This window comes from Talpa europaea (genome assembly GCF_964194135.1).
Source record: "Talpa europaea genome assembly, chromosome: 12".
In the NCBI taxonomy this organism is placed as follows: Eukaryota; Metazoa; Chordata; class Mammalia; order Eulipotyphla; family Talpidae; genus Talpa; species Talpa europaea.
In genome coordinates, this window is record NC_140079.1 from 7,616,919 (window position 1) to 7,863,790 (window position 246,872).

Sequence of the window (246,872 nt, forward strand, 5' to 3'; positions counted from 1 at the left end):
CGTTTATAGGCGTCTAGAACCCAGTGACTCCCTGTACTGCCTAGGGCTTCCTTGCCTCTCCTGCCTTCCTCTGCCACAGCTTTGGAGGGGGGCAGAGAGCCTCCCAGTGCTGTTCCTGTGGTGGCTCGGGGCGCTGGGTTATTCCCTGGCCTCTGGTGGCATTGTTTGCAGGAAGCAGCCCTAGCCGGTTCAGAGTGCGTAGGTGGAGGCCTGCATTTTCTCCCCAGTGCCCTCCGTGGCGAATCCAGGCCTCCTAGAGTCTGCAACTGGGGGATGTCCGCACCTCCATCAGTGGGTCTCCCCCTCCCAGGGATCTCTGCCCTTTGGGGCCTCGGCCAGGGAGCATGGCAGGCTCAGTTGGCAGTTGCCGCCCTGGAACTTCTGTAGCTGGTAGGTGTGAGACATGAACCAAATGCATAAGGGCTCTGGGCCAGGGGAAACCTGGCACCCAGGGAATTGCTTTCATTGGGGAGGAGGGGCGTCCCCTGGTCCAGGGGATGGCAGCTAGCTGGTCCTGCTCAGCCTCCTCTTTGAGGAGAATAGAGCCTGAATGGAGCCCACTGGTTTGAAAGGGGGAAGTTCGCGGTTGTCACCGGTAGTTTGTTTTTGTTTTCTGCCTGTGCCTCCACCAAGCTGTGAGAAAGAAGCCTCTCTGGTTTCTGCGGGCAGGGGGGAAGGGTGCTGACTGCAGCACCCCTAGTCGTGCAGCAGGCTGCCACTTCTCCAGGGCCCTCGAGTGTTCACCCCGGGGTGGTGTGTGTGATCCCTGCCCCACCCCCTCAGCCCAGGGCCTAGAAAAGAATGGAAGGACTGCTCGGCAGTGGACCGGACTCAGGATGGGGAGGACCAGATCTGGGGCTGGAGGCCGGTTGTGCCTGCTGCATTTGGCAGAACAGTTGTGACCCCCATGGTAGGACTGGGACGGGAGCGTTTGCGTTGAGCCGGCTGGACTCCCACCCCGGTGATGGGGGAGACCCCCCGGGGTCTTCGGGGGTCATTGTGCAGATCTAGTTTTTCTGTCCACTATAGGCAGTTGGAGCGTCTTGTCTGATTTTGACCCCCTCTCATTTCTCTGAAGCAAATTGGGGAGCAGTGTGTCATTACCTGGCTCTGGGTGTGTGTCTGCTGTGAGGAGACCAGCTACTTTGAACTGCTGGTTCCTTTCAGCCTGCTGCTCCTCCTCCTGTTTTAATTATATAGTAGTAGTCTCTGGGTTGAAGAGGAAGTAGGTGAGGTGTTTTAAAATGGAAAGCTTTCTTGTCTGCTCACCCCAGCACACCAGCCTTTAATTGGGAAGCAAGATAGCTCAGCAGCGTCTTGACAGCTTGGGGGACTTTGTCCATGGGATTCCTTGGTGGGTTTGTGCGTGTCCTTGCCATCCTCAAGTTGTCCACACAGTCAGTCAGGACACGTGGGGATGCTCTCCAGTTGTGGAACTTCCCAGGTGACCTTCCAGCAGAGAAGACCCTCATGGCAGGCTGGGGTCGAGTTGGGTTGGGTGCCCACTAGGCAGATACTTTCTAGAAACCCAGAGGTTGGCAGAAAGGACCTTAATCCCTCCTGCAAGACCCAAAAGTAAGCAGGGAGCAGGGGAGGTGGGGCTGTGGACAGCACTGGAGTTGGAGCTGGGTGCCAGGTGAACTTCATTGTGGCCTCAGGTGAACTCATGTTGATTTGTTTTAATCCTAAGTGGAGGGAGGAGCCCTGCATGCTGTGTAGCACTTGGTCCCGGTGGCAGAGAGGCAGGGAAAACCTTGTCCATTGTTGCCATCCACTGTCACCCTCCGTTCAGAGGTCGGTGGCTGCTGTCATGCCTGAAGGAGGGTGCGCCGGGGCTCTGACTGTCTGGTCGGGGAGTGATCTTCAGCAAATGTCTGACTGGTGTCCTTGTGTCCTGCGACTTTTAACATGAAGCTCTGTGCCTGAGAGAATGGCCCCTTCCCCCGGAGAGGTTGGGCCTGTGCCCTTTTTGACCCCACTCAGTGGACGAGGAAGTGGAGTCCTGAGTGACCTGCTTCTGAGGGAGATGGGACTTGACCAGCCACATGCACACCTGTGCCCCTCGGTGCCACTCACATGGGTGGTGTGGGTCCCCATGGGTGCTGAGCTTCAGGAGGCAGCCATGTGGTCGCCACCCTTTGGGAGACTAGACAGGGCTGGATAGACCTAACAGCCACATGGGCACCAGGCCAGAACACACTGGGGCCATGACAGGCCATCGAGGGCCTTGGGTGAGCAGTTGGGACTGGCAGTGCTGACCTGGGCCCACCGCCCAGATCCATCTGGTCACTGCCACCCCTCCTGCCCCAACCTGCCGGCCACACCTGTGGCTTCTGCCTTTTTCCTTAAGCTGCCCTGACAAATCTGGCAGGAACTTCTATTAGGGATGCTTTCACTGTCTGCCCATGACACACTTTCCCACCCCACCCCTCAAGATGGAAGTCTAAGGAAAGAAGTGGAGAGAGATCCAAGTGGGGAGTCCTCCATACACACAAGGAGACTGATGGAGGGAAACCAGCTGAATGGACCCCTCACCCACAGCACCCTGCAACCTGGCCCTGGAGGATGGGGCTGGCCTGCCTGTGTGGCAGTATGACCTTGTTTGGTTCCCTCTCTGGCCTCCAGCTACCCTGGGATGGCACACCTGTGGCAGGAGAGCGTCATCTGCAGGTGAGGCAGGGACACTTCTGCCAGGTTGAAGGTGGCACTGATATGGAGCCACCTCTGTGAGTCGTGGGCAGAGAGCCCAGAGCTGCGGGAGACTCCACTGTCCTCAAGGCTGGGGCCCACCTCCCTGCCTTGTGTACATTGCCCAGAGAGCTGCAGGGGTCTGTGGGAGCTGCAGCCCTCGTGGGCTTCCCGGACAGTGAAGTGGTCCTGCAGGTCCTGCCGCAGTGGTGACCAGTGCACAGAGGCACGTGCACTGGGGGACTCCAGACAGGCAGCCCCTCGCCTCAAAGAGGAGGAGAGCGTCAGGGCTGGTTGGAAATGTGCCGTGGCTTTATTAAAGAGCAAAAGGAACAGGTGAGAGTCACTTCAGTATATATCTTACATAGCTTAATATATCCAAGATATGATAATTTAGGCCTGTAATCACTTGTAGAGGTTATTACTGGGAGGTTATTATTTCTTTCAGATTGGCTGTGGATTGTCCACTCAGGGTTCATCAAATTTGGATGCCAAATTTTCTTTCTTTTTCTTTTTTTTTTTTTTTAAGATTGTTTATTTATACAAGCACTGGGTACAGTCAGAAGCATGGGACGGTGAGAGGACTCACCGGAGCCAGAGCGGGGAGCAGAACAGGCAGACTGACTGAAATATGCTGCTGAGGGGAGCAGCAGGTGTGACGGGAGAGGTCTGCCGCGCCATGTGGTTTGCTCCCTGGCCAGGCCAGGGATTGAACTCGTGCTGCAGTGGCTGGCGATAGTTTGACAGCACTGTCTTTTACCCCTGTGCCTCCAGGAAGGCCCCTGGAAATGCTTGTTTTTAAGAAACAAGTTGAGTGCAAAGCTCCGGTGCCTGGTGCAAAGGACGCCAGCTGGGAAGTGTGGAGCTCCCCTGTGCCTGGGCCTCCCAGTTGCTCCCAGTGCAGAGGTGACCGGGAGCAGAACAAGTTGAAGTGCAGGGCACTTTCATCTTGATTGCAGCCAGCAGTTGTTGGCGTCATCACTTCCCAGAGGCAGCTTACACAAGAGTTGGTCGCTGCTGATGTGAGACTCGGTGTCAGCCGGGCATCCTGGGTTGGCCTTGGCCTGGCAGGACTCAGGGCGATTTTGGCTGGAAAGGTGGCCGGCCTCTGAGGTCATGGTTATGCGGTGGCTCCCAGCAGGGCTGCTGGGTGTTTACTAGGAATAGCTCCCAGGCCCCACCCCCCACCCCCGCGTCATCTGGACCAGGAATCTGCATCTTCAGTAGCATCTCTCTGTGGGCTGAGGCAGCCTTCTAGGCAATGGGGGGCAGAACAAGGCCCAGGTGCCTCTAGGGTCTCTCCTAGGTCTTTAACTGGTCACCAGCTGCCTGGGCCACTGGTGTGGGGAGAGCAGCCCCCTAGATGTGTCTGGACCTCTTGACATGTGAACCACTTATGTGTATAGGCGTGAGCCCTGAGTGCACATATATAAGCCTTGTGTACACATGTAAGTGTGAGCTTGCCATCACCCTTGTCAGGTGTGGACAGCATCAGAGGTGTGCTCTGTGAGCCCGGAACCCCTAGACCTGAGACCGAACTAGTTAGGGTTGGGGCACCTGTGCCCCAACCTGGGCCTCATTTGTAGATTGGCAGGCTCTCAGTGCCAAGCTTGTTCGACCTTCCCCACCATCTTGCCAGCTCCTGCATCTTTTGTTTCTCGTGGGCACACACCCCCTGTTCCTTGGAAGTATTTATGGGCCGGCGTGGCCAGGGAGCAACCCACAGGGCGCAGCAGACCTCTCCTGTCTCGCCCGCCTCTCCCCTCAGCAGTGTGTTTCAGCACATCCGGGGAAGCACAGGCCCCAGAGCAGGCGCTGTGGATGTGGCGTTCACAGTCAGTGACCCAGGGGCTCAGGTTTTGATGTGCATGGGAACCACCTGGCTTCAGAAGCTTGCCCCGGCCGCTGACCAGAGCCCATCCCCTGTGCTTTCTTACCAGCTTCCCTCGGGTCACAGCTCTGCTTTTTTTTTTTTTTTTTTAAAGATTTACTCATCCATGCATACGAGAGCTGGGGCACAGGCCAGAGGAGTGGGGGTGAGCGGATTCACCAGAGACAGAGTGGGGAGCAGAGCAGGCAGATCTACTGATATCCACTGCTGAGGGGAGCAGCGGGTGAGACAGGAGAGGTCTGCTGCGCCATGTGGGTAACTCCCTGGCCGGGGATCGAACTCGTGCTGCTGAGGCTGCGGACAGCTTCATAGGTTGTGTCTTAACCCCTGCGCCACCAGGGAGGCACAGTTCTACTTTTTAATATTTGAGATATAGTTCACAGGCTGTAATTCACTAAAGTGTGCACTTTTGTTGTTTCGTACAGTCACATAACCGTACAGCCGCCACCTCTATCTATCCCCAAATGTTCTGTCACCCCAGAAGTACATGCTGTTCTCACCAGCAGTAGCCTCCGTCCTTTCCCCAGCCCTTTGACACCATGAGCCCACTCTTTGTGGCTGTGCCTGTTCTGGATGTTTCTCACCAGTAGGCTCACACACACATGGCCTCGTGTGTCTGGCTTCTCCCCCTGAGCGTGGTGTGTTCAGGGTCCCTCCCTGTGGTGGCGAGCACCAGAACTGCCCCCTTTTCATGGCCAGTGGGGGGCGCATCTGGGTTGTCCCCACTCTGCTGTAGTGAGTCGTGCTGCTGTGGACATGTGTTGTGCAGCTTTTGTGTGGACATGTGTGCCTCATTCTTTGTGTGTGGAGGAGTAGGATTGCTGCGTCACATGATGACGCCTTGTCTAACTCCTCCAGGAGCCACTGACCATATCCCACAGCAGCCACCCCATCGATCCCCACTGTGGATAAGGACCCGATTCTCCGTGTGCTGCTAACTTGCTTCCCAGTTTCTGTATCCTGCATCTCCTGGCGTCATCTCTCCTGTCCCGGGGCCACACCCTTCATCAAGGCGTTTTGCCTCTCAGTCTGGGAGCATTGGCCAGTTTCTAGAAGACCGGGTATTCTAAGGATGTGCTGGTACCAGACACTGTGGCAGGTCCTGCCCTTTGAGACCTTTCAGACAGGGGCATGTGGCCTGGGGCCTTTGTTGGGCAGCGTCTTCTCCTCTGAGGAGGTGTATCCGGGTTCAATCCCTGCCGGCTGGCGAGAATCCCACATGGCGAAGCAGACCTCTCCTGTCTCGCCCACTGCTCCCTTCAGCAGTGTATTTCGGTCAGTCTGCCCATTCTGTTCCCCACTCTGTCTCTGGTGAATCCTCTCACCCTCCCGCGCATCTGGCCTATACCCTGGCTCTTGTATAAAAATAAATAAATCTTTAAAGAACGTTTATGAAAAATCACCCAAAATCCAAGAGGTGGGCCCCATTCACACTTTGTCACAATCCTGCCAGGCCTGCAAGAACTCCAGCCATACCCGTGGGGCCTGCTGCTCCTTGGGCGTGGCTGTAGCCTCTGCTGTGTTGGGAGAATGGGCCACCCCAAGCTGTGCCTTTAGAAAATGGAGCCATTTACCTCTGGGGACACTTGTGCTCCTGTCTCCAAGGCCTGTCAGGTCTAGCTCCCAGCCCTCCCAACCTGTTGCTGGTGTGCATCCTAAATCCTGGAGAGGATTCTGCTGTGTGGCAGGGAAGTGCCACCGCATCTGGGGAAATCTGGGAGACGACTTTGTGGGCCCTCCTGGCCCTGAGGAGAGCTGCTGTGGTCCTTGTCCTGTGACACCCAATTCCAGGGGGCAAGTCTGGATTGAGGGGGCCCCCTCACCTTTCAGGAGCTGGCTGGCCTTCCGTTCCCCTGCTGTAGTGGTCCTGCCTTGATGGGCAGGACTCTTGGTCGATTAAAAAGAAGATGGAGAAGACATTCACATAATATATACGCAACAAGGGGCTAGTAGCCATGATGTGTAAGAAACTTGCACAACAGTAGAAAAACAACCCAGTTAATAAATGGGCAGCAGGTTCACCTAGTAGAGACAAGAAAAATGTTCATCATCACTCGCAGTAAGAGAGGTGCAGGTCAAAGCTGCCGGGGGATCCCGGCTCACCTGTGAGAATGGCACACATTAAAAAGATCCTAACAGCAAGTGCTGGAGACCCGGGTGCACAGTGCGAAGGTGACTGATGTGGCCATTGTGGAAAACGATTTTTTTTTTTAAAGATTTATTTTTTAGGGGCCTCCCCGGTGGCGCAGCGGTAGAGCGCTGGGTTGCGATGCTGCCCGCGGCCTCTGCGGTGCCGGTTCGATCCCCGGCTGCTCCCCGGCCACCGGAGGAGGGTCCCACATGGCGCGCAGACCTCTCCTGCCGCCCGCTGCTCCCCTCAGCAGTGTGCTTCGGTCCTTCTGCCTGCTCTGCTCCCCGCTCTGGCTCTGGTGAATTCTCTCACCCTCCTGCACTTCTGACTCTACCCAGTGCTTGTATAAACAAAACAAACAAACAAATAAATAATAAAAACATGCCTCTATTAAAAAAAATCTTTAAAAAAAAAAATAAAAAAAATAAAGATTTATTTTTTATTTATACAATAGCTGGGGTATAAGTCAGAGGCACGGGAGGGTGAGAGGATTCACCAGAGCCAGAGCGGGGAGCAGAACAGGCAGGCGGACCGAAAACACTGCTGAGGGGAGCAGCGGGCGAGACAGGAGAGGTCTGCCGCGCCATGTGGGTTGCTCCGCGGCCGGCAGGGATCGAACCGGCACTGCAGGGGCTGAGGACAGCTTCACAGCTGCACTCAACCACCTGCGCCACCAGGGAGGCCCTGGTCCCACTCTTGGGCATCTGTCTACAGAATGTGAAACCATCAGCACAAGAAACTACACGCAGAGTTCTTTGCAGCATTGTTTGCAATAAGTCAGAACGTGGAAGCAGCCTGGATGCGCGTCCATGGATGGCTGCGTCAGGAAGAGGGTGTGTCCACACGCGGACACTGTTCAGCCAGGGAAAGGTGAGAGGCAGCTGTTTGCAGCAAAATGGAGGGAGTTTGAGGGGACTCTGTGTAGTAAAGTGAGTGACAATGACAGAAGCAAATACTAGACATTTACATAGTGGATGATCCGAGAAAGTAAAATACTTACAAAAAGTAGTGGACGTTAATAAATGTAGTGAGGCCCCTGAGGTTGGGGGGGGGGGGAAGGGGCGGGAACATGGTGTGAGGGAAGAAAAAAATGAATCCAGATTATATTCACAACAGTGTTTATTGCACAGTTATTCACAGTAGCTGAGACAGGTGGAAGCAGCTGAGGTGCTCAAAGGAGATGTGGTAGCGCCTCCCTGGCAGCCCAGGGGTTAAGTCTCAGCACTGTCCCCGCTGCAGCCTGGGTTCCAGCCCCAGCCAGGGAGCTACCCACATGTGGCGCAGCAGACCTCTCCTGTCTCCCCGCTGCTCCCCTCAGCAGTGTGTATCAGTGAATCCGCCTTTCCTGCTCCCTACTCTGTCTCTCCCTACTCTGACTTTCAACCCCCACACCTCTGGCCTGCACCCCAGTTCTTCTATGCAAAAAAAAAAAAAAAAAAAGGAGACGTGGTAAATCCACACCATAGAAATCCATGCTCAACTATAAGGGGTGATAAAGTGTTGCCATTTGCAGCAAATGGAGAGTAACTCCTGGAGATTACACGAAGCAAAATTAGAACGATAATGAGAAATACTGGATGATTCCACGACTACACGCAGTATAAGGAAGTTGAGCACATAAATGGACAAAATACAGTAAACTGAAAATGAGTGGGCACTGAAACCAAATGAGGTTGCCAGAGGTGAAGAAGGTGGGGGGTGGGAGTAAGCATGGGGGGTATAGTGGATGGTGGGTTTTGTTTTAAATTAAAAAAAATTCCGCGCCTGTCCTCACTGACGGTGGCGCCGAGGCAGCCCTGGCGGGGATTCGCGGGTCCTGGTTAGCGAGGCCGGCCGTGTCCCGTGTGCTCTGCGCGTCTGCTCCACGGCCCTCATCCCCTGCTTGCTGCCTGAGCACAAGGCTGTGGCCCTCAGGGACGAGTGGGGTTGGGGGCATGGCGGGGAGTCAGCGCGCCCTGGACTGTGCCCTGGCAGGGCGGTCGGTTCTGGTCAGAGGGCCTTGCGCTCCTGCCTTCGGTGTCCTGCGTCTGAACTGCTGTCGCCTTTTATGAAAACTTGCTTCTTTTACAGAGCTTTTATCTGTCTTCACGTGTTCTATTATTAAAAGTATAACCAATAGGCTTCTTCAGTTAATCTATATTTTAAAAAATTGTTAATGTCCCGCCGCAGCGCTGCAGGCGCACTTTGTTAGAGAGCGTTGTCTGCGTCGCGCGCTCGTCGCTTCTGGCCCAGCTCTGTCCCGCCACCAGAATTCTCTTGACAACTCGGCATCTTTCCTTCTCAGGGTGTCCCGTCAGGACCCCCACCTTAACCACGGGGTTCCCATGAAGATTGGTACCCACTCTTCAGGAGACTCCGGGCAGGTGCCCTGGGGTGCCAGCGCTCTTCCCAGGGTTAGTCTGTGTTTCTAGAATCTCGGGACTTGACCCATGCTGGGAAAGTGGGCAAGAATTCCAGTTTCCAGTTGGCTGTGGGCTGACGCCTGACCCCGTGCCCCCTGCAGCAGCTCCCTGTGGCAGGATGGCGAGGTGACCACCCACACTGGCCACAGAAGCTGGGCCTGAGGCTTTTGAGGGACTATTCCTGTGTGGGTTTATTCGCAGTCATGAAAGTAACTCACATTCCTGTGTGCTCTTTGGAAAAGGCAGGAAAGTTTAAAAAGGAAAAGCAAAACCACTGTCACGCTGCAATGACCATTCATGCTTGGTTTTATGTCTCAGCCCCCTATGTCCATGCATGCTGTGTCGTGCCTTGCCTTGCTGTGCCTGCACCTTGTCTTGGTCTCCCGGGACTTCCTCTGCCACTAGCATGGGGAGGGGTCACTATTCCTTAGCCTCGGCCCTCCCCGTGGACACACTGAGGTTCAGGTGTCCTGGGCACTGTGGGTGCCCCACCTACCTAAAGCCAGGAACACTCTGGTCATGACCATTGGGGATGTACCCAGGAAGCAGAGGGTCGCCTAGGTTGGGATCTGTCTTTAGGGCATTTCCTAGGAGCTGTGGCTTGCGGGGAGGTGCTCTGCCAGAGGGAGGAGGTGAGTGCAGTCTCCCCCGCCCCGCCCTGCCTCCTCCCCATCACCAGAAGCCATGCCTGGCTAAACCCAAGGGAAGAGGCGCTGCCAACACTAGTCATTGGGTCATTGTGCTGTTGGGTCCTTGTGAGACTGCCCCTAGGGAGGGCAGCTGCCACTTGTGCTCAGTATTCGCCCTGGCTCTGGGCTGGGGCTATGCCAGTGATGTCAGCCCAGGGACTGTGACATCACTGAGTGGAGATGTGCAGAAAAGGGAATTCCTGGAGCCTCCCCAGGGGAGCTGGCCCCTGGCCCTGACAAGATGGAGGACCTTAAAAAGCAAGCAGCAGGTAACTCACCTGAGGCAGGTGCTCAGGGGAGAGCAGTCTCTGACTCCGACCCCAGCCAGGCCCGACTCCGCAGGACCTGCTCCATGTGGACTCCAGGCGGCAGCTTCCGAGGGCTGCCTGGGATTGGCCTGAGGTTAGCTACTGCCTGGGGCAGAGGGTGAGGGAGCCAGGCCTGTGGTGGGGAGCTGTCCTAGGGCTTGATAGTCCACTCCCCTGTGGGGTGCTTTCCAGGTGCCCAAGGGACAGAGTTGGGGGCCATCTGGGTCTGGTTGAGACTGGATTTATTTTTGATCCTGTGAGAGAGGGGAGGCCATCCCCAAGTGTGATTATTTTTAGTTCTAGCTCTGGGACCAGGGCCAGGACAGAGGTCACATGGTATATCTGCTCCCCTGAGATCTTGGGGCTACCATTTCTACCCAGGTGTGGCCATTGGCACAGTCCAACTCCAGAGGCCCCTCTATGTTCCCCCTCCCCTGCAAGCCAGTGTGTGGCTTGCAGTTGCTGCCTAGGAGAGGAAGTGGACTGCCCCTGTGCCACCCATGGGTGGTGGTGTGGCCTAGGGCATGCTGGGGTCTGTCTTCCAGAGCTTCTTGAATTTGCTGCCCTTTGGGTCTTGACCTGCGGTCAGTAGATAAGAGGACTGAAGCCCTCAGGCTGCTCCTGGAGCCACAGGCTCCTGCCCTCTGCCTCCCGTGCCCTCTGTGCCTGGGGATAGTGGCTCATGGCGGCCATTCACCTGCTCTGTGTCACTGGAGCAAATGGGGCAGATAGGACCGTCAGGCCCTCCGGTACTGTCAGGGTCACTCACATCGTGGTGGTCTAAGGTGGGGTCGTTACAGACTCACCTGGCTGCTGTCTCTTTGCTGCCCACAAGTCCTAAGCAGACCGCAGAACGTGGGACCAGCACCAAGCACTGACCCTCACACCCCTTCCCGAAGTCCCTCCAGTGCCCCTGTGCTCTTCATGCAGTCCCTGCCTCGGAGGGTCCTCACCGCTCCTGCCCCGCCCCCCAGCTGCCGGGAGTGTGTTTACGGATGGGCGCCCTTGCTGGTTGGAAGTCCCCCTTCTGGACCAGGAGTTCCTCAAAATGTGGCCTTCGGGGGTGGAGGTGCACAGGCAGGGACGTGGGGCAGCACCCGCTGTAGCGCAGGCTGAGAACACCAGCCCCGCAGCCGGCCCTGGGTCCTGTGTGGCCAGGCCGTGATGTGACCGGCTGCCTCAACGCTCAGCCTCGGTTTCCTTCTCTGCAGAGACGGGGGAGGGCAGGGTACGGAGCGTGCTTGTCATCAAGCCCCGCGCACGGCGCTGCTGCCGCAGTCTCTGCAGAGAACAGTGTCACCGGACCCTGGACTTTGAGAGGGGCCTCGGGTGAGGACACAAAGGGGACCCTGAGAAGGGGCTCGTCCTCTGGGTCCTTAGACCCGGCAGGGGCTTGGCCTCATCACACCCACTCGGGCTTTCTGCCACCTCCCCTGCCTGGACCTGGCACCGGGGCTGAGCTGTGGCCTCTGGTGAGTGGAAGGTGCGTGTGTCAGGACATGGAACTCGGAAGCGCCTCATGCCTGTAACCAAAAACAAGCAGGAAGGACTGGGAGGACTCGGCCCTTGTATGGCCCTGGCTGTGAGGTGGCGGCACCCGCTGGAGAGCACCTGGGCAGTTTTCGGGCAATTAAAATAGTTTGCCAAGGGGGGCATATCTGCCACTTACACCACCGGGAGGGACCCTGGACGCACGACGCTCAGGGAGAGAAGCCGGACACACAGGGCCACGCGGCGTGAGTTCCTGACAAGAAACGTCCAGGATGGGCCCAGCCACAGAGTCGGCTGGGGGAGCCAGGGCAGAGGGTGACTGCCGACGGGCACGCGACTTCCTTTTGGGGTGTTGGAGTGTTCTGGAGTGATGTAAATTGGGAACTCCAAATACAAGTGCGAGGCGTCCACCCTCCTGGTTGAGGTGCTCTGACTTTTCTCTGGGACGCTTCTGCCGCCCCGATGTGCCAGGTGCACGTGCTTCACCCCCCTCACCTGGGAGCAGGAGGCAGAGGAGGAAGGTGGTTTCGGCTTTGTTAGGGAGACTTGCGGTGACATGCTGTTGTATAAACAGCCTTTAGGCGGAACCCCAGGTGCATCGGAAGGGACTTTGCTGTTTCCAGGTGTAGGCAGGTAGGTCCCCAGATACCTGGGAGTCCATCCTGGGGGGCCTGGCCACCATCCCCGAAGCTCCTCACCCTCTCACCGTGTAGGCTGTGTCCAGGGACATAGCCAGTGGGGCGTGGGAGGCAGGATCCTTGCAGAGCACGTCTCACCCTCGCTGGTCCCATGCCCATCCGAGGGACCACCCCAAAAGCCAGCCAGGCCTTGTTCCTTTCTGCCCAATGGCCAGGGGCACCTGTGGGTGCAATGAGTCTGGGCTGGCCCCCAGGGCGGGAAACATCCCTCACTTGGGAGTGCTCTGCCTCGTCCTGCCCAGTGTCCTGCACAGCAGGCGTGGCGCACGGCGAGAACAGCAGTATAACCACCGCACAGGCACAGCTGTTGATGTCACCACACCCCCTGTGGCCTCGCTGGTGACTTCCTGTGAGGCCAGTGCCATGCACCGCTCACTGGATCGTTGTCTACCTGAGGAGGAGACCTAGCGTGGAAACTTGCCACGCATGTCCAAGGGCCTCAGTGCTCGAGCTGTGGCCGGTGACCCTGCAGTGCATCGGCTCTGACCCTAACCCGTCCCCGACGGCTCTGCGCTGGGACCCGCAGGGTAGCGCGTGGTCCTGGTGGAAGCAGTAAGTGTGCCGTCGCAGGGCGTTTGTCCCTGAAGGAGGGGGAGGCAGAAGGGCTGAGCTCTGAGTTGTTGTTGCTTCGGTTTCTCGGTGTGTGTTTATGTGCCTGGCGATGGTCACTGTTGACGCCCAGATTCTTGACCTTGAGCCCTCATCCCCTTCAGCTGACTCAGGACAAGAGGGGCTGGTCAGCGCTGCCCCAGGTGCCCACTTCGGGGGAGCAAACAATTTGAAATGGCACCTGCCAGCCGCCAGCATGAGGGGCGAGGGCCCGGAGGAGGCACCTGAGGGTCGCCAGGTCCACGCAGGCTCCCTCCTCCCCTCGTTGGACGTTCTGAGACGGCTGGGGAAGGCCCATCAGGGTCTGTGGGGTGGGTGTTCCCTCTCCCACTCTGGGCCTTTGCTACCCGTTCACAGCCTGGGCAGCAGGCTGGGAAGCTTCCGCTGGGCCGTGGGCCGCAGTGCAGATGGCACCAGCCACGTGTGTCGAGCTGCGTTCAGACAAGCTGGCACGCCGTGTGCCAGGTCCGATCTCACTCTGCTCGGGTGGTCCCCAGTCAGGACAGCTTGGGAGAGGGCCAGCCTGGGTGAGCTGGTCCCAGGGCTGGCCGGGGCTGGGGCCACCGAGGTGGTTCTCGGGAGCCCCGGGGGGGCTTGTCTACACAGCCAGTCAGGGCAGCCATGAGCCCGTCTCCATCCTGTAGACAGACTCTGCTGCCTGTCCAGAAAATTCCGACCTGTAGTCCAGGCACCCGCCCTGGCTTTCTTAGAGGGAAGGCTGCGGGGACTGAGCTCGGGAACATGCGGACGCGCGCGGGGGTGTGCGTGTGCAGGTGTGGACGCGAGTGCGGGTGAACGTGGGAGGGTGTGTTCCCGCATCACGCCCCATGGGGCTTTGCCCTTGCTCTGGTCCTTGGAGACCCCCCACTCTCAGATTCTCTCATCACCTGAGGGCCTCATCCCTGCCGCAGGTCAGGGCAGCCTTGGGCCCCGGGTTGATTGGCTCAGGGTCATGGTATCGAGTCACCCCGACTCCGCCCTCGCTCGCGTGTGACGGGAGGTGGCTGGCTGGCCCCTTGGTCCCTCTGCAGCTGGCCAGGCCCCTGGTGGTGGTTAGGGGCTCCCCATCAGGGCAGGCAGCAAAGCCGCCTGGGGGCACCGGGGATGCTGCCACCCTTGACTTGCTTTCGCTGAGTGCTGGTGTGTGCCGGGAGGCTGCTTGGGAGGGATGCCGTGTGCCGGGGGGCTGTGTCCACATGGTGTCTGCTCCCTCGCCCTCACCGCCAAGGCGTGCCACCTCTTGGTGAGGAGCCTGCCGCTCCCCCACGCGGCCCTTTGGTCCGTGTCTCCCCCCGCCCAAGTGCCTGTGTGTTCCCTCCTCCCTCAGTCACTCTGATGTCACATCAGCACCCGGCAGAGCCGGGGCGCCATGAGCGGGGCAGGCAGCAGACTGGCTTTTTTAAGAGAGACTCCTTTGGCCTTTGGTGTGAGGGGACAGGAGGCAGCCAGGGCAGGCGGGACAGTGCTGGTGGGGACGAGAGCTGTCGGGGGCCACGGGCAGGTGGGGGAGTCCGGGGATCGGGCCAAGTTGCATCTCAGAGGACTCCGTCCCGGTCTGGCGGGGCGGCTGGCCCTCCCAGTGCCCGTGGCACGGCCCCCCTCACCTGCCCTGGCAGCCCTTCCTTTGAGCCTTACTCTCCGCGTGGCCCCTGACACCGTGGCCGTAGGGTCCTGGCTCGTCTCCCCCGTGTCACGGGGTGGGCGCTGTTCCCACCACAGGTACTTGCTGTTCTTCACCTCTCACCTGCCCTCAGCCTTGGGGAGACGAGCTGTTCCTCCCATCCTGGCTCCCAGGCTCCGGGACCCTCTCCCCACTCCTCACCCCTTCTCCACAATCATCCTGGAGGCGGCTGGGCACGTGACAGACCCCCAGCCAGCCACCTCTCTGTCCCCCCAGAAAGTGGAGGGTCAGGCCTTCAGAGATCTTGCCAGAATTCATCCATCCCCGAGCCCCTGTGGTGGCGTCCTTGTATGTGGCCGCTCCGGTGGCGGAGTGCCCTGACCCTGCCTTTGTTTCTCCCCAGCCGGTAGCTACGAGATTTGAGGCGGCGCGGGACCTGTCAGCAGAATGTGTCCTCTTTCCTCTCCCGACCCTGAGGCCACCAAGATGAGTGCCGTGACCCGGCCAGCGCGTGTGCCCACGTCTCACTAGCGGGAGCCCGTGGGGACGCCAGGCGCCGGGCCCCATGGTGTGGTAGTCCCGAGGAGCCACCGCGAGCACAGGTCTCCGCAGACCCGGGATTTGCACCGCAGCAGAGTAACCGTGGAGAGGCCAGGGTACCACAAACTTATGGATTTTGACAAGAAAGGAGGGAAAGGGGAGTCGGAGGAGGGCCGGAGGATGTCCAAGGCCGGCGGGCGGAGCAGCCACGGCGGCCGGAGTGCGGGGACCGGCTCAGGGGTCCTGATGGTGGGCCCCAACTTCCGTGTCGGGAAGAAGATAGGCTGTGGCAACTTCGGGGAGCTCCGGCTAGGTGAGCCCACGCACCGGGGGGCCTGGGGGTGAGGGTGGGAAGGCCGCCAGCCGGAGCCACACCCTCTCGTTCTGCCCGAGTCGTCAGATCGGGAACACAGGTAAGTTCTGTGAGTTTCTCTCTCCAGCAAGGCCGAGGAAGAGGGGTGGACGCGCAGTCCCGGCCTGAGGCCCAAGGACAGTCCTTTTGGGGTCTGGGCCCTCCGTGCTCAGGGGCCGACAAAAAAACCACCCTGTGACACATGTCCGTGCATTCAGGTGCACGCGTGCTCACCTCCTCCCGCGCTGGCTGTCGGGCTGTGGGGACCCCTGGACGCACGTCCGGCGGCCAGTTGTGCTCTCCTGACGTGCCCGGCGTCCTGAGTGGCTGGCTGTGAACATGACCCGCCCTAGAGCCACACCCGAGCTTGTTCTGGAGGCTGCCGGGATGGGTTGGGGCCACAGTCTTTTTGCTTCTTCTGTCTGTGGCATCGGGAAGCCCCAGGCTTGTGGCTTCTGAGCCAGCAGGTCGTTAGGGCTGGGGCCCGGGCTCCGCTGGTGGGAAGGACAGCAGGACTGATGCTAGGCCACCACGCTCGCTTCTGAGGCTGCCGTGAACGCGAGCCGGATAGCTGCCTCACCCTGCCGCCCCACTGGAGGATGCACACGTGTGTGCCGGGGCCTGCATGCAGACACAGGCAGGCAGCACACGGATGGGCACGCGCCAACATACCCCGGACCCACCTCTGCGGTGGGCAGGGGACCACACGCTTCGGCCGCTCGCTGTGGGGCCTGTCCTTGGGCGGCAGAGCAACAGCCTACATGGCGCCGGTCAGCACAGAGGGGGGGGTGCCGAGGGCGGTGGGCGGCTCCCACCTGCACCTTTCTTTCCAGTCCAGGTGTTCTTTTCTGCCTGACTGCTTTGGCTCACCGCAGTTTGGAGGGTGTCAGTAGCCAATTCCTCTCCGGTGCTCCGGGGGCAGTGGTCTGCCCTGTGCCGCTCCTTCGCCTGCCTGCTTAGGGCTGTCGCCGTGTCCCGATGGGCCTCGCAGACCCCCGCGCTGCACATCTCCCCCCCCAGTTTCTGTGCTGTGTTTCCATGGACGCGCTGGGCCACATGGAAGTGCTTGGGAAGCCGCCAGGCTGGGTTCCAGTGTGGCCACTCCCGTGCGAACTCACACTCCAGTGCAGGAGGGTCCTGGGGCGCACACAGACTCCCTGACACTTGGGGTTTTGGACTTTGCCACTTAGCACGAGTTGGCGGGTGTGGCGTGGTCTTCCATGTGGGGCTTTACTTGGGCTTCCCTGGTGACGAACGTTCGCGTTCTTCCTTGTCTGCAGTGGGTCTCCTGGTTGCTTTGAAGGTTTTCTTCTAATGTTTGCCTTCAGAATTGGCTTCCGCTCCGCGTGGGCGTGGTTTCTTCTGTGCTGCCCTGCTTGGGCTTCCTCGAGCTGCTTGGATCTGTATATTGACACCTTTTTCGTTAAATTTGGAAACGCATTTTTTATGCCTCACTCATACTTTCCTTCATAGTTGGGCCCCGGGTACGCGTGTGTTAGGGCGCTGGCTGCTGCCTCTCAGGCCCCTCAGACGCTTCCATGTTCTGCCTCTTTCCCTCTCTGCTTCATTCGGTTGCTCCTGCTCTAGCTCATTCACTCCCCTTTTCTGCACACTGCAGTCTGTCGTTCCGTCCTCCGGGAATTCCCCATTTCATTCGTGGTGCTTGTTGCTTCCATCTGACTCCCGGTGGAGAGGCCCCGAAAGCTCGGTCAGGGTGGCCAGCTTTTCCTTTGTTCCTGTGAACACACTTGCAGCAGCTGCTTAAAAGCCAGTGCCTGCGGCACCTTTGACTTTCCTGCCACAGTCCTGTTTCTCCTGATGTTTTGTTGTATGTCTTGGACCTTGTGGGAGCTGCCTGCTAAAAGCGTGGGCTTCGCGTTCTCCTGGGGCTCTCTTGTTTCCGTCAGGGACTAGCAGGGCTGTGTGAGGCAGGCTGAGCACAGGAGTGGAGTCACCCCTCTCCTAACTCGTGGGTTCTCGGCTGAATGTTTGAGAGGGTTTTCTTGGGCGGGAGGGAACTCTGTGCTCTGCAGGCCTGCAGGTCCAGCAGCTTCTCGCCTCGGGACGCCCTCACGCCTTCTCACAGCTCTTGGAGTTGTTCTCTGTGAGGCCTCGCAGACTGGCCTGCTCACACGCCAGACAGGGCGCCTGGGCTCCTAAACTCCCGCAGGGCGCCGGAATCTAGACCTGAAGCCGGCCGTGGATGTGTGCACGTGCACGCTCACACTGTCACGCTGACCCGTCTCACACACACGCTCATGAACATTCTCACACAACTTTAAACTTGGGCTGGGCCCTCAGCGCTCCGCCTCTCCCAGAACTCATGTGCCATCGAGCGTGATGGTTTCTTCAACAGGACACAGGAAAGAATGACCAGTTACCATGAAGGATCAGTTAGACGTCATCAGAATTTATCAAAGCCCGTTGCTAAGAGCAGGAACAGACGAGCGCAGCCCGGGGAAAGGCTCTGGTGGCGCCCGCCTGCCCCAGCCGCTGTCGGGACACGCTGCGGGCCCTTCGTGGTGAAGAACGACGCTCCGGTTAAAACCAGGCAGGAGGGCTGAGCCCTTCGCAGTCGCCAGCGCACAGAGGGCTCCGCCTTGCCTGCCGTGGGATGCAGTTCGCCTCAAGTTCCACTTGGGCAGCAGCCCTGGGGGCTGCCCGGAAAGGCCTGTGGCCAGTTCCCTGCAAACTCCTGGTGTCCTGCGGTGTCTGGGCAGGTGCTGGGATGGCCCAACGCTCCTCTCCGTGCACAGGGAGAACTTGCTGAAGCTCTGCCTCGGGACTGCCTCTTGGGATGTGAAGGTGGGACTGACCAGGAAGGGAGCACGAGGGAACTTTCCAGAGTGTGGTGATGGTTTGTCTTGTGGGACATTTACAGGTGTGCGCCCTTCACAGGTAAAAATCGCCTCTTGCGGGGAGGCAGGAAATGTGAGCGCACCGTGGACTCTGCAGGGGGCGGGGGGCTGTCGTCGCTCAAGATGCACTGGACATACGGTGCCAGTCCGGGCGCAGGGCGCCCTGTCCGTTTCTCCGGTGGTCGGCTGCGTGCTTGAGGTCGCATAATAAAGCACCGTGCTGGTTCCCTCAAAATCCAGGAGCCAAGGCTGGACAGGAGCTTCCTCCCCTGCTGACAGGCCTGTGAGCGGCCTCTGCTTACAGCAAGGAGCAGGCCCGCGGCACCCGCACGGGGAGAAGTAGACGTGAGAGACGTGGAATTTGGGGAAGAACAGCCCGGCCCTGACTCAGCCTGGCATGGCCCAGCAATGATGCGCCCTTCCAGCAGCAGCTGGAAAATAAACATTGCAAAACAACACCCATAGCCAGCGCCCCAAACCTCCGGGAGCCCTGAATTGTTGGGCACCTGTGCGCACCTCACCTGGCTGGGTGGCTACTGCCAGGACGCGCGCCTTGGTTCCCCCGCGCGTTCGGCGGTCTGGAGTAGAACAGCGGACGACACCGCAGTTGGAAGGGGGCCCGGAGCGGCCGGACAGAAGGATGCCTCCATACCAGCGCCGCGGCGGGACTGGCGGCGGGTGTAGGGAGCCCTTGCCTGTGAGCAGTGTCTCTCCCACCACGTGGGTGGGGAGGAACCCGTGCATGGGGCACCCCAACAGAGGGCAGTGGCATCTCCCACAATGGTGCCCACTTGGGAGTAGCAAGCAGCCACTGGGTGATGCAGCGTGATGTTCCTGGAGGAGCGGGGCTCAGGCCTGGAGAAGGTGACTCCAGGATGGCAGGACGGCTGGTGGCAGGGGCCTCTGATCACCAAGCCGGGCGGGTGTGGGGCACACAATGCAGGGCGCGTGGCCCGAGTTCCACGGTCCTCCATGGGAAGGCAGGACCCTTCCTGGAGCCCTGAGCCCCCAAACACCCCACCTCTCCAGCGTTTGTGGGGTGCCGCAGGGCAGGGTTTCAGCTGGCGAGTTGAGGTAGGATGCCGGTACTGGGCAGTGCCAAGGCCTGTTCCTACCTCCCTGACCTGACAGGAGTCCATGCCCAGGGAGCAGGCTGTGGCTGGAGTACGGAAGAGGCTGCGCAGCGCGCATCGGGGAAGTCCTCTGGGTGATGGGACAGCCTCCCTGGCCACGGCCTCTACCCAGGGCCCCTGTTCGGGGAGCCTGGTGGGTGGATGGAATGGGTGCGCTGGGGGGGGGGCATCTAGCAGACATTCACATCCGCAGTTACCAGGCAGGTCCGGGTGGAAAAGGTGCCCAGGAAAAGGAAGATGAGTTTGGGGGTGCCAGTCCTCGGGCGTTCTTGGGAGCCCCGAGGGGTAGACTGTAGGTAAATGGCGTAGGGGTCGGTGATTCGTGGAGTCTGGGGCGGGGGGTGAGGGCGCCAGTTCTCCGGTTTCCCCAGAGGCCAAGGGGTCACGGCATCTTTGTTCCCCCTTTTTTAGATGGGGGGGTGGAGTGTGCTGCGTGCAGGCAGGAAGGGGTCCCACAGACGACTTGGGAGCAGCCTCTTGAGGCAGAGGCAGGGTTTGCCTCAGGAGGGATGGACATAGTTCAGGGGCGCTATGGGGGCGGGGGTGGGATAGGGGAGGAGACAGCAGGAAGGCAGGGTGGCGCTCCAGGAGATAAGGGAAGGAGGGGGGCATGCACCCCAGTGGGGTGCCTTGGGTCCTGTCTCAGGACTTGGAAGGGCAGTGCCAAACTCAAGATGGCTGCCCCAGGAATAGGAGGTCCCCCTTGGAGAGAGTGGGTCCCCCCCGGCCCCTTGACTGCCGTGGGGTGAGGGGGCTGCGCTGTCCTGACGAACCTCTCTTCCGCAGGAAAGAATCTCTATACAAATGAATACGTAGCTATCAAATTGGTGAGTCTGGCCTCCTGCCCCACCCCCAGCCAGGGCCCGACCCGGTGGCACCAGCAGGGGCTTTCCAGGGGCCACCTCCTGTTAGGCCCTGAGGGTCTCGGGTGGAGGGAGCGGCGTGCCCACAGTCTGGGTGACCGTCTGCCTGCTCCCCCAGGAGCCCATCAAGTCCCGGGCGCCGCAGCTGCACCTGGAGTACCGCTTCTACAAGCAGCTCAGCGCCACAGGTACCGGCCAGCCCGGGCTGTGGGGAGGGGCGAGGGCTGGGTGTGAAGGCGCGGGGGACCCTGGCCGGGTGGGGGGGAGCCAGACTGGAGGTCAGGCCTAGGGGCGGGAGGGGGCTGGTGGGCGCCCGCGCCCTGCTGCAGCGCGCCTGTGTGGTCTGCAGAGGGCGTCCCCCAGGTCTACTACTTCGGCCCCTGCGGGAAGTACAACGCCATGGTGCTGGAGCTGCTCGGGCCCAGCCTGGAGGACCTGTTCGACCTGTGTGACCGCACGTTCACGCTGAAGACGGTGCTCATGATCGCCATCCAGCTGGTGTGCGCTGGGGGTCCGGGCGCGGGGGGCGGGGAGGGCGGGCGGGGCCCAGGGCAGCCGCTGAGCGTGCCCCTGCCCCAGATCACGCGCATGGAGTACGTGCACACCAAGAGCCTCATTTACCGAGACGTGAAGCCCGAGAACTTCCTGGTCGGGCGGCCGGGCACCAAGAGACAGCACGCCATCCACATCATCGACTTCGGCCTGGCCAAGGAGTACATCGACCCCGAGACCAAGAAGCACATCCCGTACCGCGAGCACAAGAGCCTGACGGGCACCGCGCGCTACATGAGCATCAACACGCACCTGGGCAAGGGTGAGTGCGGGGGCGCGGGAAGGAGGGCCGCGGGGCCTGGCGCCCCGTCACAGGCCCTGCTGACTCCCTCCCCCCACCCCAGAGCAGAGCCGCCGCGACGACCTGGAGGCGCTGGGCCACATGTTCATGTACTTCCTGCGGGGCAGCCTGCCCTGGCAGGGCCTCAAGGTGGGCTGGGCCGGCCGGGCGGGGCGGGGCAGGGGTGCCCGCAAGGGTAGGCCCTGACTGCCGTCCCCGCAGGCCGACACACTCAAGGAGCGCTACCAGAAGATCGGGGACACCAAGCGGGCCACTCCCATCGAGGTGCTGTGTGAGAGCTTCCCAGGTGAGGCCTGCTTCCCCCGCCCCCAGTCCTCGCCCAGAGCCCCACGGCTCCCGGCGCTGCCACCGCCTGACCGGCCCTGCTGGCTCCCCACAGAGGAGATGGCCACGTACCTGCGCTACGTGCGGCGCCTGGACTTCTTCGAGAAGCCGGACTATGACTACCTGCGCAAGCTCTTCACCGACCTGTTTGACCGCAGCGGCTTCGTGTTTGACTATGAGTACGACTGGGCTGGGAAGCCCCTGGTACGTGGGGCCCTGGCACCTGGGGGAGAGCCCCGGCCATGAGGGGAGCCCTGGGCGGGGTGGATACCTGTGGTGTGTGGAAAGAACTGAAGTGGGTGGATGTGGGGGAAGTGCTCTGGAAGGGGGTGGGTGGGGTCCCGGATGGGGTTGGGAGGACTCTGGGAGTCAGAAGGAGGGCCCTGGATGTGGGTGGGGGATTCTGCCCATGGGCTGGCCCTGCTGAGGGGAGGAGAGGCTGCAGCGTCTCAGTGCCCGTCTTGCCCTCTGTAGCCGACGCCCATCGGCACGGTCCACACCGACCTGCCTTCGCAGTCTCAGCCTCGAGACAAAGCCCAGCTACACAGCAAAAACCAGGTGAGGGGCCCGGCTGAGGAAGGGGTGAGGCGTGGGGGGAGCGCTCAGCCTGCCTGACTCCTGCTTCCCCAACCCCCCAGGCGCTAAACTCCACTAACGGGGAGCTGAACGCAGACGACCCCACTGCCGGTCACTCCAACGCCCCCATCACAGCGCCCACAGAGGTGGAGGTGGCGGATGACACCAAGTAAGGCCTGGGCCGCCACTGGGGGGTGCCCTGGGCGCGCCTCACCCCCTCTCACACCCTCCCACCCTCGCAGGTGCTGCTGTTTCTTCAAGAGGAGAAAGAGAAAATCGATGCAGCGACACAAGTGAGCCGGAGCGTGTGGTGCCCTGAATCCTCTTGCTGCCCCCCTCGGGCGGGTGTGTCCACAGGTGTGTGACCCCAGCTGGGACGCAGACTGCGGGGCCGGCCAGAGCTGCCCACCCCCACGGGCCACTTCCTTCACGTAGACTTTGGCCAAAATTTCTACACCTGTGTTTAGTCTCCCCCCGAGAGCATTAACTATTTAAACAAGGAAAGAACACAGCGGCCGCGGCCCCGCGCCCCCCCTGCGCGCACGAGCGAGGAGCACGCCGCGCCGTCCAGCCGCCGCCCCGTTAGTGTCATAAAGTCCAGCTTGTCTCCCTCATCCAAAGGCCGTTTTCTGGAGGGGGCGCTGCGGGGTGTTGCTGTGGGGTGAACCCGCTCCTGGGCCTCCCGACACTAAAGGGGATGGCGGGGTGGCGACGGCCTCCAACCAAAATGCTGCACCAAAGCTTGGGCGCGGCGGCCACGGCCCTGGGAGCGGGTTCCTGCCCCGGGGCCGGCTCGGCCCCGACCCGTGGGGGCGGCCTCCCCCACGGCTGCCCATCCCGGGGGCCGTGTGCATGGGCTGCTGGTGTCCACTCAGCGCCGCCCGCACAGCCGCAGGAGACAAGCGCCTTAAATCCCTGTCCAGCCCCCGGGCACATGCCAGGCAGGGCCGCCCATCGGGGGCGCTGTCCCCACCAGTCCCCGGAGGCCCGAGCGGCGGAAGCGGCTGGGGGCGCCCAGGCGGCGGCGGTTTCCCAGGCGCGTGTGCGTCTGAGTCTTGCTTTACAAAGTGTACAGAAATGGCACTTCGGTTTCTCTGATGCTTCGTGGAAGCCATAGAACTTAGGGGCTTTTTTAAAAAAATAAAGGAAAATGAAACCCGTCCCAAGTGTGGTGTCCGGTTTCCCGAGAGGCTTGGCTGACACGGGCGCGGTCCGGATGGCCAAGCCCCTTGGAGGGGACAGGATGCTCAGGAGAGGCGGTGACAGCAGAGGACCCGAACGGAAGTGAGGGGAGGGGCTGGGCTTGTTTTGGGGGGAGGCTGGGGCAGTGGGATGTGCAGGATGAGAAGGGGGGAGGCCACAGATACAAGACTGGCGGCCGGGAAGTTCTGTTGGAGAGTCCGCACACCCCTGAACCCTAAATGAAGCAGCTTGATTTTTCCAGGAGCCGCAGGCACCAGCCGGATCCAGGTAGCGCAGCACAAAGCGGGGCGCCCCCGCAGCCCGGCGGTCCCTGACGGTAGCAGAGACGCCGGGCCAGTCCACATCCCCAACGTGCAGGGCAAGGATAACCTGGCGCCCGGGGCGAGGGGGCGGGGGGAGGAGGTGAGGAGGTCATGAGGTGGGGCCCGGGGTGCGGCCTTACAGGGGCAGGAAGGGCCTGGTGTGTGCGTGCCCCCGCGAGAGCACGAGCGGAGCCTGCAGGCCCGGGCCGGCCACGGCTGGACTGGACCACGCCACCCCCGCCTCCGCCTCGGCGTAGAACGGCGAGAAGCGAGCGAGGCTTAGGCGCCGCGTCTCGGGTGTTCTCTCACCGCAGCACGAGCAGCCGGGGCGGCCGGGCCGGCCGCGGGGCGCGTCCGCAGTTCTGGGAAGCAGATCTAGGAGGAATTGCAGGTAGTCGAAGGTGACGGCCGTCCCTGCTTTGCGCCCCCTTTTCTCCCTGGCCAGCACAGACGCGCAAAAAGGAAAACCAGACACTTGCAAAACCTGCCCGCGCTTAGAAAGCCCCCAAACCCACCCCCGCCACCCCGCCTTCTGGTGGACCTTGTAGGGGCAAAGGCCAAGGGGCGGCCGCAGTGGCCGGAAGCAGAGGGGAATGTGCAGCAGAACCGGAACGTGCTGCTCCCCCAGCCGGTGGGACCCCGTCTCCCCGGGAGGCCACCACAAAGCTGAGGCCCGAAAGCAGACGTGAGAACGTGAGCTCGGGAAGGGGCTGTCGGGAAACGAGGGATTTTTAGCGGTGAAGGTGAAGGTGCCTGTGAGGGGCGACCGGAAGACGAGCAGAACCAGACACGCCTTGGCGCGGTGGGCCAGCTTCAAAGAGGACACTTCAGGGGAGGCCTGCGGGGCAAGGGAGAGCGTGTGGCCGGAGGGAAGCGAGCTGTGAGGGGGGCAGAGGCCGGGGGAGCCGGGGGAGCCGGGAGTTCTGCCTCGTGTGTGGTGGAGCCGCCACAGGACGCGTTTAACCAGCCACGGTCGGGGGGACCCCGCCTCGGCGAGTGTGCTGGCGGGGAGCGGGCCCGCGTGTCCTCAGCCGCACCCCCTGCGCCCCGCCAGGCCGCACAGGGGTGGGGCGTCTAGAGAGGCTTTTGTTTTTGCTGTTTCAGCCAAAGCACCAGCTAATGGTTTGCTCCGTGTGTTGCTGTTTCTCATTTTGTCATTTCTCCTTTTGAGTTGATTTATTAATTTTCTAGTTTCTTGATACAAAAAAAGCTTGGGCCAGTGATTCAGTCTTTTTTTTTTTTTTTTAACAGTATAAATTTCCTTCTGGGCTGCAGGAGCGACGAATTTTGGTTCATTAACGGGCATCGTCTGGGTGTTTTCTCTCGTGTCTTGTGTGGCCTGTGCTGCCCGCGCAGGGGTTGGTTGTCGCCGTCTGGGGAGTTGCTCTGTCTCCGGCTGCGGCCCCGGCCGCGGTGCGTGGGCTCCGCGCGGTCCGATCCCCAAGGTCCCGCGTCCGCGTGTGACTTTGGCGCCGTCCCCAGTTGTCATTTTGTGCTGTCGTTTGTCTTGGTTTGAATACTTGGCGCCGCCGCGGTGCGTGAGCTCGCGGGCCCAGCCCCTCCTCGCCTGGGCGCCCGCCCCGCAGCTCCCCTGCTGCTGCCGTGGCTGGCCTGGTTGGCGCGGCGGGCGCTGGGGCAGGTGCGCGGGCTGGGGCCGCCGCCCCGGGTGCGGGGCCGCCCCGTGGCTTTTCATCTTCTGTTGACTTGATCTTTTGCTTTTGTTTTCATTGCAAGGGCAGCTTGCGCGGCAGAGCTTGCTTTCTCCCGGCTGCGGCTTGAGGGGTCTTGCCTCTGGCTTGCCGCGGCTCACGCCAGCGTGACTCTCTCATCGTCCCACTCCGGGTCACTGTTTTAGATCCGTGGATTGACGTCTTTACTCCTCTGGGCCCCCAGGTCAGGTCGCTCAGGTATCCCGGGCCCCACCTGAGCACTTCCTGGGCCTGCTCGGGCAGCCTGGGGCCTGCGGGCACTGCCCCCGGGGTGGCTGTCACCTGCTGCAGCTGTGCGCCCCCGCTGCAGGCCCCTCCACTGCCCCGCAGGGCCGGTGCCCAGAGGGTTCGGGCAGGAGCAGAGGGTACAGGAAGGGTCTGCAGCTCACCCAGGGTGTCGAGTGCTGTGTGAATGCCGAGATGTGAGTTTCCAGATGCTGGCAGGGGTTGCCCAGCCAGCCCCGCTTATTTCCAGTAGGGGAAGAGAAGGGGCCCCTCCCCCCACCAGGCCCCAGTGCGGCCGGGGTCCCACGGGCTCGACAGGAAGACGGACAGGGCTGGAGGGAGAAACACATGGGTCAGGGCTGGTGTATTTCTTTCCTTTATTTAAAAAAATCATTTTGGGGTGTGGTGTGAGGAGGGCACACCTTCCATGGCTTCAGGGAGGGCACAGGTTCCAGAAGGAATCACCGGGGCAGAAACATGGGTGGGGCGGGACAGTGCCGGGCGGGGGAGGGGCTGTGTACCCTTCAGCATCTCTGGACAGTGCTTGGGGGCAGGGAAGTGGGTTACAGTATGTACAGGGGGTGCGGCGGGGACTGGCCACTGTGGCCGGCCCATAGCATGCCGGACCAGGCCTGAGGCCGTGCCCTTGGCTGCAAGGGCTGGAACAGGCCTGTCCAGAGAGGCCAGGGGATGGCCCTTCACTGGACCAACAGCGCCTCCAGTGGGCCTCGGCCCCCTCCTCCACCCCGTTCCCCGGGACTCCAACCAGGGCCCTGAGGGCTGAGGTCGTGGGGCCTCGGCGTGTGGCAGGCCTGGGCACTCCCGGTGGACGGGACAAGAGAACACAGGCCCCGCCGCCTCCTGCCGGAGAAATGGAAACCAGATGCATTGCCGTGTGCAGTTGACGAGACGAACGAGACAGAATCGACACAGACCCTATGGCCGGGCAGCCGGGCGGCCTGAGCCGCGGGGACGGTGGCGGGTGGGAGCCCCACACCTTGGACCAAGCAGACCCTCAGCTCGGGCCGGGTCAGGCCTGCCCTAGCCCCAGTCCTGAGGGATTGTCTCACCCCCGCCGCCGCCGCGAGGAGCTCAGGCCCTCGGCCGACACCCAGAAGCGCGGCTGGGGCGGGCGGGGGCGTGCCGAGGGCGGGCGGCCTAGGTGTAGAAGATGACCTCCGGGATCTGCCCGTCCTCCACCGACGTGCCGTTGTTGTTCCCGGCCGCGTAGCAGAAGGTGAAGCACGTCTTGGCCCCCGTTGTGGGCGACTCGTGGGTGACCTTGCGCAGGCCTTTGGTGCCGTAGTGGGAGTCTGGGCCCTGCAGGAGCGGGGTCACGTGTGGTCAGGACCCCAGCTGTGCACGGGGCCCGAAGCCCTGCACGCCCGGGGTGGGTGGTCACACCCCTTGGCCCCAAACTGTCGAGGCGGAGGATGAGGACGGGGTGGGGGTGGGGGTCGGGGCCCTGGGTCGGGCGAGGGGTCCGGCGCACCTTGAGCGTGGCGCACGCTGTGTAGTTGACGTTGGGCAGCACCTCCACCGGCTCCTTGAACATGACCCGGAAGGTGCTGGCGGAGCCGTCGCAGCTGAAGCCCGTGTCGTTCTGGCCCAGGACGGTGTTGCTGTCCGTGTGAATGATCTGGGGCGGGGGGGGGGGGGGGAGGGGGGCAGAAGTTGGGTGCCGCTCGCTCCCTGCCCCCGCGCCCACCCCTGGGACCCCAGAAAGCCCGGGGCCCATGAGAAGGTCGACGGTGCTGGGGACACCTGAGCTCCAAGAACTGGACCCGCCTCCACCCCAGGGGCCGGCGCAGACCCTGGCGGGCCGGGGAGGGGTGCAGGCGGGCCGGGGTACCTGGATGTTCACTTGGTAATCCGTGGGCCCGTGGATGGAGCCGTAGAGCCCGAAGCCAACCACGAAGATGCGCTTGTTAACAGAGAACCTGGAGCAGAGAGCGGTGCCCGGTGAGCGGGGGCCTCCCCCTCAGTCCCGAGAACACAGAGGGTGGCCCCCATGGGGTTCCAGCCCTCCGGTCCTGGGGACCCAGGGCCCCCAGGAAGCCCCGCCCTCAGCACCCTCCCCATCGCGCACCCCTTCCTGCCCCGGCGCCCGCCCGCCCCTCTCCCCCCCGGCCACCACCTGATGCGGTCACTGGTCCCGCTGTAGCCCCAGCGGCTCTCCACCTGCTGGAAGCGGTTGATGCAGCACTCCTTCCCGCGCAGGCAGCAGCGCGGCCGGTCGATGAAGTCCACGCGCGGCTTGGGGTTGACGGTGAAATGCAGGAAGAGGCTGACCACCTCCCGGTCCACAAGGATGCCTGACTGGGCGGGGCCTGCAGGGGCGGGGGGGGGGGAACCTCAACACCTGGCACCTCAGAATGACCTCAGGCTTGCTGCAGAAGGCCCTCGGGGTGGGGGACAGGCCCACCCCGACGTGGGTGGACACGCCCACCCACTCATCCCTTGGGTACAACCCCCTCCAGCCCCCAGCTGGGCCAGCTGCAGGGAGGCGGGAGCAGCAGGGAGCAGCGGGGGGCTCTAGGCTCGGGCCGGGGGTGCGACGTGTTCACAGGGAGGTGCCCGGGGCAGGCCGAAGCAGAGGGGAGTAAGAAGTGAAAACCTGGACGCAGTGATGGGACCGGGGGAGGTCACACCTGGCGGGAACAGGCGGGGTTGCGGGTGCCAGGCCGCACACACCCGGACACCTCGTGCGTCACCTCAGCACCGAGCAACACTGGACAGCTCAGGCGCTGGCCTGAGTCTCAACTTCTGGTCAAAGAGCAGCAGCATGTAGGGTGGTGTAGCCCCAAAAGTGCTAGTCTGCTGCTGTGGCTACATCTGGGGCCCCTGAGGGAGGGAGGGGAGGGCCGATGTGGGCTGGGTGCCCTGGCCACGAGGCTGCCAGACAGGGAGGCGAGCCCCAGGGTGGGCCCTGAGTGCGTCTCAGCTGCCGCAGGCCCCAGGCCTGGGCACCCCACGTCACTGACCCCAAGGCACCGGCCACATAACGCCCCTCAAGGGGTTGTCATGGGTAGGGACACAGGAGCGTGACCCCTATGGTACTGCCACACATGAGCCCTCGGGCGCTTGTGCAGGTGACACGGCAACCTGGGCCGCCCGGGGCCGTGTGGGGCAGGTGATGGTGTCCGTGGCGGACACCGGGCTGTGCGTGTGGGGCCAGGGGCCCGGGACAGCACCACAGGGTGCGCTTCCCAAGGGCCTTCAGCACCCGGCTCACCTGCAGCAAACTCCTCAATGGTCATCAGTGGGAATCGGATGAGGGTGAGGGCCTTGCCCAGAACCTTCCGCTTGTTCTCCGGCGTCACCTGCAGCTGCTGCCGTTGGCACTCAGCCTCAGACCAGCGGACGACAGCGTTGAACAGCCGCACCTCACGGATGCCCAGCGTGTCCCGCTCCAGCACGGCCACCAGCGTGTCTGCAGCGGGGAACACACACGGGGCTCGTGCTGGTGGCCTCGGGGCCTCTGCCAGGTCCAGGCTGGGGCCGCCCCACCTCTGCCTGCACTTGGGAATGTGGTTCCCCAGCTGTCAACCACGCCGGCCACGGAGCCGTCCCCAGCAGCAGATGCCAAGGCCAACCCACGGACAGCGAGCCCCTGCCCTAGAGGGCCCCAGACACGGGGGTGTCTGTCCTACGGGGCTCACCCAGGTCGATGTCCGTGAAGCCCTCAGCAGTGATGGCGTCTGCCGTGTTCTTGTCGATGTTCTCCAGGCACAGGCTGGCCAGCTGCGGCTCGTCGAAGAGTCGTGCCTGGCGCGGGGAGCATGGACTCTGGTTCAGAACTTGTCACAAATTTCAAGTCTTGGGGGGCAGCTAAGGGACGGGTGAGATGTGCTCCCTCTAAGTGTGCAGGAATCAGAGCTTGGGGGTGGGTCTGGCGGCGGCCCAGCAGGGCCGGGAACCCGCCACAGGAGCCGGCGCCAGGCCCGTGCCAGCGCCCAGGGCGCCCGTCTCGGCACGTGGCTGGGAGTGACCCTCTGGCGGCCGCCCAGCTGCCCCGTAAGAGGTTTGCAAACCCAGTGGGGCTGGGCGGGGCTGGCGGTTCGGGAAGAGGGGGACCCCGTGCCTTCCACCCAGGCCCGCCTGTCAACACCCCCCTCCCGCAGCAGCACTGCCCGCGCCGAGGCCCTGAGAGCACAAGAAAGTGCCGCGGGAGTCTTGGGTTAGAAGGCGGCGGCGGCCAGGGGTGCGGGGAGGGGGCGGCCACGAGCTGTGACACCGGAGGGGCACCGGAAATGCAGACAGACCGCTCTGCCCGTCCTGCCCCACACCTTAGCCCCCGCTGTGCCCCACGCCCAGGCCCTCCGGGGACCGGGACCCGCAGCTCCGCCCCTGCCGCTCGCCCACCACCCACCCTTGCCAGGCCGGGAACCGCCCCCCCTTCCCGGGCGCGCGCGGCACCTGCGTGAGCAGCATGAAGGCGTTGTCGGCGCGGAGGTTCTTCTTGAGGAACTCCACGCAGTGCGCCTCCAGCGCGGGCACCGCGTACTTCTTGGCCGTGTACAGCGTGGTCATGACCGTCTCGGGCCCGATCTGCACCTCGTCCGAGTAGAGGAACCTGGGGAGGCAGGACGCAGGGTGCGACCCCAGCCGCACCACCGGGCTCCACGCCAGGCCCCACACACCCCATCGCCGGGGGGCGAAGACCGTGCCCGAGCCGGCACCGGATCCGCCGGTGAGAAGCCGAGCCGGGGTCCCGCGCCTCGCCCGGCCCCGCGGGCCTGCTGCCCTGACTACACGGAACCCGGCGGCGCCTCGGGGGACTGGCCCGCAGGCGAGCAGAGGCCCCCCCCCAGACCTGGACGTGGGCCACCGCCAAGCCCGCGCCCGGAAAACCACGGGGCCGAGTGCCTGGGGCCGACAGCGTGAGGCCACCACCCGGCTCCAAATGCGGGTCAGAAGTTGGGGTCCGTAAAGTAAACCAGGGCAACGGTGGCAGAGCCGCCAGAAATGAAGCCTGTGCAGCTCCGGGATGCGACCGTGGCGGCTCCTCAGGAGGGCGTCCTGGCACCCCCACTTGGCCCTGTACCCGCACTCTAGGGTGTGCCCGGAGAACAGACACCGCTCTGCCCGGCAGGCCCCGAACACGCGCCCACAGCACAGCAGGATGCTTGGGAGCCCCCAGGACCGGGGACACGGCTCTGTACCCACATGTACCCGCTGGGGGGAGCAGCCCCAGCTGCAGCGGACAGTGTCGCCGAGCACGCGGCGCCCCTCACGCCCGGAGGGAGGCTCAGCCACATCCGCCACATCCGCCACAACGGGAGACGGGGCAGTGAGAGCAGAGCCAGCCTCCAAGCGAGCGCCCACCGCAGAGCTTACTCTAAGGTGGGGCTTGGCAAACAGCCGCCCAGTAACTGTTTTTAAAATACAGGCGTCACTTTTATTTTTTTACGTTTGTTAGGGTCCCACCTAACAAAATGGACCACCTTAGCCTTTTTTTTTTTTTTTGGTGGGACCCTCGCCGGCGGCCGGGGAACGAACCGGCGCTGCAGAGGCTGCGGGCGGCCTCGCAGCCCAGGGCTTAACCGCTGCGCCACCAGGGGAGGCCCCAACCTTAGCGATTTTCAAGTGCACAGTGGCATTAAGCACGTTCACAGTGTTGTGAGCTCATCCCCACCCTGCAGCTCCAGAACTTTCTCATCTTCCCAAACTTCCCTGAAAGTCTGTCCCAAGAAACGCTAACCCCCCGGCCCCCGCCATCTGTCCCTGGCACTCTGGGCGTGGCCACTCGGAGGCCCTGCTGCAAGCGGGTCCCACGAGACCCACCGACGGTTCGTGTGTACCAGAAGGTCCTTTTCAAGGCTGAGGAATACGCCCCCCCCGCCCCCCGTGGACGGCCACGCCACGGCCACCTGGATTGCCGCCACTCCCTGCTGGATCGCGCTGCTGTCGACGCGGGGTGCCAGCCTGAACCTGCCTCCACTTCTCCCGGGCGCATGCCCAGAAGCCACACGGCTGGTCAGAGGGTGACTCTAGGTTTCATTTCCCTGAGGACCCGCCAGACTTTCCACAGCAGCTGCCCAACTTCTCCACTTCCTCGCCAACTCTCGCTACCTTCCGCTGTTTCTGGGTGACAGTTCTCCCTGGGGGTGTGGCGGGGCAGCTCATCGTGGTTTCTATCCCCTTTTGTGTAAACAAAGTGTAAGCGGCGCCGGCCCGGCACCGCGCACGACTCTTCTGGGCTGCGCGCGCTACAGGAAGGTCCGCTGCGGGGACGGTCCCATCAGGCCGCTGCGTGGCCCCGGGCGGGGGAGGCACACAAAGATGTGCACTGACCCCACGACCGCAGCGTGTGATCTGGGAGGCACTGGGGCCCACCCACAGCCCCCCAACCCGCTACACAGAGGTGGGGGTGATGGGGCAGCCACATGACAGAACCAATTGGAACAAAATTTTAAAAAATTATACTTGATGGTGATTTTAGAAGCCAAGTGAGAAGGGGGTGAAGGTGAGCGGAAGGGATGGAGGTGACAAGCAAACCCGTCATCAGACTTGACCTGTAATCAGATCACACCGTTTTTCCTACTCCAAAGGGGAAAATTGGGCCTCCCCGGCCACCGGAGGAGGGTCCCACATGGCGCGCAGACCCCTCCTGCCGCCCGCTGCTCCCCTCAGCAGTGTCCTTCGGTCCTTCTGCCTGCTCTGCTCCCCGCTCTGGCTCTGGTGAATTCTCTCACCCTCCCGCGCTTCTGACTGTACCCAGTGCTTGTGTAAACAAAAAAACAAACAAATGAATAAATAGTAAAACATGCCTCTATTAAATAAATAAAATAAATAAATTTCTCAAAAGGGGAAAATTAAATAAACCCTGTGTTTAAACAATCGTCCTAATTGTTTGGAAAAACCTTTACACTTACCTACCCATGCCAGCACCTCATTCCATGGCACTCATGCTCAGAGCTGAGCAAGGAAGGAGTGGGGGTTGGGGGAAGGGGGCCCAGAGCTGGGATGGACCCCAAGCTGGAAAGGTCCTTTACAGTATGTTTCAAAGGCAGCACGAGTTCCATCCCCGACCAGGGGGCTACCCACAGGGCGCAGCAGACCTCTCCTGTCTCCCCGCTGCTCCCCTCAGCAGTGTGTTTCAGTCAGTCTGCCTGTTCTGCTCCCCACTCTGTCTCTGGTGAATCCTCTCACCCCCCGCATCTCTGGCCTGCACCCCAGTTCTGTGTGCGTAAATAAATAAATCTTTAAAAAAAAAAAAAAGTACATGAAAAAAGCCCTGAAACTTCAGACAGACAGACAGGTACAATTTAGTATTCTGACAAGTTACTTCAAAACTGCCAACACAGGGTGGAAACGGGGCAGTCCCCGCTCAGTGTGGGTGACCTCGAGTCAGGGCTCTCCAGGGGAGCCGGCACGGCCTCGGACAGCACCGGGGGTGGGGTAACTGCGATGGGGAGAGGGCTTCTTCTGGGGGTGATGCAGTGTTCTAGAATTAGAGGTGATGGCTACACAACTCTGTGAACGTAATAAATGCCACTGAATTGCACACTTTAAATTGGTGAATTATATAAGAATTACATTTAAAAAAAAAAAAAAACACAGGAATGCAAACAGTCCCCTGTCGTGCAGCGAATTCAAGAAGTCCCCGGGGAGCTGAGGGGTCTGGGGTGACACCACTGGGACCTTTATTTTCTTCCTGAGCCCCATCTACGTTGCACCAGCCCCAGCACCCTGAGCCCCTGTCCTGCACCCCTTGCCGGGAAGGACCCAGAGAGTCTTACTTGAGCAGCGCCAGGAAGGCAGCAGGTTCCACGTCGGGCAGCTCGATCTCGGTCGACGTGGTGGCCATTCCACCATTGAACATGGCGTCGAAGACGGCGCTGCCCACGGCCAGCACGAACCTGGCGAGTCAGAGAGGACTGCGTTACTCTCCACAGGCACACCTGTCTGGCGTTCGAGCCCTGGGGACGTCCAGGGCTGGGGGGTGCCCCTGAGGTGTCACAGCCACTCCTGGGCCAGCCCTCGCCCCTGTGAGTAGAGCATCCCGGGAAGCTGACAGGGTGGAGGACACAGACAGTACCAGGGAGGCAGGAGAATGCGGGGCCTGGGAAGCCTCAAGGGACACCTGAGCCGGGATGAGTCCAGGGAAAGGCCCATGGGAACAGCAGGCTGGCAGGGGGTGCTGGGAGGCCTGGGGGCCCACTTATACCTGCCCACCCACCCACATCCCAGCTCAGGAGCAAGAAGGCCTGGTGGGTGAAGACAAGCTATGAGGTCTCACCCCCCAAAAAAAAAATACGTCCTGTCAGCTGTAAACCCTCAGGTTGCTCATGCCCAGGGAACCCCGAAGAGCAGGCCCCTACCAGGCTGAACGGCCTGCTCAGCGCTGTCTACGGGAGGTGCCCGGGTTCACCCCAGAGGCAGAGATAGCCCAGGCCACACCTCTGAGAGTCGCCGTTGCTGAGCCCCTCTCCCTGGGTCAGAAAGCCCCCGTGTCACCATCCCTCCTGGGCCCCCACAATGACAATACAGGTCTCCGAGCAGCCACCCTCAGAAACCAGAGCTGGCAGGCATCAGCAGCAGCCCTTCGCACAGCTCCCCGCGAATCCTGTCAGGACGCCCCTCTTCATGGAGAAGCCCCTCCGACTCCCCCATGCCATGGGTGCCGGCTTCCCTGCCCACTGGGCCTCGTCCACGCCACAGTTCAGTCCTGAGGGCTCTGGGAAACTGAGTGTACTGGGGCGAACTGTTCCTCAAAAGCCTCATTTGGAAACAGGGTCCTTGCAGATGAAATTGGTAAAGGTGGAGCCATGGTGGAGGAGGTGGCACTGAACCCATGACAGGCGTCCGTACCAGGGGGTGTGGACAGAGGCACAGGGAGAGGCCAGGAGACTGGACTGACAGCCCCACGTCGAGGACACCCAGGGCCTCCGGATCCCGGTAGATGAGGAAGGACCTTCCCTGCACCCTCCATAGGCAACACAGGCCCCTGACATGGGGATGGGGCTCATGGCCCCAGGAACAGGAGAGGACACGCCCTGTGTCCCGGAGGCCCTGGGAGCGCAGAGCTCTGCTGTGGCCCCAGGGTGCCCAGGCCTGCTCAGCGCCCAGCCTCAACATGTCCTCAGCGGCCCGGACGCCGGCACAGTCACCTCAGCAGCCAGGTCCCCACCCTCTCACTGCCTCCCACACAGTTCCAGAAATAAAGCACCATCCCGTCATCCTTTCTTTTCAAGATTTAAAAAACGATCTTGAGCTCCTGTAGGAATAACCTTCCCCAGTAATTCAAAGGCAAAGTACGAGGCCGCTTGTCGGCTGGGCCTGCTGCGTCCTGCAGAGCCAGCGGGTGGGACCCCGGGGTGGGCAGGCAGACGCGCGGAATCCGCTCCAGGCTCTGCAGAGACAGGCCTGCACCCCACCCCCTGCCGTGTCCCCGGCTGGCCACCTTCTTCAGGGGTCTTCTCCCCTCCCCCTTCCTCCGTCTTCAAAGACATAATGACGAAATCAAAATCACAGTATCGCCTTGTCCCCCTGCATAAAAATATACAGACGACGACAAGCGTTGGCAAGGACGTGGAAGTCAGGACACGCGCATGGCTGATGGGGTAAAGATGGCACAGCCACCGTGGAAAACGGCCTGGCAGCTTTTCAGATGGTTCAACATCGAGTTTCCACCTGGCCTGGCAATTCCACTCCGAGGCGTGTGCCCAAGAGAAATGAAGACATCGCTCCTCACAAGGCGTGTGCATGCACGTTCGGAGCGGCAGGCCTCACGGCGGATAAAATGTGGCAGTAGCCTAAGTGCCCACTGACAGATGAGCAGATGTCACCCACCCAGTGGAATATTACTTAGCTTTAAAAAAAGAGTAGAAATTCTGACACCCGCTCTGTGGATGGCTCTGGAGACAGGACGCTCAGGGAAATAAACCAGACAGAGAAGGACACGCTGTGTGACCCACTCACAGGTCCCCAGACGAGCCACCACCCCAGAGGAGGCAGATGGTGGTGCCGGGGGCTGGCGGAGGGGAGGGGAGTTAGTGTTTAATGGGGATCGAGTTCCAGTTTGGGAAGATAAGAAAGTTCTGGAACTGGAGGGCGGAGACAGCTGCACAGCAGCAGGGATGTGCTTGATGCCGCTGAGCTGAGCTCTTTTTTTTTTTCTCCTTTTTTTCTTATTTCACATCAGAAGGGTAATGTGCCCACGTCCTACCAAGGTTTAAGGAAGGCACATCTCACGCAGCCGCGTGAACACCCAATCATCATGCTTACGAACCGGAAAAGGATCTGAGCCGAGCGCTTAACCAAGGCCGTGTGGCACGTGGCACAGTATGCGCGTCTCAGCACGACCCAAAACCTGGAGGTGTTGGGGGAAAGGAAGTCCTGAGCTAATCCCACGCAGGCTTTGTGGACCCCACCCCCTCTCCAGACCAAAGCCATCAGGACATTGGGAAGGACAAATCCCGTCACCACTAAAGGGAAGGTGGCTGGGACAGGAGGGGGGAGTTAAGCAGCCAGGTCGGGTATAAAAACCAGACCCGTGGGCCTTGGGCTCTCTCGCTCGCCTCCTGGCTTCACGGCTCGCGGCCGCTCTCAGCTGCCATTTGGGAGTCCAGGTCGGCGGATCGGGTAGGACGCAGTTAAGACTTTATCTCCCACTTTCTCCCTGAGTTGTACATTTCCTCATTTCCCCTTCCCTGTGAATAAACCTTTGATTAACCTTTTGCGTGTGCCTGCAGCGGGGTATTAAGTCCCTTTTAAGCGCGCAGGTGAGGACCCACAGTCAGGCACCCCGTTTTAGATCAGGGCGGCTCTGTAACAAAGGGAAGGCAGGACACAGCACACTGAAGGGGCATGAGGAGAAGACTGCCCAGAAACTCGGGAAGAGGGTAAAGGTGAAAAGAGCTGGATACAGGGGCCTCCCTGGTGGCGCAAGGGGTTAAGCACTGCACTATGAAGCTGTCCGCAGCCTCTGCAGCACAAATTCGAAACCCGGCCAGGGAGCAACCCACAAGGCGCAGCAGACCTCTCCTGCCTCGCCCACTGCTCCCCTCAGCAGTGGATTTCTGTCAGTCTGCCTGTTCTGCTCCCCACTCTGTCTCTGGTGAATCCTCTCACCACCACTGTCCCCCCACCTCGACACCTCTGGCCTGTACCCTAGCTCTTGTATGCATAAATAAAAATAAATCTTTAAAAAAAGAAAAAGAGCTGGATACAAATACTATACCGGAAAGTTTCTTTTTCACAGAAGAGGGCTGAGTGGCTCTGACACTACCACATGCGTGTATATTCTGGGATTGCACAACTAAGTAAACACGCTGTGAGAGAGCCAGCGTGCACAGTGGGAGAAAACTCACAAATAAGGACGGGGCTGGGAGAATTCTGTGGAGCTGAGATGGAATCAGAGGTGTCCAGATGATCTCATGGGTCAGCGGGTGGGTGCGCGGGTGGGTGGGAGCACAGCTGGATGGATGGAAAGAGGAAGGGAGGGCGGGAAGGAAGGAGGAAATAGGAGAGGCCTGCTGCGCCCTGTGGGCAGCTCCCTGGCTAGCTGGGGATGGAGCTGGTGCTGCAGTGGCTGCTGATAGCTTGATAGTGCTGAGACTTTCACCCTTGTGCCACCAGGGAGACCCTGAAACTAGAAAAAAATCTTAACTGGAATGAGAATGAAAATATGACACATGGGCCTCCCTGGTAGCACAGCGGGTTGAGCACAGAAGCTGTCCGCAGCCTCTGCAGCATGAGTTCGATCCACGGCTGGCCAGGGAGCTACCCACATGGCACAGCAGACCTCTCCTGTCTCCCCGCTGCTCCCCTCAGCAGTGGATTTCAGTAATCCACCTGTTCTGTGCCCCACTCTGTCTTGGGTGAATCCTCTCACCCCCACACCCTGGCCTGCACTTCAGTTCTTCTACACACAAAAAAATAAGAAAACCAAAAAAAAAAAAAAAATACAATACATCAAAATGTAAAGGGGTGAAACACTGCTTAGAGGTGACTATCACACATCTACCAAAGAGGTAACCAGGTAAGCTTCCATCTCAAGGATCTAGAAAATGAAGAGCAAAATCATGAAACCAAAAGCTGTCTTCAAAGTTCTCATCATGATCATCAACCACTGTCTTTAGCCTAAAGACAATGAAAGATGGGCTGTCGCTAGAGACCCTAAGAAGATAAAAGATGTGAATCAGGGCCTCCCTGGTGGCACAGCGGTTGAGCGCTGGGTTGCGAAGCTGCCCGCAGCGTCTGCAACGCCGGTTCGATCCGCGGCTGCTCCCCGGTCACCAGAGGAGGGTCCCACATGGCGCGCAGACCTCCCCTGCCGCCCGCTGCTCCCCTCAGCAGTGTGCTTCGGTCCTTCTGCCTGCTCTGCTCCCCGCTCTGGCTCTGGTGAATTCTCTCACCCTCCCGCGCTTCTGACTGTACCCAGTACTTCTATAAATAAATAAAAATAAATCTTCGAAAAAAAAAAAAGTCTTTAAAAAACGTCTTTAAAAAAAAAAAAAGATGTGAATCAGCAGGGCGCTGGCTGGTCTCCCCCTCTGCACAGACCCCACCCCGACACCACCAAATCTAGTAACATCATGACCATCCTGAGCCTGCTGTGGCCACACAGGGCAGCACTGGCCCTGCCTTGTGGGGGGCCCTGCCTCGCGGGGGGCGTGCTGCCAGCACAAGCACAGAGAAGAGTCTTAAACCACCTCAATGCGAACAAATGGAGACGACTCAGGTGGAATGTCCACTTCCTGAGAAGACACCAGCTGCCAAAACGGACTCTCGAAGAAAGAGAAAACCTACATAAACATACACGTGACAATAAGGGCAGAAACGAGACATCAAGAGCATGAAACATGAAAGGGGGGAGCTAAAAAAGATGTGGAGTTTCAAGGAGGTATCAACCCCACACAGAATGTTATATACACAGAATGTTCTAAGTAAAATGTCAGAGAAAGACAAATACTGTATGATCTCACTTATATGTGGAACCTAAAAAAAACATTTAAAACAGGGAAAAATTTTCAAAACCTAATTCACAGAAATGGAACAGCAGACTGGGGGCTGCCGAGTGGAGATGGGGTGGGGAAAATGGGTGAGTGAGAGCAACAGGCACAAACCTCCAACTAGTCATACGGTGATTAGGAACGTGGTGATTAGGGTGAGCAATATTCTATTATATTTGAAAGTTGCTAAGAGAGATTTTAAAAGTTCTCCTCACAAGAAAAAAAAGTAACTATAGGAGAAGATGGATATAAATTAAACATATTATGGACCTCCCTGGTGGCGCAAGGGGTTAAGCTCTGCAGTACGAAGCTATCCACAGCCTCTGCAGCACGCGGTCAATCCCCGGCTGGCCAGAGAGAAACCCACATGGCGCAGCAGATCTCTCCGGTCTCGCCTGCTACTCCCCTCAGCAGTGTATTTCAGTCCGTCTGCCTGTTCTGTTCCCCGCTCTGTCTCTGGTGAATCCTTTTACTGCCCGCCCCCACATCTCTGGCCTGTACCCCAGCTCTTGCATGCATAAATAAATAAATCTTAAATTAAAAAAATTAAATTAATTAAACATATTGTGTGATCATTTGCACTATATACAAATAAAAAATCATGGCATGCACCTTTAACTAATAGATTATGTGTCAATGATAACTCAAAACTGGGGGAGGGGGAAAAGAATGATCAAATGTAGTATTTTATATATAGTTACATATACATTATATATAAAAAACCAAAATTTCAAACCATAAAAAATAATCACACACAGTTTAGAAAATAAAAATTTAAAAGCATCTAAGAAAATGAACTCAGAATTCAAATTTCCCACAAAGAAAAGTCCACTCCCAGATGGCATCACAGGGATTTTACCAAATCCTAGAAGAAATCACCAGCCCTCTGCAAACTTCCGGAAAACAGACAAGGGACCACCGCCCAGCTGTGTGGAGCCAGACGTTCTGGCACCCGCAGCAGGGCTCAGTGGATGTGGACTGACACGGCCGTCCTGGAAATCAGTTTCTAGAGAAATGTCTGCTCTCAGAGCCACTCCGTGAGGCAGCATCCCCAGGGATTTCCCTGAAAGCAGGGCCCCGCATCTCCCACCAGACTTACAGCAGCATTATGCACAGCGGGGGGAGGGGGCCCGTCAGCTAGCGAATGGATCAAAAAACATGCCCCGTCCACACAATGGACTTAGCCACAAGTTCGAGAACTGAGGGCTGCTGACAGAGCACCTTGCAATTTTATTTCTGCTAAGACTTTCCCAGTGGCTCTTACACGTCTCTATTCCCCATCCGAGCAGCGGCTGTGGGTACACAGGGATGACTCAACATCTCTCCCGTGTGGAACTTACCTTCCAGAGCAGCACCGGGAAACTTAAACAAAGGGCCAGAGTCAGACTATTTTCATTCCAGAGAATGAATGACTTTAGCAATAAAGAAAAATGAAGTGTTGGGGTGAACCCCAGCAACCTTCCATGACAGCGGGAAGGCTAATGGAGATATACGGTGTCATCCCATTTATATGAGATATTTAAATACAGCAAAACTAGTAACAGCAGATGGGCGGTGATCGAGGGTTCTTGGTGGGAGGGGGGCATTTTGGGGTGACCAGACATTCCAAGCCTGGCTACAACAGTGACTGCTGCACAACTGTATAACAGACCATTGCGTAGTGCCGTACAGTGTAGATCGAGAAGATTCCATCATCCTACAAAGTATACTGGACGGTGCCAGACCACAGAATTAAATGAAAAATTATTAGCACTGGGCCTCCCTGGTGGCACAAGGGGTTGAGACGCAACCTCTCCTGACTTGTCCACTGCTCCCCTCAGCAGTGTATTTCAGTCGATCTGCCTGTTCTGTTCCCCGCTCTGTCTTTCGTGAATCCTCTCACCCCCGACACCTCTGGCCTGTACCCCAATTCTTGTATGCATAAATAAATAAAATCTTTTAAAAAAATTATTAGCACTAAGGAGGAGTAAAAAAAAGAAATCATTTAAATTGGATAAAAATAAATATATAGGGCCTCCCTGGTGGCGCAAGGGGTTAAGCACAGCACTATGAAGCAATACGCAGCCTTTGCAGCACCAGTTCTATCCCCAGTGGCCAGGAAGCAACCCACATCTGCCTATTCTGTTCCCCACTCTGTCTCTGGCCTGTACCCCAGCTCTCGTATGCACAAATAAATAAAAATCTTATTTATTTATTTATTTATTTATTTGTTTGTTTATTTATACAAGCACTGGGTACAGTCAGAAGCGCAGGAGGGTGAGAGAATTCACCAGAGCCAGAGCAGGGAGCAGAGCAGGCAGAAGGACCGAAGTACACTGCTGAGGGGAGCAGTGGGCGGCAGGAGAGGTCTGCGCGCCATGTGGGACCCTCCTCCGGTGGCCGGGGAGCAGCCGGGGATAGAACTGGCGCTGCAGAGGCTGCAGGCAGCTTTGCAACCCAGCGCTCAACCGCTGCGCCACCAGGGCAGCCCAAATAAAAACCTTAAAAAAAAAAAGATAAATATATAAAAATTTCTATAGCTTCCCAGCAAGGACCAGCTAGAAAAATAAAATGGAGGGCCTCCCTAGTGGTGCAGGAGTTACATCTCAGCACCATGAAGCAATCGGCAGCCCACATAGCACAGCAGACCTCTCCTGTCTTGTCTGCTGCTCCCCTCAGGAGTGTATTTCAGTAGGTCCACCTGTTCTGCCCCCTACTCTGTCTCTGGCTAATCCTCTCCTCCAGCCCCACACCTCTGACCTACACCCCAGTTATTGTATGCATAAATTTTAAAAAATGTAGCAGTAAGTTGAAAAATCACATGGAGAAAACGACAAAACCTTCCTAAGGACAGCAAACTGCCTGAGTAAATGGAGAGCCCATTCCAAGAGCAGAAGCACAGTTCTCTCCTACACTGGGAAGGCCCAGTCCCCCCAAACAATTGATCAACTGCCCTAGAGTGTAAGACCCACCAGGCCCTCTCCGAGTCACAGCACTCATTGTTGTAAATAAAGTTTTATTGTAACACAGCCACATTCATTCATTCATGAGTCTGCAGCTGCTTCTAGGAGGCCACAGTGGAAGTGGCTGCAGTATGGACCATGTGGCCCACTGAAAACAGTGACTCTTGGGCTCTTCATTTAGGTTTGCTGGTGCTGCTCTAGAAGGTAACTTCCACATGAGGAAACTTGTTCTGTCACTGCCTTATTTCCATGCCTACAGTAAATCCCTCTTCATGATGGTCCACTCTAGGATGAGTTCTTCCTCTTATAAATCACTTCATGAGTTAACATTATAATCGCCACCTACTGTGGCATGTGGTTAGGGCATTTGAATAACTGTTGGCACATGAGCCCAGGAGTGTATTTATCCATTAATAATCTGTTGTCACATGGTTCCAGGTTTGTTTTTTTGTTTTTTGTTTTTTTTTTAGTATAGATATGTTTTGGGGGCCTCCCCGGTGGCACAGCGGTTGAGCGCTGGGTTGCGAAGCTGCCCGCAGCCTCTGCAGCACCGGTTCGATCCCCGGCTGCTCCCCGGCCACCGGAGGAGGGTCCCACATGGTGCGCAGACCTCTCCTGCCGCCCGCTGCTCCCCTCAGCAGTGTACTTTGGTCCTTCTGCCTGCTCTGCTCCCTGCTCTGGCTCTGGTGAATTCTCTCACCCTCCCGCGCTTCTGACTGTACCCAGTGCTTGTATAAATAAATGAAAATAAATCTTTAAAAAAAAAAAAAAAGAAATGTTTTGGTTTTTTTTAAAGATTTATTTATTTATTTATACAAGAAACAGGGTACAGGGCCTCCCCGGTGGCGCAGCAGTTGAGCGCTGGGTTGCAAAGCTGCCGGCGACATCTGCGGTGCCAGTTCGATCCCTGGCTGCTCCCGGCCACCAGAGGAGGGTCCCGCATGGCGCGCAGACCTCTCCTGCCGCCCGCTGCTCCCCTCAGCAGTGTACTTCGGTCCTTCTGCCTGCTCTGCTCCCTGCTCTGGCTCTGGTGAATTCTCTCACCCTCCCGCGCTTCTGACTGTACCCAGTGCATGTATAAACAAAACAAACAAATAAATAAAATAAATAAAACATGCCTCTAAAAAAAAAAAAAGAAACAGGGTACAGGTCAGATTCGCAGGAGGGTGAGAGGATTCACCAGAGACAGAGTGGGGAACAGAACAGGCAGACTGACGAAATACACTGCTGAGGGGAGCAGCGGGCAAGACAGGAGAGGTCTGCCATGCCATGTGGGACCCTCGCTGGCTGGCTGGGAATGAACCCGCACTGCAGAGGACAGCTTCACAGTGCTGTGCTCAACGGCCTGCGCCACCAGGGGAGGCCCGAAATGTTTTGATTTTTAGTCCTTATGTATCCTTCCATAAAAGTGGCAGTTGCTGGGTGTCCCCGGTGACGCAGGGGTTAAAGTCTCAGCACTGTCAAGCTAAAGCCAGCCACTGCGGCCTGAGTTCCATCTCCTGTCTCCCCGCTGCTCTCCTCAGCAGTTTCAGTAGATCTGCCTGCTCTGCTCCCCACTCTGTATCTGGTGAATCCTTACCGGGCCCCCCCCACCTCTGGCCTACATCCCAGTTCTTATATGCATAAATAAAAATAAATCTTTAAAAAAGAAGTGGTGGAGGGCCTCCCCTGGTGGCGTAGGCAGTTGAGCACAGTGCTGTGAAGCTGTCTGCAGCCTCTGCAGTGCCGGTTTGATCCCAGCCAGCCAGTGAGATTCCCACATGGCACAGCAGACCTCTCCTGTCATGCCCGCTGCTCCTCTCAGCAGTGGATTTCATCAGTCTGTCTGTTCTGTTCCCCACTCTGTCTCTGGTGAATCCTCTCACCCTCCCGTGAATCTGGCCTGTACTCCAGTTCTTGTATAAATAAATAAATCTTTAAAAAAAAAATAAAAGTGAGTTGGTATGAGAATTTGTTTTTTCCCATCCACTAGCAAACTCTAAACAATTCAGAATAACCTTTTCCAATTTAATTAACTTTAAATTTCACCTTTTTAATGTCAATAAAACGAGTATCTTTTCAGTGTTTTGGCTGTTTTAGTGTATAAATTAGTCTTACATGTTAGTTATTGCCAAAAATTTCAAATTATGCTCTCTTAGAAAAAAATCACACAGTATCAATGTATTATTTGGCTCACAATATATTTTCACTTTACGATCATGTCTGTAGGAGCCTCCCCAGTGGCGCAGCGGTTGAGCACTGGGTTGCGAAGCTGCCCGCAGCCACTGCAGCGCCCGTTCGATCCCCGGCTGCTCCCCGGCCACCAGAGGAGGGTCCCACATGGCGCGCAGACCTCTCCTGCCGCCCGCTGCTCCCCTCAGCAGTGTGCTTCGGTCCTTCTGCCTGCTCTGCTCCCCACTCTGGCTCAGTGAATTCTCTCACCCTCCCGCGCTTCTGACTGTACCCAGTGCTTGTATAAATAAATAAATAAATCTTTTTAAAAAAAGAAGATCATGTCTGTAGAACAGATTAGGATGAAGTGGGGATCTACTGTACTGGATGGATGGGGGACTGATTGTGGAAGCATAAATGTGTAAGGGCTGGCAAAATCTTGACAAAGAATAAATTGCAAAGAACTCCCTCAGGAATTCTCAAAACATGCTGCAAATCCACAAGTATCAATAAATGTGTTCTTGGACTAAGAATTCATGCCTAACCAAAGCGACCCCAAAAACACAGTTCCTCCTTCTAGAGAGCTCTGCGTTGCTGAATTTCCCATGATGGAGTGAATACAGATGTTAATCCTGGGGGCCTCCCTGGTGGCCTAGGGGTTAAGTCTCAGTGCGATCACCACTAAGGCTGGCCAGGGAGGTGACCCACATAAGGCACAGAAGATCACAACGGCGCAACCCTGAAGGTTCTGTATTGCAATTGAGTAAGGCCCGCAGAAGCACAGCTGGCTCAGGCAAGTCAGCCAACAAGCATTACCAAGCCTCCTGCTCTCCCCCAGGCACTTGGGAGGCAGAAGGAAGGAGAAGAAAGACCTCTCTGCTCATAGTGAGGCGCTGACAAGCACACCACCACGCAGTGGAGGAAAACGAGTAATGGGGGAAACAAGTATGATGTAGGCTGGGGGATGGGATCACAAAGCTCACCCGAGTGTGGGGGCCTGACCCCGTAAGACACAAGCCAGCCCCTTCCGTGGCCACACGCCGCTCCCAGTCCTGTCTCCCCGCGTCCCTGCTCAGCCTCACCCAGAGTTCACAGACCCCTGAACCCCATTTGGACCCCCCACCAAGCCTGGGCGCTGGGGGACAGTGGGTCCAGACAGCCTGGGCCCACTGTAGCAAGTAGCATAAGCCCCTGTTCTGCTTTTAAAGTAAAACATACTCATGTCCCTGGGACCCCACATCAAAAAAACTTTCCTCATTTTTTTGATGCCCTGGGTGGTACTGAGGACTGGCTGGGTGTCCTGAAGACTATCCTCTCGTAGGGGCCTGTTTGGGAGTCCTTATGACCAAATCGGGGGTACCGGCCTCCCAGGAGTGCTGCAACAAATGACTGCAAACTTGGTGACTTCAAACAACAGGCACCCACGCTCCCCAGCCTAGAGACCAGAAGTCTGCAGCAAGGTGTTGCAGGGAGGGGAGGGTCTTCCCCATATCTGCCAGCTTCTAGGGCTTGCAGGCATCCCCGGGCTCCGGGTTGCCTCCCCCCATCTCAGCCTCTATCCTCATCCCCTCCTCCCCGCCTGCGTCCCATCTCTGTCTCTTACCAGGACACTGGTCATTTGGTTTCGGGTCCAGCCAGATAATCCGAGACCTCATCTGGAAACCCTTTATCACATCTGCCGAGACCCTTTCTCCAAATAAGGTCTCACAAGTTTTGGGATTAGGACTCAAACACAGCTTTTGGGGGGCCACTACTAAACTTACTGCATCAGGGTGGGAGGTTGTGGGGAAGAACACACACAGGTGGGGCGCCTGCCACCTACCTGACATTCCTGAGGCCGACCTTTGACACCTGGCTGAAGTGGGGCCACCCCGTTCGGCACCCAGGCCACTCTGCTTCTGACAAGCAAGTCTCCAAACCCAGGCCCCCCAGGAGACGGGGCGAGAACCAGGCCCAGCAGCTGAGCACCCCAATATTATTTGGAATCTTCCCAGCAAGAATCCCTGTCTCCTCCCCACATGTACAAGTTCAACCTCAGGAGGTCCCTGCTATGCTTTAGGTTACACCCCCCTCTTTTTTCAGCTCGCCCACCCAGCCGAGCCCTGGGCTGCGGAGATAAGCACCCACCCACCCACTCAGCAGCCCAGGGACAGAAGCATCTGAGGTTCGGTCCCTTTACACAGGTGACGCCGAAGAAGCTGATGCCCAGTGAGCCTGGGGTCCCCCAGGAGACCCCAAGAAAGCCCAGCCTGGACCACGTCAGGCCAAACTGCAACAGGACATACAAAATAACCCAAAGGCTACTGGTGGGAATCCACAGGACGGGGATTCAATGAGATAACAGGAGAAGAAAGACATCATCAGGCGGCCCAGACCCACTCTGGACACTGGGCGCGGGGTCGGGGAGCCGCGGGGCAGCGGGCCAGCACTGCCGGCTCCCGGTGCAGGCGGTCCCCGAGGCTTCTGAGCACGGCTGCAGGGACAGGGAAGCAGGCTCCCGTGGGCGTGCTGGGTCAAGGGCACCTACACCTAAGCCTCTACTCTCAGTGGCTCCTGGCACCTTTCCCACGTGCGCCTTTCCTCCACCCACCCCCACTGCTACAAACCCTAGACTCACATCACCTCTGGCCACCTCTCGGGGTCAGTCCCTCCTTGCCTGTCCCCGGCACTCTCCAGCCAGGAATCCCACCACGGCTTCCGCTCTCCACCTCCTCACATGCCATGGGGGCCTGGCTCCCTCGAAGAGCAAGTAAAGCCTCGGCTCTGCTCGCTGCTCTCTCCACCAAGGCCCCCGGGCCTGTCATGGCTGTGCCCGTCTTCAAAGCAGATGCAGCGGTGCAGTCCACAGCCAGTCACCCCCGCTGCTCCAGCCTTGCTGCGGCTCCCCGTTTCAGCCGCTGAGACCAGCGCATTCCTGGACAGCCAGGAGCCCTGAGATCTCGCTCCCCCTCGCTCTGCTCAGGCTGTGGTACCCACAGCAAGTGAGCCCTATTACCACCCCAAGGCCCTGGTATCTCCCTCCTGCCTCAAATTCGCACAGATGGTATCCTCACTTAATGTCCCCAGCTCCCCAGCCACTGCCCGCCCTGCTGCCTCCTCCCAGGTCCCGCTCCTGCTTTTCCGCAGGGGTCCTCATTCAGCCTTTCTGGTCCCCACACTGAACCAGGCCGTCAGAGAACTCACATGCAATGCAGTGCATGTCCTGAAGTCACCCAGGACAGGGGCGGTGGTGAGGGCCACCGGTCACTAACTCTTCCCTCGAAGGCCTGAGGTGCTGCCTCTGGAGACTCCAGCAGCATCCACACGGCCCCACCCCCACCCCCAAAGCCATAAGCCTGACCCCAATATGGCCTCAAAGAGTTGTGGGACTTAGAGGGACTTGTGGGCAGCAAATCAACCAGCCCCCGACTCCAACTTCAGAGAGAGGGCAGGGCCCAATCACGGGCCTGGAACCTTCCACCAAGAACCACATAGATGTGCAGAAATATCCAAGAAAATGTTGGAAAGAACACTCTCAGAGGCCCAGGGTTAGGCCGCAGTCAGAAAGGCGGGGAGGGCTACTCACAGAGGAAAGCGCATGTCCCCCAGATCAGACCCTCCCCAGTCTCCCACCAAGTAACCCAGACACACCCACCAGGGCCCCCCAGGTTCCTGGGATGCAGCGAGGACAGGGTCAGAAGGACACGGAGTGGCAGCCAGATGGACGTGAGCTCCATCCCGCCCAGGACTCTGCGGGCTGCGCCCAGGAGACTACACATCATGGGGCCTGGACCAGCTCTTCCCAGAGAGGAGGCCTGGGGTGGGGATCACAGAGCTGGAGAGCACTGGGAGGGCTCATGTGGTTTGCAAGACTGGGGGTTCTGGGTTCATGAGGCATAAGTCTCTGCTGGGGGCCTAGGGGTCACAGCAGGGGGAAGATAGGGTGGGATAGCAGGGCCAGGATGAAGTAGAGGGGGAACCACAGGCAGAGGAGGGGGGGTGTCGGGGGCAGGGTCCTCAGGTGGGTCAGAGTGGGGGTTCCCACAGGGCGTGGAAGTGGGGGGGGGGTCTCTGGTGGGGTTGTTGGCTCTGAGACTGGACATCCTGCCGGAGGTCCTGGGAAGGGTGGCATGGGTAGGGCTGGAGGGGGCTAGAGTGCCCAGAAGTCCTGGCTGAGGTGGCAGGGCCAAGGTGACAGGGCAGGGGTGGAGGCAGTGGTCTCTGAGGTCAGGATGGCCAGTATGCGGGATACTGGGCGGATGGGGGCCTGGCAGGACCTTGGGGGATGACCGACCCGGGATGGCCAGTCTCAGGAGTGCAGGGTCCTGAGTCCCGGTCCTGGGGCGTAGGTTCCCCCAGGTCCCAGGACGCAGGGATGGCGTGGATGATGGGGATTGGGGATGGCAGAGGTGGCACACCTGGGGTTCAGGGGTGGAACATCTCCGGCTCCCGGGGTCCGGTGACGGCGGGGGTGCCCAGAGAAGCGTGGGAATGGCGGGGTCCCGAGAGCTGGGGCGGCGCGTCCCGGGGTGCCCGGCCCCTAGGTCCAGGGAGGGCGCGTCCCGCGGGCGGCGGGGCCCGGGCGGCGCGCCCCAGGGTGCCGGGGGCGGTGGGGGTGGCGCGCGCGGGGCCCCGGGGAGGCGCGCGCGGATCCCGGCCCCGCCCGCGCGGCCCACCTGTGCGCCGGGATGCGCTGCGAGCTGAGCCCCTTGCCCACCAGGAAGTGCACGTCGCACAGCACCTCGTTGTTGAAGAGGAAGGCGAAGCGCTCCTTCACCGTGGGCTTGGTGGCCTGCCAGTTGTAGACGGGCTCGCGCAGCAGCGCCCCGGGCCCCGGCTCCTCCGCGCGCTCCCCGCCCGCCGCGGCCTGCGCGCCCGGCCCAGGCGCCGGCCCCGCTCCGGCCGGAGGAGGCCCGGGGGCGGCGGCGGGGCCCGGGCCGGCGGCGGCGGCGGCGGCCGCGTTGCCGGGGGCCGGGGCGGCGTTGGCGCTGGGCCCGGGGCCGACCCCCGCGCCCGGGCCGACCCCCGGCGGGCACGACGCGCGCCCGCCGCTCCCACCCGCCGCCATCTTGTCGGGCTGCGGCGGGGGCGGGGCGGCGGCGGCGGAGGAGGGGACCCGGCGGAGGCGCGGGGGGAGGGGTCGCGGGGGAGGGGCCGGGGCCGGGGCCGGGCGGGAGGAGGGGTGCGGAGCCGAGGGAGGCGCCTGGGCGGGGGCGGCGCCGGCCGGGTCCCGCGCCTCAGACCCCGGGCTCGCTCCCCAGTCGGGACTCCCGACCTCGGGCTCCGGGCTCCAGCTCCGGGGTCCTGCGCCCCTACCTCAGGCCCCAGATCTCGAATTTCAGACCGCCGACCCCAGATACCGGGTCCCTTACCTCAGACCCTGGATCCCGCACCCCAGCTTCTAGAACCCCCACCCTGGACCCCAGATTCGGCCCGCACCAGCCCCCTCCAATCCCAGACCCCATAACCCTTGCCCACCTCCCTACATCTGTAGTGCCCCAGACATCGCCAGCCCACCACCCCAGCGACAACCCCCCCCCAGCTCTGCCACACACAGGCCAGGACTCCCCCCAGCCTGGCCAGCCTGAAGAATCCCCCCACTCTTGGGCCTGCAATCCCTCTCTACCTCCTTCACCCTGGGTCTCACCATCCCGTGCCTGCCTTCTCCTACTGTGACCCCCGGAACCCCCCAGAAACTCCTGCCTCATGAACCCAGGAGCCCCGAACTCAGAAAGAACATCGAGTTCCAGCGCCCCGCCAGCTCTGTGATCCCCAGCCTCCTGGACCACCCCCCAGCTCCCCAAACCTGCCCCCCCAGACTCCAACCCCTAGATCCTGGACCCCATACTGCAGACCTAGATCTCAAAACTCAGACTTTGGACTTCAAATTCCAGACCCATACCTCAAACCAGGAATGAACCCTGGGCTCCAAAATCCCAAACTTCATCTTAGACCTGAGGAACCCAATTTCAGACCAGGGGTCCCAGACACAGGCATTATCTCCCAGATCATGAACCCCAGGTCCTAGAACCTCAGCGCCCAGGAGTGCCAGACCTTGGACCCCAAACCCCAGAATCTAGATCCCAGTTCCCCAATCTCAGATCCTACATCTCAGACCTAAGATCTTGGGTCCCAGGCACCATATCCCAATCTCTAGACCTCAAACTGCACACCTGGGACCCCAGAACTCAGACCCCAAACATCTGACTCTAATCACAGTCTGTAGTCCCCAACTCCCTTCTCAATTCTGGAATCCAGACCCAGACTTTTGACCCTCTACTCCAGAGTCCAAACACCCCCCTCCCCCCAGCCCTAGGTAGTCTGCCAGTCAAGTGCAGTGGACCCCACTGTTCAGAGGAAACAAAATGAAGCCAGGGAGTTACTGCTGGGTGACCTGGGAAGAAGGGTGCTCGACAGATATCAGGACCCTCCCCTGAGCCAGGTATGGCTGGGTGGTGTAGACAGAGGTGGAACCCCTGAACTGCTAACCACACCCAGACTATCAAAGAGCCTGAATGCCTTGAAGATGGGTCAAGGAAAGTATAGAGCAGGGTTCCTTGAGCACCCCGGATGTATAGCCTGGGAGAGGGCTTCCCTGGGAAGGGGGTGCTGACTGGTGCCTAGAGCGGGAAGATAAGCAGGGTGGACAGAAGGCAGCGCTCAGGGGTAAATCAGTGCTGGTCAGCACAGGTGGTTGTGGGGGTCCTCTGCCTGCCCCTACGTGTGCAAGAGGCTTCTGTGCCCTGATCCAGCTGTCTTCAAAGAGCCCTCATTCCTCAGGGTGAGCAAAGTATTGGTGGCTACACTTCGGGTATTGAGAAAGCTTTCCAATCATAGCACACAAAATTCCAGTGGAAAAAATGCAAAAGACTGCTTCAGTGATAAGTAAAAGTAATCAGCTTTCTAACCTGCAGGTCCACACGGCCATTTCCAATTTAACTCTATCCTCTACTGAGTATGGCTATCGGTGTGCATGATGACCACAGCCTGCCTGGGGCCAAGCCTGGCCACCACCTGTCGTAAATCATAATTTGCTGATGTTCAGCGGTGCCCATTCCTCCCCATGTCATCTGTTTCTTGGTTCCCAGAGCCAATTTAAGTAGTTGTCACAGAGACCATAAGACCTGCAAAACCACAAACATTTAGTCTCTGACCGTTGGCAGAAAATATTTATTTTGCTCTCTAAACGGCATTTAGTCCATTAAAAAATTTAGTCCCTCACCCAAAGTATAATTTTACCCTTTTCTTCTATCATTTGGTGACCCATAATCAGTCATGTGCCACATAAGGACGGTTTGGTCTGTGACAAACTGCTTATACCATGGCGGCCGCTATGCATCCTGGGAGCGTGACAGGCTATACAGTGGGGTTTGTGTGATCATTTCATGATGGTCTCATGAAATGCAATCACTTTCCGACGCAATTTTCAGACCTTGTCCCCATCCTTAAGTGACCCATGACAGTAAGTTTCTGCAGGTCTCATAGCTGTGTAAATTTTTTTGTTGTTTTGTCTATCAACATAAAATATAAGAACAGGCCATATTAGTAATATCAACAGTATCTAAAATAACAGCTAGTGGAATATTAAGATCTGATTTCATGGTGTACATGAGTGACTCACCAGACAAGTGCTTCAGAGACTGGGCATACAACCAGGCCTGCCACCTGAGATAAGAGGAAAAGTCTGCATGGGGTACAGGTAGGGGTATTTTCAGAAAAAGTTGGCGTGGATGACCTCCAGGATGGCAGAGAAATGGAGGAAATCTAGGTCAAGATAACATTGCTGAACTGCCCTGATCATTCTGTGCCTGGAGGCGCCCTCACTTGGGGCCATGTGTTCTGAGAGCTAATAAATGCCTTTACTGAGTGAGGCAAGTTGAGTCAGGTTTTCTGTTACTCAAGCCAAAGGCGGTAACTGATGAGCCGTGCTGGTGGCATCTCTGCGTACCTCCCACTAGTGACAGGCAGGGAGGTGGCTTTGTTCTGGTCCCTTATCCCTGACACTGGTTATTTACATAAACAGTTGCCTAATGAGCGGTTTCAGTTCTTTATTAGCGCATAGTAAACCACCTAAGGATTTAGAGGCTTCAGCTGGGACAGCAGGCAGGCATTGACTGGGAGTGCGTATGAACTTCCTGGGGTTACTGTAACAGATGATCACAGATGTAGTGGCTTAAAACAACATCCATGTGTCATCTCATGGTCCTGGAGTTCAGGAGTTCGGCACAGTCTCACAGGGCTAACCCTGGTGTGGACAGGGCTGCTTCCTCTGAGGCCCCAGGGGATCTGACTGCTGCCTGTTCCAGCTTCTAGAAGCTCCACATCTGGGCTCAGGCCCTTCCTCTGTCCTCACAGCCAGCAGCGCTGCCTCCTCCCCGCTGACTCGGACTCGCCTCCTCCCTCTTGTTTTTTGTTTTTGTTTTTTTAATTATTTATGCATACAAGAACTGGGGTGTAAGACAGAGGTGCAGGGGGTGAGAGGATTCACCAGAGACAGAGTGGGGAGCTGAACAGGCTGAGCTACTGAAATGCACTGCTGAGAGGAGCAGCGGGGAGACAGGAGAGGTCCGCTGCGCCATGTGGGTAGCTTCCTGGCCAGGATCTAATTCGTGCTGCAGTGGCTGCAGATAGCTTCCTAGTGCTGAGACAACCCCTGCGCCACCAGGAAGTCCCCAGATTTTCCTTTATATCAAGGTGTTCAATTTAATCCATCTGCAAATTCTTTCTTGCCAAGTAACATATTCACAGGAAGTCGACATCTTTGGAAGCCATTACTGAACTGACCACGGGATGAAAGCAGTGTGCACCCCTAACAGAGGTTTCTGTTTCACAGATGTGCCCACATATCACATATACTTGAGATTTATGCAAATCATTGTCTATAAATTTTACTTCAAAAATGTAAACAGGGGGCCTCCCCGGTGGCGCAGCGGTTGAGCGCTGGGTTGCGAAGCTTCCCGCAGCCTCTAGGGCGCCGGTTCGATCCGCTGGGCCAGGATCATGGCCAGTCTGCCCCAGGCGCCAGCAGTCACTGCAAGGCCCTTGGGGAGCTGCACCCCATGCCGGGCTGGCCGGGTGCCTGCTGTGCCAGCCCTGGCCAGGAACCGCCACACAGCCAGCAACGGCTCTCTGTGGTTTGGCTGTTTGAGGGCATTCTTTGGTTTCACAGGAGCGAGTCGTGGGGCTGCCATGCGCCTAGCTGGGGCCTCCCAGAGAGCAGAGGGACGCGGGGCTCTTGGCGACGGCCAGGAGGCCTGGACCGCGGGCGGGTGGCCGTTCTGCAGAGGCCCTCGGGCTGCCCTCGGGAAGAGGCGGAAGCACGTTCTATCCTAAATCCTTTAGCCTGATTAAGAACCTAAAATATTCTTGCTAATTTGGAAAATCCCACACGATTTAAAATTTCCTAAAAGGTGGGCTCGCCTCCACCCCTGGGATGGAATACTGGGCGCTTCCAGTCAGAAGCAGAGTTGTTCCCAGAAGGAAAACTCTTCTGCGAGGGGCCGCGCCCCCTTACTCATTCTCCAAGTGCCCTCATGACTGTGGGGGCAGGTGAGATGGGGGGGCAGGGGAGATCAAAGCGCTTTGTTTACACCTTTGAAGCCTGTGGCACCTACCGTTTATGCTGCGCACGTCCTGCCTCGGGCCACGCGCTGGAATTCACCCTCTCCCTCCTTCCTGTGGAAGATGCCCCCCCGCCCACGTCCCTGGTCCCCGCCCCCCTCCCCGCACACACGCCAGTGGAAAAGAAAAGGGTGACTCACACCCGTCCACGTCCACGCCGCTGAGGGCCCGTCGCTGTCAGCCGACCGGGGACGGGCGCGGCAGGGCGACGCCGGCCACGGACACGGGGCGGGCCGCGGTCTGCCCGCTGCCCATCCTCCTGGGGACGGCGGCGCCCAAGCCGAGCGAGCGCCCACGGGCCCGGCCTCCTGCTGGTCAGGCTGCGGCAGCTCCTGGACGTCGTGGGCCAGCTGCAGGAGTCCCCCGAGACTCGGTAAGGTCTCCCCGCCGCGGCTCCCAGCCGGCCTCGGCTAGGACAGAGGGGCTTTCACGCGCGCACAGGTAACCAGAGCTGCCTTTCCTTTGCTCCAGGAACCCGAACGCCCGCCCGCGCCAGAAGACGTGAAGGTAAGACCCGCCGCGTGAATATGTTAACATGTTTTTGACACGAGGTTGGTGAATCCAATCAAGAAGCGCCGGTTCGATCCCCGGCTGCTCCCCGGCCACCAGAGGAGGGTCCCGCATGGCGCGCAGACCTCTCCTGCCGCCCGCTGCTCCCCTCAGCAGTGTCCTTCGGTCCTTCTGCCTGCTCTGCTCCCTGCTCTGGCTCTGGTGAATTCTCTCACCCTCCCGCGCTTCTGACTGTACCCAGTGCACGTATAAATAATAAATAAATAAATTTAAAAAAACAAACAAACCTTTTTTTTTTTTTTTTTTTTTTTTCATGTTTTTTTTTTTTTTTTTTATTTATTTATTTGTTTTGTTTTGTTTATACATGCACTGGGTACAGTCAGAAGCGCGGGAGGGTGAGAGAATTCACCAGAGCCAGAGCAGGGAGCAGAGCAGGCAGAAGGACCGAAGTACACTGCTGAGGGGAGCAGCGGGCGGCAGGAGAGGTCTGCGCGCCATGTGGGACCCTCCTCTGGTGGCTGAGGAGCAGCCGGGGATCGAACCAGCGCCGCAGAGGCCGCGGGCAGCTTCGCAACCCAGCGCTCAACCGCTGCGCCACCGGGGAGGCCCACAAACAAACCTTTTTTAAAAAAAAAATGTAAACAGGCAGCACTCCGTCTGCCCACCTGTGACTATGCAGGTGCTTCTTTTCACCAACTCTCTCCCTCCACAGGGCAGCAGCCTCCCCGCCTGCCCGTGACCTTCACTATGCCGGGGCTTCTCCTCACTGACCTCCCTCAGCAGAGGCGGCTCTCCTCAAGGCCGCCCACCTGCAACCACGCAGGCCTCTCTCAGCAAACCTGTTCCTTTCAGGGCAGCTCTTCCTGCCCGCTTGTGTCTTTATAAGTGTCCTTCATTCTTCTGTCCCTTTCCCTAATAAACCCGCTCTTTAAATAGATATAAAAAATGTAAACAAATACCAGACTTTATGTCAATGATATTGTTACCCAGCAATTGGCTTGGTACCTGCATAGAAGTGGAACTATTATGACACCAGGATTTTGAGAAAAGAAAGAAGCTCTATGGTGAATTGAGTGGCAAGGAGAGAGGCGATAAATCTCCTGTCTTTATCCAGAAGATAAATCTGCCTCCCCGTTAAGAAAGTGAATGTGTTTTCGCATTTGGGATTTCTCTTCCTTGATGTGGTGATGAAAGAATTCACAGCCATGACTTGAGCAGAAGCAAAAGCAAAGTTTAGACTGACGTACACCCAGGGAGAGATCCTGGTGGGAAAAACCTGAGTGCGTTTTTGCCCTGATTGGTGGGGTCTTCTGGCTTCTATGACGTTCCTAGTCTCATTCAGGTCTGCTCTTTCCATGGCGGGGAGAGCCTTTAGTGTTTTTCAGGAAATTGCTTGGCCTGATCAGGGAGATTCCCCTGTCATCCAGAAACTGGCCAGTTTAGAGGAATTGCCTCCCCCACTCTGCTTCTTTCTCTCCCAGGGCTTTACCAGCTTTGGATCATTCAAAGGAGTGGGGTCTGGGCCTCCCCTGGTGGCGTAGACGGTTGAGCACGGAGCTGTGAAGCTGTCCGCAGCCTCTGCAGCACCGATTCGATCCTGGCCGGCCAGCGAGTGTCCCATATGGCGCGGCAGACCTCTCCTGTCTCGCCCGCTGCTCCCCTCAGCAGTGTTTTTCATCAGTCTGCCTGTTCTGTTCCCCGCTCTGTCTCTGGTGAACCCTCTCACTCTCCCACGAATCTGACCTGTACCCCGGTTCTTGTATAAATAAATACATAAATCTTTCAAAAAAAAAAAAAAAAGGAGTGGGGTCCTTGGGGCACTATCATGCCTGCTCTTAGGGAGCAGTGTATTTTTTTAATGTTTTATTTATGCATAGAAGAAATGGGGTGTAGGTGTGTGTGTGAGAGGACTCACCAGAGACAGAGTGGGGAGCAGGTGGATCTACTGAAATACACCGCTGAGGGGAGCAGCAGGCGAGAGACAGGAGAGGTCTGCTGCAGCATGTGGGGATTGAACTCATGCTGTGGTGGCTGCGGATAGCTTCATAGGCTGGGTCTTAACCACTTATGCCACCAGGGACATCTTTTTGAAGGCAGTTGTGGGGTATTTGTACCCCACATCTTTTTGAAGACAGATTAGCTATGAAAGCAGGAAGTCCAGCCTACCTCCACCCCAACTTTTGACTCCACCTGTTTGACCACTTGACTCTTAAATCCCCGTGAGAATTCCCCCCAAGGGTGTTGGGAGTCCTTGAAACAGCCCTGACTAAGCCTGTGCTGGTCTCTAGAGGGCGCTGTCGACACAGCCAAGCCTAGGGATTTTAATTCATTCCTGGGGCGACTGTAATTCCTATAAAAGCATCCCTGCAGCAAATGAGACATTTCCCACCCCACCGCCCCTACTCTGAGACCCCCGGCTGTCACACAAGGGTCTCATTCATATCCAACATGCCCAAGATGGAAGGGGAAAGAGGGGAGGGCTAGCAAAAAGTGTGGAAGAAGCAAGTGGGGCCAGTTTGGCATAAGAATTATTTTGAGCTGAGGCACTCACGTTCCTGAGATCCCGTCTCTGCCTAAAACAGCTCCTTCCCAACAACATCCAATTGTCATAGATTCCTTTCCGGGATGAACTCTGATTTTCTTTTCTTGGAGAGCAGAAGCACGAGCACTTGCAGACACGCACAGCCCCCTCTCCCGTCCATTCTCCGAAGGCCCCTTTTCGCCCTTGACATCCCGAGCCCCGCCCCCGAGATGTGTGTGTTACCTGTGCTCTCACACCTCACGCTTCCTGCTGGCACTCCGCTCTGCCTGAGGCCTCCAGCCCATGCAGTCAGCCCCTTCTCTGCCTGTGAGACGCCCACAGTCAGCTGCAAACAACTTCACCTGGATGCAGGTCGTTCGTGTATATGACAGTTGTGGGGTACAAATACCCCAGCTCCCTTGCCCCAAGCGGGACAACAGGGGTGTGACCCTCCTCCTGCCCAGATTTCCTCCGGGGACCTTGTCTGATGTTCCCTCTTTGCCTTGTTCCCCCTCCATCCTCTCCCCACCACGTGACACTGGAGCCCATTCTGAGCACTGTGGACTGTTGAGGAGCATCCCTGTCCCCCCACTTGATGCCAGGAGCACCCCCTGTGTGACAACCACCATTACCCTCAGGCACTGCTCAGGGTCACCTGGGGGCAGATCATCCCTTACACCCCCCTTGAGGATCTCTGCCCTCCTGCGTTTTCCTTCCCAGGATCCTCGTCTCACATCTCTTCTGGGAAAATGCAACTTCCCTGCCTCCAAGTCCCTCACTTCCTTCACCCTCCCAGAGGGCTCTGAATTTCCAAATTCTTGCCATTCCCCTGAGGAAATGCAGCCCTCCCAGGTTCTACTGGCCACCTGGCCAGTGAAGGGGACCCAGGTGACAGGACCCACCGGCAGAGGAGGTGAAACCAACAAGACCAGAGAAGCCAATCAGAGGCAGCCCTCCCAGGGACAGGGCCTGCACCCTGAGTGCAGTGGGGAGACTGTGGGCATGGACCCTGAGCGGGGAGCCCACCTCTTCAGGAAAACCACGAACACCACCCCCTGCATGCACATCATAAACGAGAAATTCTGCGTTAGCTAGACGAGCCTGCTTCACCTGCAGACGCCTTGATCCTCGCACATGGCAAGTGACGCTGTAGTGTGCCTGTTTCCCTACCTGAAAACTGCCTCCTCCTCCCTGCTTGGAGTTCTCAGAATAATCCCCGCCCAGGTCCCAAAGGCAGGGGATTAGGGCTCTCCATTCCCACTGAGTCCCTTTGTCCCCTGCCTCCACCCCTCATTTTGGGTGGGGTCCCAGAGACACCTCCATCAGGTGCCACCCACAGCTGCAGAGAGCATTGCCATAGGTGGCCATCATGGGCTTGGGAGCCCAGGAACCTCACCTATGAGGGGTGAAGGTGCAGATGACAGGGGAGCCCTCTCCCAGTGCTGACACATCTCCCCCATTTCGAGATGAGCTTATTGACCTGGGCAGACACGTCCAGTGTCAGACAGTGGGGCTGAGCCAGGGCTAGAAGGTCAGAAGGCACCATCCCTCCAGGGGCTTCACTCACTCACCACGCATGTTTATTGAGCACCAACTGTGTGCCCAGGGCTCAGGATGAACAGATTGAGGGTGTGACAGCTGGGAATCCACAAGGACTAGTCAAAATGCACAACCATGCAGAGTCCCAGGCATATATATATATAGTTTTCAATTTAAGTGAATTAAAATGAAACCAAGCAGGCATTCCTCACGCCTACTGGCCACATTTCACATGCACAGCAGCCACATGTGGCTGATGGCTGCCATACTGGACCGTGCAGATGGAGAACATGGCCATCATTCCAGAAAGTTCTATTGGAAGGCACCAGACTTTATGTCCAAGTGAGGACTGAAGGCAGAACCACACAGCTGGGAACAAGGGAAATGGGACTTTGGATTCAGATGCGTTGTAGCCACTCTACTTAGGGGGCCTCCCCGGTGGCACAGCAGGTTGAGCGCAGCGCTGTGAAGCTGTCCGCAGCCCCTGCAGTGCAGGTATTATCCCGGCCGGCCAGAGAGATACCCACATGGCGCGGCAGACCTCTCCTGTCTCCTGGCTGCTCCCCTCAGCAGTGTTTTCTGTCCATCTGCCTGTTCTGTGCCCCACTCTGTCCCTAGTGAATCCTCTGACCCTCCCACACTTCTGGCCTGTACCCCAGCTCTTGTATGCACAAATAAATCTTTAAAAAAAAAAAAGATTCTGCTTAGGACATTGTAGAGGGGTTTTGCTGTTACCACTAAAACTGGGCAAAATGTTATTTCTTGCAACTGCTTGTGAATCTAAAGTTGTAGCAAAATTCCAAGCATAAAATGTTGGTGCCCCTCTCCTTGTTCCTAGCTCCGATTTGGAGAGGTTGTGTGCCCATTTTCTGCCATTGTGTGCCTGCCACTCAGGGCAGGGGTGGGCCCTGCCTAGCCGGGGAGGTGAGCACTGTGAGGGCGAGGAAGGAGCAGAGGCTGGACAGGGTGGAGTCCCTGGACTAGTGCCCTCAGGCTGGGAGTGACAACCTTTCTGTGACTCTGCATGGGGCCGTGTGTGGGGTGGTGGGGGGTGGTGCCACTTTTAACCAGCAGATAAGATGCTGGCAATGAACCATGTATCCCTTGCGACTTGTCTGTCTGTGAATCTGACTTCTGGGGATTTGTTGCCCTCAGCTGGGCACTGTCCCTAAGGACTTTGGGCATAAGGCCCTAGACTCTGGAGGCCCTCCTGGCCCCTGAGCCAGGGTACGGTGCTGAGCAGTGCCAGCGCCCCTCCTTGTCCGTAGCAGAGCCTTCTGCTGCTCACAGCTCACAAAAGGGAATCGGGCAGGGAGAAACAGAGCCGGGACCCTGTGTTCCTCACGGGAAACTGAGTCTCCTTCAGGGAAGATGATGGTGCGTTGGAAACCCCACAGCATCTCCACAAACCCCCAAACCCAAGTCCATGTAGAGGAGTGAAATGAGCAGGAACAGAGGAACCAAGGGCATGTGTGGACTTGAACCTGCAGCCTCCAGGCTCCAGCAGCCCCTCCAAACCCAGAGGTTAAGACTAGGGCTGCTGGGCCGCTTTTCTCACCTGCTGTTTGCACCCAGAGTCTGGCCCTCTCGCTCCCTCCCCATCTGAGGTAGGTGCTTTCTCAAGTCTGCTTTGATTCCATCATACTTCACTTTAAACCAGTTTTCCTTCTGGGTGAGTCTAAGACCAGCAGTGGCCTCAGGGGTTCTTCTGGAGGACAATAAAAGAGGATAATGAGATGGGATGGCACCTGGGGGGCTTGGCATGGTGATTAGTCACGTGGCAGGAGTGAAAACTTGCACAAGTCCCCAACCCTGGTGGGGAGATACCTACGCTGGCTGCCTTCCCATCCTTTAAGGTGATAAATCACACTGGATGCATTTATTGAGCATTTACTGTATACCAGACCCTACATGGAGTCTATGACACTTTTCATTTTTATTGAGATGAAACTCATTCTTTCAAAGCAAAGAGTTCAGTGTCATTTAGCACATCCCCAGGATTGGGCCACCACTTCATGTAATTCTAGAATATTCCATCATCCCCCAAAGAAACCCTATACCCATTAGCATTCTCTTTCCTTTTCTAAATTGAGATAAAATCGACCATTAAAATGTACAATTAATTTAATACCGTTTAGTACATTCACAGTGCTATGCAACTACCACCTCTATCTAATGGAGACTATTCCATCACCCCTAGAGAAACCCATCCTCACCAGCACTCACTCTCCATGCCCCTGCCCAGCCCCTGGCACTACAAACCCACACTCTGTGGATGTGCCTGTCCTGGCCACTTCATGTCAATGGAAACACACAAATGTTGGCCTTCTATTTTTTTTTTTTTAAGATTTACTTATTCATGCATATAAGAACCCGGGTACAGGCCAGATGTGTGTGAGGGGTGAGAGGATTCACAGAGACAGAGTGGGGAACAGAACAGGCAAACTGACTGAAATACACTGCTGAGGGGAGCAGCAGGCCAGAAAGGAGAGGTCTGCTACGCCATGTGGGTAGCTCCCCAGCCAGTGGGGATTAAGCCCGCGCTGCAGAGGCTGTGGACAGCTTCACAGTGCTGCACTCAACCCGCTGCGCCACGGGGGGAGGCCCCTGTCTTTTTTTTTTTAATAAAATTTAATTTTAAAGGAACGGTTTTAGGCTTACAGAGAAACAAAGTAGAACACGGCTCTATCCCTTTCCTCAGGGGTTGAGGGGCAGCTCCCCAACCACAGGTGTAATCTCAGGGTAACTGGCACTACGCAGACACCCTACACCAGCTGGGAAGTGAGGCTAGGTGCCCACTGGCCTGGTGACCCTGGGCCAGAGTCTCTCACCAAGATGGAGGTGGACCTGGGTGACCGATGGCCATGGTCACTGCCTGGCAAATGCTTCGGCTCCTGCAGCTCCAGGATTTTCCTGCTGCTGCTCCAGGAAAGCCACGTGGATGGGGTGGGTCAGTAGCGGAAACCACAAACAGAAAATCCACAGCAGGTTCCCAGAACAGGCTGTGCCCTGCCTGGACTTGGCAGGCGGCCGGGGGCAGGGACGGTCAGTGACTGGCCTGGCAGGCTGGGTGGGGCTTCGTGCCATCGCATACTTGGTTGTGGCGCCCACACCTCTTCCCCACATATGCCTAGCCAGGCAGGGGGCTGCGATGACTTGGCCCAGGGCTAGGTGGGTTTGCAGAGGAGGCATCCAGGAGGTGGCAAAACAAATTTTGGGGCGGGAGTCAGGCTTAAGGGTGCCCAGCTTTCCTCCCGAAGGAAAGGATGGGAGGTGGCTGTGCCACTGCTAAGTCTGGGTTCCCAGGCAGGAGGATGAACCAGTGCCCCCAGCTGTCCTAGGGCAACCTTGCCAGACAGGCCTTCACTACGCCCCAAGAGCCCCTCATACCCTCCCTGACCCCCAGACTGTGACGATATGCTGGCAGGCATCTCCTGTGCTCTGTCTTTCCTTCCCTAAGGCCTCCAGGCCTCAACCGGCACAGTTGGGGGACTGTGAGGGTGGTAACAACTCACCAGGTCCTTTTAGCCCCGGGTGTTCCCTATGTGGCAAGAACAGGCCTTCCAAAATTGACATGTAATTGGGTCTGCCCCAGCTCAGATCTCTTCTGAGTTGTCCACCCAGGAAAAATGAGTACATCCACACAGAACCCACATGTGCCTGGTTAGAGCAGCACGACTCACAACAGCCCCAACGTGGGAACAGCCCAAGTGTCCATCAGCAACAAACAGGTGCACGCAACATGTGCCCCCACATGGGGGAATCACTCAGCCATGAAAAGGGGGGCAGCTCTGAGTCTCGCAACCACACGATGCTCAGGGAGAGAAGCCAAACACACGAGGCCACACGGTGCAGGCCCACTGACGAGAAACATCCAGCACAGGCACAGCCAGAGAGTGGGTTCATGGTGCCAGGGGCTGGGAGAGGGCTTGGGGTAACTGATAGGGATGGGGTTTCTTTTCAGAGTGATGGAATGTTCTAGAATTAGAGGTGATAGTTGCACAACCTTGTGAATGCACTAAAAACCACTGAACTGGGCATTTAAAGTTGGCTGAAGGGCCTCCCCGGTGGCGCAGCGGTTGAGCGCTGGGCTGCGAAGCTGCCTGCAGCCTCTGCAGCGCCGGTTCGACCCTGGCCACCAGCGAGGGTCCCGCATGGAGCGCAGACCTCTCCTGCCGTGCCCGCTGCTCCCCTCAGCAGTGTACTTCGGTTGTTCTGCTCCCTGCTCTGGCTCTGGTGAGTTCTTTCACCCTCCCGCGCTTCTGACTGTACCCAGTGCTCGTATAAATAAATAAATCTTTAAAAAATAAAAAATAAAAAATAAAGTTGGCTGAAGAGTAAATTTATGCAAACTATCTTAAGGAAGTCATCTAAGAAAATAAGCAGCTCCCACTTGTACCCCACTGCCCTTGATGTACAAGTGGGCACGAGTGCCCCCACACCAACTCCTCAGCCCCCAGGCCCTTCCCCCAGCCCTGGCCCCATCTGAGGGCCATGTGGAGCCCCACACACTGCCCTGCTTTACTGGTCAGTCACCTCTCCTGACTCCTCAGATTTCCACTTGACAGATAAGGAAACAGACACAAAATAGTGTGGCAGGAGCCCGGATTCTGGCCAGACAGCCTTCAATGCTGCTCCCCTCCTGCCCCCACCCCTCAGCCCCTACCTTCAGGAAGTTCCCCCTGATCTAGTCCCTGCCCCCAGATTTGAAGTTAGCCCCAAGTTAGCTCTGCCAAGGGAGCCAGCATAGAGTCTGTATACAGCAAGCACTTACGGCTGAGGGGTGGAACCAAGAGGGGGCCAGCTGCATGCAGCGGAGGCTTGAATACTGGGTTTGGTTCGCTGCACTGTTCCAAGGCAGCCATCACACGGCGTCCTCCCCTGAGCCCTTCTCCAAGAAGGGCTTCTCCCTTGCTCCCCTTCCATCAAAAAGAGACACGACCCCCCAAGCCCTCCTCTTGAACCTGTGACCACCACAGGGATGTGGCAGGTGACAAGGCAGTCCAGTCCAGCCCTAGCCTGTGGGTGACCAGTGTCTGGCCACAGATCCAGACAAGCTGGGGCAGGAGGCGCCTTGCTTCATAGTGCTCCATCCAAATTCCTAGCTTGGCCTCGCTGGAAAGGATGGGATAGTTTTGCGCCACCCGTTTGGGGCAGCTTATTACCAAGTGGCACCAGGAAAGCCGGAGGCTGGCACAGAGTGGTTTTATGACTTTTATTAAATCCTTACAAAACAGAATACAAAATTCCGGCATTGACAGTTGGTGTAAAGGAAAACTTGAGCTGTATCAGTTTACCTGGTACAGTGGAGTTAAAGTGCTTGGATGTTTTTCCCCCACTTGTATAAGTTTTGTCTCTTTTTTTTCTTCACCATGGTAACATTGAAACACTGCCATGATGTGCCCCCGTTCCCAGCGCCCCAGGGTCCTCACTCATTCACAGTTACGCTCTGACCAGCCTCCGGCTGCACTGTCTGCCAAAGCAACAGACCAAGAGGGAGCGGCTGTCCCACCTTGGGAAAAAAATAAAGCTGCTCACAGCTCAGCTTTCTAGATTAAAATGGCCTTGGTGCCTGCTGCGGGTGGGGTCTGTTTGTTTCCTTTTTACATAAAGGCAAAGAAACCCCAGCTGCAAAATGTGGAATCACGGATGGGCGAGAAATGATGGGGGGCAGGTGCCCTCCCACACTCAGGATCTCTTTGGAAAGGAGGGTCCACAGATCCAGGGGGCCTGGCCATCCCCACCAACCACCCCAGACCACACTGGAGGAGACTTGGGGGGCCAGAGATAGAGATAGCGTCCAAGCCTTGGACCCATGAGGCCCCCCGACATTCAAGTATTCTTCAAGAACAGGGAAGCAAAGTCAACCGATGTTTTTCAAAAACCAACAAGACAGGATGGACTAGAAGCCAGAGAGGTGCTGGGGGCCCTGCTGAGTTGGAAGCTCGTGTGCACGTAGAAAAAGGGAGGAAGGAAGCCTGTATTGCATAGTGTTTCATGCCCAAGGGCCACTGAGGTCTCCCGGAGCCTGGTGGTCACAAGACATCTGACCTGGCGCTGGGCAGGCGCGGGGACATGATTCCTGGGAGGCTGCAGTAGCTCGGCCCATTTCCTGAAGTTGGGCAAAGAAAGGCTGCCCTTGGGGTGGGGGATACAAGAGACCCCCAGGGTCAGGCCATCTCCAAAAGGGGGGGGGGCTGACAGAGCTCCCATTACAGATCTAAGAGGGAATGAAGGGGAGGCAGGACGTGGCCAAGGTCAGACTGAGCCCTGAGAAGGGGCACTTGGGTGCCCAGGTGGGGGGGGTCTGTGGGACCCCCAAGTTGGCTGACGGGTGCCGGTCCAGCTCCTCCCACATCCTCTGGTGCCACCCTCCTGGATGGACAGAGTCCCTGGCGGGGAGGGTAGAGGCAGGGGTGTGCCCCCCAGCAACAGCTGCAGTTTAAGGTCAAGGTTCAAGGAAGCCCCGATTGTCAGTCTCATTAGGACAGAGACAGCAGGGGTGGGGGGTGGGGTACCTGGTGGGCATCTGTCTATCCCGCCTGCTGGTGCCCATGCCTCTCCCTCTCTTGTGACAAGAGGGACCCAAGGGGTCCCAGCCCTCCACCAAGCCACCAGGGCATCTTTGGGGTGAGGGATGAAAGGAAGCATGGACAGCCATCCCTGAAAACACGGGAGCACTGGGAAGGACACCCCAGCTCTGGAAGACAGCAAAGCCCTCCCCTCCTGAGTCCCAGCTGGGGTGGGGTGGGGGGGCTTTCACAGTAACAGATGAGCATCTGGGGCTGGGGCAGCAGGGAGGGGGCAAACCCAGCCACACACACCCTCCGCTCTCCTCCAGGCCGCCTGCTTTGTTTCTAACAGAGTAAAAAAAGGGGGGAAAAAGGGGCGGGGGGACAGAAAAACAGGGAAAAAACCCAACAGCAAAAACCTTATATAAAACCAACCCCAGCTGAGCTTCATACCTAGAAACCCAGCAGGGGAGGGGTGTTCAGGGAGGGCAGCCGCTCTTCACCGGCTGGCAATAGCTTAAAAAAATCTTTAGATTTGACGGTGGGGAAGGGGGACCTATGTACAGAGAGGGAGGGGGTCACACGTGGTCCCCCACCAGGACCATGGGGGCAGCCGACAGGCTGGCACGCTGCTGCTGCTGCCGGCGCTGGGCTAACTTGGACTGGGAGGGCGGGGACAGCTGCAGGCAGCGTGAGGTAGCTCGGATGACCACGGGCTGGCCCTGCCCGGCCTCCTCGGCCGCATCCTCCTCTCGCTGGGCCAGCTGCCGGTTCATGGCGATGGCCTCGGCCGCAAAAGATGTGAGGTCTTTGGCACAGCTGTTCCTGGCAACAGGCAGGGGCGATCACCAGGAGGGGAGGGCAGCTGCCGGGTACATCCCCCACTTCCCTAGGGACACCCCAGCCCCTGGGAACAAATCATCGCCCGGCACGAGGCACCTAAGTGCTGGGACGGATGTCTCCTCCACTTAAGAGAGACCTGATTGTCTTTTTAAAACCTCAACCCCCATCCCGGACTCCGGGGTCCCCACACATTTCTCACCTCTGCAGGACCATGGGTGTGGGCAGGGTGTTCTCAGGGGCACACTGCAAGGAGACGAGAGATGTGGGCTAGAGAGCAGATCCTGGGGGCTGCCGACCCGAATTAACCTCCTGATCCCAGCAGGCTCTGGGACACCAAAGTTAAGGGGGCACAGGTGCTGCCATGACGCAGGCTGAGGGTGGGAGCGCTGCAGAGCCCAGCTGTGCTCCTCTCCAATCCCATCCCCAGGCCCCTGACTCTTCCGGGCAGGGTGGAAAGCGCGGGAACCTTTTCTCCAGGCCCCCTGTGCCACTTTCTATTTTTTGTGAATCCCCTTCCGGGAGCAGCTCAGCTCAGACGCCATTGGCAGACAAATGCCAGTCTCTTGGAGTTGGGCCTGGACGGGCTGGCGGGCTGCAAATCTACCCTGCTGGGGGACACTGCCCTGCCTGAAGCTCCTTCCCGGCTGCCACCTGGCTGACCTCAGTGCACTGCTGCATCTAAGATGGCCAATCTCCTGCGAGTCTGTGGCCAATCCCCCACAGTCCCCACCCCTGCCTGGCCAGCAGGCTCATGGTAGGCAGTGGGGACTTAATGCCTTGGCCCTTCAGGGTCTAGGCGTGTCCAGGACTGACCTCCAGACCCACAATGCGTCTTGGGCACCCCAAGGGTTCTCATACGTTTGCTCAGAATAACCTTCCAAGCCCACTGGAGACTGGATGGAGGTTGGCCTTCATGGCCTCCTGGTCCCAAGGGGCTGGCACTCACCCCCTGCACCCAGGGGTGCTGCAGGACCTGTGCAGCACTCAGCCTCTGCTTGGCATCACGGACGAGGAGCTTTGAGATGAGATCTTTGGCAGCAAAGGAGATGTGGGCCCAGTCCTTCTCGGGAAACTCATACTTGCCCTCCTGGATGCTCTCAAACAGCATGTTCTGTGGGCATGGGGGAAGGTGGTCACCAACTGCAAGGGTCTAGGTCAGGTTCCTGATACCTAATGGGCAAACCTAGGCCTAGATATGGGAGTGTTGAGACAAACTCCATCAGTGGCCCCAGACTGAACTCCAAGGCTCTGATTTATGACCAGGGGTTCAAACACAAGAGTTTTGGGCTGGCCTCCGACACGGCAGTCTAGAGAGAAACGTGCATCTCAGGCCCAGAATACCTAGGCGCTCAGTAGGCTCTGCCCGAACCAATTTACAAAGGGACAGCTGCCTTGGGCAGAAGTCTGGAACCTGGTCACCCCAAACCATGGATTTTGCCCCACTTCAGTTTCCTGACCTCTGAATGCTTGTCTTCTGTGGACCAGGAAACTCAAAGAACCTCTAGGAACCCATATAGGTCAGACTGGCATTGCCCTTAATATGGTCAGAGATCAGGGGCCAGGCCCTAGAGGTGGCACAGCTCTGTCTTGGGGTGCACCTGGCAGGTATGAAAGTATACAGGGAGATATGTGGGCCAGAAGCCGAGGGACAGGAAGGGTGTGTTATGTGCATGCACGCAGGGGGCCGCCTCAGGGGGTGTGTGGAGTGGGTGCACGTGGGGCCTCTCGGAGGGGGGGGGAGTCATGGCCCGAAGGAGGGGTGCACATGGGGAAAGGTGCCCTGGGCGAGCCTGGGGGTGGGGGCACACAGAGCAGGGCAGGGAACATGGGGCAGAGCACGCCCCGGAAGGGGCGTGGTGGGGGGGCGAGGAGAGGGGAAATGGGTGGGGCCGGCACCTGGCAGGCCGGGCAGGCCTCGCCGCGGTCCCAGCCGCAGTCGCTGCCGCAGTGGCCCACGAAGGGGGGATAACCGCTGAGCAGGATGTAGAGGATGACGCCCAGGCTCCAGAGGTCGCAGCGCTTGTCATAGATGCTGGCCTCCTCGCTGAAGGCCTCCACCACCTCGGGGGCCATGTACTCGGCGGAGCCGCACTGCGGGCGGGGCGGGGCGGGCGGCGTCAGGCCCGGCGCGGAGGCTGCACGTGACGCGCCCGCGCCCTCACTCGCGGTCAGAGCCCGCAGCGCCTGACGTCCCGGCCCCGCCAATCACAGGCTGCCGAAGGAGCCAGCCCCGCCCCCGCCTGACCGCGGCCCCGCCCCGCCCCCGGCCCAATCAGCGGCAGGTGCCGTGAGCCCGCCCGGCCAATCAGCGACTGTTGCTAGGCGGAAGCCCAGCCTCCGGCCCGGCCCCTTGCCCCTCCCCCGCACCTTGAGGATAGGCGGCTGGAACGGAGCCAGGAGTCCGTCCCCTCAGTTCCCTCCCAGCTCCCCCCTGCACGCCGCCGCCGCCGGGGTGCCTCTGGCCCGCGGAGCCCTCACCGGGGTGAGCAGCTCCGGGGTTGAGATGGGGGAGCAGTCTCCGTTGAGCTTGATGCCGCTGCCCAGGTCAAAGTCGCAGATTTTCACAGGGGAGACCTGTAGAGTGGGGTGGGCAGTGAGGCGGGTCCTGGTCCAGCCTGTACCGGCCCCACCCGCCCTGCACCCTGGGGAGACCGCACCCCAGCAGGGCCCCTCACCTGGTTGGGATGTTCACATAGGATGTTTTCGGGCTTTAGGTCCCTGTGGGCGATGCCTGTGGAGAAATCCAGGAGTGAGGAAGCGTGGGGTTGGGTGCGCCTCCCAGGAGTCCTGGGCAGGCTGACAGGTCAGAGAGAACACCCGCGGGCAAGAAGGACCAGAGGCAGGCAGACACGCAGGCCAGCCCCACCACCCACCTTTGTTATGGAGGAAGTCCAAAGCGCTGGCCACGTCCTGCACGACCACGCTGGCCTCCAGCTCGTTAAAGTGCCGCCGCTTGTGGATGTGGCTCAGAATGGAGCCTGGTGGACGTGGTGGAGGAGAACGTTAGGGGCAACGTCCACGTCCCCAGGCCACCGTCCAGCACCTGGCGCCTAGCCCCACGCAGGCAGACAAGCCGCACTCTGGTCTCCTGGGAGCCAGAGCTTCAGTGTGGACAGGGTGCTCCGACACCACAAACCCCCTTCCAACCCTTTGCAAGGTCTTCTCCTGGGTGGCCCTGAGCCCCACTCTATTAGGATTCAGCTGGAGTTGTCTCCCAGACGCCACATACCGCCCCGCATCTTCTCAAACACCAGGTAGAAGCGGTCCTCTTCCTCAAAGAACTCGATCAATTCCAGAACATTTCTGAGGTTGGGTGGCGGGGGGTGAAGTAGAAGAGGAATAAGGCTTTTTGAGGTCGCTGAACACCCACAACCTAGGTGAGGAGGGCTCTATTCTATCCTCGCCATCCCCACCTGCCCACAGGAAGGTCAGGCCTTGGGACCACAGGCCTGCCTCCTCCTAGCCTGCCTGGAACTGCCTGCCTCCAGGCCCACCCTTAATGGGCAGCACCCAGCCTGGCACGCAGTGGGTGCTCACTAAATGCTTGTTGGGGGATGAGGCCCACTAGTTCATGGGAGGATGGCTCTAGCTGGTACCGAGGCAAGGGCAGGTCACATTACCTGTGTCCCTGGCATTGATACAGCATCTCCACCTCCCGAAACACCCTACTCCGAATGTGGCCTGGCTGCTTCTCAATGATCTGAAATGGGGTGGGGGTGGGGAACACATTATCTAGGTCAGTCAGACACTCCCCAGTGTGGGGAGCCCCCACCAGAAACTCCCTGCACCACGCCTGCGACTGCTAGACCGTAGCACTTCCAGCTGGAGAGCGGACTTCTCCTGTGGGGTCCCAGGACTTGCTAAAAGTCAGAGCTGTGACACCACACAAGCAGTGGGCGATGTATCAGGGGCACCAGGGGAAGGTGAGTGGAACAGGAAGGGTGACAAAAGGAAGTCAGGACCTTCGTCCCCTTACCCAGACAGATCTTGGAGCCATATTTGGGACCTGGGGAGACCCATGAATGCAAAACACTCCAGAGCACAAGGTTCCCTCAGACGGGGAGCCTCCCCTTCCTGACCAGGGGATTGGTGGTCACTGTGGTGGCCCCCACACCACCCTGGGGGCTGGAGGGGCCTCAGGTTGGTGCCCCTGTCCACAAGTGGGCACAGCCCAGAGCCTCAGGAAGTCAGCCTACACCTCTGCCCCCAACCCCCTTGGGCACTCAAAACTGGAGGGTTCTGGGTTCATCCTACAGATGCTTCCTCAGCCACCTTGGCTCAGAGAGATGGGGAGGGAAGGTGACTGCCAGCTCTCTTCCACACAGGAACCTCTTCCCACTTGGACCCTCAAGCCACTGGACATGGGTAGGCTGGGTCATCACCTTGCCCACTGCAGCAGCCTAGAGGGGATGTGGTGTGTCCCTCCAGCCAGTGCTGGGCCACCCCTTGTGCATTGTCCCTTAGAGGAGCAGAAAGACAACGGGTTCCAGGGCCTCCTGAGACAACATGAGCAGCCCAGCCCTTCTGCATTAAACTAAACTTCATCCTGTCCCCTGGGAATCTATCTGGAGCTCCAACTTCATAGAGGAGACTGCAGCTCATAAGGGTAGGCAACAGTGTGATGTAGGCTGAATTTCAGTTCCCTCATCTGTCACTGATGGGAAGCTAGGCTGCCCAGCAGGGTCCTTGGGAGGAGACACTCGGAGGGGGCCCAGGGTACAGAAAGTGCTAGATGCGAAGTATCCAATTTTGTACCATCACCCAATCCCACCTTCAAGCTCCCAGGAAGCAGGGACCAGAGCTACCTTTGTCACTGCCGCAGCTGATCATCTCCCTTAACTTCCCAAAGTCAGCTATCCTGCTTAAATAGGGTGGCCAGCTCTCCTGTGCCTCCTCCCCATCACCTCATAAGTAGGCAGTCTGAAGGAGGGGGAGTGGCCTGGACTTTCACCAGTGACCAAGGCTTCCAGGCAGCCTGCTTGCCTGGGAGTACCTGGCTTTTCTTCCTGGGCAGGGAGCATCGTGTGACCACGCCCAGCGTAGACGCAGGTCATTAGGGAAGCCTGGGAGGTTTCTCGGAGGTAGGGTCTATGGCTCGTGGCTCCCAGGCTGGGTCATATGGCACATGGGGAACATGCAGGAGGTTCTGTGGGCCGCCTGCTGTGGTCTCCACAAATGCAGACCCTCCTGAACATCCAGTATAAGGTCACCTTTAAGTCCCTGAAACCAAGACAGGGAAGCTCTTGCCACCCAGAGTATCATCCTCAGAGGCCTGGGGCCCGCTCAAGTCACCCAGACTGCCAGCATCAGTTCTGACCAAAGCCTGTGCTCGTGTGGCTTCTCAGTCACCTTTACAGGGAGATGCCACTTCCTGCCCGAACTCGGGCTCAGCCCAGCTGACCTGGATTCCCAGGGGTGGCCTGAGTCACCAGCCCTGGGGCCATTTTTAGACACTGGTTTTCCCCAGCTGCCATCAGGGAGCTCGAATGGCAGCTTCCCCTCCCGCCACCCGCCAGAGCCCGACCCCGAGCTGCTCACCTTGACTGCATACTCCTGGTTGGTGATGAGGTTGACACAGGTCTGCACCCGGGCATGGGCACCCTCCCCCAGCACATCTTCCTGCAGCTGGTAGACATCTGGAGAGTAAGACAGGCGATGAGAGCACCCTGGGTGAGCCCCATCTCCCTGCCAGCCTCCATTTCTCTACTGCTGCCCACTCACCTTCAAACCTGCCCGAGAAGCTGTCGGTGGCCCGGCAGCGCTTCTTCTTCTTGCTCCTCTTCCTGGCATCTGGGATGTCGATGGGCTGGCTCACAGGCATGTCTGTGAAGGAGATTTGGGGTGAGTCTCCCCCACTGCTCCCCCCCACCGGGATGTGTGCCCACCCTCCCAGTCCCTCACCAGGGCGAGCTGTGCACTCCAGGCTGAAGTCGGTGTCCCCGTGGTGGGCCTGGTCTAGAGAGAAGGCCAGCTCGAAAGGATTCTGCCCCTGTAGGGGAGAGAGGAGAGCAATCAGGCCCTGTCTCCAAAGGGCAGCCCTATGGGGCCTGCAGGAAGGGACAGCAGAGTGGGGACGGGGGCTGTCTGATGCCAGGGCTGAGTCACCATGGGACCCAGCCACACCCTGCGCCTCAGCTTCCTCACCTGTAGAATGGGGAGAGCCTCCAGCCCAGCTGACCTCCGTCTAGCATGGAGATGAAAGGCACAGGACAGACAGTGGGAGGGGGTGACTCACTGGCTTCCCCAGGTGGGGTTCCCAGCCAAGCAGCCCTGCCGGCTTTCCCATAGCCTCCTGGGCTCAGCCCTACCTGGGAAAGTCCTTGTCTTTCTGGCCTCAATTTCCCCTCCAAGACAGAGGGTTCCACCCTCCTTAATTGTCCTGGCCCCATGGCCCCCACTGCTCCTGGGCCATCCTCTTGGTCCCACTGCCACACCATGCCTAGCTCCCTGTCACTCCCTCGCCTCCCAATGCTCTGTGCAACCAATGCTCTGAAGCAACTACCCCATCTTCTCCAGGTCCAGTCCTGACCCATCTGCTTCCAGGACCCTACTGGTGACGGGATCAGACCTCCTTCCTCCCCCCAAAACCCAGGGTCACCCACAGGTAGTAGTGAAATACATGAACGCTGGCTGCCCTCTGCCCAGGCCAGTCGGCACTGTCCCATTTCAGCCCCAACACTCCCAGGAGGGAGCCCCTCAGAGGCTTTTGTGGGAGCGCCTGATCACTTTGGCCCCCAAGCCTAGGGAGAAGACATGAGATCCTGACCAGAGAACAAAGGAAGCCAGGGACTGGAGACATGTTTCCTGCGCTGTGAGCAAGAGGGAGCTAGAATGCTTTTTTGCAGAGCAGATGACCCAATGTGAGGTCCCTAAAGCTGGTAAACTGAGGCCAGACGAAGTTCCTTTAGAAGTTGGCCTCCCCACAGGGAAGCCGGTGGGCAGGGCATGGTGGGCCTGTACACACTAGTGACCAAGCCTGCTCCTCTCTAAGCCACGGGACAGCTGGAACAGGAGTCTCATCCAGCACAGAAGGAAGTCAGAGAAAGCCTTAGGGAGACCCGAAGGGGCCCAGAACAGATTCCTGCAGATGGAGGCACAGAAGCCCAGCCAGCTGCAGAGGGGCAGGTGGAGGTCAGAGGGCAATGCTGCAAAACAGGCCCTGGCCCTCGCCCTCCTGGTCTCTACTCCCCGCCCCCCTGCCCCCACTGATAGCTGCTAGGAGAGCAGGACAGCATGGAAGGGGGAGGAAGGGGCACTCCAGCCAGCTTCTGCCTCAGTGGAGTCAGGCACACGCCCTTGGTGGCAATCAACACTGACAGGCCCCATCCAGAGGGCAGGGTGACTTCCGTCTGGGAGAGATCCCACATAAGGAGGTGACTAGGAGGGAAGGTAGATGCACTGGGGTCAGGGGCCAGTGATGGCTCTGACAATTCAGAATCCTTCTGAGCTGGTTTTCTCTCTAGATGAGGCCCACAACAGGGCCACCTTCCATGTGTCCAACCACTGGGAATGAGTGAGGGAGGACCCGGGCACTCAAGCACTAAACCCTGGAGACAGACGGGGTGGTCGGAGCCACATCGGTGAAAGAACACTAGGCACGGCTACCCCGTGTTCTAGTTACCACTAGCAGACAGCTACCGGCTCTTTCTGAGCCTCCAACGTCCTGTCTTTAAATGGAGAAGACGCATCACATCAAAGACACCTGCAGATGAGTCTCCCCACCACTGCTGCCAGGAAGGGGGAGGGGTATTTCAGGAGGGGCAGCCCGGGCAGAGGGAGCAACTCCAATGCAGTGAGAAGAGACTCCTGGAGCAGCTGGCCTTGCCTGGCCACCAGAGCCAGGACTCCCGACTAGGGCCCCTCACACTCCCTTGGACTCCTAGTGTCCCACTTTGGCACAGGATTGTCCAACAGCCTGCAGTGGCCAACCTGCAGTCCTGAACAGAGTGGGCGGGCAGGCTGGGGCTGGCTGTGGGCCTCCAGTCAGCAGGCCTTGGCAGGAAGCAGCTGGAACCATCCAGAAAGTTCGAGTTTGCTTTGGCAGCCAGGCTAACCCCTCACACTGACCCTGTCTCAGCTCCCACCCAGCCCCAGGAGGGGAAAGACCATCACTGGTGACATCTCAGGCCCACCCCCTCCCACCCAGCCCCCCATACTTCATGCCAAGGCTGCGGCTGCCCTGAGTGGGGCAGGGGGAGGGGGGGTGAGGATGACAGGCCTGTGGGTAGGGGTGGGGCAGCTGACTCGGGAAGCTGGCTGGACTGGCCTGGGAATTCTAACCCAAACAGTCTCAGCTAGCTCCTCCCATCCTGGTGAACAGCCTGCCAGTAGACACACACACACACACACACACACACACACACACACGCACGCACGCACACACACACACCCAAGTCCTGACTTCTCTACAGGGCAACAGGTCCTTGCCCAAGGAGGCCCAGGGAAACCATTACATAATCAGGTTGGTGGGGTGGGGCGGCCACTGACATCACTGTGTCCCCTGGGCCAGGCCCCTTGGGGCCCCTGCCCATACCCCCCCATCCCCACCAGACTTGCTCATGAGACCAGAACTCAGTACCACAGACATTGTGGGCCACTGCAGAAACTTCCAACTGCAACAGGAAATAGCACTAGGGCCTGGGGTATCTGGGAGGTGCAGGGTTGCAGGGCATGCAATCCACTCCCCCAGCCTGCAAACCGCCTAGGAGGGCATGCAGGGCCTTCCAGATCTGCCTGAAATTTCTGTAGGAAGGACCCCACCGGCCCCATAGCACTGGGAACAGGACTGCTCCCCAAAGGTGCACACCTGCCTGAGGCTTGCAGGGGCCACGCCGCCAGCCCCCGACCCCCCATGGACAGAGGGGCTCCCAACCCCGTCTGGGATTCCCAGAGGAAGGACCCCACAGGCCCCACGGCGCTGGTTAGGACGGTGCCCAAAGCTCACCCTCACAGGCACCCATCCAGCTTGGGCGGGTGGGGGGACGGAGGGGAACAGGCACGAACCCTGAGGGAATCCTGGGGTCGGCTCTGCCACCTCCTCGGCCCCCAACCCGGTGGTCTAGCCCAGGCTCCCCCAAAACCGACCCCGGCCCTCACCTTGAACGAACGGTGAAAGCCCTGAAGTTCGGTTGTTTTCTTCTGCACCATCTTCTGTCCGGGCCCCGCCAGCGGGGGAGGGGACGCGGGGCCGAGGGGGGCGGCCCGGGGGCGGGGGGCGGCCGGGGAGGGGACCCTGCGGGCGGGAGCAGACAAAGGAGGGCGTGAGTGATCGTGGCCCGGCCGCCGGGAGGCCGGGCCGGGGAGGCGATGGCTCCGCTGGACCGGATCCGCGCGCCCGGGTCAGGACCGGGCCGAGGACGCCAAGCCGCACTCACCGGGGTCGGCTCCGGCTCCGGCAGGGGCCACGGGGCCGCAGTGCCGCCGCCGCCGGCCGACACGCGAAGCCCGGATCCCGCAGCGCGTACCGCGCTGGGAACAGCAGCGCCGCCGCCGCCGCGGACGCCTCGGCCTGGGCACCGCCGCCGAAAGGAGCGGGGCGCGCGGAGCAGCCACCGCCTTTATGGGCCCGGCCCCAGGCCCCGCCCCGACGCAGGCTCCGCCCCTGTCCCCGCCCAGACGCGCACGGCGGGGGCGGAGCTAGAAGGACGCTCCGGGCGCCGAATGCGGCTGCGCATTGGGGTCGCGGGTACAACTGCGCGCCTGCGCAGACCGAGGCGCCAGGTTCTGGCCCCGGGCCGTGGGCGGGATCTCCGCTGGTGGGTGGGGCTCCATCTGCTCGGGCGCTCCGGGCCCTGGGAGGTCTGCGGGATTCGGATCCGGAGCCAGGCCCTACCTTCTGGCAAGTCCCCCAGTCTATAGGCTAGGGCCAAGGTTACATTGCCTCCTTAAGGCGATGCTCTTGCTTTATTTTTAGAACCTGCTGTGGTTCCTTCTTGCAACTGCCACCCTTGCGCAGCTGTCCAACTCACATCCCAAGATGGGAGGAACTGGCCGCCTCAACCAAGGAGCTCCCCAGGGGTTACCCCCTTCATTAGCAAGGAAAGGTGACCAGTTTAGGGGTTGGGACTGTGAAGGACTACCCTCCCCCATTCTCCAAAGGCGTTGCAAGTCCTAACCCCAGCCAAACTGTTATAGAGCAACCCCGATATTAAACGGGTTCCTGGCTGTGGGTCCTCACCCGTGCGCTTTAAAGGGACTTATGAATACTCTACTACAGACACACACAAAAGGGTTAATAAAAGGTTTATTTACAAAAGAAAAAGAAATAAGAAAAATGTACAACTCAGGGAGAAAATAGGAAAATAAAGTCTTTTTTTTTTTAAAGATTTATTTTTATTTTTTATTTTATTTATACAAGCACTGGGTACAGTCAGAAGCGTGGGAGGGCGAGAGAATTCACCAGAGCCAGAGCGGGGAGCAGAGCAGGCAGAAGGACCGAAGTACACTGCTGAGGGGAGCAGCGGGCGGCAGGAGAGGTCTGCGCGCCATGTGGGACCCTCCTTCGGTGGCTGGGGAGCAGCCGGGGATAGAACCGGCGCTGCAGAGGCTGCGGGCAGCTTCGCAACCCAGTGCTCAATCGCTGCGCCACCGGGGAGGCCCGGAAAATAAAGTCTTTAATGCGTCCTACCCAATCCGACGACCTGGAAACCCAAAGTCACTCTCCGAGCTGGCTGGACGCTGCGAGCGGGTGGAGAGCCAAAATGGGGGATCCCCAAAGCCCACGTGTCTGCCTTTTGTATCCACCTGGCTGCTTAACCCCACCCTCAGGCCCCAGCCACCTTCCCTTTGGTGGTGATGGGATTTGGAGTTCCCGGTGTCTTTGGCTTTGACCTGGGGTGGGGGTGGAGTCCACAAAGCTATATGAAATTTGCTTTGGGACATCCTTTTCCCCCTAACAAAACCCTGACCCTGAGCTTTTGGAGCTCCCAATCAGCCCCCAGCTCTCCCCCTGCTCTGTGTGTAGCATGCAGGTACACACCTCGACACACAGGTTGGGCCCAGGTGCCTGGAGACCGTGGAAGGGGAAGAGGACATTGGCTGCCAGGCCTGCCCAGGGGAAGTCTTCTGGTCTTTCCTCGTGCTTCCTACCCCTGTCCTCAGCGAGCTGTCCCTTCCCACTCCTGCCTCTCCTGTGTATGCAGTCTCTTCTTTGGGCACTTCTGGTAGCATGGGCAAGCACACATGGACCACAGTCCTCCCCAGAACATCAGTTTCTCAAGAGCATCCATCTGACCACTGCCCATCAAGTGCCCAGCACAGGACCACATACAGGAATGTTCACCTGATAACTGCAGAAAAGAAAGGGTGTGTTTGAGCATGCTTGCATGCACATGCCTGTGTATCTGCATGTAGGGGCTGTAGAAGTGCATAAGCTTCCTGGAGCCGCTGTAACAAGGTGCCACACACTGGATGGATTAAAACAAGAAGTTATTCTCTCAAGGTTCTGGAGGCCCCTGGTCTGAGATTAAGGTGTCCAGGGCTATACCCTCTCCAAAAGCTCCACAGGAGGATTCTTACTGTCTCTTCCAGCTTCTAGTGTAGCCAGCAATCCTTGGCATCCTTGGACTTGTAGATGCATCACCCAGTCTCTGCCTTAGTCTTCACGTAGCCTTCAGTATTCCCTTTATCTCTGTGTCTCTCCTGTCCTCTGAGTTCACCCCACTCCAATAACATCTCATCTTAACCCATCTGCAAAGACCCTATTTCCAACTAATGGCACATTTACAGTTTCTGGGGGTTGGGACACAGACCTATCTTTCTGGAAAACCCAACTCACAAGCGTCTGGACGTCTTTTCTGCCCCGTAGCCCTTGTGCATCTGTCTCCAGGTACAGAGGTTGACTGCAGTCTACCCTTGTGTGGGCTCCTCTGGGTTCGCCAGTGGCTCTGACCTCAGGACAAACTAACCTGAGATCTCACCCTGTGCTAGCCTTCCAGACAGGGCCAGGCCCACATACTGGGCATCCTGATTGGAGAGAGCCCAGGGTGTGGGAGCAGATTTGTTCCCAGTGTTAGAAGCCAAGCACAACACCAGGCACTGCTCAGAGGAGTGCTATCTGTGCAGCCTGATCAGGTGGGCCCCCTCATAGGATCCATGCTGCAGCTGGGGAAAAAGAAGATTCTGCAGTAGAAGATAGACACTGCCTCCGGGGTCTTTCCACCCAGGCCCCCCCTCAGTATTGTGGTCATGGGGTGGGGGGGCAGTCCTGGGCACTGCAAGGTGCTGAGCAGGATTCCAGTTCCACTTGACCCACCTCCATGCAGTGTGACAACCACAGCCTTTCCGTGGGCCATGGTGCTGGTGCTGGGACATCCTCCCAAGCCTGTGCTTTCGTGGGCATCTCCAACCCTGTGCAGAGGTGGGCACCCGAGTTTTAAGAGGGGTGCGGGGCTGCCGCTATAGCATGAAGCTGGAGTGCGAAGTGCAGCTTCTGGATTAGGATCAGGATGTTTACCTGTGTTTTGGGTATAAGGGGCAAGTGGAGTCAGAGTTCTGAGTTGGCACCTAGCCTGGGCAGCACCCTCTGCCTGCCTGTCCCCCCAGGGACAGAACCACAAGCCCAGGAGTTTCCCAGATAAGTGAGGGTCACAGTGTTCCTGTTGGGGCCCCTTAGGCCTGGGGCCTCAGAAACATCTGATGCAAGTGGCCGTAAGTGCCCCTTCCTGCTGGCTGACTCATGGCTTGCTCCACTCCAGGGCCTTGGCAGTGCTGGGGAGGGAGCCAGGGCAGCTGTCCTTGGTGGGGGTAGGGGGAATAGGGCAAAGGGAAAGTTGGATGGGTGTTTTCAGGCTCCACCACAGCTGCCCAGCTGCGGGCATCTCAGCAACTGTGAGAACTGCCTGCTGTGGCAAGGGTAGTGCTGACTCACAGGGGCCAGTCGCTGAAAGTCCCCAAGGGAGGGCAGGGGGCAAGCTGGCCCAGCAGAGACTGAAGGCACCACCCTGTCACAGTAACTGAGGTTGGGGCACTTGGCTGGCATCTTGCTTCCTCTCCACCTGGACACCCAGGTGACTCTTGGGAGAGCCAGGTGTCTCACTCCCAGATGACCTGCCCCCCAACAGTGACCTGGGGCAGCATGTACAGGGGCTCCAAGCTTTTAGGAGGTCGGGAGGCTTTCAGGGCTTGTGTGCAGGTGCTGGGAGGGGGCACAGCCATGGGGGGACACAGAGGAAGGGCTGGGCTTGGCTGGATGCGTGTCAGGAGCAGGGAAAGAGAGGCCCATAGGGGGAAATCCCCACCACCCTCAAACAGCAGGCCAGGGCCTCTCTCTATTGCCTGCTCCAGGCCTGGCTCAGAGGCTGCCTCCCAGCCCAGGCTTCAGGCCTGGAATGTCACTGAGTTCTAAATGTCCCGCTCCTCTGCGGCAGAGGTCAGTGCTGCCTCCAAGCTACAGAAGCCTGTCAGGTCCTGGGGCTGGCAGGGTAAGCACCTTAAGAACACCCTAGTCTGCATCCCCAGGACCTGTCTTCGGGTATGTGTACTCACTTGGCAAAAGGGACTTTGCAGATGAGATCATGGACTCTGAGATCAGGGAGGACCCTGGATTCCTTGGGGGCCCTAGTGCCCTCCCCTGGTCCTTTATAAGAGGAACCAGGGTCAGAGAAAAAGAGAAGCGGGGAGGCTGCACTGCAGGCCGTGAGGATGGAGGAAGGGCCTGAGTGCAGATGTGGCACCTCTAGAAACTGGAAAGGCAGGACCCTGGGGCCTGCTCCACGAGGGTGTAGCCCTAGACCAGGCTGGACTCCTGCCTCCAGGACTGAGATAATAAACGCCCCTCATTTTAAGGCCCGGTCTGATCGGCGGGTACAGCAGCCCCAGGAGGGTCACCCAGGCACTGCCCCCTCCGCATATCGAGGTCTCCATTTTGTAGACGAGCCAAGTGAGGCTACTGCAGCCACCTGAGGTGAACCTGGGCTTCCGCTCCAGGGCCCCTGGGGCCGGTGGCGGGGAGCTCGGGCCCGCGGCGCCGGCCGGCAGGGGCGCCGCTCCCGGGGCGGGTTTGGTGACGCTGCGGCACGTCACGGCGCCGCGCAGTCCCCCCCGCCCCCCCCCCGCCCTCGGCAGCTGGACGCCGGCGGCGCCGCCACCAGCCCAACGTGCCACGCGGGGCGCCTCCTCCTCATGCCCGCGCCGCAGTCTCGCGGGGCGCCCCCCGCCCCGGCCGCCCTGGGGTGGCGGGTGGCTCCGGCCCGGGGAGCCCGCGCGACCGCGCCTGCGCCCTGACTCGGGCTCGGGCGGCGGGGGGAGGGCGCGGGAGCCCCGGCCCGGCCGAGCGGTTGTCCTGGCAACACGTTGCGTCAGCGGAGCCGGCGCGGCGCCCGGGCGCGGCGCGTGGGAGGCGGCCCCGGGCGCGCGGCCAGCGGGAAGCCAGAGGCGAGCGCGGGGCGCGGCGGCGGCGACGCTCGGCCAATGCGGCTGTTGTTGTCGGGGCCGCGCCGGGGCGGGTGGGGGCGCCCCCTCCGAGGGGACCGCGCGGGCCTGTCTGCTCTCTGCTGGCCTCGGGGTTCTGGCCCCAGGGCGCGGGCCTGAGCTTGGCTTTTCCCGAACTTTCCCGCGGATCGCGTAGCAGGGGCGAGTGGTTGGCGCATCCAGAGCCCTCGGCTCGCCGCGGAGGTACCCCTGCATTTATGCTCGGGCAGAGTGTGCCCCCCCATCCGCGCACCGTGCAGCACTTTCCACACTCCCAGGCCTGGGCTTGCGCTCCCCGCCCCCACGCCCCCACCCAGCTCCTCCTAGAAGCCCACCGTGGATTTGATCCAGGCCCAAATCCCCGGGCCCACACCTCTTCCCCAGAGCCGGGAAATGTCCCTTACCACAGCCCCTTCTTTGGAGGGCCTGGGAGGCTGGCTGCTCCTTGGGGGTCTCCTTTTCAACGCCTGGGCACCATCCCCACTGGCCCTCTGCCCCTCCCGCTGAAAGCAGAGAGGAGTGGTGGTATTCTGGTCTCTGTGGACTTGGTGGGGGGCGCGGGGTGGGCAGCAATCACAGCCTCAATGTCCCACCACCCTGGATGGCCCTTCTGTCTCTTAATGGTAGGGTGAGGGGCACCTCAGGACCCCCAAACCTGCCTGCTTTAAATAGGTTCTGCCCACCCACCGCATAAAGACAGACATATGCTTAGTGCGTAAGATCTTCAATAGAAAATAACTTTGATATATTTAGTGTGCAATAAAGATAAGAGAAAGAATATAGTTAAAATAGTTTTGAAATGAAGCACCCAAAGTTGCCCATGCCCTCATGCATAAATGCCCAGCCAAAGAGAATTGACCCAAAGCAGGGCAGCTGAGGCCCAAAAGCCTGCCACAAGTCTAAGGCACCTCTAGTGGAAAAGGGCAGAAGAGGCCAGGCAAGTCTGGGTCCAAAGGAGCATCATCAAAACACAAGTCAAGGTAAAGGCTGCCACTGTCAGCCTCCCCACGGGTCTCTCACCCACGTCTCTTTAAAGTGTCTCTTTCCATGTCCCCCAAGTCCCTGCTACAAGTCCAAGTCCAAGGCTGAGAAGCAAACATGGCTTCTTCATCTGTCTCTGCTCCATGGGCCTCCTCAGTTCTCCCTGATTTCCCTCCTTCCTTCTCCCTGTCCTCTCCAGCTTCTCTTCCTGGCTCAGCTCCACCCTTCTTGGGTGGGGCAAGGAACCTGGAACCTCCCTTTCCCTGGGGATTACCCTTTTACAATGTCTACTCTCAGCTGGCCCAGGAAGTAAAACATAAATCAGGCAAGACATACTGACAGATCCTGAGTGCGGGCAGCAATAGAAGTGACTCCATACCATTCACTTGCATCCTCTGCCCCAAGCCTGGAGTGCTCCCAGGGGTGGCCCTTTGGAAGTGCAGTTGCCAAAGGCCAGGGCTCTGCCAAGGCTGGCCTCAACAATAGGGCTGCATCTGGAGGGAGGCAGGCCTAGAGTTTTGGGGAAGTGAGGGGCACAATGGAAGAAGGGTCCAGGGTCCGTGGCAAGCTCTGGGGTAAGTTGGCTATTGGGATATGGACCCAGCCTCTCCTTGGTGACCTTGTGTCTGTCCCTCTGTCCACCCCAGCACCCTTGGACCCCACTAAGTGGAGTGTTCTTCTTTGATCTTTGCTTCTGGCCAAATAAGATGTTAATGTTGGGGGAAATTGGATGGGACTCATAGGAAACCCTAGGTACAATTTTTGCAACTTTTTTGTTAAGTCTGAAACTGATCCAAAATAAACATGAAGGGCCTCTCTGGTGGCACAGGCGGTTGAGTGCAGAAACAGCCAGCTGCTGCAGTGTGGGTTTGATCCCAGCCGGCCGGCAAGATACCCACATGGCGCGGCAGACCTTTCTGGTCTCCCCACTGCTCCCCTCAGCAGTGTCTTTCAGTCAATCTGCCTATTCTGTTCCCCGCTCTGAATCTTCTCACTCTCCCGCGCATCTGGCCTGTACCCTGATTCTTGTATAAATAAATCTTTAGAAAAAAAAGAACAAAATAAACATGAAAAAAACAATTTTAAACGTTGTTGTCCAGCTCCCTCCCCCCCATTGCTGATCCTTCAGGAGTGACTGGAGGGTTGAGCATGAACCCCCAGGCTTGAGGCTGGGCATGTTTCTCCTGTACCGTGGTCTTCAGTTCTTCTAGAAGCAGGCTTTCCTGCTTAGGGGCAGGCCATGGGCAGAGGGGGCTGGCTCTGGACGGGTAGGCCATGGGCACCCAGCCTGCTGAGACCCTGGGCCTCCATGCTCCCCCGAGAACCCCAGAGTAGCAGGAAGCCTCCCCACGGGTCTGTCCCTCCTCTGGGGCCAGCAGCCTGTGCTGCTGGCTGTGAGGACAGAGGAAGGGCCTGAGTCCAGGATGCGGAGCCTCTAGAGGCTGGAACAAGCAGGAGGGGGTCCTTGGGGCTTCAGAGGAGCTCCGGGTTTACCTCATGGTACCATGCAGGACTCCTGACCTTCAAGACCGTGAGATGACAAATGGGTGCTGTTTTAAACCACCGGTATTTAAACAGAAAAAAGAAACATGAAACAGAGAAAGTCAGAGGAAGCCAGAGGAAGTCAATAAAAGTGGCTCCCAAAGGTGGTGGCAGTGGTCTGTCACAGAGCAGAAGGCTCCTTGGTGGCTCTTGGTGACTGGACTGATGGATGAGGAGCTCATGGGACAGAGGCTGGGATGGCTCCACGCAGCTCTGGGCTTTCTCTCCAGACCTGTTTCCTGGCTGTTTTCCAGAGGTCTTCCAGGGAGAATTCCCCTCCGGGGATGTGAGGCCCAAGGGGAAGGTGGGGACGCAGCTGGCTGGTTCTCATCAGCTGTCTTTAATTTGGAAAGAAGGGCTGACAGCTCAAGTACTATCTAGGAACTGGACTCCTCCCCACTCTGGCTGGCCAGCAGGTGTGGCATCGGAAGGTCAGCGGAAGAACTTAACCCCTGTGGCCTAGGGGTTAAGTGTCAGTGACATATCTCGGTGACATATCTCAACTTTTTAAATTATCCTGAATTTGATCCCCAGCCGGGGAGCTGACCCACCTGGCGCAGCAGACGTCTCCCCGCTGTTCCCCTCAGCAGTGTATTTCAGTGGATCTGCCTGTTCTGCTCCCCACTCTGTCTCTGGCGAATCCTCTCACCCCTGCACCTCTGGCCTCCACCCCAGTTCTTCTATCCACAAGTCAATAAATCTTTAAAAAAAAAAAGTCTCTATAACGCTGTGTAGACACAGGTCTTCCAGAAGCCATACGCACAATTTTCTACCTAACCAGGAAATAATTCCCCTCTCAATGCACAGAATCACGGTATTGGGATTGACACTGATTAATGAATACCTGAAATTTGAAAAAATTTACCATATTTTCCCTAAATTTCTATTTCATTTAATGTATTTCAGTGCATAAGTTTGATCAAAATAAGTATCCTTTGTCCCTGGAATGTGGCAGCGCTGCATGCTCATGGCTTGCTTGAATTCTGTGTAACTTTGCCTAATCTACTTTGGACCATTCCCTGCCTTTCTAATAGCAGCTTTGCTGGGATATGACTCACATAGCCTAAGATGTGTAGCATTAGGATTGTGTCAATCACCCAGAGTTGCTCCAACACTGCTTGGTCCATGTCTGTTTGAAAAGAAGAAAACATGACATTTTGGTTTTATCCCTATGTGGGGCCCTTTGTATACATGAGAATTAGTGTTTCTCCATTGGAGGGCTGGTAAATTTTTTCTGTAAAGGTCGATAGTGGATAGTTCCAAGGGATCTCATTGCAATATGCAAATAAGTAAGCACAGCTCTGTGCCAATAAAACTTTATTTACAAAAACAGGCAGTGGGCTTCATGTAGCCAACCCAGATTCCTAAATGCTGCATTTGATTTTATGGCTTTTGATCTTGTGTTATGCTTTAAAATATTAATTTCTTACTGTTTTCTCTCTGTGTGTAAACATATTGAACTTAAGTTTGCTAACTATCGTTATTTATGAAACAATATCTACTGATTCTGGCCATAAATAATGAATATACTCAGTTATCATCATCTGCAAATGTGAGTCTCTGCCTAGAAGATGCAGGAGAATCAACTGAATTTTCAGAAAGAAGTCAAGAACAAAATTGAAATATTTCCCAAATAAAGCAGACATAGCTATTTAGAAAGTACAACGGAAAAAAGACATCATGGAAAAAAATCTCATTCATAGCAACAACCAAAAATAGCTAAGAATTAAATGAAATGTGCAGATATGAAATGTGCACAACAGACAAATCCACAGAAACAGAGAAATTTGTGTTTGACAGGGGCTGGGAGGGGGAGTGACCACTGATGGAGAGGAGCATTCTTTTGGGGGTGACAGAATGTTCTGGAATTTGATGGCGATGGCTACACAGCTTTGTGACTATACTAACCACTGAACTGTGCAATTTTATTTATTTATTTATTTATTTATTTATTTATTTATTTATTTATTTATACAAGCACTGGGTACAGTCAGAAGCGCGGGAGGGTGAGAGAATTCACCAGAGCCAGAGCGGAGAGCAGAGCAGGCAGAAGGACCGAAGTACACTGCTGAGGGGAGCAGCGGGCGGCAGGAGAGGTCTGCGCACCATGTGGGATCCTTCTCCGGTGGCCGGGGAGCAGCCGGGGATCGAACCGGCACTGCAGAGGCTGCGGGCAGCTTCGCAACCCAGCGCTCAACCACTGCGCCACCGGGGAGGCCCCTGAACTGTGCAATTTTAGATGGTAAATTTTATGACATGTGACATATCTCAACTTTTTAAATTATATGAGGGAGGGCCTCCCCTGGTGGCGCAGCGGTTGAGTGCTGGGCTGCGAGGCTGCCTGCAGCCTCTGCAGTGCTGGTTCGTTCCCCGGCCACCAGCAAGGGTCCCACAAAAAAAAAAAAAAAAAAAATTATATGAGGGAAAAAAACTGTGCATGATAGAAATGACAGAGAGATGTGCCTGGAGTAAGTGTTGAGATACACGGGGCTCTTTGGGACCTATGACCATGCTGTTTTCCAGATTTAGTATTTCATCCAACTTATAGAGGCAATTTTTTTAATTAAACAATTTTTTTTTAAAGATTTATTTTATTTATACAAGAGCTGGGGTACAGGCCAGATGCGCAGGAGGGTGAGAGGATTCACCAGAGACAGAGCGGGGAACAGAACAGGCAGACTGAGGAAACACACTGCTGAGGGGAGCAGCGGGCCAGACAGGAGAGGTCTGCTCGCCATGTGGGTTGCTCCGAGGCCGGCGTGGATTGAACCGGCCCTGCAGAGGCTGTGGACAGCTTCACAGCATTGCACTCAACCGCCTGTACCACCAGGGAGGTCCCTAAAATTAAATAATTCTAAGGCTCACCTGGAATATATACTTAGAATAGTCACAGACTATAAACACAGTAACACTGCAGAATACTGATGTTATATTACCAGATATTAAAATTGCTCTAACTTTAGGGGCCTCCCTTGTGGCACAAGGAGTTGAAGTCTTGGCACTATCAAGCTATCACCTCTGTCCCTCCTCCTCCCTGAAGAGACATTAGGCCCCTGAGAATCCAGAATCCTCCCCATCTCAGGATCCTCAATTCAATTGCATCTACAAAATCCCTTTACCAAATAAGGCGGCATGTCTGCAGGTCCCAGGGCCAGGCTGGAGCTGGGACCAAACAAATTGGTCCCAAATTGGTTGGTTCATAAAACCCATAAGCTCCCAATTCTTAAACTGGTCCTGAAAGTCCTTGTAGTGCATTTGCCAACAAAGGCTTCTTTAGAGGGTGTGTCCAGGTCAGGTGGAACTCACTTTGAAAAAAAATCCCTCTCTTTCCACAGAGCCAGCACGCCCTCTAGGGGCAGGAAGTCACAGAGGCTGAGGCGCCAGGGCTGCCCATCTGGGGGCTCTGCTTTGCACCTGGAGCACAGGCCCAAACCTGTTTTGCCGAAGACCAAATTCTGTTGGTCCTGGAACCAGTAAGTTTTACCTGAAAGGGATCTTTGAGAGTAAGTAATGCATCACATTTTCCACACATGAAATAAAAAACGAGTTTTCCATTAAGCTAATGGTGTGTTTGAAGATAGAGTCACTGATGGCGGGAATAGAAAACTCCCATTTCTAGATTGTAGATTCCCTCTGAATCTATTCTGCACTCATGTCAAGGTTTTCTGGAAACATCTTTTTAACAGAAAAAGGCAGAGTTAAATCATGTTGACGAGTGTGGGAAGTAACCCTCACGATGGATGTGGGAGTGACAAGGGCGCCTTCTGGACACCATGTCTTCCCTGCTGCCATGGGTCTGTCATTTTGGCCCTAATGGCCCCAGCCTCCTCCCTGCTGCATTCTAACCCCACCTGTATTTTGTGCATTTGGTTATCTATTCAGGGTGCTTTGTGGGCCACAGACCATTGAGGCAGCTAAGATTCTCTCACCTCTTGGTGACAACCGCGAGGACATGCCCTGAGGTCAGAAAACCAGAAATGATGACAAGCATCTGTGGCCATACGGTATTTAATATGATGTTTGTGTGGAGATACTTATGGGTGCAGAAGGGGCTTGGGGATCCGACAGGGGACTCACTTGCCCCAGTTGTCCCTGACGCCTTCCCCAACCAGGCCAGGCTTGAGGAATGGCAGGGTCCTGGGGTGGCGGAGGGGACACAGTGGTCATGGCGTTTGGTCATGGCTTTGCATTTAAAAAGAGCTACATTTGACAGGATGGTTCTCTGAAGTCCTTGGGGTCCATCTCCCCATGGAGGGGGGGTGGGGTTGCTGGACCCATGGGCTCTAGAAGGATCCAAGCTAAGGTCACGCTAATTGCACTTGTTCAATGTCAGGCAGACACTTTCCTCTTCTAGCATCGCGGACTCTGAGGCACTCAGAGGCCTAGGCAGGCCTAGGCAGGCCTAGGCAGAGGCTATCACCCGTCTGAGAGGTCACAGATGATGCCAGAGTAGGGCCAGAGTAGGGCGGTGGAGGGCAGGGGACTGGGAGCCTGAAGGGGTACCACATGGCTTTCTGGGGTCACTAGTGTGGCCCAGTGCCTGCAGAGCCCCAGTCACATCACCCAAGGCCTGATAGAGGCACAGCACTCTGGGATTTTGGTCCTTTGTCCACTGGGATAGAGACACACATAAGACTTCCACTTAGCGGTAAGAGGCATCTGAAGAAAGGCCAAGCCCAGTAAACTTTAGGTAACGGCAAAGCTTCCCAGCCCTGGGAGGAGAGGAGCTCTGTGGGAGAGCTGGCCTGTGTCGCTCACAACAGAATGGGGGTGCGGGTGGGCCAGCTTATAGAAGTAAAAATTCTTTTTTCTTAATATCTCAGGGTAGTTGTACATGAGACTACCTGACGACATGTCTTTCATGACATGTGAAAACCTGGGTCCAGGATGGCTGCACAGACAGGCAAAAACACCTTGGAGGAACTGAGGCAGCGGAACTGGGTTGAGGAAGAGGTGAGGGAGGGATAGTCGTACCTCTCAGAAACACACCTGCCGGGAGCAACGTGCTTGCTGCGCTGGGCAGGGGCAGTTGACGAGGGCCAGTAGGGACAGGTGTGGGCAATGCAAATGGTTTAAAAACAAAGGGGTTTTTCCCTGTGGTGGACAATAAACAGAATTACAGAGTTCAAGTTCATCTCCTCTGTGACAGCACAGGGCTGGGGGCACGCGGGGCTTACAGCAGGCCTGGGGCTGCTCGGGGAGCATCTCAGCAGCAGGAATGTGGAGTTCGCAGATGCTTGGCTAGAACAGCAGGCCCGGCTGGCGGCGCTGGCGCTGCTGTGACGCGGTGAGAGGCTCAGTGGCACATCCGTGAGGTCATTTCTTTCTGTTGAGAGCAAGTAGGACATCAGCATCAACAAGAAGGGTGATCGAAACACCCTATGGAAAGTGGGGTGTGATCTTCACATGCCTGGGGGTTCAAGTCTACCCTGAGGTGATAAAACCCAGATTGTGCCTTTGCCAATAAACCTTTATTTACAGACTGATCCCACCTTGTACAGTTGCTCAGATGCCAGAAGGATATTTCTGGAAAGCCTTTTGGAAATAGAAATGAGTACCTGCAATATCACCTTTAGACCTAGCCTTGGAGATCTGTCCCCAAGAGATGGTTAACAAATACAAAAAAACTGATACAGGAAGATACTCACAGTGATGGCAAAGAAACAAAATTACATAACAAATCTAAGTATTCTGTAAATAATATATTGAGATTCATGTTAAACCAGCCTGCTAGAAGGAGCGCCCCAGCCCTGCAGGTAGCAGGGTGGCCTCCTTGGTCCCATGGGCATGGTAGCCCAGGAAGCAGAGGCCTCAGTTTTTTGGTGGGGTTCAGGGTATCCACACTGGGGGTACCCGCAGGGATGAGGCGCAAAAGGAACCAAAACCAACCCTGGTGGGTGTGTTCTGAACGCCAAGCCCCGGAAAGCAGGGAGCCACTCCACTTGAGGGCACCCCAGTGCCACCCCAGCATCATCACTTGATAAATCTGGGCCCAAATCTAAACAACAATGGTTAGCTTCACTCTGCCAAGAGCTGCTGGGGGCAGGCCAAGGAGTCGGGTGCCTTGGCCCTGGAGACCGCCCCCCATCTCACCAGTGGCTCCAGCTCCTTGGTGTCGATAAGGCCGAACTCCTTGACGAAGTAGAAGAAGTGCTTGTAGCAGGTGTTGACGTGGGCCTCGGAGCCCATCTGGGCGATGCGGTCAAAGTGGTGGATGTAGACGTGCACGAACACCCGGAACAGGCGCGACAGGATCTTCCTCACCACCTGCAGGAAGTTCTTGGGGAATGGCGTGCCTGGACAGACAACAGGCTAGTCAGCGCTGCGGGGAGACTACCTGGGGCTCTGAGACAACCCCCGCCCCACAGTCCCAAGGGTGGGGTGCACTCATCAGGCCTGGTAGAGAGTCCGAGGCCACATAGCCTCTGTACCACTGCGCACTCCGTGGAGCCTGGCCCAGGAGGGAGTAGCCCTCTCCTACCCTCACCACTCCACGCCAGGGCCGGGCAAAGCCCATCTGCCCACGAAGGCAGAGCTGCCCCACCGGCCTCTGCCTGCACCTGCTCAGTGCCCCTCATATCCGGCTCTCCAGCCTCAGTGCACCGCATACTTCCAGTTAGGTTTCTGTGTCTTCAGAGACTGAAACAGCCCAGAAAACCGATCTTATGCCTTTTGGTAGTTTTCGCTTAATGGCGGTTTTCCCTCTCTCCCCATTGAGTGTTCTTACCACACTGCTCTCACCTGGATGCGCGTCTCACAATGTGTACACCTTACTGGGGCTTTTTCTCCTGTTACTGAATTTAATTATTATTTTTAATGCATACAAGAACTGGGATGCTGGGCCTCCCCTGGTGGTGCAATGGTTGAATGCTGGGCCGCAAAGCTGCCAACAGCCTCTGCAGTGCTGGTTCAATCCCCAGCCGCCGGCAAGGGTTCCACATGGCGTGCAGACCTCTCCTGTCTCACCCGCTGCTTCCCTCAGCAGTGTGTTTCACAGTCTTCCTGTTCTGCTCCCCGCTCTGGCTCTGGTGAATTCTCTCGCCCTTCCGCGCTTCTGACAGAACCCAGTGCTTGTATAAATCAATCAATCAATCAATCAATCTTTAGTTTTAAAAAAAAAAAAAGAACTGGGATGCAGGCCAGAGGTCAGGGCGGGGGAGGGTGGTGGTGGTGACAGGATTCACAAAGACAGAGTGGGGCATAGAACAGGCGGATCTACTGAAATCCACTGCTGAGGGGAGCAGCGGAGGGTTAAAGAGGTCTGCTGCGCCCTGACCAGGGATTGAACTCAGCCCCTAGTGGTGATAGCGCTGAGACTGAGCCCCTAGGCGCCAGGGAGGCCTATAGATAAAATTTTATTGGAACACAGGCTGTGTGCTTGTTTAGTCAGTGTCACCTGATGACGTTTATGTCACCAATGGACCACACACACGATGGTGGCCCCAGCAGGCTCCACCACCCAGCAAGCCGGACCACCCTGGTTATGTCACTACACGCCATGACACTTGTCCAGCTAGGAAATCACCTAAGGACGCATTTCTCAGTAGGTGTCCAATTGCTGGAGGACACATAAATTGTGCATGGTGTCCGCTATGGCTTGTGGAGCAGGTCTGAGTGGTAGAGGCAGAAGCCCCCTGGCCCACAGAGCTGGGAAGACTTACCTCCAGCCCCGTGGAGAGTAGACTCCTGGTCTAACAGGATAACCTACTGGTCAAGAGCACGTGCCTTGGCTCTCCCTGGGGCACAAGGGGTTAAGTCATAGCGCTATCAAGCTATCGGCAGCCACTGCTCTGAAGCTCTAGTGTGGACCCCGCAGGAGCCGGGGGACTTAGGGAGCATGTGTACACACAGGAGTCAGGGCCCCACAAGGCCCCAGTAACCTGACAGCAAAGCGCCGATTCCAGGACGGCCTCTGCCCTGGCTGGCGTGAGCCCCACTCATGAGGGACTCAAGCATGTGTCAGGCCCATCAGAGACCAGGGGCCTGCGGCTCCCGAGGGTGTGTGCAGAGGCCCATCCCCGGGGTGACGGTGACCTCCATGTGGGTCTCAGGGCGCGCTCTCAGATGGCTCTGGAGGCGGAGCTCCGACGCGGGCTCCTGGGGTCAAAGTCAAGATGTAGGCAAGGCCGGTCCTTCTGGAGGCGCCAGGGGTGTGGCAATGGAGACTCTTTTCCTGCCTTTTCTGGAAGCTGCTGCGTCCCTGGCCTGTGAGCCCTTCCTGTTTCTCCCACCACTCGTGGCTTCTTTTCCGTCGCCTCTGCCTCCCTTTTGTAAGCACCCTTGCAGTGACATTTGGATTCAGCCACAACCCTCTCCCCTCTCAAGATCCTTAAAGCAAGTGTGTCCCTTCCCACAGAGGACCATCACTGAGCTACGGAAAGGGGGGCAGCTCTGACACCCGTGCCCACGGGAGGGACCCTGCACACACGATGCTCAGAGAGAGAAGCCAGACACCGAAGGTTACACAGTATGAGTCCACAGACGAGAAACGTCCAGGGCAGGCCCAGCCACTGACAGAAAGTGACGTTGTGCCGGGGGCTGGGGGAGGGGGAGGGGAGACTATGATGTGGACACAGCTCCTTTCTGGGGAGGTTCTGGAATGAGGCAGAGGTGAGGGCTGCACAGCCACGTGAGCGCGCTCGATGTCGCTGAGCAGTGCGAGGCTGGGCTCTCCAACACATGATCACACCCCACAGGAGCAGTTACTCAAAGTTAAGGAGCAAGCTGACCCGGCCGGTGCCCCTGGGCCCGTGGCCCCCACGGCCACTAGCCACACCGCCGCTGCCGCCGGCCCCGCGACTCACCAACGCTGGTGGGGAAGATGTCCTCGTTGTTGATCTGCACCTCGATCCAGTCCATGAGCAGGTCCATGTAGCGGGGGGCCGACAGTGCCGTGGGCTTCCGGAAGTGGTGCTCGTCTTGCCAGCGGTACTCGTACTTGGGCCCGCCCGACATGATGGGGCAGGACTGCTCGGTGCAGCCGTCGCTGATGGTGCCGTAGATGAGGTTGACGCGGTTGAAGAAGTCCACCACGTGCACGGCCACCCAGTCGTTCAGCTCCTCCCCGGCGGGCAGCTGCACGGCCACCTTCAGGTCCAGCCCCGCGTTCAGCGAGGCCTGTGCCTTCTTGTGCAGCTCAAAGCGCTGGGTGCCCGGCTCGAACTTGCGCTTGGGGCGGAAGGTCTTGTCCTTGTTGAAGACTTGCTTCAGGAAGGGGCTGGACATGGTGCTGCCTGCCTGCACGGCCCTGGTGGAGCCGCAGGAGTCCCTAGGACGCGAGAGTCGGGCCCACGGGAGTGTCACGGCCCTGGGTCCCCCGAGCGCTGGGAATACAGAGCGAGTTAAGTGTAAGCTTTCTGGAAGCACGAGCAGGCCATGTGGGAGGTTTCTCAGGGCTGGTGGGCGTAAGGAGTTTCACCAAAGGAGCTGGCTCCCCAGTGGACAGCTTGCCCAGTGGCACATCCCGGCAGCCTCCGCACAGAAGTTGACGAGACGGCGCCCTGACACCCGGCAGCGTGACCGCCTGCCCGAGAGCCCTGCGACAGTGGAGGGCGCTCGGGGATGTGCACGGGGTGAGGGAGACACAGAAGGTGGTGTGCTGGTCTCCATAAAGAGAGAGCCACGTCCCTGCACCCAGGAACCGGGTCTCATTTGGAAAAAGGGTCTTTGCAGACGCGACCAAGTGAAGGCTCTTATGGGCGCTCATCCTGTATTTTCTGGGTGGGCCCTTAATCAATTCAACGATGAAAAAACATCCTTGCAGGAGAAGGCACAGACAAGCCAAGGGGCCAAGGGTTGCTGGTGCTCCCAGGTCCAGGAGAGGCCAAAGAGAGCGCCCTCAGAGGTCCCAGAGGAACTGCCCGGCTGGCCCCTGGCTTTGATGCTCTGGCTGTCAGAGCAGGGCGGGGTGAGTCCGTGTTCTCTCCTGTGTGTCTGTGTGACACCTCAGGCACCGGACTTGGGCCCTCCTCAAATCCAGAGTGACCTCATCTTCCCATCCTGATGACAAAGATAAAAGACCCCACTTTGAAAGGGGGCCCGTGCACTTTGTGGGAGCACCATTCACTCTAGCACACCATTTAAGAGAAGTCTGCACAAGGTCGCCCTGGTCTTGTCCAGGCCTAGCAGAGAATGGGCTACCCTGACCTCCCACCTGCTCCTCCCTGGCCTGCTTCTCCTTGGGCTCAGCCTCTTCCTCCATTATGTGGGACAGTTCTCCGAGGAGCAGCAAGGGGAGGGCAAGCCCTCTCAGAGGGGAAGTGGGAGTGGACGTCCACAATCCCTCCCGGACCTGGCCCCGAGGTCAGTACCCACATCTAATAAATAACCATCTAGGATTTAATAGTAGCCCCCCCCCCTTTTTTTTTTTTTTTTTGCTTAAATCGCTGGTGCTCACTCAACTTTTTTTAAAAAAAGATTTATTTATTTATGCATAATAAATGCATACAGGCCAGAGGTGTTGGGGGTGAGAGCTGGGGTACAGTCCAGAGGTATGGGGGGGTGAGAGGATTCACCAGAGACAGAGTGGAGAACAGAACAGAAAAATTGACTGAAATACACTGCTGAGGGGAGCAGCGGGCGAGACAGGAGAGGTCTGCTGCACCATGTGGGTTGCTCCCTGTGCTGGAGATCGAACTCGTGCAGCAGTGGCTGCGGATTGCTTCATAGTGTGGTGTTTAACCCCTTGCGCCACCAGGGAGGCCCTCACTTGACTTTTGACTAGAGGGTCTTGCCTGGTGTCCACCCTGTAGACCTAGTCCAGGATGTGAGCCTCCTACGCTGCTGAACCACCAGCCTAGTGCCTGAACTAGTCCAACTGGGGCCTCCCTGGTGGTGCAGGGGTTAAGTCTCAGGTATATCAAGTTATCAGCAGCCACTGCAGCACAAGTTCGATCCCTGGCCAGGGAGCTGACCCACGTGGCACAGCAGACCTCTCCTGTCTCGCCCGCTGCTCCCTTCAGCAGTGTATTCCAGTGGATCCACCTGTTCTGCTCCCCACTCTGTCTCTGGTGAATCCTTTCACCCCCACTCATCTCTGTCCTACATCCCAGCTCTTGTATGCATGACTAAATAAATCTTAAAAAAAAAAAAAAAAAAAAAAACCCGAAATAGTCCAGTTGTATCATCACCAAGTTCCAGAAGGCCCAAGTCCGACGTGGTCTCTGGCTGGCTCAGATGTGGGCAGGCTGGCGCTCTGGGCTCCAGTGGGAATCCCTCTCCTACCTTTTCCAACATGTAGGGGCTCAGGGCCACATACCACTCTGACCACTGCTTCCCTGTCACATCTCCTGCAGGGACCCTGTCAACCCCCCACAGGGCCGAGTGTGATCCCCACAGAGAATGCCCACCCTGATGCCAACACCCAAGAGAAATTTTGGCCAAAGGGAAGTGGAACACATGCTCTGGGCGTGGCCGAGGTGTGGGGACAGCAGATAAAACTAGGAGGGGCGGAGGCTGGAAGAGCGGGGGTGGCCACTGAGGAGCATGTGGCAGCTGGGAAAACACCGTGGCCACCTAGCCTAGTACCTCTCTCAGGGTTGGCCTGAGCGTGAGGCCCGCTGGTGACGCAGCTCCAGCACCTGTGCTCGGAGGCGAGGGCACTGTGGCGTTGCCGGAGCAAAGCACCTTCACTTCCTGCCCCAGAGCTGATCACAGGGTCCTGGCCGCTACTGTTACTTCCTGCCACCTCAGTCAACATCTGGCGGCACTATGCAGAGTCCCCTGCACAGGTGGGAAGGCTGAGCCCCAGACCATGTCTCCCCCTGAGCACTGCCAGCACATGGATGGGGCACTGCGGGGGGGGGGGGTGGAAGGGGGGCTGAGCAGCATCCCTGGACCCGCTCTATGCCAGGAACACCCCAGTCATGACAACCAAGGTGTCCCCAGATATCAGCCGGTCCCGCTGGGGGCAGGGGCAAACCTGGGGCCGACTCCCTGGGTTAGTAGGAGTTAAGTGTCCCAGACCACACAGCTGGCAACAGGCACCTCCATAACTCGCCACGTGTTATTGGGGCATCTGCCTTCTTACTCCAAATCCAGCGCTGGTTACCCTCCGAGTGGGGCTGCACCTCATGGCACTCAGCAGTCACTGCCTCTATCCTGTCTCCAGCTCTGGCCATCCCTGGGGCCAGGCAGTGCAGGCCCACACCACACATAGGTGCCCGCGGGCCCACCCCACCAGGGGAGCCATTCGCATAGTGGAGCTGCTGTCAGGCTGCTGCCAGAGCCCACCAGTGGTTCTCCTTGCCCACCTCACTCCTAGATCCAGACCTGTGACTTACTTCACAGACAAGCCACAGCCACTGGGAACCACAGCACAAAGGGAAATGCAAAAACATCTATGGCGGCCTTCTATTTACTTTGGGGCCTCTCTGAACCTCCAAGAAAGTCACCTGAGGTGATACAACCTGCACAGATAGGCACTTCAGGGACAAGGAGATGGCCCCACCTTGCCAGGCAGCTGACCACTCTTGTGTTCACATCCCTCTGCCCCCTGGGCCAGACTCCCTCAGGATGGTTCCAGAAGCTGAGGCAGGATGGGGGAGAGGGCTAAAGTTTCGTCTGCCCTCCTTTCTTAGAAAGCGGGAGGATACACATACAGAGTTAAACAGAAGCGATGCTTTCCTAAAACTTCTGGGAGTTTCCATCAGAAGCAAAGTTTTCTGTCAAGAACAATACCTGTTCCAGGGAGAGTGGCAGGAGGCCCCTCCCACTGCCCCGTGTCCTGGTACCGTCTATGGGTTCTGTTCTTTGGGCTCCTCCAAGGTCCGGTGAAAGGGAGGTGGGCAGGCTGCGCCTGGCTCCTGAAGATGAGATGTGTGTGGTGTTTAGAAACTTCTAGACTGACAAAAGGTGACAAATTTCCCTGCCCCACCACACACACGCCCTTTCCCCCAGACCCCGCCCTCCCCTGTAACAAAATAGAACATAGTTCCTCTAAGCTCAGCTTCCACCTGACTCCCTGACTCGCATGACCCTCCCTGCTGGGGTGCAGCCCAGCTCCCGCCCCACTGCCACTTCCTTCCGGAGCCTCTACATCCTGCCGCCCAGAGCTGGGGGGCTGGGGAGGCTAGGGGCAAGCCCCAACCTCAGGGGTGGGCCCTGTAGGTTCCAGATCAGTGTGCAAAACCCTGCTCTGGCCCAGGGTCTGTGCCCCGGAGCTGCTGCCACTTGGAGATTCTTATTTCTAGACATTTGGGCTGCTCCCCAGGGAGGCTGCCAGTCAGGCTGCCGGATACACGTGGAGGTGGCTCCCACCTGTGGGTGTCTGCTGTTGTTTTGCACCCACATCTTTGTTTTCTGGGTGAGGCTCTGTGACCTGTACAGTGGGAGACAGGAGAAGCCGAGCCAGGCTGGGAGCTGTCAGGGAGCTTTCACATTCCAGTTCTCCTCATGAGCCTAAATTCGAGCTTTAATTCAGGGGCCAGAAATTCCACCCTCCTAACGCACACAACTCAATGACTTTTAGGAAAATCAATAGCATATACCACCATCACCTCAAATTCTAGAATGTTCTCATTACCCCGAAGGGACACATCACGCCCAACAGCAGTCACTCGCCACCTCCCTGTGGTGTGTTCAGTCATGTCCCCCCAAAAGACATGTCTGGGAATATGAACTGGTTTGGAAAAGGGGTCTTTGCAGACGTGCTCAGCGACAGTGGGTCACACTGGAGGCTGGTGGCCCAGATGCGATGACTGCTGTCCTTATAAGGAGGGTGACTTGGGCTAAAGCAGAGGGAAGTAGCTGTGTGACGACAGGCAGAGATGGGGCGATGCAGCCACAGGTCCGGGGATGTGAAGGCTGCGGCTAACTCAGAGGCCTCCAGGCACAGGAGGGGCCTCCTGGGGCCTAGAGTACCGCAGCTACAGAGACAAAAGGTGGATCTGGGACTGGAACTGCGGTCCCCCCGGCCAACACCTACATTCCACAGGACAAGATGGGGCCCTGGCTGCTGTGCACCCACCAGCAGATAATTCTACATCCTAGAAAGGAACTCCCAGTAGGCTGCCTCTGCCTCAGTTTACCTCAGAGAGGAAAGAGGAATGTGTGAGGTCTCTAATGGCTGCTGTGGCCACTCAAGAAAAACCCCACTTCCTGCCAAGGGTGACTCAGTCCAAGGTTTCAGGAGACGGTGTGACATGTTTAACTGACACAAGAAATGTGTTGGGACTCCAGACCCGCACAGACTCTCCTTGCTGGCCATCCAGCTTCCTTTTACTATCAGGATCCTCAGGATGTGGACCTGACTGGTCACCGACCCCAGTGAGGAAGGGAGGGGGGACAGCCATTGTGGCCAGGCCGTCTAGCACCCCACTCTCTCTAGGGTTCTGTGAAGAGTGACCCATTATATCAGCTCCAGCTGTGGGACTCATCGGGGTGACTGCCCTAGGGGACACTGGGCTGTATCTGGGGACATCGGTGGTTGTCATATTGGGGGTGGTCCTGGTACTGAGTGGGTGGGAGCCAGGGAATCTGCTCCATACCCTATAGCACCCAGGGTGCCACTTCCCAGACCCGCCCCAAATGTCTCTTTTGGGATTCAGGAAGCACAGGCATGAGTATCTTTTTCCAAAATTGGTTTCTGAAGTCAGATTCCCCTTTTCTGCTTAAGCAATCTGAACCTCAAAATTCCAGGAAATCAGAAACACCAGCTGGGGCATGTCTAAAACTGCTCCCAGTGAAAACCCAAGTTCCAAGTCGGCTGCCTGGGGAATTTTTGTGAAACCTCCATCTTATGAAGACTGGGATGGGAGAAGAGGTCCCGGAAAGATGATTAATGGCTGACTTTCCAGACCTGAGCTGTCTGAGAGGCATCTTCACGTACGAAACTGACAGCCTTAAATGTGTAGAATAGGAGTCACCGAAAAGTTCAAAAGCTGAAACAGTACTTCCCCAAGGCTCCTGGGGGATTAAAATAACCTCTCTGCTTTTGCTGAGCCAGAAAGAGTGACAAACTTAAAATCTGGGTTGTGAGTTATTAGGGAGGCCTGTTACGGGAGAACAGTGGGCTGGGTTTCGCGAAAGATGCAGACGACAGACACGTTCCTTTAGGGTCACATAGAAAGTAAACTATGCAGCCATGAAGAGACATGAGAAGCCTTAGATGTGTATTGCTCAATGAGAGAAGACAATCTGAGGGTTACAGATTGAAAGGACATTCTGGAAAAGACAGGGCAGGGGGAAGACAGTAAAAAGATTAGTAGTTGCCGGGGTTGGGGGAGGAGCTGGTGAATCTGTGGAGCACACACAGTATTTTTTTTTTTAAAGATTTATTTATTTATTTATTTATTTATTTATTATTTATGCGAGCACTGGGTATAGTCAGAAGCGCGGGAGGGTGAGCGGATTCACCAGAGCCAGAGCGGGGAGGAGAACAGGCAGAAGGACCGAAGTACACTGCTGAGGGGAGCAGCGGGCGGCAGGAGAGGTCTGCGCGCCATGTGGGACCCTCCTCCGGTGGCCGGGGAGCAGCCAGGAATCAAACCAGCTGCGGGCAGCTTCGCAACCCAGCGCTCAACCGCTGCATCACTGGAGAGGCCCCCCCCCCCACAGTATTTTTTAGGGCAGCGAAGCGACTCTGCATGATATTGTAACAACGGATACATACCATTCATTACACATTTGTCAAATTCACAGAACATCCAACAGCAAGAGTAAGCCCTAATGCCAGTCATGAATTCTGGGTGATTATGATGTGCCCACAGAGGTTCATCCTCCTAACAAATGTGCCATCTGGTGGGGGACCCTGCTAACGGGAAAGCCGTGCCCTGGTGTGATAGGGCGGTGTGGGAATTCCCTGTTCCTCCCCTTAATTAGGCTGTGACCCTAAATTTGCTATGAAAAATAAAGACTATTAGAGACGACAGCCAACACGAATTCACCAGTTACCATTCACTAAGCATCTGGTTAAATTCTTTGAGAGCCTATTTAAGAAATAACTAAACCCACAAACAGGAAGCGCAATGTGACAAAAGCAGGAATTGGAGATATATTTTGTGGAAAGAATCAATACCACAGAAGATGCTAGAAATATAACATGCGCTGCAGGTGTAATTTCCAATATTTAGTATTTAGATTGAAAAGCAAAAAGAAGAAAATAGGCAACATTGATATTAATAGTATATTCTATTTAACCCAAAAGTGCAAAATAGCATTTTAACAGCTAATTAATATACATAGAAAATGCTGAAGAGATATTTTGCCTTTAAAAAAACAAGATACTAAATCTTCCAGACCTGGTCTCTTTTGCTTGATGGCACATCCCAGTTTGGATCAGCCACGTTTTAAGTGCTGACTTGCCATGTGTGGCTAGTGTCACTCTACCTCAGTGGGAGGATGGACTGGTGTTTGAGGTGAGTGTGAGTTGGACCTGGGAAGGAGTGAATAAATCAAGGGTGCAGGGGTGGGAGGGGTGGTTGGAGTGGGCAGAAGCAGGGTCCAGGCAGGGGCAACTGGCTGTTCTCACTCCTGTTCAATTATCTCCAGTGACAGACCCCAACAGGTGACCATAAGAATCAGGGAAATCAGTCAGTCTTCAAGACTCAATTGTGGGGCCTCCCCTGATGGTGCAGCAGTTGAGCGCTGGGCTGCGAAGCTGCCCACAGCCTCTGCAGCGCCGGTTTGATCCCCCGCCACCAGGCGAGGGTCCCACATGGCGCGCAGACCTCTCCTGCAGTGCCCACTGCTCCCCTCAGCAGTGTACTTCATCAGTCTGTCTGTTCTGTTCCCCGCTCTGGTGAATTCTCCCACCCTCCCGTGCTTCTGACTGTACCCAGTGCTTGTATAAATAAATAAATAACCAAAATCTAAAAAAAAAAAAAAAAAAGACAATTTTGGAGGTACAACAGGGGATTAGGAGAGGCTGCAGTGCCCATATCTGATGTTTGGCAGAGGAAGTACCTTTGGCATTCCTCAGTGCTGAGTCTGTAAAATAGGCTAATAAATCAGTGTCTGAGTTTTAAAATCTTGGGCTGGGGCATGCGTAACGGAAGCACATCTAAACCAGACAGTGCAGGTAAACTTGTGAAATATGCAAGGTGAGGTGTGAAATATGCAAAGGTGCAATACATTGTAAGTCAAAATTTATCCAATTATACGCTTTAAGTATGTGCTTTTCAGGCCTCCCTGGTGCCGCGAGGGGTTAAGCACCTCACTATGAAGCAATCCACAGCCTCTGCAGCACGAGTTTGATCCCCGGCCAGCCAGGGAGCAACCCACATGGTGCCACGGACCTCTCCTGTCTCCCTGCTGCTCCCCTCAGCAGTGTATTTCAGATCCGCCTGTTGTGCTCCCCACTCTATCTGGTGAATCCTCTCACGCCCCACATCTCTGGCCTGTACCCCAGCTCTTAGACGCATAAATAAATAAATCTTTTTTAAAAATTTTAAAAAAGTATGTGCTTTTCATACCGGATGGTCTCACTCATAGCAGGAATCTAGAAAACTTAAATAAGGGACCAGGAAAATGAATATAAGAAAGTGAAAATCAAAATCAACAAAAAACTATGAACCAGAGACACTTTTTGGGGGGTGGGGGGCGGGAGGGGAAGGATTGGAGTCAGAATGGGGCGTTTGCAATTGTATGGGGGAATATAAAAATAAAATTTAATATTAAAAAAAAAAAGTATGTGCTTTTCAGTGTGTGTCAATTAAACCTCTATAAAACTAACAACAAAAAGGCACGGGGGAGAAAGTACTTGGGCATGAAGACCTGAAGAATCCGGCCCCCAATCAACAGTGGCTCTCGGGGTGGCAGCGACCCCAGCTGGGGCTTGGTGACTTCCTGAATGTCCAGTCTCCCCCTTCCCTCGTGCACGACCGGCGATAAAAGACTTGGCCATTTAGCACAGACGCGAGCCCCGCGGCCGCTCGGCCCCCCCCCGCCCCGCAGGCCCCGCCCGCCCCGCCCCGCCGGGCCCTGAGGCGGGCGAGCAGGGGGCGCCCCCAAGGACGCGGCCCGCGAGGCTGGGGGCGCTGCCGCCCTCACGCTCCCCCGCAGGAGGCGGCGCTGGCCGAGGCAGGTGTCCCCCGAAGAGCCCCCGGCCGCCGCCGGCCTCGAGACAGGCGCCCCCCCCGGCCGCCCCGAGGGAGCCCCAGGGAACTTCACAGGGAGAGGGGTCCGAAGGCGACGTGGGGCCCACGTAGATGACATAGGACCTACAGGTTTAATGCAAATTTTTAAAGAATCTGCTTTCTGCCATGCGTTCCACAGTTCAGGACGTCTCCCAGGGACAGCGTCACCCCGAGCTCCACCGGGGGTCCCGCCGCTCCCCGCCCCGCCCCGCCTCCTCCCGCCGAGGGCCGCCCCCGCCCCCGCCCCCGCCCCCGAGTTCGTCCCGGCCTGCCCGCGCCCGGCGTCGCCCCTCAGGACCCACCTGTCGCCCGGGTGCTGCCCAGCCGAGGTGCGCGCGGCCGCGCCCAGCGCCCCGTCCCGCCTCGCTGCCCGCCGCGGAGGGACACGACCACAGGCCCCGCCCGGGCCCGCCCGCCCTGCCGGATCTACTTCCGCCGCCCGCGGAGGCCTCCCAGGAAGCAGCCCTCTGAGCGCAGGGACCAACCAAGGGAAAGGCCTGGCCGCCGAGCTTCTTGTTGCCTGGCAACTGGGGACGGGCCGTGACGCTATTGGCTGGTGCTAGCGATTCCCGCCCTCAGTGGGCGGAGCTTACCCCAGCCTGAAGCGCAAGGCGGGGCTTTGAGCCGGGGCCGCCCTGGCAGGAGGAGCTTGAGCTGGCTGTGAGCAAATGTCTGCGCCGCATTCTGGGGGCGGGGCCAATCCGGGGTTGGGGGCGGAGCTGGCGCCGCCGGTATTCCGTTGAGGGGGCGGGGCCTGGGCGGGGGGCGGAGCGTGAGCGCGGCCCGGGACCCAGGAGGGCGCCGTTGGTTGGTGCGCGGCGGAGGGGCGTGTCGCGGGCCGCCGTTGGTTGGTGCGCGGCGGAGGGGCGTGTCGCGGGCGCCGTTGGTTGGCCGGCGGCGGGCGGGGGCGTGGCGCGGGCGCCGTTGGTTGGCCGGCGGCGGGCGGGGGCGGGCCATGGCCCTGCTGCTGTGCCTGGGCCTGAGCGCGGCGCTGGCCCGCGGCTGCCTGCACTGCCACGGCAATTTCTCGGAGAAATTTTCCTTTTACCGCCACCACGTGAATCTCAAGTCCTGGTGGGTGGGCGACATCCCCGTGTCCGGCTCGCTGCTCTCCGAGTGGAGCCAGGACACCATGAGGGAGCTGCACCTGGCCATCCCCGCGGAGATCAGTGAGTTCGGGCCCGTCCGGCGCGCCCCGGCCGCGCTCGGCCCCCCGGCCGGCCGCTCACCGCCCCTCCTCCCGCACCAGCCCGGGAGAAGCTGGACCAGGTGGCCAGCGCCGTGTACCAGAGGATGGATCAGCTGTACCAGGGGAAGATGTATTTCCCGGGTAAGGGCGGCCGCCTCGCGAGCGGGAGACCGAGGCCCGCCCGCCCCGTCTGACCTCCTCTTGCCGTCACCCGCCAGGGTATTTCCCCAACGAGCTGCGGGCCATCTTCCGGGAGCAGGTGCACCTCATTCAGAACGCCATCATCGAGAGTGAGCGGGCCGGCTGTGGGAGGGAGGGTCCCGCAGGCGAGGGATGGTCCAGGTGGGAGTGGGCGCCTGGCATCTTGCAGCCCGGCGGGTCTTAGAGCTGCCTCCTGCCACCTTTCCGACTGGCCCCTGGAGGCGCTCTCGCAGTGGCTCGCGCCATGCCAGGACAAATGGGCTGGACCTGGGGAGGTAGGCCGAAGCCCCACGCCCGCCGCCCATGCTCTTGTCCCCGCACAGGCCGCATCGACTGTCAGCGTCACTGTGGTGAGTCAGTCCCTGTTCAAGCTGGGGCCTCGGCAGCGCCGCGGCAGAGGTGGCGCTGGCTGCGGCTGAGAGGAGCCCGTGGCCAGCTCTTGTGTGTTGCAGGCATCTTCCAGTATGAGACTATCTCCTGCACCAACTGCACGGACTCGCATGTCGTCTGCTTTGGCTACAACTGCGAGTAGGGCTCAGGCGCTGTGTCCACCTGGGCTGAGAGTCCACTTCTCCAACCCCTCCCTGGCCTTTCATTACCTGGTGGGGATGGGTGGACATCTCCCTACACAGGCCCCCTAAATTGGGGCTACTTTCCCCACACACATACCCTGTCCCTGCAGGTCTTCATCTCAGTGGGAAAAGGCTGTGCAAGGCCTTCTTCTTTACATGTGAGTCAGCCAGCTGGGCTCAGGGAGGGGACCCTGAATGTGGCCACTTGGCCCAACTCCAAACCTGTTGTCGCTGTCATTGTAGAAATGAGTGGCACAAGTAAGTTCCCTTTCCCAAACCCAACGCAAAGTTTTATCAGATGCCGTGTGTGTGCTTGTGCGTGTGCACGACCTTGAGGGTAAGTATGTGGTAGGGGACACCACCAGGAAGCAGGACTTGGCCTGTGCTCAGAGCCCCAGTCCCTTCCTTGTTCCTTGAGGGTCTCTGAGCTCAGCTTGCACAAAGGGGTCAGATCATCCTGGCTAAAGTGTCCCTAGTTTGGTCCTACCCATGCCCCAGTGGGTGGTCAGGGCAGGGGAGGACCCCTAGGATGGACACTTGCACCAGTGGAGGGTCCCGGGGTCTATAGGCATACCTGACCTCAAAGCTTGGGGCTAACTAGGGCCCATGGTGTCTTTCAGAGAGGACACCAACACAAGGTAAGGCTGCCTCTCTAAAAAGCCCTGACCTGGCCTCCAAGGGTGAGGGGAAGGGTGTTGGGGGTGGTCCTGTCTGTGGGGATGGGTGGGGGCGTTGGATAAGGTGGGCACAGCCGGGCAGGGCTCTCCTGTGCCTGGGACATGCTGGACATCTGGGCATCACTTCTGCAACCACACCCATCACTCACGAATAAACACGAGCTCCTCCCACCTGGATGCAGAACCACCCCGGCCTTGTGAGTGACCCAGAGGACAGAGGCTGTAGGGACCTGGGGGGGGGGGGGCCCTCTGGTGGCAGGAGGCATCTAAGTTAGGCACCAAAACCCAATGGTTTTGGCCCAGGCTTCCCATGCTTTGACAGCCCAGTGATGGGGGTGGTGCTATCACCTGCCCAGAGTCATCTTAGGGACAGAACATGCAAGGCCTCTGGGCTTGGCTTCTGAGGATCTGCCTGCAGCCTGTTGCATGCCCCAGTTGGGAAGAGGCCCAGGTGCCCAGAAAAGACCCCTAAGGACGGTGGGAGGGAGAGACTGGGACAGCAGAACTGAGGGCATCCCATGTCTCCCACAGCCTGATGTCACCAAGCCTCACGTGTCTAGAGCCCCCACACCTGACCAACCTGACTCTGGAAAATGCCTCCGAGTGCCTGATGCAGCACTGATGGCCACACATGCAGGGCGAGGACGCCACAGGACTGAACCAGCCAAGCAAACCCACTGCCACATTGGGTCCCCCAAACCTTCCTGAGAGCTGGTGGGCAGGGCAGCGACGAGGGTTTGTACATATTGACACGGGGGAATAGTTGGCAGAGCTATTTAATGGAATGATTAAATGTCTCTGACATTTCTCATCACGGAGCAGTCCTTGGAGCAGGGAGAAACCTTGTTGGGGCTCAGGCAGGATGAAGGATCTAGGCAACCCCAGAAACAGGCACAGGGATTAGCTGGCTTTCTGGATGACTCAAAGTGAGATTGTGGTTTGGGGAAAACCAAGGCCAGCCATAGTACAATTTGGGGTTCAGGTCCTAGTGGGCTGAATCTCAGCCAGAGGGACACAGGAGCGGTCTGCACTGAGTACTCACGGTGTGGCTTAAGCTACAGGCTTCAAGCGGCTGGCCTAGGGCTTGGAGGGGTGTCTGCAGACAGGAAGACTGGGAATCAGAGACCTAGGGCTGGAAGGTGTCCGCAGACAAGAAGACTGGGGAATCAATGCAGCCAGAGGTGACTCTGTGAACATTCCCTCTGGCCTGGGCTCTGCCATTCTGGGCCTCTCTGGGACTGCTCTCCAAGCCTGGACTCGGTGTTCCTCTGAGCTTCTAGTTTCCAGCTTCACAGAAGCATTTCTGTCTTGGTCTGCGCGGCTTAACACTTGGCGTAGACGCTGTAGATCCAGGGCATCACGAACACCCCACACAGCACATGTCCTCCTGGGGCCCGATGGGGCCTGGCGGGTGGTGGGTGGTAGTCAGGACAGCAGTCTGGGGATTGCCAGTGTGCGGCACAAACTTGCTGTTTCAAGGTCTTAAAGGTCGGATTCTTTGTCTTCACTTGAGGGCGCAGGCGAGGGGCTTGGCCCGTCACAGGATGCTCTGACTCACCCCACTGGGCAGGGGGCGCACACAGGGTCCCTGGGTCTCCTGGCTGGTGTTTTCAGACAGATGGTTTCCGGGAGGAACACCGGGGCCAGGCGGTGTCTCTCCCATTGGGCGCCTGGAGGGCCAGCGTTTAGGGGTTTAGTGTGGGGGCACATCTGTGTTCACCTTGTCTTCCGTGTTCTGGGATTCAAGCTGGAGTTGATTCAGACTCCATCTGCTGGCCCAGCCCGACTTTTCTCAAATCAACCTGCTGACCCAGCCAGTCTCTAAGTCATCTCTGTCCCACCATGTAAAGCCGGGAGAAATGAGGCAAATTACAAGCAGGGCCTTCCTTCTGGCACCTGCTCCTGCCGCTTACCCAGCACATCCCATTACCAGTGGAGTTCCCAGGGAGAGGAAGGACTGCTGGTGGAAGCTGAGAAGCCCCAGGGGTCAGGCAGGATAGCCCTCTGTCCACTACCACCTGCGCCCAGGAACTTGGATGGGGGGAGGGAATCCTATCACCCCCCCCACCCTTCCCCCACCCCAGGAGACGAGGCACATCGACAAGGTTCTCCCATTGTGCCGCGACATTCCTGAGGGCACCCCACAGCCCTGGCGCTTCGAGAGATCAGGGACTGCGTGAACCCGTGGCTACAGTGTGAAGACACCTGGCCAGGGGAGCACAGTGGCACGGGCACAAGACCCAATAGGTGATAACATCTGTTTTTGCAAGTTTATTGGCTCATCTGGACACAAAATCATGACAGCAACGTGATATCTCTCTCCTTTATACAGGAATGTTGATAGCAAATTCTTATATAACACATCATACAATTTTGATATTCTAGAATCACTGCACAGGATTCTGTAATAGATTACATGCTAAAGTGACAGTTTTCATCAAAAGGAAAAGCTAAAACGTCATTGAGGACCATCATCTGAGGAAGGTTCTGTCTCACAGGGGTGGGGTAGGCTGGGCCGCCTGGGGTCCCCCGACCACCTCCCACCCCCGCCCATGAGGTGCACAATAGCCAGGCTGCCCCGGGACACACGTGCTTCACCGGGAGGACCTGGGCCGGGAAGGGCCCTTCGGCTGCTGTGGCATAAAGTGGGGGCAGCCCTGTGGAGTGTTCAGTGACAAAAGGAGACCGGCACTCTGGCACGCACCCCAAGCAACACTGACAGAGACACACTTCTATGAATGAGGACAACGAAAATCAATGAGGTCAGCTCTAACAGGGGTCCTGTGGATTCCCTACACTCGGCGACACCCCGCCTTGGCATCCACTGAGTTCCTTCCGTGGCAGACGAACATGGGGGGTGATGTGGAGAACGCTATGGATGACAGCCTGCTGTTTCTCACCAAACGTCCTGGGGACACCAAGACCTGACCTGCAGCTGCGAGGTGACATCCAGTCCCTAGTTCACCCCCGAGATGCTGCGGGGCAGGGTATTTGGGGAGACTGTGGGACTTGGACAACTTCACAGAAGCAAATGTGTGGGGAGCCTGTCCTACCCACTGAAAGCACCTACCCTAGGCCCCCAGGAGCTGGCCGGGATGGTGGCCCCGTGGGCCCACCGGCAGCCCCCATGCCGTGAGCAGTTAGCTCTCGACCCCAGGAGCCCCGCTGTTCTGGGGACTGGAACAGGGCTTCTCGCCAGAGAGTGGAAAAAGCCAAAGTGAAAAAGACGACAGAGATCAATGAAACACATAACCTGAACGTCTAAGTGGTGGACGACAGTGGATGTAACGCACGGGCTGGTACAGTACATGCGACAGGAACTGCACACACGGTAGCCACCTCCCCCGCGTGTCGGCTGCGCGGGGCTCGCGGACAGCACTCAGCACTGGGCCAGTGTAGCTTTCATCTCCTCCAGCAGGTTGCTCAGCAGCGTGGAGTCACTGCACTTCCCATCAACTGATACCGACTTCTCACCCTGAGAGGAAACCCACGACAGGTATTTTCAGTGCTGTGGCACTGGAGCGCCCGCAGCCTGGGGCCATGCAGCATGCAAAAGACAGGCCTGCTCCTCCCAGCAGCGAGCACCATGGGAGGGGCTCCACCTCAGGACCCGCAGTGGGGGCAGCAGCTCAGAGGCCTGAGGATGCTGGCAACAGTCGTGCTGCCCTGGGGTGAGGTGGGCAGGGGTGGGCTCACCTTCTTCACCAGGAGGCAGACGTGGTGGCCCTGGATGGAGCGGCTGTACATGGAGGCGCAGGAGTCTACCCGCTCCACAACTGCAACGGAGCAGGGGTAAGGCACCACAGATGATGACACGGCAGAGCAGGCAGGGGTGAAGCCTGCCCTGGGGACTGGGACAGTGCAGAGCAGGGGCAAGGCCTGTGCAGGTCCCCTTGGGTAGCAGAGGGATAATCCCATGTATGGAAAGGCCGTGTGATCTATCAGTCACATCAAACCCCTTACCGGAGAAATGGTGGTAAAAACAGATCTTTGCCAGAAGGTTCTGGAAGGACATAGTAATGCCATCAACTTTGATTGAGCTCATACTCAGGTCTCCAGACTCCAGCAACTTGGCAAAGGCGTCACTGTGGAAAGGACACAGAGGCTGACACCAGGCAGAGACCCCAGCTCCCGGGCAGGCATTCTCCTTCTACGCCTGGAGTTTGGGAGGTGTCCAAGAGTCTTAAAAGATGTCATGGCTGAAGTGTGCCCCCAAATCCATAGGTTGAAGCCCTAATACTTTCAGGACCTAAGAATCTTTGGAAATGGGGCCTTTAACAAGGCGATTAAGGTGAAGTGGTTGCTGGGGTGGGCTCTACGCCAGGCTGACCAATGTCCTGGCAAGAAGAGGAGATAAGGACTCGGACACGTACAGGGGATGATGGGTGACCTGAGGACAAGGGAAAAGACGGCTGTCCACGTGCCAGGGAGAGGCCTCAGGATAGACCAACCCTGCCTGCACCCATCTCCAGTTCCGGCACTGCAGAGAAGGTGTGTTTTGGCCGGTGGGGTGCGTGAATAAACCAGACGGGCTGACATGTCAGATGACTCGGACTTCATGTACTAACTACAGCTGGCGACACGACACTCCGTCTGTGGCCTATCACACCTCAGGTCCAAGGGCACTCTGAGTTAAGCGGCCCACAGAACGAGGTGGGGCGGGCAGGAGGGTGGGCGGGCGCACACCTGTAGCACGGCGTGGTGATCATGTACGAGGTGCAGCGAAAGAGCAGCGTGAAGTCGAGCTTCTCGTGGGTGGAACCCTCATCGTTCTGCAGGGAGCAGGGCACGGAGTAAGTGGGGAGTGAGCCCTGTGGAGCCTCCTGGCCCTCAGGACACAACCTGGGGTCCCGGGGATCCCAGCCTGCAGAGTGGGCATAGGTGTCGTGCGAGCCTGGGTACCTTGGCGATGAAGGACAGGGTCCCCTTGAGTTTCTGGGCCATGACAATGCTCTGAATGGTGAACACAAGCTGGGCCTCGTTGGAGATGCCTGGCGAGGATGGCAGGAGCAGGGCCTAAGTCACACCGGGCGGCACAGGGGCAGAACAGAGGGCCCTCTCCTGTCCCCCATCTTAGGCAAGGGCTCAGTCACGGCTGAGGACGAGTGGAGGGAACAAGATTGAGGGGGACCCCGGGGAGCGCCCAGGCCGGCCCTCACCTGGGGGCAGCTGGAAAGGCACAGGGACACCGTCGTGCACGGAGGAGCCCTCTGGCCGGGTCAGCTTAGTGTTAAGTGAGTCCAGCACGCTGAGCTCCATGTTCTTCAGGAAGCTGTCGCTCTGGTTCTCCAGGACCACAGACACAGTCACCTGACTGTCCTTCTGCAGGCTGCCCTGCACGTCGTATGTCTGCACAGAGCACGGCCAGGTCAGAGGAGCGGCAGAGCCATGAGACCCCCCTCCCCCCGGGGACTAAATGAAGGGCAGAGAGAGCACAAGTCTCCATAACCTCCCACCGAGAGAACCAGCCTGTTTTTTGTCTGTACTCCCAAACCATTCCTGTCCGTTCTCTGAAAACCATGTCCGCCACCACGTCAGCCCCTGGTCCCACAATTGCACAGGGCAGAGAGCATGCTTGGTGTGGGGTTGTTTTCCCCAGAGCGGCCTCCACTGGGGAGTCCCCACCCCATCTGCCCCCAACTTGCTCACAGCACTCACCATCTTAATGTAAGAGTTTTCAGCCAGGAGGCAGTAGCTGGACATGGGCTGGGGACAGACAGTTCAGTTGAGTCACCAACTGCTTCACAGGGCACAAATCAGTCCCATGTGACTCGGGACTCAGGAAGGCACCCCACAGGGTGACTGACACTGGCACATGACCCAGCCTGGATAGCAGCCCCTCACCCCCCACCCCCAGCACTGTCAGGTCCTGCGTGGACCCCATGCGCCCGAGGCAAGGGAGTCCCTCACCGGGAGAGGCTCCTCCTCCACTGCACCGTTCTCCACGGGCCCTGAGGCTTCCTCACTCAGAGGCTTTTTCTTCTTGGATTTCTTCTTGTCTTTGGATCTCTCCTCCTTCTTCTTGTGCTTCTTCTTCTTATGCTTGGAAGATTTCTGAGACAGGACAAGGCAGGGTTGGCAGATGGGGTCCACACAGGAGGCCCCAGAAACACCCCAGGGAAACCATCAGACAAGTGCACCAAGGCCAGGATGCAGGCGTGAACTACTAAGGACTCAAACATGATGGCCCAACACTGGGAAACACAAGGTATGAACTTGAGATGAAACACGTCCACACGGTCTGTCACGCGTGTTCGCAGCAGCACAAGTTACAATGGCCAAGGAGGGCAAACTACGCAGGTATCCAGAGCAGGTGTGCAGACACCCACACAGTGCCCCCGCCCCCATACCTGGGAACATCACTGGCCATGCATGGGGGGCTGCTCTGACACTCGCCACCACGGGGAGGGACCCAGGACCCTGAACACGTGATGCTCAGGGAGAGAAGACAGACACATGAGGCCACGCCATATAAGTCCACTGATGAGAAACGTCCAGGACAGGCACAGCCACAGAGAGTGGGTTCGTGGGGCTGGGGAAGGGATGGGGGTAACTGCTGAGGGAGACGTGGTTTCCTTTTGGGGTGATGGAATTTTCTGGAACTGGATGGTGGTAAGGTGTGTGAGGTGCAGCTTGATAAAGCCGTCATGAAAACAATATCTGTAACCTTGGCAACAGGGGAAACCATGGTGGCCCAGGTGGTGGGGTCTGGGCAGCAGGCAGGCCTCCTCTACTTGGGGCCTGGGCCCTCCACAGCACACGCTGCAAGCCCCTCACCTTGTCGGGGTCTGCCTCCTCCTCCTCCTCATCCTGCTGCTCTTTGCTGGGCTCCTTGTGCTCCTCCTTGGGGGCAGCCAAGGTGCTGATCACCTCGGGCTCCTCCTGCGGGAACCAGGAGTGAGGGCTAGAGGGGCTGCTGGGCTCAGGAACGGTGGCCTCCGTCCTCTTCCCCCGCGAGTGCTCTTGTGCAGGGGACACCCCTGCAGTGGTGAGTCCAAGCTGCCCTGGACCCGCCTGTCCCTTGGCCTCTTGGTCCCACTGGCAGATAGGGGCTGACCAGACAACGGAAGTAGCTGGCAGAGGCGGGAGGATGCCTGGTCCGGGGGCTGGCTGGAAGCTGAGTGGGGTTTACCATGAGCCATCAGGCCCCACCTACTAACGTAAGGGACCTCTCAAGGCTGCTGCACAACTGGGGGGCATGGGGATTTGTGCTGGCTGCCCAGCCATTTCCAGTCTTGAAGCCACTGCCTGGAGAGACCTTCAGACAGACCGACCAGGTCCAGACCTGGGCCCCCCAAAGAGTGCCCTGGCATCTATGCAGCCTTAGGCAGAGGCAGTGCCAAGAGCAGAGTCCAACATCTGAGAATGGAGCAGCTCTGCCCAGGTTGCAAAGACCCCGCACCTGACCCCAGGCCGTGTGGGGCTGGCACGGGCTGTCCCCTGGCTCTTACCATGGTCAGGGCTGGGGCAGCAGCGGGTGGTGGCGTGGTGGACAGCCAGAAATCCAAGTCCTCACCCTGAAACCACAGGAAGACAAGCCCATGGCCAAAGGAGCCCCCAGCAGGCACAGGACCCGCATTATCCAAGCTGTCTGGGAGCTGAGATGCCAGCGGGGGGCTCGCACAGCTTGGTCCAACAGTTGTCATCAGAAGAACAGCACCCTCAAACACATCCTCGGGGAAAGACACATTGTTTCCAACAGCAATGTTCACCAGGGACGATGGCTGGTCACCGCCATGAAGGACCAACACGGGGTGGATGAGCGCAGGGAGACTGGGGAGCGGCGTGCAAGCCTCCTCCAGGGCCTGCCTCCCCGTGTGTGAGTGAGCGTGCAGCATGGAACGTGCCGGCAGCAGGCGTCAGCGGGGGCTTGTTTCACTCTCGGTGACAAGATGGTGAGGGCCCAGGGCCTCCCCCGGCTGGACTTGGAGCTTGTACAGGGCTCTCTCCCCGAGCGAGTCTCCCGCCACTTGGGGGAGGAAAACAAGACCCCCAGGTTGTTACCTTCTTCTCACTCTCCCGCTTCTTTTCTCGCTCCTTTTCTTTGTGCTTCTTCTCTTTCTTCTTGGGCTTCTTGCTCTTCTTTTCCACAACAGGGACATCATCCTTCTCAGGAGACTTGGAGGTCTCAGCATTTCGGTGTTTCTGGATGGGCAGCTTCTCACTGTCGGCTAAGGGCCTGGGGTGGAGAGGCCAGGTCAGGAGGGGCATGACAAGACTGGCTGGGTGAAGCCAGCGGGCGGGCAGCAGCAGGACTAGGGGACAGGAGTGGCCTGGGGTACTGGTCTCACCAGGATTTGCTATCAGAACAAGGGCATGTGTAGATCCCAAGAAAAACTGGGGTTGGGGCTTAGGTCCTATGTGGCCTTCTTCAAACCCAGGCCCAGTGATCCAGTGCAGGCAGGGCCACAAGCAGAGAAGGGGGCAGCCCAGATGATGTCAGGGTGAGGGGATGAGCCTGAGGGCTCTGCCTGCCCTCCCAAGGTGCCCAAAGGCATGGAGTTCAGGGCTGCGTGATGCCCCTACAGTAGCAGGGGAGAGGGTCCCTTTACAAACGGGCAGCGCCTGACTGAACAGTTTCTGGGACAGCAAGTGACTAGAGGGAGACGGGGCGGGAGTGCACTAAGCTGGGACACCTCATGCTTTGACTGCAGGTGCCTAGGGTGAGTCTGTCCTTACAGGAGTGGCAAGAGCAGCAGAGGGGGCAGAGTCACCCCGTGCAGGGATTTGGCTGGACCAGCCACGCCTGCCCATCCCCAAGCAAGGCCCCAGGCTGGTCTCGGCCACACCAAGGGTCTACTCCAGCACCCCCTTGGCAGCATTCTGACCCACACCCCTAGCACGGGAACCTCCAAGCCCAGGCTCCCATCCAGCCCCCACTTACTTATCCAAGTCAATATCCAGGGCCCTATAGGGATCATTGAGGTCTTTGTCGTCCTCGTCGCTGGGCAGAGCGTTCTGGGGGAGGAGAGGGATCTGGTATCCAGTTCAACCAGTCCTGGCCCTGGCCCTAGTCTAACAGGCCTGGCTTCCCAACCGCCCAAAAGGGCCAATGGCCCACACCTATGGGGAGGTCCAATGCAGGGCCAGGCATGCGAGTGGGATGCAAGGTAATGGAATGAGGATGGGAGCCAGGGAGGGGGCACCACTCATAGGCCTAGATCCCCGGTCCTCCTGTCCCCTTATCCTGGGGCACAGGGCAGAGGACAGGGCTCATAGCCTCCCAGAGGAAGATGGCCTCTGACCACCTGTGCTGGACATGGGTGGGTGGTTCAAGCACAGCCGGGAGCGACGAGGAAGAGCCTGTTCCTGCCCTTTGTGGGGGGCATGTGCGCTGACCTCTGGCATCTCCTCTGTGACAATGTCCACCTGCTGCGCCGGGGCGATGTCCTCATCGCTCTCTGTGTGCAGTGAGCTGTGGCGCCGCGTTTTACCCCGCTTCTCCTTCTCCTTCTTCTTCCTCCTTTTCTTGTCCTTTTCCAAACGCTGCCGGTGCCTCCGCTCCTCCTCCAGTTTCACGTACTGGTCTGACATGGGCATGCCTACAGGCGGCAGCGTGCAGAGGGCCCATGTCGCATCCCCCACAGACACTGCACTTGAAGGGTGAGGGAATGGTAGGCCCCACCCCTCTGAATGCCAAGGAGCAGCTGGGCAGGAGGTTGGGGGTGAAAAGAGGGAGAATAGGCACAGCAGGGCTGGAGCCTCCACTGTCTGCCACCTCAGGGCATGCCTCGGACAAGGAGCCAAGATTGGTGCAAAGAGGGGTTCACACCAGCCCGAGGAGGAGGAAGGCTGGCTTGAGGGCATCTGGGACCTGGAGTGTGGGGCTCCCCAGGTCTGAATGGTCATGCAAAAGCTTGCCTGGTACTTTCAGGGGCACCGAGAGGTCAATTCGCACCACAGGTATGTGCTCCACGCCTGGCATGTCCTGGTACCTCTGCAGAAGCAAGTTTTAAGGCATCACGAGGCAAGGAGGCATGGAGAGGGCACTTCCTGGAGCACAGCTCCCCTAGCGCCGGGCACGCATGCGTGTGAACAACTCAGGGCAGTTGCAGGGTGAGGCCACGCATTTTGTCAATTTTCCCCATCTGAGCCTCGTTTTGTTTCTTTGAGTATGCGGCTTGAAGCCCCGGTGAGACCCCACTGTCCCCACCAGCACGGCTGCGGAGTCCAAAGGCCAGTGATGGACAGCACGGCCACTACAACTGGTGAGGCCTGCTCACATGTGAGCTGCAGGATTGGATCCTAAAGCTATCTTACCACAAGGACGAGAAACTGCGACCTGTGTGCTGATGGCACTGATGACATAGTGAGAGCAACTTGAAAACATGAGCAGGTATCAAGTCAGTGCCCCCCTGCAGCCTCGGGCCAGTAAATTAGCCGGACTCGGGGACCATGCGGGACTGACTCTCTTGTCATCGTGTCACGGGACCCACTGTGACACACACGTGTCTGCCTGCGTAGTGACCCCGTGTCCTCGTTGCAGTACCTGGGGGAAGGCCCCTTGAGAGTGTCTTGGGACTCGCCTTACCTTTTGGGGGGATGGGGAACTTTTGATGTAAAATGGATTGTTGGCCTGCTCCTGCTTCCGGGCTTCTCGGCGCTACAGGGACAGGAGGCAACATGCATGTCAGCGAGCATGTGGGCGTGGTGGAGGCAGTTACAGAGCAACAGGCAAGATCTCCCATCCTTGGACCCACAGGGAGATGGTGACTGATGAGGGGTGAGGGGGGCACGGGAGAAGGTGTAACAGGCAGTCAGTATTAACCCCAAGGAGTGGGGGTGAGGGCCTTTGTTTTGAGGCTAGAGGCTCCCTGGGGCTGCTCAGCTCCTGGGGCAGAGCTGAGACAAGCTCGGGTGCCATCTCCAGACCACAATGCCCAAAGGGTCGGTCAAGCCAGGGAAGGGGTTCTGGGGAGAAGCTGTTCCTTTCCCCATTCGGAGGGCAGGCGGGTGTGGAGTTGGTAAGAAATGGGGAGGAAGCTGGGAGACACAGCTGCCTGCTGTTCCTGGATATCTCAACCTTGCACGCTGGAATGAAGCCCTATACCCCAAGGCGCTCACCCGGGCTAGCTCCTCCTCGTCCACCTCAGGCGGCTGCTGCTTGGCATGTCGCTGCTCCTCGTCATGGAAGATGGCCTTGGGCTTCTCGTCCTCAGACTCACTGTCTGAGGGGGGCTCGTTGATCCAGGCATCCAGGTCCAGGCTATAGTACACAGTGGGGTCACAAGGTGGCTCCAGTCTGTGGTCCTGGCCCTAGATGCTGCCGTGCCCTTGAGACAAGGACATGGAAGGCTGGGCAGCTGCCCCAGCTCACAGCAGTGAGGCAGAGCCTGGGGCACACTGGATTTGGTACTAGCTTTACCCACATTCTGGGGATGCCACAGCATAATGCCTCCCCCAACCACTTCCCAGAGGGTGGCACAGAGGATGGGGCAACAAGACCCAGAGAACGAAAGGGTATCCCAGGGATGGTCAGTCCAGCCCACAAGGGTCAGGCACCAGCCATTCCTCCTGCCCCTCTTCTGTTGAACAGCGGGTTCCGGGCACATCTGCTCCCGCCCACTGTTCCTTTAGAGGCAGGATACTGGTCAGCCATGGCTGTCACGCCCCGTCCAACTCCCTAGGCCCTCTGACCGGGCTCATGGCTCACCCTTCAGGAATCGGAACTTTCTTCTGGGCCTTGGGAGCCACTGGGTTTAGCTCCCCAGCAAACAGGGCACTGACTTCCTCTGCCACTGGCACCTCCTTTGCCTGAAGCTTCTGGATGTGTTTGACCAACTGCAGGATGCAGGATGCCTATGTGGGAGAGGGGGAGTTATAGGTGAGTGAGAGACAATGGGACCTGAGAGGACACTGGCAGAGCGGCCTCCACGAGCAGAGGCCGGCCTCTCCCACCTCTCCCACTGCAGGGCTAGGTCACCACGACAGGCACCGCTGAGGCTCAGAGTCCTCAGGACCTCAGGTGCCAGGGTCCCCTAAGCACTGCCAAGCACTGTCGGTCTGGGTAATAGAACCCCAGCACCTGAGAGGCCAATACAGCCTCCCCAAGCTTTTGCGCAGCAGATGTCCAGGACTCACGTCAAACTGGCAGCTCTGGAGCAAGGAGAAGGCTCCCGGAGGCCCATGGCACCTGTGAGGCTTTTCTCTCAGGCCGACTGACCCCGAGTCCTGCCGATCACATGCCCTCAAACTGCCTCCCATTTGTCCACCTGCTCTGGGGCACCCCCCTTGTTGTGTTCCAACTGTGGGTGATTCCAAGGGCCTCCTCACCAGGGGTGAAGCCATGAAAGGGGATTTTCCCAGGTTCCCTGTTAGAGCAGAAGTTGGCCACCACTGGGCAGACCAACATGGACACCTTCAGAGGCCGTGCTTCCCCATGCCCCAACCTGAGCGGGGAGGCCCAGGCAGCCCTCACCCGCTCCTGGACCTCCAGGTCTGCACTCTGCACGAACTGGGGCAGCCGCTCCACCATGAGCTGGGTGACCTCCTGGGCCGCTTCCACCTCGGCAGCCTGCTCCTTCTGCTGCAGGATCGACGCGTACAGCTTGACCACATTCTGCACGTACACAGCCTGGATGTGGCCAGGCAGCGTGGTGACTTTGGGCCGCAGCATGGCCTCGAGGGTCTGGTGGGGCTCCTGCAGGTGCCTGGGGACAGCGGAGGCCTGTGAGCATGCCTGCACCTGCCCCAGCCCTGCCTCACGGCTGGCAGGGTGGAGAGCAGAGTCGGGCGCTCTGCTATGGGGGTTCTGTGAGAACGTGCCCGGCCCCACAATGGCAGCGGCGTGACCATTAGAGCAGCTAAATGAAGAAAGGTCAACAGAAAAAAGGACACCGTGCCATGTATTTGGCTGGGAGAGCCTGCAATTACCGTGAGTGAGGGTTGCTGGGAACCCGAGAAAGCCCAGCATCTGTGAGGACTGGGTCCTGAGGTGCGCTACTACTGGCTTTTTTTTTTTTTTTTTTTTTTTCGAGTCAGGGTCTCGCTATGTTGCCCAGGCTGGAGTGCAGTGGCTATTCACAGGCGCGATCCCACTACTGATCAGCACGGGAGTTTTGACCTGCTCCGTTTCCGACCTGGGCCGGTTCACCCCTCCTTAGGCAACCTGGTGGTCCCCCGCTCCCGGGAGGTCACCATATTGATGCCGAACTTAGTGCGGACACCCGATCGGCATAGCGCACTGCAGCCCAGAACTCCTGGACTCAAGCGATCCTCCTGCCTCTGCCTCCCGAGTAGCTGGGACTACAGGCGCGCGCCACCACGCCCGGCTACTACTGGCTTTTGATTAGTCCTTATGACAAAATTTTAAGGTCAAAGAAACATCCCTCCAACCAGAAAGTGTCAGAGATACTACAGTCTAGAGCCAGGGCGCTGGCAGGGAGCTGGGCATCACCAGGAGACCGAGACTGAGGGAGGATCTATGGGGATCTCCTCCAGGGCACCTGTTCAGCATCCACCCCCTAGGAATCCTGGGGTACCCACTCAAGGGGGAACTCCGCTTTACCCCCAGAGGGCCCACTCACTCTGAAAACTCCCCACAGATCCAGGCGGCCGCATACAGCACTTCACAGATGCCATTGCGCTGGGTGCTGCTGGTCACCAGGTGGGCACTGTCGAGCAGCGCGGACATCTGCGACACCGCGAACCTGCGGATGGCCTTCACGCGGATGGCCACGTCCAGCATCTGCGCAGCGATGAGGTGGCCGTGGCGGGTGCCCTCCAGCCGGGTCAGCTCCACGAGGATGCTGATATACCTGTGGGGGGCAGCGGGAGTGTTGAGCTGTGTCCAAGCACCGCTGGGCACCCCTGGCTGCGGGGGACGCACCACTCAAAGTTGGTGATGTGCTGGTAGTTGGACTGGCTACAGATGTCGATGATCTTGGTGAGCAGCTCGTCTCGATATGTGGTGCCCTCAGCCTTATCCACGTGGGTCATCAGCTTCTTGACAATTTCCATCAGGTTCTTCTTGGACACCTGGAAAGGGGGCTGGTGAGAAAGGGGGACCACCCAACCTGCAGGGGCTGGGGGAGGGCTGGGCAGGACTCAAGGAGAGGCACACACCATCCCATACAGGAGGTCGAGGGCCCTCAGCCGGATGGACTCGTCCTTGTCATCCAGACACTGCAGGACCAGATCCTTGTGGGCCTGCACGGACTTGGGGTGCGTCCTCAGGATCTTGGACATGGCCAACAGACCTAGGTACTTCACTGTGGGGATGGGGAAACATGGTTAAGCCATGGGCTTTGGGGCTGGCGTGCAGAGCAGCCTCCCCTATCTTGCCGTGTACATGCCATCTTCCCTTTTAATAATTTTTAAAAAATATTTATTTATACAAGAACTGGGGTACAGGCCAGAGGCGCGGGAGGGTGAGAGGATTCACCAGAGACAGAGCGGGGAGCAGAACAGGCAGACTGATGAAATACACCACTGAGGAGAGCAGCAGGTGCGACAGGAGAGGTCTGCCACGCCATGTGGGACCCTTGCCGGCTGGCCAGGATTGAACCGGTGCTGCAGAGGCTGTAGATAGCTTCACAGCGTGGTGCTCAACTGCCTGCGCCACCAGGGGAGGCCCCATCTTCCCTTTTTAGAGGTGTTCTGTTAGGGGGCACATTGGCTGCCCAGTTGGTCTGGACAAAACGGGTGCCTGGGACTATGCCCTTGGCTGGCCCCAAGGTGTCTTGGAAGGCAGAGCAAGTGCTAGCAAAGCCCCAGGCCAGGCAAGGACTTCATGCATCCCAGATGCCCCATGTGCCCTGACCAACCCCACACCCTGTCTCAGCTAGGGGTGGTAGACGCAGCCACAGGCCCCATCTAGGGTGAAGCTGTTTCTGTAAGTGAAGATTTACTGGTACACGGCCATGTCCCGTGGGGGTTCTCTTCAACAGCGGGAACCATGAAGCCCGCAAAACTGGAAATAGTTACTGTCTGGCCCTTTCCAGGAGGCTTGCTGACCCTCCTCTAAAGAGACAGACCTGGGCTCAAAATGATCCCCCAACCTCCCCTGGGTCATCAAAAGCCCAGGCACCAGGGAGTGGTACTGGTAGGACTCCTTGACAACATATCTAAAAAGGAACAAGCCAGGTACATGGCAAAGTGGGGGAGGCTCCTCTGTGTTCCCCAGGGGAGGACCAGGACAGCCTGAGCTAGCGTATCTAGTTAACCACAAGCACACCCACAAATCCCGTGGGAACACCAACGGCTCTAGAGATGACACATCTTGAGGCACGCTGGAGCAGGCGGCAGCATGGCTACCTTCTCACACCATTGTGCTCTCGGCCCCTCTTGTGACTCCTCCCTGGAGCCAGGCCTCTAAGGGGCCTCATGCAGGTCCCACCACCCCTGTAGACGGGAGTAGGTGCAGGGGCAGCAACTGCATGGACAAAGGCTGGTTCTCTCAACACATCTGAAGGCTGGGTGCTGGCCTGTTGATGCTGTCTCCACGGAAGAGTCATGTCACAGGTTCTGCCTTCTCTCAGGAAAGCCCTACTCCCACAGAAACTAAGGTGCAGGGGGTGGGGCCACTCACAGTTCTGATCGGAGTCTTCTATCAATATCCGTAACTTCTGAACACAAAGCTGCAAAGAGAAGATGCTGGTCACGTCTCCTATCCCAATGGTGTATCTGGCCTGAGCCCTAAGGGCCCAGGAAGCAGGGACGGGAGCGCCCACGTGCAGAAGGCACAGCAGGCATGCACATGGACATTCCAGAAACACTTGTGCACACACTGGTGGCTTCCAAGTTGCCGAAAAGTGACTACACAACAGGATGGCTTGAAGGTGACCCCTGGGGAAGACTGGGATCCAGGGACTGAGCTACATGTTATGTCATCAGAATAAACTTGAACCCCCAAAACAAAAGGTGGTCCTCCCAATGGTCTCCAGCCCACTCCAGGGATCCCTGGGGCTCTGTGGTAATGGGTGGGCAAAGATTTTAGGGGGGTTCAGGGAGAGAGGCCATTCAGGGAGATGGGAACCTCAGAGACAGGGGATGTGACACAGGTGCCAAGATGGTGACAAAGAAGTCAGGGTCGCCTGAGCTCAAACTGGTGCAAGGCAGAACCGAGCTGTCATCAGAGAACAAGCAGAAGCCATAGCCCTGGCAAGTGGGTGTGCCCACCCTTCCGTCCCTCACTCGTCCACCCCACGTGACCTTCATGTAGGGGCTGCTCCCTCCCAAGCGTGGGGCTTTCAGGAAGGGGACACCGGAGACAGAAGAAGCCCTGAGCGCCTTTGTGACTGATTCCAGGACGTACCTGGATGCTGGCACTGTGGTTAGGCATGCCGGAGGACAGAGAGATGAGAACTGAAACAGACAAGCTCTGTCAGTAATTCACCATGCTGACTTGTCCACGGAAAATAACCTGAGGAGAACTGCGCAGCCCCACTGCTGTCTATGCAGGGAAGGGCCGGCCTAGTGGCCTGACGCCTCTCCTGGGCAAGGCCAGCTTAGGAGGTGGCATCTGAGAATTGGACTTTGGGGGTTCCCTCCACCTCACAGATGGGCTCCCTGGCCCTGAAGTGTGTATGCAAACATGTGACTCCTGAGAGTGCTGCTCTCCAGTCTGGGGTCTTGGGCTGACATGGGTGGAGGTGACCATGTGACCACTGCCTGGTCGGCGGTTGGGTCTCTGTGGCCAAGAGAACAGACTGAAGCCCAAGAGCACAACCCAGCTGGTGCTCAACACCATCAACCCAGATACAGTTCACCCAGGACCACCCCTCTCTGTAACCCCAATTCTTCTACCCATGGCTAGCGAAAGGGCTCTCGTTCACCCCATTAGTCCCCATTCTCCCAGCCTCTTCCCTGCCTGAACACCTACTGCCTGCCTGCCCTTATCCTCCCAGCTACTGTCGCTGAGGCCCAGGGACATGCCCAGCCCATGCAGAGCCTGGGCCAGGGCCTGCCTCCCAGGAAGGGAGGTAGGGGGTTCAGGGAGAGAGGCCATCCAGGGAGATGGGAACCTCAGGGACAGGGGATGTGACACAGGTGTACGATGGTGGCAAAGAAGTCAGGGTCGCCTGAGCTGAAAGTGGTGCAAGCAAGGAAGGGCCATAAGGCTGGTTTCCCTGCAGCTTCAGGCAGACAGAGGTGACCAGAAGTTGCAGCCCCGGAGCCGCCAGCTCCAGCAGCCTGTTTGGGAAACCAGGCCCAGAATGACACGGCCATAAACTAGGAGACGGCCGCTGGGACGGCAGCAATGACTGGGGAGCCAGCAGATCAATACTGCTGGCCACTCCAGGTGGCCTGGCTCATTCAAATGGACCCTAAGGAGCCCCAGGGCAGCCAAGAGGGCATGCGATCCTGTCCCAAAATTGCTGTTACAGATCCCTACCCTAAGTCTCTACAGGGGAAATTGCACATGGTGCCTGAGATTTGCTTTCTTTATTTTCATATTTTGAGATTTGTTTTAGAAGAAACAAGGTCCTACTGGCAGGTATGGTGGAAGGGCTGGATAAGAGATGTCACTACTGAACCCGGGGACAGGTAGTAGCTGCTGCTGCAGAGGACCACTGAGCTCTTCACACCTCCAAGGGGCTCTAGACAGGAGGTTTCAGGTGCAGGCAGAGACAAGAACCCCAACTCCAGGAGTCCTGATACCACTCAGGCACGGCCCGGGGACTGGCCAGTCACAGTCCCTCCCACCCCCACCCAGTCCCCGGCCCCTCCGTGGGAACTCACCTGCGATCACGGTGTTCACACATTCGTAGAGCAGGGACATGGCAGATGTGCTGGAGGAAGAACGGCGCGAGGTGAAGGTGGGGAGGAGCCGCTTGAGGACACACTCATCGAGGGCCCTTGGGTTCAGCCCAGCCCTCCCGCACCCGTGCCCTCTCAGGCCAGCCCACCGTCTCTCTCACCAGGGTCATTAGATGACCCCAAGAACAGAGGCGTACCCCTGTTGCTCACCAACAGCCAAGACCACCTGCAAGGTTCCCATGATAGGGGTCTGCGCTCCTGAGCTTTCAGTTCTGAAACACCCATGAACAAAGGCTACATTCTAACTGCTCTGGGAGCACAGAAGGGGTTCGACCCCTACCTGGCTCTATGCTGACTGGGGAGCCCAAGGGACAGTTGGACGTGGCCACAACACACAGAGCATAATGCCCATGGCCCAGGTGTCACCTTGGGGGTGTGATGAGCACTGCCCAGGGCAGTGGCCAAGGAGGGTGGGGGCACTCGACGTGTCCACTGCACTGCTATTCTCACAGGTGCCACCGTGGAGCCTAGCCACCTAAGCTCTAGGTGAGGAAGCTGCTCGTCCATTGATCCTGGCCTTAGAGAGTCTGAAAATCACTGTATGTCACAAACTGGACAACTGATTATTTAAAACCAGACCTTGCCAAGCCCAGACATGGGTTTTATCCAGTGATGCCCTAACTTCTGATCCATTTACCAGCCTGGGAACAACCCCAGAGGGAGGGAGGCTGCACACAGCGGAGCAAGCAGCACAATACCTGATCCGGCCTTGTTCCTCCTGACCCCCCGACTGCCAACCTGGCTTCCTGGAGCAAGAGCTCCTGTGCCAACCCACAATTCAACCACAGGCATCCTAAGTGGCATGGGAACTCTTTAGAACATTCTAGAATTGACAAGGGACATAGTCATCTGAGGCTCTTCAGACCGCTGAGGTTTAGCTATGAGCAGGCAGGGTTAAGCAGGGTGCCTCTCTTCCTTTGGATTATTTTTACCATTTGCTCTTTCAAAATCTGAATTAAAGGGAGAAAAGCCACCAGGTTTTCTAGGGGGGCTGGCCCCAAAGGCACAGATCATTTGGAGAAAATCACACACGGGGAATTCATGTGTCTACTTCTCTGAGACTCTCCTCACAGCCCAACCCTCCCACATGCCAGTCACCCTGAAGACAGGGAGTCCAGGGTCTACCTGTGGATCAGGTTGGTGAGAGGTTCGATTAGCTTCTTGCCCAACCTTGGTTCCAAGGGGGTCAGAGCACCAAACTAGGAGGGAAAAGCCAGGGTCACTCACAGCAGGAACAGGCCCGTGTGGGTCCTTGTCTGTGACCTCGAGAAGCGCACCCCACCACACTGTGGAGGCTTCCCGCCCACGCGACTCCAACCCTTACCCCGGGCCTCTCAAGGACACGTGCAGGGGCTCCTCCACAGGGTGGGGAGGATACTCGCCAGTTTGATGATTTTAATGAGGACCCAATTGTTTGTGGAAGAGGTCATCAACTTGAAAAACAGTGGGGCGAGGGAAAGGTAGTTTTTAGGGTTGCGTCTGGCCAGCTCACAGATGACGTTGACTGCTGCTGACTGGACCCCTGTGAAGTAAGGGAGGCATCCTCAACGAGGGATGTCCCCTTCACCGGCGGGGCATCCTCCTCAGCCCATCTCCGGTGGGCACAGCTCAGACCCCAACCGCTTTGGGGGCTGCCCCCACAGGCAGCACTTCCTGGAGAAGAGGGCTGCGGCGGGACAGAGAGACCCAAGTGCAGAGGCCCCCCCTGAGCTGGTACCCCCGTGCTCTGGTCGGGCACACCTGCCACACCTACCGCTTTGCTCCTGCTTCCCCAACTAGGACCTTCTGCACCTGACATCTCCTGACACACAGCCGATCCCCGGACAAACCCGACCCGGACCCACAGTTATTTGACACTCTTAGCCGGGGTCCCCGCTGGAAAGGGACAGAGGATGGCAGGACGCCGAACAAGCTGAGGTGCGGACCAGGCTGAGACGTGGGAACATGACTCTGAAACAGCCAGCCAGAGGGAGTCAGGTGCCCCAGCGTGTGGTGTGGGCATCTGCCCAGCGGGCCTCGAGGAGGCACAACCCATGCCCAGGCCTTGGTTCCTAAACCCCACACTGATAAACAGGGCTGCAGGAGGAGGGCAGTTCCCAGGCCGGGCCGGGGATGGCAGGGGAACCCGCAGCTGGGGGGGCCACAGTCAAGGGTGTTCAAAAACGGGGTGTGTCAGACTGCACAGGGACTCCCCAAGGGGGCCAAGGGCCAGGTCTGGGGCCATCCCAGGACCCAGTGTCCCCTTACTCATTCCTGACAACACCCGCACCAAGGCCCCTGGAGACGTGCTGGGGACGCCCCGTCTTTACTTAAACCAACCAGGATCGGGGTCCTCAAGCTTTTCCTTCAGGCGGGGAAAGGCAGGGCGCAGTGATTCGGGGTACTTCAGGAAGACCTTGTACATGATCAGCACAGCCTTCTTCCGGATGTACGGCTTGGTGTGTGACATCTGTGGGAGTAGAGGTGACAGTTCCCTGTGCTGCCACTGCATTCTGCACCTGCCCCTCACCTCCCGCACCTCCGTGTCTCACCTCCCCCACCTGGAGGAAACCCCTCTCCAATTCATCTGGCTTCTAGACTTTGAGCCCCGCCAAGCACAGGGACCACATGGTGCCTGGACGAAATGGATCCCTAGGCCTGCCCTCACAGGCTGAGACCCTTCTCCTGAGCTCACCTGGGCCCACTGAGGAGTGAGGGGAGGGGGCCTAAGAGGGCCACGCGGGAAGGGGGCTCTCACATCAGCACTGGGCTCCTGGCCCTGAGGCCTGGCCCCACAGCAGGACTCTGAGGGCCTTGGTCCCTGCACAGCTCCACATGGTGCTGCTCTGAGCTCCTGCCCCTCCCAGGGACTACACTCTGGCCAGGAATGCCGCTCACCCCAGGTGGGCACACTCCTTACCTGCCAGGGCCCAGGGAGCTGTGCTGAGAAAGCTACCCTACCCTGTGGCCCAGCGTGAACGTGCCCCACAAGCAACTCAATGCTTTCACCAAGGCCACGGCACCCACTCAGGAAGTGCCCCAGGGCTCTACTATCAGCTTTGCAGGTCCTGACTGCGCAGAAGCCACCATGGATACCACGTGAGTGAGTGTCGGGCTGTGAGTTGATACGACCGTTTACAAGGACAGCCAGTGGGCCTGCTCTGGAAGCTGACTGGGTCTCGTGAGTCTTGGAGACACACGCTGGCGCCTGATCACACGCACAGCACACAGGCTGGCCAGACCATTCCAAAGACCCCCACTAGCTGGAGGCTCACTGCAGTGGCCCTGGGCCACAATTTGTAAGAGGATGGCTTGTTAAGGATCAAGATTCTGGACACCTTTGACACCAGGAACAGGGGGATTTGCCTTTGTATAGACTTAGCCAGGCGTTGTGCTGTGGCCACATGAAAATTAACGGCACCAGAGATGGAGAAAGGAAAGGGTCGCCCTGACGGCTTGCTGCTGGTTGAGATGCCCCCTCACCTACACTTCAGCAAGACAGCGACCGCTCAAACACCTCATGCAGAGCTAACCCCTGCACGACTGCCTCAAAGGTTAGATCTGAAAGCAGAATGACAGTGGCCCGAGGCCAGGCCCCACAGGTGATGAAGGAGAGACAGGGATTTGGTTTTCCACCTTATCCGGGACCCTGGTCTGCTTCTCAGGGCCAAATGACCTTGGTGTGATGTTTCAGCCTTGGCTTTCCAAACACCTGTCTGGCCCAAATCATGTGAGAGAGCAAAGACCGAGGGGTGCTGGCACACTCTCCAACTCACCAGTGTCATGATGTCGTTGGCCAAGTCCCTCGCTAGATCTGGGGTAACAAAACAGGACAGGCCAGTCAGTGCAACGCCGGTGTCGTACTGGCTGGGGCTGCTCAGGTCCTGGAAAGGGATGAGAGGGTTAGCAGGGTGGGGGCAGGGCAGGGGTTGTGCTGACTCAGCATCGCCTGGCCCTAGCATGTCCCCACTCGCCCTGCACTGAGGCCTGGAACTGGACTTGGATGACGAGTAACAAGTAGCCAGGGCCATGCTGCCACTCAGAGGGGAGTTGGACAGGTCTAGGGGAGACCCTGGGCACAGTCCGGTTCCCGGTGCTGGGGGGTTAGGCTAGTATCAGTCACCAGCTCCAGCGGTAGCTCCCTGCTTGAGAACCCCATCTAATAGGCACACATGGGGCAGTCCTCCAAAGTGGAATCTGAGAACCTCTGCTTCACTGGGTGTCTCCCCTACAATAGCTGGGGACAACTCCTCCAGGATCGTCCCAAAAGTGGAAAAAAGCATCAGCTTGACTTCATCTTTCAGGCAAACAGAAGGTGTCCCTGAGCAAGCAGAAATCCACATACCCCAATCTCTGAAGTCACCCACCTGTGACCCAACTTTGGCAGTGCCCACTGTAACTGCCTAGAGTCCTGTTTTATTTTATTATTTTTTAAAGATTTTATTTATGCATACAAGAGTCTAGGGGTAGGCCAGAAGTATAGGGGGGAATTTGAGAGGATTCACCAGAGACACAGTAGGGATCAGAACAGGTAGATCTGCTGAAATACACTGCTGAGGGGAGCAGCGGGTGAGACAGGAGAGGTCTGCTGCACCATGTGGGTCAGCATCCTGGCCGGGGATCGAACTCATGCTGCAGTGGCTGCCAACAGCTTGAAAGTGCTGAGACTTTAACCCCTGCACCACCAGGGAGGTCCCAGAGCCCTGTTTTAACACTTAGGAAAACACTGCGTGTCAACTGTATTCTAGGGACTTTCCTAAGAAGTCCCCCAAACTCCCTATATGTTATGGAGTAAAGAATAAACTAGAGTCAACTTTCCAGATTGTGGTAATGATGAAATGCTGGCTTTTAAAATTCCACCGCGGCCCAGGCTAGGTAAAGTCCATCAGAACGCACTGCACAGAACATGCCCCTGAACAGCTGACTTCCGGTTCGGTGTGCTATGGGGCTTTTTAAGGACGGAGGTCTGCAAGGAGGACACTCAGATGATGGTTGGGCAGTGAGAGCCCTAGCCAGGCCTGGGCCATGGTGTTTCAGAGTCACAGGCTTGTTGAAAATGAATGAAGCAGAGAGCTAGTGGCAGCAGTCTGTGGCTGTACGAAAACAGGCCCCCTGTGCCGGAGAGGGAAACAGGCCAAGGAGGGAGCAACAGCAGGCAGTTCTAGTCACCTGTCTAGACCTTACTGTGACAGCAAAGAGGGCATCCCAGGGTTGGGCACATCACCAATAGAGCAAAGCTACATGAGCCGCTTGCACAGATCTTAATGGGAGCAGGAAGCAAAGGAGGACTGGCTCATGTCAGGTACCCAAGCAGCCAGGGCCTTTCCACCCTCCCTCCTGCCACTCAGAGTTCTCCCCCTGGCCTCCCACCTCTCCTTCCTCTCCAAGGTCCAGTCCCACTGGGTGCCATCCACCAGCTGCTCCCAACTAAGTTCCCCTTCAAAGCCTTGTGGCATCTACAACACCTGGGCTGCTGCATGACCTGGCTGAGGAGGAGCCTCCCCAAGCCTCAGCTGTGAGTCAGTCTTCTCAGAAATATGAGTGTGGTGGGCTTGGAGCCTCAGACCCACACACTGGCCAGTGCCTGCAGTGTCTGCCTGCTCCATGGAGTTTGGCCCAGGAGCCCAGCCCACTACCAGGTTATCCCCTGGGGGCACCCACTCTCATGGGGCTTCAGCATCTGTACAGGGCATCTGTGAGTCCTGGGGCCACCAAGCCCCTAATGTGTCAGGAGACTGGAAGGGGTGGCTGGGTCTCCATGTGAAACATGGCAAAAAAGACGTTCAAAGTTCTGGGCCAAAGAGGAACCCAGTGGTCACCAAAACCCGCTTTAAAACATGAAAAAATAAATGTGGTTGAAAACAGGCACAGGGTTTGCCTCACAAGTCCCTGGCCAGGAAGGCATATCGCCTCGGCAGGTTCTCTGCCAGCTGGGAGAGGGGCTAAGAAGAGGGACGGGCAAAGCTGGTCCTCCAACTAAGAAGCGGGAAGGAGAAGAGAAGGCGAGGTGGATGGTATTTCCCAGACTCCCCTCTCGGTGGATTCTGAGGCCTTCAGCGACAGGCAGAAGACAGTTTGCTGGTGGAGGGCCTCAGGGACAGAGTTCCTGCCACCTTCAGCGCTGCTAACTCCCACACGCGAATGACAGACACTGGCACAGACAGACATTCTGGCACAGACAGAGGTGCTCAGCCGAGGGAGGACACCAACCTTGCGGATCTGGTTCGTGGTCAGCATGATGACATCAGTTCCCTCGTGAAAACACTGGGAAGCAGCGAGGTAGCCGATCCGCTGTGGAGCCGAACAGAGGAAGGTGTCAGTGGTGAGATGGGGACCGCTCATGAAGAGGCCCCGAGGCCCCTACCCCCAGGTCATTCAGGAGCCATACCAGCTTCTTTAAAACTGCAGGAGGGAATCCCCCAGGGCTCGCAGTGTGGGTCTCTGAAATACAATGATCTTCTAAGATTTGACAAATCTATTGAGCCCGTTTACTAATGTGTGATTTTGCTGGCAGCCAGGGAGACACAGTAAGTCATCATCAGCTCTGGTTTTCTTTTCTTTTTTTAAAGATTTATTTATTAATGCATACAAGAGCTGGGATACAGGCCAGAGATGCGGGTGGGACGGGGCGGGGGTGAGAGGATTCACCAGAGACAGAGTGGGGAGCAGAGCAGGCAGACTGTCTGAATATACTGCTGAGGGGAGCAGCGGGCATAGTAGGAGAGGTCTGCCACGCCATGTGGGTTGTTCCCTGGCTGGCCGGGGATCGAACTTGTGCTGCAGAGGCTGTGGATTGCTTCATAGTGTGGTGCTTAACCCCTTGCGCCACCAGGAAGGCCCAGCTCTGGTTTTCTTTCCTTTTTTTTTTTTAAAGATTTATTTATTGGCCTCCCCGGTGGTGCTGCAGTTGAGCGCTGGGTTGCGAAGCTGCCCGCAGCCTCTGCAGCACCGGTTCAATCCCCAGCTGCTCCCCGGCCACCAGAGGAGGGTCCCATATGGCGGGCAGACCTCTCCTGCTGCCCGCTGCTCCCCTCAGCAGTGTACTTCGGTCCTTCTGCCCACTCTGGCTCTGGTGAATTCTCTCACCCTCCTGCACTTCTGACTGTACCCAGTGCTTGTATAAATAAATAAAAATAAAAAATAAAATAAAAAGTAATACAATTGTTCAAAAAAAAAAAAGATACATAAAGATTTATTTATTTATTTATACAAGCACTGGGTATAGTTAGAAGCTTGGGAGGGTAAGAGAATTCACCAGAGCCAGAGCAGGGAGCAGAACAGGCAGAAGGACCGAAGCACACTGCTGAGGGGAGCAGTGGGTGTGGCAGGAGAGGTCTGAGCGCCATGTGGGACCCTCGCCAACAGCTGGGGATCGAACCGGTGCTGCAGAGGCTGCGGAGAGCTTCGCAGCCCAGCGCTCAACCACTGTGCCACCAGGGAGGCCCAAGGTTTACTTATTTATGCATTCAAGAACTGGGGTACAGGCCAGAGGTGCGGGGGGTGAGAGGCTTCACCAGAGAGTTTGGGGAACAGAAAAGGCAGATGGACTGAAATAAATACACTGCTGAGGGGAGCAGCGGGTGAGTCCGCCATGTGGGTAGATCCCCAGCCGGGGATTGAACTCATGCTACAGTGGCTGCGGATGACTTCATAGCTTGTGTCTTAACCCCTTGCGCCACCAGGGAGGCCCCAAATTTATTTTAACTTGATTAACAATATACATAGTCAGGGGCCTCCCAGGTGGCGCAGCGGTTGAGCGCTGGGTTGCGAAGCTGCCCGCGGACTCTGCGGCGCCGGTTCGATCCCCAGCTGCTCCCCGGCCACCGGAGGAGGGTCCCACATGGCGCGCAGACCTCTCCTGCCGCCCGCTGCTCCCCTCAGCAGTGTACTTCGGTCCTTCTGCCTGCTCTGCTCCCCGCTCTGGCTCTGGTGAATTCTCTCACCCTCCCGCGCTTCTGACTGTACCCAGTGCATGTATAAACAAAACAAACAAACAAATAAATAAATAAAACATGCCTCTATTAAAAAAAAAAAAACAATATACATAGTCAGGTCTGTAAACCACAATTTCACTGATATTAGATACAGTTGAAAGAAAGATCTGGTATGCCAAAAATTATGGCAGAGTGAAGATGCCACTTCCTCTATATGTTTGCAACTAAATTAAATTACCACAAAATAAAGGCAACAACCCCTGAATGGCAACAGAGGACTACAGAGCAGAAAGGGGCAGTATCTGGAGTAGTCCCAGGACTGCAGAGCCGTGAGGGGGGAGGGCAGCTGCTGCAGACAGCTCCCTGCGGATGTCAGCTCAAGGGGGCACATGCCTACACCAGAGGTTGGAAAGGGTGGAGACCTGGTACTGCCCTGGAGAAGGGGGTGCAGAGAGTTGGCATACAGAACAGAGGGTGCTCTACTGGGGAACTAGAGGAGTGAGGGTGTGGCTTCAACCTGAGATTTTCAATCTGAACAGGTGGAGCCTGAGGGGAGAGCCAAGCTGGATTACCTTTGTGTCCTCACTATCACTTGCAGCCTGAGGTCATCATATTTGAAACACCTGCTGTACTTCCCTTGCCCCAGCCAAAAGCAGAGAACAACTCCAGGCTTGTGGCCTGTCTCAACTATAGCCATCATGGGGGCCTCCCAGGTGGCGCAGCGGTTGAGCGCTGGGTTGCGAAGCTGCCCGCGGCTGCAGCGCCGGTTCAGATCCCCGGCTGCTCCCCGGCCACCGGAGGAGGGTCCCGCATGGCGCGCAGACCTCTCCTGCCGCCCGCTGCTGCCCTCAGCAGTGTACTTCGGTCCTTCTGCCTGTTCTGCTCCCCGCTCTGACTCTGGTGAATTCTCTCACCCTCCCGCGCTTCTGACTGTACCCAGTGCTTGTATAAACAAAACAAACAATCAACTATAGTCATCACCTAGACCTATACCTAGGGTCCAACTACAGCTTAGAGGCTAAGGCTGGCATGAGAGTATGTAAGACATTTTGGCCAGAGTTGGGGAAGAGGGTCACTGTGGATCCTCAACAGACAACTCCAGTACCTGAAGCACAGTGGGGAGCTTGCACCGTGATGCTTGCTGCAAGTGCCCTTTCAATGTCTACCCACCCAGCTCCGTCCTACCAGCACCAGCACCCCCGCTGTCTGAATAGAAGCAGAGGCAGTTGTGAAATAGATACCTAAAGATAGTACTATAAAACTGATGATTACACCCTGATTTTAACAGAAGCGGAATGAAACTAATTTATTAAGAAAAGGATATTCCCTATTTACAACTCATAATAAAAACTAAAACTGGGGCCTCCCCTGGTGGCTCAGTGGTTGAGCGCTGGGCTGCAAAGCTGCCCAGCTGCCTGCAGCCTCTGCAGCGCCGGTTCGATCCCTGGCCTCCAGTGAGGGTCCCACATGGTGTGTAGGCCTCTCCTGCCATACCCGCTGCTCCCCTCAGCAGTGTACTTCTGTTCTGCTTCCTGCTCTGGCAAATTCTTTCACCCTCCTGTGCTTTTGACTGTACCCAGTGCTTGTATAAATAAATCTTTAAAAAAATAAAATAAAATAAAAATAAATAAAAAATAAAAACTAAAACTGAACAGACAAAAGAACATATCTCAAATGTCTGAGCAAAAAAGCCCCAAGAGTGTCAATTCAGCAAACTGCAGAATCTATCAAGAAGAGTTTAAGGTAGGGCCTCCCCGGTGGCGCAGCGGTTGAGCGCTGGGTTGCGAAACTGTGCGCGGCCTCTGCGGCGCCGGTTCGATCCCCTGCTGCTCCACAGCCACCGGAGGAGGGTCCCACATGGCGTGCAGACCTCTCCTGCCGCCCGCTGCTCCCCTCAGCAGTGTACTTCGGTCCTTCTGCCTGCTCTGCTCCCCCCTCTGGCTCTGGTGAATTCTCTCACCCTCCCGCGCTTCTGACTGTACCCAGTGCATGTATAAACAAAACAAACAAACAAACCAGCAAACAAACAAATAAAGCATGCCTCTATAAAAAAAAAAAAAAAAAAAAAAAAAGCAAAATTTAAAAAAAAAAAAAAGAAGAGTTTAAGGTAACACTTACAAATCATACTTAACGAATTCAGTAAAATAAGGATGATGTTAAACAGAAACATAACAAAGATAGAAAATATGAGACTGCTACAATTAGAACTAATGAATCTAAAAAAAACAAACAACAAAAACCACTATAACCTAATTAAAAAATACAGTAGAGGGCCTTGACAGTAGACAAATGCAAATAATGGAGAGAATTAGTGAGTATGAAAGCTCAGTGGTGGTGAACACACAAATAAAACAACAAAGAAAAAAAGAATTAAGAAGAAAATGGTGTGAGAGCTCTTTGGGATAAACTAAAGAGAAGTAACAGAATAGACAGAGTCCAAGGCCACATCACAAACCTACAACCAATAAAATACTTGATGGTGAAAAACTGAAAGCTTTCCCTTTAAGATCAGGAACAAGACAAGGGGTGTCACTGTCATCTATTTTTGCTTACTTATTAGCCAGGCAATTAGACAACTGGAAACAAACGGGATCCAGGATGGAAAAGAAGTAAAACTATCATTCCTTGCAGATGATACTATATATACAAAACCTTAAAGACCCCACCAGAAAGCTTTTGAAAACAATAGATGAAGATAGCAAAGTGGCATATTACAAAACCAATGGATTTTTTTGCATTTTTATATACAAACAATAAACAAGAAGAAAAAGAAATTAAGAAAATAATTTCATTCATAATAACATGAAAAGAATTAAATACCTAGGGATTCACTTAACCGAGAAGGTTAGGAACTTATATGATGAAAACTACAAGATGTTATTAAAGGATTTAGACCATGACATAAAGAGATGAAAAGGTATCTCATGCTCGGGGCTGCAGAGAATCAAAATAACCAAAATGACTGTTCACCAAAACCAGTAAGCAATCGTAAGGAAAAAGGAGAGCAATAAAGGCGTCATGGTACCTGACTTCAAACTATCCGAGGTGGGGAGGGAAGACAGGGAGGAGAGAACAGCGGGGTTAGAAGGGGCTGTGGTGGAGGGCAAACTCTGAGTAAACTGTATTTAATACATTTTCAATTGGTTGCCTAAAGGCATCTAAAATAGAGCTCTGTGAATTAAAAAAATAAAGGGGGGGGGTTATTTGTCAGTATGCATTTGAATAGATCTCCTAATTTTACAAGCTAGAAATGGATTTTTTTTTTTAAAGACCTAGGCCATTTCTAACAGTTTCCTTTGAAATCATTAATTAGGCTCTAAAAAGACATCAGGAAAAAGAAAGGAAATAAATAAAACAAAACTGAAAGAAAAATACTATGTAAATAGTGTTAACAAGTAATTTGGCAAAAACCATGGAGGTGATATTTATGGTTAAAGTTTGACTAGAAAGGGCCTCCCCGGTGGCACAGCGGTTGAGCGCTGGGTTGCGAAGCTGCATGCGGCCTCTGCGGCGCCGGTTCAATCCCCGGCTGCTCCCCAGCCACCGGAGGAGGGTCCCAAATGGCGTGCAGACCTCTCCTGTCGCCCGCTGCTCCCCTCAGCAGTGTACTTCGGTCCTTCTGCCTGCTCTGCTCCCCGCTCTGGCTCTGGTGAATTCTCTCGCCCTCCCGCGCTTCTGACTGTACCCATGTATAAACAAAACAAACAAACAAACAAACCAGCAAACAAATAAATAAAAATAATAAAGCATGCCTCTAAAAAAAAAAAAAAAGTTTGACTAGAAAAATTAGGTTACCATTATTTTTTGTCAGTTATTTCTTTTCTTGTGTGTTTTTTGCATTTCAAAATTCCTTTTTTTTAAAAGATTTATTTATTTATTCAAGAGCTGAGGTACAGGCCAGAGACGCAGGAGGGTGAGAGAATTCCCTAGAGACACAGCGGAGAGCAGAACAGGGAGACAACCGAAAGCACTGCTGAGGGGAGCAGCGGGCAAGACAGGAGGGGTCTGCCACACCATGTGGGTATCTCCCTGGCTGGCTGGGAATGGAACCTGTGCTGCAGAGGCTGCGGACAGCTTCACAGCTCTGCCCTTAACCCGCTGCCACCGGGGAGACCCCATTTCAAAATTCCTTTAATGAACCTTGAAGTATTTGACCAAACAAAAAAATGCCTTGCAGTAAATTATAATTTGTAACATAAAAAAAAAAATTTTTTTTAAAAGAATCAGAACCAAAGTTACCAATGATTTCTGAATGACAGGATTATAGAGTCTCGCTAACACCTCACTATTCTTTATAATTCCCACATTTCCCTCACTTGTCAAAACAATTTTTAAGAAGTTTTATTTATTTATTTTTAATTTTCTAGAGGCATGCCTTATTTATTTATTTATTTATTTATTTATTTATTTATTTATTTATTTATTTATTATTTGTTTGTTTGGTTTATACATGCACTGGGTACAGTCAGAAGCGCGGGAGGGTGAGAGAATTCACCAGAGCCAGAGCGGGGAGCAGAGCAGGCAGAAGGACCGAAGTACACTGCTGAGGGGAGCAGCGGGTGGCAGGAGAGGTCTGCGCACCATGTGGGACCCTCCTCTGGTGGCCGGGGAGCAGCCGGGGATCGAACCAGCGCCGCAGAGGCCGCGGGCAGCTTCGCAACCCAGCGCTCAACCGCTGCGCCACCGGGGAGGCCCTTAAGAAGTTTTAAAAAAGAAAAAATTTAAAACCAAGCAATTAGTCCTGCACCTAAATCCACCATCTGAAAATCACTTGAAGTCAGTCCACTTGTGAAAGCTAACAGGTTCATGCTGGCAGGCAGGACTCCTCAGCATGGTGAGAACAAGCAGGTTACACCACCCCCAACATATTGTGGCTCTGGCCACAGAACAGACCTTCAGGGATGCCCAGGGGTCCCCCACTCCTCTAGAAGACCCCAGCCACCTCCCAGCCCCATTGCATCTTACCTTAAATGTGAACTTGGAAGCGCTCATCACTTCTATGATGTTGAAGGCAGCCCAGCTGATGTCGTAGCCTAACATTTGTAACTGTTGAAAAGGTATGGTGATTGTCACTCACAGGCAGGGGTCCACCCACCCTGTACCACATGGCATTCCTCTCTCTTGAATATTTCCAGTGCTCCCCAGTGGCTTCTGTGCCCCCGGGGATAGTTGTCTTTAAAGAACATCTGCAGAAGGCTCAGTCTGATAGGAGTTCCATGGACACCACAGGAAGTGGACTTCAGTCCTTCTGAAAGCTGAGAGCGCCCTGAGCCCCCTAAACCTATGTATCCACCCAGCCAGCACCCAGGGAGATGGTACCAGTGTCTGACTGGTGGGTGGATAGACAGATGAATGGATGGTGGATGAGCAGATGGATGGATAGACAAGTAGCAGGATGGATGACGAGAAGGACAAATGGAAGGAGGGACAGGTAGAAGGAAGGGTAGAAATGGCTGAGTGGCTAGCTGGGTGCCAGCATCTGGGTGCAGTCAGAGAGGCCTCCCGGCCCTAAGCGCTGTGCTCGTGGTACTCACATAGGTCAGCTTGCAGACAGCATTTGCTTTCACTGCAATGTTGTCTTGCTTCAGTTCTTGCTTGATTTCATCAATGCACTGAGAGATGTATTTTGCCTAAAAGGAAAAAAAAGTCAGAAATTCAACTGTCTGTCTGAAACAGGAACAATCATTTCAGACAGAAGCCAGACACAAAAGGTCACACCATGCGTGATCCCACTGGCATGAAATACCTAGAACAGGTATATCACAGAGACAGACAGTGGGTTCCTGATGCCAGGGGTTGGGGGCAGCCTATGGGTAGCTGCTGGGTGTGATAGTTGTTGAAAACCACTGAATTGTGCACTTTAAATGAGTCAGTTTTACAGTATACACATTATAGCTAACAGAGCCGTCTCAGCACACACTAACCGGGATGCCAGGTTTTCCCTGAGGACCCTCCCAGGCCTGGGAACAGGGATGCAATAGGCAGCTACGGTCAATTGTGCTGAAGTAGATATAAGAGGCTTCTCACTGTTTCCTCTACGCGCATGTTTTACCTGACATCTTCTATAACTGAAGTTTTTTTATTTTAAAGGTTTATTTTATTTATTTATGCATACAAGAACTGGGGTACAGGCCAGAGGTGCAGGGGGTGAGAGGATTCACCAGAGACAGCAGGGGGAGTAGAACAAGCAGATCCATTGAAATACACTGCCGAGGGGAGCAGTGGGGAGACAGGAAGGGTCTTATGCTCATGAGGTTAGCTCCCTGGCCCGGAATTGAATTCAAGCCACAGTGGCTGGTGATAGCTTGATAGCGCTGAGACTTTAACCCCCTGTGCCACTAGAGAGGCCCCTCGAACTGCAAAATTTTTTTTTTTAAAAGATTTATTTATTTTTACAAGCACAGGGTACAGTCAGAAGCACAGGAGGGTGAGAGAATTCACCAGACCCAGAGCGGGGAACAGAACAGGCAGACCGACGAAATACACTGCTGAGGGGAGCAGTGGGCATGGCAGGAGAGGTCTGTGCGCCATGTGGGACCCTCACCCAGCGGCCGGGGATCGAACCAGCGCTGCACAGGCTGCAGGCAGCTTTGCAACCCAGAGCTCAACAGCTGCGCTACCGGGGAGGCCCTCGAACTACAAAGTTTTAAGAATCATTTCAACACAGAATATCTGAGCATGGAAATTTTTTTAGTCATCTAGTTTCACCTTTTAACAAACTGCAAAGTTCAAAGCTGGGAAGAATCCCATGCCTGACACCCAGTGGTCTGTCCCTGACGCTGAGCCACATCCTTGTGTGGGACATGGGGTGATGGTTTACCCTGTGCTGCTGCAATTCAGGGACCGAGACCAGCATGGTCACCCGTGTGTCCTGCTGGCTCCTGTTTCTAGATCAGGAAGGGCTCAGCTGCCTAGGAACTATGTCATCCAGAGGGTCAGTGCCATTTTCCATCCTACCTGGGTGTTTCTTACTGGCCTCCAGTCAGCCCCCATCACCCTAGGGCCACCCTGAGGTGCCCAAGGCCTGCCTGCCCTCCCACAGGACAAATGGGGCCCATCGGGGGTGGCAGGCAACCCTGGGGTTAACTCCTCTCTGCAAGAGAGAAAGTGCATGACAGTGTTCCCCACAGACTCTGATACACACATCTGCCTCTCACCATGGTGCCCCATCTTAAGAATGAGCACACAGAGAGCCGAAAGGCTGCCGTGTCTGCAGTCCCTGCAGGGCCATGTGTGAGCCACTGCCTGCTGTAGACAGAGTACCTGAGGGCCCCCGGGGAGGGGCCTCTGGTGATGGAAAGTCTCAGACTGCCAACCCAATGGGGGCTTAAAGCAAAAATGCCGTGGCAAGGGGACAGTGGTAGGGCCAAGTCACTTTGGAGCTGGGGTCACCTGGGAAGAACACTGAGGCCCACAAAACCTAGGCAGACCAGACTGTAAGCAAGAGATACCCAGAGATGTCACCACAGCAGCCCCAGAGAGAACCCAAGCCTGCCCACGAGGTGAATGGTCACCACGGGCCACAGAGCAAGTCCACCCAGTGCTGGGAGGTTCGAGGAGCCCCCTGCCATCTAAGCAACAGCAGTGACTGCTAGACAGCCTAGCTGTCCACCTGGAGGCAGAATTCAATGGTCCGCCACCTCCCCAGACCAGGGTGGCAAATGCAAAGAAGCCCAGGCAGAAGACCCTGGCCGCAACTGCTCCCACACTGACCTTGCACCCCCAGGCTTGGCTCCGGTCCCACAGCACCGGCCAACCACAGGGTCTCCCTGACCAGACCCTCAGCCTCCCCAGCACAGGCCCACAGGCCAAGAGACACGGGAGTGCTCCCAGCCATACAGTGATTTATGAATGTTTCATGATTGAGAGCTGGTCCAACGGAACAAGCATCACCATATTTTTCCAACAGGCTTCCAATTACATCTCCTCAGGAAGCCCCAAAGCTGGCCCTGCGCCCACATGACCCTGCCTGCAGCCTGGCTCATGACTATTAATGATTTAAAAGGGAAAGAACAGGAGATTGTCACAAGTGTTGAGAGATGGGCCTTGTCCACAGAGGGTGGGATGTAAACTGGAAGGGAGTCTGATAGCCCCTCAAATGATGAGAGAGTGTACCCCTGGGTGTACCCCCAGGCACTGAATATAGACAGAGTTCAAATAAAAACCTGAATGTACCCTGCAGCCCAATCCTAACAGCCCAGGAGCAGAAGCAAGCGTTGTTCATCTGCCTTCTGGGGGCCCAGGATGCCCTCAGCTTTGAGAAAGGCTCTGGAGCAGGTGAAGTCCACTTCCCAGGACGTCTGACTTTCTACCCATCAGGGTTCCCACGAATGTCATTTAAAGACAACTGCTGGGTGGGCCTCCCTGGTGGCGCAAGAGTTAGGACTCAACCTATGAAGCTATCTGCAGCCACTGCAGCACGAGTTCAATCCCCAGACAGGGAGCTACCCACATGGTGCAGCAGACCTCTCCTGACTTGCCTGCTGCTCCCCTCAGCAGTGTCTTCCGTCAATCTGCCTGTTCTGTTCCTCACTCTGTCTCTGGTGAATCCTCTCACCCCCCACATCTCTGGCCTGTACCCCAGCTCTTGTATGCATAAATAAATAAATCTTAAAAAAAAAAAAAAGACAACTGCTGGGTGCAAGGAGGCAGTGGGAGCACTGGAGGCATGTAGCAGCTGCAGGGTGAGGGTCTGGCTTTCTGTGCTTTTCTCGAGCACAGGGCAAAGCAGAGGGCAGAGTGTGGGGTGACTACATTCTGCATGTACACTCAGTCCAAATCTGCGGCCGACCTAGAGCTATGTGCGTGCAGCACAGTCCACACAGGCCCTCTAAAGTCAAAGGACAGAAATGTGCTTCAGCTGCCTACTGGGTGCAGGCAGGCAAGAGCTAGAGCTTCAGCCCAGACAAGCTAATGGCCCTAAACCAACCCTCCAGGCAAAAAAACCAAAGCTCTTCAGATTGTAGCAAATCCAGTATGCTTACAAAGTACCATTTGCAATGTCCAGAAGAGGATAAAAAAATCTCTCAAAGTAAGAAACAGGAAAAAATAAAAAAAATAAAATAAAATCACCTTCAAAAAAAAAAAAAGAAACAGGAAAACACAACCTACACTCAGGGGAAGAAAAGACAGTGGATGAAGACAAGCTGAGCTACCCAGACGAGGGAACTAAGAGACAGATGTCAGTCTGACAGTTGTAACCATGCTCTCAAACAGGGGAACCGCAGAAGAACAAGGTAATATACCCAAATGAAAGTGTAGAACTGAAAAATAATTTCTGAACTAAAACATTCACTGTATAGATGGAACAGTAAATTGGAGATGAAAAGAGAGTCAGTGAATTTGAAGATAGTATAGGACTCATCCACTTTCTAAGAGAAAAGTTTGAAAGAAGGATAAACAGAGGCCCAGGCCCCAGGATTTAAGAGGTAAAAACATGTGTAACTGGAGTCCCAGGAAGGATCAAGAAAATCTTTGAAAAACAAATAGCTGAAACTTCCCACAATTTGCTGAAAGACATAAAGTTACGGGTTCAAGATGCCCAGCACCTGACAGGAAATATGAAAGAACTAAAGAGAAAAAAGCAGTCAGAGGAAAATACATGCTCTATGCAAAGGAGTGAGGATCTGACAGTCATCGACTTGCAAAACATGGAAAACCCTGAACACAATTCCCTATCCCAAGAAAACGTCCTTTGGGGACAAGAACAGAGCCAGAGTCAGCCTCACTCTGTTCCTGACGGCGATGCCAAGCAAGTGTGCTGAGCCTGGACAGAATGACCTGCTTTGACCTGAGATTCTGGGCATAATACAGACCGAGAAAGCTCTCCCTGGGAGAGCTTACATATTTATCTAAAACAGTGATATACAGGGGCATCCCTAGTGACACAAGGGGTTAAACATAACACTGTGAGGCTGTCCACAGCCACTGCAGCACAAGTTCGATCCCCGATTGGCCAGGGAGGTGACCCACATGGCAGCGCAGACCTCTCCTGTCTCACCTGCTACTCCCCTCAGCAGTGTACAGTCTGCCTGTTCTGTGCCCCACTCTGTCTCTGGTGAATCCTCTCACCCCACACCTGGGCCTGTACCACAGTTCTTGTATGCATAAATAAATCTTTAAGGGCCTCCCTGGTGGCGCAGGGGGTTAAGCGCAGCACTGTTAAGCTGTCCGCAGCCTCTGCAGCACAAGTTCGATCCCCGACCAGCCAGGGAGCTGCCCACATGGCTCAGCGGACCTCTCCTGGCTTGTCCGCTGCTCCCCTCAAGCGGTGTACTTCAGTCTGCCTATACATTTCCCTTTCCCAGCTCTGTATCTGGTGAGTCCTCTCACCTCCCACAGTAGCTGACGACAGCTTCACAGCACTGAGACTTGAAGCCCTGCGCCACCAGGGAGGCCAGGTTTAGGGGATTTTTATAAAGGCTTCATCATGTGAGCACAACTGATCATTAACTCAATCTCCAGCCCCTTCCCAGAGGATGGGGCTGAAGGCTGTAGGCATTTCCTCGGGGCTTGGTGTTTCCACTGACCAGCCCCTCGCAGGAGTCATCTCACCAGGACGGAAGATACTCCTCCAAAGGCTTCAAGAGCACTGTGTCAGTACCTCTGGCCTGTACCCCAGTTCTTGTATGCATAAATAAATCTTTAAAAAATAATAAATTTAAGGGCCTCCCCGGTGGCGCAGCGGTTGAGCGCTGGGTTGCGAAGCTGCCTGCGGCCTCTGCGGCGCCGGTTCGATCCCCGGCTGCTCCCCGGCCACCGGAGGAGGATCCCACATGGTGCGCAGACCTCTCCTGCCACCCGCTGCTCCCCTCAGCAGTGTACTTCGGTCCTTCTGCCTGCTCTGCTCCCCGCTCTGGCTCTGGTGAATTCTCTCACCCTCCCGCGCTTCTGACTGTACCCAGTGCATGTATAAACAAAACAAACAAACAAATATAATAAATAAATAAAAAAAAACATGCCTCTATTAAAAAAAAAATAATAATAAATTTAAAAAAAACCCAGTGATATACAAAGTTAAAGTAAGGAAGTGGGGAGTGAGGCAATGATTCTTTACTAACACAAAAGCAGTTACATATTTTTACAAAGAAAATTTGGTCAGGGTATAGAGACATGATGTAGATTGAGAAAATTATATTAAGAACACAAATGAGAAATACTTTAAGGTATGAAGTATTAATGGCTACATGTCATTAACACTTTTTTAAAAAAGGAAACTAGAGGTGCCAGCATGATTAAATCTCTGAAATATCTCAGCCACACAAATTCACACTTCACCACAGAGCAAACAAGTACAAAACTCAGCACCTTTTTCATTGTTAGGCTTTAATTTGGAACAGAGGACAAACATATTTCACCTATGACCTCTTCGAGACTACAACCAAACAGTCCATTTCAGCCCTGGACACAGACATTTCTGCCACGGAGCACTTTCAACTGCCCTAAAAACCCTCAGTGCTCCACCTGTTCACCCCTTCCTCCACCCCTACCCCCCAACAACCACTGTCCTTTTCACTGGCTCCATACATTTCCCTTTCCCAAAATGTCACATACATGAATTCCTCACATTATATATATTTCATAAGCAATAAGGACTAGAAGTAAAGTCAGCCTAGAAAATGTACCCTTTGGGTCCATCTAGGAAAAGCTGTTTTCTTTTCCTCTCCCACGCAATCTGTGGGTTCTTCCCACGTCAACTGAGACCCCAGCAGGGTACCTACAATCAATTCAGTTTGGCTGCTCTGACTGGAGATGCTGCAGACCCCAGGTTCAGGACCCAGTCCACAGACTGTCCCCACTTCAGATGCCACTGCAGGTTTGGGTTGTCCTGGTGCTTCCAACAACAGGCTATAAGTGGGGGTTCCCATGGCCCCTCACCTTTACCAGTTTATACATAAGAAAGGGTGTCCCAGAGGAAGAGACAGATGACAGATGAAGGGGCATACAGGGTTTTGTCCAAAGGGCCCTGAGCAGAGGAGCTTCTGCCCCTGTACAGTTGGAGTTGGGGTGCACCTCCTTCCTGGTGTGCAGACGCTATCACCTACCCAGACTCTCTCCAAACACCATGGCTTAAAGATTTATATTATTTATGCATACAAGAACTTGGGTGTAGGACAGAGGTACAGGGGTGCTGTGTGTGAGAGGATTCACCAGAGACAGAGTGGGGAACAGAACAGGCAGATCCACTGAGACACACTGTTGAGAGGAGCAGCGGGGAGACAGGAGAGGTCTGCTGCGCCATATGGGTCAGCCTGCTGGCTGGGGCGATCCCATCGAACTCATGCCACAGTAGCTGACGACAGCTTCACAGCACTGAGACTTGAAGCCCTGCGCCACCAGGGAGGCCAGGTTTAGGGGATTTTTATAAAGGCTTCATCATGTGAGCACAATTGATCATTAACTCAATCTCCAGCCCCTTCCCAGGGGATGGGGCTGAAGGCTGTAGGCGTTTCCTCGGGGCTTGGTGTTTCCACTGACCAGCCCCTCGCAGGAGTCATCTCACCAGGACGGAAGATACTCCTCCAAAGGCTTCAAGAGCACTGTGTCAGGAACCAGGGCAGAGAACAAATACACCAATACAAAATGCTTCTAGCACCTTCGTCACTTGGGAAACTACAAGGGTTTGGGTCTCTGCTCAGGAACCGGGAGTAAAACCCAAAATAAACCTTACTATATCACAACATCATGGAGTCCAACACTGTGCAGAGTGGGGGACAGCGAGTACCTGGATATAGAGCAAAATGTTACAGAATTCTGGGAGATCTCATCAATTTGGATCAGAGGTTCCCTCACCGGGGAATGACTCGGCCCCCAGGGGACACGGGTGACGTCTGTACTGCTGATGAGTGGGAACGCGACTGGCACCAAGTGGGTAGGGCCAGACATACCGCTCTGTACCCCGCAACACCCAAGACAGCCCCCCCAGAGTGAGCTGGCTAGATGCCAAGGTGCCATGGCAGAGTGACACTGCCCAGAACCCTCAGCCATTACCCACTACGAACAATGGGGACAGGAGGCATCCGCCTGCCCTCTGCCAGGGTGGGGAGGGGGAGAGTGGAGAAGAGGGGAGTCCATCTGGGCTCGCTGCGTGTGGCGCGAGACACCCTGGTAGCAAGGTCCAGATGACAGACGGACAGAACTGGCAGTAAGTGAGGCAGAGAGGGAGAGGACAGGAGGAGCGTCATAGCCAGGAGGCAGGGGCCAAGGCCAGATAACAAAGACTTAAGGCAGAGGCTGACTGGAGGCCGAGAGAGGTCAGTGTGTCAGCGCGCAGGAAAGGGGCAAAGGACAAGAGCACAGGATGGTCTGGGGCTGGAGCCATGACATCAAGTCAGTAGTGACAGCCACGTGTGGCACTGCGCTGGAACTAGGATGTGCCTGAGGGTAAATCATAGGCCAGATCCAGGCTCAGCATGAGGAAAGGCTGGGGCACAGCTCCATTTTTATAGCTACGAGCAACACAGTCAGGCTTGGGAGATGCTGGGTAGAGAAACCAGGTCATTAAAATGAATTTCACCTGGTACCACCTTTTCTAATATGGCTATGGAAAGTTCTAAATCTAAAGTGTGGCTTGTGGGCCTCCGTGGTGGTGCAGGGCATTAAGCACCACACGATGAAGCAATCCACAGCCTCTCCAGCATGAGTTCGATCCCTGGCCAGGGAGCTGAGCACATAGCACAGCAGACCTCTCCTGTCTCACCCGCTGCTCCCCTCAGCAGTGTATTTCAGTCAGTCTGCCTGTTCTGTTCCCCACTCTGTCTCTGGTGAGTCCTCTCAACCCCCCATCTCTGGCCTGTACCCCAGCTCTTGTATGCATAAATAAATAAATCTTTAAAAAAAAAAAAAAAAAAGATGAAAGCAGCCAGAACGTGCTGAAAGGTGACCAGGAGCAAGAGCAGAATCCACGGCAAAGGCCCTGCAGAGACCTAAGGTGAATGACCATCCCACTTGCCAGGGACTATCCCAGGTTTAGCACACAAAGTCCTGGGCCCCCAAAATGCCCTTCAGTCCCAGACAAACCAGGTGGGGTCGCTACCCTAGAAGCTCTGTTCCCCTCAGCACTGGTGACATCAGGACCAGATGGTTCTGTGGGGGACCATCCTGGGTACTAAAGGCAGGGATAACACCCTGGTCCCACCCACTTGATGCCAGGAATACCCCAGTCCTCCCCACATGTCCCCAGACAGCACCCTGTTCTTACCCACCAGGTAAGACGCACTGGTGCTGAGAACTGGGAGGAGGGACACGGAAGCCTACAGGTTCAGAGGGGAGCAGGCACAAGGTGGAGGATCCCTGAATGATTTCTCGGTGAAACCAGGAAAAAAATACCTATGGGGGGGAGGGATTAGTTTGAGGGGTGTGCAGAGGCTGCGGAGGCCCCAGTGTAGACCAGGGAAAACTTCACTAGGAAGGCCCCCCAGGATGCTGAGGGCTGGCCCAGTGTGTTTCAGAGGAGCAGTCTGTCTGCAGGATGGATTTCTCCAGCACAGACGGGGACAGGGGGCGTGACAGGCCTGGCCTGGAGCTGGTGTCATTTGAGGGAGATGGCAAGATTGGCAGCAGGGCAGCTGTGGTGCGGGCAATGCAGGACCCAGGAACCCAGGGCCGCAGTGGACAGGAAGCAGCACCCCTTCAGCGCCAGTGGCCAAGGGAGAGGTGGTTGTGAGTGAGCTGGTTGCGAGAAGGTGAGACTCAGAGGCAGCATCTGGGAACTGTGTGGGTCTTCTGCAGCTGCTGCAACAAGTACAAGGCGCTCGGTTGAATCTGGAGGCCATGAGTCCAAGATCAGCCTCACCAGCCAACCCCGGGTGGGGCAGGCTGCTCCTCTGGGGCTCCAGGGGAAACCCATTTCCTGCCTGTTCCAGCTTCTCGAGGCGCTGTATCCTGGACTCAGGCCCTTCCTCCATCCTCACAGCCAGAAGCACAGCCTCTCCCTGGCTCTGATTCTGAACCTCCTCCTCCCCCCTCATGAGGACCTGGGAATCCAGGATCCCCCAGACCCCTCCCTCTGCACACCTTTACCAAGTGAGGCGCCATGTCCCCAAGTTCCAGGACCAGGATGGGGTTATCCCTAGGGGACATTATTCAGCTGCCAGATCACCCAGGACTTCAGGGGAGCACAACTGAAAGGCAGGAGGCCACGTCCTTCCAGCTCACAACAGAAAGACCAAGGGAGGCGAGGAAGGAGGACTGGCATCCTCAGAGGATGGGCAGCTAACTAGAGGGCCAAATGAGTCAAGAATGCCCGTCCATGCAGGTGGCTGAGCACAGCGCTATGAAGCTGTCCATAGCCTCTACAGCCCGGCCAGCTACAGATGCCCACATGGTGCGGCAGACCTCGCCTGTCTCCCCGCTGCTCCCCTCAGCAGTGTATTTCAGTATATCTGCCTGTTCTGTTCCCTGCTCTGTCTCTGGTGAATCCTCTCACCCTTCCGTGCATCTGGCCTGTACCCTGGTTCTTACATGCATAAATAAATAAATCTTTAAAAAAAAAAAAAGATTCGACATCTTTAAAAAAAAAAAAAAAATGCCCGTCCCACCCCAGGGCCCTGAAGAGCAGGCAGTGCGTGCCCCAGGGAGCAGAAGCAGGCATGTCCTCAGGCTTTGGTGCAGTCTAGGCTTTGGAGGCAGAGGTATGTATGTAACAGGGAGCTGGCCAGCAAGCACGGGCTGTGCAGCTCAATCCAGCCCCGACCCCTGCCCAACAGAATGGGCTTAACAAGGCTGGATGTTGCTGGGAACTGCTCCCGAAAGAGGAGCTGGTGGTGCAAGACTGGCCAGGGAAATGGCCGGGAATAACACGTTTAGCCAGGCTAAAGCCCCCCACCCAGGGGTCTCTATGCTAACTCACTGCTGGGAGAGTAGCATGACCTCCAGAGGACAGGGCGATGGATTATGGATCCTGCAGCAAATCCTGGGCAATTATGCCCTCAAGGCTGATGGCTGGAAACACTAAATCAGGTGCTACCCAGGGGCACAGGAAGGACCCCCGCAGCCCTGGAAGCACAAGGTGGAGGTGGCCGTAGGGGCAGCTTTCAGGAGCAAGGTGAAAATTGAGTAAAAACCAAAGCGAGAAGACCTGTCACTGACATAGCACCAGGCAGCCGCTGACACGATGTTCGTCTCTGTGACTCAAGCTGCTTATGAGAACAGATTTGCACAGTGCTTGGGCCCAACAGAGTAAACTGAGGCATAAAACAGCAAAACACCAGAGGCCACTTATATACCCATCTGAGGAGAGTGTCTAAATCAACCACACTCAGGAGGCTGCAAAACACTGTGGGGGTATGTCTCGCTGACAGTGGCTGGGGAGACCGCCACACGCACAGGTGACACAGTGGCGCACAGAATCACCTGCGTCCCCTGCATGCACGGACGGCAACAGTAATGTCACAAAGGTATGGGTATAGTTTCACAATTTAAAAAGATTAAGAGAAAACACATCCTTCAAAATATGCAAAGTGTCGTGTCTGTGAGAATAAGATGTTAAGTCACTGGATTTTTTCTCTGTCATATCCGAGGTTTTGAAGCAAGACCACCACCAAGTGTATTGCCACCTTCCTGCTGATATCATCCTCGCTGTATCTTAGGATTAACAGACATTCATGTATGAGCTAGACCACTGTCAAACTTTTGACTCATTTTAAGAAATATACTCTCCACATTAACAATACAATACAATACGCACACGCAGTTAGCCACAGACCCCCCAAGATAACAGTTTCAAGAAATGACAGTTCCATGACCTTCACGCAGACTGGAAATCCCAGTTTCTTTTTAACATAATCCACGAAACTGAATGCACAACCCACTAAGGGGTCACAGGCAGCAGTTTTGAAAGGGCGAGGCAGACGATCAAGGCATCTGCACCCCCACCTCACAACAGGGAGCTTTCCCAGGTCATCCAGCTAAACAGCCCCAAAACTTGGACTAAGGTCTCCAGTCCTCACACAACATGACTTCACTACATAGTGCTGCCTTTCTACCCACTTTAAAAGTTATTGCTATTGGGCCTCCCCTGGTGGCGCAGGCGGCTGAGCGCAGTGCTGTGAGGCTGTCTGCGGCCTCTGCAGTGCTGTTTCGATCCCAGCCGGCCAGCGAGGGACCCACATGGTGCAGCAGACCTCTCCTGTCATGCCCACTGCTCCCCTCAGCAGTGTATTTCGTCAGTCTGCCTGTTCTGTTCCCCACTCTGTCTCTGGTGAATCCTCTCACCCTCCCGCGCATCTGGTCTGTACCTGGGTTCTTGTATAAATAAACAAATCTTTAAAAAAAAAAAAAAAGTTATTGCTATTATGAAAAAATGCTCATCATCACTTATTATGAAGGAAATGCCAAATGGAAACCACAATGAGATTCTACCTCACGCCCCTGAGAATGGCCCACATTAAAAAAACTGGCAACAACAAATGGTGGGGAGGATGTGGAGAAACAGGAAGCCCCTCCACTGGTGATGGAAATGTAAACTAGTCCAGGCACCATGGGAAGCTGTGTGGAGGTTCCTCTAAACACTAAAAATGGAACTACTTTAGGATCCAGCAGTTCTATCCACTCTTGGGAGGGTACCCAGAGAACACAAAAGCACTAACTCGAAAGGAAACCTGCATGCCCATGTTCACTGCAGCACTACTTACAGCAGCCAAGACATAGAAACAGCCCAACTGCCCCCCAAACAGGTGACTGGATCAAGAAGATGCGGTCTACATACACAATGGAATACTAGTCAGAGATCAAAAAAGATAAACTCATGCCATTGGCCACAATGTGAATGGAGCTGGAAGGGATCATGCTAATAAGTCAGACGAAGAAAGAGAATATTGGATGGTCTCACCTATAAGGGAATAGAGGGACACTGTACAAAGCGTCAGTTAAAAGACAAAACTGGCAAGCTGACCATAGATCTAAGGCATCCAGCCAGGGAGGGGGAAGGAAAGGGGTCAAAACAGGGGAGGGAAGAGCACAAGGGACTGTGGGGATGGATCACGGGTGCTGTGATGGTGGGAGAACTATGGGGACTACACCTAGGGGAGGAATCAAATATTGTTAAAAAAATAAATACATAAAAAACAATGTATGAAAATAAACGAACTTAAAAGAAAAAGTCATTGCTAAGTCTCACTTCCAAGTGGCTGCGCCGAAGTTTCAAGCTAAAATTTATTATAAAATGTAAACGTGAGGGAGCAACGACACCATAGCAGCGTGCACATACTGTGCAGGAAAGCACTGTCAGCCGTCTCTGCTGGGGTGGGGGGCGCAGCAGCACATCAGTCTTATTTTAAAAAGAGTGTGGACCAGGAGGCTCTCAGCTGCACTCCCACAAGGAGACCTCCTGGCAGAGGTGATACTTGAGTAAAGACCCTTCTGATGCGGACACTGACAAACTGGGCATTGTCTGGAGGAAACCTGAGCCACTGGAGGCCTCTCCCACCTCCAGTGTACCCATTCAAGGGGCCCCAAGCCCATAGGGAAGGCATCCCTTGATGAAGAAACCCGAGTTCATTGGGACTGCCCAGTGATGCACCCTAAAAACCAGGCACTCAAACTGGAGTCTGTTTCTCCTCTGGGTAGTCCAGCCTCAGAAATCCTAGAGTCAGCTGCTCAGTGATACCCACGAAATGGAGGGGGAAATGAAATCAGTCAGTACAAAGAACTACGGGGGTGTAAGCATATTTCAAATTTGCTTAGCCATGTAAATAAAATCCAAATCCATCAATAAAATCTAAATCTGGGCCAACCAGACACTCTTTCAGCTCAAAAAGCTGAAGATCTGGACTTGAGCTAGCTACACATTATAACCACGCCTGCCCGCTAGGGAGAAAAATGCACTGTAGCCAGAGAAGGGAAGGGTGATGGAAATTAACAAAAATAACCTAATTACATTTCAGCAAAGTCAGGCCCATTCTGAAAAAGTGCGACCCAGTGGCAAGAACTCAGGATCCCTCAGAGAGACGCTGGCTGAGGGTCTCCTCCCTGCAAAGTCCTGAACTCTGGATTCTGGGCTAACTGACCAGCACCACTGAGGGGGTGGCAGCATCTGGTTTGGACCAGCTGCCGACGCAGGTGCTCTCCTGCAGGTGACGGGGTACCTACTGCTTCCACTGTGCAAGTGTATGTATGAAGCCGGGGACTGGGACCCACTAACTCTCCGTTCTAACTCTTAATCACAGGTTGGGGGTGGGAAGGAAGTGCCCACCATTAGTTTTACTTCCAGAAGACCCTCCCCGAACTTAAGCTTTAGCGTTTCTAGTTGAAGTCTGGCTTGCACGTTCCAGGACCCACCTCCCATCTTCTCCCGCCACCCTTCCATAAGAGGGGCAGCCCCTCTTTCCTAAGGGCATTGGCCCAGGAGGGCAGGTCCTTTGTGGCCCAGGCACCCGGGAGCAACCTGGACGCGCACTTATCCTTAGGGGATTCCTCCTGGGCGACATGGGGTCCCTAACCAGGAGTCCACTCAGATGCCTGGAGCGGGGTCTGGGACCCCCCCCGAATCTGGAATAGATGATCCAGAAACACACTCAGTGTTGCCTCTTGGGGAAGGGGTTCTGCAAAGTCTCTTCTGACACCACTCACAGGGTGGGGGAGGCGGCTCCCAAAACCAAGAGGATAAACTGAGACTCCAGGAGGGGGGCCACCGAGCGGGACACCTGGGAGGATGCATTGTTAACAGCGGGCCCCGGGCCCCCCCCCCACCCCCCGGCAACCCGATCCACGCTAGGGGGAGGGGCAGAGAACCGCAGCTCCGGGCCTTTGGGGTTTTATCCCGGGGCGCCGTCGGCCACCAGGCTTAAACTCAGTCTTGGGGAGGTGGGGAGTGTGCGACGCCCCAGGCCGCGGGCAGGCAGGGCGCAAGGCGGGAGCCGGGCCTCCGGGGCTGGAGGCTGGGTTCACGGGCCGGGTCATGGGTCGGGGACCGGGGCCAGGCCGGACCCGGGCGGCGCGCCGGGTTCACCTCGTCCTCCTTGTGGTTGCGGATGCCGCGCACCAGGTCCTGCAAGTTCTTGTCGAACATGCGGTCGATGCTGCCCTTGACCATCTTGAGGGCCATCGCGGCGGCTGCGGCCGGGCTGGAGCCCCGGGAGGCCCGCGGCCCGGCGCCGTGCGGGGGCCCAAGGGCCGCGCCTGCAGCCCCGGGAGCGCTGCGCTGTTCGGCCGCCGCGGGAGAGGAGGCGCCCAGGCCAGATCGGTGGCGGGTCTGCGGGCGCCGGCGGCAGCAGCGACCTGCTCGGAGGCCCCGCTCCGCTCCCGCTCCAGCTCCCGGTCCCGCTCGCGCCGCGCCGTGCCGTTCCGCTCGCAAATGGCGGACAAGATGGCGGCGGGTCAGCTGACGGTGGCGCCGCGGTCCGGCCGGCCAGTCCCCGGAAGCCCCGCCTCCTGCGAAGCCCCGCCCCACCACCTCCGGGACACCACGTTTCCCTGACGACGTCGGATGGCCCAATAGAAACGCGGACAACGCCCTCTGCTCTCTTTCTGCCGCTACGGCTCCGGCGCGGGGCTCTGCCTGCTCATTGGTCCGTGGCATCCAGAGCTCCACCCATTTCCTCGTTCCGGGTTCTAGCCACGCCCTAGAATCCCCGCCTCCCAGCCCCGCCTCCGGCGAGATGACAGCTGTGGGCGGAGCCTCTGTGGGCGGGGCGCCCACGTGGAACTTCTCGCTCAAGTTCCTGGGGGAAAGAAACCAGCTCCGCCTATTTTATATCTAAAAGCTTGGTCCTTCATGAAAACCTCTGAAGCAGATTTTGCGGTAAACATCCTGTTTATCCTCCACGTCTCACGGAATCCAATAATATGGACAGGGATTAATATATCCACCTGAAGAAACTGACTCTTCTGCAGTCATTCATTCAACAACCGTATGTTGAAGATCGACTATGTGCCAGGCACTGTGTGGGCGCTGGACACCCGACAGTGAAATGCGCTTGCCATCCGGGATACACCCTAAAAGGGTAGAAAAGCAACATATAAACTAAGATATTTGCAATATATACATCTGACAAAGGATTGATAGTTAAGTAGGAAACAAATATCCCTGCAAATGACAAACATAAAGACGACCTAGTTAAAACATGGAAAAAGATGAACATGTATTGTATTTTGCAAAGGAAGACATCCAAATGGCCAGGGAGTATACAGAAAAAGTGTTTTGTCTTATTAGTCATTAGGGAAATGCAAATTTATTTTTATTTTTTAAAAGATTTATTTATTTATGCATTCAAGAATTGGGGCACAGGCAAGTGGCGTGGGGGGGTGGTGATGAGAGGATTCACCAGAGACAGAGCAGGGTAAAGAACAGGCGGATTGGGGCCTCTATGGTGGTGCAAGGGGTTAAGCACCGCCCTATGATGCATTCCTCAGCCTCTGCAGCACACGAATTCCATCCCGGCCAGTGAGAAACCCACATGGCGAAGCAGATCTCTCCTGTCTCGCCCACTGCTCCCCTCAGCAGTGTACTCTGTCAAGCAGCCTGTTCTGTTACTCACTTTGTCTCTGGTGAATCCTCTCACCCCCGCCCCCCATCTCTGGCCTGTACCCCAGCTCTTGTATGCATAAATAAATAAATAAATCTTAAAAAAAAAAAAAACAAACAGGCGAATTGACCGAAATACACTGCTGAGGGGAGCAGTGGGCAAATCAGGAGAGGTCTGCTGTGCCATGTGGGTAGCTCCCAGCCCGGGGATCGAACTCATGCTGCAGTGGCTGTGAATAGCTTCATAGGTTGTGTCTTAACCCCTTGTGCCATCAGGGAGGCCCATGGAAATGCAAACTTAAAACAATGAGATATCTCTGCCATGCAAAGAGAATGGGTAAAATTAGAAAGACTGGCAATTTCAAGTGTTGCAAAGATGTAGAGCACCTGAAGCTCTTTTCTTACACTTCAGGTAGGAATGAACTACACAATCACACTGGAAAATTGTCTAAAGGTGTCTTTTAAAGACATCCAGCAGAGACATAGACAAGAATGCCCATAATAGCTGATTTATATTAGCAAAAAATTCAAAAGTGAGCTTCCCCAGTGGCACTGTGGTTAAAGTCTCAGCGCTATCAAGATATCTCCACCCACTGCAGCACGAGTTTGATCCCTGGCCAGGGAGCTGACCCACAGCTCCCCGGCTATCTCCCCGCTGTTCCCCTGAGCAGTGTGTTTCAGTCAGTCTGTCTGTTCTGTTCCCAACTCTGTCTCTGGTGAATCCTCTCACCCCCCTGCACCTCTGGCCTTTACCCCAGCGCTTGTATGCATAAATAAATAAATCTTTAAAAAAAAGTTTTAGATATAGGACCTGCAACAATAAAATACAGAAAAAACATTGGCAATATGTTAAATGATAAAGATATCTTTGGTGAGTTGATCCCAAGACAAGGAAACCAAAAACAAAAACTAAAAATTGGGGTTACCTCAAGTTAAAAACTTTCCATATCGGGCCTCCCCGGTGGCGCAGCGGTTGAGCGCTGGGTTGCGAAACTGCGCGCGGCCTCTGCGGCACCGGTTCGATCCCCGGCTGCTCCCCGGCCACCGGAGGAGGGTCCCACATGGCGCGCAGACCTCTCCTGCCGCCCGCTGCTCCCCTCAGCAGTGTACTTCGGTCCTTCTGCCTGCTCTGCTCCCCGCTCTGGCTCTGGTGAATTCTCTCACCCTCCCGCACTTCTGACTGTACCCAGTGCATGTATAAACAAAACAAACAAACAAAACCAGCAAAACAAATAAATAAAGCATGCCTCTATAAAAAGAAAGAAAAAAAAAAACAACTTTCCATATCTCAAAAGAAGATACAAGACAGAGCATCCCTGGTAACACAAGGGGTTAAGTCTCAGCACTATGAAGCTTTTTTTTTTTTAAGATTTATTTTATTTATACAAGAACCAGGGTACAGACCAGATGCGCTGGAGGGTGACAGGATTCACCAGAGACAGAGCGGGGAACAGAACAGGCAGAATGACCAAAATACACTGCTGAGGGGAGCAGCGGGCGAGACAGGAGGGGTCTGCTCACCATGTAGGTTTCTCCGACGCTGGCAGGGATCAAACCCACACTGCAGAGGCTGCAGATAGCTTCACAGCACTGTGTTCAACTGCCTGTGCCACCAGGGAGGACCACTATGAAGCTATTGACAGTCACTGCAATAGGAATTCAATCCCCGGTCACGGAGCTGACCCACATGGCTCAGCAGACCTCTTCTGTCTCGCTCCCTGCTCCCCTCAGCAGTGTATTTCAGTAGATCCACCTGTTCTGCTCCCTGCTCTGTCTCTGGTAAATCCCCTCACCCCCCACACCTCTGTCCTACACCACAGCTCTTTTAGCATAAATAAATAAATCTTAAAAAAATAAACAACCCAGGGCCTCCCCGGTGGCGCAGCAGTTGAGTGCTGGGCTGCGAAGCTGCCCGCAGCCTCTGCAGCGCCAGTTCGATCCCCGGCCACAGGGCGAGGGTCCCACATGGCGTGCAGACCTCTCCTGCCGCCCACTGCTCCCCTCAGCAGTGTACTTCATCACTCTGCCTGTTCTACTCATCACTCTCTGGCTCTGGTGAATTCTCTCACCCTCCCACGCCTCTGACTGTACCCAGTGCTTGTATAAATAAATAAATTAATTAAAAAAAAACAACCCAATTAATAAAAGGGCATCAAATATGAACAATTAACTGTATGTCACTTACACCTCAATAAAGCTTTTTTTTTAAATGAAACCCCTCTGTTCCTTTCTCTTAAAACATATCACCTTCTACCACATCATATTCTTTACCTACTTATTTTGTTAGAAGTTTTCCCACTTCATCCATCCACAAATTCTATGATACCGAGATCTCTCTCTCTCTCTCTCTCTCTCTCTCTCTCTCTCTCTCTCTCTCTCTCTCTCTCTCTCTCTCTGTAGGTTCTTAAGAAATTTTTACACTGATGAAGACTAAACAATGGTTTTGGTAAGAACCAATTTTTAACAATACCGCGAGCGTCAGGGTTGCCTGCAATCTCCAGGACGGCCAGCAGAGGGCTGTGCTAGTTAGGACAAGGGGCCTGTCACCTGAAGGGGACACCTGTGATGAGTCCTAGCTCCAGCCTTGAATCAGTTCCCCCATCACCTGTGGGGCAGGGAGGACGCTTCTATACTGGAGAGAACTTCAAACTCACCTGGAAAAGTCTGTCGACACAGGGACAGGTAAAGAATGAGGAAGATTGATCAAGGAACCACATACGCCATTGTCTCCTCCTCACCTTTTAATTTTCCTATTATGTGTGTCTAGGAAACACTCACTTGTCCAGCCTGTGTGTCCTTCATGCTCAGGCCACTACCACACTCACACACTTTTGACAGCAGATTTGTGGGCTTTTATTTTTCTCACACCAAGAAATTCTGTGACACCTGCTGGGTGCCATACCATTTAACTCGATTCTGTCACTGTCTGCCTGAAGATAGCATTGGATTTTTTTTTTTTAAAGATTTATTTTTATACAAGAACCGGGGTACAGGACAGATGCGCAGGAGGGTGAGAGGATTCACTGGAGACAGAGTGGGGAGCAGAACAGGCAGACTGAGAAAACACACTGCTGAGGGGAGCAGCAGGCGAGACAGGAGAAGTTTGCTTCGCCTTGTGGGATTCTTGCCAGCCAGCCAGGATCAAGCCCATGTTGCAGAGGCTGCGGACAGCTTCACAGTGCGGCGCTCTACTGCCTGTGCCACCAAGGAGGCCCAAGATAGCAATGGATTGTATCTTGTGGTTTAGGGACTCAGTCCCATGAGCCTGTCCCCACTGCAGGTGCCAATGAAGTCCAGGCAGTCACCCTGCTTCTGACCTACTGCCTGGAGATCAGAGTTTTCCAAACCCCTTCTTACATTTGATTTTTTCTGGAGTGGCTCACAGAACTCAGGAAAACATTTACTGACTGTAGAGTGGCTTATCATAACAAAGCATGATAAAGGATATAGTTGTATAGATGAACAGGTGCAAGAGATGCTTAGGGCAAAGCATGTGGGAAGGGGCGAGGCACTTCCATAAGCTGCCAGAGCACTCTGCTACCCCAGTGACAGCAGGCAGGAGGAGGGGCACCCCAGGGCCCCCAAACCTGCCTGCTGTAAATGGGTTCTGCCATCTGCCTCATAAAGACAAACATACTCTAGTGTGTAAGACCTTTAGTGGAAAGGCACACTAATGCAATTAGTGTGCAATAAGGAGCAGAGAAGAGAAAAAATATAGTTAAAATAGTTCCCCTGTGAAACACCCAACCTTACCATCCTCTCATGGGCAAATGCCCAACCTAATGGGGTTGGCCCAAAGCAGGGCAGCTGAGGCCCAAAGGCCTACAACAAGTCTGAGGCATCTTCTGGTGGGGACCCGTCAGAAAAGGGAAGAAGGGGCAGGGCAACTCTGGAAGGAAAAGAGCAAAATCAAAATTAAGATAAAGGTTGCCACTGTCAGCCTCCCCACGGGTCTCTCACCCACATCTGTTTCAAGTATCTCCTTCCATGTCCCTGAAGTCCCTGTACAAGTCCAAAGCTGAGAAGCAAATGTGGCTTCTTTTTCATGTCTCTCTGCTTTGTGTGACTCCTCCTTCCTCGAGGATTTCCCAAGTCCTTTTCCCAATCTTTATTCTCCCTGCTCAGCTCCAACCTTCCTTGGGTGGGGCAAGGAAACTGGAAACTTCCCTGTATAAGGATACCACACCTTTTTTTTTTATGATTTATTTATTTATGTGCTGCACCTCCCCCTGCAGTGACCTTTAGGGCTAATGGCTATCGCCAAGGTCCCTAGGTCCGGCTGGGCAAGGAACCAGCGTGCAGGGGGAGAACAGCAAAAACTCCCTGAGGCAGGGGAGTACAGCAAAGTTCCCTGAAGACATGGATAAGACAGAAGCCTATCAAAGGATTACGACCACCAGGAGCTAAAACCTTATCTCGTCTTTCTAGAACTACAAACTTTATCCCTTCATTGTCTTTCTAAAACTTCCTTCTTCTATAAAGGTCATTTGTTGTTAATTAAAAAATCATGTGAAATCCTTAACACAAGGCTGACTCAAATGAAACGTTACTAAACCCTGTAATAATTAAAATATAGTTTAAGTGAAAAAGTAGCTAGTAAAACAAAAAAATGCGATCATATAGCTTAAAAACAAAACTAATGGATTATCTACTTAAGAAAGAGGCTAGGTCCAGATGTAAACCACTCAGCGATAAGCTAAATCCATTTACTGCTCCTGTATATATACTGGCAACTAACTCAAATAAAATCGCACTCAGATTTACACTCTCTCTTGAAGTGTGTCTGTTTGTCATTTCTTCAGCCGAATCCCTGACCACCCTGTGCAGTCTCTCAACCCTGAGACGGCCTCATCGTTCACTGCTGTGCTGGTCCGCGGCATTTATGCATACAAGAACTGGGGTATAGGTCAAAGGTGCAGGGGAGGAGAGGATTTGCTACAGGTCAGGGAGAGGGACAGCCCAGACCCCACAAACCTGCCTGCTCTAAATAGGTTCTGCCATCTGCAACATCAACACAAAACATATGAGACTTTAATGGGAAGGAACTTTAATACAATTAGGAAACAACACAGGAAAGACGAAAAATATAATTTCTAAATCAAGTACCCAAAGTTCCCCGTCTCCTCATGGGTAAAAGTCCATCCAAATGAGATTGGCCCAGAGCAAGGCCCCAAAACCTGCCACAAGTCTAAGGCATCTTCCAGTGGGGATCCACAGAAAAGGATCAGAAATAACCAGACAAGTCTGGAGGGAAAAGAGCAAAATCAACATCAAGACAAAAAACGCCATTGTCACCTCCCCACGGGTCTCTCACCCACATCTGTGTCACCCAGTTCACGACCAAAAGGCAAGCACAGTTTTGTTAACAGGATGGTCCCCAGGAAAAGGGGACATTCCAGGTTTCCTGCCCTACCCAAGGGAGGGTGGAGCTGAGGAGAGAGAAGAAGCTGCAGAGGAGACTGAGAAGGAAGGAAGCAGGATGGAGCCAGAAGGAGACCTGGAGGAGGCACATGGAGCAGAGAGACATGTGAAGAAACTGCACTTGCCTTTTGGTCCTGGACTGGGTGATACAGATGTGTGAGAGACCCGTGGGGAGGTGACAATGGCGGTTTTCGTCTTGATGTTGATTTTGCTCTTTTCCCTCCAGACTTGTCTGGTTGTTTCTGACCCTTTTCTGTGGGTCCCCACTGGAAGATACCTTAGACTTGTGGCAGCTTTGGGACCTTGCTCTGGGCCAATCCCATTTGGATGGACTTTTACCCACGATGGGACGGGTAACTTTGGGTGCTTGATTTAGAAACTATATTTTTTGTCTTTTCTGTATTGTTTCCTAATTGTATTAAAGTTCCTTCCCATTAAAGTCTCCTATGTTTTGTGTGGATGTGATGCGGCTGATGGCAGAACCCGTTTAGAGCAGGCAGGTTTGCGGGTCTGGAGTGCCCCTCTCCCTGCCCTGTAACAGTTTCTTCATGAGACTCTCTGCTCCATGTGCCTCCTTCAGGTCTCCTTCTGGCTCTCCATCCTGCTTCCTTCCTTCCTCAGTCTCCTCTGCAGCTTCTTCTCTCTCTGCTCAGCTCCACCCTCCCTTGGGTGGGCCAGGAAATCTGGAAACTCCCCCTTTCCTGGGGACAACCCTGTTACAGATTCACCAGAGACAGAGCAGGGAACAGAACAGGCAGACTGACTGAAATACACTGCTGAGGGGAGCAGTGGGGAGTCAGGAGAGGTCTGCTGTGCCACGTGGGTCACCTCCCTGGCTGGGGATTGATCTCGTGCTGCAGTGGTTGCTGATAGCTTCATAGTGCTGACACTTAACCCCTTGTGCCACCAGGGAGGCCCTATTACAGCTTGGTCTTTGTGCAGACCAGACCGATCCATGGTTGCCACTTTGAACAAAAGATACTCGTATCACCTAGGAGATTCCTGAGGATTTCAGAGCTCTGGCCAGTAACTGGAACTGAGACCAATGTATATTTTGTTATTTTACAAGTTATTACCTTTTTTTTTAAAGATTTATTTATTTATACAAGCACTGGGTATGGTCAGAAGAGTGGGAGGGTGAGAGAATTCACAGAGCCAGAGCGGGGAGCAGAGCAGGCAGACTGATGAAATACACTGCTGAGGGGAGCAGCGGGAAGACAGGAGAGGTCTGTCGTGCCATGTGGGACCCTCGCTGGTGGCCGGGGACGGAACCGGTGCTGCAGAGGCTGCGGCAGCTTCGCAGCCCAGTGCTCAACTGGTGCACCACCAAGGGAGGCCCTCTCAAGGTATTTATATGCCATAAAATTTGCCCTTTTAAGTATACAATTCAGGGCCTCCCTGGTGGCACAAGGGGTTAAGACGCAGCCTATGAAGCTATCGCCAGCCATTGCAGCACAAATTCGATCCCTGGCCAGGGAGCTACCCACATGGCGCCACAGACCTCTCCTGACTCTCCCACTGCTTCCCTCAGCAGTATATTCAGACAGTCTGCCTGTTTTGCTACCCACTCTGTCTCTGGTGAATCCTCACCCCCCCCCCACCAAACGTCTGGCCTGTACCCCAGCTCTTGTGGCACAGCGGTTGAGCGCTGGGTTGTGAAGCTGCCTGCAGCTTCTGCAGTGCGGGCTCCATCTCCGGCCGCCAGCGAGGGTCCCACATGGCGTGCAGACCTCTCCTGCTGCCCGCTGCTCCCCTCAGCAGTGTATTTCAGTAGATCTGCCTATTCTGCTACCCACTCTGGCTCTGGTGAATTCTCTCACCCTCCCGCGCTTTTGACTGTACCCAGTGCTTGTATAAATAAATAAATAAATCTTTAAAAAAAAAAAAAACCTCATAAATGTACAATTGAGTGGTTTTTAGTATATTCAACATGATGTGCAAACATCAGTACTATATAATTTTAGAACAATTTCATCACCCAAAACAAAACAAAAAAAGTTTACAACCATTGGCAGAACATTCCTTGTTCTCCTCCCCTAGTCTCTGGCAACCGCCAGCCCACCGTCTGTTCGTGGCTGGGCCTGTGCTGGATGTTTCTCGTCAGTGGCCTCACACCAGTGGCCTCGCACTGTCTGGCTTCTCTCCAAGCGTTGTGTGTTCAGGCTCCCTCCCTGTGGCCATGAGCATCCGTTTCACTCCTTTTTATTGTCAATTTTTTTTTCCTTTTTTTTTTTGATTTTTGTTTTATTTTATTTTTTGTCAAATATTATTTTGCCTGGACATGCTACGTACAGTTTCACTTTGCCGGCTGCCCTTTGGGCTGCTTTCACATTGTAGCTGCTCTGAATAATGCTTTCGTGAATGCTCATGTACAGCTTTTTGGATAAATGTGTATTTTCTTTTTTTTTTTTAAGATTTATTTATGCAGGGCCTCTCTGGTGGTGCAGTGGCTGAGCACTGGGTTGCGAAACTGCCTGCAGCCTCTGCAGCACCGGTTCGATCCCCGGCCGCCAGGTGAGTGTCCCACATGGTGCGCAGACCTCTCCTGCCGCCCGCTGCTCTCCTTAGCAGTGTATTTCATCAGTCTGCCTGCTCTGCTTCCCGCTCTGGCTCTGGTGAATCCTCTCAACCTCCTGCGTTTCTGACTGTACCCAGTGCTTGTATAAATAAATAAATAAATAAATCTTTAAGATTTATTAATGCATACAAGAACTGGGATACAGGCCAGAGGTGTGGGGTTGAGAGGATTCACCAGAGACAGAGTAGGGCACAGAACAGGCAGATTGACTGAAATACACTGCTGAGGGGAGCAGGGGGGCGATACAGGAGAGGTCTTCTTTGCCATGTGGGTCAACTCCCTGGCCCCAGGTTTGAACTTCAGAGGCTGCAGATAGCTTTAGTGCTGAGACTTAACCTCTTGTGCCACAAGGGAGGCCCCAAGGCTCCTTTCAAGTTAGGCAAGAATAGGATGATTGATTGCCCTGGGGAAATAGGCATACATCCCGAGGTATGACCAGAAACACCCAGGGGGTGGGGGGGAACTGATCAGAGGAAAGCCTTGTTAATAAGATTGGAGCCATGAGTGGGAGTTGGGTATGTATCATTGGACTCACCCTCCGTAAAGCCAAAATCCAGTGTTTAGTTTGATCCACCCTTCTCTGCCAATAAAAAGGTCAGGATCTTGCTTTCATCCTGCATCCTGCAGCCTGCCCCACCACACCTGTTTCTCTTCTTTATCACTGCCATGTTGCTGATGCAACATACTCTCCCCAGCACTTGGTTTTGTCGACAGTGTTTACTCCATGAATGCACACACATCAGGCAATTGTTGTGGCGCCTGTGCGGCAGGTGAGGAAGCAGGATCTAGGAGGGAGGCGATTGCCCTGATCACTCATCTGGCTCAGAGTCAGGAAACACCATCTGCCTTGGATGGGTAGACTTCTAAGGGAGGGGCCTGGTGCCCGGATGAGCAACTGGGCACCTCTAGGCCCAGAGACATCAATTAGGTCTGTCTCGGGCCTCCCATGGCTGGGGAGGACATCCCAGCAATGAATGCACTATCTTGCATCACCTGTGGGCCTGGTAACCACAGGTCTACTGGGAGGATGCAGACAGTCTTACGACTCCTGATGAGACAGCGATGTGATCTGGCTGCCGGGGAGGAATCTGGAGGGGCCTAGGTCTATCCAATACTCCACCAAGAGCTCAGCTTCACAGCACTATTGTGAGCCTCAGTTTCCCCAGTTATCAAGTTGGGTTATTGTATCCCTGCTGGTCTAATATCACTGGAAGAAAGAAGGTCAAAGTTGTTCATCATATTCACTTTGACAATAATAATGGGCAAATCTATCAAGCATTTATTATAAATTCTGTCTTGGTGTGGCAAGTTAATGTCCCTAACCTTCTGGGACCAAGACTCTTTATCAGAAGCATGAGAGTTTACATGGCAAAGGGAATTAAAGTTACAGGTGGAATTGTTACAGGGCAGGGAGAGGGGCACCCCAGACCCCGCAAACCTGCCTGCTCTAAATAGGTTCTGGCATCCATTGCATCAACACAAAACATGATACTTTAATGAAAAGGAACTTTAATACAATTAGCAAACAATAAAGGAAAGGCAAAGAATATTGTTTCTAAATCAAGCACCCAAAGTAACCCATGCTCTTGTGGGTGAAAGTCTACCCAATCAGGATTGGCCCAGAGCAAGGCCCCAAAGCCTGCCACAGTCTAAAGCATCTTCCAGTGTTGGGACCCACAGAAAAGGATCAGAAACAAGCAGACAAGTCTGGGAGGAAAAGAGCAAAAGCAACATCAAGTCAAAAAATGCCATTGTCACCTCCCCATGGATCTCTCATCCACATCTGTGTCACCCAGTCCACGAAAGGAAGCGCAGTTTCTTCACATGTCTCTTGGCTCCATGTGACTCCACCAGGTCTCCTGGCTCTCCATCTCTTCCTCCTTCTTCTGTATCCTCTGCAGCTTCTTCTCCCTGCTCAGCTCCACCCTCCTTTTGGGTGGGGCAGGAAACCTGGAAACTCCCCCTTTCCTGGGGACCACCTTGTTACAGTTTCACTAGGCCCAATGCAATCACAAGTTTCCCTAAAAGTAGAAGGTCGGAGAGATGCATCAGGAGGACTCAGTCTGATGCTGCTGACCCTGAAGATGAGAAAGAGTCAAGAGCTGAGGCATGCTGACAGCTTTCAGAAGCTGGCAGAGGGAAGAAGTGGAGTCTCCTCTAGATCTTCAGAAAGGAACTCCGTTCTGCTGATACCTTGAAATTAGGCCAGTGTGTAAGTGTTCTCCCTGACCCTAACGCTGACCCTGACCTTAAACACATATATTTATTTCTTTATTAGGTGAAATTGGCCTCTGTGATTATGGAAGCAGAGAAGTCCAGCCAATTGGATCTACCATCCCCAAACTGAAGACCCAGGGAAGCTGTTGGTGTGATTCCATCTGAGTCTCAAGGCCTAAGAACCCGGGAGCCCGCCTGAATCCCAGCCTGATGGCAGAAGATATGATGAAACATCCCAGATCAATTGGCAAAACAGGAAAAAAAAGGGTGAATTGCTCCTTCTCTTTCCTTCCTTTGGGGAGGGGCTTCTGTTTTACTGAGCTACTGATTCAGATGCTAATCTCAACCTTGGACTCCCTCTCAGATATGCCTAGAAATGACCCTGGGCCTGGGCACCCCTGACAAAATTCATCTTGACTCCCTAGGAGACCCCTGAGCTACCAACTCTGATAATGATGAAGGAAAGGAGATACAAGGTGAAGAAACTAACTCACACAAGGAGGTGAAGTAGAAGGGATTAGCATAATCCATTAACCCATTTATAGAAACCAAGACCCTTAGGGAACAATGCCCAGATCAGGAGGCGCAACACCCAGAAACTATCAGACTGCTATAGGGAGTGTCAGGGGCACAGACCATCCACCTACAAGGATGAGCCCCTCCCTGAAGATGATAAAACCTAACACAACCCTCACAACAGGCAGCAGCACTCTGCCCTCCTGTGACTATGCAAGTGCTTCCTTTCACCAACTCTCTCCCTTCTCAGGCAGCAGCCTCCTGCCTGCGGGAGACTTGCACTTGCCGGAGACCTGCACTATGCTGGGACTGGAGAAACTCACCTGGGAAACTCGCTGCTTGACGCTGAAACCTGAGCTCTGGTGACATCTTTCCCAGAGTGAACCCAAGGACCTGCACTAACTCCAAGAAAACTACATCAATAATAAACCTGTGGTCAAGAAGCAAGCGCAGGGGGCCTCCCTGGTGGCGCAAGGGTTAAGACACAACCTATGAAGCTGTTTGCAGCCACTGCAGCACGAGTTCGAGTTCGATTCCCAGCTAGCCAGGGAGCAGCCCACATGGCTTAGCAGACCTCTCCTGTCTCACCTGCTGCTCCCCTCAGCAGTGTGCTTCTGTCAATCTGTCTGCTCTGTTCTCCACTCTGTCTCTGGTGAATCCTGTCACCCCCCACACCTCTGGCCTGTACCCTAGCTCTTGTATGCATAAATAAATCTTAAAAAAAAAAAAAAAGAAGCAAGCGCAGCTTCTCCACAAATCTCTGCTCCATGTGCCTCCTCCAGGTCTCCTTGCTCTCCATCCTTCTCTAGTCTCTTCTCCAGCTTCTCCCTGCTCAGCATCACCCTTCCTTGGGTGGGGCAGGGAACGAGGAACCTCCCCTTTTCCTGGGAAACCGCCCCCCCCCATCACTGTGGCAGGAACCTTAATTCCAGTGTTGTTAAAGGGTCAACTGTAATTGGAAGTGGTTAAATTGCCAGAGTGTTCTGCAGCAGGAAACTCAAAAACCCTGGGCTCCAGAGGGGTCAGGACCTGGATCTTGGAGCAGAAGGAACCTGCAGGGATTCTGTTCTCTGCAGCCATTGCCGTAGCAACTTCTGAAACTTTGAGGTGCACCTCAAAGACCTGGCAGCAATGCCACTCCCCTTGAGAGGGGAGTTTGGGGAAATCACCAAGATTTCCCTGACGGCCTGATTGTGAGAGCTTATCCTCTGCCCGCCTGTCTTTGCCAAGAAAAAAGTTCCTGTTTATGGGCCTTGTGGGGGGGATATCACAAAGGCCAATCCCACAGTCACATGGTCATAAGCACACGTCCAGTGGAAGAAAATACTTGTGTAATGGGGGCACACGGCTGGTGACGCGTTAGAGGACAGAAAAGCATGTCAGGTTTCTTGTGCTCGGGACCTCAGTAACCTAATCAGAGGCTCGGAAGACTGCACCCTCTCCCTGGTCAAATCCAGCAGGACCACTTGAGGTTTATGTCAGGTTTGGGGGCTGCTGGGAGGCTTGGCCCCAATCAAGAAGCTTAGTGGGCATAGCTAGGAAGCTGATTCAGAAAATGGAGCGGTCTTCTGCCTTATGTCAGGGGTCGACAAACATCTGTAAAGGATCAGGGAGTAAGTATTTTTGGCTTTGCAAAGCTGGAGGTCTTCGTCACAGTGACTCAACTCTGCTGTTGTGGTAGAAAAGCAGTCAGAGTGATGTGTAAATGAACAAGTGTGATGGTGTTCCAATAAAACTTTATTTACAAAAACAAGGGATAGGTCAGATTAGACCCTGTGTTAAGCCAACACTCCACAGGGAAGAAAGAATGGGTCCTTAAAGCCTGCCAAGAGGGTTGCAAGAGTGTGGAAGCTTCCATTCTTTCCTTTTACTGCTGATGGGGTTTTGTAGAGTGCTGGGTCCTTGGGTTCACTCTGGGAAAGGTTTCACCAGAGCTCCAGTTTCGGCGGCACATAGCTAGTTTCTTCACGAGGCAGAGACAGTAGTTATATTTAAAGGGCACGTTTATTAGAAAAGGGATAGGACAGGGCCTCTGGTGGTGCAGGCGGTTGAGCGCCGTACTGCGAAGCTGTCCTCAGCCTCTGCAGCGCGGGTTCGATGCCGGCCGACGGGGGAGAATCCCACATTGTGAAGCAAACCTCTCCTGCCTTGCCCGCTGCTCCCCTCTGCAGTGTATTTTGTCAGTCTGCCTGTTCTGTTCCCCACTTTCTCTCTGGTGAATTCTCTCACCCTCCCGCACATCTGGCCTGTACCCCGGGTCTTGTATAAATAAATCTTTTTTTTAAAAAAAAGAGAAAAGGGATAGGACAGTAAAAGACACTTGCATAGACACAAGAGGGCAGGAAGAGATGCCCCTTGGTGGGAGCAGCATTAGACTTTATCCTCTTCTCTTGGTAGGCAATGGCTTGTCTTTGTGGGTAGGTGGTTTGTAGTCTGATAGCTTTTGGGTGTTGCATCTCCTGATCTGGGCCTTGATGGCTAAGGGTCTTGATTTCTTTAAGTGGGTTAATGGCTTATGCTAATCCCTTCTACCCCTTTCTCCTTGTGTGAGTTAGTCCTTTCCAGTTTTTCTGTTCTTATTCTCCATCACTGCCATTTGAACCTCATGCTAAGCGGAGTCATGCTCATGTCCTGAAGCATTAGAGCCCAGAGAAGAGACAGGAACCAGCCTGATGGAAGCCCTGTGGCCCAGGTAGCCAGCAGCTGGCCAACTCAGTAACCAGTTATATGTGAGTGACCTCAGGAAAAACCCACATAAGAACTGACCTGATGGGTTCAGACCAAAAATGCTGACCAACAGAACGAGGAGCATGTTAGATGATGGTTTGAAGTCACTAGGTTTTGGGGTGGTTTGTTAAACAGCAACAAATAACTGCTGTGTGTGTGTGTGTGTGTGTATATAACTATATATATATACACATAGATGAATAGATATGATCTATGCATGTATCTCTCTATATATCATCATGTCAGGAGTCAAAGAAATAGGGATGGGGGGCCTCCCTGGTGGCGCAAGTGGTTAAGCATTAGTAATGTGAAGCAATCCGCAGGTACTGCAGGATGAGTTCGATCCCCGGTCAGGGAGGTGGCCCACATGGTGCAGCAGACCTCTCCTGTCTGGCCTGCTGCTCCCCTCAGCAGTGTCTTTCAGTCAATCCACCTGTTCTGTTCCCCACTCTGTCTCTGGTGAATCCTCTCACCCACCACACTTCTGGCCTGTACCCCAGTTCTTGTATGCATAAATAAATAAATCTTTAAAAAAAAGACATGGGGATGTGTAAACACATATACACACATATAATATATACAATACACACATTTACACATGTAGGTTATATAGACACATGTGCATACTTAGAATGCACATTCATACAGTATACACACCAGTACATAAAATATATATAAAACATATAGGTGTGCATACAGCATACACACACATATATATGTGTACACACATGCACACTTGTAAATGTATAGGTGTGTATACATGCATATATACACATTATAACACAAGACACATACTACACGCACACACATATATACAATCTATATAAACATAGGTCTATATACATGTATAATATATACAACTACACACAATACACATGCTTATAAGCATACAGATGTGCATACCGTGATACACATATAACGCGTACCCATTATGTACACACATACATGTATGCACACAGGTGTGTATTTTCAGGGCATATACAATATATGTACGTTTTACAGATCTATAAAGAACTTTATTTTAAGGAATTGGCTCGTGTGGCTGGGGCTGGCACAGGACCCTAGAATGGAAACCCAGGAGGGAGCTGAGGCTGCCGTTGGCGTCGGAAGGCCACTGCTGGTTGTGCCGTCCTTCCAGAGGAGCTCATTTTTTCCCTCTTAGGACCTTCAACTGATTGAACGAGGTCCACCCATGGGCTGGTGGGCGACTGGCTTGTTCACCTCATCTGGAACCACCTTCCCCGGCGCTGCAATACTCTCGTGGGAGCTGTGGCCCAGCTGAGCGGACACCTAAGATGAATCATCTCTGGCATTTAGAGTTTCCCCGTGCCCCTCCTCCCCAGTCGGTCGTGACTACTTCCACGAAACCGAAAGCTCCCCGAGGTTCGGCGCTGCAATCTCCGGGTGCCCGGGGTCTGGCGCCCAGTTTGCACTCCGTCAACAGCTTTCTGGCGGAGCGAGCCGCGCACCGCGCAGCAGGGAGGCCGCACTCTCTGGGACCAGTGATGAGGGCTGCGACCTGGTTCGTCCCTGCGGGGCTGGGGTCCCGGTTGTCCGCGCCCCACGACCGCGCGCCCCGCGGGCTCTCCCGGGGTCTCCGCCTCGGGCGGGCGGGGGCAGCCGAGGGCAGCCGAGGACGTGCGTGCCTGCGTACGTCCGTGCGGGCGAGCCCACAGGCGCGGCGGCGCGGGGGGGGCGTGCGTGGCGCGGCGGGCGGAGCAACGGGCGCGCGCCGCCTCCTCGTGCCAGGCCTCCCCCCTGCGCGCCCTGCGAGTGGTTCCGCCCGGTCCCCGGCTCATTGTGCTCGCCTCACGCCGGCCCAAGATGGCGGCGGCGCTGGAGGCCCAAGGCCTGTGACCACAAAGAGGGAGCCGGGGGCCGGACGGGAGCGCGGCGGCGGCGGCGGCGGCGGCGGCCGAGGCCCAGACCAGGCCCCCTTCCCTCAGCCTCCCGCCCTCCCGCCCGCCCTCCTCCGCTCGCCCGCCCCGCCCCGCCCCCGCCCGCGGCGCCCCGCCCCTCCCCCAACCGCCCGACTAGCATGGTGCGGCGGTCGCGCGCGCCGACATGGGGGAGAAGCTGGAGCTGAGGCTCAAGTCGCCCGTGGGGGCCGAGCCCGCCGTCTACCCGTGGCCGCTGCCGGTCTATGTGAGTACCTCCCTCCCGGCGCGGGCCGCGGGCTCCCCCCGAGACCCCGCGCGCCTGGGATCCGACACCCCTCGCGGGGACCCCCTGCCCTCCCGCCCCGCCCCGGGGTCCCGCGGCAGTTTCCAGGCGCCCTCCCTCCCGCGTGGAAGGGGCGCGGCCGGCCGCCCGCTGCGGGGCACAGGCGCGGCCCGGTCCCTCGGCGCCCCGGGGCGCCCCCGGGCTGCCCCGGCCGCGCTGCCGTTGCTGGCCGGGCCCGGAGCCGGGTCCTGCGGCCGCAGCGCGCGTCGTGACATTCGGCTGCTTTTTTTTAATTCTTCGCGCTGCCGGTGTGCTCAGCGCTGTAGCCTTTCGGGGCACACTTTGCTTCTTCCAGGTTTTTATAAAGTAGTCATTCTGCGCCGCCGGCTTGGAGTGGCGGGGCTGACAGTACTTTGGAAATCGAGAATTCTTTCCCTGGCGCGAGTGGGGGCGCGGCCCGGCCCTGGCGGCCGGCGCGGGCCCCGCGTCCCGCGGGGGGCCGCCCGCGGAGCGCGCCCCTTGGAAAATGACAGGCCGGGCGGAAATTTACAAAGGCGCGCCCCGGCGATTCCAGAAATGCCAGGGCGCCGGGGTCGGCGCCGGCCTCTCGGCTCCCGGGCGGGGCGGGGTGCGGGTGGCCGCGGCCCGGGATCCGCGCGCGGGCCGCGCGCTGCTCGCTCGGGAGGGGGAGAACGCGGCAGGTGCCGGGCGCCGGGGCGCCCTTTCGCGCCCACGGTTTGCGGCCGGGACCGGTGGGGAAGCCCGCGCGCCCCGCCCCTCGCGCGCGCTCCGCGAGTGTCAGTTTTTGGAAGCGTCGCGGCCGGGGGCGGGGTCGGCGCAGGGACCGCCCGCGCGCGGGTGTTGGCCGCCGGCCCCGGGCCGCCGCGGTCGGCGGGGTTAGCTGCGTCCAGCCGCGCACGGCGCGCAGGAGCTTTCTATTTTTGCTCTTCCTGCGCTGACTGCGAGGCTGAGCCCTGGCTCTGGCTTTTCCGGTTGGGCAGCCCAGGGTGTGTGTCCGGGCGGGCATCCCGAACAGTGGGCAGGGCGGGAAGACGTCCAAGGCCTCGGAAAATGAAAAGTGCGGGGGAACCTTCCAGACGCCAACCATCCTACAGACTTCTGCCTAGCAGCTGGCCAGTGCACTTCAGAAAATGTGGCATTTCTTTATCTTTAGTTGACGTCCAGTATAATTCACTCCTTTTGGTGTCCAGGACGCTAAACTAGTTTTTGACAAACCCATTGCAATCCGACAACAGGACTGACCAGTCACCGCTCGGCCATCCCTCTGCCGCCATTGTTGTCAACCTGCTTGTCACCTCTTGGACAAGGCTAATCTCTGGCCCTGAGGTTTGTCTTTCCCTGAAAGTCGAACAAATGCTACCATAGCAGGCAGCTTTGCGATTCTGTCCGCTGTTACTCAGCAAAGCTTATCTAAGATTCATCCTTAGTGGTGGGGTACGGAAAGGGTTCCTGTTCGTTGCTGTGTTGTATTCCACCACCGTCTTTGTCCATCGCCTGCCTGTAGTGATAAGACGTGAGGTGTTGACAGTTTTGAGAAGACTTACAAATAAGGCCCCTCTAAACCGCCAAGCAGGTTTTGATGTGAACTTGGCTTTTCACCTGGGATGATACTCAAGAGTAGGACTGCTGTGCCTTTGCTGCCTTTATGTTTGACAACATTTCCGCGTCTTGGGAATCGGTAGGTTTGAATATTAGAAGAGCTAGGAAATCCGTTGTGCCTGTACCCAGGTGGAGTTGCTGCGCCCTCTCTGATACTGAGGTGAAAGTGCATAGGGACGTGGTTGCCTGATTAAAGTCTTTTATTTGGGGCAGAGCGAGGTCTCGCGAGGAGCTGGTAGGACCTGGCTCTTGAGAGGTGCGGCAGTGAGTGTGTGCTGTGCCACCACGCCGGTCAGGTGCTGTGCGTGGTCAGCAGGCCCGCTCCTGGTTGCTTGTTCTACCACCAGGCCATTGGGCGGGGGGCTCGGCCCGCCAGACTTTCGCCCTCTCTGCGCTTCCCAGGTGGGTTTGCTGAGAACTGCAGTGATGTCTCCAAGAGCCGTTCTTGTTCCCACTGAAGAATTCTGCTTTCCCTTGGGAAACCTGGGGGCAGCACTTCATGAGTTCATGTCCTTTGGTGATTCAGTGACGATCACAGGGAGAGAAAGGGCCACTTCAGAACTTAATGTCAAATGGCCAGCTCTCATGTGACTGCAGATTTGGAAGGGCTGAGCTCATTTATTGGTTGATTTTATTCATTCTGGGAGCACCTACTTAGTGTTTCCACTGTCCGGGGGCACCGAGGACAGTAGACACTATTCTTATCCTCACGACCTTACAACCAAAGAAAGGTGATTTATGGCCACTGGTTTGGCAGGAGAGTGGACCGGCTGAGGTGCCAGAGGGAGGGGCTGCTGGTTTCACCCAGGAGAGGTGTGGGGAGGCAGTGCAAACAGCCACAGCGCTCTGCACCCAGAAGTGTCCAGCGTGGGAAATGGGCGTTTTATGCTTTGACCAGTTCAGGGGTGACTGAGAGTTTCCAGATGCCCACTTCCACGCAACGGTGGCATTTCCCAGCAGGGTGACCCTTTGTTTTGGTGGGAAAACCAGGTCTCCATTCAGAAGGGAGTAGTATGTTCGGTTCTTCCCCGCCCTCTGTGACTCGTTGAGGCTGTAGGTGGGGGAGCCGCCTCAGGGTGACTGTCCCCACCTCGCTTCCTCTCGGGGAGCCCACGACTTTCTGACGAATGCCCACTGAGTAGTGTCCTGGCCTCGTGCTGCGTGTGGTTGAGGTGGGTGGGTGAGCAATCCCTCTGTGACTCAGAGAGTATTTTTTGATGCTGACCCCGCTGTGTGAGGGACTGACTAACTTACTCAAGCAAAAGGCACATTAATCCCTGTTGACTCTGTGGCAAAGAAGCTGCTTTAAAAGGGGAGAGAACGGTGGGAAGAGTCTGGTGTGCCAAGCTTGGCCGTTAAGGTTCATGCCCTGGTCACTGAGAATCAGTGTGTGCGCCTCACCGCTGTGCCGGGCAGGCGCTGCAGGGAGTCGGAGCTGTTCCCTGGGGAGGTCTGTGAGCCCAGGCTCCCATCCCTTTTTTTAAAATTAAACTTTTTATTTTAAGAGAATTGTAGATTTCACTCACTGCTGTAAGATGCCAGAGATCCTGTGTTCTCTTTGCCCGTTTCCCCAGCGGCAGCATTTGACACAACTGAAGAATGTGTCGTTGCACTGCTGACATTGGAGCTGTCAAGCTACAGAGCATTTGGGGTCTCTTTTGAATGAGAGGACCTCCTGCATTGGCATGCCTGGGTCCGGGGGCCCTGGTGAGCCCCAGGGAACTTTTCTTCCTGACATGTCCTCTTGCAGTTCCTGTGCCTGCTTTCCCCTTCCTGGGTGCCGTGGTCTCCCAGGGGCCACTGGCTGGGGGATTACTAGTCCTCTTTCTTAGGGTTGTGCACCAGGGACCTCTCCTTGCCTTCTCTGTCCTTTGAAGCTGCCCTTGCTATTCTTACCAGTGGGGACTCCTATTAGCCCCACTCCCTGGTGTTGCTTGATTCAGGAGGTATTTGCCTGGGACCTGACTCATTTCGTGTCCCTTAGGGTATAGCTCATGTCACTCTGAGGCCCTGCTGTCTCTCCAGAAGCCTGTGTCTATGGCTCTCTGCAGTGCCCTGTGCTCATGGGTGCTCTCTCACTGACTGGCTTGCCTCTGCTTCGTGTTCTTTGCTTCCCCTCCTCCTGACTAGCTTTTTTCTCCACTTCCAGATTCTCTCTTCTCCCCTAGCCCATCCACTGTCTGATTCTTAGATGTGGCTTTCTCTGTGGCAACGCTCAGGTGCCCTGCATGCCTTGCGTTCTCCCCATTGTCAGCATGGCATCTGGGGTGCTGCAGCCCTCTTCCCCTAAAGCAATCCCATAGTCATCAGCAGTCACTCCCATTCTCTTCCCCAGCCCCTGGCACCATGAACCCACTCTCTCTCTGGGCCTGTCCTGGACATTTCTCATCCGTGGACTCACACCATGTGGCCTCGTGTGTCTGGCTTCTCTCCTTGTGTGTCGTGTGTCCCAGGAGAGAACGGTGGTAGTGAGTGTCAGATACCTTCTTTTTCATGACCAGGTGATGTTCCTCTTTATGGATGGACCAGATTGTGGTCTTGAGGCCCCTGCGAACTATTGACCTTTGGGTAGCGGGACATCAGATGAACTGGTGTGGTGCTAACCAGCCGCGGCCACTCCTGGAGATGGGGCGGAGTGGGGATCCTCAGATGTGCTCTCATCCTGGCTCCTGTGCCCTGGGACAGAGTCTGTGCTGGCAGGTGTGTGGGTTCTCCTGGGGTGCGTCCCTGTGAGGAGAGACTGTGGTCCGTGTGCTCTCTCCTGTGGTTATGTGCTTGGCGTGGGCCTCAGTTTATACTTTTTGCAGGAAACTGCAGGAAGGTGTCTGGCCAGAGCAGGATGACCCCAGCTCTGCTGTGGATTGGCTTTAAGTCTTGGGCAAGGGCCCAGGCCCTCCTTAGACCTCAGATTCAGGGTCACCCCTAAAAGTGCCATCATTTGTAAAGGTGGAGTCAGGTAGTCTGAGGTAACCACTGGTGACAGGAGCCATGTATGTGATTTCACTGTGGTGGTGCTGTGTGTGTGTGTGCGCGCGCGCACACTTCTCTCTTCGAAATCCCATGTCTATCTGGTACTCACTGCACACCTCAGTCCAGGATGGCCATGTTTCCAGTGCCCCCACTCTGTTGGGGGCCCATGGCTCTAGACCCCCATTTCCCATGGGGGTTCATTCCTCAAGACCTGTGGTCTTTTGGGTCCACAGAAGGCAGTGTGTGTGTACGGTGGGTGCCACTGCTGCCTAGAGACCCCGCCATCATGTGGTGGCTAGCTCATGGGTGGGGGCAGTAGTGCTAGGGAGAGGTCTGACTCAGTGCCCACACTCTGCCTTAAGAGCCTTCCTTGGGGTTCTCTTGAGGATGTCCTCTCCCACCTTCCCCGGCCTCCTCCACTAGGATTTAGGGGATCCCGGTGCCCTCTTCTGTTTTCCACGTTCAAGGGTAACTTAGGTGTTGCTGCTTTCACTCAAGTGCCTGTGATTTTTGCTAAAGGTGCATTCGTTTTTATTTTGCCAAAGGGTGTGTTGGGTGGGACTTCCTGACCCGTGGTACACGGTGCTGGGACCCACAGAATTGGGAACAATGCAGTTTGGAGCCAGCCTCTGTGGTCATGTGGCCTACGCTGATCAGAGATGTGACTGTGTGTGACCTGTGAAGAGAGGTGTCCTGGGGGTGGTGGCAGAAATCCTCCTTCCTGTGAGTCACTGTGGCTCTGTCTTTATCTGAGAACATTCCCTGACTCATGGGTGTACAGGATGGAAAAGCCCGGTGACGGTGATGGGGCTGACTCAGCACCCTCCTCCCTGGGGACAGATGAGTTGGCTCGGCATCAGCTGCCCCCTCTGTCCCCTTTTGCTGCGTGACACTATTTTGGGGGCTATGTGAGCACAGTTATTAAAACTAGTGGAACTCAAAAGTGGTGACTGCGTGAACCTGACTTTTCCTACAGCTTCTAGGGTACCGTTTCTCCCCTGACACTGTGCTCTGTCGTGAATCAGCTCGGTCCCCAGCATTGCCATAGTCAAGCGTGGGTCCTCCAGTCTGGTGGAGGTGCTTTGTCTCATCCCCTTCTCTCCCGCGCCGCTTCTTCTGTGGACAGCAGACCTGAACCCGTGATGTCCATTGCCCTGTTGACACAGGGGCCGTGACTAGGGCTAGCTGTGCTGGGGAGCTTTCTGCCCAGTAAGTCTTGCAGGAGAGCAGCGGTCTGGGAAAAGGGCCAGGACACATGGAGGCCTGTCCCTATTGGGCAGTTTATGGGTGAGGGACCATGCCCAGGGGCTCTGGACTCATGGAGGCCTGGTTTTTAGAAGCAGCGCAATTGGATTCAGACTTGGTCCTGTTCTGACTGTGAGCCTCCACATGGGAAGGCTGAGCTTGGTGCCGCCTGAAGCACTCACCAGTGGTGAAGTAGCGTTCTCTTGGCTCATGCCCAGCCACCCTGTGGATACTCTGGCTGCCACTGCCCAGCCCTGCGGCAGCCTGCCTGGATTCCTGCCCTGTCTTGTTTCCATTCTGTCCTGAGGGCATATCTGTTGTCCTGAACCCTTACTTTTTTTTTTTTTTTTAAGATTTATTTTTATTTATTTCTGCATGCAAGAACTGGGGTGCAGGCCAGGGGTGCAGGGGCTGAGAGGACTCACCAGAGACAGAGCAGGGCGCAGAACAGGCAGATCTACTGAAATACAGTGCTGAGGGGAGCAGTGGGCAGGATAGCAGAGGTCTGCAGCGCCATGTGGGTCAGCTCCCTGGCCAGGGATCAAACTCAAGTTGCACTGGCTGGTGACAGCTTGACAGCGCTGAGACTTTAACCCCTGCACCACCAGGGAGGCCCCTTGACCCTTACTTTTTTTTTTTTTTAAATTTATTACTTTTTTTTTTTAAGATTTATTTATTTATACAAGCACTGGGTACAGTCAGAAGCACGGGAGGGTGAGAGAATTCACCAGAGCCAGAGCGGGGAGCAGAGCAGGCAGAAGGACCGAAGTACACTGCTGAGGGGGCAGCGGGCGGCAGGAGAGGACTGCGCGCCATGTGGGACCCTCCTCTGGTGGCCGGGGAGCAGCCGGGGATCGAACCGGCACTGCAGAGGCTGCGGGCAGCTTTGCAAGCCAGCACTCAACCGCTGCGCCACCGGGGAGGCCCTTTAAGATTTATTTATGCATACAAGAGTTGGGATTTAGGCCAGAGGTGTGGGGGTCGCGTAAGAGGAGTCACCAGAGACAGAGTGGGGAGCAAAACAGCCGATCCACTGAAATACAGTACTGAGGGGAGCAGCGGGCAAGGCAGGAGAGGTCTGCTGGGCCATGTGGGTAACTCCCTGGCGGGGGGGGGGAGGGTCAAACTCATCCTTCTGTGGCTGCGGATTGTTTCATAGTGCTGAGACTTAACCCCTTGCACCACCAGGGAGGCCCCCTTTTCCTATTTTTTGATTAGGTTGTTTCTTTGTTGTGGGAGTGTATAAGAATCTTGTAAATTTTGGAGGTTAGCTTCTTGTCAGATATGTGCAAATTTGTGATTGGATGGCTGAAGCTGTCTGTTTCATCCTCCTTCAGTTTTGGGAGGATACAAATGAGTCCATTTCTTCTAGGTTGTCCATTTTGTTTGCATAGAGACTTTTGTAATAGATTGCTATGCTGCTGTGTTTTTCTGCTCAATCTTGTAGTTTTGCTTTTCATTTCTGATTCTATTTGGGTTTTTCCTCTTTGTAAACCTAGCTAATGGCTTGTCAATTTTGTTTCTTTTTTCTTTTTAGAGATTTATTTATTCATGCATACAAGAACCGGGGTACAGGCAAGATGCATGGGAGGGTGAGAGGACTCACCAGAGACAGCGGGGAACAAACAGGCAGACTGACTGAAATACACTGCCGAGGGGAGCAGCGGGCGAGATAGGAGAGGTCTGCCGTGCCATGTGGGATTCTCGCCGGACGACCGTAATCAAACCTGCACTACAGAGGCTGTGGACAGCTTCACAGCGCTGTGCTCAAGTGCCTGCGTCACCAGGGGAAGCCCAATTTTGTTTATTTTTTGAAAGAACCAACTCTTGGTTTCAATGATCTTTTAGGCTGTCTTTTTGTTTTCTGTTTCATTTATGTCTACTCTAATTTTTATTGTTTTATTCCTTCCACAAAATAATCATTCCACAAAACTATTTCTTTCTTTTTAAAAGATTTATTTATTTATTTATACAAGCACTGGGTATAGTCAGAGGCGCGGGAGGGTGAGAGAATTCACCAGAGCCAGAGCGGAGAGCAGAGCAGGCAGAAGGACCGAAGTACACTGCTGAGGGGAGCAGCGGGCGGCAGGAGAGGTGACCCTCCTTCGGTGGCTGGGGAGCAGCCGGGGATCGAACCGGCGCTGCAGAGGCTGCGGGCAGCTCCGCAACCCAGCGCTCAACCGCTGCGCCACGGGGGAGGCCCTCCACAAAACTATTGTTATATAGTTTCCATCTTTGTCCCTGATTATCTTTTTTTTTTTTTTTTAAATAGAGGCATGCTTTATTTATTTGTTTGCTGGTTTGTTTGTTTGTTTTGTTTATACATGCACTGGATACAGTCAGAAGCGCGGGAGGGTGAGAGAATTCACCAGAGCCAGAGCGGGGAGCAGAGCAGGCAGAAGGACCGAAGCACACTGCTGAGGGGAGCAGCGGGCGGCAGGAGCGGTCTGCGCGCCATGTGGGACCCTCCTCTGTGGCCGGGGAGCAGCCGGGGATCGAACCGTCGCTGCAGAGGCCGCGGGCAGCTTCGCAACCCAGCGCTCAACCGCTACGCCACCGGGGAGGCCCGTCCCTGATTATCTTTAGTGGAAAGTTGAGTTTATCTGATATGTTTGGATGTTTTTGTTCATTTTCTAGTTCTTTCAGCTGCGGAGTTAGATTGTTAATTTGAGAATTTTTCCCCCCCTCTTTTTAACATGGGCCTGTATTGCTATAAGCTTCCCACGCAGCACTGCTTTTAGAGCAGCCCAGAGGGTCTGGTAGTTTGTGTCTCCGTTTTCTTTCTTTTTTTTTTAAAAGATTTATTTATTTATACAAGCACTGGGTACAGTCAGAAGCGCGGGAGGGTGAGAGACCACCAGAGCCAGAACGGGGAACAGAACAGGCAGACTGACGAAGTACACTGCTGAGGGGAGCAGCGGGCGTGGCAGGAGAGGTTGCGCACCATGTGGGATCCTCATTGGTTGCTGGGGATCGAACTGGTGCTGCACAGGCTGTAGGCAGCTTCGCAACACAGCGCTCAACTGCTGCGCCACCGGGGAGTCCTCATTTTCATTTTTCTCTGGATATTTTTTGATTTCTTCACTGACCCAGGAGTTGTTCAGAAGCATTTTGTTCAGCCTTCACGTTTTGGTTTGCTCCAGGATTCTATTTGTGGCTAATTTCTAGCTTTATAGTATTGTGGTCTGTGAAGATGCTTGATATAATTTCTATTTTTATATATTGCCTGAGACATGTTTTATGTTCTTTTCTTGAGACTGTTCCATGTGCACTAGAGAAGAAATTGTATTCATTTCTTTGGGGATGGAAACTTTTATAAATGTCCAGTAGATCCATCTGTTCTAACACTTCCTTTGTGCCAGTGGTGTGTTGGGGTCTCTGATGATTTTGTTTTTGTGAATATGTTGTTTTAGACCTGTTAATAGCTGCTTTATATAACTAGGTGCTCCTTTGTTAGGTGCATACATATTAATAACAGTTACCTCTTACTGTGACTTGTTCCCTTGATCATTATAAAGTGTCCATCTTTGTCCCTGATCACCTTTAGTGGAAAGTCTGGTTTATCTGATGAGAATAGCAGTTCCTGCTTTAGTCTTTGAGTTATTAGCATGCATGACCTTATTCCACTCTGTTATTTTTAGTTTGTTTTTGTTTTTAGGTTTCAAATGAGTCTCTTGTAAACAATAGAGGGCTGAAATGTTCACCAACATTGTTAAGCTGTGGTTTTTTTTTTTTTTAAAGATTATTTATTATTTATGTATACAAGAGCTGGGGTGCAGGCCAGAGGTGCAGTGTGTGTGTGGGGGTGAGAGGATTCACCAGAGACATTGTGGGGAGCAGAACAGGCAGACTGACTGAAATCCACTGCTGAGCAGCAGGCGGGACAGGAGAGGTCTGCTGCGCCATGTGAATCAGTTTCCTGGCCAGGGATGGAACTCTGCTGCAATGGCTGCGGATTGCTTCATAGTGCTGCAACTTAACCCCTTGCGCCACCAGGGAGACCCTAAGCTGTATCTCTTTATTGATGAGTTCAGACTACTCACCTTTAGGGTGATTGCTGATATGAACTGTTCATTTTCATTTTGTTTTTGATTGTTTTATTTTTCTGTTGTTTCTTGTTTTCCACTTGTTTTCTCTGCTCTTTCTGGATTACTTTCCTTAGTATTTCTGTCAATTTTGTTTCTTCATCTGTGGGTCTCTATTCTGGATTTTTATTTAAAAAAGATTTATTTATTTATATAAGCACTGGGGGTACAGTCAGAAGCGCGGGAGGGTGAGAGATTTCACCAGAGCCAGAGGGAAGAGCAGAGCAGGCAGAAGGACCGAAGTACACTGCTGAGGGGAGCAGCGGGCGGCAGGAGACGTCTGCGCGCCATGTGGGACCCTCGCCTGGCGGCCAAGGATCGAACTGGCACTCCAGAGGCTGCGGGCAGCTTTGCAACCCAGCGCTCAACTGCTGCGCCACCGGTGAGGCCCTGTTCTGGATTTTTGGTTACTGGTTACCATGGGATTTTACTTAAATTCCTATGTTTTAGTCCTTTATGAGCTGGTGTTTTCTCTCTGACGCTGAACTAGATAGGTTCTGTCCATTTCTTCCTCCCGCCTGACTCATGGTATTCTTGCTCGCCATTATGGTGTTATATTGCTGCTGTCATTTTGCTCAGGAATTTGTTTCATTTTTTTCTTTCCTTTTAGAATTTTCAACATTTCTTGAAGGGCAGGTGTAGTGGGGAGCTCCAGCAGTTTGTGTTTTGGGAACACCTTTCACTTTCATTTTTGAATGATAATTTTGCAAGATAGAGAATTCTTGGCTGGCGGTTCTTGTCTTTTAGGATTGTGAACCCTTCTTTCCACCCTCTTCTTGCCTGGAGAGTGTCTGGGCTGAAGTCTGGGGACATCTTAATTTGGGAGCCTTTGTGAGTTATTTTGTTTCCCTCGCTTCCTGCCATTTTTTTTTTTCCTTTCTCTTTGATTTTTGATTGTTTGACAGTGGTGTGTCTAGGTGCAGGTCTGTTGCCATGTTAAAATGGAGGGCTCCTCTCTGCTTCCTGGACACCCATATTTAATTCATTCTTTAGGTTTGGGAAATTTTCAGTTATTTTTGAATAGGGTTTCTGCTCCTATGTCTTTCCTTGTCTTCTGGGATCTGATATTTCTTGCGGCGTTTCCTCATTTTTCCTTTATCTTGCTTCTCTTCTAAATGAGCGATTTGTTCATTTGTGTCTACTACAGCTAACATTCTTCTGTCAGTTTAATTCTATTTAAAGTGCTTTCTAAATTTGTCTGCATTTCATTCACGGTCTTTGTGATCTTTTTAGATATTCAGTCTCTTTGGTGAAGAACTTTCTTCATTCCTGAATCTCCTAAGATCTTGCACCTGCCTACCTGCCTACCTACCTACCTTAGTGTTTTTAATATTGTTTTGAAGTCTTTGATAGTTCCTCTATTTCTGTCTCCTTTATATTTGTCCCAGGACTTCTGCCCTTCTCGTTTTGCTTCTCCATCTTGCGTTCAGATGTTCCTTGCTTCCTAGGCCTGTGTATTGCCTTATTTGCTATCTCTGTGTGTGGGGGTGGTGGGGGTGGTGGTGGTGGTTGGGGTGCTGGCGATTTAGTTTTGTTTCTCAGTGTACTTGGTGTGAGGTGAGAGTAGGAGGGATGTCTAGGGTTTTATTACTCCTGCCTCAGTCTGAGGAGTGAAGTTGGTCACCTCTCCCTCCTCCTCTTTCATTTCACAGCACGTGGTGTTCTGCACTTAGCTTGTCATGACTTCCCGCATCTCCTCCCTGCTCCTCCTCTCTGCCTTCCTGCTGCTCCTTTCTGTGGAGGGTTGTGCTCTGAAGCTCTAGTCTCCCAGTGGGAGGAGCTGGGGCTGGGCCACCAGACTCAAGCTCTGTGACTAATTTGCAGTTGGCCAGGAGGCGGCGCTTCCTGTGAGGTAGGCAGGCCTGTGCGACTTGTCACTGGCTTTCCACAAGGACTGTCGCCGCCCCGCCCCTGCCTCTCTTTCTGTGGGGCTGCAATGTCTCCTTTTTTTTTTTTTTTTTAAGATTTATTTATTTATTTATACAAGCACTGGGCACAGTCAGAAGTGTGGGAAGGTGAGAGAATTCACCAGAGCCAGAGGGGAGAGCAGAGCAGGCAGACTGACGGAGTACACTGCTGAGGGGAGCAGCAGGCGGCAGGAGAGGTCTGCGCGCCATGTGGGACCCTCACCCAGCGGCCTGGGATCGAACCGGCGCTGCAGAGGCTGTGGGCAGCTTCGCAACCCAGCGCTCAACCACTGCGCCACCTGGGAGGCCCTGCAATGTCTCCTTGATGTTAACTTTCCAAGAGGATCTGTTAGAGTCCTTCTCTCTGCTATTGGGCTTCTCATGGAGTCCAGCCTGGCTTAGTCAGGTGTCTCCTTGATTGCTTCTAGTGCCCAAGGGAACTCCAGAGTTCCTAGTTTCCTGCAGAGTCCCCGCTGCCCCAGGTCAGGTCTGCGCCCACTTTTGTGTCAGCAGAGTTCCTCAGGGAAATTTCAGCGTCCCTGCTTGCCCCTGTCACTGCTTGCGTCCCCTAAGCCCACTTAGGCTCCCCTCCCACTCTTTCTCCTCAGCTGTCACCAACCTTACTTCAAAATCTCTGTGGGGAAGTCCTAGGTAGGTAGGTAGGTCAGAGCGCCTGGATATTCCTATGAGTAAATTTTTTTTTTTTTTTATGCTTGCTTTTATGGGAGAGGGTGATCCCAACCTCTCTCTTCTGCCACATTGTGGGTGGAGTCTCTTGAATATTAGGAATGAATCAGAAGGGCCTCCCTGGTGGCACAGGGGTTAAATCTCAGCACTATGAAGCTGTCCACAGCCACTGCAGCACGAGTTTGATCCCCGGCCAGGGAGCTGACCCACATGGTGCAGCAGACCTCGCTTGTCTTGCCCGCTGCCTCCCTCAGCAGTGGAATTCAGTACACCTGCCTGCTTGTTCCCCACTCTCTCTGGTGAATCCTCTCACCTCTGTCCTGCCCCCCCCCGCACCCCCACCCCGCATCTCTGGCCTGTACTCCAGTTCTTGTACGCACACATAAATAAATATTTTAAAAAAGAATGAACCATAAATTCATTGTCTTTACTTGATAAGCTTAACCATGAACATGGACTGATGTGGTGCTCTCTGGTTTAAAGTTATCAAAATTGAAAGTTAATTTTTTTTCTGCAGTGCCACGTCATAATATCTGTGAAAGGCAATCTTCTGGATTGAATCTCAGGTGATGATTCAAAGAGCAAAGTGGTCATTGGGGTTGAGGTGTTTAAATAGATTTAGACTTAATGTGGATGTTCATGTTGTATGTTTTCCTTATTCACGAGCATTCAGAAATGAAAGATTTTAGTTATAAAATCCATGGAATTCTTTTTAAAGATTTATTTATTTATGCATATAAGAGCTAGGGTGTAGACCAGAGGTGGTGGTGGTGGGGCAGAGGGGCAGGGTTGAGAGGATTCACCAGAGACAGTGGGGAGCAGCACAGGCGAAATCCATGGAGTTATTTTCTTCAGAAGACTTTGGGTATGCCACGTATATCTTCATCATCTTCTGTCAAGTGAAAGGTGGAAGGAAATTTTCCCACTATTCGGTAATTAGGAGAATCTCCTCAGAGGGGTGGGCTGGGGGATGTGCTTTAGCAGAGCCTAAAAACTACAAAGCTGCAGCCTGGCTGGGGGAGGTGGGGGTGGGGTGGGGAGGAGGGATTGCTGGTCAAAGGTCCAGACTAGTTTTATTCCTCTCCCTGTGTTCATAACCAGTTACCCTCCTCACCAGGGAGGGCCTTTGTCCTCACTTGCTACTTAGTAGCCTCTCAGCTTCTCTGAGGAGAACATTGGAATGATGGGTTGTGCATTGTGCCCCAAGCTTGTGACTATACAGAATGTAGCCCCTGATTCTTCAGGATGGCATTTCTCAGAGTGTGTTCCCAGGGCCCACAGCTCCACATCACCTGGGAACCGGTTAGGGAGGCAGCTTCCCAGGCCTAGCCCAGAATTGCTGAATCTGAAACTTTGTGGGTGGGCCCTAGGACTCTGCTCTGAGGCTAGAGGACCAAGGGACGCCTGATGCTTGTAGTGTGAGGACCCTGCCCAGAGGGATACTGGGGATCTGCCCTCGACTGAGACTGATTCCCGATGTGTTTCATTGTCCTTGTTGCAGAATGGGAATGATGAGAGTTGTGTTTCAGGCAGACTGGCTGCAGAGTGCCCCGGGAGACCGTCCCCGTGTGCTGGGGGCGGGCTGCTAGCTGAGACAGGCCGCATCCCTCCCTCAGGTTTTGTCATTGGTGTTTGTTTTCACACGGCGCTCTGTGAAGGAGGCAGCTGTCACTGCTGGTGTGACATTGGGGCTTCTGGTCTCTGCATGTCTCCCCATACAGTCCCTGTGGGCAGTACAAGGATCGGGGTCAGTGACTATAGAAGTATGAGGCATAGACCCGACACCCTCACCTGGGTGGAGAGTGTCACATGGGGGGTGACTGGCCTCCCCATGCAGTGTGCCACTGACAGACTGTAGTGTCTCCTGAGGACATTTTCACAGACCCCTATTGGAGCATCTACGAGTCCCCTTCTCTGTTAAACAGATTTTATATGGAGACCCTCTATCAGGTGCCACTTGTGGGTGCTTGGATGCAGTTCATGGGGAGAGGGTGGATTCCTTCTGTCTGAGGAAACAGGAGTCCCTTGTGGGTGGCAGTGTGGCCAGTGGAGGGGGTCCTTGTGTGAGAAGACAGAGCTGCTCATAAACCAGGCTTCTTGGGGCCTGCTTTCACCCCGACCTCTCTAGCTAGTGCATCTCTTCTGAAGCCCGAGAGCAGCATGGAGAGGCTGTGGCTGAGCTGTTGTGGCCTTGGCCAAGCATCGTGGCCTTCTGCATCATTGATGGTGTCGAGTATCTTCGATTACTCATCTCAAGGTGGTGGAAACTGGCCAGGCCCTGAAGGATCATTCTGTGATCTTAGGAGCTGCAGCTGTAATTCTTCCCTTTTCTTCTGGTTCTATTTTTTAAAAAACAATTTATTTTTTTATGCATGCAAGAACTGGGGTGCAGGCCAGAGATGCAGGGAGTAAAAGGATTCACCAGAGACAGATGGGGAACAGAACAGGCAGACTGACTGCAGTACACTGCTGAGGGGAGCAGCAGGCGAGCCAGGAGAGGTCTGCTGTGCCATGTAGGTAGCCCCCTGGCTGGGGATCTAACTTGTGCTGCAGTGGCTGTGGAGGGCTCCATAGGTTGTGTCTTAACCCCTTGCGCCACCAGGGAGGCCCCTCTTTGGTTCTAAAGGTTAGGAAAGAGCGATTCACCCCCTCACAGAGGAGAGCAAGACCCAGGTACTTTGCCTCCCCAGGTCTGCCATTGTTCCCAGACAGGGCCATTGAGCAAGGCTGCGTCTGGGAGAAGGGGCTTCTGTCCTGACTGTCCTGCATGGCTCCTGCAGCAGGCCAGGTGGGTTCAGCGGCACCCTGGTCTGTGAGGACAGGGGCATACCAGGCCAGTGCCTCGTCAGCCTCCGAATAGCAGGCACTCTTTGTTGCCGGCCAGGGTGTGCCCACCACTTGGGGGTGCTTCACACCTGTATGCCCTGTCCGCTGTATGCCCTGGTGATGATCAGAAACCTCTGGTGAGGGCTTTCCTTGCCAGCACCAAGTCCTCCTGTCACTGCAGGTTCCTCTTAGAGGGCTGTACTCCTGGCGCAGTTTATCAGCTGTCACAGTCCGCGTGGTTATCTTTTGCTGCCTTACAAATCACCCCGTAGTTAGCAGCTCATGGCAACACACACTGATTATCTCCCAGTTGTGAGCAGACTTGCTGGGGGTCTTGGGTGGGGGCCTCACAAGGTGCTGCTGTCACCACGTTGGGGCACTGCCTCTGAAGGCTTGACTGGGCTGGAGGCACCCCGGCCATGTCAGCTCCCTGCCTCCCTTCCCTAGAAGCCTCTCCATGCCTCTGTTCATGGCTGGCAGCTAGCTTCCCCAGAGTGAGTTCCCTGCTAGTTCCCCTCGTTGCCCTGTGAATCCCTTCTCCTCTGCTCACACATCTGTGGTCTCTTCTGCACACCTGTGACACAGCAGTGTCCCTTCTGCCACTGCAGGGTCCGTGGGAGCAGGGGCCATAGCACTTCTGTCGGAGCGCTCAGCTGTGTGCAGGCCTTGTAACCTCACTGTTTTCCTGTTTGGGTGGGGGGCGGGGTGAGGGCCAATTTTAATCATAGTGGTGTTTACTCTAGTGGACAACTCCTTTGACAACTTTAACTCACCACTCCTTTGTGGTATCATTTCTCACATACTAATTTACAGTGCAATTCACTGGTTTGTAGTGCATTCACAGTGATGTGTAACCATCATCTCTAATTCCAGAATATTCCATCCCCCGAAAGAGAAGCCCCATCCCTACCAGCAGTCACTCCCAGCCCCTGGCACCAGGAACCCACTCTCTGCCTGTGGCTGTGCCTGTCCTGGACGTTTCTGTCAGTGGACTCACACCGCGTGGCCTCGTGTGTCTGCTTCTCTCCCTGAGCGTCGTCTGTGCAGGGGCCCTCCCTGTAGTCTCATGTGTCCAAGCTGCCCCCTTTTCATGGCCGAGTGATTCTCCAGTGTGTGAGTGGACACTTGGGCTGTGTTCACTTCTTGGCGACAATGAGTCACACTGTGTGAATGTGCACGTGAGGCTTTTGTGCGGACGTGCATTCTTGTTCCGCCTCGACAGACGCATAGGCGTGGGATTGCTGTGTCATGTGATCACTCCGTGTTTCAAAGCTGTCCCATTTTACATCCCACCTGCTGTGTGTGGAGTTTTGATTTTGCCACGCCTGTGCCGGCGCTCGTCACCCTCCTGTTGGCATGTGTGTCCTTTGTGTCTCAGGGATGGGCCTCTTCTCACGTTCTTACTGGCTGTCAAGTATCTTCTTTGTGCCAGCGTCAATTTCAATAGTGCAGGTATTTTTCCTTTTATTTCCGAGTTAGGGTTTTTTTTTTTTTTATTTTTTTTTATTTTGTTTTGTTCGTTTGTTTGTTTTGTTTATACATGCACTGGGCACAGTCAGAAGTGCGGGAGAGCGAGAGAATTCACCAGAGCCAGAGCGGGGAGCAGAGCAGGCAGAAGGACCGAAGTACACTGCTGAGGGGAGCAGCGGGCGGCAGGAGAGGTCTGCGCGCCATGTGGGACCCTCCTCCGGTGGCCGGGGAGCAGCTGGGGATCGAACCGGCGCCGCAGAGGCCGCGGGCAGCCTCGCAACCCAACGCTCAACTGCTGCGCCACCGGGGAGGCCCAGGTTTTTTTTTTTTTTTTTTTAAGGGAATCTTTTTTTTTTTTTTAAGATTTATTTATTTATACAAGCACTGGGGACAGTCAGAAGTGCGGGAGGGTGAGAGAATTCACCAGAGACAGAGCGGGGAGCAGAACAGGCAGACTGACGAAGTACACTGCTGAGGGGAGCAGCAGGAGGCAGGAGAGGTCTGCGCGCCATGTGGGACCCTCGCCCAGTGGCCGGGGATTGAACTGGCGCTGCAGAGGCTTCAGGCAGCTTCGCAGCCCAGCGCTCAACCGCTCTACCACTGGGGGAGGCCCTTGAGTTAGGGTTTTTAACATAATTGATACAAACCTTTTTCCAGGTAATTTGCAAACTTTTTTTCTCTCATGCGACTTTTCGTTTTCTCAATGTCTTTGAAACATAAAGTGTTTAGTGAAGTCAAACTTACCTGTTTTTTCCCAAGCCTAAAGTTTGAAGTGATTGTCACGCGGTGGGCGCATAGCAGACAGCCAGAGGCTGAGTGTCCTCCCTCCTTCTACAGGCCTCACGCAGGCAGCAGTGCTGTGGTGTACCTGGCCTTGCTTCAGGGCCCGGGCTCTCTGGGCGCTGTGGCTCTTGACCCAAGTCTGTGCTCCTTGTCTCCCTCTGGAGACATCCTCCATTTGGAGGATTGCAGCCACGCTCGCAGTGCTCGGCACCGCCTGCGCTCAGGAGATAGGTCCCCTCCGCTCTCCGTGTGGCATCACGCTCCTGAGCACTGGTCTGGCTGTCGACACTCAGACCCCCTTCGTGCCCTGATGGTGGGTGGACTGAGAGGGTCAGGGCAGAGCTGACCAGCCAGCACCTCCAGGGTCCGGACAAGGGCAGTGCTGCAGAGGTCGGGTGGGAACTGTGTGTTGGTGCTTATTGTTCTGGGCTCCTGGGCTTTAGCCACCAGAGGGCAGGAGTTGTGCTGTCTTGCTCAGTCACCAAATACTATGACTGCTGGGACACTGTCTCTTTGTCTCATTCTTATGGTAAATTTGCTGAGGTGTCAGGAGATGCCCCTGAGGAATCTGTGGGGCTCGGAGGCTGTGGTCTGGGTCCTTCTGGGTCTTTCGGTGCTCAGGTGCTGATGAACCTGCAGGTGTGCGGGCAGCAAGGCGAGCAACAAGTGTTCTTGTCAGCCAGTGTGTTGGAGGGATCCTGGTGTTCTGTTTACAAGGGACCCTGAGTGCTATGCGGCTGCAGCGTCTCACAGGTGAAGCTGGGGCCATGTGTCAGAGGGCCCCGCCCAGAAGCAAGGGGGGCTGTTAGTGCTGGGGTTGGGGCTTCTGTCCTTGCTGCCTGCACTGCTGCTCTCATTGTGCCAGTTCTTGCACTTTATTTGAGACCTTTTGAAGTCAGGCTACTGTCTGCTGCTCTGTTGCCCAGTCTCTTGACTCACCCTCCAGCTCTGGCCACCATCCAGCCTTCATAGATCCTTCATGGGGTGCCGAGAGACCAAGTCAGAGAGGCCAGGCCATTAAATTCCAGTCCTTGTCTTGTTAGTAATAACCAAGTAATAACCTGGGGGCACCAGGGACCCCAAACGGTTAAGGGGTACATGCTGTAAAAGGAGTCCAGCCATCTGCCGTCCAAAGGCACAGGAAGCAGACTCTTTTTTCATTTTTATTTATTTATTTTTTATAGAGGCATGTTTTATTTATTTATTTATTTGTTTGTTTGTTTGTTTTGTTTATACATGCACTGGGTACAGTCAGAAGCGCGGGAGGGTGAGAGAATTCACCAGAGCCAGAGCGGGGAGCAGAACAGGCAGAAGGACCGAAGTACACTGCTGAGGGGAGCAGCGGGCAGCAGGAGAGTTCTGCGCGCCATGCGGGACCCTCCTCCAGTGGCCGGGGAGCAGCCGGGGATCGAACCGGCGCCGCAGAGGCCGCGGGCAACTTTGCAACCCAGCGCTCAACCGCTGCGCCACCGGGGAGGCCCCAGGAAGCAGACTCTTAGTGTGAAAGATTTCAGTATAATTCATGTGCGCAGAGAGAGAAGAGGAGAAAGGATATTCTTAACAGAACTCTGAGAATTACCCATCCCCTGGTGGGCTAATGCCCAGCCACACAGGCTCTGCTGAAGAGGGACTGCTGAAGCTTGCCACAAGTCTGTGGTACCTTTTGGCAAGGAGCCAGGAAAAAAAAAAAAAAAGGGTTAAGGAGATCCCGGACAGAAGGAAAAATACAGAATTAAAAATGTACCACATAACCCAACATGAGGTCAAAATAATGACTGTTACTGTCTTGCCATAGTTGAAAACAGCCTCTCCGCACGTCACCCCCGTGTTTCTTCCCGGTGCCTCTTCCAACTGTCTCTACATTTCCCTCCTCCATAGTTCTCCTCCAGGTCTCCTTCCCGGCAGTACCAGGGTGCAAATGTGGCTGCAGAGGAAGGAGAGGGGGCAGCCTGCCTTCTGTGCGACATAGACCCACCTGCCCAGGAAGTCCGGCTCACGGCCCCCTGGGGCTTACAGTTCAAGGAGGCTGCATTTGACTGGGGCATGGAAAGTGGTGCCTGCTCACTGCATTGCTGTGCTCCTCTCCTTTTTATGGAGAGCCAATCTGTAACAGTTTCTACCAGTCTTGGATTAGCTCGCTGCCTGGCCCCACTCTTGACCTTTCTCTTGGAGGGCAGGAGGACCACCACCTGTGCTGTCTGGGTGGGTGTTTCTGGTTAGGAAATGGAGGCTTGGGGAGATTCACTTGAAATCAGGCCTGTGGCTTGTGGGCTATAGGAACCCCAGGAGTTGCCCCTGCGGGCGCCGCTGCCCATGGGCAGGGAGGGAATAGGCCCAGGTCCCTTCTCTGCTACATGCTGAGGAGGGAGCAGGGCAGGGACAGGTCCTTCCCAAGGCCAGATGTGCCCATAGCAGGGATCCTGGAATAGCATCCCCTGCTCAGACGGGGCTCTCTGGTGGTCCCTGAGTGGATAAGGGGCTTTTGAACTCTGGGGATGGAGAAACGAAGAGCCAGGACGGACGAGCGTGAGCGCGGCAGCACCTGTCCCCTGCTCCTTGGATGGCCGCTGAGCCCGCCAGCTCTGAACCCTGTCCCATTGTCTTTCAGGACAAACACCATGATGCTGCTCACGAAATCATCGAGACCATCCGGTGAGCACAGCACCTACTGGGGCCGGGCCTGGGGGTGCCCTCTGGGTGGATGGGGGTTTCTGGATTGCATTTAGGGGAAAGGGTGGGACCTTGGGGTGGGACTGTGGGTGGGGCAGGGCTTCATAGGGTGGGGTTATTGGGGGCTGCAGGGCAAGGCTTACAGGCAGGACCTTGGTGCTGGTCCTTATGGAAGGGTGAGTCCTGGGCTTTGGGTGGGGGGGAGGTACATTGAAAAACTGGAGAGGGTTTTCTGCGGGGGCAGGGGGAAGCAGGCCCAGGTAAGGGTTTGGGGTGGAGCCTTGCGGGTGGGCTGCCCTGGGGTGGGCTGTGGGCCTTTCCTTGCTCCTGAGCTACCCTGGCTCCAGGCTTCTTGTCCCTGCTCCTGATTGCGATTTCATCTTGGCAAATTTTAATGTTTGCATTCAAGATTATTAACATCTTCTGATTTTCCAGGACAAGGTGAGCGTCCCATCCTCTCTGGATTCGCCTGCCTGATTCTCTTACCCACGGGAACAGGGCTCTGAATAAACGAGTCTCTTTCCTTGGTGTGTTCTGGTGTCTTTGAGAATGGATAGAAGCATTGGGCTGTCTCTTACAGTCTGGGGCGAGGGACTCCCAACAGACCCGTGCAGTGCAGGATGACCAGCGCTGCCAGTGGTGCCCAATGGTTTTCTGGAGGAGGGTCCTAGTATAGGAAAGAATTGAGCTGGCCTCAATGACTAAGAGGGCTGTAGCTATGTGACTCAGGTGTTCAGGTCTGCAGGGGAGAATCACCTGCCCTTGGGGGATGGCCACCTGGGGTTGGAGAAGGCTCCACGCACTGCCTAGGTCAGCTTAAGTCTTGATGTTGATCCATGTTTGCCTTCTGTGAAGCCAGGTGGTCTGAATGTCACTGTGCCTTGCGTACACATGATCGTAGTTTTTTTGGGGGAAGAGGGCCCAGTTATCACTGGGCTCTCTCAAGGAATCCGGAGCCCAGGCCCCTGCCTGGTAGGGTGGGCAGAAAGCCAGGTTTGAGGTGCAGTGCCCCATCTGGGGGGTGGGCAGAGGGCTCCTGGAATGGAATTGCCTGTCCAGAGCTTCTGTTCGCTCTGTTTCACCAGCATCAAAACAGAGGCCTCCAAGTGTGGCTTTTCATTTTCTCATTCAGAAGCACTGCTGTGCTCTTACATACACACGCTCGCCTCGCTCTTCGCCAGCAGGCGTCCTGGCGCTCTCTGCTCTGGGCGAGATGTTGAGATGTTTTCTGAATTGAATTAATTGGGAAGGGCTTCTCGTGGTGTTATTTGGGGGGCACCTTCTCCAGCCCGGCTGTTCTGTCCTGCGGGGGTAGTGGGTGCCTCAGGGGTGCTGTTGCTTCAGGTTCCAGGAGACCACTGCTGCACTGGGCCTGCTCCCTGCTGTATGTTCTTGGGGAGGTGGGATGAGTTCCAGGACACCAGCAGGAGTTTCAGAAGGTTTTTTAGCGAGCATGTGGCGTCAGGTGGGGCTTGTGTGGTTTCTTTTCTTTTTCTTTTTCTTTTTTTTAAGATTTATTTATTTATGTACAAGAGCTGGGGTACAGGCCAGAGGTGCGGGAGGGTGAGAGGATTCATCAGAGACAGAGTGGGGAGCAGAACAGGCAGACTGACTGAAATACACTGCTGAGGGGAGCAGCGGGCGAGACAGGAGAGGTCTGTACGCCATGAGGGAATCTCCCTGGCTGGTCGGGAATCGAACCCGGCTGCCGAGGCTGTGGACAGCTTCACAGCGCTGCGCTCAACCCGCTGTGCTACCAGGGAGGCCTCCCCATTTATTTTTAAGATTTCTTTTTTTTATTCATGCATACAAGAACTGGGCTACAGGCCAGAGGTGTGGGAGGTGAGAGGATTCACCAGAGACAGAGTGGAGAACAGAACAGGCAGATTGACCGAAACACACTGCCTAGGGGAGACAGATTAGGGAACAGAGCAGGCAGATGTACTGAAATAAACTGCTGAGGCGAGCAGCAGGCGAGACAGGAGAGGTCTGCTGCGCCATGTGGGTCAGCTCCTTGGCCAGGGATCGAACTTGTGCTGCAGTGGATGCTGATAGCTTCGAAGGCTGCATCTTAACCCCTTGTGCCACCAGGGAGGCCCCTTGTGTGGTTTCTTTGTTGTGCTACCAGTTATTGGTGGTGTTGGGGTGGTTCCCCTGCTAACAGGGTGAATTTTAAAGTAAGCCTTTTCTTTTTTAAATATATATATTTAAAGAACAGGTTTATTAGGGAAAGGGACAAAAGAGTAAAAGACACTTGCACAGACACAAGCGGGCAGGAAGAGCTGCCCTGAAAGGGACAGGATCGCTGAGAGGGGCCTGCATGGTTGCAGGTGGGCGGCCTTGAGGAGAGCTGCCCCCGCTGAGGGAGGTCAGTGAGGAGAAGACCCGGCATATCGCAGGTCACAGGCAGGCAGGGAGGCTGCTGCCCTGCAGAGGGAGAGAGTTGGTTGAAAAGAAGCACCTGCATAGTCACAGGTGGGCAGACGGAGTGCTGCTAAGCTTTTATTTTTTGAAAATGAATTTTGGGTATCATCATGTATTAGAAGACCGACCTTCCTACCCCACCCATGAAAAGAAATACCCCCACACTTTCCTTTACGCTTGCTCATGAGGACATCTGTTGTAAATAACTTGAACATCCTGTTCGATTTGATTTCTGTAAGTGAATGTTAGCAGCTGCTTGGCCAGCCCTTTGTTTGGAACCCCTAGTTGGTCTGGTCATCTCCCAGGCTGGCATGGCTGCTGATTGACAGACTTCTTCCTCATCTTCTGGACCTGAAACAAATTAACCTTCTCTCTTCTTGGCCCTGGAGACAGGGTTTGTTAACCTGACTTTGTCCTTTCTCTGCTTTACTTGTTAGAATGGGGACATTCCAGCACGCGCAGAGGTAAACAGGGCATAATGAGCCCCGCGCTTCCATCGCCCCGCTCAAGCCACTTTCCTCTCACTGTGCCTCTATCCACTCTCTCTTTCCCATCGCACTATATTCGGAGATGCAGTTGAGGTACAAGAAAGCACACACGTGTGATGTGTGCAGTCTGAGCTGCGTGGGCAGTGCGCGTGTGCACTCACCACGGTGATAGATGTGCCCGTCACCCATTCCCTGGCCTCCACAGCTGTGTCCCCCCCCTTCCCATCCTGGGCAGCCCCGCTCTGCTTTCTGACCTCCCGGGGCCGTGTGCACCGTATAGAATTTTACATAAGTGGACAGGAGCTTTTTGCTTTGCTTTTACTCAGGACACGGTTTGGAGAGCCTCTGTGGCTCCGTGTCCCTGGTTCTTTCGGAACCGCGGAGTGCTTTGTTGTGTGGCTGGACTGTAATTTGTTCACCGCTTGTCAGACGGCGGACACGTTGTGGAGTTCTGGCAATGACAAACAGCTGCGAAAAACATTCACTTGGGCTTTCGTGTGGCCGGGTCTCCCTTTCTGCCGGGTACCCACCCTGGAGTGGTACAGCAGACTGCTTTAGCGACATTGCTCGCGTTTCCCACAGGGAAGTCCTCGCTGCACCCCAGCAGCCCCCAGGCTCCACCCGGCTTGTGGCGGTGACCAGCTTTTTGCCCTAATCTAATGTGAGCCAGGTGGTGGCATCTTACTGTGGTTTTATTTTGCATTTTATAAAAACTAATCATGTTCATCGTCTTTTTGCCTGTTTTAAAACTTGGTTGTTTTTGAACCTAGAGTGTTTTTAGCATATTCTGGTTGCCAGTCCTCCCTGGGTGTGTGTTTTGCTGATGTCGCTTCTAGTCTGCCTCTCATCTCTTCATGTTCTCAGCAGTGTATTTTGTGGCACAGACACAAATTCTGTCTTAAATTGTGATAAAATTCCAGTTTATTGACTGTTTCATGTTTTGTGTTCTTACCTTTCCTAAGAAATACTTTTATTTCCCAGAGTCATGAAGATTTTTTCCTCTATTGTCTACAAGTTTATAGTTTGGGCTTTCACACACATCTTGCAGCCGCTCGAGTGCATGTGCACGTGTGCTGCAAGGTGTTGTGTGGGTTGAAGTTTATTGTTTTTGCGTGTGGATGTCCGGCAGCTCAGCACTGCTCTGTGACGAGCCTGTCCGCTCTCTGAAATTTCCTTGTCACTTTGTCAGAAATCCATTGACAACCTATGAATTGGTTATTTCTAGGATCTGTGCTGTCAGTGTCTCTTGCCCAGTGCAGAACCCTGTTCGCTGTAGTTGATACAAGCTCTGGCGTCAGGTGGCGTCCTTCACCTTTGTTCTCCCTTTCAAATCTCGGTGTGGTTATTCCACCTGCTTTGCTCCTCCATATAAATTTTGGAATCAACTTGTCAAGTTCTACATAACTTTGCTTGGGAATGCCTTGGATCTGCAGGTCATTGTGGAGATTTGCCGTCTGCATTGAGCTGTGCAGTGCAGGGGACATGGCCCTTTCTGCTTAGGGCTTTCATCGCTTCTCTAGCTGTGCTCTGTAGTGTTCCAGTGTGGACGTTCTGAACACTTTGTTAGTTTACTCCCAGATAGTCCAGGCTTTTGACACTGTTATAAATGGGATTGTGTGTTAAATTTTATTTTCCAATTGCCTGCTGCTCATAAAAAAAAAAATACAGTTGGCTTTATATATCCACCTTTACCTTGTGCTAAATTCACTGCTTCTAGTAGTTGCTGTGTAGATTTTGTGGAACTTGAAGTGGAAATAATGGTATCATCTGTAAGTAGGGACAATTTTACTCGTTGGCTGAGACCCTGATGCGATTTTGCGAGGTGGTAACTGCTGGCTTTCTTGCTTTTCCTGACTGCGGTGGCAAAGTAGCCAGTCTTTCACCACTGAGCTGATGTTAGCTACAAGTTCTTCTAGATGACTTGTGTGAGTTGGAGGAAATTCCCTACTATTCTTAAAGTCACTCTTCCTGGATGTGTCCGTAGCATTATAGTTATGCTGAAAACAAGTCCTTATATTTCACAGATGAATACTGAAGTATTTATGAATGGAACAATGTAATGTCTGTGGTCTGCTCCTGAGTAACATGGAGTAGGTGCGAAGGAGCACTTGACAAAGAGTGTCCCAGTGAGAGCTCTCAGCAGGGAGGCTTGTGCCTTCTGTGCCAGGCGTGGTCACCTGGTGAAGTCTTGGATCTGCCAGGTGTTCTCAGTGTAGGTTGCTGTTTTCCCTTTGTAATTAGTGTCATGGGGAGATGCTCGAGGAGCTGTGCAAATGTGCTGCTTCCCCTTGAGCTTTTTTCCTCTGATAGTGGCATCCTTAGTTCGGTAGTGCTTGTGAAGGGGATTCTGCCTCCCCGCATGGCCCTGTTTATTCATCGGGAGTCTTCTGTGGGGAAGAATTGCTCCCTCAAGGGTCCTGACTGCATCCTCTGGGTTATAATCTGCTACTGTGTCTTTTGCTTTTGTTACTCAGATTGTTCTCTGTTGCTGTTGCAGTTTGTCATGTCCCTGTGCCTCTTCCCCCATCCATCTTGGGGAGCATAGTTCCACTTTCTGGAACTGCAAGATGCTCCCCTGGAATCAGACACTTTTCCAGGGAGCTCTGGTTCTCTGGTTGGAACGTGGTTACTCTCCTTTGAGAGTGGGCTGTTCGTCTTCTGCCCCCTTGTGGGTGTTCGTGGCCCATCCTGGGTGTGCGTAGCAGCACCTGGTGAGGGACTGTGTTACCCCAAGTCTGGGTGAGTGGGGTTCTCTCCAGTTCATTCTTTGGTGGTTAGTTGTGGGTCATGTCTGGGATATCTTTGCCTTCTTGAGTCACAGAAATATGCTCTCTTGTTTTCTTCAAGAAGCTTTGTGGTTTTAACTTTCACATGCAAGTTTAAGATCAATTGCAAATTAATTTTTGCCTATATCAGGTGTGGGTTTATGTTTATGGGGGTCAAGACTCATCTTCCCACTTCATGTTCATTTGTTCTAACATCATCTGTTGAAAATTCTTTTCTTTCTCCATCAAAGTGCCTTGATGCTTTTGTCAAAAGCCAGTTTAAATGATGGTCTGTTTCTGGATTCTGTGCACCACATCATTGCAACATTATTGTTCTTTTTTTTTTTTTAAGATTTATTTTGTTTATACAAGAACCTGGGTACAGGCCAGATGTGTGGGAGGGTGAGAGGATTCACCAGAGACAGAGTGGGGAACAGAACAGGCAGAATGACTGAAATACACTGCTGAGGGGAGCAGCGGGAGAGACAGGAGAGGTCTGCCACGCCATGTGGGTTGCTCCGCGGCCGGTGGGGATTGAACCGGCACTGCAGAGGCTGTGGACAGCTTCACAGTGCTGTGCTCAGCAGTCTGTGCCACCAGGGAGGCCCCATTATTGTTCTTTTTAAAAGATTATTTTGAATGCCTCCCTGGTGTTACAAGGGGTTAAGCACTGCACTATGAAGCAATCCACAGCCTCTGTAGCCTGCAGCACAAGTTCGATCCCAGCCGGCCAGGGAGCAACCCTCTTGGCGCAGCAGACCTCTCCTGACTTGCCTGCTGCTCTCCTCAGCAGTGTACTTCTGTCAATCTGCCTGTTCTGTTCCCTACTCTGTCTCTGGTGAATCCTCTCATCCCCCACACCTCTGGCTTGTACCCCAGGTCTTGTATGCATAAATAAATAAATGTTTTTTTTAAAACAGATTATTTTGGTTCTTTCAGTTCCTCTGCCTTGATCTGTCTCTTCTAGAATCATTTTGTCAGTTTGTCACAGAAAGCCAACTGGCCTTTAAATAGGAATTGCTTTGATTTTGCCATTTAGTTTGGGGACAAGATTTAACCATATTGAGTCGTCTATTCCACAAACATAGTATGTATTTTTAAAATTTATATTGTCTTTTTTTCAGCTATGTTTTATAATTTTTGACATAGCTGTCTTCAATCTTTTATTAAAATTATCACTGAGTATTTGTGTTTGAATGCTAATTTTATTTATTTATTTTTTTTTAAAGATTTATTTATTTATTTATACATGCACTGGGTACAGTCAGAAGCGCGGGAGGGTGAGAGAATTCACCAGAGCCAGAGCGTGGAGCAGAGCAGGCAGAAGGACCGAAGGACACTGCTGAGGGGAGCAGCGGGCGGCAGGAGAGGTCTGCGCGCCATGCGGGACCCTCCTCCGGTGGCCGGGGAGCAGCCGGGGATCGAACCGGCACTGCAGAGGCTGCGGGCAGCTTCGCAACCCAGAGCTCAACCGCTGCGCCACCGGGGAGGCCCTGAATGCTAATTTTAAATGGCATTTAAATTTCTCTCTCTTTTTTTTAAAGATTTATTTATTTATGCATACAAGAGCGGGGGTACAGGCCAGAGATACAGGAGGGTGAGTGGATCCACCAGAGACAGAGTGGGGAACAGAACAGGCAGACTGACTGAAATACACTGCTGAGGGGAGCAGCGGGCGAGTCAGGAGAGGTCTGCCGCTCCATGTGGGTTTCTCTCTGGCCAGCCGGGGATCAAACTTGTGCTGCAGAGGCTGCGCATTGCTTCATAGTGCAGTACTTAACCCCTTGCGCCACCAGGGAAGCCCTAAATTTCTCTTTAAAAATTATTTGTTGCTAGTAATTATGAATATAATTTATTTTTGCACGTTAATCCTGTGTTCTATGATATTGTTCAAGTAACAAAAGTTCTAGAAGCTTCTATATATGTTCCTTAGGACAGACTATGTACTGAATCGTGTGCAGATAGAGATGTGTCTTCCTTTCCAGTCTTTAGACTGTTCATTGGATCTTCTTGCTGTGAGGAGCTGGACTAGGACCCTGAATAGTGTTGAAGAAAGGCAGTGGCCCCAGCCATCTGGCCTGCCCTCACCCTCAGGTTCTCCTCACCAGTTTGGTATTCGCTGCAGGGCTCACATGTCTGTCTCCTGACAGAAACCTTGTATGCTGCTGAACAAAGAGCTTACCGTAAGTGGTCACCAGGCATAAAGCTCGGTAAGCGAAGGTAGTGAGGTGGTGATCATGGGGCCCTTGGGGCTGAGGGAGTGAGGGAGAGATGACCCTGGGAGGCACAGAGATACTGGGGACTTGAGTTTGGATGGAGATTACAGATCTCTGAGCCATGGGTGCTGGCTGTTTGGGGCTACAGGGGTGGGAAAGTTGGATGAAGAGAACTGCCAGCTGGGGTTGCAGCTGCCAGAAGTAGCTACTTCCTGCTGGGAGGAAGCCTCTTGGGATGACACAGCACAGTAGGCAGAGGGAACCATTCCTCACCCTTCTGTGTCTTGTCTTCTCTGCCTCTAGGCAGAGCCCGCAGGGCATCAGCCTGCAGAGCCAGCCGAGAGAGTGGCTGTGCTGCTGAGATAGTAGCTCAGGAGCGACCTCACTCCCTTACCAGGGAGGGGAGGATTCAGTCCTTGTCTGGTTTCTTGAGTTTTTACCATGAATAGGGATTGCATTTTGTCAAGTGCGTTTCCTGCATCTGTTGAAATTCTACTACTACTTTTTCTCCTGTATTCTGTTAATGGGTGAATGATGGTGATTACTATTAAATTTTAAGCAACTTTCCATTCCTGTGATAACCCCACTTGATTGAGATGTACTGCAAAATTCACTTTAATAGTATGTTAAGGTATTTTGTGTCTCTGTAATCAATGTTGGTTTGTAGATTTCCTTGTAGTGACTGTCTTCATAAGGCCTTGTGTTTGCTGGTTTTGGTATCAGGGTAACATTTCCCTCATAAAACTGAAAAAGTTTTGGTAGTATTGAATTCTCTGGGAGGGTTATATCATTTTGGTAAGATTGAATTTGGTAGGATAGAATACCCAGGAAAATCTTTTGGGCCTGGTGGTTTCTCTGTGGGAAGGAATTTCATTTGGAGGTAAGGTCTTCAGTGGGTGTGATGCTCTGCTGATGTTCGTTCTTGTGCGTTCTAGTAATTTGTGTCATCAAAGAGCTTGTTGGTTTCCTGTAAGATGTCGGCCATGTTGGCATACCATCTTTCCTATATGTTCCTTGTCTTCCTCTTAGCCTCTGTGGGCTCTGTAGTGTAAAGGGTGATGTTCCCCTTTCAATATTTTTCTTGAGATGGATCAACATCCAGTTAGGCCTTCGCTGGGAGTGGTTGACATTTGTTTCTGTCTCTTAATCTGTAAGTTACTTCTCAACATCTTGTATCTTTATAGTGTGTGTGTTGAAGAAGCCCATGTTTGTTTTGGGATTAGTTAGCAAATAATCGCTTTCTTTAGTTTCTGGCTGGTAAGTAACTTTTCAGGTTTTCTCATTTGAGACAGTTGTTTGCCCTGGCCCTGTCACTTGTAATTCCTTTTAGCCCCTAAGAATCAACCTTGTTCAAACTTGAAGCGGCATGAAGTTTGTATAATTTACCACAGCTTCGTCATAAGCTTTACAGCACTTGTTTTGATGTAATGCCTTCCTTTTCTCTCTCATGTTTTGGATTGAGTAATGAGGATGTTTTGATTTTATATTTGGGAGTAAACAGAGTTTAAGAAAATGGAGAGTGAAAAATGGAGCATTAATCGTAATCGTCATTGCTTTTTCTGCTTTTGTCTTTCAGTTGGGTCTGTGAAGAAATCCCAGATCTCAAGCTTGCAATGGAAAATTATGTTTTAATCGACTACGATACCAAAAGGTAAGTGGACTCTGTCTGCGTCCATAGCTCCACCAGGGACAGGCTCAGCTCTTTGTGGGGACACAGCCTGTAATTGGTTCTTCTTTGAGGACACAGACTGATCTAGAATTCTCTGTATAGCGGGCCATAGCCTCCATGTAGTTATTTTTGTAGGAACTGTTTATCCAGTATTGGCAGAGGTTGTCAGAGTGAGGACACAGTTGGAAATGTCCACTGTAGAGACTGGAATTAGTATGTGTGAAGCTAGTAGTTGCTGTTGTCATGGTGGGCAGCTGCCAGGGCCTCATCCTGCCTGTGAGCTGCTGCTGGGTTGGCCAGACCTGGCCTCCGAGCCTCAGGCTCTGGCTTGGATCTCAGCTCAGTTGGGAAGTAACTGTATCTAACCCTTTGGCTGCTTCTAGCAGTTTCCTGCAGGCACATCCGGGACTTGAGAGCAGAGTCCATGGGTGGAGTGGGTGAGGCCATTTCTGGAATGCCTGCCTGGGAGTTTTGGTTTTTTTTTGGAGAATGAGAGATGCCATTACCTGCTTATGCCTATTTTAGCCCTTGGCAGACTTCCCTGAGGGTTGTGGTGTCTGTGTGCTGGGCGGCTCGATCTTGACAGGCGTGCAACACCAGGAGCCTGAGGCCTACAGAGCATCACGCCCAGTCTTTGACTCGGTGTCACTGTTGTATTTGGAGGACTGCTGGTTGGCTAGCAGTCTCCAGCTTTGCCAGCTCTGATCCTGCCCTATCCCCACTTTAATAATCATCCCCATGGTCACTCTTGTCAGAGCGGTCAGGTCCCTGGAGTGTCAGGTGGCCCTCCATCTGATGTGTGGGCACTGACCCTCCACGTGGTTGGTGAAGCCACACCTTTGATTGTTGTGCCTGCACTAGAGAGCCAGTGTTTTAAAGATGCTTTTGCTGCAAGGCTCTTACAGGTGAGTGTTTGCTGTTCTTCCCCTCCACGTCAAGTCAGCTTAGAAAAGACTGGAAGGAGGTTAGAGGCTGGAAATGTCAGCTTGATGGGGACAGTGTGATCTTGGGGTCGAGTGTATGCAGAGCATCCTCACTTTTTTTTTTTTTTTTTTTTGTGGGACCCTCGCTGGTGGCCGGGGATCAAACTGGTGCTGCAGAGGCTGTGGGCAGCCTCACAACCCAGCGCTCAACCGCTGCGCCACCAGGGGAGGCCCAAGAGCATCCTCACTTCTGTCTTAGACAGGGTGGGCCGGCAGAGCCACCTGTTGTGGATGGAATCCCATCAGGGCAAAGGTGTGAGGATGGGCCTAGGGCAGCCCAGGATCCTCCGAGCTTCTAACTTGCTCATCATCACAGGGAAAGTCTCTCCTGGAGGTATTCAGAGACCTTGGGTGGTCGTAGGTGCTGGGTTGAAAGAGAGATGTAAAGTAGAAGGCGAGGAAATAAAACCCTATCATTTCACAAATTAGGAGAGTCGGCCATAGCAGAGAGTCAGGGAGTGTGGCCCCAGCCCCGGGGTGAGAGCTTTTGCCCAGGCTGGCCGTGGTCTGCGTGTGTGGTTAGTTGGTCTGGAGCCTGGCCCAAATCACGTCCCCTCACATGTCCCTGCACTTGTGCCCCCTGATCCTGCTGGGTCATGAGTCTCCTTGTTGTCATTCTCCGTCAGGACTCGCCAGGTGAGGGCTCTCCCACTCTCAGGCTCGCTTACTTTTTCAGCCACCATCCAGGAAACTGAGCTGGTGTGACTTTGGGTCGTGGTGGAGTTCCTTTCCTTCTGTTATTAAGGGCAGGTGCAAAGTGGCGTGCTCCCCAGCTCTCGGGCAGAGCTCAGGCCGAGGATGCGGGTCAGGCGGGCCATGAAAATGCAGTGGAGGGTAGGGGGCTGATGGGTCTGGATGCTGACGGATCCTTATGTGCAAAGGATCCCGCAACTCAGCCAGTGTCATCCACTGTCTCCTGGGGTCTCACTGTGGAGAGCTGCTCAGCTGCTGTGCATGTAGGTGGCCTAGAAAGAACCCCTGCTCACCACTCCTTTCCACGTAGTCTGCTGGTGCTGCCCCTTCCATGTGGCCAGGGCTCTCCCTCCTCCCCTTCCAGCACTGCTAACAATAGGCCCCGGTCATTCTCTGGGGAGACCATTCTGGCCACTGTGGGGCGTTAACAGCATCCCTAGTCCCATCCACTAGACGCCAGAAGCACCTCCACAAATGTTGCCCACTGTCCCCTTGAGGGCAGGATCGCTCAGGTGCAGCCCCTGGGCTAGGAAATTCCAGTGAGCAGTGACACCTAAAGTACAGATGATCATATTTGAGAGAACCTAAAACTTCTACCTGCTGCATCCCCTCCTCGCCCCGCCCCTGCCAGGTGTTCAGTGCACATTGCTCCGTGTGTCCAGGAAGCTTTGGTGAACAGAAGTGACAGTCATGAATGAGAGACACCTTTCCCAGAGTCATTTGGTGCCTTTCTGCCTGATCCTGAGAGGTGGACCCTTCTGCTTGTTGGGACTGCTCTAGGCTAGTGGCCCCAAGTGTCCCAGTGTCCCGTGGAGGTGCTCCCAGCTGTGAAAGGGATTCCAGACTGCACACTGCTTTCACCCTGTCTTGGGGAGCACTGTGGGGGTGGGGAGTGAGGCAGCCTTGGCTCTGCTTTGTGAATAGCCAATGGCCTTCTGCAGACCTAACCTGTTGCGTACCCCCGACCTTGCCCTGACCTGTGAGCACTGCTGCGTGCCTACCTGAGGCACGAGGAACCAAGGACTGCCTCAGCCTGAAGCTCCCAGCTAGCTTGGGTGCCCTGTGACTGCTGCCTTCTCCCCGGTGCCTCATCCCTCACCTCCGGGGACCTGTTCTGAGTGTGGCAGTGACAGTGCCTTTTTCTTGCGTTTTCAGCTTTGAAAGCATGCAGAGGCTTTGTGACAAGTACAACCGGGCCATCGACAGCATCCACCAGCTGGTAGGTGGCCTTTTCCTCCACTCGGTTGCTCCTAGTCTCGCCCACACTGGGGTTGGTGACCCCTGTTTGCTGTGTCACCTGGTGGTTTCAGTGCACTGCCTCCAGACCCTCTGGGGATCTGGGACCCATTAAAGTCCTCCAGAGACGGAACGTGTAGTTTGGGGCTGGGAACCCTGACCTCCAGTGTGAGGTGCTCAGGGAGCTGTCATGAACGGGGGTGAGGGACCATCCACGCAGGCCCTGTGCCCGCTGTACACTGGACGGTTGTGACTGGCTGACCTGGTTTCTTTCTTTATTTTTTTTTTTTTTTAAGATTCATTTATTTATGCATACAAGAGCTGGGGTACAGGCCAGAGGTGTGGGGGGGTGAGAGGATTCACCAGAAACAGAGTGGGGAACAGAACAGGCAGATTGACCGAAACACACTGCTGAGGGTAGCAGCGGGTGAGTCAGGAGAGGTCTGCTGCGCCATGTGGGTTGTTCCCTGGCCAGCTGGGGATCGAACTCATGCTGCAGAGGCTGTGGACAGCTTCACAGGCTGTGTCTTAACCCCTTGTGCCACCAGGGAGGCCCTAACCTGGTTTATTTCTGAAGGTTGCTTGGGGCCCTCGTGTCCACATGAACCTTCACTTGGGTACCCTGTCCCTTGGGCAGGCAGTAATTAGACCTTTTGGGAGCTTCTTCTGCCTTTCAACCAGTCACGTGTGAGTGTCCTCTGGTCCCCGTGGGCGCTCTGGGTATGCAGTGCCTTGGAAGTGGTCTGCTTCTCCCCATGGTGCGTGAGGCTTCATCTACCAAGTGGGTTGGGAGTGAAGGTGTCACTATAGACAGAGCAGGACCCTGGTGAGGGACTGAGCAGGGTGGGTGAACACACAGCACGGAGCCTGCAGCTGGCTGGCTGTCCCCGACCTAACTGGTGTAGTAGTTGGAGCTCCTGGAATGAGCTGGTCCGGGTTGGCACAGGTTGTTGTTCTCATTGTTGTTACTATGGCCAGGAAGAAGGCGAGGCTCAGTAAGGACAGGGCTTCCTGTATCAGGGACAGGGCTTGGAGGGATTCTGCTGGGGTCAGCTGTGTGGCATCTAGTCCACTGCCTTGCCTAAAACTCTTCCTCGGTAGCCGTCACTGCTGTCACCAGGCTGCACGAGGCAGAAGTGCAGGAAAGGAGGGTGTGGGTGACTGACTCCCTGGAGTCCAGCACAGGCTGAAGGGTGTGGGCCTAGCTCTCGTCCCTTGGTGGGTCATAGCCAGTGTGGGGGTGAAGTCTGAGTGGACATCACCTGTGTGACATGCTCTGATGCTTTCCTCATATCCCAGTGGAAGGGAACTACCCAGCCCATGAAGCTAAACACTCGACCATCCAACGGGCTCCTGCGGCACATCCTGCAGCAGGTCTACAACCACTCAGTGACAGACCCCGAGAAGCTCAACAACTATGAGCCCTTCTCCCCCGAGGTGTACGGGGAGACCTCCTTCGACCTTGTGGCACAGATGATCGATGAGATCAAGATGACCGAGGATGACCTGTTTGTGGACCTGGGCAGTGGTGAGTGGGGACACATGTCCACCAGTGCTTAGTCTTTTGTCTCTGTTGTCCTTGTCACGGATGCCACCTGTGCTTCCCTTGGAGAAGAGTCCAAGGGGATGTGGTGAGGTTGCCGGGAGCATTCAGCAGCTGAATGTGGGGCCCATTCCCTAGCCCTAGCCCTGGCCCGGACCTTCCCACAGTGCTTGTTCCATGGAGAGATGGAAGAAATAGCCCTCCCCTGCCCCCCGCACCCTTGCTCTCCTGCTGTTCTGCCAGGCCATGACAAGACCCCTGGGTCTACCTGGAGCTCAGTCCTTAGCCACCCCAGCATGCCCTGTAGCCTCATATCAGCTGTCAGAATTGCCCCTCCTGGCAGCATCAGTTTAGAAGACCAGTTCCCGGCTCCCAGAAATGCCCTCCCTCATTGTTTGGGGTGAGTCCCTTGCTCTTGCAGAGGTAGCCCTGGAAGTTACCACACTTCAATCCTCCTGCACTCAGCAGCCTGATCAGCTGTTGTCTCCCTGCGTGTCTGTGGGGCACCCTGTACCAGACCGAGACCCCTGAAGGCTGGGCCTGTCTGTAGCCAGACATCAGAGCTGGCCATTGTATGTGCAGGAGACAGGTACAAGGTGGCACGTCATCTGACAACTCCTGAGGGAGCAGTCCGGTCCAGGTGACAGGGCTGATGATGTGGTTGGCTGTGAAGCCGTCACTCGCTACATTTGGAGCCTGGGCATAAACCTCCTCTAGTATGACTTTCTATCCCTGATGCAGAACTTGTTTTGGCACAAGTGCCTTGTGCTTACAGGTTTGAGAGTTCTACCTTAACAGACCTGGTCTTGCTGTTCCCAAAATGGGCCCAAAGGGTCAGGAAGATTATTTGGTGGTGGTGTCAACTTTTCTGAAGCTCTTTTTAAGCATACAGTCCATATTTTGATATGGGTGCATATAATTCAAAAGTCAGTTTTATAAAAGACAGTTTTATAAAGTTTTATCCTTTTTATGGAAGGATAGGTAACTTTTCATGTTAAAAAGCTTAAAAAATTTTAAATTTCTAGCATTACCTTTCCTGTCCCACTTGACCTCTGCATTTTATTTTATTTATTTTATTTTATTTTAGATTTATGTATTTATACATACACAAACTGGGGAGCTGCCCCTGGAGGCGTTGCAGGCGGGGCTGCCGTGCCGCGCGTGCGTCGTCAGGTGGCGGACAGCAGCGGGCTGGTCTACGCCAGGTGCCCTGGGTGGGCCGCCGGGTGATTGGTAGCCGGACACTCGCGGGTGCCGCTCGTGGCCGCTGGCCCCGGGCAGCCCTGACGCCCCTGGGTCTCTCCTAAAAGAAAAAAAAATTATTTGACTACATTCTATTTTTTTTTTTTTTAAGATTTATTTATTTATGTATACAAGAGCTGGGGTTTAGGCCAGAGGTGCGGGAGGGTGAGAGGATTCACCAGAGACAGAGCGGGGAACAGAACAGGCAGACTGACTGAAATACACTGCTGAGGGGAGCAGCGGGCGAGTCAGGAGAGGGCTGCTGCGACATGTGGGTCAGCTCCCTGGCCAGCCAGGGAATCGAACTCATGTGGGAGAGGCTGCATACAGCTTCATAGGTTGCGTCTTAACCCCTTGCGCCACCAGGGAGGCCCTTGACTACATTCTATTCAAACCTGAGATTCAAATGTCTCATAACATACTACTTAAAATACAAGCCAACCTGACGGGCAAGGAGACCTTCCTGGTGCCTCCAGCGTCTGATGTGTGTGTGCCAGGTGTTGCCTCTTGTTTCTGAGCCTGAGGACCTGCTGGTCAGGCTGCACGTGGTGTCACAAGATGACCATGCTCTGAAGGGGTTTTCCTGCTGCCTCTCAGGTGCCACATTAGACCCCAGGTGTTGTCAAGGCACTTCCAGCTTGGCTCAGCCACATGGGTAATTCACAGTGCACCTAGGTGTCACTGAGTCTCATGGTGCCATTTCTGTGTGTGAGCAGTTAGACTACCTAGGACTGGAATTCCTTGGCCACGAATGGATTCCAGGGGCCTCCCTGGTGGCGCAAGGGGTTAAGCACTGCACTATGAAGCATTCCGCAGCCTCTGCAGCACGAGTTTGATCCCACGGCTGGCCAGAGAGAAAAACACATGGCGAAGCAGACCTCTCCTTCTCGCCCACTGCTCCCCTCAACAGTGTATTTCAGTGGATTTGCCTGTTCTGTTCCCCGCTCTGTCACCCCCTGCATCTCTGGCCTATACCCCAGCTCTTGTATGCATAAATAAATAAATCTTTAAAAAAAAAAAAAAAAGAATGGACTCTGTTGTCAGGAGCATGGAGTGGTCCATGGATATTGAAACTCCCTAATGTGTGCCCAGCTCACGATCTGGGTCATTTATATATCTCCATGTATCTGCCTGTTGACCCCTATGGCCGCTGCGCTCCTGGTCCAGGCCCCAGCAGTGGTGTGGGCTTCCCCTCCTGTCACCTTGTCTGAGGCACCCCCTCCCTCTCTCTGAAGGTGTTGGCCAGGTTGTGCTACAGGTTGCCGCGGCCACCAACTGCAAACATCACTATGGCGTCGAGAAAGCTGACATCCCAGCCAAGTACGCGGAGGTGAGTGTTCCAGGGTGCTGGTGTGTGTGTGTGTGTATGCATGAGTGAGAAAGAGAAGTTCAGTTCTGTGTGTTTTCAAAAGGCGGTTCCAGAGTGTGCTTAATGGTCCTGCCAACCAAGGGCTGTAGCCTCATTCTCCCCATGTACTCTCTCACCACTTCTGCCTGATTCTGCAGAAATGGAATTGTGGATGGAGGATGGGGCCGCTGGGGTGGACGTTGAAGACTGCAGGGTTATTTCGAAGGACCCTCCCCTGTCTCCTGGCTGCCTAGGTTTCTGACAGGCTGTCTGGTTTTTCTTTCCCTTGCAGACCATGGACCGAGAATTCAGGAAGTGGATGAAATGGTATGGAAAAAAGCATGCAGAATACACAGTGAGTGCCATCGCTCCATGCCCCTGTGGCTAATGTTCGCCAGCCCAAGTCCCCTGCATCCCCTCTGACCCGCCGTGCTTCTCCCATGGGATCCTTTCTGGCCCCCTGGGCCTGTCCCACGTGGAGCAGCGTGTGTGGCACACAGGCCACTCATGAGCCCTGGCCCTGGCCGGGGGTGTGGCGTGGGGGATGGACGAAGGCCACTCATCCCCTCCAGGATCGAGTGCTGGAAGCCCTCCTTCCTCCCTTTCTACCTCTTGACCACTTTTTTGGTTCCCTCTCCTTCTCAGGGGATCTCTTGGGGAGTCCAGCTCCTGCTGCCCTTTGCTCTTGGGGAACACTTGCTTTGTGCATTTTTTCTTCTCCGGTACACATGGCTGATGCCTCCACAGTGCCCACCAAAAGTGGGTCATATTTGGAGCTCTTATGGGGTCGTTCCCCATAGCCTTGTGCACAAGTGGTAGCTGCTGTAGAGGAGGCAGGATGTGGCAGGAACGGCCTCTAACCTGTTTGTGGGCCGGTGGTGGACAGAAAGGGGAAGCTTTTAGGAAGCGGCAGGTTCCTTCTAGACAGCTTCTAGAAGTAATGCAGCGCTGCTGTCTTCCCAGGCTCCTTCCTGCTCTGTGCCCCTTCTTCAGCACCACAACCCGGTATTGTGCAGATGAGCTGGTGGTCCTTAGTATGGGATACTCTTTGGTGACAAGCTCACCACGCCTGTTACGGTGTTGGCCACTTGGATTTTCATACCTCCTGCACTTAAAAAAAAAACAGAAAGCTTGGTGTCCTGACACTTGAGTAGCGGTTCCACGCCCTGGTGTGGCCAATTGCCCTAGCCCTGGCAGTGACACTCCTACAAACATGGTCTGTTCCTGGCAGCCTCGAGTGCTTCCACCTCCCATGGGCTCTGCATTCTTTATCTACGACCTTTGTAATCAGTGCGCGGTGCTCTGTGCTGTGTGCAGAAGTGGAGAGTGTGAAGGAAAGTAGTTCTCTTGCTGCTTCCCAGGACCTTGGGCCTGACTGGGGCTGCTCCACTGCTTTTGTGCTTCTTAGTCCGGGTCCGTGTTTGGAGAACCTTGAGGGGTCCTGCTTCTGCTGGGAACCATGTGCTCTTTGAGATTAGCTGCACCTGCTGTGTGTGCTGAGTGCTTGTCTTCCCCCAGGCCACTGTCTTCCTGGGGGACCAGCCCCGTGAAAGTTCCTTTTCTGGCAAGACTCGGATTTGGGGAGCAAGCTCCCCTGGCTCCTGGTTGCCATTCAGTCTCACTCACTCAGCCTGGCCTTCATCTGCTGAGGTTCTTTGGGCTGCATTCCTGGATTTTCTGTTTTCTCCTCCTGCCTGGGATTCTGTATCCACTTCTTAAAATGCGCTTCCGTGTTCGAGAGGCCACCGTTGACCTCTACCAGTTTCTTGTATTGCCTGGAAATAGCCGCTGCGCATTCTCTACCCGCCAGGTGACAAGACCAGACCACTGTCCAGACCAATCCTTGGCCTTTCTTTTCTCATCTCCATTCATTAGGTGCCACTACCTGGGTTTAACCTGGGTGCTGACAGCCAGTGTGTGCTTTGTCTTGAAGGCTTCTGACACCTGGTCACTAGGCTAGAACGGCTGTCCCATGGGACGATGACTGTCGATCTGGAACTGATGTTCCTTATATTGTGAGGGAGACAGGATAAATCTCGTGGTTGTAGACTGCAGATGGATTGGGAGACAGGAAAGAAGAGGTTTACTGTTGCTTAGAGCACCCCAATAGTTTCTTTTGTGGATGGTGCTTTTGGTATTGTATTTAAAAGTCACTGTCAGGGCCTCCCCTGTGGCGCAGCGGTTGAGCACTGGGTTGCGAAGCTGCCCGCAGCCTCTGCGGCGCCGGTTCGATCCCCGGCTGCTCCCCGGCCACCGGAGGAGGGTCCCACATGGCGCGCAGACCTCTCCTGCTGCCCGCTGCTCCCCTCAGCAGTGTACTTCGGTCCTTCTGCGTGCTCTGACCCCCGCTCTGGCTCTGGTGAATTCTCTCACCCTCCCGCGCTTCTGACTGTACCCAGTGCTCAATCAATCAATCAATCAATAAATAAATCTTTAAAAAAAATAGATAAAAGTAACTGCCAATCTTGAGTTCATCTAGATTTGCTTTATAATATCTTTTGGGAGTTTTTCATTTAGGTCTGAAATCTGTTTTAAGTTAGTTGTGTTGTTTTTCTTTTTAAGATTGGCTTATTTATGCATACAAGAACTAGGGTGCAAGCCAAAGGTGTAGAGGGTGAGAGGATTCACCGGAGACAGAGTGGGGAGCAGAACATGCAGACTGACTGAAATACACTGCTGAGGGGAGCAGTGGGGAGTCAGGAGAGGTCTGCTGTGCCATGTGGGTCAGTTCCCTAGCTGGGGATCAAACTCATGCTGCAGAGGCTGCTGATAGCTTTAGAGTGCTGAGACTTAACCCCTTGTGCCACCAGGGAGACCCTGTTTTAAGTTAGTTTTTGTGAAGGGTGTTAGGTCTGTGTCTAGATTCATTTCTCTTTCTGTGTGTATCCCGGTGCAACTTGTTGCAAAGGCTACCTTTCTTCATTGAGTTGCCTTTGCTCCTTTGTCAGAATACTTGGATCTATTTATATGGCCTCTGCACTCTGTTCTGTTCCTTTGGTTGACTTGTCTGTTCTCTGCCGACACCACACCCTCTATCTGGCTGTGGTTCCACAGGAAGTTTTGGAGTCGGATAGTGTCAGTTCTTGGCTTTGTTCTCCTTCAGCATTATCTGGGCCTTTTTTTTTTTTTTAAGTGGTTTTTTTTTTTTTAAAGATTTATTTATTTATACAAGAACCAGGGTACAGGCCAGATGTGCGGGAGGGTGAAAGGATTCACCAGAGACAGAGCGGGGAACAGAACAGGCAGACTGACTGAAATGCACTGCTGAGGGGAGCAGCGGGCAAGACAGGAGAGGTCTGCTGCGCCATGTGGGATTCTTGCCGTCCGGCCAGGAGTGAACCCATGCTGCAGAGGCTGCGGACAGCTTTACAGTGCGATGCTCAACTGCCTGCGCCACGGGGGAGGCCCTGTCTGGGCCTTTTTCCACGTAACTGCAGTCAGTTTCTTGAGATCCACTGAATTGCTTGCTGTAATACAGGTTTGATTAAATATGTAGATTATGATAGGAATAACTGACAATTTGACATTGTTGAGTCTTCCTGTTCATGAACATGAAACATCCCTCCAGTTACTCCATTCTTTGTCACCCTTCCTGTGAAATTCTCCTTAGACAGGTTGATGCATATACTTTGTTAGTTTTGTACCTAAGTATTTCATGCTTTGCGTGCTGGGAGAAATGGTATTATATTTAATTTCAAGCTCCACTTGTTCATTGCTGATCTATAGAAAAACATTGTTCCTTTTATATTTTCCTTATTACTACCTAGTAATGCCTTTATCCTGTAACTTCCTTTGATTGCTTTATAGTTCCAGTTTTCTGGCTGATTGAGATTTCGACATAGATGATTGTATCATGAGCAGCGGCAGTTTTACTTCTTCCTTCCTAGTCTGTACAGTCACCTGTTGCTTGATGATGGCCAAGGATGGATCATATAAGTGACTTTAGTGGCTGTACCAAGCGCCTGGTGTGTGGTAGGATGTGCCATCCAGGTTTGTGTCATTACCCTTTGCAGCGTTTGCACAGTGATGACCCATGCAGTGGTGTCTTTCGCAGGATGCGTCCGAATTGTTAGACTTTCTGTTTCCTCGTCTTGTCTTGTTGCACCGGCGGGGCCTCCCAGTCCAGCGTGCGGAGCCTCCTTGCCTTGTTCCGCTCCTCCTGGGAAGGCCTGTTTTTCTCACTGGGAAGCCGCATGGCGACTATAATGTTCATGCATGTTCTTTATCAGATTGCAGAAGTCCCTTCTAGTCTAGCCTGCTGGGGTTTGCCAAGCGTTTTTTTTCTTATGTTGGTACGAGCTCGTGACTTTTCTTCTTGGCTTTTCCTCTTGGCTTATTCCCCATGGCCCACTGCTCAGGGTGTATCCTGTAGCACCAATTTCCACACTGGGGGTGAGTCCATTTGGTTGTTTCTTTAGTTCATTTCACATTGTTGCAACTCATGTGTGGTCTAGTTTTGTTGAGGGGTCTGCACGTGTGTCCATTAGGGGTCCTGGGCTGTGCTTTCCTTTCCCGTGATTGTCTGGTCTTGGTGTCAGCGTGCAGCCGCCCTGCAGAGTGAGTGAGGAAGGGCTCCCTCTGCTTCTCTCTGTTTCCTGGACCAGGACTTACATGTCATAAGGGCTGCTCTCTCCCTTTTCTTGGTGGAATTTCTTACATGATTCTCTGCCTTCTCTTGTCCTCTGCACCTGCAGTTCTTGGCATTTGTCACTTGGGCTGCACTTTCAGTCAGTCCATTTGGCTTTTGATTGTGGGGTACTCCTTCCCACCGGGTGGCCCGTGACCCTGGTGTGCCAGCTGCTGCTAGCAGGCCTGCCATTTCCCCCAGACTTAATAACTTCTGCAAACACGTGTTTTTCAGTTCCGAAGACTTCCTGCACCTGGTTGGAGAGCCAAACAGGTCCACTCACGTAATATAAACGTGCTTATGACCTGGGTCCTAGAATAACTCCGCTGGATTCCCAAGGGACCTCCAGTGCTTCTTGGAGCTTGGATTAGCTTTTGGTGTGGTCCTGGTGGCTGGAGGGGATGCCAGGAGGCTGGTGTGGGTTGCGCGTCCTGGGTTGGTCATTTCTCCTGGTCACCACCAGGTGGCAGTGACCCGTCTCGGGGTGTTTGGGAGTCAGTGATCCCTATCCCTTGGCCATGGGAAGGGCTCCCTGCTTGGAAACCAGTTACCAGTTGATTGTTTGGGCCTTCTGGGCTGTGGGGTTCTCATAGCCGTGACGTGGCCCCTTCACAGGGCTGGGAGCAACTCTCAGCTGAAAGTTCCAGCCTTGGCAGTGACAGGTTTATGAAACCAGCTGCTTGGGACGCCTCATACCTGTTCTCTGTTCCTAGAGTGTTCTGTTGATATCACCCTGCACCGGGAGGGGGAGCTGGAGTCTGGGTCTGGCTCCTTGATGCCCAGATTGGCGGGAATGTGTATCCTGGTTCCTTTCTGTGGTTTGACAAGATGCCTGGTTGGCAAGCTGAGTCCTGCCTCCTGTTACTTAAGAACTGAAGAGAAAAGCAAGCCAACAATTACCTAAAAATAGCCAAATGTACTTTTCCATACTCCAGAGCCTGCTGGTTGAGACCCAGGGTCCCCCGTGGCCCACCTCTCCCTCCCTCCCCCACATAGGCTCCGTTTGTTCCCTCCTCCCTGAACCTCATGTTCCAGGCTTCTGCTCCTCAGGGAACTCCTGATCAACCTCTGCTTGTCTCTTCCCAATCCCACACCAGTTGTTCCAGTGGCCAGGCTTTTCCTGCTGCCCCGTCCCTCCTCCTTTCACTGCCTTTTGCCTGTAGGCCCTTTGCTCCTCGGGGTGCCCCCCTACCCATGAGATGCGCTGTCTACTTCCTCCCCCTGCAGCAGTCAGGCCTCCCCGGGCCCACACAGCATGCAGCCTTCCTGTTCCCCGCACCGTTGTCTCTCGTGGCTTCTGCTTGATCTGGCACAGAGCGAGTGGGTCCTACTTGGCAGGTCTCAGATGTTGAGAGGTCACACCACAGGTGGCCTTAGTGTCATGAGGGGAAGGTGCTGGTGCTGCTGTGGCCTTGCCTCTTGCTCAGACACTTTCTTCTTTCCCACCTTCCTTGGGTGGTTGTGGGATAAGAGCTGCCCCTAAAGGTTTGTCCACATTCGCATGGCCTAGTTTTGCCCACTGGCAGTTGGGAAGGTGCAGAGTGCCTGTGTGGGTGCCTTCTGAGGACAGGCACTGGCATTTTGGAGCATTGTGTGCTTGCACGCTCTGGACTCACCCCCTGGCTGCGGGGCACACAGCCAGGCTGAGTGTATGGTTTGTAGTGCTCATGGTCAAGTCCCAGGTCAGCTGAGGGCAAGTCTCGGATCCTTGGATCCTTGTAGGGCTTCTCAGTGGCTGCCGCCAGGTGGTGTATCCAGCTCCTTCACTGTTCAGGGTGTGCCTGCTTCAGTCTCCCCTATGAGGGCTTGCTTCACAGGGAGCTTACTCTCCCCTCCACTTAGAGAACACATGGAGGCATCTGGGGAAAGTCTGGTAAGCCAGGGCGATGGGGACAGATCCTCATGCCTGTGCTGTTGACCCCAGACCAGAGCGTCTCGTGGCCTCCTTGCAGAACGTTGGCTACACCCCTGAGGGCTTTAGGCCGCATGGTGGCATCTCATGTCCTTTCCCCTCATGCGGTTCTCTATAGATGGGGTCTTGTTCCGCTGGGTCCAGTCATGGGTCCTGGGCAGGGAATCGGGACTAGAAGGCCAGGTTAACTCAGGCACACTGTTGACTCATATGCAGGCCGGCCTTGGCCGTCACTCTCCTGGGCTGGTCTCTTGGCCCACCTGTGCTGAGAACAGCCCTGGTGTGGGCAGAGTAGGAGAGTGGCCGTTTCCTTGCCTTGATAAGACCCGAGTCAAGCAGTGGCATGATGGCCTGAAACAGTATGACTTGGACAGGAAAATTTGAAGGCAAGAGAGAGGCCAGCCATATCAGGAGGACCTGTTTTGGGGTCATCAAGGCTATACCCCAGATACAGGAGATGTTGGAGGACCCCCCCCCCCCCGAGAGCTGAGTGGATGGCCAACCTCACTGCTCTGATTTATTCAGGGAAAGGACAGAGCAACATGAGCAAAGGGGAACGGCGTGTGGGGTGGGTCTGTGAAGACCAAGTAGAAATTTCCAGAGTTCTCCCCCATGGGGTTGCACAGGACACACTTAATTCCCTTAAAATGAGCCTAAACAGCACGTGGAGGTGTGGTCTCTGGGAGGCTAAGAGGGGTTCAGTGCCTAGGGTGCTCACTGGGGGCGGTCACGCAGGCGCCTCTGCCTGGCAGATCCCAGACTGCAGGGGGAGAGCAGGTGCTGGGCATGGACCATCTGTTTGCACAGATGGGTTAAGGCCACGGGAACCCTGTTAATGAGGCAGGAAGCCCTCAAAATCCAGTCCCCAGACATTGTCAAGGGCTACCTTACTGCCAGCCTTCCCTAAGATACCACCTATGGTGGTTTCTCTGCGCATTAACGGATGTAGGTTTTACAGTTGCTTTGTTTGCAGGCCTCAGGCCTCAGTACAGTGGGACAGGGTCTTCCTTCCTCTGTGTCCTGAAAGGTGCTCTGAGCGGGCGCTGGGCTCCTGCCCTCTCTGTGAGGAGGTGGGTTATTTCTTGTACCCTGACACCACAACCGCCATCTCCCTGTGGCTGTGTCTGTCCCAGCCATTTCTTGTCAGTGGACTCACCCAGTGCGGCTTCGTGTGTCTGGCTTCTCTCCCTGAGCGGTGTGTTTTCAGGGTCCCTTCCTGTGGTGGTGAGTGTTGGCGCTGCCCTCTTCTCTTGAGTAATATTCCAGGGTACATTGTTTGCCCATTTATTCCCTGAAGGACACTTGAATTGTGTCCACTTTTTCGTGGTTGTGAGGTGTGCTCTTGTGAACGTGCATCTTCAGTTCTCCTGGGTAGACGTCGAAGAGTGGTGCTGATGGCCTTTGTGAACAATCATAAAAGCAGATTTTTGATTTGTGAATGTTACAGTCTGGACAGTCAGGTTAATAAGAACTGTGTTCCCTTGAACATATTTTGGCCCTGAGGTAAATGATATTTGTCTGTTAATAAAATACTAGAGCAGGTGTTGGGGTTCCAAGGGCCTGGGAGGCCCCTTTGTTCGTGGGAAACAAAGCAGTAGAACCCAAGGTCAGGCCTCAAGGCCACAGTAGAGACGCGTCCTTGATAGAAACAGCCCCCCTTCCTGTTCTGTGAGCAGTGGTTGTGCTGCCCCTGAAGACCACATGGAGGTGTGTGGCCTGGTGGTGCTCCAGGTGCTTCTACAGGCGTGAGGGAGTTCCCGTCATCACCTTGCTGCCATGCTGGCTGGGGTGCTGACCACACCCTGGGGCTCCCTGCTGGCAGGGAGGATGTGGTGCCATGTCTTTCTGGAGGCTTCTCTAGTGTTACTCAAGTGCTCTCAGCCCTCTTTGTTCCCTGGTCCCTGCATCTTGCACTCCAGGATGACTCTGGAGCTCTGGGCCCCTCCTCTCGTGGCCAAGGAGTGACCACGTGTGTGGTGTGGGAGCTTCTGATTTGTTGCTCTAGCTTGTCCCGGACCGTTCCTTCCTCCCCATAGAGCTGCCATGGTGTTACCTTGTCCTTCCCACCTCAGCAACTTTGCTCATTTCATCTATTTTTTGCTGGGTGGGGCAGGGTGGAGGGCATAGACACCCAGCGAGGCCCACCCGAATAAGCCTTGTTCACGTTATCTTCTTGCAGCTGGAAAGAGGCGATTTTCTCTCAGAAGAGTGGAGAGAGCGGATCGCAAACACAAGGTATGTCCAGAGTGAGTGGGCACTCAGGTGGGCAGCACAGGACTGCCAGGAGGGTTGCCACAGGTCCCTGTGTGGTGGCTCTGGTGTTCAGCGTGGCTTCTTTCCAGCACAGAATCGGTCAGATGGAAGCAGTAGCGGGTCCTGCTCTCCCCCAGGGTCCCTTGGGGTGTCTCTGGGCCTGCCCCCTTGGGGATGTACCACCTGACTTTCATCGCTGCCTGTGGCCCCTCCCCCACTTGGCCTGGCATCTGGGCTGTTTCTCCACGTGACAGTGTTGAGCCCCTGGAGCGGCCCCAGCCCTCTTGCTCACGTCCCACGCTTGCTGGCCATTGAGCTCCTCTGCCGCAGTGGCCGCCTCAACCCTTGAGGCCAGGGTCCACCGCAGAGCCCTTCCCTGCTCATGTGGGGGTTGGAGTGCCTGCACAGGGGGTGCTCACACTGGGTTGCCCTCAAGGGTTGGGGGCTCTTATGCAGGAGTGCTTGCCCAGGGGGTGCTCACCCGGGTTGCTTACATGGGGGTGTTCTCATGGGTGCTCATACAGGGCAAGGGTCCTCACATGGGACACTTAACATAGGTCCTCTTGTGGGCTGGGGGCACTCCATGGGGGTACCTCAGCGGGTGGGACACCCACAGCAGTGAGGGGTGCTCATGGTTGCAGTGACTCTGGCAGGCCTCCCTGCTCTGCTTTAGCTGAGCCTGTGGTGTGTGCTCTGTCTCCACCATGATTCTTGGGGCAGGGAAAGAACAGGTGTTCATCTTTCAAATATGGTCCCTCTTCTACTTCCCTGAGAATTTCTTTCTCTCTTTCCCCTTCTTTGTTTGGTTGCTAGGAACAGAATTCCCCTGAGAATTTCTTATCTAGTCAGACCCACTGTCCCCCATTGGCCAGGTGCTCCCCCTTTCCTTGAGAGAAGTCCTCTCACCCCATGAGTGGGGTCCTGGGCTATGCCAACACTGGTAGGCCAGACCCTGCTTTAGGGACGGCTCCTCCCCACACTGCCAGCAGCATACAGGGTGCACCTGCCTTGCCCTTGTTCTCCCTTGCCCGTCGTCTGCTTGATGGGGAGTAGCCCGTGGCTCTGCGTTGCAGGCTGGGGGGACCTCTTCTTTCTGCGAACAGTGTGTGTCCAGGACTTGGAGGCTGGAGGGCAGTGTGCCCGGGTGCTCTGTTTATGTTGCCTCAGCTTACCTCTGACTCCTTGTGTCTCAGCACCTCCTGCTGCAGCCTGTGTCAGGGTTTTACCTGGCTCACACCTTCTCACTGCCTCTGTCCCCCTGAGACTCTGGGTCTACTCAGAGCATCTTGTGGGTACTGGCTGCCCTGGGGCCTGGCCAGGCGAGGTCGGTGGACCACCGGGAGCGTGCTGGTCCTTCTTCAGCACCTCTTCCCTGCAGGCTTCACTTTGCCCCATCTGTTGCACTATTAGGCCCCCCTTACCATTTTCTTTGCTTGCTGCTGCAGTAGCTTCCAGACTAGCCCTGTGTTCGGTCACAGTCAGAAGAGGCAATGACCCTCTCTGCAGACCTGCCATCCATGGCACACTTCTTAGCCTGCAGAGGTCTCGGCATTTAGACGCAAACCCCATAGTACTATGTCCAGGGTGGCCTGCCTCATCTCTGGGGTTTCAGACGAACTGGTCGCATGGATGTTTTCTGAGAGGATTCATTTCCGCTGGCAAGAACCAGGCCAGAATGGGTGGGGGTGAGGGAACAGAAAGTGGGTCCTGGCTACCCTAGTGAGAGGCTGTTAGCTGAGGTTCCTGAGGTCATTTAGTGGCAGAGACTGCGAGAAAGTGAGAGAAAACCCTCCAAGCACTTTGCTGTAGGCATTGTGGTGGTTTACACTCACACGTGGCTCCCTCCAGTCATGCTGCCTTCCTGCCTGGGTGTCTGGTTACCTTTTGTGCTGCCTGCATCCCAACCCCAGGGAGATCCAAGGGCAGGTGGGGCTACCACCAGTTGATGCAGGAAGTGGGGAGGGACAGCAATGACCTGGGGGTCACTTTGGCCAGCACATGTCCATCTTGGCTCTTCGTACTTGTCAGGAAATTTCTGAGTTGTTGAGTCAGCGACAGACTGAGCAGCCTGTTAGGTTCTGCAGGGCCAGGGACTGTTGCCAGGTGGGCAGAGGTGGGACCAGCAGAGATGGGGCGGGCAGGATTGGGTGGAGGTGGTGCAGTCAGAGGTGGCAAATGGCAGCTAGGCCTGCCTGCACTGTGCTGGCAGAGGAGTCAGTGGGTGTGTATGTACTGGAACTCTGTATGCTGTGCAATGGAACTTCAATTTACTGAACTGGAATATTATTTTGCAGTGTTATATTTGTGAATAACTTTGCCTTTGGTCCTGAGGTGGATCACCAGCTGAAGGAGCGATTCGCAAACATGAAGGAAGGTAATGTGTCCCTTCATCATCCGCCTGGACGGTGGGACTGCGGAGTTCTTATAAGCAATAGTGCCATCAGTCTTGGTATCTGATGAGAAGGCCCCAGGCAGGGGCTCCTTGTCACCTAGGTGGGGTGACCCTCTTGGTTAATTGGGGGGTGGGTTGATCCCATCTGCTCAGGCACCTGGGCTGGGCTGGCCAAATAAGCAGGGAGTTTGCATTGCCCATAACCATGTGTAACTTCTTAGTGCAAGGCTGTTCCATGTCACACTGAGGTTCTCTCATCATCCATCTGAGATTCTGAGCTGAGTGGAATTCCCTTTTTTTCTGGCTACCCTACCTTGTGGCACATGAGGGTATGCAGGCCGGCCCAGGCCTCACGGTCTTTCCAGTTGGGATACTTGCTGCTCCCTTCCTTCTGCCTCAGCACCAGTCTAGACCTGGGTGGGTATCAGGCAAGGTGAGGTGGCGGGGCTGCCCTACCTGCATTAAGTGTCAGAATTGTGGCCCGGATTTTCCCAGCCACTGATGCAGCTTGAAAACCACAGTTCTCATGGTTTCCTGAAGGACTTGTGAAGGCTTAGGTAGACTTTGTTTTCCCTTGCTTATGAAAACCTTCAGTTTGGAATTGAGCTGCTGCTTTTTTGTGACACAGGTCCTTCTGTTGGAATTTGGCCTTTATAGGGGTGGTGTGGGTCAGCCTCTGAATCCCCTCCATGCCTGGGGTGGCGGAGGGAGGGGTGGTGCCTGCTCCTTATCTTTCTTAAAGATGTGGGTGGAAGAAAGGATACTCTGTCCAGGTCCTCAGGAGTAAAATTAAAATGCCTCCAGGCCCAGGTGACAAATGTGAAGTGTTTTTTTTTTTTCCCCTATGCTGTGCCCAATACATCCCTCACGTGCTCAGAATATCAGATGGATAAGAGTACCAGTTCTAGAATCCTTCTCAATAGACAGGAGCTAACTAGTTCTATTTGAACACCCATCCCTGATTTTGTAACTACCCCTGGGTCCTGGGTGTGTGGGGCTGTGACTCAGTGTAAGAGAAGATACCCGATAAGTTCCGGGAAAGGGCAGCTAGAAGAGCTGACTTCTCTGGGCACAGGCTGCCTGGGCACTATTGTAGGTGCTATGGGTAGACCCCAAACCTCAACTTGTCTGTCCCTGCTGTCACTGAGCAGGTAGAAGTGGGTGGTGTCCAGAGTGCCCTCCACCCTCCTGCCTGGCTTTGATCTGCAGGCTGGGCAACGAGTCACTTTCTCCCTAGGGAAGGTCAGGAGCAGTGAAGCCCTGGGGTCACTAGAACCACTCTGGCTGAGATCTGGGTGGTCAGGAACATGGAAATGAGTCCACTGCTTGTGCATTCCAGCTTCCAGCCAAGTGCTGGGACCCGTGGTCCCCAGCTGCCGGGATTGCACATGCCTGCCTCCACTGCTTGGCTGGGCGCGGCCAGCGTCCTCCGTGCAGCCCAGACCTGACACCTGTTCTCCTGCAGGGCCTTCCAGTGTGGGGGTGAGGGAACCCCTCCAGGTCCCCAACCGTGGCCCTGGCCCATGTGTACCCTGTAGTCAGTGCCCCATGCCTGGGTGCACCGGGCCCTGAGTGTCTAGGGGAAGCCCTGGATATGGCTGGAGAGGTGGACCCAAGTGGCCCACAGCTATCCCCATACTTCTTGAGTATATCCCATGATACAAGGGGAGTCACCTGCCCTTTAGGGGGGCCCAGAAAGTGTCCTTCCTCCCCAGTTAGTCAGAGTAGCTTCTAAAGCCCACTGCCGTATTCTGAATTTCAGGCAGCCTAATGTATCTGCCCCAGGGGCGCCTGGGTAGGGAAGGCCTCTCAAACAGCACGATCCCAACTTCTGAAAATATTTCAAGTAAGCGCAAGAGTTGAAGGATCACCCAGCACCAGCCCTGAGAGTTTCTAGCTGCTGTGAACACACGTGTGTGAGCAGCACAGAGTTGTTTCTAATAATTTCATGGGAAGGTGTTGCAGATGTCTGCCCTAAGCATGTCCCCATTTCTGTAGCTGTCAGAACTCCGCTTTTGGCTGCTGCTTTCTCTAGCCTCCACAAGTTATCTTTGAGCCCCAAGTTGCTCAGGACCAATCAAAAGTCCTTTAGTTTTGATGCCGCCATTGGACCTTACTGTCTCCTGAAATGTCCATTCCAGACTGCACCCCCAGAGTGAGCTGACCTTGCCCTTCCACGCTCTGCTGGGGAGCCTGCTGGGTAGAGTTGTCTGCCTGGACTGAGGTCACTGAGTGTGTGGCCCTTCAGTGGTGCCCTTGTGGTGGGGACGTGGTGGGATGGTGGTCAGGTTAGAGCGTGCAGTCAACTTGAGGGTTTGGTGTCTGTGGTATGACACCTAAGGCACTCCTGGGGCTCCAGTCCCCCTGTGGGAGCCCTCTGGCTCATGGCTGTGCCCTGGCATCTGGCCCAGTGCCCCAGGCACTCACATTTCTGGGTGGAAGGCTGTGCCTGGGCATGCCCCACCCCCGCCCCAGCCAGGGAGCCTCCTCCCCTCCTCCTGAGGAGGATGGCATTCAGGAGCCAGGGTGGGTGCTGGGGGGCCAGAGGGTCATGTACACGGGCAGGGGTTCTTGTGTGCATGTGTGTGTGTGCACACTTAGATGGGTTCATCCAATTCTTCCAACTTAAATGTAACTTTTTTTCTTTTTTTAAAGATTTATTTATTTATATAAGAACCAGGGTATAGGCCAGATTCGCGGGAGGGTGAGAGGACTCACCAGAGACAGAGCGGGGAAACAGAACAGGCAGACTCATGAAATACACTGCTGAGGGGAGCAGCGGGCAAGACAGGAGAGGTCTGCCACTCCATGTGGGTCCCTCGCTGGCCGGGTGGGATCGAACCGGCGCTGCAGAGGCTGTGGACAGCTTCACAGCGCTGCGCTCAACCACCTGCGCCACCAGGGGAGGCCCGGGTTTTTTTTTTAATCTTTTTTTTTTTTAATGTTTTCTTTATTTATGCAAGAACCAGGGTATAGGCCAGAGGCGCGGGAGGGTGAGTGGATTCACCAGAGACAGAGTGGGGAACAGAACAGGCAGACTGACTGAAAGACAGTGCTGAGGGGAGCAGTGGGCGAGGCAGGAGAGGTCTCCTTGCCATGTGGGTTGCTGGTGGGGATTGAACCGGCACTGCAGAGGCCGTGGACAGCTTCACAGCACTGCGCTCAACTGCCTGCGCCACCTGGGAGGCCCCTTTTTTTGGTTTTTATATTTGGCTTTCTTTTTTCCTTATCCTAAGAAGTTTGGCTTCTCCCAGTGTTAACTTTTGTACTAATAGTGCTTTCTTACAGCACACGCGACAGTTCCATGACCATGATAAGTGAAGGAAGAGTTCCTCTCGGTTCTTTATCGAAGGGCTATCTGAAATAACCGGGTCGACAGTCTGGCTTTGGCTGGGGGTTATGGGGTCTTCCCTTTCTCTCAGGCTCCGCCCTGAGTGCTCCTGAGCGCGGCTATGCCCTTCCTATGCCCCTGTCTGCCCTTGCATCAGCTGTCTGGGCCGCCATGTCTGAACATGGGGAGCCCCCTGGTGGGCTTGCTGAATCCACAGTCGTGGCCATGGGTTTGTGGAGCCTCAGGTGTGTTATGTAGGAAAGTGACTTGCTGTTGTTCCTGAGTTGTGCTTCTACTTGAGAGAAAACAGAGGACTCAAAAAAGTCCTTGCACTCTTCTGTGCTCTGTGTGCTTATTTTTTTTTTTTTTTTTTGGAGCTTTTCCTTTTTCCCATTCAAATTGCATTTTCATTTTGTGGGCACAGATATTTCCCCGTGAATGATGATAATCGGGTTTTCTGTTTCAGGTGGCAGAATTGTGTCCTCAAAACCCTTTGCCCCACTAAACTTCAGAATCAACAGTAGAAACTTGAGTGGTAAGAAACTTGTATTGCTGAATTATTCACGTGCATAGCTTCAAGCATCTGATATGTCTCGGTGCGAGCTCCTTCCCCTTACCTCTGAACTGGGTCATTCCCTGTGGGTGGCAAGCAACATCTCTGGCCTCACCCACTCAGTGCCAGGAGAGGAACGTATTGGTGTGACTACAAATGTCTCCAGATGTTGCCTCATGTCCCCAGGGTAGGAATCTGAGACCCCCATAGCCTGATAGGAGGTTGTAAAGACTTAGAGGGAGTTTTTTACAAAGCTGCTTCGCCTTCTCATACCTCTTGGCCTGAGTAGGCAGTAGCCGGTGGGTGCAGAAAGGGCTCAAAGTGCAGGGGACCTGCACAGAGGGACTGACCCCTCTGCACTGTGGGGCCCAGGTGATGTCTTCCATGAAGGCAGTGGAGGAGACTTGGGGCTCGTGTTGTGTGGGGTGCTGGCATTCACTGTCTCACGCTCCAGATGCTTTCCATCCACCCATTGGGCTCATTGTTACCCTTGAATAAATAAGCACCTTGGGTTGGCAGGACTGCGGTCAGGAGCAGTGCATGCACTGTGCCTCGTTGGCCAGCGTGCTAGTGTCCAGGTGCCTCCTGGCCTGAGACTGGGTGGCCCATGTGAGGTGGTGTGTGCTGGTATCCCCCACCCTACCTGTCAGTAGCATGGAGTTTACCACTTTCTGAGGAAGCTGTGCTAGGAAGTCATAGGAAGTGGCCTTACCTGAATCTCCCTGGTGCATGGAGACCTGGCCCTGACCTGTGCCTGTTCGTGCAGACATTGGCACCATCATGCGTGTGGTGGAGCTGTCGCCGCTGAAAGGTTCCGTGTCCTGGACGGGGAAGCCGGTCTCCTACTACCTGCACACTATTGACCGTACCATAGTGAGTGTCTCTGCCCTGGACCCTGCCCTGGTGATGCCCCTTCTCCCCAGCGCCTCACTTCCGAGGTGATATGTTTGCCCTTCAGCAGGAGTGGGAGTGGGTCAACTTAGGGCTGCTAGTTTGCGCTCCCTTCCTTGCTTTCAGATCGTGTGTAGGGCAGACGGCGTCCCAAGTGGTCACAGAGGGCTGCCTTTTTTAAAAAAAAAAAAACATCAATAGAAAGGATTACTTAGCTCTAAATTCAAAAGGTCTGTACCCAGTTTGGGGAAGCTGATAATGTTTAGTACAAGTTTTCTCAAAATTCTGTACAAGTTTGCAGTCAGTAACCTAGAACTGGGCAGTTTTCCCCTTCCTCTGCTTCGTGCTTGTTTAATCTCATTTACACATGTAGGTTCAGCAAGGCGCAAAGGCCCTGAGTGGAAGCTGGTTTTGTCAAAATACTTTAAAGTATTTATTCTAAAGTTTTTGTAACACACAGGCACAGACTTGCACACATAAGTGCCCTCAAACCTTGGGTAATGTTCTACTTAATCAGTGCTGATTTACAAAAAAAAAAAAATCCATAAACCTAAGTGTTTCTAGTCGTGGCATACCAGGCCTCGAGAGGGATGACTTATAGCTATTAGAGCTTTCATGCCAGCACTCCCCTATTGAGAGTCCAAAGTTCTCTACTTGGTGCTAAAAAGGATAAAAAAAACCCAAAAAAACAAAAAAACTTTATTCTGTATAATTCCTGCCCTCTGTGATCTCACTTATAATTTTATTGAAAAGAAAGCTCACAAGTAAATATATCTCAAAGCTAAATGAAATAAGCAAAAATAGAACAAAGAGTTAGCACAGAGTGGTGGTATAAATTAAAAAAAGGAAATTAGGGGGGCAGTTCTGCCAATAATTTGGGGTTCTTTTTTTTTTTTTTTTTAAAGATTTATTTATTTATACTGGGTACAGTCAGAAGCGCGGGAGGGTGAGAGAACCCAATAGAGCCAGAGCAGGGAGCAGAGCAGGCAGAAGGACCGAAGCACACTGCTGAGGGGAGCAGCGGGCGGCAGGAGAGGTCTGCGCGCCATGTAGGACCCTCCTCCAGTGGCCAGGGAGCAGCCGGGGATCGGCGCTGCAGAGGCTGCGGGCAGCTTCGAAACCCAGCGCTCAACCGCTGTGCCACCAGGGAGGCCCCTAATTTGGGGTTCTTAACTGGTTCAATCACTCTGTGACTTGATTTCCAAATTAATAAAAATATGTGCAAGGTGAGATCCACCATATAGAATGATTGTGACCATGTAAATAATAAATCTAGAATCCGGATGGTTCTCACAAAGAGAAAACAAAGTTGTACTCCTAGATACTTGTGCATCTGGGAGACTTAAAATGCCCGTGACCCTGAGGGCCCCGGTAAATGGAGGAGGACCTGGATGTCAGCTGTGTGTGTCCCTGGTGTGTGTGTGTGCAGCCATCCAGAAGCCAGGGTTTGTGTCCCAGGACTGACTGCTAATAAGACTTTTTCTTTCTTTTTCCATTTTTAGCTTGAAAACTATTTTTCTAGTCTGAAAAATCCAAAACTCAGGGTAAGAGGATTTTTTTCCCTTCACTTGACATCATGAGTGTGCTGCTTCCCAGATGCTTGATAAAGTTCAAGGGGTGAGGGTATAAGGGGTGAGGGTGTGGGTGCTATGGCTCCCTCGGGCCTGTCGTGCTCCATGCCTCCCTCTCTATGTCCACCTTTACCAGACAGGCTGGGCCACGCTTCTTGTGAACAACATTTGGGAAGTAGGTTGAATGTGATGGTCTCTGGAAAACGTTTTGGTAATGTGGCAGCTGTGCTGATGTCCAGGACAAGTGAACCGCATGTGTGAGGCGCCCCTGTTGCAGCTGAAACTGTGGCTGCGGAGCCCGTGCTCATGCAGAGGCTGCCAGTGCTGGTGTGGCCTGTGGTTGCCACAGAATTCAGGGCTCAGTGGCCCACTCTGGTTCTTCGAGGGCTTGCTCTTAGAATGAGCTTCTCCCAACACCACGGCCACCTGTTTGCTCGCCTTCAAGGCTGAGAGGATCTTTGTCCAAATGCTTTTCTTTTCGGACACTCAGACTCGTGTCACTCACTCTTAAGAATGTAAACATGAGCCATGTGTACAAAACATGTCACCATGGGTGCCCTGGCCCCAGTGGGTCCCCGTACCCTGTCTGTCATTTTATTTCCTGGCTCATGGTTAGATGGCTGCCTGGTTTCTTGCTGAGAGATCTGGGGGTCTGTGCTCATACACAGCAGACACGCGCATAGCACTTTTGGGACTCATATGATGCCTCCTTTCCAGGAGGAACAAGAGGCAGCTCGGCGACGGCAGCAGCGAGAAAGCAAGAGTAACACGACCACCCCCACCAAGGTGCCCGAAAGCAAGGCAGCCATACCCGCAGACACCCCTCTGGTGAGCGCTCCCTCACCCTGCCCAGGCCTGTGGGGGGGAGGAGGGGGGTGGACACACAATGACTGGAGTGTGTGTGTGGGGGGGTCCATGTGCCAGCCTAGGTTCCCTGCAGCCTGTGGGGGTGCGTCCTTACCAAAATAGGCCTCTTGTCACTGGCCCTTCTTCTGCTCACTAGGACTCTGGTGGCGAGGAGGAGAAAGCGGGGACGACTTCTGTCAAAAAGCCCTCTCCCTCCAAAGCTCGGAAGAAGAAGCTGAACAAGAAAGGACGGAAGATGGCCGGGCGGAAGCGTGGGCGTCCCAAGAAGATGAGCACTGCAAACCCTGAGCGTAAGCCCAAGAAGAACCAAACTGCACTGGACCTCCTGCACGCGCAGACTGTGTCTCAGACAGCGTCTCCCTCGCCGCAGGGTGAGTCCCCCTACCGGGGCCACATGTGATCTTCCTGAACCCTGCTTTCCCTCGCTCTGCGTGGGGAGTCACCGGACACCTCCCTGCTGTTCCTTTCCTATCCCCAGTGTGACTCGCCTGGGTTGGAGCTGCAAAGGGGCAGAAGCTACTGTGACAGTGTCACTTGCTGTCTGGGTTGGCGCCTGAGTTCTGCCCTGCTGAGGTTGGGGTGTCCCAGGGCCTTGATTCGCTCCAGTCTTCCTGAGAGGAAGCTTTCAGGAAGCTTTCCCCCCGTCTCCCGCCTACCCGGCTCTGTAGCAGAAGCAGAAAAGTACGAGGGGATTGCTGAGAGGGATGCAGTTGGGTCTCAGGTGGGTGGGTAACTTGATTTTTAGAACTGCCAAGAGGCAGTGATGGGACGTTAGAAACGGCAACTCACCTTGAAAATGTTGGGAAGTTCTGCACAGCAGTCTTGAGGCGCTCTCTGGCGTGCGGGTGGGTTGTTGAAACTGGATTGCTGCTGTCTCCACAGATGCGTACAAGTCACCTCACAGCCCATTTTATCAGCTACCTCCCAGTGTGCAGCGGCATCCTCCTGACCAGCTGCTGCTGGCCCCCACCCCACCCGCACTGCAGAAGCTGCTAGGTGAGTGGGCTCTGGGGCTGCAGGTTGGGGGCAGCAGGGGGAGGCTCTGCACGCACATTGAAGAGGTGGTATATCTGACACCATGATTCTTACCCCAGGGGACATTGTGCCATGTCTGAGGACTTCTGTGTGTTGTCCCAGGGCAGGGGGGGTCGCCTGGTATCAAGTGGGTGGGTCCAGGGTGCTGCTATACACCCCACAATGCCTGGGAGGCCTGCAGCCCCTTCCGGAGAACAGCCTGGCCTAGTGTCCACAATACAGGAAAAGGGTTCTGTCAAAAAAGGGCTTGGTACCCCTAGGGAGCAGAACTTTGTCTTGCCTAAGCCAGGTTCCTGCTCACACTGCAGAGATTGGTGACATGGTTCTCAGAGCTTTGAAACTTCACTCTTCAAATGTTGGAAACATTCGTTTCTCAAGTAAACGTCAATAATATATATTTATTAAAGAAACGTAGCATACTTGATGACTCAACCCCACGTAGTCTTGGGGAGATAGAAAGTTCCTGATGAGGTAGGCAGGAGCCTTGAGGGGCACCAAGCCTGCCTTCCTGCTGGACAGGTGGGGGGGGGGGCAACATTTCTCTCAAATGGGGGAAACATCTGGGGACAGAGTCCCTTAGACCTTGACGGCAGTGAAGACTCGTTTCATTGACATCTGACCGTGACCAACCCAGATTTCAACAAAGATGGGGTTCTGTACTTGTGTTTAAGATGTGCCCCTTTACCTTGATGACCTAATTTGTACCATTGCTGCATTAAAAGCATGTTCCTTGGCTCTCCTAGAATCCTTCAAGATTCAGTACTTACAGTTCTTGGCATACACAAAGACCCCTCAGTACAAAGCCAACCTGCAGCAGCTGCTGGACCAGGAGAAGGTGAGCCCAGCTGTCGTGATTCCCCCGGGAGTAGCATGAGTTCTTGTTTAATCCCATATGGCTTGAGGCTTCAGAATTCTCCAGAAGGGCTGAGAGGAGTGTGCCAGAAGGGGCTCCCCCTTCTCCCACCTGCTGGCCGCCAATGGCTCCCAGCCCCTGTCATGTGGCTGCTTGATGGTGAGCTGGCCTGGCTTCTGCTGTGGGTCCCTTTGCTTGGGGTGCTCCCAGACCTGCCTTCCCCGCGCAGAGACACCGTCACCTGCAGAGTGAGAGATGCCCCAGGTGGCTTCTGCGTTCACGTGCTGCCTCACTGCTGGAGCTGGTGCTGTGAGCAGCAGTAGTCCTTGGCCAGGTCCAGGGGCAGAAATGGAAGGGTAGCCTTTCTGGATTCCAAGGGTGGGAAGCTTGATCTCTGTGGCTCCTTGTATGTTAATCACTCAAACTGCATCTCTGGCACCACCTTGGGTATGTCCAGGAGAGATTGGCAGTCTCCCCACAGGTGTGCGTCGCTGGTAGCCTAGTAGACACGAGGCCTTACTTGCCATGAGAGCAGAGCCAAATAGGTTCTGCACCCATCATAGAGATGTGTGGAGTGGCCTTCCTTTGAGTGTGTTGGGGTGAGGGGTGGCCAGGGTGCCCTCCTCGCCACCCTGAGTTGCCACCCTCGATCTCTGCAGGAAAAGAATGCCCGGCTGCTGGGTGCCGCGCAGCAGCTCTTTGGCCACTGCCAAGCCCAGAAGGAGGAGATCAAGAGGCTCTTCCAGCAGAAGCTGGATGAGGTGAGACCTTTCCCGCACCCTGGCTTGCCCTAGGAATGTGTGCTCCCAGTGTGGGACGGGGACAGGTGGGGGACCCCTTGTTTCCTCTCCAGTGCTCCTGACTTTGAGCTCTGGCCCAGTTTTGGGGTTGCAGTGAGGGGCAGCCCAAGTGCCACCCCTCCTGTCCTGGGGTTGTGTCCAGGCATGAGACAGCTGGGCCCTAGGCCACTGAGGCCTATCCCACTGGTACCCCTTGGTGAAAGCCCACCCTGATTTTGTGTGTCCTCAGTTGGGAGTGAAGGCCCTGACCTACAATGACCTGATTCAAGCACAGAAGGAGATCTCGGCCCACAACCAGCAGCTGAGGGAGCAGACAGAGCAGCTGGAGAAGGACAACAGGGCCCTTCGGGGCCAGAGCCTGCAGCTGGTGTGTACCAGGGTGGGCAGTAGAAGTAGTGGGGAGGGGCCCATTGCCCCCCAGAGCCATCTCGGGGAAGCAGCGCCCTCTGCTGGGCAGTTCAGGGCTCTCCTCACCCTCCCCACAATGGCTGGGGGCTCATGGCTAAGGGGCCTCATCCCCACAGCTCAAGGCTCGGTGTGAGGAGTTGAAGCTCGACTGGGCCACGTTGTCCCTGGAGAACCTGCTGAAGGAGAAGCAAGCGCTGAAGAGCCAGATCTCCGAGAAGCAGAGACATTGCCTGGAGCTGCAGGTAGGGCCCAGGCTGGACACTGTAGGTGTCAGGAATGTGACTCACCAAAAGTGTCTTCCTGAACACTGTTAGTTCCAGGTGTCATAACCACCTAGACATCTGCCTCAGCAGCCCTGGAAGAGGAGGCGCTGAGGATGTGAACAAGGTTGCCTCCTCACTCAAATTTCCAAGCCTCAGGTTTCCTAAGCACCTCCTAGGGAATCATTTCTGAAATAGTTGCTGGGGAGACTTGTATTTGCACTTAAAAGAAAGTAGGTTCTCCTTTTGCTGGTAAGAGAACATGTTCATGGAGGTCACCTGGGAAGTGAGAAGGAAGGAGGAAGCCTAATATCTCCAGTTTACTTCGTTTCTCTGTGCGTAACTTTTAACTTACACAAAAGGGAAAAAAAGTCAGGTGGGTGGTGTTGGACTCTTTGTCAGAGTGTCCTTGGGGGCCATGCCCTTTTGTTCCATTCTGTCTCTTCTCCTCCGCACCCCCCCCCCCCCAACCCAGCCTGGTCCTTCAGTTATGTGCTCTTACACAACACCAGGCTGTGAGCCTCCCTGTGCCCCGGCCTCCGTGCAGGCGAGTCTCCTTGAAGACATGCCCTGGGGCAGCTCTGAGTGCTTTTAGGTCCAACACAAGTCCGGGCTGTCTTCCGATGGACTGTGACTAGGGATCTCCGGCCTACTTCTTTCTCGCCTGTGCTATATCAGGAAAAAGGAGCTTGCTAACCTTATTGCCATGTGTGCCTGCGGGATCAGTCCCATAGGGGAAAGAAGTGGGTTCTGACCCTTCTGTGAGAGGAAGAAATAATACGTGTTCATTACTTGGAAACACCCATACAAAACACATACATGCAGAGAAAAAGATGCTCTCCTCCTGTCCCCCGGAGGGAAATGCTCTTTCAGTACTCCACTGTTTTGTGCTCACAGGCCTCCTTTAACAGAAGTGGGTTCCACACCCTCTGAACCCTGCGTTCTTGGGGCTTTCTCTCCATGGCAGGCAGCGCTCATCAGCCAGCTCTGTTCACATGTCTACACAGAGCCTTTCTTTTTTTCTTTTTTTTTTTTAATAGAGGCATGTTTTATTTATTCATTTGTTTGCTTGTTTGTTTATACATGCACTGGGTACAGTCAGAAGTGCGGGAGGGTGAGAGAATTCACCAGAGCCAGAGCGGGGAGCAGAGCAGGCAGAAGGACGGAAGTACACTGCTGAGGGGAGCAGCGGGCGGCAGGAGAGGTCTGCGCGCCATGTGGGACCCTCCTCCGGTGGCCGGGGAGCAGCTGGGGATCGAACCGGGGCCGCAGAGGCCGCGGGCAGCTTCGCAACCCAGCGCTCAACCGCTGCGCCACGGGGGAGGCCCTACACAGAGCCTTTCGACCAGGGGCCGCTTGCTGTTTGGGCTTCTCTGTCACATGCAATCACACTGGGGTGTCCTTAAGCCTGGACAGTCCCTTCCGATAGGTTATAGGTGAGACTGGACCTTTGGTGTTGATGAGCCTCCACCCCAAAAGGACCTGATGCCTCCTCTGTTGCAGATCAGCATTGTGGAGCTGGAGAAGAGCCAGCGGCAGCAGGAGCTCCTGCAGCTCAAGTCCTGCGTGCCACCCGATGACAGCCTGTCTGTGCACCTTCGAGGGAAGGGTACCCTGGGCCGGGAGCTGGAGACGGAGCCTGGCCGATTGCATCTAGAGCTCGACTGCTCCAAGTTCTCCCTGCCTCCTTTCAACAGCATGAGCCCCGAGCTCTCCATGAACGGCCATGCAGCCAGCTATGACCTCTGCAGCTCACTGAGCCGGCCCTCATCCAAGCAAAACACCCCCCAGTATCTGGCCTCACCCTTGGACCAGGAAGTCGTGCCCTGTACCCCCAGCCACAGTGTTCGGCCGAGGCTCGAAAAGCTGTCCGGTCTGGCCTTGCCTGACTACACCCGGGTGTCCCCGGCCAAGCTGGTGCTGCGGCGACACCTGAGCCAGGACCACATGGCCAGTGGCAAGGTGACCACGGGCGAACTGCATCCTCGGTGAGTGCACCAGGTCTTTCATCAATTTGGAAGAGATTTGAGAGGTTTGGTAGGCCCAGGCCCCTGAACTTTGAAAGCCAAACTTCACTTCTTAGGGACTATGCCCCAACAATGACCAAGAAATGTAATTCATTCCAGAGCTGAGCATGCCAAGGAGAACGGTCTCCCATACCAGAGCCCCGGCATGGCAAATGGCATCAAGCTGAGCCCGCAGGACCCGCGGCCCTCATCCCCTGTGTCCTTACAGATGGCAGGAGAGAAGGGCAGTGAGAAGGTGAGCAGAACTCCCAACCCCGTCCTCTCCCTAGACTGGGGGAGGCGCAGGTACAGTACTGAGCAAGCACGTGAGGAGACGGTGTCCAGGGAGGCCCAGTGTAGCCTGGAGGGCACATGAGGTAGAGGTAGGAGGAGCCACCAGGACCGGTGGAAGACACAGGACTCCCCATCCTGGGGAGATTAGGAGAGGTGCTGTGAGTTCTGAGCCCAGATAGGAGACCATTGCGGGAGAGAGGGGGTGGTTCCTCTCTGGTTCAAATGTGGCAGAGACATTGGGAGGTGAGGTGAGGACCTGCTAATCCAGTGGGGTCAGGAGCTGGGGCAGGTCATTTGGGGGTGGGGGCTGGGATGAGGGACCCTGTGCTTGTGGGGGGGGGTGCTTGTGCCTGGGGACTGCAGGGCCATCTGGTGTGTCTTCAGGGTTTGAAGGAGCGCGCCTATGGCAGCAGTGGGGAGGCCATCACCAGCCTTCCCGTCAGCATCCCGCTCAGCACTGTGCAGCCCAGCAAGCTGCCTGTCAGCATTCCCCTGGCCAGCGTGGTGCTGCCCAGCAGAGTCGAAAAAGTGGTGAGTGTGAGCACCTGTCTGGTCTGCAGTCGGCCAGAACTTCGATTGAGAGTGTGTCCCAGAGCCACATGCAGGCAAGGGGAGTTTTCTTGTCTTTGTCCCTTACCCCAACAGACCTAGTTCTGTTTTATTGGTTTTTTTTCCCTTCATATCCATTATACGTCATTGACCCTTCTGTCTCCCACTCCCTTGTAACCTCTGTAACCTCGAAAATTTCATGTCATTTATTAGGTGTGCGCTAGTCAGTGGTGCGCGCTAGTCACTGCGAACATTTGGCTTTGTCCAGTCATCCCTTACGTCAGCGTCCATCAACATCTGTTCTGATGCGCTTTGCTAAACATAATCCCCCCAGTTCCTTCCATTTTGCTGTAAGTGGTAACATCTGTCTTACCTTACGGCTGGATAGTATGCGGTGTGTGGCTCTCCCACACCTACCCAGCCCTGCCCTCCGTCTAGGGGGCCTTTAGGCTGGTCCGTGGCCTTGCTGTTGTAAAGAACGCTGCAGCAAACATCATGGAGCATAGATTTGTGTGAGCTGCTGTTTTCGTGTTCTTTGGATGGATGCCCAAGAGTGGGATTGCTGGAGTGTATTTCCATTTTTGGTTTTTTAAGGTACACCCAGATTGTGCTCCAAAAAGGCTGCCTCAGTTGACATTCCCACCAGCAGTGTGATAGGGTTACTGTTTCTCTATATCCTCTCCGTCGTGGGGGTCTTGCTTGTATGTGCCATTCTCAAAGGTGTTTTGTGACCATCATTACGGTTTTTTGTGTAGAAGAACTAGGGTGCAGACCAGAGGTGCAGGGAGTGAGAGAACTCACCAGAAACAGAGCGGAGGGCAGAGCAGGCAGATCTGCTGAAACCCACTGCTGAGGGGAGCAGCGGGGAGACAGGAGAGGTCTGCTGCGCCATGTGGGTCAGCTCCCTGGCTAGGATCGAACTTAGGCCACCGTGGTGATAGCACTGAGACTTTCCCCCTAGGCCACCAGGGAGCCCCACCATTATAGTTTTGACCTGCATCTCCCTTATAAGTCGATAATGAGCATTTTCTATGTGTCTGCTGACCTTCTAGATATCTTTGGTGAATTGCCTATTCATATCTGTTACCCACTTATTAATTGGGAAGTCTGTTGTGTGCTAGTCTGGTAAGTGCTCTAGGGTGGAAAACTTCTGTGAGTGCTTAACTCTTGCCATTCCCATCTGGCCGTAAAGTTTCCATTGAAAAAATATGTAGACCGTCTGATTGGGACTCCCATCTGGGCTGCTCTTCTTCATCTCTATGCTTTTCCTGCTTTGTCCTTGTCTGGGCTTTCAGCCATTTATAATGTGTCTTGGAATATGTCTGCTTGGTATTATTTTGTCTGGAATTCTTTGAACCCCCCTTTGGGGGCTCATATTCCAGTGTGTGGGTGGACAAGTTGTGTCCATCCACTCTCCCAGCTATGGACACTTGAGCGGTTTCCACTTTTTGGCAGTTGTGAGTTGTGCTCCCATGAGCATGTGGGGGGTTTTGTGTGGAAGTGCTGATTTTTCTCCAGTGTAGGAGTGGGCTTGCTGCATACACCATGAACACAATTCCTCGCCGCTCTCTGTCCCTTTTATCCGACTCCCCTCTCTCTCATAGCTCAGGGCCCAGATCTTTCCCTCTCTGGTCAGCTCACTGTGATTAAACCTGAACAAGGGGCCTCCCTGGTGGTACAGGCGGTTGAGCGCAGCGCTGTGAAGCTGTCCGCAGCCTCTGCAGGGCCTGTTTGATCCCCGCTGCCTCGGAGCACCCCACATGGCGAGCAGACCTCTCCTGTCTCGCCCGCTTCTCCCCTCAGCAGTGTACTTCGTCAGTCTGCCTGTTCTGTTCCCCGCTCTGTCTCTGGTGAATCCTCTCACCCTCCCGCGCATCTGGCCTGTACCCCAGCTCTTGTATAAATAAAAAATAAATCTTTAAAAAAAAAATAAACTTGAACAAGTCACTCCCCCTTGTTCTCTCTCTCCCCTTTTGAGCACTGACCTCACTTGCCTGCTGTGCTCCTTGCCTTTGCACATCTGACACATTTGTGTCAGATCCTTGTAACTTGCACTGATGGCTGACTCCCCTGTGCTTTCTTACCACAGAGGAGCACTCCCAGCCCGGTGCCACAGACCCGGGAGGCCTCTTCCACACTAGACAAGCAGATGACTGCTAATGCCCACGGGGCTGGGAGTAAAAGCCTTGCCTCTGCTCCTTCAGGTAATATTCTTGTTCCCATACTCTCCCCACGGGTCAGCCTTCACACTGGTCCTCAGCCCTCCCAGACTGCCTCTGCCCTTTAAAACAAGACTGGCAGGGGTGCTCAGAGGCAACCTCACTGCAATGAGTGGGGTCTGAGCTGAGTCAGGGCTATCTGTCATCTGGCTGTTAGCAGCAGCACAGCCGGCCCAGGGCTGGGGCCTATGCTGGGCCGGGGCCTATGCTGGGCCCTCAGTGGATCTCCTGAATTTGCTGATGCTCTGCTGGCTGCGTTTCACCTTGAGGCTGCTGTGGCCTGTGAGCTGATGGTGTTCTTATTGCTCACTCAGCTCAAGGGGTGGGGGCTTCTGAGGCCCAGCGTGCAGTGGTTTTAACACCTGATTTCTGGCAGATTCTGGTCCAATCCTTAACATGCCACATATGTTAACACTGGGCCTGCAGCCATTCTGTACAGGGCAGGGTACACTCAGTGGCTCTGAAGTCAATGGGGCCTGCCTTCCGGTTCCTTGGTGCCCTCTCCCGTCCTGGTGGATAGGTGGGCAGCTCTCACCCAGCAAGGTTGCCAAGGACCGGGCTTGGTTCTTTGGTGTGCCTGAGTGCTGGGAGCCAACCGCCAGATGTCAAGGCAGAACTGTGGAGCCTCCCAGCCCCATCTCCACTCAGTCCATTCCCCTTTGGGGTCCCAACCCAAAAGCAAGGCTGTGCTAAGATTCCTCACCCACCTCCTTAGGGGCAGTGTGATTCTTGCCCCCTGAGACACCTGTCTCCTTCCCGGCAGGCTTCTCCTATGCTGGCTCGGTGGCTATCAGCGGGGCCCTAGCAGGCAGCCCAGCACCACTGGCCTCGGGACCTGACCCTGCCACCTTTGACGAGTCCTCCAGCTCGGGAAGCCTTTTTGCCACCATGGGGTCCCGCAGCTCTACCCCACAGCACCCTCCGCTGCTGGTGCAATCCCGCAACTCCGGCTCAGCCTCGCCTGCCCACCAGCTATGCTCTAGTCCTCGGCTCAGTGGCACCGCTCAGGGCCTGCTTCCCGAGGCTAGTAAGGGAGACCTTCCCTCAGATGCCGGCTACTCAGACCCGGAGAGTGAAGCCAAGAGGAGGATTATCTTCACCATCTCGGCCGTTTCCAGTAGCGCCAAGCAGTCTCCCTCCAACAAGCACAGCCCCCTACCTTCGGGCGCCCGTGCAGACAGTGCACAGAGCCACGGGCAGGACAGCCGCAAGCGAGGCAGGAGGAAGCGGGCCTCAACTGGAACTCCCAGCCTGAGCTCGGGTGTGTCCCCAAAGCGCCGGGCTCTACCATCTGTCGCTGGCCTCTTCACGCAGTCATCAGGGTCGCCCCTTAACCTCAACTCCATGGTAAGGATAAGGAGGGATTGGGTGGGGCCTACAGCCCTGGCTGCTCTCTGGGCCCTGCCTTGAGGGGACTGTGGTGCAGTTAGGCATCTGGCTACGTGCCACCTTCTCACTCAGGCAGGGACCACTTGCCCTCAGGGTGCGGGCCTACCCAGAAGCACAGGGCATTCAGTGGGAGGCCAGCTCTGGGAGCCCTGGCCAAGCCCTTGTGTGCTGGTACCTCAGGAACTTATTGACAGGGTCTTCTGTCTGTGTTGCTCCTCAGGTCAACAACATCAACCAGCCCTTGGAGATCACGGCCATCTCGTCCCCTGAGAGCTCCCTGAAGAGCTCCCCAGTCCCTTACCAGGACAATGACCAGCCGCCCGTGCTCAAGAAGGAGAAGCCACTGAGCCAGACCAATGGGGCACACTACTCTCCGCTGACCTCGGATGAGGAGCAGGGCTCCGAGGACGAACCGAGCAGCGCCAGGTGAATGGGGTGGGCATTCCCTGCATAGGAGAGGCCCCTGTGTCGGGCAGTTCCCCTGGGGGGCAGGGACGTGCAGCTTCCACTTGCCCAGCGGTTGCTGACCAGGTGATACCTGTCCTGGATGATCCATTCTCTGGATGCCCTGACCCACTATCCACATTAGCCTCAGGGGGTGTCCTTGAGCAGACAGACAGTTGCCCCTGACCCACGAGGGACCGTCTGCCAGCCGTCCTCCACCTGAGAATTTATGTGTGGTTAGCGGCTCATCGTTTCCCATCCCCAGTGCTCCTTGGCCCCTATATAGAAGACATGGAGGGAGGATTGTTAACTTCAGCCAGAGAGGGCTAAGAAGGTAGTTTTCAGATTCTTTAAATGGCCATTTATTTTTTAAAGATTTATTTATTTATGCACACAAGAGCTGGGGTACAGGCCAGAGGCGCGGGGAGGTGAGAGGATTCACCAGAGACAGAGTGGGGAGCAGAACAGGCAGATTGACCTAAGTACACTGCTGAGGGGAGCAGCGGGGAGGCAGGAGAGGTCTGCTGCACCATGTGGGTTGCTCCCTGGCTAGGAATCGAACTCGTGCTGCAGAGGCTGCGAATTGCTTCATAGGTTGCATCTTAACCCCTTGTGCTACCAGGGAGGCCCGGTTTTCAGATTCTTGCCAGCGCTTCATGTTTGATGTATTTGATTGTGAAGGGTTGTATTTAGTATTTGTTTTTCTGAAATGGCCTTGTTAGAATTCACACCCATACCATCCATTTGCACGTGCGATCCTATAGTGTTTGCTGTATTCACAGGGCTGTGAAAATGGCACCAATGTGGTATCTGAACATTTATATCACACCGAGAAGCAGCCCCTACCCTTTGCCAGTCATTCCTGCTCCCCCCCACTCTCCAGTACCTCCATCGACCCCCTGTCTCTGTGGGTGTGACTCCGCCAGCGCCTCCTGTGAGTGGGTCACACAGCTTGTTCTTGTGTCTGGCTGATGTCAGTGAGCCTCGTGTCCTCGGTCGATCGGGTTGCAGTGTGTGCCGGAGTGTCCTTGGCACGGCTGTGCGATGTCCAGGGTGTGGACGGATATGTGTGTCTGTTCATTGTCTCGGGATACTTGGGTCGTTTCCAGTCTCTAGCTCCTGTGACTCACACTGCTGTGAATGTTCATATACGTGTTTTCTTTGAAAATAGGTTTTCAGTTTACTCAGCACAGAGGAATGGAGTTGCTGGGTCACATGGTGACTCTGTGAGTAACTCTTTGCAGCACCTCCATCCCATTTCCACAGTGGTCACCCTGTTTCTCATTCCCATCAGCCAGGCCTCCTCAACAAAACTTGTTATTTTCAGCATTTTTTTTTTTTAATACAGTTGTCATTCTAATGGAGGTAGTGCTGCGGTTTTGTGTTCTCTCTTCCTGATGGTTTGCCTCACGTGCCGGGGGCCTGTGTGGTGTCTTCTTTCGAGAAATGTTCCCTTGGGGGTCTTTGCCCATTGTTTAATTGGGTCATCTTTTTGTTGCTAAATTACAAGAGTTGTTTATATAATCTGCGTACAAGACTCTTATCGATACCTGCAAATACTTTCCATGGTATCGTTTTCTTCCTGGCATCCTTTGACCCGCAAAGTTTTAAAATTCTGATGAAGTACCATGTTTGCTTTTGGTGTCATGTCTGTTATTTGTTCCTCTTTCATCTATGTAAGTTACGTTTAAATTTAAGAGTTTTTGCACATGGGTGCTGTTCTCTGAGTTGGATATGCCCAGCCGAGCAGTGCCTAGCTTGTCCTGGGAGTTAGTCTGTGTCCCTGGAGGGCATAGTGTTCCTTGGGGTAGCCACAGATTATTGACACATAAAATACAGTTTTATAAATTGGTGCTGCTGCAAATACAAGGGCAGTCTGCTGGGGGACTGTGAGCCGGACCGCTGCCTGTGGGCCAGTGGTGTGAGGCAGCATGCTGGCAGACACCGGGGGGAGCAGCCAGCGCGCATGCTTGTGGGCCCATGTGTCTGCGTGCTGGGCAGTGGCTTGTGGCTCCTCTTCTCGGCCTACTCTCCTCCCCGTCCTTGCAATGGGCAGTGCCATGCTTGGTGGTCATGGCTCCTCCTCCAAGGAAGGCGCCCTTCTCAGGGGAGGCAGGCTGTGTCGCCCACTCCCTAGCTTCCCTGCAATTCCTTGTCCGTATTCCTGCAGCTGTTCTGCATGCATATGAGTTTCATCCTTTTTTTTTTCCTTGATAGAATTGAGAGAAAAATTGCAACAATCTCCTTAGAAAGCAAATCTCCTCCAAAAACCTTAGAAAATGGTAAGTGCTACGTTCCCTGTCACTTCTCTCCCGGGTGAGAGGTGGGGTGATGTGGCCTGATTCCCAACCTGTGAGGAAATACGGCTGGACTTCCAGGATTGTCTCCCGTGATGTTAGTGCCACTTAGGGCCTAGTTGCCCATTCTCCCCTAACAGGCACTCCTGGGGAACAGGTGGGGGCTTCTGTGCACCACATGCCTTCCCAAACCTCACCAGCTCAGGAGCAGCTCTGTTCTCCCAAAAGAACCACGCGTGGGCAGGTTTACTCCTGCCCCTATGGGGGTCTGATTTCATTTGGCTCTGCCCCAGACCCCCTCAGGGATCTCACTCTGCATCTGCTGTTGCTCAGACTCTCAGGGGCCCTGGCCTTCACTTTCTGCCTTTCTCTGTCAGGTGGCAGCGTGGTGGGCAGGAAGCTGATGCCTGCCAGTGAGCCCGTCAACAGCAGCAAGTGGAAGTCCACCTTCTCGCCAATCTCCGACATTGGACTGGCCAAGTCTGCGGACAGCCCACTGCAGGCCAGCTCCACACTGAGCCAGGGCTCCCTGTTCGCTTTCCGGCCCACCCTGGAGGAACCCAGCCCGACGGACACCAAGCTCGCCAGTCACCCCAGGAAAAGCTTTTCTGGCCCCTTGTCGGCTGGTGGGCTCAGCCCAAGCAACAACCCTCCCAACGGCTTTGCCTTCAGTGGGGGCCTGGCCGCTGACCTCAGTTTACACAGCTTCAACGATGGTGCTTCTCTCTCCCACAAGGGCCCTGAGGCAGCCAGCCTGAGTGCCCCCCTGAGCTTCCCTACCCCTCGCAGCAAGGAGGGCAGCACCTCGGAGCCTGGCCCCTTTCTGAACAAGAGGCAGATGGATGGACTGGGTGTCCCCAAAGGCGAGGGGGGCAAGGGCAAGGAGGTGACTGAGCCGGGTCTGCCCCCATGTGGGCCCCTGGAGAAAGCCTCCCTGGCGCACAGTGTCAAGGCTGGCCGGGGCCGGGACCGAGAACCTGACTTCAAGAGCGGTCACAACCTTTTCATCTCTGCAGCTGCTGTGCCCCCTGGGGGCCTGCTCAGTGGCCCTGGCCTCACCACGGTGGCATCTTCTGTGGGTAGTACGGCGCCCTCCGCCCAGACGCACCGCCCCTTCCTGGGCACCTTTGCCCCCGGCCCACAGTTCACGCTGGGCCCCATGTCCCTGCAGGCCAACCTGGGCTCATCAGTGCTACAGTCCTTGTTCAGCTCCGTGCCGGCTGCTGCTGGCCTGGTGCATGTCTCATCCGCTGCAACCAGACTGACCAACTCGCACGCCATGGGCAGCTTCTCTTCTGGGGTGGCCGGTGGCGCAGTTGGAGGTAGGCAGGCGTGAGTCTCTTCTCTGACTCGCAGGCCCCGGGTCCCTGAGGCCTGTGTTGGGGTCTGGGGCGTGGTGCCACATGCCGCCGCTGCCCTCCTGGATGCCGGGTTACTCAGGACTGCCTTACAGGTTCCCTTTAGGAGCCCCTATGGGCCAGGCTGTGCTCACACGTCCCTTTGTGTCCACTTGGCACCCCACCTTGTTCCTTCTCACAAGATGCAGTCGTAGCGGGTATGGGCAGAGTGCTCATGTGTGAGTCGCCTTTGGGGGCTCTCTGGTTGTGATGGCGTCTGTCTCACCTTCAGAAGAGCCCACCCTGATCAGGGCCTGCCTTCCTCCCCGTGGAGGTCACCTGTCAGAGACCAGCCATGGGCTCCTGGGCAGGCTGTGGGGCTGAGCTGGGGAAGTGCTGGGCACAAACGCCCACGGCAGGTGGCAGCTCCAAAGTAGCGTGGAAAGGCGTCATGGGGCCAGACCTGGCTGGGCCTCTGCAGGGTCCCTGACCTCTGCAGCCAGCAGCTTGCTGGACGTGGGCAGCCAGGAGTCTGGCAGGCGTGCCTCGGGTGGGGGTTCTGGCCCTGGGCCCATCCCGCAGGTGAGTGTTAACCTGGCTGCCTGAGCTCCCGCTGCTTGCTGCTTCGTTCTCGCACCTGCCGCGCACGTGGAGCTTCAGCTGCTGTCCGCTTCCCCTCGTGTGTGCGTGTGCGCGTGCTTCTTATCACTTGCTGGAGAATGCCCACCTGTTGAAGCTGAGTTTTTCTCTCCTGTTTGCAGGTGTCTTTAACCACGCGGTGCCTTCCGCCTCCTCTCATCTGTTTGGAGCCAGTTTCGGCAGCGGGGCTGCATGTCGCAGCGCCACGCTGAGCTTAACCCCGCTGCAGGCGGTGGCCGGCACCCCCGCCTCTTCCTTTCAGGGCCCGTCCTCTGCAGAGACGAGGCCACCCCCACCCCCGCCTGCTCAGCACCTGGGCCGACCCCCTCCGGGGCAGCCCACCCTCCACGCACCCCCCCCACCTAACGCTGCCTTGCCTCCTCCCCCCGCGCTGCTCGCGTCTAACTCTGAGCCCGTGCTTCTGCAGAGCCTAGCGTCCATCCCGGCTAACAAAACTTTCTTACCCGCCTCTTCTGCTGCCTCTCTCCAGCCTGCTAACGCCTCTTTGTCCATCAAGCTCGCCTCCCTCCCGCACAAGGTGTCCCACCCCTCCTTCACGGTGCACCACCAACCACTGCCTGGGCTCACCCTGGCGCAGGCCGCGCCCGTGATCCCGCAGGCCAGCTCCACAGGGCCGTCCGCTGTGTGGGTTTCCCTTGGCATGCCGCCTCCGTATGCCACGCGCCTTGCGGGGGTTAAGCCACGATAAAGACCTTGCTTAGCTAGCAGTTCGTATTCTGTAAGGTAAGGCTAGAGACCAACCAGGGGTCCCTGCAAGAACTGAACTGCCTTCCTTTGCAGAGGACAGACGGGCACAGGACTTTGCGAGGGCAGGGGGTCAGGAAATGGGATAGGAGGACGGTGGAGGCAGCTGGTACTGAGAGGCAGAGTGAAAAAGCCCAGGGCGGTGAGGGGAGCCCTAGGCTGCTGTGAGAAGGGACTGCTGCCATGCACCAGCAGGGTCCTGAGAGGGTAGCCAGCCTCTTTGCTGCATGGACCTTCACACCAGGCCCCCAGGGACATGCACACCTGCTCTATGGGTGCTGGTGGCCACATTAAACACCGGGGACAGACCAGGAGATGCTGATGAGGCCCATCGAGGCCAGCTTGTGGCCACCCTCTGGCTGTGTCCGCAGTGGTGGTGACCTGGACACCACGGCATGGAGCCGTCTGGGACAGCCTGTGTTGTGGTTAGTCTCGCTGGGGTCTCTCTCAGTCTGTTTGCTCAAATGCACCTTGTACAGTTGTAGAATTTTATTGTGGCTGAGGCGCTGGGTTGGTAGACAGCTTTTGAAAGATGGGGTTGTCCATCTTTGGATTCCTTAGCTAGATGTCCCACCTGCCAGCGCTAACCCACGCACACCAGGAGCTGACCGCAGAGCAGGGACTGCCTTGACCAGCAGGCACAGGCTTCGTAGTTGTGGCCATAGCTCAGCTCCTCTGACCTTCAAGGAACCTGACAGTACTTCAGCCAGTCACCCAGACCACTGAGAGCTCACAGCTACTGCCATCCTTGCCAGCGGAGAGCAGTGTAGGAGGTGCCCACCCGTGGGGCCTGTACAAGAAAGTGACTGTGAAGCCTTCAGGGAGGGTCCCTGTCTGCTCCTCCACTGGTGGGATACAGTATTAGAGGGCTAACCCCTGCCACTCCCTCAGCCCAGGAGCTGGGCTGGTGCTCTGTGCTGGGCACACCACCCGCCCACTCGGCCCTTCCAACTTGGTCTCCCAGGGCAAAGAGCCTTCCTGGGCATGTCCACGGCTCACAGGGCAAGGAACCGAAGAACAGAAGGTGGACCTGTACTAATGGACACGGGCCAGGTGTGGGGCCACCCTGCTGCCACATGTGGCGGAAAGAAGGCAGGCGGCCACGGGAGCTGTCAGGGCCTCGTCGGGTGCTGGTCAGCAGCTAGCCGTGCCAGTGGAAGTGTCCACAGTGGACACCCTCCTGTCCTGTCTCGGGGCCCATCGCAGGGAGCTAGCTTACAACTGGCAGCACTGGCCTATCCACCATAAGCAGCACCTGGCAGGTGGTGACTTCTGAGTCCAGACCCTGTGCCCCTCATGCTAGCCAGGGCCTCCTGGTGGGACTTCTGCTCCTTGGCTGGACCCAGGGCACGACACGCGGTCTGCCAGGAGAGGTGGTCCTTTGACAACTGTTCCATCTGTCTGTCACATGTCTGTAGGAGGCTTTGGTTCCCTGACCTGGGGAAATGTTTGGGCGTCTCCAAGTGAAAGCCTGACGCTGTGCTGTCTTCCCTCCTGCACTGTCTCTGCAGGTAACTAGGATTTCTACCTCAACCATGAGACCTATGCAAGGATGGGGCTCACCGCTGGACGGGGACAGACAGGACAGAAGACGAGGTTCTACTGTGAATCAGCGCTGGCAGAGCTGCGGTGCTGGGGCTTGGCTCCAGCTCCTGCTGTCGATAGTTTTAGATAAAGTATTTATCGTTTTTAAAAAAGTATAAACAATTTTGACTTATTTTATTCCACTGAAGTTGTAAAAGGCAACTATTGAGAAATGTACATACCTATATCTGAGAGGATCTATATACAGATGTCTATGGGAAGGACTGGCCACCGCGGAGATGCCGACGCTGGTCCTGGTGCTATCTGGTCGCCCGCCCGCCCACCTCCACGTCCTCCTGGTGCTGACTCTCCAGGTGACCAACGCCAAAACCAGTCCTCGGCAGCACCTGCCCTACTCACCCCCGCCGCTCTTCCTATACCAAAGGCTCCTGCTCCAGGTTGAGGGCAGTTTGCTATCTTGTGAAGTGGTGTTCCCAGAGAAGGCCCTCTCCCAGGAGGTGCACCCACAGTCCTGCCCATCGCTGTGAGACCGGGGGCCCTGCATCGGGTCTTTGGCCTTGGAGCTGATGGGCGGGTTGGGGGTGGGGGACAGGGACAGTCAGCCTTTCCAATCCATGTGGCAGGGCTGCAGGTGTGTTCCAAAAGGGGACCGTTCCCAGTGGTGCTTGTGGGAAGATGTGGCTGGCCGTGTAATAAGTGCATTTACTTTGTACGTCTGTGCTCGTGTGGGCCTCCTTCTGAGTCCACCATGGCATGTCCAGTCATGGGGCAGGTCAGCCTGGTGCCTGGTGTGTCTGTACAGAAGAGTCATGCTGAGGGTGACAGTATTTTATAGAGATGTGATGAAAATTTATAAATTTCATAGACTTGACTTCATTTATTTTTAGATGGTATAATGCACAGTAAACTTAAAAGAAGAAAAAAGTAAAGGGGGACCTTTTTATTTATTTAAATGCACACAGTGGCACTGGCTCAGGCCAGCTGCAGCCCCAACCCCAGAGGGGCATGCCTGCCTCCCCACAGGCAGCCTCCGTGGTGCATGAGACCCAGTGCACTGATGGTGAGAGGGCTCGTGGTCAGGGCTTCTGACATGTAGAGCTGTTCCAGATGCTTCTAAAGGTGGCTAGCAGGGTTCTCAGGGCCCTTCAGGGCAGCCATCTGTGATGGTTCCTGGGTCCCAAGCTTTTAAGGACATGTCCAGAAGCCCCCAAGCCCCCTGAAACAGGCCATTACTGGCCAAAGACCCTGGCAGGGGTGCCAACCCCAAGGTGGCAGGGTGCAGCTGGAGACCCACTCAGGTGCTGGCCCCCTTGGCACCCACTAAGGAGCACTCGGAGTGGGGCTGTGTGTGTAGGGGTTGAACTTTGTCACTAAAGGGAAAGCTGGTCAACATGGCCCCATCCCCCAGTGGAGGCCAGGTGCTCCTGCCTGGCCCCACTGTATGCTGACCCTCAGGGCAGGCTCCTGCCCTCCCACCACTGTGCAGAGCAGGCCTCCCCTGGCCGGGGTCAGTAGGTTTGCTGGAGTTCTAGTTCCCATTGGGCAAGGGGCCTGAAATAGGCCTGCTTCCCCTGGGGTGTACCCCAACCAGAGCAATACTGGAGGCTGAAGATGGTGCTTAGGACGAGTTTCTAGACCCGGCCCGTCCTCTTGTAACCAGCTGCCCTGCTCCCTTCCGTCCTGGGCGGTGCTGTTGGCAGCGCCAAGGTGCTGTGCCCACCCTATGAACCTTGTGCCCTCCCCTCCAGCCCTCGGGCCCCTCTTTGGCACCAGAAGCCAGGGCTCTAGAAAGCTGCAGGGCTCACTGTAGAGAAGTCAGAACAAGGAGTCCCTGATCTAGAACAAAGTGGCCCTTTACACAACGTTGTATTGCTTCGGGTTGCCACCCCAAGGGATGGGGTAGAGGCGATAGGGTGACCGTGTGGGACTTCCTACTGACGTGCCATAATTATCTTCCTATACAACTGTCTGCACGTGCACCCGAGCTTTGGGGTTCAGAGCAACACTTACTCGGGATGTGCCCAACTACAGGCTGAGCTGGGTCCCCAGCTGTCAGCATGGGAGTGTCCTGCACCACAGGTGGCTGGAGGAGGTGTGGGTCACACTGGCGCTGACCCTCTAGTCCTCTGGGGGCCCTAGGCCTTGCCAGACATGTAAGCTAAGGCCTGTTGGCAGGCCAGCTGTGGGAGGGTTGACAAGATGCTGGTTCCCTCTGGCAGCTCCAGGCTGACTGGTGGTGCTGTTAACCGTGGGCACGTCAGGGAAGTCTAGCGGGCCTGGGATTAACTTTGCTCAGGAAAACTGTGACAACAAAGTGGCCCACTGGGAAGTGGGCTCAAGGACCCTCCTGGCCAGGAGGAGTTAGCCTTCCTTCTAAGTTATGAATTGTGACTTAATTGAGACACCCTCGCCTTTATCTCCCCGCGCTGCCCATTGTAGGAAGTGTCCACTTCTCACCCCGATCCCAACCACCCTGCCATTTCCGTTCACAATTCACCCAAGCTTGGCCTGTTTCTCTTATCTCCACCGTGATGTAACCTGAGGCTTGGCTCTGTCTGTGTGGTAAACTGTTCAGCACAGCTGAGGGCACTGGCATGCCCAACTCTCTAGGCTGCTGGCATGACCCTCACTCCCAAAGGTTATCCCACTGCATTCTGCATTTCCACCTTTAGACGCTGTAATAAAATGTTTTCACTTGAACTTTGTCTGAATGTGGTATTTCCCTCAATTACGACATGGTGAAGTCTGAAGAGGGCCCAAAGAAGATCAGGTTGAACTCAACTGTGCCCTGGGTTGGGGAGGACAGCAGTCACTCCCAGACGGTAGCTATGAACAGGGAGGCCCTGCCGCTCCATAAGAGCTTGACCAGGTGAGGACCCCAAAAGGGCCACCAACTAATATGGGCCATCACGAGGTCCTGTCTTCAATCAGGGAGGCCCATAAACCAGGGCGGGTCAAGGGGTCCTCTTGGGTGAGTGCCACACCCACAGCTGCATCTCCTTCAGGGCCAGGGGTCTTACTCCCTGGTTTTCCAGCTTATACCTCTAAACCCCATCTTCTCTCCCTATGCTGGTGGCCCAGCCCTTTCTGCCCAGGTATTTAAACCATGACCCTGTAGGGGACCTTTGTCCCCTGTCACCCTCACTTCCCCCCTGGAGCCTGCAAAGGACACCTGTCCTTGCTGCATGCAGTGTACACCATTCTATGTGGAAAAGAGGTACCTTTATTTGAACAGAGCAAGAAGCACAAGGCACCTGGCCAGGACCTGCGCATCAGCAGAATTCACAGCGGCCTGATGAGACAGACAGGCCCCCACACTTTCACAGCATCATTTAGCTTCATACATTCAGTTTGTGAGCTGCCCAGGGCACCTGCCAGGCCCTGAATGGACATGACTTGGGGGGGGGGGGGTTCCCCAGGCAGCAGCACATGGCATGGGGGGATTGCCAGTCAGGCCAGTCCAGTGGGCCCCCAAGCAGGGGAGGGAGGCTGGATTCTTCACCTAGTCCTGAGCTTTTGATTTTGAAGTCTTTTAAGTCATAACAACTGCAAATGACCAGAAAACCCAGGGTCTGGCAAAAGCAGGCCAGGCTGGTTCTAGCCCCAGAGAAGGATTCAGGCTTTCAACCCACTCAGCTGGAACCTGGCCTCCTCAGATATGCCAAACTGCTCCAGAGGGTCCTGTGTGGGTACACAGAGGGTGAGCCCAGAAGAGCCCCGAGGCCCACACGGCCCCGTCTCTCAGGACCCAGTACGCACCTTGCCGGTCATCTTCTGGATCTCATTCCTGTAGAAGATGAGACTCCTCCGCATGAACTCATAGCTGGGGAGGAAAGCAAACTTTGTTCACAGGGCTCTGCTCTATTCCTGCCCCTGGCCCTAAGGGTCAACCCGGCCCCACCTGGCTTGCCGCAAGGCCCCCATCCACTCCTGACATTGCTCCTCATTGCAGCATTCAAAGTGATACTTCCTGTCAGGGTTCTCCACGAAGCCTGCAGAAGGAGCCCCCATTAGTCCTCACTCTCCCATCCCACCAGCCACAGGTCTGTTTCCTGTGGCCAGTGTCCATAAGAGTCCCCTGCTCTTGCAATGGCCCAGGCTGTGGGTTGAACTTTGTGCCCCTAAAGGATATGTTCACAATGCAGAAATTTGATTTAAAAAATAAAAGCAAAAAGAACGTGTTCAAGTCCTAATCCCTGGGACCTGGGAATGTGACACTATTTCCTATTTGGAAACAGGATCACTGCAGATGTAATTAAAGGGAGGTTACATTGGAGTGGGGAGGCCCTAATCCAGCAGGATGTGTATCCTCACAAAAAGGCCCGGTCTGGACACATACAGAAAACCCCAACTGACAGCAGAGGCAGAGATCAGGGAGTTTCTATAAGCCAAGGATTGCCACTGAGCCCCAGAAGCTGGGAGAGACGTGGGGTTCTCCCTCAGAAGAGAACCAGCCTTACTGGCACGCTCGCTGCTTTTGGACTCCAGACTGGAAGAGGATAAATTTCGGCTCCCCGCCCCAGTACAGGAGCAGAGCTCACTGGTCTTTCCCCGCGGGCTCATCCCTCACAGAGTCGGGGGAACACAGGCCGGGCGGCGAGGAAGGATTATGAAAGGACAGCAAGGCGCCCTGCAACCGCGCGCCGAGCAAGAAAAGCCGTGGGGCGTTTGGGTGGTGCCAGGAAGAGGCCCCGGTGAGGTGCGCACGGCCGGGCCCCAGGCACAGGAGCCGCGCCCGCGGGGCAGGGTGAGCGCAGGAGCAGAAGGCCGGGCAGGGGCGGGGCGGGCGAGGGGACCCACTCACTGATGGAGAAGCCGCAGGGCTCTTCCTGGGTGACTCTGCAGTGCTCCAGCAGAAGGGCTCCGACGGGCTGGGGGCACACGGGGTCGCATGGGGAGGCGTGGGGGCGGGCCAGGCCCTCCCGGGCGCGGCCTACGCGCCGACCCGGCCCCGCCCGCCCCGCCGCCCTACCTCGGCCTCGTCCGTCCGGAAGTAGAAGAGGAAATTGACCACCAGCTTCACCAGCCGCCGCTTCACCACTGCGGGCACAGTGCGGGCTCGCGCGGGCTCGGCGGCGGCCCCCAGTCCGGCCCGGCCCCGACCCCCGCCCCCCTCGCCGCCCGGCCCCGCCCCGCTCACCGCTGCCCTTCTTGGGGCCCCGCATGCCCAGCTCGGCTGCCAGCTCGGCCGGCTGCCGGGACAGCGCCTGCAGCTCCTTCTCGTTGTAGCGCATAGTGCCGCCGGGCACGACGGCGACGGCGCGAACGCGAGAGCCTCCCGGCTGCCGTCCCCGCTCGCGCCGCCGTCGGCGCCAAAAAAGTCGCAGGCGCGGTGGCGGAAGCGTTGACGGCGATACTGCGCCTGCGTGCGCCCAGGCCACTGCGCCTGTCAATCATCGGCCGTGGCGCTGACAACCCGGGGGCCCCCGCGCCCGGCGGAGGCTTCATGGGGTTCACGGACTAGCAGCGAGGTGGATTGTTTTATCATTCACGGAGGAAGTAAACTAAGCGTAGGGTGGAAACAGAAAGTACCCCCACGCTATTTTACTGATGCCGACAGGAGCCCGCTGAGCTCAAAGAAATGCGGCCCGCCCTCCCGCGAGAACTGGCTACGCCCGAACTAGACCCCGCAGGGGAGGCCAAGGACAACCTGGTGCGCACGCGCACGTCGCCTTCCGGGCCGCGTCAGCCCCGGCCCCTTTCCCTTCCCTTGAAGCTGCGGGCGACGCTGGCCGCGCCGGGCATGCGCAAGAGAGAAGTCCCGCCCTATTTGCCCTCGGAAGTGCTTCCTTTGCTCGCAGCGCGCATGCGCGGAGCGAAGTCGTGGCGGCAACTGGAAAAACGACAGCGGCGCGGGCCTCGGCGCGGGTGAGGTGCGACGCGGGGCGGGGGTGCTGGGCCGCGGCGCCCAGGGTCCCTGGCTGGGAGGCGGACGTGGGCTGGAGGCGCGGACTCAAGAGCGGCGGCCGCGGCTCCCGACTCCTCCGGCTCCCTCGGAATTCTTCCCCCAGCGCCCGCGGGGGGCGTCGGTGGTCGCCGCTCACGTGCTCCCGGAGGCCTTTGTGTGACCGGGACTCCTCGGAGCGGGTGACGGACCGGCTCGGGCCGCGGGCGGTCGCTGGAGCCGGACCGAGTCCTGCGGGCAGTGGTCAGCACCGCTTCCCGGGCGGCAGAGCCAGGACTCGCTTCGTTTTGCAGGCGAGGCCCGCCCGTTGGACTCGGATGCGCCGCAGCTTCTCTCTGCCCCCGGCAGCGCGGAACCGAGAGGGGCTCTGATGACCCCGTACTTGCCGGATTTGAGGGCCTAGTGTCCCGGCCCAGGGAGGGGTGTCCCTTGGCGTGCTGGCTATTCTAAATGGAAAGCAGCTAAGAAACAGATCCAAGAATGATGCTTTGCCCAAGTGTCCATCTCCCTAAAAGCTGCAAATAATTTTCTCTCCTCCTGGCGGTGAGAGACAACCTCATCACCCTGGGCTAGAGTTTCCGAGGTCTGGCTGCAAAACTTTCTCTTTAAGTTGCAGCGTTTCTTTTGTTACATTTTTCCCCTCCCGAATGTATTACCCCCATTCTAAAAACTATACAGCCGTCCTGCCCACCTCATTAAATTTGTCATTTCTCATGCTCATCTCACTTGTGTCAGTTTATTATCAGGCCAGCCTAAAGCAAAGAGGGTGAGGGGGGATCATCCCAGATTTTCCCTCCAGTGGTCTGTTCCCCCAAATCCTCCATCCCTGCTCACATTCTTCCCCAGAGTCCACCACCTCTTCTTAGTTCTGCAAGGCAGTTTTTACCTTAGTAGACAACTTTTTGGGGATGTGTGACTTTTAGACTTGATAGGCTAACCTTTACTGTGATTGGTGAGGTCTTAGTTCTGCCTCCCTTCCACCCACCTACCCCATCTTCTCTCTGCTACCCTGAGAGTTTTTAATCTCATCATCTTAGTCAGACAGGAGTCCTATTTTGAGGCTTAAAACCATGCAAATAAAGCATTCATCTGTGCTACTTTTTTTGTATATTATTTTCTCCTCTAGGGTAAATTTAATTTCCCTTTTGTCCATTAGCTGTTAATTTTCCCTTGACGCTCCAACAACTCACACGCCTACAGATTGTATTTTTTTTTTAAAGAGGCATGTTTTTTATTTATTATTTGTTTGTTTGTTTTTTTTATACATGCACTGGGTACAGTCAGAAGCGCGGGAGGGTGAGAGAATTCACCAGAGCCAGAGCGGGGAGCAGAGCAGGCAGAAGGACCGAAGCACACTGCTGAGGGGAGCAGCGGGCGGCAGGAGAGGTCTGCGCGCCATGTGGGACCCTCCTCCAGTGTCCGGGGAGCGGCCGGGGAGCAGCCGGGGATCGAACCGGTGCCGCGGAGGCTGCGGGCAGCTTCGCAACCCAGCGCTCAACCGCTGCGCCACTGGGGAGGCCCTACAGATTGTATTTTCTCACAGATTTAAAAGTGTGGCTTTTCTTAACCTTTCTATTGCTTCTCTGGAAGGCCACCCAATTCTGGTTTTTCTTTCTGTCTAGTAGAAATTCAAGCTCTTCCTGGATGTCATTAAAATTTTACAGTTTGTTTAAAGTTTTTGGGGTGAAGAGTTAGGTCCTCTCTGCCCTGACATGTTTTCTTTTATCTCTTTGATAATGTTCCTTTTACCCCATGCTACATGTTTTCCCTGTTTTTGGAATTGCATCCGCTTCTTTCTTTGCTTTCTGTTTTTTCATCTTTTTTTTCCATGAAAGATTTGACTCTTATCTCTGAAGTTGCGTTCAGTTATTTGCTTGAATCATCACATCTTTTTTTTTTTTTAAGATTTATTTATACAAGAGCTGGGGTACAGGCCAGACGTGCGGGAGGGTGAGAGGATTCACCAGAGACAGAGTGGGGAACAGAACAGGCAGACTGACGAAATACACTGCTGAGGGGAGCAGCGGGCGAGACAGGAGAGGTCTGCTGCGCCCCATGTGGGATTCTCGCTGGCTGGCCGGGATGGAACCCACGCTGCAGAGGCTGTGGAGAACTTCACAGTCTGGCGCTCAATCGCCTGCGCCACCAGGGAGGCCCCACATCTTTCTTTTCTAAGGTTTTGTTTTTATTCACCTTCTTAACATTTGGCATCCTATTCTGGTTGCAAGGTACATTGATTTCTTCAGTTAGTAAGGAAAACTTTAACGTCTTCCATGGAGGTTTCTGTTGGCTGTGTTTTTTTCTGGGATACGTGGTGATTCTTTGCATTTGTATGTGCTTAGTGGCCAGCCCTGCGTGTGAGACTGTGCTCCTCATGAGTGAGTCTGGCAAGTTTTCTTTAAGTTGTGGGGAACCCCTGCTGTAAGTGTCTAAGAAACTTTCTCTGTCATTCTCTCCAGACAAGCCTGCTTCCCCTGGTCTGGGCTGCCTTCTGTGTGTGACGTAGGGGAAGGGATAGCCTACTGTGCAGTAGGCAGGTTTTAATGGAATCCCCCTCTTCTCTGCTTTTTCACCCCACTGTGCCTGTCTCTCTAAGCACTTCTGAGAATGAAATTCTGATGAGTAAGCACTCATCTCATTGGGGTGGGAGGCAGTGCTTTACTGGGGGGATAGGGGAGGGTGTTCAATGGACTATACGTAAGCAACAGTGTTAGTTCTGTTTTGTTCTCATTTGGGGAGCAGGTCAATATTTGTTTATGCTTCCTTGAGCCAATTAGGTTCTGTTAGTGGTTGCTCTTGCTCTTTGAGACTCCAATGGCATGGAGTCTCCCAGCTGTCCAGGAAGTGACCTAGGAGCTCATTCTGGCCATTTAAGAAGGAGCAGGTCATCCCCAAACTCTTTGGAATTCTTGATTCTTAATGTGTTTCCTGAATCACTTTTCTAGTTCTGTTGGCCCATAGAATGTTCTGGAAATGTCACAGGAAGTAAGGACATCAGCATGGATTGGTGGTACTCTTCTGGCCCCAGACTTTTTGCCACTTTCACAGAGGAACAGGGCACAGGTCCCTCCTGAGCTGCAGCCCTCGTTTTGGATAATGCTTGTGGTCTTTGGGGTTTTTGATAATGGCCATCCTAAATGGGGTGAGGTGATATTTCACCACGATTTTCATTCAGTGCACTGATGATTAGTGATGTTGAGTACATATTCACTACAATAAGTCCTCACTCAGTGTCTTTAGTTCCTGGGAACTGGAATGTGGAATGAAACTAGAAACCAGCTCCTTAAATAATGGTTCATTTAACATCAGCTGGGATTCTTTTTTCTCATTGGCGTTATGAAGAAATGCTGTTGAACAGAGTTAACTGAGGCGCCGAGGTACCTGTCAGCTAGCTGCTGGGTCAGCACCCGC

General features: G+C 55.3%; 8 protein-coding genes across 14 annotated transcripts; 3 read left to right on the forward strand and 5 right to left on the reverse strand.

Moving 5' to 3' along the window:
• Window positions 1–14,965: 14,965 nt before the first annotated feature.
• Window positions 14,966–22,324, forward strand: CSNK1G2 (casein kinase 1 gamma 2; the record flags this gene model as incomplete). Of its 2 annotated transcripts, none has more annotated exons than XM_084250700.1 (11): window positions 14,966–15,381; window positions 20,198–20,238; window positions 20,393–20,504; window positions 20,564–20,772; window positions 20,854–21,088; window positions 21,171–21,256; window positions 21,329–21,413; window positions 21,507–21,655; window positions 21,926–22,009; window positions 22,090–22,196; window positions 22,270–22,324. In XM_084250700.1, the coding sequence occupies exons 1-11, from the start codon at window positions 15,198–15,200 to the stop codon at window positions 22,322–22,324; spliced, it is 1,347 nt and encodes a 448-aa protein (XP_084106826.1). In that variant the 5' UTR covers window positions 14,966–15,197. The 2 variants fall into 2 exon arrangements, with proteins under 2 accessions (XP_084106826.1, XP_084106827.1); XM_084250701.1 differs by having other exon boundaries at window positions 20,393–20,462; window positions 20,624–20,772.
• Window positions 22,325–25,846: 3,522 nt separating this feature from the next.
• Window positions 25,847–48,568, reverse strand: BTBD2 (BTB domain containing 2; the record flags this gene model as incomplete). 2 transcript variants are annotated; one of them, XM_084250699.1, is made up of 9 exons in its annotated part: window positions 25,847–26,786; window positions 26,959–27,105; window positions 27,319–27,406; window positions 27,604–27,796; window positions 28,702–28,899; window positions 29,129–29,234; window positions 29,886–30,042; window positions 33,212–33,331; window positions 48,177–48,568. In XM_084250699.1, the coding sequence occupies 9 exons, from the start codon at window positions 48,566–48,568 to the stop codon at window positions 26,625–26,627; spliced, it is 1,563 nt and encodes a 520-aa protein (XP_084106825.1). In that variant the 3' UTR covers window positions 25,847–26,624. The 2 variants fall into 2 exon arrangements, with proteins under 2 accessions (XP_084106825.1, XP_084106824.1); XM_084250698.1 differs by having other exon boundaries at window positions 27,604–27,820.
• A 16,166-nt stretch (window positions 48,569–64,734) lies between these two features.
• MKNK2 (MAPK interacting serine/threonine kinase 2) lies at window positions 64,735–74,193 on the reverse strand (the record flags this gene model as incomplete). Its single annotated transcript, XM_084250702.1, has 13 exons — window positions 64,735–65,028; window positions 65,246–65,289; window positions 65,993–66,157; window positions 66,943–67,137; window positions 67,525–67,620; window positions 67,722–67,777; window positions 67,920–68,024; window positions 68,276–68,349; window positions 68,667–68,746; window positions 70,585–70,682; window positions 70,768–70,869; window positions 70,948–71,035; window positions 74,143–74,193. The coding sequence occupies 13 exons, from the start codon at window positions 74,191–74,193 to the stop codon at window positions 64,782–64,784; spliced, it is 1,401 nt and encodes a 466-aa protein (XP_084106828.1). The 3' UTR covers window positions 64,735–64,781.
• A 13,081-nt stretch (window positions 74,194–87,274) lies between these two features.
• MOB3A (MOB kinase activator 3A) lies at window positions 87,275–91,203 on the reverse strand (the record flags this gene model as incomplete). The annotated part of the gene is made up of 3 exons (XM_084250707.1): window positions 87,275–87,304; window positions 88,072–88,274; window positions 90,783–91,203. 3 exons carry the CDS (start codon window positions 91,201–91,203, stop codon window positions 87,275–87,277), a joined length of 654 nt encoding a protein of 217 aa, XP_084106833.1.
• Window positions 91,204–100,976: 9,773 nt separating this feature from the next.
• IZUMO4 (IZUMO family member 4) lies at window positions 100,977–103,379 on the forward strand (the record flags this gene model as incomplete). Of its 4 annotated transcripts, XM_084250709.1 has the most annotated exons (10): window positions 101,008–101,221; window positions 101,302–101,382; window positions 101,460–101,531; window positions 101,766–101,792; window positions 101,895–101,970; window positions 102,125–102,172; window positions 102,258–102,272; window positions 102,635–102,652; window positions 102,874–102,888; window positions 103,223–103,379. In XM_084250709.1, the coding sequence occupies 10 exons, from the start codon at window positions 101,008–101,010 to the stop codon at window positions 103,311–103,313; spliced, it is 657 nt and encodes a 218-aa protein (XP_084106835.1). In that variant the 3' UTR covers window positions 103,314–103,379. The 4 variants fall into 4 exon arrangements, with proteins under 4 accessions (XP_084106838.1, XP_084106835.1, XP_084106837.1 ...); XM_084250712.1 differs by lacking the exon at window positions 102,635–102,652 and having other exon boundaries at window positions 100,977–101,221; XM_084250711.1 differs by lacking the exon at window positions 102,874–102,888.
• A 2,691-nt stretch (window positions 103,380–106,070) lies between these two features.
• On the reverse strand, window positions 106,071–148,408 carry AP3D1 (adaptor related protein complex 3 subunit delta 1; the record flags this gene model as incomplete). Of its 2 annotated transcripts, XM_084250692.1 has the most annotated exons (32): window positions 106,071–106,166; window positions 106,388–106,467; window positions 106,655–106,776; window positions 107,378–107,463; window positions 107,594–107,682; window positions 107,851–108,040; window positions 108,350–108,397; window positions 108,602–108,745; window positions 109,469–109,573; window positions 110,143–110,208; window positions 110,696–110,870; window positions 111,576–111,649; window positions 112,031–112,233; window positions 112,553–112,628; window positions 113,223–113,294; window positions 113,756–113,897; window positions 114,345–114,490; window positions 115,110–115,341; window positions 116,218–116,448; window positions 116,520–116,668; window positions 116,756–116,901; window positions 118,221–118,269; window positions 118,947–118,996; window positions 120,374–120,423; window positions 121,577–121,650; window positions 121,834–121,973; window positions 122,771–122,900; window positions 124,207–124,314; window positions 126,641–126,721; window positions 133,330–133,410; window positions 133,899–133,994; window positions 148,313–148,408. In XM_084250692.1, 32 exons carry the CDS (start codon window positions 148,406–148,408, stop codon window positions 106,071–106,073), a joined length of 3,627 nt encoding a protein of 1,208 aa, XP_084106818.1. The 2 variants fall into 2 exon arrangements, with proteins under 2 accessions (XP_084106818.1, XP_084106819.1); XM_084250693.1 differs by lacking the exons at window positions 109,469–109,573; window positions 110,143–110,208.
• Window positions 148,409–165,350: 16,942 nt separating this feature from the next.
• On the forward strand, window positions 165,351–236,060 carry DOT1L (DOT1 like histone lysine methyltransferase; the record flags this gene model as incomplete). The annotated part of the gene is made up of 28 exons (XM_084250780.1): window positions 165,351–165,431; window positions 185,651–185,694; window positions 195,182–195,256; window positions 198,106–198,169; window positions 199,486–199,714; window positions 202,207–202,301; window positions 202,612–202,674; window positions 211,038–211,093; window positions 213,406–213,485; window positions 217,301–217,369; window positions 218,154–218,260; window positions 219,781–219,822; window positions 220,567–220,677; window positions 220,853–221,087; window positions 221,599–221,712; window positions 222,495–222,586; window positions 223,264–223,365; window positions 223,634–223,771; window positions 223,929–224,054; window positions 225,576–226,060; window positions 226,199–226,334; window positions 226,757–226,903; window positions 229,011–229,125; window positions 229,904–230,487; window positions 230,750–230,955; window positions 233,191–233,255; window positions 233,648–234,592; window positions 235,369–236,060. 28 exons carry the CDS (start codon window positions 165,351–165,353, stop codon window positions 235,953–235,955), a joined length of 5,193 nt encoding a protein of 1,730 aa, XP_084106906.1. The 3' UTR covers window positions 235,956–236,060.
• A 4,760-nt stretch (window positions 236,061–240,820) lies between these two features.
• Window positions 240,821–242,793, reverse strand: PLEKHJ1 (pleckstrin homology domain containing J1). Its single transcript, XM_084249538.1, has 6 exons — window positions 242,697–242,793; window positions 242,529–242,596; window positions 242,361–242,427; window positions 241,458–241,548; window positions 241,316–241,379; window positions 240,821–241,237 (listed from the first exon to the last, which is right to left on the reverse strand). The coding sequence occupies exons 1-6, from the start codon at window positions 242,788–242,790 to the stop codon at window positions 241,172–241,174; spliced, it is 450 nt and encodes a 149-aa protein (XP_084105664.1). The 5' UTR covers window positions 242,791–242,793; the 3' UTR covers window positions 240,821–241,171.
• Between the last annotated feature and the right edge of the window lie 4,079 nt (window positions 242,794–246,872).

Excerpts from the sequence above, each read along its gene's own strand:
- PLEKHJ1 (XM_084249538.1), bottom strand. The coding sequence starts at position 242,790 with ATGCGCTACAACGAGAAGGAGCTGCAGGCGCTGTCCCGGCAGCCGGCC. Across the intron at positions 242,597-242,696 it reads GGGCCCCAAGAAGGGCAGCG|TGGTGAAGCGGCGGCTGGTG; the intron begins GTGAGCGGGGCG and ends CTGTGCCCGCAG. Across the intron at positions 241,380-241,457 it reads GGGGCCTTGCGGCAAGCCAG|CTATGAGTTCATGCGGAGGA; the intron begins GTGGGGCCGGGT and ends TTTCCTCCCCAG.